General features: G+C 38.5%; 10 protein-coding genes and 1 long non-coding RNA gene across 34 annotated transcripts in view; 3 read left to right on the top strand and 8 right to left on the bottom strand.

The window, feature by feature from the left end:
- The first annotated feature begins 370 nt into the window (after positions 1-370).
- LOC139972136 (opsin-5-like) lies at positions 371-18,834 on the top strand. The gene is made up of 7 exons (XM_071979101.1): positions 371-463; positions 2,086-2,348; positions 7,290-7,453; positions 9,736-9,862; positions 11,277-11,376; positions 15,041-15,281; positions 15,765-18,834. Exons 2-7 carry the CDS (start codon positions 2,174-2,176, stop codon positions 16,515-16,517), a joined length of 1,560 nt encoding a protein of 519 aa, XP_071835202.1. The 5' UTR covers positions 371-463; positions 2,086-2,173; the 3' UTR covers positions 16,518-18,834.
- LOC139972138 (galactosylgalactosylxylosylprotein 3-beta-glucuronosyltransferase 1-like) lies at positions 10,802-34,747 on the bottom strand. 3 transcript variants are annotated; one of them, XM_071979105.1, is made up of 4 exons: positions 34,508-34,745; positions 31,045-31,562; positions 30,510-30,806; positions 10,802-11,405 (listed from the first exon to the last, which is right to left on the bottom strand). In XM_071979105.1, exons 1-4 carry the CDS (start codon positions 34,605-34,607, stop codon positions 11,337-11,339), a joined length of 984 nt encoding a protein of 327 aa, XP_071835206.1. In that variant the 5' UTR covers positions 34,608-34,745; the 3' UTR covers positions 10,802-11,336. The 3 variants fall into 3 exon arrangements, with proteins under 3 accessions (XP_071835206.1, XP_071835207.1, XP_071835205.1); XM_071979106.1 differs by lacking the exon at positions 10,802-11,405 and adding an exon at positions 22,531-26,745 and having other exon boundaries at positions 34,592-34,747; XM_071979104.1 differs by lacking the exon at positions 10,802-11,405 and adding an exon at positions 23,461-26,745 and having other exon boundaries at positions 34,508-34,743.
- Positions 34,748-36,026: 1,279 nt separating this feature from the next.
- On the top strand, positions 36,027-55,345 carry LOC139972137 (BRO1 domain-containing protein BROX-like). The gene is made up of 11 exons (XM_071979103.1): positions 36,027-36,291; positions 38,931-39,117; positions 39,783-39,913; positions 43,230-43,328; positions 43,856-43,928; positions 49,016-49,121; positions 49,539-49,714; positions 50,330-50,411; positions 51,656-51,806; positions 52,751-52,910; positions 53,830-55,345. Exons 1-11 carry the CDS (start codon positions 36,191-36,193, stop codon positions 53,926-53,928), a joined length of 1,365 nt encoding a protein of 454 aa, XP_071835204.1. The 5' UTR covers positions 36,027-36,190; the 3' UTR covers positions 53,929-55,345.
- Positions 55,346-57,800: 2,455 nt separating this feature from the next.
- Positions 57,801-64,034, bottom strand: LOC139972139 (uncharacterized). Its single transcript, XM_071979107.1, has 7 exons — positions 63,979-64,034; positions 63,267-63,341; positions 62,459-62,525; positions 61,472-61,567; positions 59,990-60,181; positions 58,647-58,685; positions 57,801-58,016 (listed from the first exon to the last, which is right to left on the bottom strand). The coding sequence occupies exons 1-7, from the start codon at positions 64,017-64,019 to the stop codon at positions 57,933-57,935; spliced, it is 594 nt and encodes a 197-aa protein (XP_071835208.1). The 5' UTR covers positions 64,020-64,034; the 3' UTR covers positions 57,801-57,932.
- Positions 64,035-65,245: 1,211 nt separating this feature from the next.
- LOC139972135 (kielin/chordin-like protein) lies at positions 65,246-110,328 on the bottom strand. Of its 2 annotated transcripts, XM_071979099.1 has the most exons (36): positions 110,042-110,328; positions 107,532-107,766; positions 101,986-102,009; positions 101,356-101,440; positions 100,052-100,116; positions 98,261-98,378; positions 97,192-97,256; positions 96,491-96,578; positions 95,791-95,843; positions 95,108-95,260; positions 93,879-94,022; positions 92,466-92,627; positions 90,444-90,617; positions 89,532-89,714; positions 88,840-89,016; positions 86,389-86,568; positions 85,692-85,886; positions 84,979-85,146; positions 83,599-83,763; positions 81,496-81,666; positions 80,802-80,951; positions 79,878-79,953; positions 79,219-79,262; positions 74,855-75,025; positions 73,301-73,468; positions 72,943-73,021; positions 71,158-71,201; positions 70,820-70,901; positions 70,202-70,257; positions 69,364-69,522; positions 68,661-68,813; positions 67,949-68,194; positions 67,507-67,569; positions 67,220-67,282; positions 66,379-66,430; positions 65,246-65,417 (listed from the first exon to the last, which is right to left on the bottom strand). In XM_071979099.1, the coding sequence occupies exons 2-36, from the start codon at positions 107,587-107,589 to the stop codon at positions 65,261-65,263; spliced, it is 4,191 nt and encodes a 1,396-aa protein (XP_071835200.1). In that variant the 5' UTR covers positions 107,590-107,766; positions 110,042-110,328; the 3' UTR covers positions 65,246-65,260. The 2 variants fall into 2 exon arrangements, with proteins under 2 accessions (XP_071835200.1, XP_071835201.1); XM_071979100.1 differs by lacking the exon at positions 67,220-67,282 and having other exon boundaries at positions 110,042-110,327.
- A 5,170-nt stretch (positions 110,329-115,498) lies between these two features.
- On the bottom strand, positions 115,499-155,134 carry LOC139970655 (RNA helicase aquarius-like). Its single transcript, XM_071976530.1, has 41 exons — positions 154,948-155,134; positions 154,019-154,155; positions 153,333-153,373; positions 153,010-153,091; positions 151,606-151,680; positions 151,208-151,348; positions 150,139-150,207; positions 149,042-149,142; positions 148,263-148,339; positions 147,710-147,774; positions 146,816-146,929; positions 145,924-146,037; positions 141,409-141,512; positions 141,106-141,208; positions 140,472-140,592; positions 139,579-139,671; positions 139,147-139,247; positions 138,616-138,742; positions 137,637-137,804; positions 136,865-137,034; positions 135,762-135,871; positions 135,147-135,278; positions 134,608-134,751; positions 134,031-134,100; positions 132,754-132,864; positions 132,209-132,318; positions 131,193-131,328; positions 130,250-130,369; positions 129,291-129,338; positions 128,453-128,494; positions 127,850-127,987; positions 127,186-127,257; positions 126,472-126,659; positions 125,727-125,898; positions 124,943-125,113; positions 123,914-123,999; positions 122,683-122,794; positions 122,091-122,153; positions 120,452-120,565; positions 118,857-119,071; positions 115,499-118,036 (listed from the first exon to the last, which is right to left on the bottom strand). The coding sequence occupies exons 2-41, from the start codon at positions 154,142-154,144 to the stop codon at positions 117,985-117,987; spliced, it is 4,398 nt and encodes a 1,465-aa protein (XP_071832631.1). The 5' UTR covers positions 154,145-154,155; positions 154,948-155,134; the 3' UTR covers positions 115,499-117,984.
- Positions 155,135-161,033: 5,899 nt separating this feature from the next.
- LOC139970609 (uncharacterized) lies at positions 161,034-173,449 on the top strand. Of its 5 annotated transcripts, XM_071976440.1 has the most exons (11): positions 161,034-161,053; positions 161,267-161,311; positions 161,491-161,529; positions 164,572-164,678; positions 165,097-165,175; positions 166,773-166,878; positions 168,137-168,270; positions 168,520-168,757; positions 169,455-169,595; positions 170,159-170,266; positions 171,212-173,449. In XM_071976440.1, exons 4-8 carry the CDS (start codon positions 164,579-164,581, stop codon positions 168,590-168,592), a joined length of 492 nt encoding a protein of 163 aa, XP_071832541.1. In that variant the 5' UTR covers positions 161,034-161,053; positions 161,267-161,311; positions 161,491-161,529; positions 164,572-164,578; the 3' UTR covers positions 168,593-168,757; positions 169,455-169,595; positions 170,159-170,266; positions 171,212-173,449. The 5 variants fall into 5 exon arrangements, with proteins under 5 accessions (XP_071832541.1, XP_071832542.1, XP_071832539.1 ...); XM_071976441.1 differs by lacking the exons at positions 161,034-161,053; positions 161,267-161,311 and having other exon boundaries at positions 161,387-161,529; XM_071976438.1 differs by lacking the exons at positions 161,034-161,053; positions 161,267-161,311; positions 161,491-161,529 and adding an exon at positions 162,737-163,488.
- LOC139970608 (HHIP-like protein 2) lies at positions 172,720-195,771 on the bottom strand. Of its 11 annotated transcripts, XM_071976432.1 has the most exons (11): positions 195,468-195,608; positions 189,573-190,646; positions 188,733-189,070; positions 187,464-187,593; positions 186,734-186,870; positions 185,787-185,868; positions 182,430-182,512; positions 180,051-180,119; positions 179,460-179,528; positions 178,124-178,326; positions 176,372-176,511 (listed from the first exon to the last, which is right to left on the bottom strand). In XM_071976432.1, exons 2-10 carry the CDS (start codon positions 190,631-190,633, stop codon positions 178,154-178,156), a joined length of 2,142 nt encoding a protein of 713 aa, XP_071832533.1. In that variant the 5' UTR covers positions 190,634-190,646; positions 195,468-195,608; the 3' UTR covers positions 176,372-176,511; positions 178,124-178,153. The 11 variants fall into 11 exon arrangements, with proteins under 11 accessions (XP_071832530.1, XP_071832529.1, XP_071832528.1 ...); XM_071976433.1 differs by lacking the exon at positions 180,051-180,119; XM_071976434.1 differs by lacking the exon at positions 179,460-179,528.
- A 3,687-nt stretch (positions 195,772-199,458) lies between these two features.
- On the bottom strand, positions 199,459-208,371 carry LOC139972160 (uncharacterized). 5 transcript variants are annotated; one of them, XR_011794599.1, is made up of 5 exons: positions 206,063-208,371; positions 201,159-205,824; positions 200,804-200,923; positions 200,475-200,560; positions 199,459-200,268 (listed from the first exon to the last, which is right to left on the bottom strand). It is a non-coding gene; the product is annotated as an uncharacterized lncRNA (long non-coding RNA). The 5 variants fall into 5 exon arrangements; XR_011794597.1 differs by having other exon boundaries at positions 200,475-201,636; positions 201,872-205,824; XR_011794598.1 differs by having other exon boundaries at positions 200,475-200,923.
- A 35,760-nt stretch (positions 208,372-244,131) lies between these two features.
- Positions 244,132-259,986, bottom strand: LOC139970583 (cholesterol 24-hydroxylase-like). Of its 3 annotated transcripts, XM_071976381.1 has the most exons (14): positions 259,309-259,489; positions 257,742-257,907; positions 255,903-255,980; positions 253,833-253,914; positions 252,810-252,970; positions 251,593-251,731; positions 251,098-251,214; positions 250,020-250,248; positions 249,433-249,505; positions 249,022-249,106; positions 248,104-248,214; positions 246,134-246,222; positions 245,573-245,639; positions 244,132-245,234 (listed from the first exon to the last, which is right to left on the bottom strand). In XM_071976381.1, exons 2-14 carry the CDS (start codon positions 257,888-257,890, stop codon positions 245,082-245,084), a joined length of 1,533 nt encoding a protein of 510 aa, XP_071832482.1. In that variant the 5' UTR covers positions 257,891-257,907; positions 259,309-259,489; the 3' UTR covers positions 244,132-245,081. The 3 variants fall into 3 exon arrangements, with proteins under 3 accessions (XP_071832482.1, XP_071832483.1, XP_071832484.1); XM_071976382.1 differs by lacking the exons at positions 257,742-257,907; positions 259,309-259,489 and adding an exon at positions 259,933-259,986 and having other exon boundaries at positions 255,903-255,983; XM_071976383.1 differs by lacking the exons at positions 257,742-257,907; positions 259,309-259,489 and adding an exon at positions 256,864-257,650 and having other exon boundaries at positions 255,903-255,983.
- A 5,423-nt stretch (positions 259,987-265,409) lies between these two features.
- The window catches only part of LOC139970584 (cholesterol 24-hydroxylase-like), a 24,840-nt gene continuing 1,891 nt past the window's right edge, over positions 265,410-288,358 (bottom strand). The window contains exons 2-14 of the mRNA XM_071976385.1: positions 288,087-288,252; positions 286,248-286,325; positions 284,179-284,260; positions 283,169-283,329; positions 279,092-279,230; positions 278,341-278,457; positions 273,234-273,462; positions 272,585-272,657; positions 272,171-272,255; positions 271,410-271,520; positions 269,483-269,571; positions 268,509-268,575; positions 265,410-268,156 (exon numbers count right to left, since the gene is read on the bottom strand). Of these exons, the coding sequence (XP_071832486.1) occupies positions 268,004-268,156; positions 268,509-268,575; positions 269,483-269,571; positions 271,410-271,520; positions 272,171-272,255; positions 272,585-272,657; positions 273,234-273,462; positions 278,341-278,457; positions 279,092-279,230; positions 283,169-283,329; positions 284,179-284,260; positions 286,248-286,325; positions 288,087-288,235 (1,533 nt within the window). The 5' untranslated portion in view covers positions 288,236-288,252 and the 3' untranslated portion in view covers positions 265,410-268,003. The remainder of the gene's footprint in view (positions 268,157-268,508; positions 268,576-269,482; positions 269,572-271,409; positions 271,521-272,170; positions 272,256-272,584; positions 272,658-273,233; positions 273,463-278,340; positions 278,458-279,091; positions 279,231-283,168; positions 283,330-284,178; positions 284,261-286,247; positions 286,326-288,086; positions 288,253-288,358) is intronic.

The following is a 288,358-nucleotide window of genomic DNA, read 5'->3' on the forward strand; positions in this document are numbered from 1 at the left end:
TATTGGATATCACACTTCTCATCTATTCCTATAAGAAAGATAATTAATTTTAAACATGTCATTAGTGGGATGAATTGTCTTAAATTTGATTTACAAACAATTATTGAGTATCACTGCACCGTCACCGTTGCTTATTGTCCGCTAGATAATAGATGGCGCTCTCCGCTTTTCTCCTTATTATCTGCTCTTATTGTCCGCTACTAATGTCCGCTACTAATGTCCGCTACCTTCAAGCAGGTACAGCCCGTCTGTTCTAGTCGAGTACTGAAAGTGGCGTACTCCATTTATTCCTTTATCAGGAAAAGTACAGAAAAGCAACCGGAAATCCTCTTTTTCGACTTATTGTCAAACAAGATCTGGTTTAGTGGCTTGGACATTGAAGAGCATGAAAGAAAGTACATGATGTGCAAATTTAGGCAATTTTGAAACCTTTCAAGAACAGCGGAACGAAAATTATTTACTGGTGAGTTAAAAAATCTGCATGGTCATGATAAAAAATAATAATTAGTTGACTGGATAGCCAACGTGCCAGCTATCCACATGGGTGGTAGGGTTTAGCTGGTGAGAACTTTAAAAGGGCTTCGGGAGACCGTATAGTCGCATTTGGTGATGTAAATTCATAGCAAGAAAATGGAAAGAAGTTTAACACACTGACCTCTTGCAACTTGCACAACGTAATCAGTCAGAACATGGAGCTATCTGTTTATAGCTCCATGGTCAGAACAACGTCAACTTGAACAACGCAATGGCTTCTTTATTGCTAGGAAACAGAAATAACACACAAAAGAATGATACTGTTGTAACAGTAAAGCAGCTCACTGTACAAAGAATCATACTTAACGTTATTACGTAATATTACACAATTGAAATTATTAGGGGTGTAATTAAACTGTCAGTATATTACACTTGTCAAGGACGAATGGTGTTGAATGACACCCATGAGTGCCATTGTGATTAAATCCGGTGAAAATTAAAAAAAAAAAAAATTTGGCTGAGTCATTAGATATGATAAACAATTTTTAGGCCTTTTACAAAAATAATGACTTAACATTGAACAATTAGATCAGGACCGCGTTGTTGATGTTTACACACGTACACACACATACACACATACGTATGTAGATAGACACATTCATACACGCATGCATAAACACACACACACATACACACCTACATACATTTTGTTTATAGTGTTGTGGTATAGTTAAATTGTAATGACATGCAGACATCTGCTTCAAAGTTGATTTGTACTATACTGCCCCAAAATGTCCAAGCTGTCAGAGCTATACTTTGCTATCGAATGTTCTTAATGAGCGGGTCCGCAAACTTTAAGGCGCCACAACCCAGGATTTTTAAAGAGGACTGGGCCATCATCAACCACATCCCACTGCTCATAATTGTTGCTCAGACTGCATTATTTTGACTATAGAATTGATGTTTCAAAGTCTCCGTCGGCAACTTGTGAAAAAAAAGGAGTGAAATTTTCCCATGTTTGAAAAGTTCCCGCGACCCACCAGGTTTTCCCAAAAGGGGAGGGAGGGGGGGGGATTATTATGCATGTGGAAAATATAGACGATAGTGAAAAACAAAACGAAACGGTTTTAATTGGTTTTTTTTAAACTATTATTATTACTCTTACGTTCATGAGAGAAAGACAACGCTGAATTCGGCTCCAGTTTTGAGACCGACTTGGCATCGGCTTTTCAAGCCCGAACCCCCCTCCCCCGTCCCCGTATGTACGCCCTGGTTGCCGACTTACGTTAACGTTGTCTAGTTTCTGCGTTGCACTACACTTCACAAAAACCGTCAAAGTTATTACTTTTGTAGAGTAGACAGGTTACACTATAACGTTATGACAAATTGACGAAAGTTGTCAAATTATCGACTTGCTGCGTTGAGCGTCTGTCTCTTCAGGACCACCGTACTTAATCTTTTGATACTACTCCAGCATATTATGCTATGAAAAATCGTTTCACCTTGACTATCACCGTTTAACCGTATAGACCTACGTTAGTGCGCATGTTTTTCCCTCTATTTCATCTCTCTCCACCCACCCACCTCTCTCTCTCATCTCTCACTCTATAGATAAAAGTTCAATGGACAGAAAAACAAGCATTGTAACAGACCGTTCAAAAATTGTGGCAGATTTTTTTTAAATGTTGAGTTTCCACAAATGGCGACAACGATGTGGCACGTTGGACCAGAGGGGAGCAATACTTTATCTCTGCAGACAAATTTCGAGTTAGACAGTCTTAAACTTAATTCTTCTTCTTATTCAACGGATGAATTTAGGTCATTACTGACAAGAACCGGTGATATTCTAGCTGGGATACATTTGGTTTTAGTTTGTAAGTATATAATTATATTTCTTTTTAAATGACTGTTACCTTCATTGAGTCTATTTGTGTTTACAAGGTTTTTTTTCGCTTTTGTTTTCTCCGTGTACCAGGGAGCCGTAATTGGCAGTTCTCTGTATGTTCTATATATTTCATCTTTAAGTATTCTAACACTTAGAACCGAGAAGAAAAAAAAAAGATCGGAGTAAATTACTTACTGCATTCATATACATATATATCAACGCTGTATAGCGAATCATGGTGTTCTTTATCAAACAAAAAACAATGTTTTAAGTATCATAATTAATTTTGTGTGGCACACTCAACAGTTTATAGGTTTGATGTAAAACAAAATAAACTTTACATCAAGAAAAAAAAAAGAAAAAAAAAAGGGAAATCGTGCATGATTTTAAGGAAAGGAAAAGTTTCACTATGATGTTATTGTTACTGATGACCGACCATGGTCTAATGACATTTTGACGCTTTCTTTGGCGGTATACAGGAATATAACTAAGAAGTGAAAATGCACAGTTACAACCCATGGAGAAGTAGTACCATTGTATGAAAGTATATATAATCTTGGTATAGGGTTATAAGCTACTTCCATACATGGTTGAAATTGGGTGCTGTTAGGGCTCCCAGATTAGCACGAGTACCGGAAGTCGACTGTACGCAGCTGCATTGTATAGTTCTCGTCTCATCAGGGAGTTGTTATAACAACTCCCTGGTCTCATATCGCTCTTAATTTTAATATACGACAGCTTAATATGCTTCATAGTTGTATCTCATAGAAGAGAAACTGTAAAGAGATTGCATTAACCTCGCGCTATACTAAGAATCGGCCAGTCGTTCCTTCTGAAGCGATTCAAATTCAGTTGTGTTCTTTTCGGTCATAAAGAAAGAAACCGTATTGGTAGGCAGCATGTATATATACTTAAGATTTATCTGTGCATTTCTGTTTCGTTTTTTTCTTTTGTTTCCTATATCCTGTGTTTTTTTTATTGATTAATTAATTTTTTGTGAATGATTTATATATTAATTTTTGTGAAGAAAATTTTCATGCTTGTCATTTATTGGATGGACAACATCATATTTTTAACTTGGCGTTCTACAAAATGTTGAATATTTCACGAACATTTGGGGGGGGGGGGGCGTGCAATAAACCATGAGCAAATCAAAATGAAACTTTCTGTTTGTGTTAAACTCGGGGTGGGGGGGGGGGGTGCAATAACCATGAGCAAATCAAAGTGGAACTTTCTGTTGGTGTTAAACTCGCAAAACTGTTTACGCTGAAACTATATTGGTAAACTATATTTACTTACCAATATATGTTTGACTTTGTTTATTTAAAAGTAGCGATAAATCTACCATTCAAACGTGCCAAGTAATTAAGGGATATTCCAGTGGCAGATAATGCTGTTTAAGTCTGTTTTAAGCTGTCAATGTTCTCTTGATGTGTTAACAAGTTAATCTAGATGCAACTTAGTTTTGTGTGGATAATGTTTTTACTATTCCCCTGTGTATAAGTCAATCCAGTCTTATTATAACAGAACGTTTTCTACTCAAGTGCCATATGATGCCATCGTTCATTTTGTTGTTGCCAGATTCATTAATAAAATATCCCAAATTTGAAGAAAACATAATAATAATATCTTCACCACACAGAATGCTATGAATATGCATAGTTTGAACCTAACTATGCAGACTTGCAATTTTCAGCGTTGTAATATTATAAACAATCACTTTCCCTAACGGGATATCCCTTAATTCATACTGATGTTACTGTAAGTTATACAATCTATAGGATACTACACTTCAGCTCAGACTATTTGATGAGAAGTGCAGCGATTGGTATAGGCTATAGTAACCAATGGCATTAGCTATATTGATCATTACTTCTAAACTGCCTTAAAGTTGTCACTGTGCTGCTATATGATGGTCCTAAAGGGTTGCCGTATAGTTCCTGTTATACAATACGTCAAAATGTTTTAATTGTTGAATTGTCAAGTTTATACAATCCACATGGCATCTTGACCCCCCAAAATGGAGGTCAATAGTCGAATTGCTGTTTTATATAACTTACCTCAACAACACGTCACAGACATTACCAGTTGTCGAGTTGCCAAGTTGGAACACTATAACCATGGAGCTATAAAGCTCCATGCTATAACATGCATCTCTTGACGAAAATAGTCACATTGTCTACATCACATTACATTATAGCAGGAAATATATCGAAAATCTCATTATAGCTAATTACCGTCAGAGTAATTGGCAAAAATTGATTGCTTAACAGGTGCACCTCTGTAGGAGGTACACAAACTTCCTTTCCTATTCATACTCGAGCCTCCTCCCATTGTTTAGGTATAGTGAATGGAAAAGTCCTTATGCCAAGATTAGATGAATGGAGAGTTGAAGATAAACAAGTAAATTAGAATTAGTCTCTACAAAAGAACCTAAACTGAGGAAGTCGCAGATATTGGTGCTGGAGTCATTGTCTGTATATACGGAAAGCTATCGATAAGTACATTTTTCTATTATAATCATATATATATACATACCAAAATCTAGGTAAAAAGAAAAGAATTTTTATGTAATATTAAGAACTTTCATATTTTGGAAACAGAAATAAGAGAAGGGCAAATACACGTATGCAATATAGGGAGAGACGGGTATCATGTTGAAATGCAATAAAACTTTACATTTTGTGAAGTTGTTTTATTGTATATTTAAAACACATTTTATTAAGGAAGAATTATATAGGTCAGATGTGTTATGTCATAAATTAATAAACCATCATAGGAACATGAATGCTTAATATATGTTATCATATTTGCGACTTTATTAGTCAAGCAAATAACACAATTATCAGCAGTTTTGACTGACTGATCACTCTTGTTTTTAACAAGTCTCTGGTTGTAATTTGCAAACCAATTTTTTACAGAACATATATATATATATATTTTACAGAACAGTCAGGTAATGTTATTTAAAACAAAAACTGGATCAAAAATTTCTTTTTGTAATGACGAAAATGCAATCACACTCTAATTGTTATTTGTTTTGTTAGTTTTTTTGTCGCTATGATAAATCACAAAACTATCATACGTCGTTACTTGCACGTGCCCCAAGTTTAGTGACAAAGTTTCGACAGGGATGAGATGAATAAAAAACAAATCTTTATATTCGTAGTTAGTTTAAAGTATTACTTTAAGTTTATTGTAAATTACATATTTTAAGCTTCATTTCTCTTGATGAGACAGTCAATATCACCTTATCAATCAAACAAACAAACAAAGGGACAGGCATATATATACATAAAAAAGTAAATAAATAATTCAACCAAACAAGTCAAGCTTGATAATAGTCGCTCAATTCCTGCAATGGATTATAATATTCATTGCATTAAATTTCAGAAATTATTGACGAAAACGGTCGACAAATGACTTTATGAACATTACAATCACCGTGATTTATTGCATGAATGGGCGATTTGATGACAAACTGTCTAACATATTACAAGAGTGGAATTTAATTCCAAGCAATTTGTAGAAGAACGTTATTTTGTACAGTCAATTCATGCAGGATTGATGGTTTTTATTAACGTACTTTCCGCTTAAAATTGACAGTTATCAGAAATTATTCGTACACTCTGTAATTATTAATATGGACACCTTTCCAGATTTACGACATGTAAGATTACTTTTATGAAGTAACCTTCCACTTTTGAAATTTAAGTGGTATATATCATTAGGAAACAGAGTATTAGTGAATGTTAAACTCAGTCAGGGTTCTGATTCTCCAGAAAAGGGGTCCGGGTTAAAAAGATCATTTGCAAAATACTGTACTATATAGTGAAAAGCCTTCTTGGGTGAAGTGACTCAAATTGACTCGGACAGATTGTTTTACTTCACCAATGTTTGACTCAAAGTGGTGACTTGGTTTGGTCAATAACTGACTCGAGTTGCCCCACGCAAACTTTTTCCACTTGACTACTGTGAGACTAGGCCATGCTCAACGTTACTTATGGTGCGTCAACTATACTGACTCAAATTGACTCGGAAAGACCTCTCTTTTTTTACCTCACTAATGTTTGACTCAGAGCGACTCATATAGTGACTTGATTGGTTCAACTATACTGACTCGAGTTGACCCGAACAGACTTTTTGACTTAACTATAATACTCAACAAAGATCACAGTTGACTTAATCACAGTTGACTTAACTATATTTGAGAGTCGAGTCAAGGGCTATACTCAGTACAACCATGACTATTCGAAAGATCGAATATGGCAGGTATAACAATCACTAGACCTCATATATTCTTCAAATACATGGTAGGCGCGTAGCCAAGGGGGAGGGGGGGGGCGAAGGGGGCGGTATTTTTTATGACATCGCTAGTAATTTCAAAATAGAAAATGATTAGATGCAACTTACAAGGCCTGGGAAGTGTGTCATTTCCAGCGATCTAGGAGACATTTTCGGCCAACATTTTCTTGTACGCTTCGCGCAAATACATGGTGGCGCTACGGTTAGATATAGTTTGCCTACAGGCTTCGCCCGTCCCTTGGCAAATTCCTCGCTATCGCCTGATCCATGGTGATTAAAATTAGAACATAATTCAATTTTGTTTATTTTGTTATATATGACACAAGAAAAAAAATTAACATTACTGTGAAAGTGGTGTGAAGTCTTGACAGTATTCACTTTCATTTTTCTTCACATTTCACTGTAGGTTGGAAAATGTCTGTCATGGGGAATATAACCTTCTCTTGCTTGCAGTTTGTACGTGTCTCAGGAGCGACGTGGGGCCGGTGGGAGGGGGTGGGGTGGTTAGGATTGATGGAGCAAGGATGTCGGAGGTATCCTTTTTCCAGCCCTAAAGTTTGAGGGGAATATATATTTGACTAGGTATTTTAATACATATATAATGATCTGTAATGCACATCCACAGGTATTTTAACCACAGTGGGAAATTTGCTGATCATCATTCTCTCCAAGAAAGATTGGCGATCTTTTAAACCAATCGATAAATTGATTGTAAACATCGCGGTATCCGACCTACTGACTGGCCTTTTCGGTTATCCGTTGCCGATGTTATCGAGTTTTAGACACCGCGTAAGTTCTATATGTGCACCAACACTGAAAATAGCCACACCGAATAGCACCGTTTTATGCACTAAGTGTGATAACATATGGTTAATGTAAGGGTTTAATGTTTGACCTAAAAGGGATATTCCGTTGACTGGTGTTGATTGCATTTATAGCAAAAATGTTGCATATTTCTGCATGTGTTGGGCAATTTTTATGTGATGGGTAATGTTATGGGGGTTTCAATTAACAGTAAAGGATATTTTTTTTCACTTGTAAGATAAACTTTATGTATCCTTTGTATGCAAAAATTCGCGGTATTTGGATTTGACTAATTTGACAAATTCTGCCCAACTCAGTCCAAATATGTTCGAAAGCTACATCAACTCATGTTAAGTACAGCCCTGATTCCCTGTCGCTCCCAAATCTCACCTTTAAGAGGCAATGTGCTTCACTCGGGGTAGAGGGGAGGAAGGGGGGGGGGAGGAGGTATCGGTGTCTTGTCTTGCACCATTTGCGTGAGCTCCGGCCCAAAAATGGCCAACCAAATTTCAATTGGGACAGTTTCAGTTATCACATTGAAGTCTACTCATTTAGTTCAAAGTGTTTCCTTACCAGCTGTTATCATAAAATACTTTGCATGTGCAATAGAGTTGGGTCATGGGAGTGACGGGGTAGTGCCAATGTCGTGAGTATGCACCCCCCCCCCCCCAACTCCCTTCAGTTGGGAAAAACATTCAGTCGGTGGATTTTTGTATTCATTCGGAGAAGAAAACGACCACTCCTTGCGTTTAGACCTCATTATATATAGACCTTTTAATTAATATGCTTCATATAGTACACAGATTTACTTCTAAAACTTTAGATCAATTGCCACCCACCCTCACCCTATCCGATACCTACATGGGGCCACATCATCTATTTTGTATACAAATCCTCGACCTGACGCTGTCTCTTCCGTAAATAGTCCTTTCCGCTATTTAAATCGACCACTCGGATTTTGTTACCACCCCCCCCCAACCCCACCGTTTAAATCAGGCTGTTGAAGTCACTGAATACTGTCAGTCATAATATATAAGGATTAAAGTGACTTTCTATTTAGATTTTATAACCACACACGGTATATATATTGTGACATATCTCTGCGAGTTTGTAGTTGTTGACGTAAGATGTTACAGAACCTTCACGCGACCTCTCTCTACAAGTGCGAAATGTTTACACGTGCACTAAATACATTGTATTGAGTGCTGTAACTTGCACGCGTTAATATCGAATACCTTAAAGTTTTAATGACGTAAACTCAATCTAATTAGAGGCCACATTAAGGCGGCAGACCTTGTTGCGATGTCGTTGTGTGTGTATGCGTGTTTGTATGTGCTACCTACGAATTTAAGGTTCGTCTTCATTGGTTCTTACTATTGTCTTCCTTTCTGAATGCGAATATATCATTTCGTCCCTTCATTAAAACTGCATAAAAGGCTTCTGTAACGCTTTCCACGTAAAGAGTAATCGTGAAATAATAAAGTGAAGCCTAGGGGGAATAATTCAACAAATAGAAATGCCTTTAACTTTAGGGCTTCGATGAGCCTAATGAAATCGTTTGCAGAATGTATTCTCTGGCAAAATTACCGAAGCTTAAAAGTGCCAACAATATAAGAGAAACTTTGCCCCATAAGTTGACATTTTTCAGTCAATTGTTTAGATAACAAGATAGTATCTTATCAAAAATCAGAAAATAATGTTGGATTGCTCAGTTGCTTTTTAACTGAGCAATTGAACAATTTTCTGCAGAATGCGTAATGGACAGTTTATCATATCTTGTCAACTCAACATTTTTCTGCAAAATGTTCAGTTGTTCACTTCATTCAAACTGAGCAATTGTACCATTTTCTTCAAAATGTTTCATTGACAACTTATCGTATCTCGTCAATTCAAACATTGTAAGCTTCAAAACGTTAAGCTTCCGTACAAAATACTGACTTTCCTTTGATCAACTTATCGTCTAGGCTGCTCAATGTTTGTTTCGGCAAACGTGTCGTTGCCAGACGTTATAAGTTAATCGCTCCGATTCGATGCAAACAAGTTTGGAGGGTGTCTTACTTTTTGACTAATTACAGCTCTCTGTTGAGAAATACAAAGGAGCTGTTTTAAGCTTTCATTAGAGAAAACAGATAAAATGCACAAAAATATGAATAAGACACAATTGTTTTTTTTTTTAGATTTTTATTTTATTTTCTCGTTATGGTTTTCTTATTGTTGTTGACTGTAAAAATGTGATCTTTTTATATTTATTAATACTGTCATTTCAGTGGGACTTTGGTCCAGTCGGTTGCACCTGGTATTCCTTCCTCGCTTTCACCGGTGGTACCGTTAGTATGGTCTCGATCTCGTTCGTGGCTATTTTTCGTTACATCAAAATAAGTCAATGTACTTCAGGTAAATAAATTGTTGTTAATCTACGCTGTGAGTAACCCATCATCTTGAAGACCATAAGTAATTTTCCCTTCCACTTTCACCTCCACCTCCCCACCTCGACCCTATCCAGAAATTGCTAGAATGACGATCGGAAACAGTCACCGACATTTAACTTTTTTATGCTCATTATAATGCCACTCTCAGAAAATTTAAATGCACATGGAGACGAACTTCTCTATAAGCTCCCCCCCCCCCCCCTCCCGCCCAATCTCTGGGAATGTGCCGCAGTATACTTTGTTAAGTTGTTAACTCCATTTAAGCAATTTAGTAATCTTTAAGATTCTTTTAGCCAGCTAAAATCTATATCCGAGCATAACATATAACCTTTAGAAAGAAGAGCAAATTGTGGACGCATTAAGTATATAATTTTGATAATCATTTAGAAGGTTAAATTGACTCTATGTTAGCGGAAACATTAGCGGAAGTTGTCTGTGCATAGCTGAGTACCGTATTCACTGTACTACGTGGACGCCCTGAAGAGACAAGTGTGGTTGTATTAAATATACAATTTATAATCCGTAAGTATTCATGCCTGGGCTTAATTATTCATGTTATCCCCATAGCAATGCAATAGTATGTGTAATGTGGAGAAGACAGAGACATACAAAGCAAAGCTAACACGAGTCGCTAATTATAATGTAATATAATGTAATGATGCATACCAGATGATGCATAAAATTCGGCATGAGAGAATGAGACTGAAAAACATATACATACAGAGGAAGGATGAAGATAGCTTATATATATATATATATATATATATATATATATATATATATATATATATATATATATATATATATATATATATATATATATATATATATATATATATATATATATATATATATATATATATATATATATATATATATATATATATATATATATATATTGGAGAGATAGAAGTTTAGCTCAAACTGTCACAATACTAATAATAGCAGGTGAAGACTCGGAACCTTGGGATAGTTGGGAGAGGAGGAAACATACAAGGTTTGTTCATTGTCGCCCATTTTATTCAACATTTATGTTGAGGCGATGATGCTATAGGCATGTGCATGAGGATCAAGTATAGAGGGAATCAAAGATTACCTAATCCAACAGTAAATGAGAAGTTATAGCTGCAAGAAGGGAAAGATGGTTATTTATGAAATTCCATATTGAAAAAAAAGAGTCAAATTGCTAGAAAAACAAGAAGAAAACAAAATTTGTTTTACATTTGCCCTGATCAAAGTTTGGTGTAGATGGGAGTGAATAACCGAATGTCAAATTACCTTCATATGAGATTTCGCTTTTGTTATTTTTGCTCTCTTTCCTCTCTCCACCTCCACCTCTCTCTCCACCCACCTCTCTCTCTCTCTCTCTCTCTCTCTAGAACACCAACGTTCCTTTAATAGAAATATTTCATTCGCCATCGCCTTTTCCTGGATTTACGCTATAGCCTGGTCAGCCTTCCCGTTAATTGGTTGGGGAAGGTAAGTGTACTATGTACCTCTGGACCTACCTGTCAGAAAATGATAAAATTACGTCACTATATATAAGTAAAAAAAAAAAATCCAGAATGTTTATAAAATGACGTCGAGATATTTCACAGCCATAGTTAGCCAGTATCCATATGAGTATTTGACTGTCGTATTATGGGTATTTGACTGTCGTCTGTATTTGAAGTCGCAGCGAGGTAAGAGACTTGGAATATATATATATATATAGCCTATATAGAGAGACATGGCATTTTGTAAATATCAAAAAGATGAAAAAGAGCATTTTTATCTGAGAAAGATGATCCGCGTTACAGCCTCATTTCTGTTGTACAATGTGAAGACGTTTCAGATGAGATGAAAGTTGTTTCACCCAAATATTGTTACAGTAAAGGAAAACTAAGAGTGTAGTATTAGTAACTTTTACAGTGTTTTAAGTCTGTTTTTTTTCTTTTACGGAACAAAATAATGACTTTTTATGGTGGTTTCCAATAGTCTTTGAGATGTGAGAACATTTACATCAATTCGAAACTTGCACGGTACGGTGTCTTTATAAATATCCTGCAAAGCTCCTTCAAGATATAGGTTCAATAAATTGACATGGTGACACAAAAGATTAACCAAATGTGGGAAACAGGGAAGGGAACAAAAGGCAAACAAGACAGATAAATTCTTAACTCATGAATAGGAAGCATCCGAATGGAGGAAAGACCTAGGACCTCAGGAAAAAAATGACCTAAGCCTACCATGAGGGAATCCCCAGACCTGTTATGAACCTCTTATCCACCCCTCCTCCCCTATAGTCACCGGGTTTCCTTTATAGAGGGTACCCTCTCTTGTACGAAACATGCGCGTGAGTTGGTTGTCAAGATCAATTCCGTTTGAATACCTTTAATTACCTATAGTACCAAGCCTTGTGGCTAGGTTTGAATTAATAATGCGAGCAGTAAAATGAATACCTCTATGCCTTGAAAAGAATACTGCATGGTGTGTAAAAAGAGGAAACAAAAGTACAGAAAGGGAATAAATTGATGGAGGCCAAATTAGAAAGATCGTGTGCTCATTTACACAACACAATGGAGTACCAACAAAGAAGATTTTAGAGCCGGAGATCGATTAAGCTGTGATTATAATGGAATCCATACATGACGCTCTTAATTGGTCACAAATGTATAAATAAACGCAATTGCAAAACAAAAGAAGAAAAGAAACAGAACCGCAATTAAAGCACTGAAGTAAGCGATATAATAATAAGCAGGTGCGTATCCAGGGGGGGCGTTGGGGGCGCGCGCCCCCCGGGTAAGGAAAAGAGGAGAGAAAAAAAAGAGAAGAAAAAAGAGGGGAAAAAAGAGGGGAAAAAAAGAAAAGGAGGAGAGAAAGGAAGGGAAAAGAAAAAGAAAAAAAAAGAAAAAGGAGAAAAGGAGGGAGTAAAAGAGAGCCAAGACCTCGGGAAGAGAAAGAGGAACAGTCAGAGTTAAAGCGCTGATCCTTATTATATACACAGGGTAGCCAGTGACAGATCAAGGATTACGGAGGGGGTGTGCGCCCTACCCTACCCCTTACACCGACAACTCCATTTTTGACGTTTCCATTTTTCCTCTCTCACTAATGTATCTATATAAATACTATATATGGTCTATCATAACGCGTGTGTGTGTATGGACGCCTTAAACAATTGTATAAATTGTAGTACAATTGTGCTATATGGAACCAACTGTGGCTGGTCTTGAACTCGACCGCGTCGTCGGGGAACATGACGCATTTCGGGAAGGGGGCGACCGCCCCCCCCCCCGTGCAAATTTTCTTTATGACATCGCTAGTAATTTCAAAATAGACAATGCTTAGATGCAACTAACAAGGCCTGGGAAGTGTCATTTCCAGCGATCTGGGAGGCTTTTTCGGCCAAAATTTTTCTTGTACGCTTCGCGCCAACCCATGGTGGCGCTTCGCTTAGATAGTTTGCCTACAGGCTTCGCCCCTCCCTTGGCAATTACTCGCTACACGCCTGTTCGAATTTGTAAAGCAAAGAGCAGATATAAGATCATATCAGTGAGCATTGAAATGCATGTTCCACGATGAACAGCCTCAAAAAACTGTTTATGTGTTAATCAAAGGCGTAGGAGCCAAATTGGATTTGGGGCTGTAACGACTTGCCCGAAGAAAAACCGAAATTTTTCGCGCGCCTCGCGCGCGTTCAACATATCGATGCCAATATCAGCCCCGCCTTCTACGGGACCTACGCCTATGTGTGTAGTGTTCGGTTTCGATATACATGATATCGGAAATATCTGCTATTTTTCATTCCCTTCAACGAAGTTTTATAATAGCCATTATAAGAGGTTTTAATATTTCTACACCAAGAAATTAACTGTGTCGGAATTTTCGAAAATTTCCTCACCAACATTCTTCATCATACTTTCTTCTACTCGTGCAATTTTGACCTGTCTATTAGGGGTTCAAGGAGGTTTTTCTATATTGGTTGTCCATAGATTGAATTTTGTGCAACATCATGGGTATGTTTTGAAGTGATTCTTATTCACGAGAAATGTGAATTTTCCGATTCTCAACAAATAATCGGCTTAAAACCTTGAAAAGTGGGGCTTTCGGATATTGTGGGCGGTGACGTAGAATCACCTACAAAAGCAATGATCCATAGGACATGCAATGAGGTCAAACATGATGTGTGACTGGTTACAATCTTCAAAAAGGTTATGGATGGAAAAAAACTTTTGGGATATACTTGGTTCTCAGGCAAAAGTGTACATCTGGTTGGTCATTTTCAAGCCCGAGAAGTGCCATTTCCGGTGATCTGGGGGGTATCAAAACCAGAAATTTTCTTGTACGCTCCGCGCCAACCGATGGTGGCGCTCCGCTTAGATGGTAATTCGCGCCCCCCGGGTTAGAAAATCCTGGATACGCGCCTGATAAGGGGGGGTGGGGACGCCATCACGTGCCCCGGGGCATAATTTTCCCGGGATTTGAGCTGGCTCTCGACCTCACTTATTGTAACATAAATAATATATAACGTTTTTGACTTCTTGTGTGTGCGTGTGGTTGAGTGAGTGTGCGTGTATGTGTGCGTGCGTGTGTGTGTGCGCGCGCGCGCGTGTGTGGGAATAACTATGTTGGTAAGTTGTTTCCCACAAGCATCTCTATCACAATTACCAATGATAGTCAATGTCTCCTTTAAGGTTTCTTTTTTTCGTCAAGATAGGTCATTTTCTAATTGTAGGCTTAAACAAAAATCTTTACTTAATTTAGAGCAAGTAGGCTACACAAGTTGACCTGTATAACAAAACCATTGAAGAAGCAAAATTAGTTTCTAATGTTTAATTTTTAATGCCCATTGCAGGGGTTATGCTGAGGGGTCGGGGCTATTCTGCAAGGGTGATGGAATAATATTAGCTCTATTTACAGATAAAAAAAATGAATTCATTATTTACAATTCATTGTTCGAAGATCTGGTTTAACTTGACGAAATGTATCACAAAATATTACCTCAACGCCAGAACATACCCATCACACTCCATAACAGTATTTATATGTTTAAAAAGAGAAGTTTCCTCAAACCCTTGTGTGTAGGGTTCATCCACATAGAGTGACGTCACATAGTGGCACCGCCTATCCCAAACTTCATTGGTATCTCTTCTCCAATGGCTAGATACACCCTGGAACCATTTCACACCTCCTGTACAGTGGACTGGACCAGTGTGTTACCAGGTGACCGGATCTATATCGTAACTATCATTGTCGCAGTGCTCGTGCTTCCTTTAGGTCTAATCATTACCTGTTACATCGCCATCGCCCGGAAGTTATACCGCCACCAATTGCAGCTTAGACAGAGGCGAAATCGAAATCACTCAACATTCATTCAATTCAGAAATGAAAACCGTCTTATTGTGGTAAGTGTTTGCATTTGCTAAACTATGGGTGTTTTAGAACGAGCAACTTGCTTAGTCTCAGTGGGGAATGACGCTTTGGAGGGGTAAGGTTGGGCCTGAGGGGGACAAGAGGTTTGCACCTCTGTTATCCAAATCTGTTCAGAACCTTCCAAAGTAACTATTTCTGATTGCTAAGTCCGCTTAAACGAAACGTAATTGATATGATATGATGTGATGTGATATGATGAACAACTTTTTAAATTATAACACACGTTTGTTTCCGTGCATTCCTTTCATTTGACAGACGTTTCTTATGCACCCCTATAAATATCGCTATTTAGTTATTAATTTCGGTATATATACCGATACTTATCCTGCCCACTCTCTCCCACTTATCCTTGGAAGTTCCCACACTATGCAGTGTTGGTGTATTTTGGGCAGACTGATGTTACTAATTCGATCTCTTCCTGTGTTTTTGCATTGTTTTTCTTGTATATCATTCAGACTGCGCTGGTTGTGACAAGCTGTTGCCTGATCACTTGGACGCCATACGCCATCGCCTCTGTGATTCTTATCGCTATCGGTGACAATGCGAACCTCTCAGCGCCTGTTTCATTCTTCCCAGCTATGTTCGCAAAGACCTCTACAATCTACAACCCGATCATTTACTTTATTTTGAATAAAAACTTTCGTAAAGACGCCATAAAGATGCTTTGCCGTTGCGGATGTAAACTGTTTCATTTTAACGTCAACATTAGGGAGGAATGGTGTGAAAATCATTCGGGTGGTATCAAGATAATCATCAGCGGTAGAAGGGTCAACTATCGAGTCGTCTGTGGTCACCCCATATGCCGCCAAGTAAGAAGAGCGGAGAGTAGCGAGGGAGATGCCATACCTATGAGGGATCTGCAAAAGGTTTCCATAAAACATTGTCAAGTTTGTGAAGACAACCCAGAGGTGTCGACACCAAACAGTCTTTTAAAACGGCCGGTCCGGTCCGTCTCAGCTCACGTGGTGAGTTGCGCAAAGGCACGTGAGCCTCGCCATGAGGAGGCTCACGCCTCGGGAACATACTCCTTATCTTTGATATCACCGAATGATTTACCTGGACAACCTTCACGTACATCATTGGAAAAACGCACATCATTTCGGAGATTACCGCGATCTGCTACCCCGACAGTGCCCGGTCTAACGTTTCTGCCGTCAACGTCATTAAGAAACTCACACATACACACACAAGAAACAAACACAAAGTGAGCAGATTAATATCCTTATTTGGAGGAGGCCGAGTAAAAATGTCCCCACTGACCTTCGAGAGGAAGGGGGAAGGGAAGGGGTCATGTCGCACATCTATCGTAGTTCGGGGGACAATGGTCCTATCGGAGGATGTTTGTACATTTAGTCGAGGAAGAATAAGACCACTCCTCAGGCTGAAACGGGCCTGTAGCTTACCCCCTCCCCACCCCTCTTCGCTTCAACCTCACGCAAACATTGTAGAGTATTTATCACCACAACCTTGCGCTTAGAGCGAATTTATAGTCTCAATATGCCTCTGAATCCCACTGCACCATTGTTTCAACTGGGGGAGGATCCCTTAGAAATCCGATTCAGTAAGGCAAAGGTCCACACCCCCTTCTGTAAAATCGTCATAAATAGTAACATCTTGCTCTTCCATAAAGCTCCATGACCATTGCCTGCATCAGTCGGGAGAGCTTTATTTTCCAGATATGCTACTCTATTTATTCTACGTGTACTTTTACAATAGACCCGGATCTAATCTCATGATCCTATTAGGAGATCGCATTACCAGTGAACCATACTGTACCATGCCTTGATCCGGGAGCATTTACACTTAGCTCGTACTCTGGTCCTCCCCTGTACACGGCGAGTGCTTAAGCGGAAGGGGCTTCCACACCTATTGCGAAAGACCAGCTCACGAGCGTGCGCACTAAATGTATAAAACTTTTCTGAGGCTGAACGAACGTAAACACAAACAGGTTGTGTTTATCATAACATACATTGTTGTGTTGTATTGTATTCAATCGAATCAGTACGCTACAAGTATTGTACGGTACTTAACTGCAGAAAGAAAGCTATAGACCTAGCATAAGTATTCTACATCTCGACTCCAACATTAAGATCTCGGGTCACTGTTGATCCTACGGCACTTACACAACACGCTTGATCTCGTGTTCTGGGTCTGATCCTTCCCCCTTGCCTAGATCAAAATCGGAGGCCCAGATCCGGATCTGATCTGCATATAGACTACAAACATTTGGGGTACCTTAATGCATGGGGGGGGGGGGTGGGGGATTGACCCCGACAGAAATCCGGCACTGCACATATTTCAAAAAACCACCGATATCCTCCGTCTGTTATAATTATTTGGGTGACATGTCTTTCGAGTGTCGAAATTCCCAGTGGCGGAGCTAGGGGTATTGGTCAGGAGGGGCGAGAATGTTCTGTAGGGGCGCCATCGACTCTATCAGAGCTATATACGGCTCTGGACACTATCTAAGCGGAGCGCCACCACCGGTTGGCGCGTCACTGCGTACACAAAATTTTTGAGTAAAGATACTCCCTAGATCGCCGGAAGTGACCCTTTCCGGGCCTTGCTAATTTGCAGATAAACGAAGAAAAAATAGGTGTCGTCGCCAAATTACACCAACAAAATGTGACAAATTTCAATAAGTAGACGAGAGAGCAATAAAAAAGTCAATAATCACGAATAAGTAAAAAGTGGTAAAGAGCTGAAAAGGGCGCCAGCAGTCCATTTGAGTCCGTCAGGAGGGGCATCCGCATCCGTATGGACGCTCCGCCACTGGAACTTCCATGTAGAAAAATTCATACAAATTGCAAATCTTACTCTTGAATGTGTAGACAATGTTTGCAGCGGTAAGCTCCCCCCAGCTTCCCCCTCCCCTTACAATAAACACGCACAGGTTCATAACCTTTTGACCTTTCAAATTTATTTCAAGCTATTATTATTAGTCCTTTTGGCGGAAATTAAAAATAAATAAATGTATCTTCATGTCTTTTTTTTCTCAAAACATATGTTTATAACTTTCTAACATTGTTACAAACTATTTCTGCTAAGAAGGACCGTGTACCGCCTTGGTTTGTAAACTCTTAACTCGATCACTTCAAAAGCAAAGCCATCATGTGCAGACTCACTTTGTACGGCTGGATAGCTTCTTTATGCATTTTCTTGGTGTAAAGTTTTATGCGATACACTTTGCCATTTTAAACAATGATATTTACTTGTTTTCACCATACGTTCATGTATGTTAAGAAATGTTAGCTTGTTTTACGATATTTTGGCGGAAACAGATTGCAATAGAAAACGGAAGACACCAAATATTGAGTTGACATTTATTGAATTCGTTATGATTTAAAAAAAAATATATATGTTTGACACTGAGAACTGACGGAGATTAATACCTGTGTTTATCGTTAATTTTCCTTCATAATCTCTAAACGGTTACATCGATTCGAGAGGAATATGCCTAATTGGTACCTACATAACTTGTTTAGCTTTCCATAACTGTGATGACCACCCCCCCATATATATATATATATATATATATATATATATATATATATATATATATATATATATATATATATATATATATATATATATATATATATATATATATATATATATTTAAATGTTATATTAAGAAGCTTGAATATTTTAGACTAAGCATTTTCAAAACCCATGCATCTCCATTAAAGAAATTTTAAAAAAGCCCATTGTAATAAATAAAAGATATACATACAAACATTAAAGCACATGTGGCTCGATGATGTAACATTTGAGCTTGGTCAAGTCTTTAAACTTAAATTGTGTGTAAAGAGCATTAAATCTGTGTTATCTCACTAATAGAATACAGATTTTCTTTGACATTTTATCTTCATCACTTGTGGGCCACGATATTGCTCACGATCTGATCGCCTGCAGAAGGATCCAAAGTGAAATGCAAACGTATGATGAAATATGGCCTTGAACACACGGCACAAGTGAAATCGTAGGACCAAGTGTGAAAGCACCCCCCCCCCCCCCAAACAACGCACGAAGCCTCCGACTGGCATACCCTACCCACCATGTACATGGTAACTAATGGATTATGGCTCTTACAAGTGTCCATACGATGACCTTTAGAGTTTGGGTTACAAGATAAGTTCAGAATACTAAACACTATTCCTTCAAACGGTTCGCTCGCAATAATATTCACATTAAAAAAAAAACCCAAATCAATGATAATAGCCTATATGAAAATATGCCAAAGCAATCACGTTAGAAGAAATAGTTACAATGATTATATATATATATATATATATATATATATATATAAATATATATATAAATATATAATTTTTGTTATAATAAATGAGGTCTTGCATAGTTAATGGCAGAAAAATGTTTTGCAAAAGTATCATTATAATTATGACTGTTTCTTTAATTTTTTATATTTCTTCGTAGGTTCATAGGCTAATTTATTCAATAGCCTATAGCTGTATACATGATTTCAATGACATATATACGGTTGTATTATATCGTGCAACGGGAGAATTCAGTCAGCCTTGAGAAATCACGCAAAGAGAATACAACATCACAACTATATATACAGTATTCAATAGGAGTATTTTCTGAAATCTACGAACTTATGTATTCACAACGTTAAATTATAGAACAATCGATAATAAATTCAGAATACAATAAACCACTGTTGTCCACATTTTTCTCATTTTAAACATAGTCTTGATAATATATATTATGCAATACGTCCTACATTTTAACGAAATTAGGTAGAAAATGTCAGAATAACAGAATCTGACTATGAACTGATATGTATGATAAATTTGCAAACAAAAAGTGTGCTTTTAAAGGAGACACAAATTGCCCAAATATCATTTTTTTTTATTTGGCATATAAAATTACTGTCATGAACAGCTTCCCCAAACCGTTTAACAAAAATCTTATTCCAGTTGGGAGATATTTATCACGGATTATGATTCATTCACACACAAGGCTTGGTCAAGTCTAATTATGACATTATCGAGACACACGTTCTTCAAGATATATATATATATATATATATATATATATATATATATATATATATATATATATATTTTAGAGTTACTACAATGAATATTGCCTGTGGTGGAGATGGTATCGGTGATGTGGCCGAGTGGATAAAGACGGTGGCATTTGTAGCAATGAGGCTTAGTAATCGGGAGGTTCCGGGTTCGATACCCGGCCGGGTCATAGTAAGGTGGATTTATCATCCCAAGAGCAATCTACGGTTTTTCCCATCTAAACTGACTTTCTAAATTTGATTGATTCCAAATTTGAGTTAAAATATTGAATTGTAGTCCTCCCCCCCCCCATCCCGACTGTGTTAATTGTAATCCATAAGCCCTTGCGGTTTTCTCCCACATTGGTGGTCGCTTGAGCGTCGTAAAATTAATTGCTGATTATTCTTATTAATAAATAACCTTATGATGGTTACACTGGTTCATGGGCGTCAACAGGTGGGGGACGGGGGGGACATGTCCCCCCACTTTCAAAAGTGGAGGGGATATCATATCATTTGTCCCCCCCCCCCACTTTTCAGAGCAGTTATTAAAAAAATCACATGCATATGCGCGATTTTCTATCACAATTGCTGAGCTGATTCAAGTAGAATCTAACTTAAGAATCATTATCAATAAATTGCACTGGAAATTAGAACAGTGCTTGGCCCTTTATCCCCCTTCCTCCGATATTCACCCTCCCCGCTTCGTCCGAGACCTCTGATAAAAGTTTGTGCGATGTTTGAACGATGTTTTAGAGTGTTTTGTGGAAGCACCCCTTCTCGTCAGAAATGGAATTCCCCTTGCCCTACACTGTGAATCAGAGAAAACGACGCATTTCAACTTGAAAACAAGTCGAAGACCCCACCAGGAAGGTAATATCATATATTTTAGGCCCTACAGACAGTATTCTGCCTGTATGCAGGGTATTATATGATACCAAACTACCGAAAATATTTCGTTTGAGATGGACGCTGTGTAATTCGTTTCCCTTGGTGTCAGAACGGCATCTTTCTACCAGTACTTTCTGTCGGAATTTAGTTTTGTGAGACAAAATTTCTCCTCACAGATCTGGTTCTGATGTAACTAAAAACGACTCAGGAAGGCCGTCTCCTGCGATCTAGGGGGTCTTATGTACCCAAAATTTTCTGGTACGCTACGCGCCAACCAATGGTGGCGCTCCGCTTAGATAGTATAGTGTCCCCCCCACTTTCTGAAACCTGCTGACGCCCATGCACTGGTTTCAGTGTCAGCACTGTTAACGTATAAAAAAAACCCAATAAAACTGTCAAAGAAAAGGAAATAGAAAGTAAACATTTAAAACAATTTACTACAAGATGACAATTTCCAGGCAGGGCTTTATCATTAATATACATCCAAAACGGAGCAAGATTTTTCTTAGCTGTTTTGGGAAGTTGTTCCTCACCGAGATCTCTGTTATATAAGCTAAAGATGATGATAATACTTGGGTTTGTATTCCCAACTTTTATGAGAAATACGGCAATAACATTTGTCGTGACAATGGCATCAGAGGAAGACAAAAACTCATTGTTGAAACAGGAAAGCCTTTTAAAGCCTTTTTAATCTAAAAAGGTCTTTTTAATCTGACAAGAAGAAAAGTGCGAAGTGCTAGGGACGTTGAAGGAGCTCAATGAAAGCATTTAGCTATAGCAGAGGCCGAGATAACCCCGAATCACGAATAGGTCATGCAGTGTAGGCTATAGCAGTAGGACAATACTGTAAAGGTCCATTGAATTCCTTCTGTTTTATGTCAACATAAATTATGCATAGTAAACCGGTTGTATATGTTGAGAGCTGTAATGTTTTGTCGAACGGACGGACACCGGCGTCTTAGGGTATTTGTGAGGTGCTTAACATATTGGTCAGGTAGTACGTGCCGCGGGCTGGAAAGCATTGATGGTGAGGGCATGGCGGCCTCGGGGTGTTAGGATAATCCGTTTGTAATAACTATATTTTATTGACAATGACAATGAAACTGTTTATTTCCAAAACAAAAGATAACTACATTTTAAACAAGAATTCATATACATATTCAGCTATGTAAGGAAATGAAAATAATAATAAGTGGTGGGAATAACTTCCAGGGTCCTCGTCCCTTACCAGCCTGTCATACAGCCTTTCCTGGCCTCAACCCCAGCTTCCCCACCCACCCACCCTTCTTACGGTATTAATGCACGAGTCTGCTTATTGATTATGAAGACAACAATTCTGCACTTAAATTAATCAAGGATTGTAGCATTGGTTCTGACGGGGAAAGTATAAAACTGAGACGGAACCAATTAATATTTAATCCATTTGGTATAGTGACCGTAACTACCCGGTAGCGTATTAAGTTAGAGCGTTTATTCATTATCATTAATTATTCTGATTGAAATAGCATGCATCCTCAGACCTCTACATTTGTTACAGTTTTTACTTTTCGTTCTACTGTAAAGTATTGCCGAAGAACCTCCCAGAGAGATCCGGACTTCCTATATACTTTCTAAAACAATACTCCTCATTTGTCAATAATGAGTCATACCTTAATTCTCTGCCTTTGGCTTCTGATAATAATATGTTTATATCATATATATAATATCATAAAAACGTACAATAGTTTAGTCCGATACCAGGTTTCGGACACTACCGAATGGATTAAATGTTAAGTGTTTTCTATTTATTTAGGCTATCTCAAAATCTGTCCATACGACAGGCCTTAAATTTTTTAGGAAAAGGTTAAAACAAAAACTTCGACAATTACATATAAAGCCGGTATATTGTCCATTCAAAACACGTAATGGATCACGAATAAATATTTTAGTGCTACCATTTCCTGAAGTAATTAAGTTTAACCCTCGAGCGAAAACGTTTTTCGGTTGCTGTGAGGCACGAGTCATGCAGTCCAAAGACAAGACATAAAGTGTGTAATAGCTGAGAGCATTTGTTTCAAAGAATGAATGAAAACTGAAAAACTAACCATTTTATGATTAAACCATGCAAGTTATAAGAGCGTGCCTGTTTCGATATATGATGGTTTAAAAGAATACGTGATTTTAATTTATTAGTTTACAATTATTGCGAAATACTTTTCAAAGCTTAGTGTATGTATGTCTGTTCAGTGGCGGCGGAACCGGGGGGGGGGGGGCTTCGGGGGGCTCAGCCCCCCAATGAAAAAGTTGAGGGGGCAAATGCATGATAAGCCCCCCCAATATTTACCAAGGCTCCGAAACGTGCATCTGCCCATTTTTCAATGCATACTTGTCGATCTGTCCGATGCACACGTATACTATATAGGTGTAATAATTTTAGTAATTGCTGGGGGACCCTGGTCCCTCGGCCCGTCCCCTGGCTATAGACCACATTGTCACCCCAACAGCGTCTTCACGCCCCGTGAAAAGTGGAAGCAGTGAGTGTGAGTACCGGTAAGCGTAACACAACTTCGTCTTAGGCCAATGACTTGCCTCATTCCAGCCAGTTCTCCAACATCCCCTTACTTAGTGGCGGAGCGTCCATATATACAGTCAGGGGGCGGATCCTCCCCCCCCCCCTCCTGACGGACTCAAATGGACTGCTGGCGCCCTTTTCAGCTTTTCACTACTTTTAACTTGTTCGCGATTATTGACTATTTTATTGCGCTCTCATATACCTATTGACATTTGTCATATTCTGTTGGTTTAATATTCCGACAAAATGGCGACGACACCTATTTATTCTCCGTTTATCTGCAAATTAGCATGGCCCGGAAAGGGTCATTTCCTGCAATCTAGGGAGTAACTTTACTCAAAAATTTTATGTACGCTCCGCGCCAACTTGTGGTGGCGCTCCGCTTAGATAGTGTCAAAAACGTCTTTGCGAGTACACTACGAGTAATAGCTACTCTCTTAAAACACCATCGAATATACAAATTACAATGTTTTTACAGACTTTTACGTGCAATCTGAGAAATTGCAGGCTTGAGACCCATATTTTAGGGCTAGGTATTCGCAGCATAAAACACTCGGGAAGTGCCGTTTTCGGCCATCTGGGGGTTTGAAAAAACCCAAAATTTTCTTGTACGCTCCGCGCCAACCGATGGTGGCGCTCCGCTTAGATAGTCTCCACACATTAGCCCCCCCCCCAATAATTTTTCCGTTCCGCCGCGCCTGTGTATGTTGTTATGTTGGTAATACAAAAGATCGAGTCACCAGCAATTAATATAGATGGTGTTCAACCGACGAGTTTTCAGTATACTTGTTTATTGATTCTTTCGAATTTAATCATGTTAGTTTGTCGCCCAAACACTTTCAATTCATGTACCTGCATATGAACAGAACTTCGAAACCACATTAGAAATGTGTAATAATTGCTCAGTACCCTTCGTGATGTTAAATGAAATATAGTTATGGATCTCTAATGATTAAATCAGTTTCAAGTATTGATATAGCATTAAGTTCACCACCATAAGTCGTTTCAAAATGCATAGCTGGTGGTTTTTGACATCGTCTAATTCGTTTACATTTATGTTATGTTGAATATTTACACTTGTACCTTTCCATTGATGTAAGGCACATTGTGTTATTTTCTTTTGGGACTCGGTAAAACTTGACCCAAACCTAGCACTTTCCAAAAGGAATTTGCTCTTTCCGCAAACATTTCTAAGCGCTCACGTGACTGCAGTTCAACCTGTGACTTACATGTGCGGAGTAGCTTGAGAATTTTTTTTCTCGATCAAGCTATTCACTTCAGCACTAACACTAAGCCGATACGACACTCTGTCATACTGTTAAAACAAAACATTAATTTTTTTTTTTTATAAAAAACGTCTCCAGCTATGCATATTAATATCGACCTTTCAACAAATGGGCACTTTGTAAAAATAAGACAAGGGTACTTTTTCATTGCACTAATGGAAAAAATTGTCATTAACAAAAAGTAGCACTTCAATTCATGAGTCAATCACTTATTCGGATTTTTATTTTAAACACAAAATTTGGAGGGCATGTAACCCTGTTCCGCATTCCCTTAGAAAGGGACGGAGAGGTAAGTGGTAGGAAGGGAGGAAGAAGGAAGGGCCGGGGGGGGGGGGGGTGGAGTCGAGAAGGTGGGAAGGACCAGTTAATCATCTACTGCCACTTAAGTGGTCAAATGTAAAGTCAATAATATGTTTCGACTATAAACAAAGGAAGAAAAGGAACTTGGACATATACCAACTTTTTCCTTTTTTTTAACTTTTATTATCTATGAAAATAAATAGTTTATCATATACGCCATATTCTATAAACTTTGTGTGATAGTCAATGAAAATAGCAATTTAGGTTACTTCTCCAGTCTGCAAAGTAGTGAACATGTATATAGAATGATAAAAGAAAATAAATAAGCAAGATTAATGACAATCATTTGTATGCACGCATATGCTGTAATCATGCACGACACATAATCTTGTATCAATATTAAAAAAAAGACAACTGTGTCGCCATCAAAGTTTAGTACGTTATAACTCTCCAGAACGTGTGCACATTATTATCGATGGCTAGGGTGGGGATTGGCTAGGGTGGGGATTGACTGGGATGGGGGTTTAACAGGATATTAAACAAACTGTATAAATTAACACTTTTCATAGAGGTCTTTAATGAATTTACCAAATGCAAGTTTTTTAGTTATTAACCAGAAAACTCAGAGTGATTCCTTGATATACAAACAACTTCCATTCTGTTTAATACTTGAGGTACTGTAGCAATTTCTTGCTCCCTTGATTATTCCAGTGTTATTTGTTGTACTGTAACACTCACTTGTGGAGACAACCCAACTAAAGTCACTGAGTAAGATTTTACAATATACGAATTATTTACTATGGTTTGAAATATGAATGTTTCATACTATAAATACTATATAAATATAACTTGCTATCAAACTCCATCCAGTATATCTGGGAAAACCCCACCCAACCAACCCTACCTCCCTTCACACTAGTTACCAGAATCCTCAAAACTGAACTTTCTGAGGATAATTTGCATACAATGTTGCCATATTTTGAGTACCTGGCAATCTAAAAAAATGACCTTTGACCGGCACAATTAACCCAAGCAGTCAAGAACTGCCAAAGGGTCATCTGGTCCATACCACATATTACTTTCAACCCTTTCCAAAGAAAGAACTTAAAAACAGCATAACCTCACATGTTAAAACCTAATTCACCATTTTATGTTTAAAAGTTTATTTTCTCCGAGTGGGAGGAGGACCCCCAGACATAGAAGTCGGCTTCAACGACCTCCTATTAAAAGCCTGGATCTGTCCACTGTCTTCAGAAAGGAAACAAATGCCTTTGTTAAACCTCGATTCTTGGATCAGATGGTCTCCCCGCTGCGATGAGCTTGACTTCCTGCTTCCAGTTTGGTTTCTCTGTTCTCGTGTGCCAGACGTAGACCTAGGGAAGGCAATCGTAGAACATTTGTGACATCTTTGACAGTTTCCAGCCATGGCTGGTGCTGTACCTCCAGCAGATGACTGACAAACTTAGCGTGCTATAAATATTCAGAACATGGTTTCCGGAACTTGGATGTGATCCTTCCCAGCAGGCGTGGCGGAACGGGAAAATTATTGGGGGGGCTAATGTGTGGAGACTATCTAAGCGGAGCGCCACTATCGGTTGGCGCGGAGCGTACAAGAAAATTTTGGGTTTTTCAAACCCCCAGATGGCCGGAAATGGCACTTCCCGAGTGTTTTATGCTGCGAATACCTAGACCTAAAAAATGGGTCTCAAGCCTGCAATTTCTCAGATTGCACGTAAAAATCTGTAAAAACATTGTAATTTGTGTATTCGATGGTGTTTAAAGAGAGTAGCTATTACTCGTAGTGTACTCGCAAAGACGTGTTTGAGTGTAGTAAGGGGATGTTGGAGAACTGGCTGAGGGAAGTCATTGGCCTAAGACGAAGTTGTGTTGCGCTTACCGGTACTCACACTCACTGCTTCCACTTTTCACGGGGCGTGAAGACGCGGTTGGGGTGACAATGTGGTCTATAGCCAGGGGACGTGCCGAGGGTCCCCCCAGCATTTACTAAAATTATTACACCTACATAGTATACGTGTGCATCGGACAGATCGACAAGTATGCATTGAAAAATGGGCAGATGCACGTTTCGGAGCCTTGGTAAATATTGGGGGGGCTTATCATGCATTTGCCCCCTCAACTTTTTCATTGGGGGATGAGCCCCCCCAAGCCCCCCCCCCCCCCCCCGGTTCCGCCGCCACTGCTTCCCAGTGTTCCTGAGGATCGTCAAGTTAGACGAGATGAAGTCTCACAGCAGCTAACATTTGTTGATGTTTGCATAGTGAACGACTTCTTAACATCATTTGACCGTGTTGGCATATTAGGGGGCAATATTGAGGACCGTTCAGGGACTCCAAAGGCTTAAGAAGCTTAAACAGCATATTCACATGAAAACCTATCCGTTTGATAATTGTGCATGTATTATCAGCACCTTATATGATATATCGCTTTCTCTTTCCAATAGGTGTTCCGAGAATATTTCTGTTCCCATGACCACCACTGAACATCCACATCTGACAAAACAAAGGTGAACCTCACATTTAGAAGAGGCCATGGCACCTCAATCAACTATGATGGATTGCAGTCAAGTCAGACGAAGTTGGTTCAAAATCAATGAAAAATGGAAAAACAACAACAACAGAACCAATGCCCATTTCCCTACTTTACATTAACTGTTCTCAGCAAACAATTACCACTAGTACTAGCCTTGTTTAAAATACCAATCTCTGGGTTTAAGTCATTGTAACTAGCTGTTTTAGCATGATAATCAGATGATTAGCATGCTAATCAACTGATCCAATTCATCGCCCAGTTGGGACAACTTTTCTTAAACTGTACTTTCTGCTCTTGCTTCAAAACACCCGTACTGAGGGTATGAATATCCTGTTACTATCAGATAAAGAACCAAGCCTTCCAGCCGCCATTTTTGAAGTTGTCAACTTCCATGCATGGAAGTTGACAACTTCAAAAATGGCGGGTGTGCATATTTAATCATGAGATTACTGGTGTGGATGCCATTCTAGCCAATTTTTCCAATCTTTCAAATTTGTTATCATTTTTCAGTCATTTTTTTCTTCTTTCAGTTACCTATGCAAATAACATTTTGAAACAGTATGGTTTCAAATTAACAGTGAGATATTTAGTAAGGATTCTTTTTGTTTGTGGCAAATTAGCCAAACAGTATATATAGTTTTACGTTTTGTTAGTTTCCTATTGTTATGCCGAGCCAAGTTTATGACCTTTCATCGGATCTGAAGCCAACTTTGAAGCTAGAGAAACCTTCAAGTAAGGAAACCCACTTCAAGTATGTTTTCTTCTTCTTTTTATGTTGTTGTTTGGCATTGTTTTTCATTTTATAGTTTGCAGATCTTCAAATCAGCAAATCTTCCAAAAGAAAACTTTCAAGATGAAGACAATGCAGGTATGACAAGAGGGGGGAAACTGCCCTGGGGTCACTGAAGGGGCCCCAGGAAAATTGTAGAGGGGTCTGGGAAAATATGAGATAAAGAATATTGTTTTCTGATTTTCATACCAAAAGGCAATCAAAGGCAAAATGGAAAGTGCAAAAAAGAGGGCTCGGTAAAGTCACTGTCACACAGGCCTTACTTGGTAAGCGATGTCTCTGCATGTATGCAGTACATGATAATTAGGCCTGCAAAGCTTTGTCAGAAAGTGGGAGGCAACGCAGAAATTTGACAGTACAAAATGACTGAGCAGACATTCTCACGTACACCCTGCAATAAACCATTTATAACAATTGAAATAAAAACGTGAAAAAAATATAAGAGAACTTTCCAATTTTCCTAACTGGCAACAGAGAGGTTACCATCATTGGGAATCAATCTTGATCTCTTGACTTAAATAATGTCCAGTTTGAATCTTGAAACTTTGTGTCTCTTAAAGCTTTATGTAAAGGACCGGGTGGTTAGGGAAGTCTGGTGGTGATATTCATGGGCGAAGAGAGATATGGTAGGCAAGAGAAGACGGAAGTTACGTCTGTAAGTCTGTAAGTGCTTGAACTGTTTCCCCACTCATGAGCTTTCGTAGAGCTCTTGATGAAAAACTTAGATTCAAAGGGGAAAGCTAATCGAAAATAAACAGATATATTTGTATACGTAAAATGTTAGATTTCGTGTATAAACCACTTTGTGAAAGGTCCTGACCACCATCTTTTTCGGGTTTCTAACCCTCAACTTCAAGGAGGTTGGAAGGCAAATATATCAACATCACAATCTTCCCTGCCTATAGCAAATACCACCAAAGTATCCTGTTTTTTGCCAAAAACAGGGGAGATTGATTATCTACCAGAGTTCCTGATGCTAGCCAAACTGAATGCTACTCTGCACAAATTCATGGTTAAACACACAGTGTACTATATCAGTAGTCAAGCCAAATTTGTCTGCACACATTTAAAGTAGTGCTAGCCATTGAAACACCCACAGCACCAGTTTACAATCATACAGTGGCTGGGGTAGTTTATGCTATCAGTAACCAATTACTAATGCTGAAAGTGACTTTCAGGACTGTTTACAACTTTGCAATCATACAGTGTCTGTTTAATTAATTAGGTGAGCTTAAGGCTGAGTCCTAATGGCAGTACTTGGGGTAGTTTATTCTATCAGTAACCATTTATTAAAGGGTGTGAAGACTTGCGCAGAAAGAAACGTCTAATGCCATTAATTTCACCTAGTTTCGAATGAGGTGTAACAGAAGTGTTAAACACCACCATCGATCCCATAAAATACACACACAGTGAATTAAGCGAGTGAATTTGAGGAATTTTTACAATCATAAAGTGGCTGGATAATTAATTAGGTGTGCTCAAGGATGAATCCTAATGGTGGTACTTGGGGTAGTTTATGCTATCAAGAATAAATCAATGTTTTAAGGCTCGAGTGAATTTGAGGACTGTTTTTCTATAGGCAGTGCTTATCCCTACACTAGTTCGGAGGGCTGAAATTGCAAATAAAGTAGTGCATACAGTATATTTACATTTATAGTCAGTCAGTGATGCTGTTTGATGGTTTTGTAACTTACCAGACTTTGGAATACCTCAGATATTACAAATAAAATTTCTCATATCAAAATAGAAAACAATTAGTAAAATAAGTATTTAGATAATAAGTAGGGCAGTACAAACCTTGCTGCAGTTATCAGCTTTCGGTTCCAAGTCCGACAATGTGACACCAAGAGATGTTAACAGAGAAGATTCTACGTAGCCTCGTCGTGACCTGATGTCAAATCTGGCTTCTGGATGGCTGGTCAGGAGACTAAGGTTGATAGCAAAACCAGCCATGTCCATAGCAAAAGGCCTGCTTGGGTCCCAGACAGTATACCAACCGGTCACTTTCCCAGACGAAGAAACGATGGGTCTTTCAAATCGCAAACCTCCAACAAGACCAACTGGCCAGACGGATGCTTTTCTTGTGTGCCTCATCTTCAAGTCATACCAAAAATTGATAACACAGAAACTAATATAGTTATTGAATGTATTAAATAAAATGTGGTAATAATGACAGACCAAAGATAGTAATAATTCCCCCAAAACACCCCCAAAAATAGGAAAGTGGTGAATTTGCTGCAGTCATCAAACTATCTCAATGGTAGATAAATAACATCAAAATGTCTCAAATATACTCAACATAATGTTTTTAACCATACTAAAGCATTCTCACCTCACGGAATAACTGTAGACTGTATGTGTTATCATCGTCTGCAAAATAAACCACTCCCGGTTTTAACTTTTCTTCCCTATGGGCTTTGAGTAACCATTCTATGCCTGCATTCCTCTGGTCAACACCTCTTGGTTGCTTCCAGTTTGGGTCTGTGCTTTTTAATTGAAACTGCTCGTTGGTTTTCACATGTAAATGAGTGAATGGTAACCCACAGTCTTGTAGAAAGTTACCGACTAAATCTGTCTTCTCTGTGGAATCTTCAACAACTATCCAATGAAAGTTTTTGACGTGAAGGAAAGCTAAGGTGAGCCGTACAAGTTCTGCCTTTTGAACTGGCCTAGTGAACGTAGGTGTTATTGCATAGATAAATGGCAGGTTATTAACCTCTCCTTTAGATTGGATACTCTTCTCAGAAAGATCTTCATAATGTTTTAACTTTGCCTTCAGCATCTGTACTTCAAGAAAACTACTGTGCTCTGCAGGGGGTGGCGGTTTGTCTGTAGCTTCACAACTGAATCCTTTTAATGTGACAAATGAATATATAATATAAACATGTTAACATATTGTTTCTTTTGAAACTTAAAAACTTGAATGCCAAAAAATGCCAAACATAATGATCTTGTGTGCCATACCAAACAGAAGAAATAACCCAGTACATACATAACAATAAGAACACATGTACGACGTAGATGATCTACAGGTACTGTACAGTAGGGGGCCGTGTCATTCCGCCATCGGTACATTCCGCTCTAGAAAATGTGCTCTTTCCGTCATAGAAAAAGTGGCATTCCGCCATGTTCCCTGATAGCGGTAAAGCACTTTCTGTATGGCGGAAAGAGCACATTATTGTGGGTGCACTGTACTGTAGGCCTATATGCACTGTATATTGCTTTGCTTCACACTACATAGGCCCGCAAAATCCACAAAATTGGTCATTTCAATCAAGAATCAGAATTGGTCTTTTTAATAAACAATCAGCCTAATTTAATCCAATTTATTCAACTAACAATTATATATTTGAAGAATGAAGGCTATTATTTGAATACTATTCACTTAACCTGTATATATAGTCAGTATTGCGAAGTTCGGCATACTGCGAAGTTCGGACACCCTAAGAAATACACGATTTCACCATGAAAACCTACAGGAAGAGCCAAATTTCACCAAAAAGTACGAAGCTACAGTTATTTTCTCTCCAAAATGACCCTTGTGCAAGAAATTACTTACATATTTGTCAATAAAATGACGAAGATCTATGAAGTCTGTATTTTATCACCAGCGCCACACTGTAGGTTGGGTGTCCGAACTTCGCAATACTCTAGCAAAGAAATACCAGTTCCACAATCACGAAGAATCTTCTTGGAATACAACGTGAAAACAGTTTGCAGGAAAGAAAGTTTGACCGTGTATCGTACTAAAACAAATTTCTCCCACCATATCAAGTATATTTTCTTGTGATTTAAACCAGAAGATTTAGTTTTGGGGTGTTTTAAGGCTTAGGTGTCCGAACTTCGAAGTGACCATGCTACATCAAAGACTGGGTATCAATTCCGAACATTGCATAATGCCATCGTAAAGGATGAAAACCTATGACGGAAAGGTATGGCGGTATTTACCTACTGCGGAATGGCACTAGATCCGTTACAGTACTAGTTACAACTGTCACTTTGTAACTAAATATATATAAAATGACAAAGCAGAAGCATGCAAAAATATAGGTCAGCTCAGTTTCACATGTCATCTTGATAAACGATACTGCAGAAAACCTGGTCAGGAGGTCTTTCCATTTCTGGATAAAATAAGGACTGCCATATCTGATACGAAGTGATTATTCGCAGGGCAGCCCGGCGAATAACGTACACAGACACCTTATTCGCAGGGCTGTGACGATTTTGGAAATAGGTATATTATTGGCTTTCGATGACATCATTTTTGATGTGACGTCATTCATTTGGGTCTCGGGGCGCAAACCCCAAGTTCTTTCATGTCTTTCAGTTTCAGACTTACAAAATCAGATTCTACATTTTACATGTTAACAGATGCTACATTTTAAATGTCATGAATTATTAGAAAAATATGGTTTTTGAAACGACTGACATAAGAAGAACTTAATTGCATTGCACATTAAATTTACGATTCAGCCCTAGGGGCCTAGGCCCCAGGCCTAAGAGTGTACGTAAGTTCTAACGTAGGCAGGCTATATATAGCCTAAAATACATGTCATTAGCGTTACTTTTAGGCTAGGCTAAATGGACTGACCAACGGTTAGCCACTGCCTAGTCTTGCTAACGTTAGGTGTAGGCAGTGATTAAGGATATGAAAGGATAGAACAGTTGGCCCCAAATTATGAGATTGAATCTTTTGCAAGTTCCCAGATTTATGAGATGCAAAAAGGGCTTCTGAAAAGTCAATTTTGGGGTCCTCAATTATGCCAATCTTTATGGCCCCATAACGTCAAATATAGGTAGCTACTTAATCCTTATTTGAGGGGCTTGGAAGGCCGGTTTTGCTATTGATACCAGTCAGTTTAGGGGCCTTGAAAAAGCCAACCTTTTGGGCCCAAATAGTCTTAGCTACTTCATAAGCTAATTTTTGGAACCCCAGCAGTTCAATTTTAAAAGCTTATTTTAAGGGAGCTTATCTTGGGATTCCCCAAAAGCCGACATTGCCCGAAAGCCAATATGGTCAAGGGTGTGACACCCCCCCCCCCTCCCAAACCTTTACATGCAAATGAGCAGTCACTCTGCAAAAACAAAGGTGAAAATGAGGGATGACATTTTTTTTCTGTTGGCGGTACTAATGCTAGACTGGTTCAATCTTAAGGCCCTAGGCTCCCAAAACCAATCCTAACAGCATTAAGATAGGAATCCCAAAGGCTAATAAATTCCCCAAACTATAGGAGCTCCCGATTAAGACTCTCAAAAAGCCAGCTGGTGCTCAAAAGCAAACTCGAATAGCCCCAAAGTTACTGAGCCCATTAACCCAGCTGTCTAAGGCTGCCCTGTGAATAAGGTGTATGTTTCTGGCTATTCGCAGGGCAGCCCTGCAAATAAGGTGTCTGTGTCCGGCTGTTCGCAGGGCTGCCCTGTGAATAAGATACTTGTGTCCTGCTATTCGCAGGGCTGCCCTGCGAATAAGATGTTTGTGTCCAGCTATTCGCAGGGCTGCCCTGCGAATAAGCTGTATGTGTCTGGCTATTCGCAGGGCTGCCCTGCGAATAAGCCCCACCTATCTGATATGCCATTAAAAATGTGGTTCCTAATTTCACTTAGGCCTAACTTTACGGTCCGTGTTGGAGAAGAGGAAGGATAGTTAAAATGACGGCAAGATGAACTTTTTGCATAAGGACACATGTTCGTTCCTTCAACTTAGTTCTATGAATATTTATGTATAGGTGGGCCTGCAAACCAGTTCCACGAACGACCACGAAGCAGAATTCATGCACGAACTAAGGAAAACTTACCGTATAGATACGTAATCCACACAGTGACTGTAGAAAATGCAACTATATAAAAAAAGAGTAAAAACTTAGTATTGGATAACATGCCTCTTCGTGGTGACATTGCGAATTACTTTCCAGTTCCCGGCACGATTGACATAGGTAGTTACATGTTTCTCTGTAATGAGTGAATGACACAGACTTTGTAACCTGCAAAGTTTTTGGCTACGTACGTACGTCTGCTCGGTGAAATTTTAAGTTGTGTGCCACTTTAAACCCATGAGAAGCCGTCTTTGCCAAAACCAGACGGCAGCAATAGAGCTGCAGAACAGTATGGCTCTGCAATAGGGTTTCTTGTAGCGTATGAAATAACGAATGCTTTAATTATAGCATTTTACACATGGTGAGGGATACTGTTTTGTATCATCTGGTCCATAATTTGTTGTTTATATGTTTGTCCCGTGGAGGCTTTTAATGTTTATCAAGCATTCATGAAAATCCAATTGCATGTTGGGAGTGTTAGCTCAGTGGTTAACGCCGGTGCCTTTCAATCACTGGGTCCCGAGTTCGAGTCACTCCAAGATTTATGTATGTCGTCCAGTTACAGAGTTAATTGTTGACAATTCATAATCATTGCCGTTAAAGTAAGAATCTAAGAGACTAACTTTGGTCATCTTGCTGCTTTGATAAGCCAATGCATGGCTTTTTTCGCGAGTTCCTGCTTGCAGGAGGATATAAAATACATACATACATGTTAGCTTGCAGCTTGTTACATGGAGCTTAAAACTAGGCATACGCATGGCAAGTGGAAAAAAAAGATTGAATGTTTCAATTAAGTTTAATAGATCAATTAAGCAGTATGCATAGTGATTAGGTGTGAAGGATTTTTCATTAGCTCTAATAGGTAAACTAACACCATATGCATTTACAATTTGCCTCCAAATCCTCACCATCGGCTTAGATGTTGATGACAAAATTAATTGAGTGATGATACTTAGGACCCTTTTACCATGTCATGTGAACATAATTATTGAGTGAAACATCTGGGTGATAGCTTTGGAAAGGGGGGGGGGACTTAAATATTTTGAGGTAATGAAGTTCTAATGCGAGCCTTCGTTCAATGCATCTCGCACATGATGTTTGGTACATTGAACTTGAAATAAGGAACATTAGCTTCCTGGCTGCCAGTTTAGGCAAAATCGCTGTTGAGTACTCTGTCGTCAGGATTAGTATAAAACAAGTATTCATTCATGCCAGTAACGCAACCATAGTCGATTCCTTAAAAAAATCCATTATTTGGTTTTCTTACAGTAACAAGTCAATACAGTATAAGTAATATGACTACGTTTAGAATGATAAACGTTACAGTGCAAAGAGAGACACACCACTTTTCCTTAATATTACCGCAAATAAATGGTGACTAATTTGCGCAGGACCAAGATGTGTATCATTTGTCCTCATTTTGGTGGTGAGTGTCCTGTATATGCCTAGAATAGACATGACGTCACAGCACAACTACTCTTCACCAACACAATTTCTTACGCAGTGCAGCTGTAGGCTAGTTTAGTCGTCAACTACCGGTACCGAAGTACAGTACATAATTGATTGTAACGCTAGGCTAATCCAAACTCTGTTAGCTCAGTGTGAAAAAGGACAAAAACATTGTCAGTTGCGACTAGAAATCACCGTCAGGATTTATGCACAAAAATGGCACACTGGTTTCATAGAAACCAGCTTAAAGCTACGACTGCCCTATCTTTTGACTTTGGTCCTAAGGCCGCTTCTTCGCTTGCCAGAAATATTTGCATGTAAGTTATGAATATGATCACAGCCTAGGCTAGCCTACGCCTACACTACCAATGCTTGTGATAAAATTGGTGGCCTCAAATTGGTCAATTTCTATTACTAGGTTGGATGTACTTTTTAAAGAATTTTAAGTCTTTTACTAACCAAGCATTAGGCCCTAACCTAGGTCTTGGTATAACATAATATACAGTTCGTAATAATATTGGCCGTGGCTATTCTTACGACTAGTCGTAACAATTATTTATAAACTATTCTTTCGATGCGAATTCAAGCGCAGTAAAGTAAATAAAGCAACTGCGCATGTAGTAGGGGTAACCCTAACCCTAAACACTAACCTAACCTTAACCCTAACCGGAAATTATTGTTACTCCTAGTCGTAAAAATAGTAGCATGGTCACTTCGAATTTCGGACACCTAAGCCTTAAAACACCCCAAAACTAAATCTTCTGGTATAAATCACCGGAAAATATACTTCATATGGTGGGAAAATTGTGTTATAGTACGATACACGGTCAAACTTTCTTTCCTGCAAACTGTTTTCACATTGTTTTCCAAGAAGATTCTTCGTGATTGTGGAACTGGTATTTCTTTGCTAGAGTATTGCGAAGTTCGGACACGCAACCCACAGTGTGGCGCTGGTGATAAAATTGGTGGCGCAGTTGCTCTTTCAGTAATTATAACAGACTTCATAGATCTTCGTCATTTTATTGACAAATATCTAAGTACTTTCTTGCACACGGGTCATTTTGGAGAGAAAATAACTGTAGCTTCGTACTTTTTGGTAAATGTGGCTCTTCCTGTAGGTTGTCATGGTGAAATCGTGTATTTCTTAGGGTGTCCGAACTTCGCAGTGTTCCGAACTTCGCAATACTGACTATACTCCCAGTCGTAAAAATAGCCATGTTAAAGCAACTGTGCATGCGTATTTATAAATTATTCTTACGACTAGTCGTAAGAATAGCCACTTTGAATAATATTAGGTTAGCCTAAATTCCAAGCCTAGTAGTGGTGTTTTGCAAATCAAAAACAGCCCTACCTTAGCCTAGGCCTACTAGTAGCATGGTGGGCTCATAATTGACGCACTTAAGGGTTTAATCAACGATATCTATCAAGGAAAAATCCAAATGACTCGACTGTATGTGTTTTACATATGTGTAGTTCCTCAGTAATTGTTATGATCTCAAAATATTTAAGGTTCTGTGCTTATGCACCGTACAATTGCTGTTTGCCATGCTCTGGGCTTCTAAGCTCAGACTGGTCAGGTTCCAGAGAGCAGTGTTATCATATTGAGGTAATGTTGGTTATTTTTAGGGAGTAAGATTTCCAAATGACCAAAAAATGTGCAAAACTGGTGGGAGGGTGTTAAAAGCTTAAAAAATACCACAATTTGGTCAGCAAATAGCTTAAATGGGTTCAAACTCATGAAATATGTCATTCTGCTTGACTGCAAAAATTTTGGTACTAATTTAGAATCCGTACCAATCGACCCTACTTCCTAACCCCTAACCCTATTCCCTACTTCCTTACCCTACTCCCTAACCCCTAACCATATTCCCTATTTCCTAACCCTAATTCCTAACCCCTAACCCTAAAAATTTTAGGTGGCCTGCTGTATCGTTGCTAGTAATAATTGAAGGTGCGTCAATTACGGGGGTGCGTCAATTATGAAGCCTTTACTATACTACATGTAGTCTACACTCTATCATCTTCATACACCAAAACTAGAAAAATTCAACAGAAACACAGGTATCTTTTCATTAGTCTTATGGAGTCCTGTCAAATTCATATACCTACCATGCTTGTGGAAAGATTTGTTCATTTCCACTGACTTGCATGGAACTTTACCACAATGAGCAGTCTGAGCTTATTATTTGTATGAAAGTTTGTAACTCAAGGGTATGGACATTTTAAATATGATAAATCTGTCTTGTACTATCTTTGTTTCTGTTCAAATTCATCTCCTTGACTTGCTATGAACTATATATTGTATGGAAATAAAAGTTGTATTTTTCTTGGGTATGAGGTGTTTTGCATTCTAAACCAAGTTGTGTCATAAGTATCTCACATAGTAATTCTCAACAGAATGTCTACAAGATTGATATGTACAACCATTAGGTTAGGACTACAGTGATTAGAGGGCTGCCCATCAATGGTATACATAATTTTTAGATATCAGTCAATGTAACAAACTTTGAGACTGAAATTGGTATTATAAAAGCTGTTTTTGTTTCATAAATGTTTCATTTGAGTAAGTTTTTGTCCAACTATATAGTGACCAATTTTATAATTCATCTGACATTGTTGCTAAGATTCATCCTTGGATTTCTAGACAATCTTTATTGGCTAAGAAAGGTGTCAGAGGATATGTCTCCTGTATACCAAATTATTTTTGTCTTCATTTCATTTGAGCCAATTGGTGTTTCTGGTTTAGTTGGTGATAGCACGGGAAGCCACTTCACAGACCTTTTTCTTACAAGATTTGCATGAAAATCTGTTGGAGACTTAAGAGCATGCCTGTCATACCCTTTTACTATTAATTGTTAACAACATTTGGCCAAATGTACGTGAATTGTTACAGTTCGTGGTTTTCAAACTTGAAATGTCAACTCTTCGAGTGAACATGAATTTTTATCTTTTACAGAGATACTAAGCTAGCCAGAGCAGCGTTGCTAAACATTTTACCAGATCCAAACAAAGATGTGGACGAACTAACAACTAAATTTGAAGCCTATATTGGACTCCTGCTGGGATTTGTGAATCCAACAGAAGCGCCGTCTGGGCACCAGCCTCCTCCCCAGTCACAACCAAAACCTGAGGCGCAAGATCAGGTGAGGTCAAGTAAAACCAAACTAATAATATCTTCAGTTATAAACTCTCCACTTTAAAGCAAACATGTTTCAGGAATTAACAAACCCATCAACAATTCCTCACTGATGATGGCTACTATCGATGGTATTAGGTTTCCAAATGCACATTAAATTACCAACCAATAAATTATTAAGTACAAGTCCATGCACTTTGTCTCAGAAACCTTTTTTTTTTTTTTTTTAACAATCTGAAAACTGAAATCAAATTGGATACTTTAAATTTGCTCTTAACTCATTTGAAACGAATCTCGGCGGTTGTATTGACGATTCTGAACCGAATTTGTCTCACAATAGGGATCGCTGATGTAGAATGAGAGAAACAAATGCTGTTTGTTAAATATTAATTAAAGATGTTATAAGTGATTAATGTAGGAAGGTGGGGAGGGGGGTAATTTGAGAGAAAATTTGCAATCTGACCTGTTGCAGTTGAAGAAACCGTAAACAAAGGACTGATATATGGAAGCCTTATTTTGATCTAATTACAGAATTTTTTACAGTCTCAGATGGTAGTTCTTTCTATTGTTAACAAAAATAGTCAGTTCCTGTTGTTTTGATCAGTCAAAGTCTTTGTTTGCTCAATGTTTGGCTAATTTTACTGACATAATTTAAAACTCTTTGTTTCCCAGGAGAATCCTACAGAGAGTGAAGGAGACTCCACAGAGATAGCATCTTCAGGACATCAACTATCGACTCTAGATAGCAAGCTGAGAAACGCACTCAAGATAACGTGGACCAATTCTCTTACTAGTAAAACAGTGTAAGTTTGTATTACTCTCCATTATGATCTAAAAGGTATATCATCAAGGCCATTCAAGTGATTACAGGGATTAAGAGCCATTAATATTGCATTTCAGTGGAAACTAATAATGTTTTCAAAATTTCTTTTCAATTATTATATCACATGCAATTTTTTTTTGCTTTCCAAACTGTTCTGCTAAATATCATTTGTAGTGAAAACATTTTGATTTATTTTTTACAGTTTTCTTTTGGTTTGAATTTGCCTCATAACATTGGTAGGATAAATTGTGGATCACAATCTAGTGGGTGAAGCATCCCCTGGAAATAAAAGCTCCTCAAAACCTAAGTTCAGGTGTTTGTCTGGAAAAAAAAAATAAGTTGAGACATGTCTAGGCAAATATGAAGGATAAATGAAGTAAAAATTATAAACAAGTTGGGAATGAGCAAAGAAATTTTTGCTAAAATAAAATTGAAACCAGTGACCTTAGTATCATAAGCTTTGTACTCTACCAACTAAAGCTATTCAGTTATTAGTTAATGGAGAGCCTTCTACAGTATATAGCCATTTCTTTGTCAGTCAGAGGCCACAACACAGGTCTTGCATAAAGTATCGATTAATTGGGAATCACATCCACATTTTATTCGATGAAACCCAGAAAGCCACAGGGAGTGAATTTCAAGAGAAACTTTCCTGTTTGATTCCTTGCCGTAGGCAGAAGGAATCTATGCGATGTTGATGGCGTGTTTGTGTGTATGTATGTGACACTTGCTCGTAAACGCTCAAACTTCAGTAGGATTACTGGCGTTTAATTCATATTTGGTATATAGGTTCCCCGTAGGTAGAACTGGTTTGGGATTGTTGTTGGTATTGGTATTGGTCAAAGGTTATTTGAGGTCAGCAGGGGTCAAAGTCTGGAAACTTTGTTCACACAATATTTCAAGAAGTGGAAGTTGTAGCAAGCTCAAACTTAGTGTGTAGCTTGCAGTTGGTGAGTAAACAATCTGTAGTGTTTTTCATGAATGTCAGAGGTCATTTGAGATCAGCAGATTGAAAAAGTGTGAAAATCTTGTAAACATGATACAGTATGTTAAGGAAGGTTGCCTGTGCAGTTCTTATCTTTGGCATGTGGATTACCTGTTATTAGCTTAGCGAACACTTTTGTTTGTGGTAGAGGTCAAAGGTCATTTGTGGTCAGCAGAGGGCACAGTGTGAATGTATCAACAGTGCTATATCTCCAGAACTAGAACATGAAAGCCATGCATGGTATGATAGCCTTGTTTATTGTATAGTTTGTACACAAATTTGATGTAGGCCATAGTTCACATAAGGTCTCCCATTGTCGAAACATTATACCTGTGTGCATACAATGTAAATACAAATTTACAAATTTTGACATTGACATTTTAAATTTTAAATTTGACATTGACATTCGTATCCTCACTATATTTTATAACTCAGTCATTTGTAGCGTGTTTAAATATTATATGACATGCTGGGGTGGTAATGTGACTGCTTATGATAAGAGTCGCATTGATTCTGTTATCAGACAGGCTAACCGTATTCTGGGTGGGGACCAGCTCACAATGGAGTGTATGTATCATAATGTTATAGAGTCTAAGCTCGACGCCATCCTTGCCGACGAGAATCACCCATTGTTCCCTAATCTCATTGTTCCCTAATCTCTTATGTCTTTTTACTCTTTATCATCTTGTATTTGTCTTATTTGTACATATCTATTCGGGTGTTACATTTGTTTTATCATCACGCCTTTAAACTTTTATACTTTAATTCTCTGATACTCTCATGTTTGTCATTCTTATATCTTCTTACTCTTTATCATCTTGTATTTGTCTTATATGTACATATGCGAGCTTGTATTTTCCCTTCTGGGATGAAATAAAGTTTTACTTACTTACTTACTTACTTACTTACTTATATTTACAAATAGAACACTGTAGTAGCTGGTATGTATGGCTATGGCTTCTCTAAAATGAGTACAAGAACCCTATTGTTTTTGGTTGAGGGTACAGGTCATTTGGGTTCAGCCGCGGTTACACTCTGGAAATTTTAAACATGACATCATAAGATCATAGGCAGATTCAGCATTTGTCATATATGGCGTACTGTATGTCATTTCTATATTAGGTGCATGAGCACAGTAATTCTTTGTGAAGATTAAAACTCATTTGAGTACAGTAACCTGGGTGAAAGTGTAGAAACCTTAAAATCACTATCATGGATAAGTTTGTCTTCAAAAGAGACTTCTAATTTGCTTCAAGTCAATTGTTGTTTAAGGCTAGTAGAATTCACTCCCTGAAAACCTTTCTTCTTAGTTCTATGTGGTCAGTAATAAGCCTGTTGTTTCAGCATGATATTGTACATAATACATATATGTACATAAAAGCACATTGTTCGTCAGACATTAATATTGTTGTTATGAAAATTAGAATTTGTATTTATAAGAACCTAATTAGTACTGAAAGTTTACACCATGTCAGGGTAATATATAACATTGCTCTCACTATCTTGGCATTTATACCTGCTCTCACCATGTTGAAGATGCTGTTTAAACTGTCACTTGTATAGATCTGTTTATTCAGAAATTACTGCACAATATTTTATACAATTACAAAACTCTCAATATTAATGTCCTCGGGGATGTATTTTGACACAGAACCCAACAGCACTTGACTTTGTCTTTTTCTAAAGACCTTCATTTAGTGACAGATATTGTCATAGGGTTACAAGGGTTACAATCTCAAATGGTCTCTCAAAATTGAACAGTTTCTGAAGATTATTTATACCCTAGAGATGACTTTTGTGTTGGAGTAAGTGGAGAAAATATTTCACAGCGTATATACAGTCTGGCCAATGTTCATGCAATAATATATCCCTACATTAAATGCTCATTTGTTATGAACACATGAAATCTTGCAATGGAAATCAATGTTTTAATGATGGCAAGGAATAACTAAGCCAGCTTGGCTTTCTGGTTCTAGTTCTATTAATGATTATCAAAGTAAATGGATAAGAGAAAACTGAATTTGAAAAATGCAGAGCACTGTTGGTTAGAAAGTCATTCAAACCCATTGACCTCAGGGCTACCAAGTCCTGCGTTCTACCAACTGCGTCATCCTGCCTTGAGAGGGTGGCAGTCGCTATAAAGACAGGTTTTCTTCTAGGGGATGCACGCTATGAACAATGTGTTGCATACTGGGTAATCAGGGATCATACCCCAGTTTTATTTGATACAACCCAAAAGTCAACAGGGACATGTGGTGCTACTGCTACAGTAAGGGTATAAATCAAGTTTTTTTTTCTCTTGAAATTACAGAAACCAACATGATTTTGTGTTTGAACTGATCAGTATTCTATTCAATACTGCCCTCTGGTATACAAAACATGCAGCCAAAGTTGCTGCCAGTACAGAAAAGTAAGTTTCTTTTTTTGTAATCTTATTTTATTTTCTCTATTATAAATGTGAGTTAGTTCACCTGGTGTTACCTATATCCACTGCAGTATTTGTACACTTTTGCAGAAATGTTTAATTTAAGAACAGGTATACTTTAGAATTAGATACTGTACCTCTCTATGGACCAGTTTAGATATTATTTCAAAGAACGAGAGACAAGAACCCCCAGGGTATACCAAACTACTTTCACCCTGGGGGTAACAGTAGCCAGATCTCCCAAGCTGGTTATATCCAGATTGCCATCTGGGACTAGGTTCACAGTGTGTTATGGTATCTCAGTAACCTGCACTTTATGAAGGATGTGTATAAAATATTGATGATTTTGTGACGTATAGACTAGGATATCTCCACTTTTATCTCCCTAATTTTCCTTATGGAATTCTCTGTCATAATTTTAAATCAGTCTTATTGATCAAACTTTAATATATATATATAGTCGGCTATTGTTTGTTATGCCCTATCTGTTTCTGTAATCTCCATCTCATTAGCATAGCAGAGGATGATGCTAAGGAAGTGCATAGGTGTCTTCGAACTGCGGCAGGAATTTTCTCCTACATACAGGTAAGTTTGTATGCCCGTCAATTTAATAACATGAACACTGACACTGTTCCAGCAATCCAAACATATATATATATATATATATATATATATATATATATATATATATATATATGTATGTATATATATATATATATATATATATATATAATATTGATGTATATATATATATATATATATATATACATACATACATATGTTTGGATTGCTGGAACAGTGTCAGTGTTCATGTTATTAAATTGTTGAAAATATATAGGTTTAAAGTTCATTTTTTAATTGAAAGAATGTAAACATGTTATCTTAGAATAAAAATACATTGGATTCATGCCATATGTGGTACACTAATAGGCTGTAATAGGCCTTGTTGTTTTGGAAGTAATGTCATACATATTAATGAGTGGGTAAGGCATATAATGTAAACATCTTTAAGTGGCCATTATTTGACAACGACTTGTATTTTTTCCTTCCGTATTTCGCATGGTTCATATAATAAGCAAGTGTGTAGTAAACAGTATTGAAAATTAATTCATATGCATGGGTGGGTAAGACCAGGGCTGGAAAACCTTGCGAACCTGCCGAACCAGGTTCGCGGGAAATCCGCGATGCTCGCGGGAAATCCAGCCTGGCTGGAGAAAAAAAAAAAATCGGGAAAAAAAAAACGAAAAAAAAAACGGGACGAACCTTAAAAAAAAAAACACGAAGGAGCAAAAAAGTACATCTGTAAAAACAATAAGGAAAATTTCAGAAGAAAAGTTTCAGAAACAAAAGAAAAATGTCCAGAGAGCGTGCTCGCAATTTTAGTCACAATAGCCTATAACGAGTAATGATGTGTCCCCAACCCACTCACAAAGGGAAATGTCACACGGACACACACGGCCCAGCGCGGGAAGGTTGCTGTAATAAATCAGCCTCGCGGGAAATGTTTTGAACAATATTGCCATTCCACATTTGTTATACTTATATTGTATGTTAGTTAGTCAACGTTTTCTTTCGTATGAATTTGACTTCAATTCAGTGTTCCCTCTAAGGTGCAGGATTCCCTTCAACTGACTCAGTAATCCCGCAAAGAAAACATTTGTCTGCTGGAAATCCCCGCATCGTTTTCTTGCATTCGCGATAAGTTTATACTCAATGCACATCGTATTCACTTGACTGTAAAAAAACTCCGAAAATCAGTAGAGAAATTACCAATTGTGTACGAAAAGTAAGTTGGTACACCTTTCAAATTTTATGAAAGATCCAGCAAAACACTTTCGAAAAATTCACGCGAAACTGGCATATCGTGCTAAATGCAACTAACGTCATGTAAACAAGGCTCTAGTACACCCATTGATGAATAAACCGTAAGACCACATCTGGTGTTAAGCGGGGGTAAAAGAAAGTATTTTCTAGAATTTCAAAAAATACGGAAAAAATAATATCCTACCATAGTTAAGTGCATAGCAAATAGCCTAACCACCTCGTCGGTTATGGATCTCACGTAACTACAAAAACACAACTAATTGTATTTTGCGAACTTGACATTTTCTACAAGAACATGGAAATAATATTAAGCATTTAGTTAATCATGCCAAGTGGCCTAAAACATATTTTATTACAAGGTTTTACTTTCATAAAGATGGCCATAGCTAGTGGGGCCTCGATGTGCTGCGTGTATCATGGGGAATACTCCATGAAACGTTTCTTGGAAACGTGCCAAAAATGTTAACAAACGGGTGTAAGACAGGGCATGGGCGCGCAGTTGTTTGGTAAGGTACAGTACCTGGGAAAATTCGCAGCACATGTACAGTAAGTAGCCTACCGTAGTATATAAGTAGGGACCGTACTGCAGTTGTAAACTGATGTACGTATAGTGTGCGCGGGGCTTTGCCGAACGTTGTTTGTTTCATAATATCGGAAGTTCTGTAAGTTAACTTTTTAAAGACTGTAAGGCAGAGTAAATCTTTTTTCATTTTATAACATAATATAGCTACTCTAACTTGTCATTTTCAAATTTTCATCAGCTTCGTGACAATTTAAATTAAAAAAGTTGTCAGTATTTTGCATCCTCAACTGCGAGTTTTTTATCGCCAGACACGCAAAAATACCAACATTTTCCGGGGTTTTTTCCCCCTCAACCCCACAAGGGGTTCCTCCCCTTGACCCTACCAGGCCCCTAGGGCGGGCCCCTGGACCCCACGCCTTTATGCTCGCACGCTACGCATGCTCGGCGTGTTCGCTACGCGAACACCGGCGGGAAATCGGAAGTGTGTTCGCGGGAAATTGAACAAGGTTTTCCAACACTGGGTAAGACTTGAGTTTATTTTTTTTATTTTTATAAAAAGAGCTTGTAAATTATCAATATCTTTTAATTGGTACAGTAGGTTCAAGATAGCATGATGCATGTGATATTGTGACAAAACACACGACTCCGATGGACCAGAGATGTTACTGTTGATTTGTTTAGATTGTGTTAGTTTTCGCAGTATGTAGTAAATTCAACGACAAACATTAAAAAAAGAAAAAGAAAAAAAAAAGAAGGTATCTAAACACTTTTAGGAGAAGATATGAATTTGTCCACTTTGTTGATATTTTGTGAATGATCTGGCAACAACATAGTGAATGATGTCTTCATGACTATATATCTGAAAAGGGTGTTTAAATGCCCTTTATTTGCCATCATGTCATCATAAGATTATCTGAAAATTGTTTTTGTTTTCCTTGATAATATCTTGAAATCATGTATCCACAGAAGAAAATGACATCTCTTACAGAAAAGACTTAATGTAATTCTAAGTACATGAAACATTGACAGCTAAAATAATGTTTAATAGCAAAACATGTCAAATGTATCAAATATCAAGGCTAAATCAACAAGAATGGTTATCATATGAAGTGAAGTTCCTTAAGAACATGTGCCATGAAGACATCACAGACTGTCTGCTGTGCTCCACTTCCGGGAACAATGGAAGATTTAGTCAGTCGAAATAATAATAATAATAATAATTTATTCTTATAAAGCGCTTTACATCAAAGAATGATCTTAAAGCACTTTACAAAATCGCAAGAAAATATTACAACTTAAAATTATTACGGCTTAAAAATATTACAGCCTAAAAATATTGCATACTAAAATTGACAAAAATAAATAAATATCCTAACAATAATTTATTAAAGCAATAAAATTCAGAAATTAAAGACAGAAGCAATAAAATATGACAGCATACAATAAAACTAAAATACTAAACTATTACAGCCGAAAATTAGTAACAATAAGACCATCAAAATATAAATAGAAAATCAATTTTAATATAAAACAATCAAAAGAAATAGGTGACATTTCAATCAACTATATCTCTGCAGAAAAATATTAAGCTGGGGCTTTCGACTGACAATGTAAAATATTTTCCTCTCTAAGATGCAGTAAGTTTTAAAATGGTATGCATGCACACAGAAAATCCTTGTTAGTTGAATACTGCCATAGATTCCAGTTACCACTCGAAGGGTTATGACTCTTTAAGCATGAAAGAACTTCATGCTTGGGATGTAGATTCACCTTATGAAGTGCATCCTACGGGGAGCCTGCGTGAACAGTTGATGTCAAATAAATCGCGGCATGGAGTCAGTAAGCCTGTCGTCTTTCTGGTGTAGTTTTCATATGGCCCAGTTAGGTTCATTGTTCCGTAACCGTACCTCGATTTCCGTCGACATTCTTGAAGAGCATCGGGAGCTATAAAGGGTTTTGGCTTTCTGGTCGAAAATAAAAAAAGCCCTTTTCATAAATATCAATGTGGGTTAATCCAGCATTGATGTTAGATCTTCGTATCTCTCTCTCTCTCTCTCAAATGAATCTTTAATTTATTTCCTAACCACTTTCTCCTTTGTAGGATTAACCTTGTCACTAGAACTTTATAATAAATCATGTAGTACTTTTCATAAATAATATGGTAATATGAGATTTTAAAATCAAAATTGGGGGACTTTATACAACAAAGAGAAGTTTAAAGGAACAGAATTTCTTTATCAATAAAGCCAAGAGATTTCTGTCAGTCAACCAATGTTAAAGGGATAACTTTTTTTGCTTTTGGTCTGCAGTTGGCTGATTGCCAAGATCAAAGGGTAAAGTGTGTTAATGAACACTTAGTCAATAGTCATAAGCCAAATTGGCCCGTTGACCTCCCTGAAGATTATAAACAATCTTATCAATAGTTGTCATAGTCATCGAGGATTTTCGGCTGAAAAAACACTGAAGTGGCGCCAAACATCATCAGTGTACGCAGTTTCTCGCTAACTGAGAAAGAGATCCTGGCCGAGTACATGGAAATCCATGAACGCCCAGCATCAGTAGAACACATATTCACCATATCGTTGAGCCTTTAGATAGAACAGTAAGCTTCAAATATTGTAGTTGGGAATTAGTGGACTAAAATTGAACTTTACTGAGTCAGTGATGCTGGGTGGTAAATCCCAATTATCAGACTTTCTACCATATTTGAGGTAGGAGCGGTAGGAAGGTGGGGGGGGGGGCGGTCAATACCGATGACGACCTTTTTGAGTATCATCGAGCTGCTGAACTACTTTTATTTGATACAGGGGTTTGGGGTCAAGCACTGTTGCTTGAAGGCACATTATAAAAACAGAGATGATTGGCCTCTGGAGATTGTCAAAATGCCTGAGTTTAGGTCAGTTTCTAAAGGTAGCTTGTCTCGTTTGTATCACAAAGGATTGGATTTATGGACGCAGCAGGTTTAGAAGCGTTTATCGTGTAGCATGTTGGTCATTCAAAATGTTCAAACAGCTTTCGAGTTATTTTAGTTTCTTTCATCCACGGCTTTCGTTTCTGAAAGTCAACCCAAAGTTTATTGATCTAGAATGATCGAGGTTAATATTTGTTGTATCTGATATCCATCTTGGATATGAGGGTATTAAAAGTGTACTGCAACTATTCTGTGAGCCATTTGGCACCACCTCCCCCTCCCCTCCCCTCCTCTCGACCCATGTCCACTCCCCCAACCCATGTCCCCTCCCCCTAGACTAAGTGGGCTGCTCAGTACTTCTCTTTTGAGTTAAGATTTAGTCTCATTTGGTGTTACTATATCTTCCCTTGGTAGAATCATCTTGTTGTCAGATTGTTTGAAAAACACGAAGATGCGATTGATATGGATCCACAAGTCCTCCTGGCCTATATACTACAGTGTACAGCAGAAGCCCAAGAAGGTAATCATCAACAGTACTCCAAAATATACATTCATATTTATGTTATACCTTTCCATTTATGTTATACCTTTACATCGTGTCTTGTGTTTCACAGTTCTCGATATGTTTTTTATATCACCGTTAATTTCGCTATGAAAAAGGTAAAAGAGTTGCAAATTTCTGAGTGGCATTATTTCCAAGTATTGAATACCAGCATGAAAAAATGTTGCGGTAGCTTGGAATGGAGTCATTAGGATTGGCTTGTTAAAATATTAAATTGGCTCGTTAAATGAAATTCATTTCGTGTAACTTCAGGACGATATTCTTCCATTCTGTTCTCCATCTTCACTTGTGTCGGAATTTATATCTCACTTGGACTTCTTGAAATGATTTGATTTAAAGTCTGTTAACAACCGGTGACTTTTCTTTTCACGATAGTTACTGTCGCTCGAGCCATCGAGTTGAAACACAAGCCGACTCTAATTTCGGCCCTGGCAAACGAGACCTACAACCTGTTCCGGAAAGCTAGCGATGCCCTGAGAAGTGTTGATGAAACGATTGTCAACAAATGGAGGAAGTATTTGTTACTTAAGTCAGCCATATACTTGTCCTATGTGAGTACTTCAACACATTCTTACCCACTTTTTGAAAGGACATTCAGCTCACTAGTACGGTTTATTTGGACAGACTTAATTATGCAGTTTTTTTCCCCATTTCATCTAAAAATGGTGCAGTTAGCTGAGAATCAGTCCCGATAGTAACAGTGCCATTGACAACTTCAGCCCATATTCTTATATATACGAATTAGGCTAGGCTGGGTACTATACTTCGGATATAAAAGTGTGGGAGATTTTGACTGAGAAGTGCTATTGTTTGTTTTGAAAAAAAAAATTACAGACTGACAGAAGATTTTAGCTTCAGTTGCAAAAATGCCTGTTTTATTTTCTGTTCAAACAAACCTGGCACTGGGAGATGTTTCACTGCGTAATTACAAAGCAGCTATTTTAAGTACTCATAACTGGTAGTAGAATACAAGATGGAGTCCCTCAAGATTGTTAGCATCAGTTGTGACATGAATACTAGCAAACCAACAATATAGTCCATGTACTAATGTATTTCATAGCGAGAGGATGTAAATGTGTATTGATTCCCAGTGACATCTAGAAAGAGTGCTGTCTCCTGAACTTTGCAAATGTCTTTTATTTATATTTTTCCCATTCACTACATAGGCTCACAGCTACAATGGTCTCCATTTGGTTGATAACGATAAGTGTGGTGAGGCCATCCGCTCACTCAGAGAAAGTGTAACACGTAAGTATATGTGCCTTCTTTTGTCCTCCTCAGTGGTGGATACAGGGCTTTGAATAGAATTGGATGTGGCTGGGGGGGTCGTTGAAGCCGACTTCTGTTACAGGTGGAGCGTCCTCCAGGGAATGGGGTGTGGCTGGGGGGTCGTTGAAGCAGACTTCCCATATAGGGGGAGCATCCTCCAAAAAAGAGAAAAAAAATGCAAAAAAGAGTACTTTTGTTGAATTTATATATATGACATTGACAAGATAAGTGGCTGTACATCCCCCACAGTCTTCTAGATCTCTGCATTCCCCCTTCCCTGCCTCCCTCCCTGCCATGTTAACTGATGAACAGCTAATCTTTGAATAGACTGTAAAGAGTTGCATCATGTGGGAAAGAGCAAGTGCTATCGTTAGGCTAAGACTGCAGTTTAACAGTGGTAACTTGAGAAGGTGCATTGAAGTGTCTTTCTGAAGTGGGGCTCATTGAGCCAATATGGAAGTTTCATTTGTGGTAGCATTGTAGGGTATTATTAAATAGTCTTGTTATTATTATTATGTAGCTATGTTTATATTATGTCATTTGTATTACAATTTTGAAATCAGGATTACAGCAATTTTCAAGTTTTTCAGTTTCACTTGTTGATATTTGTTTGGTGACTTGAACCTGATATGGATTATTGTTTATATCAAGTCAACCTTTTTTTCAATTGAAACTTAATTAATAATATCCAAGATAGGAAACCAGTTTCCAATGCTGTTTGAGGTCTGCATAATTAATAACAGAGTCAGTAATAGCAATATATAGCATGGAAAGGTTTTTGTAATACAATTCAGTGCTGTGTGTGTGTTTGCCTCTCATCAGGATTTGTTCAAATACTGAATGAAAACATAATTATTTTCAGAATTATCAGAGATATTTTCTGATTTTGTTTGAGCTCTGCGTAATTAATAACAGAGCGGGTGATGGCAAAATGTTGCATGGCAATATATTACATGGAAAGATTTTGTAATACAGTTCAGTGCTGTGTTTTTTGCGACCCGTTCAGAGCTGTGTACGTGTCTCTTAGCATGATTATTTTTAATACTGAATGAGAAATTAATTGGCCCATTTAAAGGAGCTTCGAATGATCTCATTTTGGGATATGGCTAATATATGTACCCACTCAGAGGTGGTTCTCGGAGGTTCCTTGCAAGTCCCGAACCCCCGACCTTTGATGTGATAGTGGAGTATGAGTCTCTCTCTAATTGCCTGTCTGCCCTCAGTGCACCAGAAAGCTGGCATCTTGTGTTCTGAGTACGCCGCTGCTAAGGGAACAGGAGTGGCGGCCAAACCTGAGCACCATCCATTCTATAGGAGGCTAGGGACAACCGTCAAGAGAATACTGGATAAATGTGAGAGAGAAAATGGATTCATGTAAGTCACCTCTCCAGGCGATTTGGATTTAATAAATTGCCCGTTTAATTTGCAAAACTGTCATATTTCCAACATCTTCCTTCCCACCACATTGCAAGGTTATGTATAAATAGATCAATAGATAGATTGATACACAGACAGATAGATACTGTAGACAGACAGGTTGACAAGTCAGACAGAAAGTGGTATTTATCATCTGATTTTGATTTTTTTTTTTTTCAAAATTGAACAAGGGGGTTGGTGACAATCTCACTGGAAGAACAAACCGTGGAACAAACTTCATTGGTGACTTGAGTTGGCTGTGCGATATTGATCATGGATTGAATTTTTTCTTCTATTATGACTAATTTACAATTTGAATCAAACATGATGACAGATTGTCTGAATTACGACAGGACTCTCTGTTTTCACAATGTTAACAGTAAACGTTTTATGTATATATATATATATATATATATATACACACACACACACAGGGAAGCCAATACCATCACTTCTAGCCTGCTGTCATGTAGTGCAGAGCATAAGAAATGACAGCCATGAAACATGTATATATGTCTGTACGTATTGTATATGTATCTCTCCAACTCTATTTTTACACATCACTATATGTACACTCTTTTACAGTAGCATACAAATTACTCCTATTTGCATAAACACAAGACAGAATTAATGCTCGTCATTTGTCTTCTTAAACTGACATCACAGCAAACCTACATTGTAATGAGATTTTACTTTTTAGCATCTAAATAATGTGGAAATAATTCATCAAAATGGCCTCAAATTGTTTGCTTTAACGTCTTAGATCATCGAAAGCTGCAATAGATTTAAGACTGTGCCGACAGAGGGTCCAAGCGTATTGATGAACAACGCAGGCTGCCACGTAAAGCACATGGTCAGGTACTGTTATCATAGCCTTATTTTGACTTCTCATTCGTCCACAGATACCATCAGAAAATTCCAGACAATTTACCAGAATTGGAAAGCCATGCCTCGTTTGGTCTAGCTACTCCCATCGAATTCGAGCTACCCGCCAAATCTACAGATTGGACCTGGGAGGTGTATAACGGATTTTCATTGTCAGCTCAAAATCACGACAAAAAGGTAGGAAATTGGAGGACGGGTATAATTCTACCTACTTTTGGCGACTGATATGTGAGCGAATTTATGCTCCCATTGAACGAGAATTTTGATAAGGGTACAATATTTCCAGTGGGGTGGGGGTGGGTGGGCGGGAGGGGGGAGGAAGAATGTCAGTTGATGCAGTAAAGAATCTTCCAGAACAATTTGTGACTACAGGACAGGGGAGGAGGAGGGTTAGTAGTGTACATTAAGGCCGAGAAGTATTTGTCACCACAAACTCAACTGGAGATGGGGAGGGGAAAGGGTAGAGGGACTAGACACCATCATAAACAGAAAAGGCTGAGCAATTCACTAACTGATGTGTGGTATCATATTCAGGATACCAAGAAAAAGTCTTTCATTCCTACAAAGTGTTAACTCTCTAAGATGGGTCTGCATAAAGTACTACCAATCTACAACTGATTTATAGTCGCTGCCCGTCTTCACTTTGTGGGAAATAGTCAGTTACATCGGTAGTTTGGTTTCTCTGTCGTGTCCATGTTCACTCACCAATAGTGTTGTATGCAGTCACGACACTGGTCGCTGATTGTTAAGAGTAAGGTGACTGGTAAAAGATACTGCAGAATTTTTTTACTTTCATAGGAATAGAAAAGAGGGTCTTGAGTCAGGAAACCATGTTATCAACCATAAAATGAGATGACTACAGCTCTGTTTACAAAAATTTTTCCCCTCTCCCCCCCCCCCAAAAAAATTGATATGATATAAAGATTTTTTATCAATATTGTAATGCTTTTTCCACCCTATAAAGTTTGCTTCTTGATAATATTTTATATGGGTAACGCTTTGGCGAAAATCCCCAAGTTTCTTGCCTGGTAAGTTTGTTCTAAATTTTTCCCCACCCAACGTTCTCCTTCTAAAGAGATCTTTATTTCTTTAACAGAAGAAGGAGAAAGAAGAACCTGTGAAACCAGTCAAAGAGGTTCCAATCTCACAGACAGACAAGGAACCAAATAATAGTAGCGGTTGTGTCATCTCATGATTAATAGTCCCGGGGGTGAGACGTCACTCAAGCCTTTATGACACATCTCAAAAGCACCTTTCCACCACTCATGAACTCTTGCTGATGTGTGCAATTATGGCTTGCATATCGGTACCTGTAGTTTTCTAATATTTTAGTGTTCAATTCAATGTTGAACGTTGCTACTTCCAGAAAAGACCGGTACGAACAATTTAGGGCTATGGACCCTCAAGAGCTGTAATGGAAGTTTGCTGGTGGCAGAGGTGTTTCCAAGAGAGGACAGAGAGTTATGCAACCTTTACACAAAGTAGATGAATACTGTATGTACCTGATGTAGGTGTGTCAGCAGCTTGGTATAATTCTTATTATGTGACAAGCTGATTTAGTAGGAGGGGTTGGGGAAGGTGAAAGGGGGGGGGAGATGGTTGGAGGTGGGGTTAACTATATTACTTTAGGTTATTTTATTCATCTGTAAAATATTCTTTGTATTGTAGGAAATCAATTTGACAGTTTTGTAAATACATTGAAATATGCTAGGAATTAGTGTGCATATTAAAGAGATGTGGAAAAATATTGATTTCATGTAAAGATTTAATTTTAACCAGGTTTAAAATATTTAATTTTAACCAGGTTTGAAAAAGTGGAGCTAGTGTAAATACTTTCTCTGTTTTGTTTTTTGTGGAAATATTAACTTTACAAAAAATTGTGATAAAATTTAATTTCTAAATAATGATTTATCTACTGTCTTTTAATAATATGAAATATATTTAATAGCTCTCCTAAGCTCCTATAAGTCTCTAAGAGCAACCCAGGAGATATATTCTGAAGCCTCAAGTACTGTTAGTGACCCACACAGCCGACCTAGAAGTCACAACCTAAACCAGCACTACGTACTAACCCCTCCCCCCCCCCCCCAACACCGGTAGGCTTGAGGGCACCCTTAGGATATGTTTACTTCCCATTTTTCAAACATTGTTAATAAAGAAAATGTTGAGAAATTATTTTTAACACAGTATATACTTGGTAAATACAAAGTGATTCTAAATCCCAGGTGTTCTTTTTCTTGATGGCACACATTTTACAGGTGGAGCTTACTTCGAAAAGCTTTCTTTCAATTGTGATTGGCTCTTTGGGGAAAGCTAACTCATTAATAATTATATTTTTAGGCGTTTGCTTTAGTTCCACCGAAACTAACACTTTGAATATCATCCCATAACAGTTATCTCACTGAAGTTGCAGGGATAAGGGGTGGTTTTTTTGGCAGCTAACAGACTCCTTGGTCAGATTTGAATTATCACTTGAATCAGGTCTCGTAAATATTTAATTTTGTTTTACATATGCTGTTTTAAGTTATTGCATGATCAAATATTTTGTAGCTCTCAACTATTCTATAAAAATAATTTTAGAGGAGAGAATATATCAACAAGAAGTTACTACATTTGAAGTTCCTTATAATCTTTTTTCTTCTTCGAGTCCAGAATCAGTAATTTACAGACGCTGTTTACCCACCGATTAACCTTCAAGGCTACACCTGTATTCCTCTCCCTTTACCAGATGCTGCTGGTAGTTACATTGAGTAATATCAAACTGCTTCTACCCTGGATTTGATGCCCAGTTAAACTAAAGTTCTCTATGATGGCCGGGACGATGCTTTATATTATTTGACTGTCTATGAAATATCGTTTAACTGGTGGTACAGTTTAGATGTGAAGAGAAATGATCCATATTGTTTTTTTTTGTGTCACTTGTAAAGACAAACCATGACAACATAATGTGTTAAATAATTTCTTAGGTCGGTCTAAAGAAAATAAGATTGTCTCAATTTTATGTGAAAGATGTTAATCGTTCACAACATGTAAAATATAAAATATTTGAAAAGTTCAAAAATCATGATTAGATGTAAGTCCTGTTTATTTTATTGCTTTTTAAAAAATATTAAAAAATTATAAAAATATTAAAAAAATACAAAATAATTTGCATTTTCAATACTTTAGAAAGACATTTTACAAGAAACTTCAGTCGATAAGATATGAAACAATTTGCACCCTCAAAAATCAAAATTCATATTTACATATAGTACTGACATTTGGAATCTTAGAAAAAGGTATCTTCAAATTTTCTCTCTGAAATGAAGATCATTCACGTTTCGTTATTTGATGCTAAAGGATCATGAAGCCTTGCAGATAAACCAGCTGGAATATAATTAATATATTCATTTATTCATTCTTACCTTTCTTGCAGTCTACCTCATCCTATTAATCTAATACGTACATTTTCTTGAAGCTATAAAAATGAAAACCCTATATGCCACTTTCAGCTTCCCATTTTCCTCCTAATCTACAAAGACCAAACCTCAAAATTCGTCTTCCATATTTTCATGGAAAAATTATTAAACGCAAAAGGGAATTCTTGATTAATGAACATCCTCATAAGCAAACTTGCTGTCCCGGATGTGTAACTTGACCCTGGTCATTGGTAACTTGTCATGCCTACACACCAAAGTGTGCACAATTCAAACAATCTCTCCTGGGGCACCACAGCCATGTGTCCCCTGGGGGACTTCCCATAGGGTGCAGCCACAAACCGGCGCACGCAACTATATTTACAAGTCACCTCGCAAGTCCCCATTTATACACCTGGGTGAAGAGAGGCAATGGAGATAAAGTACCTTGCCCAAGGACACAACGCAGTGATCTGGCCAGGGCTCGAACCTGTAATCCTTAGATCACAAGTCCACTGCCACTGGAAAAGAGTTTGCTGCATTCCATGTTTAACAAAAGCGCTTTAAACTCAACACATATATATTTCAGTACTGTGTATATTAAAATGTTCATGTACTTCCAGGCAAGTAAAACGAGAGATGACCCGAAAGAAAAAAAATATAATTTCAGAAGCGTTTCATAAATCCTTCTAAAAGCAAAACTGAATTTTAGCAAAGGCTGTCTAAATGAGAAAGACATTAATTTTGTTGTTGTTATCAGATTTGATACTGTGGTGCATGTAATGTGCAATATATTCATGATCTTTTGAGTGTCAAGCAGTACTCTTCCACCTAGTACAGACCTAGTGCAAACCTAGCGGCACTTCTCCGTTTCCACAGGTCATTAGTCTTGCCTCTAAATCTGAGTATACAAAAATAAAAGTTTGCCAAAAGTTTTCGTAAGTCATTTTGGATAATTTTTTTACAATTTTTATCCCACAGAGTTGGCACGATCATCCAAACAACGAATGAGGTCCCTCAGTGACGGACAATGATTTGAGAGTTGTCCCTACTGTAGGTGTTATGTTATGCATATGTCATGCATATTTGGATATAATACTGGGGACACTGTTTTTTTTTAAACCATTTTCACACAGGAAAAAAAGAAATTATGACATTTACACATGTTCCTGTAATGTGTGGACACCTGTAGATTTGACCTATGTGACATAGTGTGAACAACTACTACTTTGGTGGCAAACCATAAGACGATCCAATCCCAAGAATTATACAATAAACAGACAACTTGGATAATTCTGTCTCACATAAAGACCCTTCTAGTCACAGGTTTCTATGTCAACCTGTATTCTAGGGTTCATCTACATTCTTTCCTCTGACAAACCTCTTGTAAATTGGGATCGAAGGCACATCTAATCTTATCCTCTGTAGTATTTCATCATATCATAAATATGAATATATTTCTGTACATTAATAAACATTATTAGTTTCAAAGTCTGATGAGGAATGTAATACAGAGAATGCCTTCACAAAAATAATGTATAAATTCCGATTGTTTTTTTTATATTTTTTATTTCAGCTATGGAACAGGCTAGTACGAGTTGTGTGGTGGCCCATATTGATCGACCAAATTTGGTTCGTTTGTTTATCCAGTATTTTAAAAGTAATTTCGTTCTCTTTTTGTTATATCTCTTTCAAGTTTGGACGACTCTTTACAAGAGCCCGCTACTTCTGACAGACGGAGCTGATGTAAAGAGAAACCGGCATCCCCTCTCTGTATGGGTAAAATGTCATCATTGATTCCATCCTAACCATAAACTGGATTCTCAAACTCCACGCGTGATTTGCTGGCTATGCTAGGATTCCGACTCAATCGCAAGAGAACAGTATCCTGTAAGATGAAGAAAGTAAACTAAACAATTTCTCAATTATTAAAATATTCCAAAATGCCTAAAATTCCACAACCCCCTCCAAGAGACACGAAATATTCTGTGACAAAACAACTTTGATACCTTACGATAAAGATAAAGACCTCAATATTGCGTTAATACGAAAAACGTGGACAGAAATGACACCTCTTCCTATTAGGTAAAATCTCGTTGGGAAATTTGTAAATAAGCCCTCGAAAGAAATTAGATATTATTCGATAGGAAAAATCTTGAAACTGTGACTGGTGTTCGACAAGATAAGCAATCCAATCTTAAGTTGGTAAAGTTGCCTTTTTACAATTTGCTGGGGGAGGCAGTGGCGGACGGAGGTTTCGGTGGGGGGGGATTGGGTGGGAGGATTGGGGTGCCTGCCTTTGTTCAGTTTGTTGACTCAATACAATAAACCCATAGAGCAGCAAATGGAAGAAAAAAAATCTATATTAAATTCCTTTGTTTTTCAGCATAACATCAATCACAGGACAACCTGTTCCATTGTCAAGTGTGTTACATAATCATAAAGGTAATAAGCACCATCCAAACTTAAAATAAAATCAGTAATTTAAAGAGTTGGCCGTGAAATCATTCTTCCTTACCTCCATGCCATACTTCCGTCGTTTTCTTAATTTGTTCACCTGCGGATAAAATCGAAAATTCCAAATATTGCTGAGCGACGTTGGTATATACCACAGAAGACAGCAATCCAAAAAATCATATTTGTCATCCATGTTCCTTGCCATATATAAGATTATCAAAAACAAGATGCAGGGTGCATATGAAGCGATGATTCCATTCTTGTTAGAAAACAATCATATTTCCATTGAAGGGAAAGAAAAAAAGCCAAGAAAAGCAACAACAACTGGCCTTAAAAGCAGAAATGTTGGCAAAAAGAAGGACAAATAATCCTTCGGTTTTTTTTTTCATTTCTATGTTTTGGTCACAGTTTATCTTTCCTCTCTTCATATATTATTCCTCTTAATTAACCATTTTCATCTTACCTGCAACTTTCATTATGAAATCTACACGTTCATTCTTGTATTATTTTGTTTGTTTTTGCAGCTTTGTCAGTTTGTATGTGAAGACAATCCTCCCCGAATAAGGGAAAACAAATAATCTGTCTCTTTTAACATTTTTCTTTTTATTTTAAGTGCATGAGTGTGCCAATGAAGTGAAACTAAATTTTGCCTAAACTTTTAAATCATCCTAGGCTGTTATGTGGCAACAACGACCAACAGAAAACAAACAAAAAAATGTCAAATGATTAAATTTCTTTTACAGAAGGGTCCTGTATCTCTGAAACAGTGTGAATTAAATCAGTTATGTCGGAAACAGATCCAACAACCAATCAACTGTACAACCGGAAAGCTGAGACTGTTCCAGATTTAACATTTACCATCTTAAAACACAAAGCAGTATTAATACTCAGTGTAATAAAGTAGTGCTGTTTTGAGTTTAACATTTGTAATTTTATTACTGAAAACATTCTATACTAAAATATTAATTATTAACTTTTGAACATAGTCAACTTTGCACTACAAATATTGAAGTCCATGTAAATAAGACAAATCATAAAAATTTAATTGAAAAGAAAAAAATTCCAATTTGATTTAAGTATACTTAAAACTTTTATGAAAAGTGTCTCAGCAACAGAATGTTGAAATTTGAAAACAAACTCAGTTATGACTTCATTTTGGGACCAAAAAGTCTTTATTAAAGAGGATGTCCTATCTGTGCAAATTAAAATCTCCTTTTGAGTAAATATTACATAGGTTTGGAAATAAAACCAAAAAATAGTCGATTGAACTGAAAAAGCTGCTCTGAAATAATAGTCATAAAATATAAAAAATTAGAAAGGATTTGACGCAATCTGTAATTAATAAATCATGATATCTTACTTTTCTTGGTCAACATTTTTTTTCATATCGGCACTTTTACTCACCACTGTTATAATTATGATGACGCTCAAAATGGCGGCCAAGACGACAATGATGACAATGAGTGTCACAGACATGCTGTCATTCGGTTTGATGCTCTCCATGCCAAACTGGTAGCTCGAGCTCATTTCGAAAGATTTGTCAATGGCTGTGTAGGTTTTGCCTTGAAACATGAAACTGAACTGCCCACTTTCAATCTGTACGGTGAAGGAACAATACAAAGATGTATGTGTATGATGATGATGGTGATGACGATGTTACCAAATTTTTACACACACAAAATTGAAAAACCCATGGACAAATGCAATTGTTTAGTGCTAAACTGACTCTCCAAATGCAATTGTTTAGTGCTAAACTGACTCTCTATTAACAACTCAAAGACATCCACCATGATTGTGCATGGAAAGGGAAATGTGAAAATCCAGGAAAATCTGAGGAAATTTAAGTTTCTGAGATCGTACATAACTGATGTAAGGAGACAGCCTGACAGATATCAAAGCCAAGAGCATAGTTTCAAATTTATCAGATGAATGGAATTCTAAGGACATAGACTTGAAGCTGAAAGTGAAGCTCGCAAAGGCTATGATTTGGATTGTTGTTCTATATGGCTGTGAAAGCTGGACTTTATCAGATGTATGGAAGTCTAAGGACATAGACTTGAAGCTGAAAGGGAGGCTCGCAAAGGGTATGAACTGGAGTGTTGTTCTATACGGCTGTGAAAGCTGGACTTTGGGAAAGACAGAGGAGAAGGCAATTGATGTTTTTGAGCTGTGGCTTTGGAGAAGGGTTCTGAGAGTCAGCTGGAGAGAGAGAGATGTACAGACGAATGGATTAGGAGGAGAGTTGGTATCACTGTAGAGAAAGGATTGTTGGAAGAAGTGAGGAAGAGGAAGTTGAGAAGGTATGATCATTGGAAGAGAAGAGGCAACAGCTCAGTTTTGGCAACGATTGAGGGAGAGGTGTGCGCAAGAGGAAGACGAGAAAGAAGAAAGAAAGGTTGGCTATAAACATCAAAGAGAGGAGAGAGGAGGTTTGGTAGAGGCGAGTAATGCAGCTTTTGAGAGAAATGTCTACGACCCTCATAACACAGCAAGGGCAAACTGAATTGACTTTCTACATTCTCATCTCAAAACAACAAACTACACTACGGCCATCCAAATCCATTTCCACCAAACACCAACCCTGCCCCCCCACCTTTTCTATCTCTCTACCCACCAGTCATTTCACCTTTATAAATCACATCATTAACCCAGTTTGTGTCTATTAATCTGTTTTGAGGATATACAAATAGCACATTTCTTCATGTATGCAGCAGAATGATATTACTTTTGTACTACTACTACTACTAATACTACTACTACTTCTACTACTATTACTACTAAGACTACTACTACTACTACTTCTACTACTACTACTTCTACTACTACTACTACTACTACAACTACTAGATATCATGAGTATTAATACTCTCAATACTCCACACATACCTCTTTTCTTATGCTGTCAGCCGCATTCTTGGCCGTTATTTTTAGGCCAGTGTTGTCCGTTACGTTCTGTCTGACGATGATACTACCAGCTGAGAACTATATGAGAAGAGAAGACATTCAGGACTCAATAACAATCAATAACGATGTTTGATTAATTAATTTTGTTAGGATGATATTAAAAATACCAGAGGATAAAAAGTAAAATGGAAATTGTCTAAAATCATGAGCATCAAAAATGTCAATTAGGTATGTTATCATGTCATTTAGCCTAGAACAAACATTCCCACCAAAATTCAGACAACGCCTTACACCACGGCTATCCGTTATCATGTTTTCCAGTTCATGACTCAGGCAATGGCAATCTTTTCAAGGCCCCTTAATTGGCGGAGAGCATCAATGTGACCCTTTGGATAACATGCAACACTATTTTACGGTCCTTCATAAATTTGTAATGCATTTAAATTCTGTTTTTTTTTGTACGCCATAAAGTCTGATGTTTCCCTATCAATTGTTGTATTCTGAGGGACTGATTTAATCGCAGGGATGAGCCTGTGGTAAAAAACAAAATCACAGAACTTTGCTCCACTTTGCATTTGCTACAGTGTGTTAGGATAATAGTTTTTGTCCCAGAGGTAGAAAAGAAATCACGGATATTCCGCGAATTCGAGGAAAAATCTCATGCCTGTAATTGTCTGTGTGTAAGACTTAAGTCTAGTAGTTCAGTCACATCATTTGGTGAGCCTCAGATGTGGTAAAAATGGACATTTATCAAAAAAATTTGAAAAGGGGATCATAAGGAGCAACATAGAACACTAGCAGTGCTTTACAACAGTCTATTATATGCAAATTAGTTTTATTGTTCCTAAAAGTCAACTTTTCAGGGTCCAGTATATGACATCAAAGGATTATAGGAATAAATACAATTCAAATATGAAGCACACTTGAGGAAGTGACTTCAAACGACGAACGAACCAAAAAGTTACTCACTTCAAAATCAAGGAAGACGGTTTCGACTAGAGAACTCGACGATTGTATCAGAGCTTGTTTCAAAGCACTAACGACAAGAAAGAGAGAGAAAGAAAGAAAAGCAGGGAAAATGACAGAAATGTATTTAAAACATTATTTTAAAAGGGTGTCATTGCTCAAGAAATGCACTTATTAAACAAGTACCCCCCAAACCCTCTTCTCCAAAAAAAATCAAGAAAAAAAAAATGGAAAGAAAAATTCCACTTCTCTTTCCTGCAATTATTCTCTAACTTTACACATTAGTATCTTTCCCTGATGGAGCCTGATGAAAAACATTTTTGGGTGCCGAAAATGACACAACTTAATATAATTTGTTTTTTAAACTTTTTGACTCTTTTTAACATTGCAAGCAGGCAATCTGCCTGTCACTTATTTCCCAGGCATTGAAAATCAAATCACAATTTAGTTGATATAGTCTACAAAAATGACTTTCATCGACACTGCTGTGAAGTCAACAAAGTTAGTTGTAGTTTGCACATGACACAACTCGTCAGTGAGCTTGTCGACAGGGGAGTATAGGCCCATTACATTTGTTTTGGGTTGAGAAACTATAACTCTTATTGTGTTCGTACGAAACACTTATGCACTTAGGTAGGTCCTTGAGTGCAACGCAAGTGGCCAATTTCCTCAAAAAAGAGGTAATATAGAAATGAAATTAGGTGTGAAATGCACCCAGATTATTTTAATCTCAAGAAAGAAAAAAAATATACCATTAAATTCTTAACGATAACAATATGAACTAAAAAGTTAATATTACTTAACAACTTACTTTGCAAATTCTGTTTCTAGTCCTGAGATATCTTCGTACTTTCCAGACAGTGTGTAAGTTACCTCCTGCACAAGTCTGATATTAAAATAACAGCAAAAGAGACTATTATAGAAACAGAATATAATTCATATACCATATGGCACCATACCAAGTGCCATTATACCAAGTGGTAACATACCATGCTGTGCAATACCATTTGACAAATATCATATGGTGCCATACCATGTGGTGGCATACCATATGGTGCCATACAGTGTGCGTGTGATACCATTAGTATGGTACCATGTGTTGCGGTACCATGTGGCATGGTACCATGTGGTTTCATACCATGTGGGGAAGTACCATGTGGTGCCATACCATGTGGTCTTGTATCATGTGGGAAAGTACCATGTGGTGCCACCCCATGTGGTGTTGTATCATGTGGGACAAAACCATGTGGGTAAGTACCATGTGGTGCCACACCACGTGAAAACAAACTGAACTTGAATACTTAAACTACAAGTTCACTATTAGAGCAATATATCAAAGACAAAATGGGATTAGGTGGATTCATCATACACCTGGGAAATAACAGAATATGTTCAATAATGCTGGAGAAGCTTAAGAAATAAGGTTTATTAAAAAAAAAATGGACACTGACTGAATAGCTTAGATTAGGTATATAATTATAATTTTACAAACATGCTATTATGCAAGATATGACTTTACTTACACTGTTGGTTGAGTCAAAGAGCACACAAATGGTTGTAGCATGAAGGGGAAGAAAAGAGTAGATATATGATTAATGTGAAAATTTACTTGACAATAATGTAAAAATAATATCAGACATTCAATCCTTTTCTGAAAATAGGTACAACAACTTGTTTTATCAACTGCTGCAATACAGGGTTTTCAATTCATGCAGCAAACAGTAGCTCTTAAAAAAACCTAAGAAATTTCATACAATTGCAAATTATATTAAAATACAGTCAGTTTTTTTCTTTCTGTAATAACAAGTTTTATATAAAATATAGTAATACTTTAAATAGACATTTTTCAACATAGTATCCTGACATCTCATATTGCTGTGAGCTAATGCCTACACACATGTTTGGAGCCAGAATCACTTGCTCGATCAATCGACCTACCAAACAACCGATCAATCAATCAATTAATCCATCGATATGAAGCAAGCACACTACACCATGAAATAAACTAGCGTTGCTGTTGAACTCATAAACACTGGCCATTTTCTCTCAGATTGCAATAAAATATTCCGAGCGACAAGTTTCTTGCAAACAAACCATACTCTAAACTGACAGTTATCGGATTGAAATGTTTTAAAAGAGTGTGTCTATTTCAGGTTCATGAAAAGGGTGCAATATCCACTCCTCCAAAATCTCTAAAACGTAATTACTACGCTCTGACTATTTCCCTTTATAAGCAAACCACATACTAGAATTCAACTAGGATTTCATATGAAGGATTCTCGATGACTTTTCTGTCGGGCCATGCAGAGAGAAACATTGGTTGAACCAAAATCTCATTGTACCTATAGAGTATGTATTGTATGTATTTGTATGTATTTTAGATGCTCCTGCAAGCAGGAACTTGCGAAGAAGCCTCATTGGCTCATCAAAGCCGCAAGCTGACCACAGTCAGTCTCCTACATTCATATTTAACGTCCATGATTATGAATTATCAACAATTCTGTAACTGGACGACATACATTCATCTTGGAGTGACTCGAACTGGGGACCTTATGATTGGAAGGCATCAGTGTTAACCACTGAGCTATCACTCCACAACAGGTGCAATGTAGGCTGGTAAGGTGTTCAAGTCTAAGGTGCAGAGGGCCCGCAGATCCCATTAGCACATGACGTTGGGCCGATTTTTTCAGTGGGTCTGATTGGTATCTTTTTCTAAACATGCCAAATATTTTATTTCACATTTTTCTAGACAAAGATAAGTATTTTGAACTCAAAAGAGTATAGAATTAAGTCTTTTGCAATCTTCTAAAAGATATATAAACAAACTTTAGATAAATTCATCCAAATTTCATAGCATGCCACATTTTGAATTTTTCCCTGTTCCTTCACATATTCACACTCACCGTTTTTGCCGCAAATAACATCAAACTTGCAGGCAAACTTCCCACCTGTAGTGCAAGAACTGAAAACAGATAGGAAGGGTTAAACAATAAGAAAAGAAAAAAAAAAGTGGAACAGAACAGAATGTAACAGTAGCATTTTACATCACAAATCTTTCCACTTGACACAAATTCAACGTCCAACCACCACATGTGTTGAGCAAAACACTGTTGTTCTTGGCAGTTGAACCCAACCAGTGCAACTGATGTCTTTAATATTTGGCCCTGATGACAGTAAACTATAATACAACTAAAACATCTACATTGTTTTTAACGTAGTATATATCCTTGCATCTCATAGTACGGTAATGTTAGCTAAATGTTACACATGTGTGGAGCTAAAAAATAAATATGATATAAACATTTATGATGCCATCAACAACCTGAAATAAACTAGCAATGTTCTGGAACGCAAAACACTGGATTGCAGTCAAATCAGTGCACTATCAAATCAACAACAGTGCTGGACAGCACACAAATGCATGCAACCTGTTTACAGTCTGCACTTAAAGATCTGCTTTATTGGCCCCAATTATAGCACGCTATGGCTAGGAAAGTTTTGTTATAACATAATCGACCTGCCACGGTCGTAAATCAACCTCAGGCTCTACAATTAGCCTGCATAGCTTCTTAACACCATGAGGCTCTTTGTGTGGAAATATGTTCATTTCTACAGTTTAGTTAATCATACAGCATTCACACAAAGACCCTCATACTAGAAAAACTTTTCCATGATAGCGTGCTATAGTTGGGGTCTATACAGAGGACCTTTAAAACATTCATAGCTTCTAACCTTAGACCTTTCCATACTTTTGTATTAACTACCTTTGTCAGGGCAATTCATGAATCCATATATAATCCATCCAATTTTTAGAGAGTTGATATAACTAAACTTCATGAAAGTGACACATAAACCTTGAAACATTCTCCAATATCCTTTCTAACCAAAGAATACTAAGTAAAACTCAACTACTAGAGACTTACCAAGTTGTGCAGGCATTACTCTCTAGAGGACTGTTATCTGTGCATGGTTTTGCTATTGGGGGCGAGGGGGGGGGGAGAGAAAAAGGTGACAGAGAAAGGGGATAAAAGAATCATTTGTTTACTGTATTGATAATTTGTTGTGTCATCGTAATATCAAAACAATATCCAAATGAAAGGCAAGTACAGAAAGAATACACAGCAAGTCTAAGGCATTAACTAAACTTTGATTTATGATAGCAGTATTTAAAACCAAGAAATGTAATATTAATTATGCTGTGTGGTATGACCATATCAATAATATGGCATTGCCAAACATAATTAACACGACATTAACTTACCGATAAAATAACATTGCATTACCATACCGATAACATAACCAATAGTGCTACACTACCTTAGTACCATCAATGTAACATATCCTTACCAATAACATTGGTCATTAACTTACCGATAAAATAACATTGCATAACGATATCACCACCACACCAGTTAAATCAAATCACATTACCATACCACTAATGTAATGTTACCATACCAATAACGTTATCACAACTCTTTCCAGTAAAATCACATTACCATACCAATGTAACATTACCATACCAATAACATTATCACCACCATACCAATTAAATCACCTTACCATACCACTAACGTAACATTACCATACCACTAACGTAACATTACCATACCACTAACCTAACATTACCATACCACTAACGTAACATTACCATACCACTAACGTAACCAACAGAAAAACCAAGGTCACATCATTATCATATTGATATTGTAAAACTTAACAAAATCCAAACTGGAGTGTGTAGCTACAAGAAAACTAGCCAACCTGTTGTTTCTTTTCCTGAGGTTGTAATCGGTGTGGTACTTTTTGACATCTGTCTGGTAGGAGCTATGAAAAGGAGAAAATTGACATTTCTGTTATCTTATATCACGTAATGTAACACTACCATACCAATAATGTAAAATTATCGTACCGCTAACGTAACATTACCATACCACTAACGTAACCCCACACAAAAAAAAATCCAAGGTCACATCATTACGATATTGCAAAAACTTAACAAAATCCAAACTGGAGTTTTGCAGTGTGTAGCTACAAGAAAACTAACCAACCTGTTGTTTCTTTTCCTGAGGTTGTAATCGGTGTGGTAGTTGTTGGCATCTGTGTGGTAGGAGCTATGAAAAAGGGGAGAAAATTAACATTTCTGTTGTCTTAAATCACGGCACTGTTGACATAACTAATCAAATAATTGATATCTTTCAAATTATATGTGAAAAAATTAATATATAGAAGGAGCTTGCTAAAAGCACACCAAGTTTGATATTCTCCAGAGTAATGGATGAAACGGTCGGCAAACTTTATTCAGTTCAAGAATAAGGTTACCAACACTGTCCTTAACATATCTTTTATCAAAATTTGTCCTAAAAAGGTGCAAAATATATACCTTTTCTAGGTGGCAAACAGAATCGGGTGGGGGGGGGGGGGGTTTGGGGATACATGTGTGCTTTCTGTCAGTTCACCTTGTGAATTTCCTTTTTTAACTTCTCTACTCACGTTCTGGTGGGATTACATGGTTACACTGGTTCCCTTGACAGTAGCAGGTAGAGGCATAGAAGGTCTTAATGGCTGCCGTTCCTTCGTGGAGAGAGATCCAGTCTCTGACCTCCTGGAATATATCTGGACGGGCTTCTCCATCACTAATGGAGCACTGCCCTGTAGAATTTAGGTTGGGTATCAGAGTTGGAGCACAACCTCTCTTGTAGAGACTTGCAGATCCGGTGTTTCCCATCGAAACATCAACTGAAGGGCAGAAAGTAAAACATTACATTTTTGATGCAAGACGAGCGCATGTGCATTTTGTTTTTATCCTGCTTAATGTAACAATACCTGCTAGAGGCTTAGGATGCAGAGCTATATACAGTGAATTTAGCCACAAGTGCTCTTGGCCATGTAGAGGCATCAATACAAGGTATAAATATACTAAATCCACAATCTTTGCTCTTCAGAAAATTCTTCAAGTGTACTGACAATTGGGTCATATCTTGAGGTAGAGAGGAAGGGGATGGGGATGAAACCCCGGGGGTCAATAAGAACCAATGCTTGAGGAATGACATGAAATGAAGTACGATAAATTGGACTATATCAATATAATTACAACCTTGGTCTGCTTTGTCCAAAGTGGTGAGTGGGAGGGGGAAAAGCAGGGTGGGATAGGGAATGTCTACCATATATTTAGTTGCAAAAACCAGAACATCTTGATACATACCATAAAATGTGGCATCTGCCCTGACCGAGATGCAAGGAACACCCACGGTGCATCTCTCCACTGTTACCGTGGGGAGTCTGACATCGGAACAGGTATCTGCTGTTAAGGAGAAGTCTGGACTGACAAACGAAGAACAAGAGAAGCATTCCAAACCTGTAAAGGAATCAAACAATATCAAGATTTAACTTTGGATAGTATGGCAATCTGTTAGCCATTCTAAATGTCAGGTATAGACATAGAGAGGAGACAAGGGTTGTTGATCCCTGGTTGAGGGAGGGGGAAGGGGGTAGGGGAAGGGAGGATGAAAGCTAAGAGCATATAGTGAGGGTGGTCAACACGTTTTTTTATTTTTATAAATTTTTAAAATGGGACTGGAAAACTCCATACCAAACACCATGCACCTACAAACTCCACACCAAACACCAAACACCTACAAACTTCATACCAAACACCATGCACCTACAAACTCCACACCAAACACCATGCACCTACAAACTCCATACCAAACACCATGCACCTACAAACTCCATACCAAACACCATGCACCTACAAAATCCATACCAAACACCATGCACCTACAAAATCCATACCAAACACCATGCACCTACAAAATCTCTGTCTACCTGTTCTTGTGTGATATCTCAATGAAGTGAGGGATGCTTTGCGGATAACATCACATCACAACATTCCATTTTCAACGTACCTGCAGCTAACGGGGCTAGGCAAATGGATCCACAACTCTCGTGGCAACATTTTTGATCGCCATCGCAGTCACCATCGTGGTCGCATTGGTGGACGACTTCCTCAGGACAGAGAATTGTTGATTCCACTCTAGGACACATGCCTTCTTTAACAAAATCATCTGCAAAAGGAACATCATGATGATACCTATTTTTTTTTCCCTTCTGATATCGATAATTTTTTTTCTGGTCAAATACATTGGTTCATACGAGAACACTGAAATGAAATGCACCCTTAAGGGCAGTGTAGAGCACTGAAATACTTCTAATGTCCTCAAAGGAAACTTTTCATTTTATCCTTTGGCTTTAATACCTTAACCTGGGGTGAAATTACATTCCACCCATAGTCAGGCTATATTATAATGTATCAGTTTCAATCGATTAGAAATTACATCAACCTTACTGAAATTACATTCCACCCATAGTCAGGCAGTATTATTATGTATCAGTTTCAATCGTTTAGAAGTGATGTCAACACAACTGCAAATTCCTTAGCCAACAAAGGAAGACACTGCTTGCTTATAGTAAAGTGAGGGAAGGGGGAAGTTGCAAATGGGGGAGGGGGAGAGTTGTGCAGTTCATAATTAACAATGTCACAATTAGTGTGATAATTGGGTATATGTTTGATAATTGTTTAAAAAGAATGACTTCCCAAAATTCTGAGCTTACAGAAAAGAGGCAACTGCTGTAATTTTGTGCTACGGTTTAATATCCATCCTAAAGAGGATTATTACTAACACCCCACTTATTAAAATAACTGCATTGAAACAAACAACCCAGAAAATCCAACCATCTACTTACCACAGCCTGGAATTTCAGTACAAGAAAAGTTTCCTGGAGTATCGACACTACATATGCTGTTGATGAGAAGAAGTTGAAATTACGAAATGGAATATAGCCATCATTATGTACCAACTTTTGTAAAATTTAGAACAAACTTGAAAGAGGCAAAGAAATATAAGGCTAGAATGCGATGAATAAAAATCTAGTGTTCCAATAACTTTAGTTGGTGGCAATCAAAACTAAGAACTAAGTTGGCAATAGAGATTAGATATAGTAGACAGCATTTAATATGTATATTTATTGCTATAAATAACATTTATAATATATATATATATATATATATATATATATATATATATATATATATATACATATTTATATATTAATATATATATATATATATGTATATGTATATGTATATATATATATATATATATATATATATATATATATATATATATATATATATATATATATATATACATATATATATATATATATATATATATATATATATATATATATATATATATTTTCAATGACTTTCAAGAACCAGTTCTTCACTACTTTGTCCCTAACTTTCCCAGGTTGTATATGGATATAAAATCCCTAGTAGGAGAGGTAATTATTACGAACCATTCGGTACAGTTTGTCCTTCTGCTGTACAGTGGTGGGAATTCAACTCCATTTTCTAAGCATGGTTGGTCAATCTGCGAACCTGTTACAGGAATAAGATGACGATAAAGTTAAGTTATCTATAAATAAGGAATTTCAAATCAACCTTCATGAAAGTTAAAACGGTCCACTTAACTGGTTCGCAAATGTTTTTTTAATCACTACGACGATGAAACTCCCCTGTTCGAGCTTAGATTCTATAAATGGCTCTAAAATATACTAGATATTGGAAAAGGCTAAAAAAAAAGATGAAAAACAGGGAAGGAAAAAAAAAAGGGAGAAGAAAAAAAAGTACTTACAATCTGTCGGAAAGCAGAAACTAGAATTTCTCTCATGACAAAAGCTGAAAAGACAGTGGAAGGAAAGTTGTTAAAGGAGAGATAGTTAATGAACCTATTGGTAATTAATATGTAAAAAAGGAATCAATGCAATTAGTTAATGCAACTTAACAATGTGTACAAAATTAATTATGTTCCAGCTAGTAATTACCATGGTCAAAGATTAACATGTAGTCTCATCATAAAAATTGAAAAATATAAATCAAGCATTAATTACTAAAGGAAAAAGAAAATTGATCAATTAACCGGTTTTAAACTCAAAGAAAAACATCTCCCCTTCCTCCCTTTTGAGGAAGGGAGGGTGGGAGGAGGGTTAACCAGTTTCATCAATTTGTGGAATGCTGTGAGCCATTTTCTGTAATCAAATGCTACCTTAATAATTGAATACCTGCAGCTGTTAAATAGATTATCTTCTGGAGCAAATATTACTGGATTTTTGGAAAAATTTCAAATCAATTTAGTTTGATGACGAGGTTTAAACGATCAATCTTTTGACAAAAATTAGAGGGTACCTACCAAAACTTTGAGAAAAAAGGGGCATGGCACTTTATTGCCATCGGTAGAGGATTGAGATTTGGGAATGGCAGTATAGCAAGTCATAGGGGCACAGAAGGCAATACACTGACAATGCCATTGCTCAGGTACATAGAGTCATGAAGCTCACCATAGTGTTCAAGACAAGACTGTCAATCAGCTTCTTCATTCAACCTCCGAGACTACTTCATAGTGTAAATTGTTTGGCCAGGCCAATAGCAATTAGCTACATTGCTATGAGCATACTGTATATGTCAGACTCAAGTAAAATGAAATCAACTAGAAAGCAAGCCCAAAAGGCCGAGTGGTTCCTTGACACAATTTTTGCAAAATTTGCTTATGGGAACGTTGTGTTTACGAGGCCTTATGACTTTGACCTCTATTTGACCTCCACCTCTGTTTAAAAAGATGGATCCAAACATTACACGTATGAAGTCAATGCAACATCTAATATTGGAGTAATTTGTGTTTAAAAATTTTCCAACTTTGACATCTGTCGACCTCAAATGACCTTTGATACAAAAAACTCAAACGTTTCTTTTATTTGTGAAGATGGAACTACGAACAATATATCAAGGTCATGCAGGCTTAACTTTTGGGAGATATTTGTACTTATATAAGGTTTTGAGGATTTGAATTCTGTTGAGCTGAAATGACCTTTGACAACAGGCAGGTCTCTTGAACTTCTTAAGGTGGTTGTACATGCATGTGTGTCAAGTACATCTAGGTTTTTAGCTCAGGAGGTATTGGTTTTACAAAGTATTCAGACTTTGACCTCTCAACTCATTAAGGTGAAATTGCGTAACAAGCATGAAATCCATCCAATCTTTTTGCTTAGAATGAACTGTGTTTACAAGTTTGGGCTTACATTTGACCTTAAAAGGACAATCTCACCTATGGAAATTTATGTACTACGACCAATAAGTACTTTGTGATGATTTGTTTTTTTTACAAAGCTTTCCAGACTTTGACCTGTTGACCTCAGAGGACTTTCAATCTCCAACAATTTTGATAGGTTCCTTCTACTTTTCTCTGGTGATCTTGGCAGAATGATTTCTATGATATTCACTTTATTAACTTTTTGAGAGTACCCTTAATATATTAAAAAATGTCTAAAATGTGTTTATAGTTACCAAAGTTGACCTATGAAGTTAGAAAATGTGAGGCATTGCTTCCATTAGCAGCACTTTACGGCTCACTGGGTTAACTTACCAAAGCATGCATGAACCACTCTCCAGTCTGATCTCTTGAATACCTTGGTACTGTTGTCCATAATCGTAACAAAACGGCACTTTTGGACGAAAAAAGTATGGATTGAAACTGCAAATATCAACTGATCTTTATTATATGAATCTAGTATTAACTGTGACCAGTAATCAGACAAAATGCTAAGAAGACACAGTTGTAGAGACTGTTAAATCGGTCAAATACCACCTATGACAACGTATTATTAAAGGTAATATCTAGTATGGATTCGTATATATCTAATATGGATTCATCAATGATCAGTAAATGTATTTCGGAGGACACAGAATAACATGATTTCATTTTGTACAAGGATCAAACTTACCCTCAAAGCAATCTATAATACTTCCTTCGAAAACATAGTCTGCCAAACAAGACCCGCAAAAATTTATTTGGCAGGAAGCATTTGGATAAGCAGGGCAGAACCCAAAGCAGGGATTGAATTCACAGGGAGCGATCGGCATATTATCTTTACACGTCAGCACTGCTGGATCTGAAGGTTCAAACAAGAGGAGCCGCACATGCAAGTATAGTTGCAGAGCAAAAATGTAAATATAAAAATGTCATCTTGTGGAGACTGTAAAATGAAGACTGTAAAATGACTGTTGTGTATATGTTGTTTCAACTGATGTAATGTATTGAGTATGCATACAGTATCAAGTATTTGTATATCAAGTATTTGTGTATCAAGTATTTGTATATCACGTATATCAAGTATTTGAGTACTATTTCAGTATGTATTGAGTATATATTGAGTATATATTTAAGCTATGGTCTTCAGCAGGACTGTAGGAGTACAATAGCTCGAGCCGATGGCTTGCTATCGGTACGGATACACGTATGGGTACACGTTTAGTACACATCCACACTTACAAGAACTACAGGTAAACTACATGCTAGAATGTACGAGTAATTAAAACTCTGATCTTCAGATCTGTGTCTTTATTTAAATGGTTTTCATGGAAAAGTTCAACCTAATTGCACATGGTTCCATGAGAACATAAAATTCTTACCAGTCACCAGTATACCTATATCCAAAAATATGCTAGAAATTTAGTGAAACATTGGTCATTGGTCATGTTCAAATGTTAACACATATTTTCACTGTTCATCTAAAACCATTTTCCTTCATTGAAGACATATTTACCATCCCCTACTTATGCATATTCATCAACTCATCAACATCTGGATAGTCAGAGCCATCAGGAAATACATTTTGGAACAATTTAGCTCCCAATTTGGTAAACATTACTACCGATGACTACCAAAACATAATCGGAAATTCTTCAACGATGGTCCAAACATTTCTTATGGAATAAAAAAGCAATTATTTGTATTATTTGATAAAATTCCCTTCTGGTCTCCATCAACTGTAACAGGCTAGATATATGCCTATAGACATGATGCAGTCGCTCAAATGCATGAAGGCTACAGAACAAGAAAATGACAGATTACTTCCAACAATCCACTGCTCCTGATACAGACGTTTACTTTTGCTTTCAACAGTAATTTTAATGGTACACCAATAAGAAGAAAGTTTTAAGGTGAGGATTTTTCCTCACCACTATTCCAGACTCAACATTAAAATTCAAGGATTCCAAGACCCACATGTTTCAAAATCAAACGATGGAGATATTACCTCACCAGTGCCTATCATGTGAGACTGCAGTTCCTATTGAATGAAACTGCACAGAACAAAATATAATTATGTGCAACACAGCATGATGCTGCAGTCCCCACCCCCCACCACCCCCCACCACCCCCAACCCCTCAGCATCCTACTTTTGACACAATGCTTTACCACATTGTCCAACCTTTTCCCAGTTTTCCAGACCAGCAGAATAAAGAAAGGACATGTTAATGAAATGAAAAGACAAACCAAAGCAATCCACCAGTTGACCAGAGGAGGTGAGATATTCTATGGTGCACCCTCCGCATGGATTGATAGTACAGCGAGTATCTGGGTATGCGGGACAATAGCTGGTCAGTGCTGTGCAGGCGTCGGTTTTACAGTCTGGAGAATATGGAGCTTCTAGTGGGCAAGTCAGATCTGTTTGACAAAAACGAGAGAATTTCGGTAGAGATGGAAGCTGCTGGGCGATATCTCGATAAAGATGATAAGAGGTCGCATGTCAGTGTCGCTACGAGTCATTGCTATGAGTCACAACAATTTCAAAAGCGAAGTAACGTGACATTTTCCGCCACGGAGTTCGATGTAGTGACTATGAGTTCATGTCGATGCGAATGGAGTCGGGAAAAGCTCTACAGTCGCGACTCGATTCGACCCCCGAAAATTGCAGCGTGCTCATTGGTTCGTACGGCTGGTATACTGTACCAGTAGCATAACAAGGAGGTGAAGCCGCAGTTAAATTATACACAGAATGCTCATCTTGCAGAAGCGTTATTCCAGACGTCATAATGTTGACCGGATATCTATCGTTTGTGGGGGGGGGGGGGGGTAATTCACCTTTGGATATCATTATTTAAGCATTACTGCAATATTTTATGCTTTTATTAAGCTCTTTTGTTTAACTACTAAATCATGTAGAAGGGTTACCATATTTTATCTGAAAGAGAAATAAGAACCACGGAAAAAAGTGAACGGTATTATACTTACACGAAAAACAGTACAAGAATTTGCTTAAAGTTAAAATCTCCTCAGTAAGATGATAGATCAGATGGGTTAAAGGTTTTATCGGCAAGTTGAATTTCTGAGCTACAATTGGAGTATCTAGATGGCCACATCATGATTGCTTTCCAGTTTATACACACTTTGTAGAAACTACCTAACAAGTTTTTGAACATTTTGTAAAAGTTTGTAAATACACCCGAACATGTCCAGCAAAATGCTTACATGTGATCCATGCCCTCACATTGGTAAGGCAGTAAACTTTATGTCCCTCAAATACTTGTACTGTGTTATCAGTACAGAATAGGGTTTTAGCCATATGTTTAATGGTCAAATTGTAACATCCTTTTGGAATGCAACTTTTAATCTTACCGGCCTTAAAGACAACATTTCTATCAAGAAAGAAGGAAACATTTTTTTCTCCTTTTTTGGGGACTTTGTACCACCACAGCATTCATGAAATATTTCCAAAAAAGTTTAACAGCCCCAAAAAAATTACGTGATTTTTTGATAGAAATTTCTCCTCGCAAAAAGTGCTTATTGCTTCAAGACCTTTACGCAGGATGTCATTCTCTTGGAATCTATCGCAGATATTCTTACCCTCTAGGGAACAAATTTTTTTGGTTGCACACATGAAACCTGATGTTCAATCTCAAAATGGTGTTTCAAATTTGTTTCTTGATCATGTTTTTTTGACTTGTGTTTACAGAGACTTTTTAAGTTTATTTAAGGGATTTTGTAGTGGCAGTCTTTTGGGTATATGAAAAAAACTCCATGATCTTTTCATCACCACAGTACTAGTTCGGGGATTTTTCATCCTATGATTCAGGAGAAGTGCCAACTTAAACTAATATATTTTGAACAGTGGAGAACGTTGAGCCACGGTGACGTCATTGCGACACTTCCTTTCAGTGGCTGCGGGGACACTATCATTAGCAAACTACACTGTAGCAAGGAAAGTTCAAATTTCTGAAAAGTAAAATAGCGATTTAGATGGAAATACCAGTGATGTTGCAAGTTAGCAATATTTTGGAGGGTTAAAACGTTCCAGAATTCCCTAGCTAGTTCTTCTTCATTATATGTTGTTGAGATATTTGTTATTTGAGATTTTTAAATCACAGCCGTTCACATTCTGCTCAAATTCCTGTGTATTGTATCAACGCCAAGCTCAAGAGAGTGAGATCTTTTGCATTCACAGCCGTACGCGAAGTCTGTACACATTCCTGTGAGCGTAACAAGGCAATGCTTAGAGTGAGATCAGATCGAGTCTGACCAATGTGCCCCATTGACATCACGTCTCGGCGTAAGTCAGGTGTTAGATTCAAAATTTTCTAGCAGGACGGGCCAACACTTCAAGCTCTCTATCACACAAACTAAAATTCATCTTTGGGCAAGGCTTGCGGCGATACAAAGACAAACCAGAATGAAAACATTTCATGGTTCCTTGCTGCTGTTCATTAGTTCCATTCAAAGGGAAATTTCTAACAAAGCCCTAATATAACAACAGTAATTTATGCTCACAAACTTTTGTTGCCAAAGTAATGCTAAGCCCTGATATCAATTGCAACACACATCAGTGTGTGAAGACTATCTACCATTATCATCATACCAAGTTTGACAAAATTCCGACTAGTAATAGTAGCCAAGTAATTGCAATTTGGAGTATTTCACGTTTGACCCCATGACCTCATTAATATTCATGAAATGAGCACCAAAATCAACAGGGTTAATCTACTTACTATGGGCCACCCACTCACCAAGTATGGTAATGATTGGTCATTCCCTTGTTGAGTTATTGTGCATACAAACTTTTCATAACGAAATAATGTTAGCCCCCCCCCTTATAAACATGCATGATATCAATTGCAACACACATCAGTGTGTGGAGACTATCTACCAATATCATCATACCAAGTTTGACGAAATTCCAATAAATAGTAGCCAAGTTATTGCAACCCGTGACCTCATTAATATTTTTTAACTTTGACCTCGTATAACTTCGCACACGAAGGTCACACGGGGGTCAACCTATTGACATTTATGATCAGAAGGTACCTTTGACATCTGAAAATAGCATCGAAACTGTAAAAATCCCCAAAACACGAAAAGGTCACCAGAGGTCAAATTGAGGTCAAGGGTCACCCAGATGCGGGTCGACAACTGGATTACATTGAAGCAACTCCCAACCTTAACGGACAGTTCGTTCTCAAGTTATCACAAAAATACTAGTTTTTTTATCATTAATTGACCTTTGGTGACCTCGGATCACATGACCGTTAAGTTTGAAAATATTCCCCTATACCATTTGCAACTTGTCCCAAAATATCAACCTTTTGACACCTTGGAACTGGGAATTATTGCAATAAATGTCTGAAAATTTACTTTGACCTCAAATAACTTCACACACAAAGGTCACCTGGGGTAAACCTGTTGACATTTTTGATTGGTGAGAAGTGAATATAGCATCAAAACTGTAAAAATTCAAACATTTTTTTCTTTGCCCATTTTCTCACCCAAAATACTAGTTTTTTAACATTAATTGACCTTTGATGACCTCGGATCACACGACCGTTAAGTGAAAATATTCCTCTATGCCATTTGCAACTTGTCCCAAAATATCAACCTTGTTACACCTTGGCACTGGGAGTTATTGCATTAAATGTCTGAAAATTAACTTGTATAACTTTACACACAAAGGTCACCCGGGTGTCAACCCATTGACAGTTTTGATCGGAAGGTACCTTTGATATCCAAATCTAGCATCAAAACCAAACATTTTCTTTTCCGCCCATTTTCTCCCAAATTAAGCACATTTTTTCTAATGTGACCTTTGACCTTTTGACCTTGGTTTCAAATGTAGTTTGATCTGCTGATTCCAAAAATCAACATGACAAGTCTGTACAGCCATCCTAACTCCGACCGAAAACTTTGACCCCATATAAGTTCGCACACAAAGGTCACACGGGGGTCAACCTATCGATATTTATGATCGGAAAGTGCCTTTGACATCTGAAAATAGCATCGAAACTGTAAAAATCCCCAAAACATGAAAAAGTCACCAGAGGTCAAATTGAGGTCAAGGGTCACCCAGATGTGGGTCGACAATTGGATTACACTGAAGCAACTCCCAACCCTAACGGACAATTCGTTCTCAAGTTATCGCAAAAATACTAGTTTTTTAACATTAATTGACCTTTGGTGACCTCAGATCACATGACCGTTAAGTTTCAAAATGTTCCCCTAACCAGTTCACAACTTGTCCCAAAATATCAACCTTGTCGCACATTGGCACTGGGAGTTATTGCAGTTTTAGTATTTTGGGTTTTTGGACCATAACTGACCTTTGTGGGCACCAAAAACAATAGGGTTCATCTACTCACTATGGGCCACCCACCCACCAAGTTTGATCATGATCAGTCAATCCCTTGTTGAGTTATCGTGCATACAAGCTAAAGCGTCACACACACACACACACGCACACACCCACACACGCCAACCTGAATACATAGGTTCCTTTGCTTTTAGCAAGGAACCAAAAATGATATGACCGGAAGGACTAGATCCCATTTTTCACTAAAAAAATCCTTTAATCGTAAATCAAAGAAATCACTTACTGCATTTAGTTGGGAAACAGTCCCAAGTTGAAGAGCGGCAAACACTGTAGAAGAAAATAATATGATCATCGTAGTGAAAATTCTTAAAAGAATTTTCCTACGTCGCGATGTATCAATAATTGAGTTGGAATAAACTTGAAATTCATTATACTCAGTGCTCTGCAGGGGATGCAGTTATATTTTTTTGAGTTTTGTAGCCATTACCGCCAGTCAGCGAGATTCACACGTATATACAAGAGCTACCACCAAGTGAATTGTATTTTTACCAGCTATTAGGACATCCCAAAGCTCAGTCAAGATATGAAAAGGTAAGTTTAGGTCGAATATCATTTTGCCCATCAAAGCACTAAATGTTAACGTATCCTTGACTGTAATACTCTATTATTATTATTGTAAAACTCTAATATTTTATGCAAAATCTCATTAGTTGGATTCAAGAATTTGTTCCATGCGTGACACCATCATTCAACTTTTTGGCATAATTGGGAACAGCACACGGACGACCTTTTAACAGAAATATCAAAATATATCAATTTAACAGCGATTAAACAGGAATGGTTCGCACAGACCCACATGAATGTAAAATAGAAAGTGAATACATACAACAGTTTGTAAAAATTAGAAAGACCAAGATTATCGCCAGTTGGATCTATGCTTACCACGCTTCGCATTCTTCAAACCGAGTTTGGCCATCATTATAAACTTCCATGCCAAAGGGACAGGAAAAAGGAGGAACTATAATGATAAACCATCATGTCAGAAGTTAATGCTGTGCACGAACATATGTACGCACACACAGACACACATATACACAGGCCTTCAAGAAATTTAACGGTCTCGTTTCAAGTTACCCACCATATTTATTTTAAAAACCCGTAAAACTGTTGAGCTCATTTATTATGGAACAATGTATCTTATTGTAAAGATCACCAATTTTTCATCTGAAACAAAACAGAACGTAAGTTTCTGCAAAAATTCCTAAATAAAAGAGGAAAGGTAGAACATGTTTTTTTTTTGCACACAGAAACCCATTTTTTTCCAGTTTTTCTTTCTGCTTCCTTTCTTTTGGTTTTTACAACCAAAAAAATTCATAAACTTCATAATTTCCATTTACAATAATTATTATTTTTTAATTGTTCCCTTTAATAAGGCTATTACAAAACAGCGACATTCTGTCACGGCCTCTGGTCTTCATATCTTTTCAATCTTGTTCTATCTTTTACACAAGTGTCCAGAGAATTACAAACTAAGGCAGACATTATTGCCGTTTATGTACCATTCCCAGTCCCCCACTTAGCGTCCTTCATACTATATGTGCATGTCCACCCTCCCAACTCATGTAAATGACCGATCGCCCTCCCCTTCCCCCTTCCCCCTTCCCCCTCCCCCTCCCCTCAAACTCAATCAGCAAAGTAAAGAATGAACATCATCTCTCAGTTAGCACACCAAAGTGCTGGTTCAGAGTCAAGAGACTTCGTTAGGTTGGGAAGCGCCCGGAACATGCTCAGATGCTACCCTATTTGAGTTCAAATACAGAAATTACCACCACAACATACACAATAACCAATATTACTTCAACTCACACTCTTCGGACATCGTACAATAACCGCCAGAGCCCACCAGAAGAAAGAATTGAGGGCAGCATTTGAATGATGGGGCACATTCACTATCTGACAGACATGCATCACCGACAGTGAGAGAAAATGCTGGGCAAAATCCTTCTTTTTCGCCATCTAGAGAATGTAAAAACTTGCAATATGAGATTGTAATATATATGATACCTACAGTACGGACTGTACATACATTCGCTAAACATACTAACATGAGATCGGTGTTTGTATATATGAGGCAACTTCACTCTCAGAGGAGGGAGGCATGGATTCTCACAACAGAGGAAAAAGTGTTTCATAGCAAAATTCTTCTAATACATCCATGGCTTTAAAACTGCAAATTTATGAAGACCATCGAAACGGGTCATAATTTTTTTTCCTGGGACTCAAGCTGGCTTTCAACAACCATGGCTAAGATGCACCCACCTCGCATAAAAAAATTGCAATGAAGAGACACTTTCTACGATTAAACAACTAAATCCGAGACTTGTGCAACACCCTACGAATACCGTGTGTGCTCAGGTACCTATGGTACCTGCGTGATGTGTGACACGACAATGGGCTACGCCATAGAATTCAAACGCACAAGTTACGTAAACTGGATAGCAGTTCTCTTGATCTGTGGTTTTTTTCTATGAATCAATAAAAACCAAAAACAATCACGTACCAACGCGGCATTCCTCTTCCGTTAGTATTGTTCCGTTTGATGTTAAAAACTCGGTGGTACAACCGTCACAGTTGTTAACGAGGCATGTGGCTTCCATGTGGTTAGGACAGACTACACCGTTGCACAAATCGGCACAATCAGCCGCCAACTGATCCTCTTGACATTCGATTCCTACAAATTAATGATTGCAAGTTTAAGTCAAAATATCGCAAATACCGTTCGTCAAGCGAAATCGGGGAGCAAAATGTCACAGCATTAATCAAAACTTCCACTGAAACCAATCATATGCTGTGATCGACATGGTCAAGAAAATATTCTGTACGGTTCAATTTTGTTTATACATCATATTATTTGACCAACATGATCAAAGAGGCCATATAAAAAATAAACAAAAATAAAATTGAAAAACAATAGATGACAAATTAAACATGAAATAAGATCACCAAAAACAATTTGTTGACTTGGCAATACGAAAGACACAATGTAAACTCAGAATGGAGAAACATATTCCATTCATACTTAAAATTATTGTTACCACAAATTGGATACTCTGTATGGGTGGTATTAATAGTGGTATTATTATTATTATCAAAAACAAAGAAAAAGAAAAAGGACCACAATAAAACAAGCTCAAAGTTCATGCGATAAATAAAGATACAGAAAATAAAGAACATAAATAAAGTTGGTTCGCAACTCGTAGTGGGATGGTACATCCAGTGTCAAAACGACGGACAAGGAAGTTAATCCACACTTATAAAAGATTTGCTAATGTGCCATAGCTTTCGACTGTCAACCCTCCCGAAACCCCTGCCCCTCCGCCACCCCACAAACCCCTAACCAAAGGTATAGGAGAAGGGGGCTGGGGGGGGGCTGCAGACCCCCGTGAAAATTCGGGCAATATGCTGAGAATTTTATCGGGCACCTACTGAAAGAAAAATAAATTGCAATGTGTTTTTCAATGGTTTAACTTATATTATTATTATCATTATTATTGTAACGACATGCCCAAAAATGTTAACCAATATGGAAGGGTAATAACACGGCAAACGATTGTATATAATTGGCATGCGATGTAATAACCGATGCATGCCTATATGAAATGACATGAACATGTTGAACACGCGCGGAGCGCGGGAAAAATTTTGGTTTTATTTTTTAGACAAGTCATTACAGCCCCCCCCCCCCCACCAACCAAGTCAAATTGGGCTCCTACGCCCCTAACCCATTCATAGCAAAGACATAGCTCATAGGGATCATCAACAACTTACATTTAAGTATAAAGCAAAACTAGTACTTTTTGCCTGACATGACACATACATGGTAAGTTTTGAAGTGATATTAAACATACTCGTAAAAGAGAAAAAAAGGTCAATTAAGCTTGATAGATGGAAATGTCTATTGAGATGGTAACAAAATTATTATTATAGAATAGAGTTTAAAGGATATTCTTGTGAAGTTGAAGATGGTTACTTAAATGTTAAATTGTTAAATTTCTTCTTTTGCATCTTTAGAAACCAAACCACATCCAAACAGCATGTTTTCATTTTTCTCTCAGATCTGGTGATATTTTGACAGCAAAAAGAATGATGTCGTCCCAGTATTTCACATATGGTGTTTCGTTTTTCTTTATGGCATTTAAAACTCACTTATACACGGAGGAATAAAAAACTTTCCACTAAATAAGTTGCACGTTGATGAAATTCTAAATACAGAGAATGTTGACAGCTATAAAGCACACCTGTCCTAATTAACTCCCAATCTTTCAGGTTTCAAGGATAAATTAACAAGAAGATTTTAATAGGAAAAGTATGAATTTAGCTGTTTGGGAAGAACATTTTGCTGTTATGACATAAAAGACCACCTACTGTACTGTGAGCAACTCCGAGGAAGAATAGATGGCCAGTCAACTTAGTTTTACAATTTAACTTAGGTTACTTAGGTCAACTTAGGTTTAAATTCGCGAGTACCTGCTTGCAGGAGGATCAAGATAATGAGATGGGGTTTTCAACTAAAAGTGTGGATTTTTTCAATTATTTTGGTACTTTTCCACATAAAGCATCACATTGTCTGCTACCGAAACATCCCTTAAACAAAATTTCTTACTTGAACAATGACCAACGTGAGTGCCATTAGGTAGGAAGAACTGCGCTCTGCATGTGCCACAGTGGTTCAACACACACTCTGCCTCAGGGTGGGTCTCACAGGTCGATGTCAGACAAAGATTGTATGGACACAGAGCGTTTCTCGATCCATTGGGGCATCGAATACCTGAGATGCAAATAAAGATGAAATCGTCAAACGGGAAAATCTATACCAGTGTGAGAAGGAACCGCCATAATACATAGATGTTCAGTTGATAAAACAACGATTAAATTGAACGGTCAAGCAAGCTAACCATGGTAACGACTATGGCATGAATAAGGGGTTAATCAACGGTCTAGCATGCGTTACTCACAGGATTAATGCACGATCGGGGGATAATGCAAGCCACGAGGGCAGAGCCCGAGTGCATCCAGCGATAGCATTAACACCCGGAGTGCATTAATCATGTGAGTAACGCACACTAGACCGTTGATTAACCCTGTTCATTCATACAATACCATTTGTGTGGGGAAAAATCATAAAACAAAACATTTTTGGTTACATATAACCAAAGATTTATTAAAGTGATGCCCCGTAATTTTACCGTGCATTACTCACAGGATTAACCACGGTCAGCTGACCTGAATGGACCAATAGGATTTAGGAATCTTTACTAAGTATGAATGAACAATTGTGAATCTTCTAAGATAGGTAATTCCAACGAAATGGGAATTAGAACACCGGCCCTGCGTGGCAGCTTAAATTCTGTTGTGACAAGTTATTGAAGATTTATTAAAAAAATATGAAATGACTAAATGACTGGTATAGATAGATATAATTGTAAGAAAACCAAAAACAACTTTCTGGGTGACTGCATCTCAAAAAATGTGAATAGTTTTATCCTTAATTATTGTAACAAGCTACAAAAAATCAAGATTACTGACTTTTCATTTTCAATATTAATAACAACAATAATCATAACAACAATGAAAACAATAAATATTAATTCCAGAAGAGCAATGATCTATAAAAGCAAATTGACAAAGATGACCCACATGCTGCTGAAAAAAAATGATTAAAAGGTCTTTAATAAAAAAGGAACTTCTTCAAACGGTTTAGAGCTGGAAACAGAAATGTCTAATATACAAAAGGCAGTGAGTGCCATTGAACTGGGTCAGCCTTATTTAAAGAAAAAAACCATCTTTTTGTTCCGATCTCTTCTTGGTTAAAAAACACATTTTTGAGACTTGAAGTTTGACCAAAAAATATTGTAGAATTTCCTCTGATTCCTGCATGATACCAAAAGAAAACGGTCAGATGCCACTCTGCTACAGGTTTCAAAGACCACTCAGTATGAACAGAAGACAGTGATTTATTGGGTTATACACGCAAAATACCAACCTGTGAAGCAGTCGTCGACCGTGGTTCCATTCGCTAATTGATAAACCTCTCTGCATCCATTGCACTGATCCCTTATGCAAACAGCCGATGGAAATGCCGGGCAATATGGATCTTTACATAAACCAGTACAGTATTCATGTTCTTGAATTCCCGTAGCACAGGTGGTATCTGGAGATCGTAATGAGAGACACGTCTTTGTAACCTTCTAGAAAATACGGGGTATCCCGTTGCTAGGGAATCAAGGCCAAGGTATGAATAAAACAGATCGATTCACACAAAAAGAACAACGTTAATATCGAACGGGCCCGTCATCACCGACAGACACCCCCTCCCCCCCTTTTAAACCAGACAGATTTGTTGTGCCAGCTGCTGTCCCTCCACGATAAACTTGGCCTCCGTTAAGCGCAGCACTCCTACAAGTATGGATTGATCTTTCTTCTGGTTTTGTCAACGTAAGGTCACTTCTTCTTAAGTTCTCACCAAATGGTCACTTTTGAAATAACGGCAATTTTTATAACAGAAATCGAAAGGAAAAAAAAAAAGGGACGCTATTCATTAAAATTGAGGTGCACTTCTTATTCATAAAAATGGCACCTTCAATTTGGGTTTTTTTTTTTCTCACAAAAGTGGAAGACACCATGCCACTCCGACAATCCCTGGACCCCACCACTCTGCCGCTCCTGGTAACGAGTCCTTACTAGTAACAGACCTACCACCAAAGCAGTTAACTCTTGTATCGCCGATGTAAAACTCTGGATGGCACCACCCGCAGGTACTATCGAAACACCTGGCATCACGGTTCCTTGGGCATTGCGCAAAGAAGCACTGACCCGAAAGTATAAAGTCAGATGGTGGGTTTGATGGAAGGCAAAACGGGTTGACTGGATTTTCATCTGGGCAAACATATCCTAGAACAAAATGAAAAAGACAAAAACAAAAAGACTTAAAAGTAAGCATGGGAACAAAATTGGCCTTGTAATCTGAGCCAAAATCTGTATCCAATCGGTGTATTTTTAAATATGGCAAAATGGAGGTCGAATAGAAGAACAAAACTTGTCCTTTTTTTTTCTTGTATCAATAAGCCTCTTTTCTGTATCCTAGCATACCCCAGGTAACCCACATAGTGCCCCAAATTAGAGTAAGCAAAGGGGTTGCCAGAGGGGGGTGGGGGGGGTTTGCTGTAAGCTTCCAGCCTTAATGTTGCTAATTAGTGGTCAAAAACTGCAAATTTTCATTTACTACTAACATACAGCTTACATAAACATGGCGAGGCAGTATGGACAAGATGAACACTCCCACGAGAATTGCCTCAAATGTTGTGATTCGTGACAGTGTTAAAAAAGTAGGTGATCCTTAACCATCCAATCACTGTCGATAGTACATGTAAAGTTAAGAGACGTTGGAACAAACCTTCACTACAGTTGACTCTTTCTCCAGAGTTGGGGTCGAGAAACTTATGTGTGCACTGATAGTCACAACTGGATCGTTGGCATTTGGCGTTGGGATATGCAGGACAAGCAGTTCTGTTGCAGTTATCATTACACAAGAGTTCTGTATTAGTCTCCTGTTGCCCATTGGGACATAAATCCCCTGATGAGAGAGACAGAAGAGAATGTGACAACCAATCGACTGTTCATTCGGTAGAGAAACCTGCACATTAACTACTTCCTTTTTGGGCAATAGTTACGTTGCTCTTTATCCAATTTCCCAATATCTGAGGTAGGTATGAGAGAAGGGATTCCTTTTATTAAATTTCCCACTATTTGAGGTAGGTATGAGAGAAGGGATTTCTTTATCCAATTTCCCACTATCTGAGGTAGGTATGAAAGAAGGGATTTCTTTATCCAATTTCCCACTATCTGAGGTATGTATGAGAGAAGAGATTTCTTTATCCAATTTCCAACTATCTGAGGTAGGTATGAGAGAAGGGATTTCTTATCCAATTTCCCACTATCTGAGGTAGGTATGAGAGAAGGGATTTCTTTATCCACTTTTCCACTATTTGAGGTAGGTATGAGAGAAGGGATTTCTTATCCAATTTCCCACACTCTGAGGTAGGTATGAGAGAAGGGATTTCTTTATCCACTTTTCCACTATTTGAGGTAGGTATGAGAGAAGGGATTTCTTTATCCAATTTCCCACTATCTGAGGTAGGTATGAGAGAAGGGATTTTTTTATCCAATTTCCCACTATCCGAGATAGGTATGAGAGAAGGGATTTCTTTATCCAATTTCCCACTATCTGAGGCAGGTATGAGAGAAGGGATTTCTTTATCCAATTTCCCACTATTTGAGGTAGGTAGGAGAGAAGGGATTTCTTTATCCAATTTCCCACTATATGAGGTAGGTATGAGAGAAGGGATTTCTTTATCCAATTTCCCACTATCTGAGGTAGGTATGAGAGAAGGGATTTCTTTATCCAATTTCCCACTATCTGAGGTATGTATGAGAGAAGGGATTTTTTTATCCAATTTCCCACACTCTGAGGTATGTATGAGAGAAGGGATTCCATCTGTTCAATTTCCCACTCAATGAGGATGATAAATGTTAGATTTGTAGGATATCCCAGAGCCTATAAAATTACAGTATTCATATGTTAAAGCAGCTGTATATTGCATGTCAATGTCCCCCCCCCCAAAAAAAGGAGCTTCTACGAATTCAAGGAAGTGATCAAACTCAAACGCTAGATTTCTTTCTCTCCAAAAATTAATGCAGGTTAAGGAGCAAGAATAATAGTCATAGTATACTTTTAATAGTTTCATTTCGTTTTCAACATGCTTTTTCTCATATTAGTATTGATCACGCTCAAAATTATTTATCCACTAACTCATGGCCAAATGGGCAAATTGATATACAAGTGCACAGATGAATAGTAACTTTTGTACATAGGAACCAAAGCATCGTTCTATCAGAGCCTTCAAAACCAGTGGCGGAGCGTCCATACAGTCGGGGGGGGCGGATGCCCCCCCTGACGGACTCAAATGGACTGCTGGCGCCCTTTTTACCACTCTTTACTTATTCGCGATATTGACTTTTTTATTGCGCTCCCATCTAACCTACTGACATTTGTCACATTTTGTTGGTATAATTTTCTGACAAAATGCTCTAACTTCCGAGTTGTCACAAATGGCGATCACACCTATTTATTCTTCGTTTATCTGCAAATTAGCAAGGCCCGTAAAGGGTCATTTCCAGTGATGTAGGGAGTATCTTTACTCAAAAAATCTCTGTACACTCCGCGCCAACCTGTGGTGGCGCTCGGCTTAGATAGTGTCCAAAGACCCCCTTCAGACCATTCTCGCCCCACCCCTGACCAACACCCCTAGCTCCACCACTGTTCAATACTGCTACACAAATTTGACGTCTCAGTTTAATATTCTCTCAAAATGTTTCTACAAAGCCTGCGTCATATATTCGAAATGACTCTTGGCCAGGTTACGCTAAGTCAACTACATTTTTACAGCATTTCCGTCTCAAATAGCCCGAAAAAGTTACCAAGAGGTTACTTTAAATCACTGATTGTCGGCTGTGTTTATTTCGAGTCAAACTATAAGTAAACTTCAGTCCAAGTTAAAGAACCATCTGTTCATTGTTGCTAAATAGACACTGATAAACCCTCAAACTATCAAGGAAAACGTTTTTACTTTGATCAACTACTTAGGAGTCGATTTGTACTTTTCCTAAGATGCTTCGGAATAAAGCTGTGAACAAACGTTCACATCATCTTGTAGAAAACTTAACTCTCTATGTGAATTCAATCTTCATAAGTGGTACAACTTGGTCGACTGGACCTGTAAATTATTTTGACGGTGAAACTTCAAAGGATTGTACGACTTAATGAGTAGTTAATAGTGTGCCTTACCTCCGTAACAAGACACCTGATGGCCTGTAGCGTTGTAGTGCTCGGTTACGCATTTGCCAAAGCAGTAGTTAAGCTTACAAGTCACAGCTTCGGGATTTGTGCATTCCCATATTGGGTTGGAACAGCCATCTGCGCAAACCGTTGGTGCCTGGCTGCCTTCGGGACAGTTTGCTTCCACTATGGGATCAAAAAGAGGGAGGCAGGATTGGTTTGATGTCAGAGAAAAGAAGATTTTTTAAAGTTATCTTTCTTCCTGGAGAATGAATGTAGATGGTGAGGGGGGAGAGAGTGGAGGTATGTACTTCTGAAGAAACTGGGGGGATAATGAATGGGGCGAGACAAACATATTTACAGCCACACTCATTTTGATTCCCAATGTGACTCTGTGCATGGTGTTAATGCAAAAATGAAAACATTCCAAAGATACAGAGAAAATGCACCAAAGAAAATGTTCATAAAAATTTAAAATAACTGGTTGATATGCATCAACATATTACACTTAATTACAACCAGAGACACATATGATGGTAGCCCAACATTTCTGTATGAATTGTATGAAGGAAAATTTGTCTTGTCCCTAATGGTGTCACCATGAGCTGGTGATCGGCTTAAGATCCAATTCTTATATGCGTTTGATAACATTTTTTCTGCAAAAGAAAATCATGTAAAAACGGCGAGATAAAATGACTTACGATCAAAACATTTGATTTCAGTTCCATTTTCATTAAGGTACTTAGGAAAGGAGCATCCGCCACAATTTTGTGGCACACAGGTGAGAATAGCCCCTGGTTCGGCCTCTGGGCACTCGGATCTGGCTTGATCAGAGCAAGTGTGGTCACATGAAAATTCCGGAACCCCTTCAGGGCACGCATCACCTGTAAAAATGTTGGAAAAAGCACCAAAATGAGATTGCTTTTGGACTTGACGTAGTATTTCAAACTGCATCGTAGGGGATATTACATCCACTCGCGAGTGAATTTGCTTGAATACACTTTTATATTGCAAAAGTAGCCAGTTTTGTATGTCGCTGTCTGCATTTCAGAAGTGCGCTGAACTATACAATGTTAAAGGAATTCATATTTAATTTAAAAACGTGTTGATAGACGACAGCAAAACTGGTGACTTTTTCACAACTTGTGGGTCCGGTGAAAGAACATTGTTTGCTGATAGTTGCATTGAAGCAATCGAGCGTGGATTTCTAGGTAACCGTAGCATGAGATGTATATAAATTCTGGAGAAGAGAAAAGAACATTTTATGGCTAGGATGGGATTTGAACCCAGTGACCTCTGGGTTAACACACCCAGCACTCAGCCAACTGAAATATCCAGCCCTTAGTTGCTGGCGATTCCTATGTACAGTAAGCCATTTCTTCATTGGGTAGATCTGTTGGTCATTTTGCTAAGTAAATTAAATTGCAAAATATTCGACAAAATGAACAGTGGCGCTGCCAGATTGGCATAATTGTTCGCATTGCACGCTGGAGATTTATGAGAGAGGATGCAAACGGTTCGACGTCACTTCAAAACTGGCTTATACTGCACCGTGTCATCAGCTCAAAAGTTGAACAATTCCTAACTTTTTAAGAAATGAAAGACATAATTACCACCGAAACATGCAACTTTTTGATTCGAGGCGTCAAAATATTCGTAAAAGCATGAACCGCAGTAGTTGATCTTGCATTGAGAATCGGGGGCGCCCGGGCAATTGAAACCAAACGGCTCACAGACTTCCTGGAGGTAGCAGGGTAAAATCGCAGTACCTATACTGCACACGTCATCTGATCAAAAAAGAAAAGCAAAAGTGCAGTAAAATGAAAATGGGCATGAAATATCCACATTAAGTTCCTTAAAGGGTGTGAAGACTCGGGCAAAAAGAAACGTCTGATGCCGGTAATCTAACCTAGTTTCGAATGAGGTGTAACAGAAGTGTTAGACACCACCATCGATCCCAGAAATTACACTTACACAGCTTGCTACAATCGGCAATTAGACACTAGTGTATAGTCGGTACATACAGCTGCAGTCAACACCCACAGCACAGTGTACAAACAATACAGCGATGGACATCTCAGGTCCAGCTAAAGATAACAAGGTATCGCATTTCATTACTGTACTGTCTGCATTTTGTAGCGACACAAACAAAACGTCACTTGCAAGCAACGGAAAGTTAACTTTTTCAGATGACCGCACATGGTTTGGGGCGAGTCTTCAATGCCTTTAAAGAAAAGTGAGTTGGAATAATAAGTAAAGACTGTTCTGTACAATGGTCATTCCATCCATAGTCTCCTTCTTGACTGGAATTTTGTTAACCTAGCTGATATTCTTGACATGATTGGATCAAAAGAAGCTCACCAAGTTTATGAAGAAAAGGCAGAGCTGTTTCTTTGCAAACTTGAGCAAAGAATAAATTAAGAGGAATCTATAGTGACCAAAAGATGGCTAGATGTGTCAAAAAGGAGTCAGAGTTGAAAAAAAAACTTACAACACACACCACCATATTTTAGAACCCCATTTTTTCCTTTAAGGGGGGGGGGTTACAGTATTAGAATATCTATTTGCATTGAAGGTACAATTTTATCTTCCTGCCCACAAGTTGGTCACTGAAACAGACACCAGACAAAAGCAGTCTTCACTTTTTTTAATTTTCTTCAAATGTGATATGCATCAGTTCTGCTATTAGTATAGATAATGTCATGAAACAGACGTTTTACACCGCTGATTTTCACAAAATTTCATAGCACACTCATCAAAGGTTTAAGCCAGTGATTTAAGCTATTGCTTAGTAGTTCACTCAATTGGCACTTTGGAAGAAATAATTAGCTGCTTTTCATATCCAACATTCCACTTTAATAAATCTCATGTGAATCTGAAAATGGCATCATGAATGTAACAGAACTATATATGCTTTTTAAGTCTGATTGATTGAAAAATCAAAATTTGCACATGATTAAGTATGATGGACTGTTGAATAGAGGGGTATTTGCTTGAAATATATATATAAATACCAACAGAAAAAGAATATAGATATGAGATTCTTGACAAGGTATGTAGACTACCATGAATGATCTACAAGACAATCCTTAATTGAGGCTCTTGTTCTTTCATAATCAGCCTTATCACAGATAATGTTTTTTTTTATTTTTTATTTTTTTTTATTTATGCATTTTTTTTAAATTTTTTTATTTTATATTGCTGCTTTTGGCTTTTACATTTTTTGCCTTATTGATTCTATTTAATATTTTGGTTTTTGTTACTATTTGTTTTTAGGTTTTACATTTGTAAAGCGCTTTGCGCAGCTTTGCTGATTATGCGCTATATAAATATTAATTATTATTATTATAAGGCTTGACAAAATCCTCATGCATGCTAGATTCAAAGACATTAAGGAACTTTAATCAAAAGCAACATTAAACAGGTCCGACTTATTGAACATCTACAAAGACCAATGGAAAGTTTCACTCCAAAGACTAGCAGCTACAACAGCGATCAAAGAGTGATTACCAAACTTGCAGGGGGAATCTCAGAACAACAAATAAGCAGTTTATCCGAAGACCTTAGAAGATCTACTATATGAGACTTTGGAATGTACAATCATACTTTAAAAGACATCAAAATTATTTTCTTACCATCGTAGCAGTTCACTCTTTCGTTGTCCACGAAATACTGAGCATGGCAGGTACCGCAGTGACTGATGCGACAGAAAGCCTCCGGACGATTTGGACAACGTGTGGATTCGCAAGGATTTTGAAAAATGCACAAATGTAAAGATTCACCCTCTGGACAATCATCTGTGAGGTGGAGGGGGAGAAAGTGGAAGTTCATTTGGTTATAAAGTCTCAAGCTAAACTTGTAAGCATAATGCTTTTAATAAGCTAAAATCCAAGATGATCATTATTAAACCAACAGAGCAGGGCAACTCATACATGCATCATCCACATTCTCTGACTAATCGATCAGATGTGCAACCGTACAACCTATGCACACACTATACTGCACACTCTATACTGACAGTGAAAATACTACTCTTTCATCTCAGGCAAGCACCTCTGACAGCAGCTAAAGCTAACACTACAGGATATGCACAGAACTTTGTGATGTGTCAAATACTGCAGTACAACAAACACTGCTGTGCACATGTCCAGTAATATGATGGTGTACTGTAGTGCGTTTCTATGGTGATGCTGGAATGCTAGCATTCTATGGTATTGCAGTGCATTTTGTGGTAATATTACGCTATTATCTCATGATTCGTTGCTTGTATGTTAATAATCTAAACATCTCTCACCTTCCCCTGCTCCCAGCCACTCCCCCCCCCCCCTTGGTTGGATTTGGATTGGAAAAAAACATGTTATAAATCTATAACAATGACTAAAGTTTAAAGTCTACCTCATCTACTCGGCTGGCTGTGTAAGGCTTTTTTTTTTGTTGGGTGTGAAGGTGTACCAGCTATGTTAACTAATAAGATGTGGAAGACCTTTGAGAAGTTTTACAAATACAAAAAAAAATCAACTCATTTAAAGGAGACAACTTATCACTTAGATCTTTCTTTATGACAGCAAAAAAAACCTGACAATGCATTACTGTAATCTATCGAAATATTAACCAAATATCACGTTATCTGCACCAGTATATGAAAATCAACAAAACCTCACAAAGAAGCTCATAGCAACAAACTGTATTTTAAACAAAATGCAGATCATTCTACATTTGTTTTTCCTCCTTTTTTCGTCATTTCTAGTCTCCCATGAAACGCAACCAACCTTTGGGTATCAACATGGGTATTTGTTTCCACAAATAATGCGTGATGGCAAAACAGTTTGGTTTCAATACTTCATAACTTCAAAGCATACACCTATAGAGACAAGAGCTTAATATTACTGAGTGATTAAGTTTCAAACTGAAAACAGAAAAATCTTCACACCAATTTTTTTTTTTTTATGACGACGTTCAGAAAATTCTCCACAAACGGTCTTTGAATAATATTATACCGAATATGCATGGTGTGACAACCTAGCAGGGATGATTTTTTCACAACTTACTTGGGTCATATGGCTCTTGACAAACGAAGGAAGATTGATATCCACAGCATTTCAAATGTGCCTCACATTCATAATCAGTTCTGCATTTGGCAGTCAATCCAGAGGTAGGAATGGTAAGATCGGGGCAAAGACCAGGTTTCGTAGCTATTCAGCAGAGAGAAGAGGATCGAAACGAATTCATCAACTGTGTTAAAAATATTGTTAATAGACTACCAACAACAAAAAAATACAAGAAACAAATGTAAGATGTTTAGCACTCAAAAAAAACAACAAACAAACAAACAAAACCCCTCCAGTTTTTCATGATTCAACTTTAATATAACCTTACTGGAAATCCAAATTTAGTCTTCCTGTTACAAATAACCTTCAATACCATCAAATCTGTCTTGCAAGTATCCTGACATGTTCATCGCAACCAGCGTGTAGATGGCCTTCTTTCCTTTATTTATCCATCGTCGGACAACCGGATCGTGAGGTTTCGGTTGTCCGAACAGCATTTTTTTTGTCGTCCAAAAAATGTTGCACGATAAGGAATGACCAATATTTACACTGTAGGGGAGAGATGTGTAGGTCTGGTGAATAGAACACCAGCTTTGGGGATTCAGTATCTCCAAAGTGATTGATGGTGGTACCAATTTAATCCTTTTACCTAATGGCCGTGTATTTAGTTACAATGTACTGTAATCTGAATTTGTAAACAACTAGTTTAGACCTCCAAAGCTGATTTTTTGTGTTTGTGGGTTGTCCGAACAGAAATTTGGTTGTCTCTGATGGACAGGATGACGATAGTAAATGTTCCGCCGTGTCAGTTTGGTCACAGTTCAGGGTGGCTGACTTGTGGTCAGTGGAAACGAGCGACTATTGACCGAACATATTTCCAACTTCCCATTACAGCAGCTGGTTGCTAAAAGTCGTCAGCTCACTAGATATTAAATATCTACCAGTCTTTTTCCCATGAATGATTGTTATATGCAAATTAGACTAATGTGAAGTATTTCTGGTTGGTGTGCAGGTTTTGCAAGGACACAGATTATAAAGTGTTGGTCTTTTGGGTTTTAACGTGTCCTTCACTGACTTGAATAAATACTGGAGATGTTAGACCTCACAGATTGACACCAAAAATGCGAGCAAATTCATGCTGCGCTCATATCTGAGTGGAGTATTGGTATATGTGCAAACGCGGTGAACTTCATAAAAGATATATACCTGTACATACGATATGAACTAACCTGTAATAACAGCTGCTACACACTGCCTCTGGCAGACCAGTGTACAGCACTTGGCCGTTTCTCCACAATCTTCGTCGCTCTCACAGAGAGGCGGTCCCTCCGAGATGCAGGTACCTGTGACATCTTCAGGACACTGCAGCTCAACCGGAGGTGCTGGTGTAAGATATTCAACGTAACAACGAAACTCAGATTCAATTGGGAGGCCCCTTTCATATTTTGAAAGGCATAGGCTTAGAAGCCTTACCATCTACATGATATGAGGGTTTGGGCGAGGGCTTTTGGGGAAAGGAATTGAGTGGGGATGAAAGGAGAGGAGGGTGCCCAGTTCTGATGAGCATACGGTACAAGTGAGGGTTTTACAATTCTCAGCAATCAGAGACTGTTGATTGGGTATTGCTAAAAATCCAAGGAATATGTGTATCATCAATTTTCTATCCCCCCCTCCCCTTCACCTTTGTTTTTCACAAAAACTTGACATGCTGTGTAAAGAAATAATTAAGACAAAAAGGATGTCTTAGAAAATAAAAGTTCATCTTGCTATTGAATTTAGGCGAAGTGAAACTCCACCCTAACCCCAGTCTCCTTTGTATTTGCACAGTATAGAGTCTATAAACGTGATAAACAACAAAATTTGACAAGATAGAATCCAAGAAATAAGATGGTATTAAAGGTTTGCCCCTTACCTGGTCCATCACAGTCAGCATTAAGACATAGAAAGGTTCCATTGAAACAAGTACTGGAAGACAAGATGAAACATATCAAATAATGATTGCACAGTACACAATTAAGTGTATTGAATAAATCTGAGATCACATAGCAAATTGCTAAGTATGCAAAATGGTCAAACTGATTTATGCAGAGATGTGTAGCACCATTTTTGTATACAAAAGCCAAAATTGACAGAAAAATGCTTACATAAGCAATGAACAATGAATTATTCCCTACTGTTTGTAAGGTCTTTATTGGGGCTTATCCTCACAAGTTGTTTCGATCATAGGACTATCAAAGTATGTTTTTGGACTAAAAGTTTAGGCTTATAACCTGCAAGGATATAAATCATTCAGTTAGGGTTTCGGTGACATTTCTGATATGAAACAGTAGAGGTAAGCCGTGAAACAACATTTAACAAACGTCAGTGGAGAAAATATAACCATCTTGTGGCTAATTGACAGTCATGTGTGGTACAGTAGTTACACCCACTGACGCTTAAAAAAAAAATGCTAACATTAATCACCTGTGCACATTGATAAAAAATATATTTTTAATATTTTTTATTACTTTATTTTATTAACAAAACAAAAAAACAGAACTTAAAAAAAAAAAAAAATCTTAGGACAGTTCCCTAATTTAATTGCACCCATTAAAGTTGACAACCTCACTCACCATATGCTGCAATTTGTGATAACAGCATCACCAACATTTAGGTAAACTGCATCATCGAGTGAACAAGAGAAATTTAAGTTCCTGTAATCTGCATAGGAAAGCAAAGAAACAAAATAATGAATATATATCCACTGCTTCAACTTGTTTAGTAAAAAAACAATAAAAGACTACTTCAGATGTAAAATTCTTCTCCCCCCCCCCTCCTCCAATCCTTTCAGCATCCCCCTCCTCCCCCTCCACTCCAAGTCTCTCAGGACACTCTAAAGATTCGCCAATTGCTTTAGAAACATTAATCCCTGAACTTTCATCGTTGCCACCAACAGAACTCAAAATAAAGGCTACTGCAAGTTTCTACCTATACGTGGACAAAGGGAAAGTTATGTTATGCTTGATGCATGTACAGGTAAAGAGTCAAAAGATTTGAGGCTCATTCTTTTTTTCTTATCTTGTAAAGCAAATCAACATTCCCTCTAAAATCAACTAGAAAATCTGACAATAGTAACATTACAGTGACAATTCTTGTGTCTGTTTTTAATTCTCCCATCAGAGTTACTCTACTTTCTTCATCGATATTTATTTGTTTAACTCAACTACCTTCGATGTCTAACAATATCTTCACCGCTCGAACCTGCGGCAAAACATCAGCCACTTGGGCAACAATTTCTGGCAAATAATTAGACATATATAATAACGGAACTCACTAGTTTCCCCAGAATCAAGAAATGAGTCTGGATAGCACTGTGTCAAGCCATCATCACCACACCAACTAGATCAGGTAAAAAAAATATAGCTTATGTGAAAAGATGGGTTACAATAATTCAAAAACAACAAAAGATTATGAGTGAACATTGGTAACATAATTAGACAAAAAAAAAAAATTATGTGAAAGCATGGGTTACATAATTCAAAGACAACAAAAGATTATATGAAAACCTGGGTTACATTATTCAAAAACACCTGAATCAAGAATGAAATGAGTAGATAAACAAAGAATTAAAGACAATGTTTTTCATGCCCAAGTAATATTACTGATATTTTTGGCAAAATCAGTCACTAAATACCTTGATATGTTTTAACATCTAGATTGGATGAATACCAGGTCCAGTTAACATTAATGTAACTTCCTAGATGATTACAATGGAAGATGATGAATGTTTCAATCCAACAGTTTGGCAAATAATATTTTGGCCTTATTACTTTTTTTTCATGGGATGTTAGTAAAGGTTATAGTTTTGATTGAACAATGTTCACTTAGAGATAAGTTTATAACAAATTAAGAAAATGGATGGTACGTTTTCAAAGTTAAGCATCAAGGTTCTTAAATAAGTTCTTCCTTGGACACTGACTAATGTCATGACAAATAATACTAGAAAGTAGTAGAGTACAGTTATCTAATGATGTGGCAGGGAAATACTGTATTTAATGGTCACCCTGTCATCAAAAATCGGACAATTTGTTTACATCATATGCAAATAGCATTGTAAAGTAAATTCACCCGTTCAGGTCAAATGATAAATTGGTATCATCCTCCATCACTTTGGAGATAAAACAGAACAGTGGTAGGCCTATAAGAGGGGAGCTTTACTGTCCCACAGCTGGTGTTCTATTCACCCAAACTTCACCATCTCTCCAACATTGTACATATGGGTCATTAATTCTTTGCTATTTTGCTATGCTTTTTTGTACAACCAAATTAGTTGTTTGGGACGACCAAAATTTAAAGACAGAGGTTCAACAAGTAGGTGTATCATCAGATGAATATGTACTTACCACAGCTCATTTTCGTGTGCTGCTTCCTTTATCCAAACAGATCCTGCAGGACGATCACATAATGACCCCAAACCACAAGGCTCACTGCAAGTGGGGAAAACTGGTACCCTAGGAGGGACTAAAAGAAGGGCAACCATATTGATTAGCCGTAGTTACAAAGTTTTCCATATTATGTTATGATGCTGCCATTGCAAAGAGATTAAGCATTAAAGGCATTGAAGACTTGCCACAAAACAAGTGCCACCCTCTGAAAAAGTTAATTTTCCGTTGCTTGCAAGTGAAGTTTTTTTCTTGTCGCTACAAAATGCAGACAGTATTTCCATCACTGCTGTACACTGTAATGTGGGTATTGACCATAGCTGCATGTAATGACTGTACACTAGTGTCTAATTACCGACGATAGCAAGCTGTGTGTGTATTTTCTGGGATCGATGGTGGTGTCACCTGATTTGAAACTATAGGTCAGATTACCGGTATGAGACGTTTCTTTGTACGCGAGTCCTCAATGCCTTAAAACAGGATTCCCATTGGCAGAACTGAGTCAAATTAAAACTTTTCCAGGGCTGTGTATGAAATCTCTATCCAATTGTCTTGCATTTGTTATGCACTGCAAGCCTGAGACAGTGAGAGGGTATAGATATATATAGCCTTTTTTATAAACTTGAGGTAGCCTAGTTTTTTATTTTTATTTTGCTGGCAACAATACTTTAATAGCAAGTGAGCCATTATCACAGCATGGGTTTGCTGAAAAGGCCTACTCCAATACTTTACACTCTTCAAATACATACAGCAGAAGATATACCATTTGAAAAACAAATATAATGTACTTTCAGAAAATCAAATGTTTATAGGCTACAATACATGGCAGTGAATGATGGAGCTGTCAATATTCAGTGTGTAGGGTACCACTTTTCATTTTGGCATCGTAACAAAATTACTGTATCAAAGTGGCTATTCTTACGACTAGTTGTAAGAATTATTTATAAACACGCATGCGCAATTGCTTTAAAGTGGGCTATTTTTACGACTAGGAGTATAGTCTGTATTGCGAAGTTCGCCATACTGCGAAGTTCGGGCACCCTAAGAAATACACGATTTTCACCATGAAAACCTACAGGAAGAGCCAAATTTCACCAGAAAGTACGAAGCTACAGTTATTTTCTCTCCAAAATGACCCGTGTGCAAGAAATTACATACATATTTGTCAATAAAATGACGAAGATCTATGAAGTCTGTTATAATTACTGAAAGAGCAACTGCGCCCCCAATTTTATCACCATCGCCACACTGTGGGTTGCGCGTCCGAACTTCGCAATACTCTAGCAAGAAATACCAGTTCCACAATCACAAAGAATCTTCTTGGAAAACAACGTGAAAACAGTTTGCAGGAAAGAAAGTTTGGCCGTGTATCGTACTATAACAAAATTCTCCCACCATATGAAGTATATTTTCAAATGATTTATACCAGAAGATTTAGTTTTGGGGTGTTTTAAGTCTTAAGTGGCCGAACTTCGAAGTCACCATCCTACTATTTTCACAACTAGGAATAACAATAATTTCCGGTTAGGGTTAAGGCTAGTGTTTAGGGTTACCACTACTACATGCGCAGTTGCTTTATTTACTCTACTGCGCTTGAATTCGCCGATGTCGTAAGAATAGTTTATAAATCATTGTTACGGCTGTTGTAAGAATAGCCACGGCCTTACTGTATAAGCCTATACTATAGATTAGGCTATACTATAGTTACTGTACTACCATACAAGACATTGCTACCACAACGGTGCAACTTACCTGCATTATTGCAGTTTCCATCTGTACCTTGGAAACATCCCCAGTGTATACCGTCAAAGCATTCACTGAAAGTAAAAATGAACTCTTGCTGTATATTTCACGTTCACATGACTGAAGTTACTGTGAGGTTTCCTAACTTAGGCCCACACGATGGTGGTTTAACTCTAAGTAACTGTCGGTCCATAATTGTCAGTCTAACGTTCGGCTACCTTTGGAAGATTGGCGAGTCTAACAGTAACACATTAACGTTAGGCTAACATTTATCTGTTACACAGAATTGCGATGACCTTTGTGGAGTAGCCTCTGTGCTACAAATGAAGGATAAAACTAGTGAAAAGTCGAAGTCCTCGATCCATCAGTTATACCGATGGTTAAAACAACTCGTCACTTTATTTGACAAACGTGAAGAGGTTGCTCGCATGTAGTTGCACGAAGAGTTCCCTTTCAAAGAACTCTAGTTGCACGAACCACCACGAGCTAAACAACCGATGGTTATTCAGCTCTTCGGTATTCAAGTCGCAGAAATATTTTGTGTGTGATGTAGCACTGTGTAGTTCAGTGGATGTAAGTCAGCTGTTTACCGGTTGCATAGAAATAGAATACGTTACAGACAGAGATTGTCATTGTCTTAGTAATGTTAACAGCTATAAAATTCTAGGTGTTAGAAATGATTGTAATTAGGCTACTATGGCATGAGCAAGATACTTTTGTATGTAACAAGATTAGTTCTAGACTTGGCCTTCTTAGGAGAATAAAACCATTTTTAGATACTGATACTTCGATTTTATTCTATGAGGGATATATGTTAGCACTTTTAGAATATTGTTGTCTCGTATGGGGAGGCGTGCAATGCTGGGAACATAGAAAGAATGATAAAGTTACAGAAGATTGCTACAAGGATAATTTTAAATGTTTCGATCTTACCATGACAGATCGACTTTGCTATTTGATGAATTACTCGTTGTACTTCTAAGTTCAGTATTCTTTGTGATTTTATTTTGTGTTATATTCTTATTTTACTCAGACTGTTATTTAAATGTTTATATGTTCTTATTTCCGATTTCTTTAATTATAATTTATGTTTGAGGTCCTAATGTAAGATTAACGTTTTGTGTCGCTAAATGAGTTCTACCCTTGAAAGTTGAAACTACATATTTTCGGGGACACTTGGTATTCGGGGATGACGGAAACATTGGAATCGGGGACTGTCCCCGAAAATCGGGGACGTGTGGTCTGAATTTGTGCCATAGTTAGGTTCCCTTACGAGCAGTGTAGCTGTAACTTGTAAAGTAGAATGTTCTTACCATTTCCAACATTTAGGATTTCCATCCTCTTGCCAAATCATCACATCTGTTTCGTTGCAAGCAGCTGGTAACTCTAAAAAGGCGTCTGGCAAAGATTCGAAATGTCAAATAAAGTTAGAACAACAGCAATTCGGAGTAAATCACGGGCTCTTAATTCATATCTTAATCATGACGAGGAGGGTGGATCGAGGTGTCAAAGGGAGATCCAAGGCCTTGGGACCGGGGGTCAATTAGAGGGGCCGAGGTAACTGTATAAGAAATAATGTATTATCATTTTCATATTGTACTTGGGCCTATAGACCAGACGATCTACACACCATTGATCTATACTGTTTTCAGCAACTATCGATTGACATGTTCGAATTTTCAAGACTGAAATCACTTGCTTAATATTAATAGGCATACTCGGAAGTGCGGCGAAGTATAGGCCTATCATGAATCTTATAGGGCAGCGGGGAAGGGTGGGGGGACCTCAAATTACGTCCTAAGCTACTCTGATCACTAAATCAAAGAGTGTTTTTCGATTAAATATTTAAATGCTTGTCAACAGTAGGGCGCTTATAATTGTAGCGATTAGGCTCAGCTATACTGTCACAGTGTAAAGTATTAATATGCTGGTGGATTTCTTACCTTCATGATTAGACAAGCAAATATCTATGGAATAAAACAGGAAGAAAAAGAGAAAAAAATCAAACCGCGAACACTAATATAATTTAATGAATTATTGTCAGTACTTGGTTTTGCTTTTATTTAATAAAACTGGTATTTTATTTTAGGTTGTAAAACTAACTGCCGTATACGCTCGAATATATAAGCAGGGACCCTAACCACGTATACTTCAGGTGAGGGGGGGGGGGGCTAGAAAAGGCTTGTGGGCTCATTCCCGCTCCCCCCCAACTGGAAGACAGGATATTACAAAAAGGCTATAGTCTTTAGTTTATATGAAAAATGAATATATATATATATATATATATGCGCAGGGTTCGGTTTCTTCCGGAAGAAACCTATTTCTTCCGGGGACGTGGAAGAAACTGAAAGAAACCTGTTCTTCCAGGTTTCTTCCAGTTTCTTCCGGAAGAAACTGGAAGAAACTAAAAATTGGCATATAAGCAGCACAACCCACATACATGATAAAGAGGCAAATTGTTTACCACCAATCTGACTGAAATGCAAACCATTGAAACCATCAAAATATGATATTTTTGTTTTGATTATAATTTTGGGTTGTTTTTCTACACCAAAAGATGTTTTCTTTATATCACAATATTGAAGGACTGCTAATTATCATCTCGCGATCCCCCCATCAACCAGAATTGCATAACTGGCCATACTGTATGAATGATTAACCTGAATTGGCCCATGAACAGAGGATGTATAGAACACCAAGAAAATAGCCGAACATTATCTGTTAGCTTTAGGCAACAGTTTAATTTCTGCAACCACCTAAATTACAACTTGTAGTTAACAGGAGGACTTGTCATCCCAATAGCAAAACGAACAAATATCCACAATTAAACACAGCTGGCCACGAGCCAGCCCTCATTTCATACTACAACTTCCAGTGGAATCTGTAACCCTCATGTCTTGAGTTCAATCTCCACAAAATATGGACATAGTGGTCAATGTAATCGTATATGAGTGTGCATTGTAGTAGGCCTACACTAATTTCCAGGGAACACTTGGCCCTCCACTCAGAAACTAGTTTTTAACTAAGAACTGGGCTATAATCAGGACCATCCTGTTCTGCAAAATATAGCTTGCCCATAGTTGTTCCCTGAATTGTCCGATGCTAGTATCCTAGTACTATATTGTGTACAGTATATGCTGGAAGCAGGTCATGTGCTCCAAACCTAGATATAGACTACCTAGATGATACTATAGTGCTTCTTGTCCATTTATTACATAGTTAGAAATCATTGCAGGTTGTTATGAAACTTAATCAACCGTTTTTCCCCAAAAAATGAGTTTCTTCCATTTTGTTCGGAAGAAACTGGAAGAAACCTATTTCTTCCGAGTGGAATAAACCGCGGTTTATTCCGCGGTTTTTTCCACCCCGGAAGAAACCTGCGAACCCTGAATATGCGGTACAGCCTAAACAGTCCAAAATTCTGCAACGAGAGTTACAGTAAATACTAGGGTCATTCAAAGAACAAAGAGAAGTTAATAAGCCTTTAGTTTTAGATAAAACTATAAATTCGTTAAAACAAACTATTATACTATGTTTTATAGATATATTTTGTTATTAACTGAATAATTAGAATAACTTTAATGAATAAATTGTCATAACAACTCCGTGATATATATATATTTAACAAGGGCGTAGGAACCGGGGGGCTGGGGGGAGGGCGCCAGCCCCCCCCCAGTGAAAACTATGGGGGGGCGGAAGTATCGTTCCGCCCCCCCCCCCCCTCCGCAAGTCAGAAAACCCCTTTTTCATTTCCAAATGAGAAAAAAATCTCATTTGAAGCACCAAATTGCATCTAAGGCCAGATGAAAATGCAAAATTCTTTACAACATGGAGTGGGTGTTGAAGTGTGCTATATTGCACCAAATTGCATCTGAGGCCACCTGGAAATGCAATAAAATTCCAAAGGGGAGGGGGACACCCCCTCCCCTTAGACCTTTCCCCCAGGCCGGCCATCAGTCTTCAGCCCCCCCCCCCCCCCCACTCAAAAGTACCTTCCTACGCCACTGATTTTTAATGTGTATATTCCACTCATAAGCTTTCGTAGGAACATGAACGTTTGAAAACTCATTGGCTATATTATTTCATAGCTGCACGATCCTGTTGACCACACAGGGAAGGGCTTGCATTTATGACTACACGACACTGGTTTGTGTGGCTACACTCAGTAGGCCTACGCACACAGCGCGAAGAAATTTTTCCAAAAGAATGACAAAAGAACGTGTGATAATGACGCAATTTGACAATAAAAGCCTCATTGAACAAGAAATGAACTAATAACTTTGACATTGAGACGTGCGTGATGTATAACAATCGAAGCTTGTATCAAGGACACAACGAGTATTGTTATCGATCATGCACTGGTATTTTTAGGAATTTGGAATTCACTGATTTTCCTGACAGTGCTATGCAGCGCACTGCAGAACGTGTAGACGGCTTTTTAGTGGAATAGAATTTATAATGTAGGCTAATAAAGACCGTTTCTCGTGTTCTCATTGGCTCATTTAAATTCTAGAGTTCTAATTGGAAGAAATACATTTATGCCTAGGACCTATATCATCGAATTAAATTTGCATCTTTCAATTCGAATTATAGGATATAATTCGACTTATGTCGGTTGCTTCATTTATGAAAGTTTCTTCCAATCAAGAGTATTATTTATCAACATGTGATAAAGTCATCCAATGAGAGTGCGAGAAACTGACATATGTAAATGTTATTCGACGATTTTGTCAAATGAGAACACGAGAAAACTGACTTGTCGATTTAATTCGACTTAGTCGGTTTCATGGTCTCATGACACACTATGCGCACCATACCCATCCCTGGGATAGCCCTCCACTGTCTTTCAGTGGCGTAGCTAGGATTTTTTGAGTGGGGGCCATGGGGGGGCTGTTCTTTCTTGTGGGGGGGGGGGCGGAGGTTACTATCTAAGTTGAGCGTTACCCTGGTTTGCGCGGAGCGTACAGAGAAAATTTGAGCTTTCAGCACCCCCCAGATCGCAGGAGATGGCACCTGTGAGGCAAAATAGCAACCAAAAAGATGTGCAACTTTGGTGACAGAAATGCAAAAAAAAGTTTTTTCTCTTTCATGCTGACTGGCCTTGCCAACTCAGCCAGACTTTTAACTTAAGGGAAGTTGACATCATTTGTCGTTTTAAGGTGTCAAGGCCTTTCTCCCAACTCAAACCCCTGTGGGCTACCGGTAGGTTTGCAGGATATGCCCACATGTGGACTTAAATTAAATAGCATTAGAGGAAGGGGATGGAAGACTAACATGCATCGATGTTTCGGTAATGGTCCACATTGTTGGCTCGGTGCTAATTAGGCCATTTATTGGGTTTCTTGAGGCAGCTGTCATCAGAATCTGGGTTTTTGTGCCAATCGATGACCGATAACATGTATTGGTATGTAAATTTCTTCTTCATATATCAGTGCACCCTAAAAACAAATGAGTGGATTTCATTCCATTGGAGTGATCACTCGGCGCACTTCAAATTAAGAATGAAAATTATCTCTATTGGAGTTAACCCTCACTCCTAATACGAGTGAATATAACTCTATTAGAAGTTAAGATTTACTCCAATGGAGTGGAAATTCACTCTTATACCGGAATGTGCTCAGCCTGATCACTCCCATGGAGGGAAATTCACATATGTTTTTATAGGAAAAGGAATGTTGGGGGCATATGCTACGGATAACGCCTGGCTGCCTGCACTGAGGTGATTATGATCCCGACACCTCAGCCCTAGCCGGACTTTTGTTAATGCCCAGACTACGGGGCGGGGGACAGTGCTGCCTGGAGCTTGTGCGGTTGTGCCCATCCGAACTCTCTGATTACTCGGACTACCTCCTACCTAGCAAGCGGATTCAATTATTCCTGCCTAGAGAAGGAACCAACATGCTGTACATGGAGTTTGAATCTGACAAACAAGAAGGGTCATAATTCTCCAATATGGATATTGTAGTCTTGTTAATAGACTGATGAAACATTGAACTTGAGCTCATAACCATTGTATGTTAATCTAACAATTTTCAACTGACAGATTTGATTAGCAGTGCCAAAACTATTTCCCAATTGTGGGGCGCTGTTTTTTTTCCATACCCATTGGCCATGCGGAGCATCACGCATATATTGACGACAATTCATACCAAGTCTTTGCTATGACCAGCCTTAGATTTAAACCCCAGACCTCTGGCTGCTACTGACAATATTCAATTTTATACGGGTGATGCGGCTGACGTTCTACAGTACGTGCATGTTGAATAGTTCCGAAATCTTCTCATATTCTGACTGTAATTTGTGAATAAAATTTATCGTACGCGTGATCAGTACAGTACAGTGCATATCATCATTGACGTACGTACGTACGTACTACGTACGTTCGTATATCAGACGCACTCGATACCCACGATACGATACGGTCCTGGAGAAACAATTTCCACTCATCATTTTTTAAGGCGATACAGTAGCTGTGAGTAGTGAACAGGCACAGCCGCATGTTTGCAGGAATTTCAAAATTCCCAATATTTTATATCTCTACCAGTAGTGGAAAATCATGTTTCGACAGTTTCGTGGCCATAAAAAAGTTGTTTTGTGGAATATTCAATGACATATATTCATTTGACTCGAGGCAATATATGAATACCTGATACCTCGGCTCATTACAAACGGAGCCAATCTTTTGATAGATTGTTGCGCTAGGTGGAAGCCCTGAACATATTTTCAGTAGATATCGATATCGCACAGCACAACAAGGTTCGTGGTGTATGGTCGCAATCGTCGCATCGACCATTGCCATGCCATGCTGTGTGACCATTCTCATGATTACTACAGATATTGTATTATTCTTAATCTGCCAGATGCAGACGAGAAAATTGTGTAACTCTATTTCCCAAATTATTGAACAAAACATATTAGTGAATCGCACTGATGAGTGTTTTTTTTTTTACAACTTTTTTTTACCCCATTCCCAGTGGGGGCCAGTGGAGGGGCAGCCGATTTCATGGGGGGCCCGGCCCCAGGCCCCCCGTAGCTACGCCACTGACTGTCTTCTGTGACTGCCGATTCCTTCCCATATCGTAACACTCCACCCTTACGGAATGTGGTGTTGCACATTTATGGCCAAATTACAAATTAAACATTAAAAGTTGATAATAAACGGTTGTTGTTAATATAAATTTCCATTGGAAAATGTTTTCCATGCTATGGAAGCCATGTGACCTTAGTCGTTTTTTTTTATTTATTTTTTATATATTTCAATTAACTTATTGTCGAATAAGGATATGTTTCATATTGTCCTCCTTGGGGTGGGGGTATATAAACAGGGGGACTCAGTGTGTTAAGCACGGAGCTCTAACCCCCACGCCTGCATCCAAAACTTCAACTTGGTTGTTCTATAAAGTAACTTGAAAATTATTACAACTCTACATGGTTAACTCCGACAGTACCTTATCATTGATTCATTATTTTTAATTATTAATTGACTTACCAAGTTGAATATAAGAAAGGCAAAGTGCCAACAATATTGTCTGTATCCTAATCACCATACTGACAATTCACATTAAAGTTGAAGCTATAGATGAAAAGAAGGTTGCTGTTGATTCTCTTAGTTTTGCGTTATATTTGGTGTACTGCTTCCTGTTATATTAATTGCTTCAAAATCCAAACCACAAAATTCCCGAGCTCCGAGGCCTCTTCTCATTCAGCAAATGAAAGAAAAAAACCTGGACAGAGAGAGAGTGAGAAAATCTTTTATTATTTTCTTCGGGTCCAACTTCACCGACCTTTTTGTATAGAGAGAGACTATATATTTTAATCAAAATTTGTTCACACTAATGTTTATTTGTAGGAAAAACAAAAGTCACTGGCAAATTGAGGCACTGAAATTTTGTACAGGTTCCTCACCTCACCCCACCTTACCCAATTCCCCAAATCCTGGACCCTAAACAATTTGCTACTGAGGGGCCAAACGTCTAAGCATTGTTCAGTAATAATGAAATTATTTACTGTGGCGGCTCCAAGCACGCGATAAACACCATTGCTGTGAGAGTTATTTGGAGCAGGGATTTACTCCGGCACCCCCCCCCCAAAAAAAAAAATCCGGACACGGAGGCCCATCTTTCTGCTTCATCTCCTACCATGTGGCGGCCACGGCAGCTTCTTCAAAGAATGGACCAGGGCTTTAAACAACTTATGGGGCTAAGGAATCGTGGCCTATAGTCCACAGTAAAAGAATAATTGGCATCTCAGCTCATGCATATGCATACGTCCGCATTGTCTGTCAAAATGACTTGAGTTTAATTTCTCATCTAATATCGTTTTCTTCGTTTCTAAATTATTTACCTGCCACGGTATATATTATATTTATAGTGTAGATAATTGTTTCCAGAATGCTATAAAACATCATCACAAATAAGAAAGAAGAAAAAATAAGGAGGAACTGCTAAAGATGATAAAACAATCAGTTAACGTGCTTCTTTAACATTGTCATTGATGTTAACCCATTTGTTCGCATGTTATATATATGTACTCAGCAAATATCACATATATAGATTACGTCGGTCTTTCCGCCAGGTTCTTTTCTTGTAGGCCTACTTTACCGCTGTAATCTAGACTAGGAATACAAATAACATGCAATCGCATTTTGTTTGAAGTGTGGTAACCCATTCATTTGAATATATATATATATATATATATATATATATATATATATATATATATATATATATATATATATATATATATATATATATATATATATATATATATATATGCGCGACTTTTAATACGCTTTCAATGTTCCTGCTCGAGTGAGTTGAGAGTCTTTGGAGACTTTTGAAGTCTTTGGCCTGCAACAAACTTGGATTACCGTGAGGTTGACCAATGTCTACAAATAGCTCTCTAGAATGAATGAAGTGGGAAATGGCACTGAAATGTTGGCCTATGGTATACTCTACATATCTCGCCCTTCTACCCCCCCCCCCCCACCCGCACCGGCCCTACCCACCCATCATCAGAAAAGCGGTTGATTTATTAGTCTACACCCACCCTGGGTAACATAAACACTTCTCCATCCTCACAGGTCTCGCACCACAATTAATTGTTCCAATCGACTTACACACACTTAACTCATCACTTTCAAGACCTGCCAAAGCATAGGTAGAAGTTTCCAACTGGTTCATCCTACCCACCACATGATAGCTGAGATATTCGCCTATCATGGCACTTACAAACTTCCACATTATGACTGTTTAGATTTTGAGCTAGAAGAGGAGCAAGTTTAGCATACTGAACCCACACCCTTCCATCTGCTCGCTCGGAGTAATATCAACATTTAACTAAATTTTCTAAAATGGTTTTTTATCACCTTCGATCCTCCCTATTTCCACACCATCTGTACTTAAAATTATGCTCTTTCATATAAAGGCAGAACAAACAATGACAGTAACATGCCTAAACAAGCTTTACCTTAGGTACTTTTACTTTTCTTCTCTGACATTGGTTAACCTTTCGAGCGGATGAACACTACTCTAATTGTGGTGAGGTACCTACATAGATTTTAACTGCATTGTACAGTCTTGCGGTATAGTCTATATATAGTTTTCACTATGCTACGAAGTCAAATGCTAACACCGTGTGCTTTCAAATGAAAAATGGTATACAAGGAACTGGTTTTGTGGGAATTAGTAACTAAGTGATTCCTTTTAGTTTGCAAGTTGTTTGAGTTACCACCGAAAACCAAATACGATCACGGCCGCTGTATAGGTGTTCTTACACTACACGAGGATATAAGACACAATTCTTACGGTAATTTATTCTGCAGTAAGACCTTAACGATAGTAGAGGCTTAACTTATTTATACATAATGTACAGATTAACAAAACAATGATAATTGAAGAGACATAATAAAAACTAGCTCTCATTTTATTTGGTAACTAATATGATTAACAACTAGCTGAAAATGAAAATGAATAACTGAACTTTGCGTGTCGATCTTACCTTGAATATAGAATGCGTATAGAGAGCGATTTTTCCCCTGTAGGTTTGTTGTTGTTGTATAAGAAGCGGATAGATAATGAAACCAAATGAACGGATTCGATTTGTATAGATAGAACACAGTAGAAAACCTTTGTATAATAGAACAATCACTGCATGGTATGAATGTATGGACAAACGATATGCACGATTCGTCGGTAAAACTGTTATGCCATATTTCATATATTGTATACAAATGCATGCATGGTTTTGAATAGCTTCTCAGTTATGGTCATGGGTCAGTGCTTAACAATATGCGAGATTTTGCTGGGAAAGCATGCTGCGACGTCCTTTTGGGATATATTGCTACGTATAGGAAACTATGCACAGATTTAAGCCTGCGATGAAAGCTGCTTCTATATGCCGCACTGTTTGAGTTTGGTTTAGAGGTTCCGTCCGTTTGTGACGTAGGCCTAATGCATTATTCATCGCGATATCCTTTGCAGGCTAGAGCGATCTAAAGAGATCTGATTCGTCCGGTTGAGTCACACAAGTAAAAACCTCTACGTCATGGACGCGTGACAGAAGACTAGTGCAAGACACGAACATTCGTTTAGAATAAGCTACTCTCTGTTTCTAGATTACGGAGATGTTAACCGAGACTGGCCTTGTAGATAACGGGGTAGGGGGGGGGGCAGGGAGATTGAATTGCAGACCAGTCTGTTTAATTGGGGTTTTGCCGGGAAAAGTGATAATCTGTTCAGCAATTTTCCAAGGTGACTACAATTAAGGGATTGTCACGAACTTTTCACAAAGCAAATCTCAATTAGAAGGAGGGAAAGCCCTCACCCTCAACATCTCATTGGCCTGCCCGTCCTCGTGCCGTTTGGGATCGTCGGTGGTACACTGAAGGGATCGTAGGTGGTACAATGAAGGGATCGTAGGTGGTACATCGAAGGGATCGTAGGTGGCACACTGTTCAAAGGGGTCGTAGGTGGCACACTGAAGGGATCGTAGGTGGCACACTGAAGGAATCGTAGGTGGCACACTGAAAGGACCGTAGGTGGCACACTGAAGGGATCGTAGGTAGCACACTGAAAGGATCGTAGGTGGCACACTGAAGGAATCGTAGGTGGCACACTGAAGGGATCGTAGGTGGCACACTGAAGGAATCGTAGGTGGTACATCGAAGGGATCGTAGGTGGCACACTGTTCAAAGGGGTCGTAGGTGGCACTCTGAAGGGATCGTAGTTGGCACACTGAAGGGATCGTAGGTGGCACACTGAAAGGACCGTAGGTGGCACACTGAAGGGATCGTAGGTAGCACACTGAAGGGATCGTAGGTGGCACACTGAAGGGATCGTAGGTAGCACACTGAAGGAATCGTAGGTGGTACATCGAAGGGATCGTAGGTGGCACACTGTTCAAAGGGGTCGTAGGTGGCACACTGAAGGGATCGTAGTTGGCACACTGAAGGGATCGTAGGTGGCACACTGAAAGGACCGTAGGTGGCACACTGAAGGGATCGTAGGTGGCACACTGAAGGGATCGTAGGTGGCACACTGAAGGAATCGTAGGTGGCACACTGAAGGGATCGTAGGTGGCACACTGAAGGGATCGTAGGTGGCACACTAAAGGGATCGTAGGTGGCACACTGAAGGAATCGTAGGTGGCACACTGAAGGGATCGTAGGTGGCACACTGAAGGGATAGTAGGTGGCACACTGAAGGGATCGTAGGTGGCACACTGAAGGGATTGTAGGTGGCACACTGAAGGAATGGGTTTCGTTTCATACTAACAACGAATAGTTTTTTAAAGGGACATGTAACGGATGGGCGTTGTGATACGAGATCATTGTGATTATACTGTACATTGTTTATATTAATATGGAACAACCTCAAATATAGGCCTAGATATAATCTATCAAAATATATCTAGGAGCCCCCTCGGGTATCAATCACACACGCCATCAATGATTCGGGGGGTGGGAGGTGGAGAAACGAAATTGATCAACGAGCTGGATCATCGCTTAAACTTTGATACTTTTTGACCGGATGTTTGATTAAGCTAGTGAACATCACATAACAAGCTTAAAAGTCAAAGGCTAGTCGAAAACGTTCAAAAATCAACGAGCTGGCTTTTTTCGCTTAAACTTTGTTCAATGATACGTTTTGGCCGGATGTCTGTTCAAGCTAGGTTACATCACATAACAAGCTAAGAAGTCAAAGGTTAGTCGAAAACGTTCAAAAATCAACGAGCTGGCTTTTTTTCGCTTAAACTTTGTTCAATGATACGTTTTGGCCGGATGTCTGTTCAAGCTAATGAACATCACATAACAAGCTTAGAAGTCAAAGGCTAGTCGAATACGTTCAAACTCTGCGTCACAAATAGCTATTGCAGTAAATGTCCTAAAATACTATAGCGATCAAAATGTGCTTTCAACCGTGACAACTCAGATAGCTCAGGTGCCGGTTTGTACTTGTTACACCTATAGTTAACCAGACAATACCGTATTCACGCTGTCACTAGGCAACCCAATTCATTAGGCATTTGCTGTATAAGCAAGAAATATTTACCAAATTTGTCAACGTACGCTGTTTGTTCACCCCAAATTCTTTACAAACAGTTGACGCCTACAATATTGTCGCCTTTATATGTACAAGTTACAAGTATTCCAATCAGACTATATAACATGCGGTAAGCATTGCCTTATATGGACATACACTAATAGCTTAAATTACAAAATATCGATTAAGACTGATCAACTTATAGGCGAGAATCGGACCTGTTATTCGAGTACAACAGAACAGTACAATTCCATATCTTAATGAGCAAAGTAAGATGCCATTTAAGGCACTAAGCGTCGGATACAAGTCTTAGGCAAGCATGAGTACAGGTCCTCTAGCCTAGGAAGCCGGTGGAGTTCTTGCGTATTAAACCCCTCATTGTGGGGGTGGGATGGGGTGGGGTGGGGAGGGACAGCACAGTCACCGCCGGGGTGGGCTGTTGTTAAGGTGTTTTTCTTGGCGAGAGTAATCTGGGGCATCCTCCCTCTCCGGCTAAAGGCAAGCTCTCTCCGACATTGCCTAACGTTCCCTTATCTTGTTTCTTGCTTTTTTTTTTTTTTTATCTTCTTCCATCTGTTTAAAGTAACCGACTGAGTGATTTTTTGTTTTTTCCAATATCATTTGCTTTTCGCTCTTTCCCACAATCTTTTCCTACATGTAGGCTCTAACAGGATTATATTCCCCATTTCAAGTACATTTAACTATTAAAGTTTGAATACGTCGACATATATGTAAAATATGGGATTTCTGGGTACTATGGTCGTACTTTCGTACAAAAAAAAAGAAAACCGAAGAAGAAAAGGGGGTTTAGAACATGTAATGCATGTTGCCTCTTCTCACCATTCCCCCTCCCGCCCCCCCTCCCCAAACATGTCCCTCTTGGACACCATTCCTTCTCAAACTGAACGCGAACTGGTCTATATGGCTCTGGCTGTACTAAATTAAAGAAGTTCCAGGCGAGCTGAAAGAGTTCCAACTCAATTTCGTGTTTTCACATTAAAAGCATTTTCCGGTGGCTAAAGTTGATTGCTGAACAAATTGCTGGAAATTGTCTGAATCTAAAGTCTCTGAAAACCACATCCTCTTAGCAGTTTGTATTGCCAAAAAATTAATGTTCAAAATTTAGTGATATTTTGTAACTGCATCCACAAACAAGAAGAATAATTCTGAAAAAGATACATTTTGATGAAATTCTAAGTACAGAGAACTTTGGTAGCTATGCAAACATTCCAAATGAAATTAGTTTTCAAGGATAAATCAACAAGAAGATTATAATAGCCTTAGAAGTTAAAGCTTCCATAGAGCATTTGACAAGATGATATCACAGACCCCTACTACTGTGATCCAACTTCCTGGAGTTTTAAACAGTCAAACTAGGTTACATTCAGTCAACTATATCTCGAGACTCGAGCTAGGGGCATGATTCTGAGATGGTGGTTTCCTTTCATAACGATTTATTGGAATTTAAAGCTACTATAGAACCAGAATACAATATTCATTGTGGTTTCGATGAATGTATCATGAGCAAATTTCTTCATGAATCTGACGTAATGTATAGTGATGGTGTACAACATACATGATCTTAGTTATACAATGGAAAGCAGTGTGATGTGACAAACAATTAATTCACAATGGCACAGGCTGTCCTGAAATGACCATTGACCACAACAACAGGCTTCTTGTACTAAATGTGAAAGATATATCAACATACTAAATATGACATCTATCCTTGTTGAAATATTGTGTAAAACATGTTTTTCACAATTTGACCCCTGATGATTGACCTCCGCCCGCAACATTAGGCATCTTGTACTCAACGTGGTACAAATAAATACCAAACATGCGATCTGTCCAAGCTTCCCTTGCGAAATTATGTTTAGGAAGGTGTTAGTGTAGAGAGACAGGTAAGAGGGGGAGTGAAGTAAATGTTTGGCATTTGTTGACTTCAAATGACCTTTGACCTCCACCAAAAGCAATAATAGACTCCTTAAATTTGATATGGTACATCTACAAACCAAATATGAGATCTATCCAAGGCTCCCTTCTTGCAATATGTTTACAAGGCTTTCACGATTTGACCTGTTGTAAGAGGGGGAGTGAAGTAAATGTTTGGCATTTGTTGACTTCAAATGACCTTTGACCTCCACCAAAAGCAATAATAGACTCCTTAAATTTGATATGGTACATCTACAAACCAAATATGAGATCTATCCAAGGCTCCCTTCTTGCAATATGTTTACAAGGCTTTCACGATTTGACCTGTTGTCCCCAAATGACATTTGACCTGCGCCAAAATCAATAGGTTTCTTTGACTCAGTGTTATACACCTTCATACCAAGTATGAGATCTGCCTTAGCTTCCCTTCTTGAGATATCGTGTTTACAAGGTTTATACAATTTGACCCCTGGTAACCCCAAATGACCTTTGACCTCCACAAAAAACACTAGGCTTCATGTATTTAATGTGGTACTTCTACACACCAAATATGAATTGGTCCGTCCTTCATTTCTTGAAATATCGTGTTTTCTGGGCGTCACAAACGCCATACTGAATGGAAAGGTTACGATTATCATCGAAACAAAGAACAAATACCCCAGACATCATCTACAATGGCCTGACATGCGTTTCCAAAACTTAACCTATATGTACAGTGTTTTATTTATGTTTCGATCTATAGGCAACAAATGCATCGAATCATAATGGAAATGAAAGTTACTTTGGGGATTAAACAGTGTTATTAGGTGTGTTTTTTTTTTAAATAAAGCCAAAGATAAACATTTCCTTGGAAACTGTCAGTAAATGGCGAACGAAAATATACATTTTCTTTTCGTTTGGTAAACCGAGCAACGTTTCCATAAATAAAAAAATGGCCGATAAAACATACACACGGAAAAAGGAAAGACGTAAACATCGCTTTGTAAATGACACAAAAAGTATTTATTTACACAATCATGAGATTGCCCCCTGTAATCATTACACATTACAGCTCTTCCTGGATGTCTGGAAAGGTAAATTGGTAAAAAAAACAAAGTAGGGATTGTACAAAATACACAAATGTTTATGTGTGTATATTTGGGTGAGTGAGGACAATGTCATTGAGAGCCTGGCCAGGTCCTGGGGACAATTACATCGTTAAGTACCTTAGTTTGATGTCTGATTTTTCCTTAATGAAATGAAACTAAGAATATGTTATTCATTATCCAATTTTTTCATGGGCCAACCTTATTCATCCTGGACTTCCCCCTCGAAAGGTTTGGGGGTGGGGGGGGGGAGGGGTGGGGGAGAGGACATAACTAAAAGTTAACATAATATGAAAATTTACATCCCTTTTTTGTCTGACCTCAAAGGTCTTATTTGTAAGAAAATAATGGCATTAGAATTAAAGAAGTTTCCTTGGTGACATCACACAATAGAAGAACATACTAGAATCTAGTTTGGTACTATGTCTACACATCTATGTCTTTTTTCTTCATTAATTAATCAATCAATCAATATGAATCTCTAAAATTCTGCCTCTGAAGTTAATGGAGATCCTGCACATTTGGTTTTACAGAATACAAACCAAATTTCCAAATGTCATTCAAAGTCTGTTTTACAGACTTCACCTCAAGTCACAAACATTATAATTGAAAGTAAAACTGTGAGTGAATGGACAATTTCCCAGTCAGTTTTTCCGGAGTTCATTTACTTAGGTATACTTTACAAATATTTAAAAAAAAAAAATCAGAATTTCTCATTTTGAAAGCTCTTCCCTGCTGCTGTTGGCTGGGTTGTATCGAATGAAACTGGGGGATGATCCCTGGTTACAGGGTATGCAAGGTACTGTGGCTTCTGACTGATCCCCCTCTGCCCCCCTCCCCCCAGCAAAGTAATGTCTATATAGGGATCACCACCAACTCAGGGATGGATATCTCAGTAGGTAAAGCAAGGGGCTACTGATCCAGAGGTAACTGGTTAAAGTTCCATTTTTAGCCATGAGTTTCATTGCTCTTTTCTACTATAAATAAGCTAATCAAATTTCTTTGAACCCTGTCGTAGTATCAGGATTTCAATATCTTTAAATTTATCAAATTATAAACATAATTGATCTCGTCAACAGATGAAACTTAACTGTCTTTTTTTCCCTGCAAATTTGACTCCACTAATTTTCCTTTATTTTCCATCACTGAAACATGGAATATTATGTATGCTCTTCTTTTCCCACCACTCGGTGATATGCACGCTGCTTTTCAACAACATAAACCTTTGGAGCTAATTGAATCTTCTTTTATACAAACTTAAACAAAAATCTTTTAATTTTTGTGAGTTTTTTTTTTTGACTTTTCTAAAGCATCTCAACAAACATGAAACTATCACGATACTTTTCTTATCAAAGCATCAGAATAAGAGCACCCACAATGAAATAGGGTGGGGGAGGTGGGTGGGGGCAAGCCCCTTTTGAAAACTTGAATTAGTTGCAGAAATAACTTTACTCAAAAAAAGGTACGAAATTCAAATATTTAGCACCCATTGTTCATAGATATCCCTGACTGATGTGCCGCTGTCTAGGTAGTAAATTTTGTTTATCTACCAATGCTCCCCCCAACCCCCCCCCCCCCGGCTCCGCTGTCCCTAAAATAATTGATTCACCAAAGTTGTATATAAATTGCACGACTGTAAAGTGTTTAATTTATTAAACTTAAATATTACCTACTTTGCATACAGGAAGTGGGACCTAAATTGTTATTGCCATGAAATACTGGGGATAATTTTACACCTCCTGTCACCTTGTTTACACAAGAAGAAAAGAAAATTCCAAAAAGTTGGCACAGACCATAACACTAGGAATGAGAAAGAAATTTAGTGTGAAATTGGTAGTGGGTTCGGGTATAAAGTAAACAGTGATACTATTTGAATACCTGCATTTAACTTTACAAAACGGTACAAAATAAACTGTCACCAGGTGGTAATTCCTATTAATAGAGTAAGTCCTACCACTACCCATTGCATACCACTACCTACATTCCTACCATTACCCATTGCATTTCCTAATGATATATCATTTTCCACTTTGTTTAACTATTTGACAAAATAACAATGAATTTAGAAATGAAAACTGAAAGTGAACAAATGGACCGTTTTGAGAGTCAATGTTTGCGAGGACGTAATAAAAAAAGGAGTGAATAAAAATGGCCGAAATGTTCGAAAGGCAAACAAAACAAAAAATGTGGGAAAAGTAATTGGCTGTGAGACGTCAGGTGAAAACTACCATCATGTATCATGTTAGTCCTTGGACAAATATTTTGTCTTTCCTTTGATGCTCCATTTCATTCTCTGTCTCTATCTCCCTGAATTCATGTTATCCTCTGTTGCCTAGTAACATCGCTCTTCGTGTAAGTCGGTCATTTTCCATCGGATGTCTCAAGACTTTGTGATTTCCTCTGTGCCTCCCTTTGCTTTGATGGTAGCCGTGCTGGAAAGAGGCGAGAAAGTTTATTTCATCATTACACTGCAGCTATGAACATCTTGCATATTTCAGACAATTCATATCCTGAAGACTCTCTCTATTATAAATCCGCATGACGAAGGCTAAAGTCGAGCAAAGTATGTCTTCCCGATGACCTGGAGTTTTCTTATCAGTGTTGTGTGAATAGCAAAGATGATTGTCAGAAAATATCATTCTGTAATGGAATGTCTTCACTATGTGTGTGTGTGTATTCCTTTTTACTTCCTATTCACTGAATGAACATCAGAGAATCCTAAAAGGGGAGGTGGGGAGGGGGGAGGGGGACTCTGATTGGCTGATAATGTCTTTTTCCATTTCAGGGCATCTGTGGTGATTAATGTTTAAATGACATTTAAAGTTTTGTCAGTTTCTCTTATTACCTGAGAAAAAATTGATAAACTGTCCACAGTCCAACTTTCTGTCAAGCAAATACCATTTATAGGACTTGTAAATCCATTTTTTCTTTTGCTTATTGCCATTTGTCTCTGACAATACCTGCCTTGGTTCTGAGTCTTATGTCCAGAGTAAAGTGACTAAAGTCCATCGCATATTTCATGCTATCAAAAGTTGTGGTGTGTCTATACATTCATATAAGCATTTCATTTGAAGGAAAGAGCAATAGCTACTTTTTTTTGATAAGATCTCAAATATCCATTGTGGGATTTTTCTTCCAATGTATTATCACTTCAGTCGTAACCACTGGAGAGAAACATTAATGCTATGCAATGATAAATGGAAGATACTGAAATGTTTTACATGAGATTTTAAAATCAGGACAGTCGCTTACTCTTCCCCCTCCGAATCACTGCTGTCTACTCCGGGGTGTTCGGGCATCTTGCTGGAATCCTCCTCCTTCACAGCCGCCTGGCTTGTTTCCACTGCTTCCATCTTGTCCTCTTCCATGGGTGTATTGTCCCCCTCCTCTGGGTCTCCAGGAGGTTTGACCTGTGGGGGTCCTCTCCTCTTTGGTGGTTTGCTGAGAAAAGCATGTCTTCTTTCAAACTAAAAAAAAAAAAAAAAAACCACAGTAAAGTAATTAATTTATAGTCCACTCAATTGCTGATCAATGGACCATGCTAACAAATTGTGGAAGGTTGACTTATGAACAATATGAAAAGTGCTTTATTATTTGTTGCATTTAAAGAAATAACTTGAGCTGGAAGAAAAATACAACCCCCCCCCAAATTAAACAAACAGAATGAAACTTAAAAGCAGACAGTAAACCTTGTGAAGATTTCTTTGAGATGGCAATTATTTTAACTTTATGACTATATACAGGGATGTAAGTGCAGCGCAAAAAAAAACCTGGAAAACTATTCGGAGACCCCGGGTGAATCCCGTCCTAACACATCCTACTCCTAGCTCTGACTAATTACACACTATCGTTATGTTAGGCTAGCTCAAAAGTATTAGCGCTAACACATCCTACTCCTAGTTCTGACTACTTACACACTATCGATATGTTAGGCTAGCTCAAAGTTACGAATACGTCACAGCGAACTCCGGAATAAAAAACAGTCTCACATTCGATGCGATCACGAATATCGACTATCATATGCGTTTCTCGTAGATTTCCGCCGCTCACAAATATCACAAGCGTTAATTCCGAAACTTATGTCAAGCACCAGCAGTTAACAAGATGTGAATTAGGCAAGGTTTTTCAACGACAGAAATGAGCTATGGCGATTTGAAGTATGACTATATACAGAGATGTAAGTGCAGCGCAAAAAAAACCCTGGAAAACTATTCAGAGACCCCGGGTGAATCCCGTCCTAACACATCCTACTCCTAGCTCTGACTAATTACACACTATCGTTATGTTAGGCTAGCTCAAAAGTATTAGCGCTTAAAACATCCTACTCCTAGTTCTGACTACTTACACACTATCGATATGTTAGTCTAGCTCAAAGTTACGAATACGTCACAGCGAACTCCGGAATAAAAAACAGTCTCACATTCGATGCGATCACAAATATCGACTATCATATGCGTTTCTCGTAGATTTCCGCCGCTCACAAATATCACAAGCTTTAATTCCGAAACTTATGTCGAGCACCAGCAGTTAACAAGATGTGAATTAGGCAAGGTTTTTCAAAGACAGAAATGAGCTATGGCGATTTGAAGTTCGCACGTACGCAACGATGTTCACATGGCACAATGTTGTACAGTGCAATGCGATGTGTAACAGGAAATAAAATGGTATTTTGGTTGAGCGATGAGTGAAAATTGAAGTTAGCTTGCTGCGACGGGCCAGGCATTTTTGCCGCGTTGTGTCTATGATATTCGTACAATTTTGGGGAAACTGTATTGGAATTTAAAAAAAAAGATTTCCGTAAAAATACGGAAGACTTACATCCCTGTATATAATTATGTAATACTCACTCCAATCTTAGCCTCAATCTCCCTGATCTTATCCTGATAGAAATCGTAGACAAACTGAGCCATGTGGGGCATGTCCTCGATGACTAACCGAGGGCCCGGTGGGTTCTGGTCAACCTGTAAAAGATAGTAGAATGCAACGGTAATTATTAACCAATGGCAGGAGGCATTAGTAGCCTGGAGAAGAAATCAATCATTCTATCCAAGAATGAAAAATGTTTAGGCGAGCCCAATATCACAGAACATTTAGACAGACTGAGGAGAGAAGATCAATTATTCCATGGGTTTTATTTTCCTTATATTAATAGCTCCTACAGAAAGTTTCTGTAACAGCTGATTGATAAAGGTAACAAGAATGAAACCCTCAAACCTGAGGAATTCTGTTGCAGAATCATAAATAAAACTACAAAAAGTGACTTCTCCTTTTCTTTCAGTCATCGCTGTGCCTACCACCAATCTTGATTTTGATCCAATGAGAAATGATTAAAACTGTTAAAAACTGACATTATCAACTTTTACTTAAAAGCAACTTCAACTCAAACAGAAGATAACATCTCTCCCTGAATCTAGCCATACTTTGTGAGCTAGTTTCATATTTCAGTTTGCCAGTTTTTCCCCCCAATTTTTTTCCTTTTAAATTTCCTTTAGAAGGTGTGAAGGATCACAGATGACTTAATATTATGACAGTGTTACAAAACAAACACTTTAGTACAGTGGAAGGCACACACAAGCTAACCATTGAACCATTGAACCGACTCTCATATTTACACTCCCCCATTGCTCAATAATTTACAAGAAAGGGTTCTTTCCTAAGCAAAAAAACGTAACCATTGAAATGAGAGAAAAGATAGACAAATAGAAGCAGTGCCATTGACGTCAATTTCCAGACACCCTTATTCGAGCATGAAAGGATCGATGAATAACTGAATGCTACTAGAAAATGTAGTACAAGCACAAATTAAAAACACGATAACAGACAATTTGTTGACAAGAATTGGCAAGTCATGCAAAACACTACCAAACATGATTTTTGATGAGTCATCATTACAAATTGCATAATGCATAACATTGTACAGAGGGCAGGAAGTATAATTGGAATTTTATACCGCATTATCACCATGACAAACGAGTACAAATCATCACATCAGATTTTTATCCAAAAAGAAACGAGGAAAAAAAAATAGATTAATCCTAAAATTTTGCTCAATATCATCCGCTTCCTGTCCTTCCCTCACCCTCTTTCCTCTCCCACAATGAAATGAATATGATAAGACAACAAAATCCAACTCCCACAAATTACAACTGGATATTAATTAGCACATGCCAATGAACTATGGAAGCATGTTGTTTTCAGAAATTTGCTTTTATCTGATGTGGGCAACAATTTTTCACAAATAACATGTAGCAACTGGTGTCAGCTCTCTGAGACCCCCCCCCCCTCCCTGTCAGCACCCCATAGATTAAACATAAATGAAACTGCTCAACATTACTAATAAATTTCATATGAATTTTATATAATTGAAACAAATTCTTAAACCTTGTCGTCACTTGCTCTATGCTGTATAGACTTAAATTTTGTATGAATGTACATTACTTGACAATCATATATAGAAAGCATTGCTGATGAGAAATCTCTACTTACTCTTCTTCTAGGGGGGAAGGTCTCCACTGGGGCCAAATGGAGGTGCACTGGCCGACTCATCAACTGAAAAAGAAGAAAAGCTGATCAAATTGAGCTTGCATGGAACGAGGAAGAAGGGTGGGGGTGGGGGTGGGGGTGGGGGGAAGTGATCCTATACGGAAGTATCGCAAAGTTACACTACATGGATCATTTGTTATAGTGAACAGATCAATGCTCCTAACAAAGTTGTGAACCAACTTTGTCACAAGTGAAAATATTGTTGGAGAAAGATGATAAATAATCACCATGACAACATCAATTTAATATTTTCCAAATTATATTGATCATGTTTGAGTTACACATTATCTTACTAACAAGAAACAGACAGTTCCTTCAGGTTGTGAATAACAACATGATTGTTGTGGTTGCACCAAGGACCACAAGCATTGTTCATCGTACAAACCACAGCGACAAAGAAAATGTGACATGCTACATTAAGATTCAATACCCTGTGAAAGGGGAAATCAAATAGAATTCTTTCATGCGTATGACCAACTAACCAAAGTATCTAATTTCAGACTTTCTACGTGCAACAGAAACCTGCAGTGCTTACCAGTCTGAAAGCAGGAGCGAGCTCGTAGCAATTCTGGAAGAGAGACACCCTGGCAAAGACATAGAGACCGAGACGAGCTCTTGACATAGCAACTACCAGCCTCCGAACGTCCCTGTGAGCAGAGAGAGAGAGAGAGAGAGATTGATATAAATAATAATAATAATAATTAACAGTTCTTATATAGCACAACTTACAATAAAGTCTCGCCGCACTGTACGTAACCCTGGTCATTGGTAACTTGTCACATCTACACACCAAAGTGTGCACAATTCAAACAATCTCTCCTGGGGCACCACAGTGCACCACAGCCACATGGCCCCTGGGGGACTTCCCATAGGGTGCAGCCACAAACCGGCGCATGCAACTATATTTAAAAGTCACCTCGCAAGTCCCCATTTATACACCTGGGTGAAGAGAGGCAATGGAGATAAAGTGCCTTGCCCAAGGACACAACGCAATAATCTGGCCAGAGCTTGAACCTGTAATCCTTAGATCACAAGTCCACTGCCTTAACCACAATGCCCTCCTAAATGATTCATGTCCATCTCAGAATGGAATGGTATAAACTGGACAGATAATCTTAGAGGAAACAATAAAACCAACCATCTTCACCATCAGTATAAGCAGCTAGTTTCGTTCACAGATTAATAAGTAATAACTAATTTGAGGAGAGCAGAAATTGTTTTTGGTTGGAACGTAATTTGAATAAAAAATTTTCAGGATAACTCCGGTTGCTGGTTCGAATCCTGTTCTAGCCCAAAAACACCTCTTTGCTCCTTTGAAAATTTGTCTATAACTTTGGCTTATAATTTTAGAATACTAAGTAGTAAATCAAAAATATACTAACGCTTGATTTTGACAAATTTCTTGAACAGACCTTATTCTGTTTAGGATTAGTATTGGCCACAATAAATCCCACATAAATATTGCATAACCATTCATATATATATATATATATATATATATATACAATTAATTCAAAATAAAAGGAATGTAACTTGAACAAATAAATACAATGTAACATATCATAAGGGTGATGATTAAATAAATTCTTCATATTTAACAATCAAATATCAAACTTTATGTGTTAATTTTGGAATTTGTTCAGGGTTTGACAAGAAATAACATTCATAAGACTCAAGGGTTTATGACATTTCATATATAGTAAAGCTAATTATTGTTGCTAATTAAAGCTGCATTATTGGGCTCTAGATAAAAATGGAAAACAAACCTTAAATGTCCAACCACTCTAGAACGGACTAAGGACAGCAGGATGTAGTCATTCTGTTGACCCTGAAACCTATCAACGGTGGTTACCTGAAATGGTAGAAGTAAAGGTGGTAATTATAGGATTATTAAAAACATCTACACACTAACTGTCATTTTATTTGCCTGAATCGATCACGAAACCATCAACAAATAACACGTAGGTAAGCTGTGACAAGGCCTTGATGATGTCATCATGAACTAATCACAAGTCATAGTGTGTGTGTGATCCAATCTCCATAGCAACTGTCGGTTTAATGATTTCATTTCCTGAATCGATCATGAAACCAGCAAGACATAAAACTGATATGCAGATAAGTTGTGACAAGGTCTTGATGATGTCATCATGAACTAATCACTAGTCATAGTGTGTGTGTGTGATCCAATCTCCATAGCAACTGTCGATTAAATGGTTTCATTCATTCCCTGAATCGATCATGAAACCATCAACACATAAAACTGATACATAGATAAGCTGTGACAAGGCCTTTATGATGTCATCATGAACTATAATCACAAGTCATACAGTGTGTGTGATCCAATCTCCATAGCAACTGTTGGTTTAATGGTTTCATTTCCTGAATCGATCATGAAACCATCAAGACAAAAAAAATGATGTGTAGATAAGCTGTGACAAGGCCCTGAATATGTCTTCGTGAAACCATGGTCTGTTATTACCTCCATGGTGAAACTAATTCCAATACTGTTTTTCAATAACAATAACACAATTACAGTAAACAAAAACAGACAAGACTTCATCTCATTACACAACTTCAGATATTCTTTAGATAAGCTGTAAAAAAATTCCTTGAGGATGTCGTCATGAAGTAATTACAATAATTCTGTTCTTAAATAACAACAACATTCACAAACAGTAAATAACAGCACACCTGACTTTATCTCGATACACAAACTTCGGATATTCTTGAGATAACAGATGAGATGTGAAACTCTCCCTCTCAGAGGAATTATGCCTTTCTTCTTTCTGTCTTACCTTGCTGGGTATTCCAATCAGAGGATTCTCAGCGCAGCGTTGGTTGATGATGTCTCGTATCAAGTGTTTCTGTCCGTTGTAAGTGGTCAATATGCTGATGTTCTCTGCAGGGTAGCCCTGTAATCTCATATACATGAAGACTGCCACCACGTACTCCGCTTCAGCCAGATTCTATAGGGAAAAAAAATATATTGCAAGTGTTCTGTTAATTATCTCTTTAAAGCTACCAGTATCATATTTGTAGAAAACTCGACTTCAACAGGAAAAAACATCATCTTTTTTCAAACAAGACTGATCACTTCCTAATGGGAAAACTATTCACCACTGTCGGTGATGGACAAAAACAGCTGTCAAAATAATGGAAATTCAAAGAAGATCAAGAATAAGGACTATTAATATATGGAATAAATGTCGAAAAGAAATAAAAACACTCGATACATGCGAGCTATTGAAGTGAACTCCAGTCTCAGAAATACATTTCCTCCAGGTATAATACATAAACCAGTCAAAGCATAAAGGATCCAGAAATTTTGTTTACATTTTATGAAGATGCTATATCAATAGCCAAGAATGTATTGCAAGGTTAGAAGATGCTATATCAATAGCCAAGAATGTATTGCAAGGTTAAAAGATGCTATATCAAGAGCTCAAGAATGTATTGCATGAATGTATTGTGAGGTTAGAAGATGCTATATCCATAGCCAAGAATGTATTGCATGAATGTATTGTAAAGTTAACAAAAAGACCAACAGTGCAAGTAATATTTGCCAAGAGCTAATTTTACCTGATAAAAGTAAGGGTTCGGTTCTGATTCCCCGACTCCGTTAAAGTCATCGACGTTTATAAGCTGGTAGTCGAAGCCGAAACCGGGATTTGCCTTCTTATATTCCGGCAAAGATGTGATATGCGGGAGGTTGCCCAGTTTCTTGTATCGCCAGTTGTAGAGACAGGCAATGCTAAATAGAAAATATTTTATCGGAATTAATAATAATGAAAATAATCATAATAGTAATCAGCAGTTATTTTTACAACGCTTAAGCGACCACAAATGTGGGTGAAGCTCACAAGAGCTTATGGATTACAACTGACACGTCAGGTGGCTTCCAATTCAACATTTTTACTCAAATTTTAAATCTTTTCTATTCAGAAAAACCGGGAGACCCTAGATTGCTCTTGGATGAAAAACCCACCTCAATGACCCGGCCAGGTATCGAACCCAGAGCCCCCCCGATTGCTAAACCTCATTGCTTCAAATGCCACTGCCTTTATCCACTCGGCCACAGCACCGGAATTTGATCATAATATTTATCTAAAGTGATTAATGTCAACATTAATAACAGACAGTCACTTGAGGTATTAGTCTTGTTTGGTCTTTCTGCTATATATATCTTGGATTAAGCCCCAAACTAGTGTTAAGCTTTTGTCGACAAAATTTGGGCAAAACTAGAACAGTGATTTCTCCCAAGTATGGATACACGGGTATCATGATACTTATGATTCCAATCAAACTCGGCAAAAATGAAGTTTACCTTGGCCTCGCTCTACCCTGAGCATCGAGGTCCACTGTGGGCACTCCGAGACGAACAAATCTGGTAAAGAGAGACTGTTCCATGTTGGAGAATTTTTGAAAGGCCATATTCTTGATGACCGGAGGCAGCTGGTGATGATCCCCAATCATGATCCATCGTTTCAGACGATTAAATCCATCTTTAGGATTCTACGATGAAAATGTCATATGGATCAGAACAGTGATGAAAGGGGGTGGGCAGTGGGGGGGGAGGGAACAGAGAAGAGGGAATGGCATATTAAAGACCCACTTTAAATGCTCACAAACAAAAAATTCAAGACTAACTTCAAAGACATATTTTTGAGATATCATCAAATGAATAGATTTTAATAATTAAGAATACCTCCAAAATTTGAACAATGAGTTTCATTGATCTTTGACTGATTGATTGATTGATTGACTGATTTATGGATTAATTTATTTTTGCTATATATTCAATCTGGCAATTGTCTGACCACACTGCTGATACAAGTTTGAGGGTTGTGACACGTGGAATACCTTACCTGTAGGAGGAGAGGGATGAATGTTTCAATCAAAGAGTTTCATTTATCTTTGACTGATTGATTGATTGACTGATTTATTTTTAATTCATTTATGTTTGTTATATATTCAATCTGGCAGTCGTCAGACCACTGCTGATACAAGTTTGAGGGTTGTGAAACGTGGAACACCTTACCTGTAAGAGGAGAGGGATGAATGTTTCAATCTCCAGTATCTGGGCTGATTCCTCCATCAGGATGTTGTCATACTAAACCAAGGAAACAACCAAGATAAAAGGATTACATAAGGATTTATATTAAGAATAAAAAAAAAAATGAATGATATAAAGCATCAAATAACTACTTCCTGTTCAAATGAAGAAGGGATGGACCTTACCAATGTAGGTATTTTGTAGTACATTAAAGAAAATCTTATGTCTGTAAATAAATGCATTATGACAAAGCCAACCTTCGTGCCTCCTTTGCATATCTATTTCTCGCAATGTAACATCAACATTTACTGCAAAAGCTGCTCTTTATGAGCGCTGGAAAACGTCTTACGATTTCAAAGACATCTTAGTAACATTATGGTAGCTAGAGATTGTTACCATAGATGGTAACAACTTACTATGCATGTTCTACCATCCTTCCTCCCTTACACTTAATATAACAAAAACACTTTCACACAAACATTCCACTATTCACAATGGTTTGCTAATTTTACCAAAAATATCAGCTAATTTTGCATTTATCGATAGCCTGTGATAAAAATAACACCTGTCACCATGACAAACACATGAAAGAGCGTAGTAAAGCTAACTTTACGAGTGAAATGTTAGTGAAAAACCCGCCCATACTTACTGGGAAATCCACCTCCACGAGGTCTCTCCTTTTGAGGGCAGCGTGAGTACAGGTCATGGCAATGATCTTGGCCTCCTTGATTAACAGATACTTGGACCTATCTCTGCCACTCCTGAGCAACTCAAAGGCACGGAATTCCTGGCAAGGTTTGAAAAAGTAAGGTTGAGAAAATGGCTCATATACAACTGTTGTGTCCTGAATGCTATAAATGTTAACAGCTTGATTAGAGCCAACTAATTGGAAATTCTTTTCTTATCAATATAAGTATGTATATAATATAAATATATATATATCTGCTGAGATGCTGATAAAATGCAGACTGCATGCTAATGTAACAGTGAATGATCACTTACTACAAAAAATAAACTAACTATAGTAAGATCATCATTGCAACTATTGTAACTAATTAAAATTAAATTTAAAAAAGTTTTTTTTTTTATAGAGAAAGAATATTTGACTGAAATAAGATTCTTGCCACAGACTTGTAACTCTGATCATAGTATTTAAATCTTCTACTTTCTTGATAATTTTTTCTTGAATTTCTCATTCATGTCTTTCACAGTACTGGATTTTGCTGGGTTAAAACTGTAAGAATTTATTTACCTCCAATTGTTGGAAGATCTTCTTGATGTGTCTATAGCAACCCTGTAAATGAGAAATATCAAACACTTTTAGAAAATTTCAGAACGAGAAGAACTTTGCTGTTTGAATAACTTTGCTGATCAGTGAATGAATTTTCCTGAAGATAAAAAATATTAAATATCTTTAAGGTTCGGTGTACAAAAAACAAAAACACGTAAACATGAGAGACATTTCAAATCTACTGTTCTTGGTAATTTCGGGCAATGTTATGTAAAAAAAAAAAACCTTCAACTCAAGCAACCTTACACTTACAAAATACATCATATGATTGTACTAAACGCCTGTTTAGTCCCAGCTAGAAAACAAACCAACCCTCTCGTTGAACTTTTGAAACCGGTGTACATGTAGGACATATCCACAACACATGTTCAGGTACAACTGAGCGGGAAAACTGACATCTCTCTGAACATACGGAGGACGAGGTTTAACCCACATATACATTCGAATATGCATTCAAAGTCAATCCCGTCGGGAGGTTTTGACAGGCACAATTATCTTTCTAGCCCAACAAAAGAAATCTTTTTAGAAAATAGCACATTCATTTCATGTGGGAAATATCCTGGGAGGTACAGTATATAATAATATAATATAATTATGCCGCCACACTTGTTCCTCATTATTAGAACATCAGAACAAGATAGAATTGTCAGCTCATGTGATTTGACCAATCACAGTTTAGTATATCCATATCTCATACATTTCTTCCTAGTTTACAACGTAGCAACTTGGAAAGTTTCAATTCTCTGCACATATTGCTTGGCAGAAAGATATAGCGTTACAAAATGTTTCATTTCCTTACCTCGGCTATATCCATGTCTTCTGCAAAAGATTTCCCTTTGAACACAGGCTGATAAATAGAAAGAAAGATATGAAACAAATGTGTAATCATCTATCTAGTTCATGTTAATAGTCTGATAGCGAGTTTGTACTTTCCAATGAAAACGGTTATTGGAGGATAAAACGACCCTGTCTGATCTAAAATGTATGCCCTTTAAAATCAGGACCATAAACAAATGATGGTAAATGAAATTCATTGTTTATACCTGTTTAATTAATAATCTAGCCCGGAAAACAAACACAATGTTTTAGCAAGAAGTATTATTTCAATCTCAAAGCCATCAGCCAGTATGAATGAGACTGAAGTGTCAAACACAATTAATATGCTGGAAAAGTGAAACCATTTTTGCAGTTGAAAAGTGACATTCACTAATTTGACATCTTAATTATTTACTGAAGTTTCTAAATAACAGAAGACTGTTGTGTGATGTTTGCATGCTCAAAATCAAAACAAGACATCTTATTTTTTTTTTTTTATCAAATTTCTTTGCAAAAATGTCACGGTTCCTTTATAAAAAAAAAAATGCTCATCGACTGCATAAAGCCAGTGAAGGCAAATGTAGAAGAGTTACAGGGCCTGATGTCTCAATCCTCGCAGGTTCTTTTGCAGAAGGAAAATGAAAGAAAAACAGAGGAAATTACCTGAACTTTAACATGTTAAAAAATTAACCTGTTTAAACAAAATACTGCTAAATTTAATCTGTTTTTCTCTGCTCTCTGTTTAGTCTGCCTCTGGAGAGGATACTGCTACTACAGATTGAGGTATCAGGCTATCTAACTTTTCCACCTGTTTGTTTACACCTGAATGTTTCTCAAATTACATGAGGATGACTGGCATTTCTGAAAATACTGGTGAAATGAAAGTAGTCTGCCACTTTCTTTATTTAAACAATAAATGGTTTTTGGCACAAATCTTAATACCTGAGGAGCGTTGCTGAAATACTTGTGAAATGGAAAGTGCTCTTTGATGCTCTCCACCGATCCAGTCTTTGCTACCTTTGGGCGGACTTTGCTCAAGAACTTCTCCCATCTGGCCACCACCTGACGGAGAATAATGGAGATATGAAGAATGTTATGCTATTCTCTAAATATGTCTGCCGTGATAGAAAAAAATAATTTCTACAAGAATACATGATGTACCACATCTATGTGTTACAGGAGGCCAGTGAGAGAATTGACAAATTTAACAGCTTTTTTTCTGAGCTAACATTCATTTGAAAAAAGTATGTTTCCAGTTTTCAAAATCAATTGACCTACTGAAGGACCTATGTGTATGAAACAGACATTTCATACATAAAGACACACAAACTGACTGACTGACAAGAATATGTTAAATCACCTCAAACAATGAGAGCATACCAATCCCATTTAAGGTAACAAAAAAATATAACAAAATAAACATTCATAAGTTAAGATTTATATAGTAAGGTACAAACATAATATAATATTCAAAATTGCAATGATATTAATATATGTCAGTTATTCTATATTCTATTCTAGCATCTACTAGTCCATTACCTACAAGTTTCCTTTTTCTATCGCATGTAATGCCATGCATTTGTGTTTTATTTTTGTCTCTTCATCGGCTTTGCTAATAAACTGTTTTCTCTAGTGCCCTTCAATCGTGAAATTACTATTGGACGTTATGTGTTTTTTCCTGACTTTCATATGAGAAATAAAATTTCAGCTTGCAAATAATCAACTAAAAGTCGCAACAACCGTTCTCTGAAACTGCTGCTAATGACGGATCGGACGCAAACTAACTGGATCAAACAGACATATGGAGACAAACGGTACACAGACAGAGATAAACACGCACCAACAAACAGACCCACATAAAAACAACAGATAACTGCCAACGAACCTGGTACAGGTAGAAGTGACCAGCGGTCTCACAAGTGTAAGCTACATCTCCGAGGACGTTGAGACTCTCTTGCAACCTCTCCACCTCTTTCAGGAGGGCCAAACGCTGAGAGAGGACGTAACTCACTCTCCCATACCTGAAATATATGAAGTAGCGACCCATCATTGATTTATTACTTCTCTCAAGCTCTATCAGTACAACACATGAATTCAACTTTGACCTCTGGGCCAGAATATCATTTGCAATCAATAAATCATATTTAAAACAAAGAAAAGATAAGAAAAGAAAGCTGCACTTTAGCAGATATGAATGACTTCAAAAAACCATGTGCGATCACCTTCAGGCTACATCAACATACTTTCTTTCTTCAGACAGAGCGACCCCACAGAAAAGTGCAGTCTGTACTGCACATAACATTACTAATTAAATACCAACTTAAAACTCCAATACATTTCAAATATTAAAGAAACTTATTTCACTCTGATTTGCACAAGTCTGTGCATGACAGAAAAAAACAATATTGATAAATAGATGGGGATAATTTGTGTATTATGACCAAACTAATAAGGTGAAGCAGCTTTTCCCAAATAATTACAAACCATTTCACATGCTTGTATAAAGTAGGTAAATAATCAGTTGTAGTAATTCTCTTGAGTATGGATTAACTCTCACATCATATATATATAGAAAGTGTGGTGGCCTATTGGCTAAGGCGTCGGACTCGTGATCCAAGGATTGCTGGTTCGATTCCTGCCCAGTTCATTACATTGTGTCATTGGGCAAGATGCTTTATCTCACCCTGCCTCTCTCCACCCAGGGGTTAAATGGGTACCTGTGAGGTAACTTGTCATTGGGCGCAGTATATAACTGCTGCCGACTGGAGGGATTGTCTCTGGGACAGGTTATCATTGACCAGGGGTAATATAACGTCTGTAAAGCGCTTTGAGACCTATCGCTGGTATAAAGCGCTATATAAAAAGCAAATATTATATGAAAGGAATCGAATAAAAACTGACCTGCTGAAGTTTTTCTCTGTCTCCAGGGCCTCCTCTCCGTGGCCCAGACGAAGCAGATGCCTCTCGTCTACGTCCAGGGCCATGATCTTTTCAAAAAGTTGATTCAGAGCCTGCCGTGAGACAAACATTGAGGAGTTACACAGCCTTACAATCGTGATCAGATAAATATTAATTTGACATCATACGGGCAACAATTTTAGGTAGAGATTAGCACTTGAAAATTTTCTTGAGATTCTACAACTGTTTGTCCTATTTTGGACTGTAAACTTGAAGTAAGGGTTACGCCAGATTTTTTGATACGAATGTCAAAAAGAAAAGCCTTTTTCTAACCTATTTACAATTTATTTTACTTTTTTCAAAATCATACTTGGTCAGCTTTAACATGTAACAAGAGGGAATATAAAAAGCTGATAATTTCAAAACAGATAGAGATGTGACAAGAAGATCCTTTTTAAGTTGTGTGCTCTAAAATTTCAAGATTCAGCAAGGGGTGACTGTCCGAGTGATGAAGATGAGGCAGAAAAAGAATCTAAAATAAACTTTACCTGGTTAGAGTGAGTGACGATTAGAGTCCGCTGGTTTGGAAAGTTGTGATAAATGTTAGAAATGATCTGGACAGCGACGTCTGTCTTGCCCGTACCTGGCGGTCCAACAACCTGTCAGGGTCAAGAATATCAAGATCGATTTAAAACTAGCCAGTTCTATTTCATTTCTCAAATCACATCACTGTATTCCACCTCCCACTGGAGGCTATCAAGTAACCAGTGAAATGCAATTAATGAAAACGTGAAACACAATTGAGTTACCAGTGAAATGCAATCAAGTAACCGGTGAATATGCAGTCAAGTAACCAGTGAAATGCAATAAACGAAAACTTGAAACAAAATTGAGTGACCAGTGAAAGGTTATTGAGTTACCAGTGAAATGTAATCAAGTAACCGGTGAAAATGCAGTCATGTAACCAGTGAAATGCAATCAAGTAACTGGTCAAATACAAGCAAGTACAAATTGAAATGCAATCTAGTTAAATGCAGTCGAGTTATTGGTGAACTCAAATAAAACCAGTGAAATATTCTGTACGAGAACCATGCAGTATTTCTTGATTTTCAAACAAAGAAGGTACAATAAGCCGCTAATTTAGTCTTAGCAGTTAACGAGTAACTAAAAAGAACCTTTTCATATTAAGTATATTCAAGCTAAACTAAATCTGTAGACTAAAGACCCTTCTAACATAGTTTTGTTGACAATGTACTGGCAACTGATCAAATTTATAAACCCTTTCAATTTGTTGCATATATCTGAAGAACATTAAATTAGCAAGTAATTACTGAACCATTCTACAGTTGAGAGTTGACAATGTTTATGATTTACACACAAGCCATAGTGGACAATGACACAACTAAGGTGAATCTCCAAAAGTGGAAAATTGATCTGTTGCCAGGCATTCATAGCAACGAAGGCCTTTGACGGCTTTTTCTTTGTTTTTCCTGTAAAACGGGAACTTTTGTTGAAGTGAAAGATTAAATCACAATTTTGAAATCAACGGTTAAGCTATATAGATCTTGTACTTTTCATGGTTAAAAATACGTAGGGTCCTCCGTTTGGAATGACGTATGGCTCCTTGACAAATGCCATCTTTGGAGCAGTTTTGAGAATTATGTACAGCCAATCTCTTGCAATTGAAGTGAGCAAAACCAGTAAATCCCAGAACATGTGAAAGATATTTATTTCTCGCTACCACTTCTATAAAGTTCATGATAATGGTTTGGGTTTTTAATCTATTTTAGTTGGATGAATGCAAGAACCAATAGCACCAGCCTACCATGGTTAATCCTGGTTGCATCCCTGCCTTGATTGCCTCTATCTGTGTTGGGGTGAACAGAATCGAATTCCTGTCGCAAGAAAGAGAAACAAACAAACAAAGATTTAAGATTTTCATTGATGGAGATAAATTTATGTTTTCTTTGCACTTTCTATTTCACATTCTTTTGACATACCCATTCAATTTATTGTCTTTAACTTTATACTTAGAAAAGCTAAACCAATAATAACAACTTCACAGACAAAAAAATAAGAACTTCAACATTTGAGCTTAATAAACACGACAGAGATGAAACCTGGGTTTTGGAGCAGCCGATAGGTGTCATCATTGTGATATAGCTCTGATTTTTCAGTAGGAGACATTAAAAGAGATTTCTCTCAGCTGTGGTTATTTGGTGTGATTGAAAATTTCTTCTCCTTAAATTAGGCTACTTCTTTGTAGCAAAATGAATTATTACTACAAATATTTTGTGAGTTGTTTTCTTCCAGATTAATTCAACAAAATACATAAGATATATTAAAAGTAAAGAGAGGATGGCTTCTCTCATTAATTTAATTAATTCATTTGAGAAACATACCTCTTTGGCTGATTGTATGGGTAGGGTCCTCTGTTTGGAATGACGTGTGGCTCCACCACAAGTTCCATCTTTGGAGCAGTCGTTGGCTCTTCTTTGCTGTCGTGTTTTCTCTTCTTGGTGTTCGATGGTTCAGGGAATGTAATCCTTCAAAATGTATCATGCAAAATATTGACCGTAAATACAATATCGGCTACACATAGAATGTAAAATATAAATAGAATTCCCCATGATGAAGAGTATATATCCACTATCAATATGCTATCACTCACAATAGGGGCCTATTTTCGTTTCATCCCGAATTTTTTTTTGTTTATCTTCAACCATGATTACTAAAAGTTAATTGTCCATCGAGGTCCCAACAGATATTGTTTTTCACTTGTTCTTCAATTGAAATACACATAACTATTTAAAAAATTATTTATTAATTACATTATGAAATTTGTCTATGATCATTTTTTTCCTTCCTTTTTCCTGATGATTTGTGTAAAATATAACTGCTGCTTAATAGCCTCATATTCAAATGAGGATATTATCTTTACCTGAATGGTGGCTTCTGTTCACTAGGGTTAGAGGTCGTGACCCTGACAGTGTAACCGGGGAAAGAGCTCTTCAAGTGGTTTATACTCAAAAAGGTATCATTCCAATCCAAACAAGAAATAGTTTTCTCCATCCTTGAAAAAGACAAAGCATGAATTCATTAAAAACAAGGAAAACTTTTAGTTGAATTCATCAAAAAGGCATCAAATTCCACTCTAGCCAGAAAACTCTTTGCTGCTTTAAAAATTTTTCAGCAGTAAGCAATTTCTAAATTTCTAAAACATGGCAACTGCATTTACAAAGCATTTTTAAACAGATAGAAAACAAAAATTTGAAAAAGAAATGATTTCTTATTTGTATTCTGACATTCACACCTTTTCTCATCTAAAGACTTGTGATATCGACACATTGCAGGGAGGTGCTTTTAAGAGTAAACAGAATGCAATTGTGTTAAACTTACCAAACTTTCTTTAGGTCTTACAAACATGTCAATTGTGGAATAGTCTTTTCTTTTACAACCAATGGTGGCAGAAAGTAAGGAATCATAGCAAAATACATTAGAAAAGTTGTTTGGAACATAAATGAAATAAATAAACTTTGACAACAAAACGACTAACTTGGAATAATGAGCCGCCCCTGGGTCGCCGTATCCAAGGATGATATCGTGTAACCAATCCGGTACGACACAGTCATTGTTCATCAGATCCCTGATGGTCTCCAAAACAGCCTGTTTGGAGATGGTATGAAATACAAACGCATATTTATTATATCTTCTGTTGCCCTAATGAAAGTCATTGATAACATGTACCACGTGGAGAAAGAAGCCTTTCAAAATCTGTGAACTTATTAAAAAACAAGATCACGTGGGAACGAAAATGTGAAACAGGCAATTTTTTTTCAATTTTTACAACTAAATCGTCTCCTGATGACATCATAACATTTCAATATTCACTATATTTTTCTTCTAATCTAAACACTACATTCCAAGCAGACCTGAGCAGGAGCACTATTCAATGGGAGGAGTAACAGGGTAAATGTAAGGGAATGGGAGATAAAAGTTCTCTGTTAATTATTATCAAAGTAAAAATTTTCATAAAAAGACCACCAGTGCATATGCAGCATGTCCCACACATAGTGCATGCTACCACAACAACAGACAGCATGTACGTAAATATATCATATAATAAATAATATAATAATCAGCAGTTATATTTATGACGCTTAAGTGACCACAAATGTGGGAGAATCCCGCGAGGGCTTATGGATTACAACTTACACGTCAGGGGGCTTCCAATTCAACTCAAATTTGAAATCTTTTCAATTTAGAAAGTAATTTTAGATGGGAAAACTGTAGATTGCTCTTGGATGAAAACCCCACCTTACTATGACCCGGCCGGGTATCGAACCCGGAACCTCCCGATTGCTGAGCCTTTGTCCACTCGGCCACAGCACCGGTACAAATATAACATGCACCTATCACTGAAGACATGCATTACCTTGATTCTTCTTTCTTTTGTTTTTTTTTCAGGTAGGGGTGGGGTTAGGGGTGCGGGACAGTGGGTTCCTTCTCATGAAGTTGAATCTTCAGTGAACATTAGAACAACAGTGTAAATTATGTCATTTTGAAAAGTAGCATTGCACTGCAATCTGCCGTGAGAAAAAAACATGGCATATAAAAGAGAGGCATTAAATACACACACGACTGCACACTGCACATTACCTTGAAGTTGTTCTCTTTCGGTTTCCTTCTCATGACGACGTTAAACGATTGGTAGACGTCTTCTGTACTGTCCTCTGCCGTACGGTTCATGTCTAGCTGGTACTGGTTAGGATCCAGCCACACCCTAAAGGACCGTGTGTCTCCCTCAAGCTCTGGTTTAGGATCAGGACCTATTATTCAGATCAAAATTAACGCATGATGAATAGTCTTGAAATTTATTAAAGTTCCTCCTCAAAACAAAAAATAATTTATTTCCTTGCAGGTTAGAGATCAAAAATGCTTCCAATTACCCTTACAAAAATAATGTTCGTGAATTCTTTCATGAACAAGGATCAATGTACTGATTCGGGTTCAGAACAGTACACCATTTGGTGAAAAAACCTTCAGCATTTTTGTTTCGTGGACATTATGGTTTGTAATTGACCAAACTAAAGCAACTTACGGGATTTGATTTTGACCCAATTATGAGCAATAATTAGGGAAGATAAATTATTAAATTTGCAATGATTAAGTAAAGCTGAATAATTTAAGGAATGTGGGTGGGTGGTATTGATGGGAGACACTGTTTGTGATTTCAAATGTGATCAAGTTCAAATCAAGCTTAAAGAAATAACCTTACTCTGCCAGTGACTTTCCAGCAATCTTCCCAACCCTCTTACCCCTTCCTCGCCCCCCCCCACCCAACATCCACCTATTCTATGCCCATACATGTATTTGGCTTTTCCCTTCACCTCCTCTCCATTAGCATTGTACCATGGTATATAGCACTTACCTTCTTCGATGACTTCTCCCTCTGCGTTTAACATGCCTTCCACTTCACATCCTCTGATGTAGGTGATCCCAACCCTCTCTATAAAGTGCACACTCTTGTCCAGCCTCTTACCGACTCTGTGCAGTGGCCTCACCGTCACCAAGAATGCTACGTCATGCTTCCTCAATGCTGAAAATTAATGCATTTTACAAGGAAGGTTATAAACTAATTTTTAATGAAATTAGGATAGAATTGTGGGAAAAGGAACCCCAAACATTAAAATATTGTTAAAAATAAATTTAAAAATATCACTCAATTCAAATAAAAAATAAAATTTAAAATAAAAATATACAAATTTTAATTAATAAAAATTTTTAAACCGAGAAAAAACTTAGACCCTATTTTTTCTTTTTCTTTTAAAGTTTCACACTGAACTATTTCCTCTAGAACCTTCTTGAGACTGCAATGAAACTTTCTACCTTTCTTCATAGTATTTATTTGATATTGGATCTGTCCCCAACATGTTGCAATATAACTTAGGGAAGCTTAGCAAAGATGAGAGAATATTAGATACTTTCTAAAGCTTCAGACATCAGAATCCCTCACCATCCTCCACCCCCACCCCCAAGAAAAAAGAAAAAAAAAAGAACGAAAAGGCAGAAAAGAAACCTGAAATAACTGAGTTGATGAGAATCAAACAAAGCCGTTAACATTTAGACCGCCACACACTGGCTGACTGATCACAACCCTCTCAACTTGAACATTGTTACTTGGAAAAACAATGATGGTAGACTTGAGTCCACTGGCTTTAGGATGTTCTTGAAAGTTTTTCAAAGTCTTCTACAGTTTGCACTTCCCATGAGAACAATCATCCACAAATTTTTAATATTTAAATATCAAATTGTTAATGAATTATTAAAACAATACTTGGAAAGAGAAGGAAAAGAAATATGAAAAAATTCAGAATTAATTCAAGACAAAAAGAAGAAGACCTTCTCACCTTCCCATTCTCCTTTGATCTGTTGCCTGACATTGAGAGTGATGGTGACGTCGGCCCGTACAGACGAAGGATGGTTCTCTCCGATATTTGGTTTGGCGACCTCTACCACAGAGAAAGCCGTCACTGGCTGTTAAATATTAAGACAGAGTATTACAGAACATGTTAAAAACAATACTCTTTCCTTTTTCTATTTCCTAATTTTGATTGTTTCAAGAAACATTCGTCTCTGTCTTCATCCACAATTCAAAATAATAATAATAATAAGTAATATTTATATAGCGCATAATCAGCAAAGCTGCTCAAAGCGCTTTACAAATGTAAAACCTAAAACCAAATAGTAACTAAAACCAAAATATTAAATATATAGAACCAATAAGGCAAAAAATGTAAAAGCAACAATAAAAAAATACAAAACAAATACAAATACAAAACGACACTAAAATAATAAAAAAATTAAATAAAAAATAAATAAAAAAAGTGACCAATCTTTTTCAAAAAACAAGAATTATCAAGTCAAGCATTGCACAGTACCTGAGCCATTCTAGCCCAGCCTTGGAAGAGAGTACTGTCATCTTCAGCTCTACATGGTTTCAATCTTGAGATCGCATCCTCAACATCTTGGCGAATCTCATCTGAAACGGTGAAAACAGATATGATTTTAGGGAAGATGGTAGTGTAGAATTGAGAGATAAAAGAGATAAATTCAGTTATAAAATAAGATGAAATATGGATTAATGGAATTGAAAATGAAAATGAAAAAAAAAACAAATCTCCATTCCTCACCGCCCTTCTCATCTCTCACCCTGGCAGAAACAACTATTTTAATTAATATTGTAATATATTACTTAGTGGCATGATATGTAACAATTCAAATCTAAGAAAGTTCTGCTGCCTCAAAACTGCTCACTGAGAGTTGACAGGATGAATAGATTAATCTGGAGGTAAAACGGTCAAGAGACTTACATGTTGACTCCAGTCTGAAGAGGTTAAAATTTCGAAGTAAGTAATCATGGATTGTCAGGAACTGTAAATTCAGTTTTGGAAGAGCAAGGCAACCTGAGAAAATAGATAACAGATAATGTGAAGATAAAAGCATTTAATATTAATGCATCCCATTCTAAGACAAGTCAGAAATGGTGAAGATAACAGATTTAAAATGATAAAGAAAAAATTATTGAAATAAAATTCTCAACAGTATTTTAAGCTGTATAAGCAAGACTAGAATTATGTTTTTTCAATACATAAAAACATCCAGGCCATTTGGCAGTGTTATACGATACATGACAGGTATAGAACCGAGTTAAAATTATCCAAGACTAATGAACAGACTCCATTGTCATTTAAATTTTTATCAGCAATCCATGGTGGATATAACCACCCAGTAAGGACAGTTCTTTCTAAACTTACTGTCATGTCTGGCTTCAGAGCACTTGTACTGTTAGTACAAGCAGTACGAATATCTCATTTCTGTCAGATCAAGGTTAGGAACTGCTTGTACTGTCAGTGTGGGTGCTTTGAAGCATGATATGGGAGTACAGTTTAGAGAGGTATTAGCATTAGGAATTGTTCCAACTGGCTGATATAACACTGAATGGAATGAATATGCATATGGTAGGAGTTACTGAAAATGTTCAAACAAACTTTTTACCAACATTTTCATTCAAAGTTCAACAAAAGTGGTTACTTTACTATGACAAAGGTTTGTTTTGTTTTATGATGCAATGTCTTCTTTGTGCTAATTTTGGACACAATTAATATGCAGAACAAAAATATTTTCTTGAATTTCCTGAAGAAGAGAGGACATTCACAGAGGGTGGGGGTGGGAAGGGGGGTGTAAGTGAGCTGTAATCTCCTACTTTCTCCTGAGAAGTATTCTGTGGGTACAATGTTCTCATCCCAAAGTATTTCTTCGGTCGGGTAAAGTGGGGTCTCGTTGAGCTGCTGAATCTGTGAGATCCTTCTCTCATGACGAGAAACCTGGCCAGAATAAAAGACAATTTGAAATGACACTAATGCAAGCAATGTTCATCCAGTAAATATGTAATGAGGTCTGATTCAACTCTTATTTAGTGCAACAAAACAGAAAAGGGGGGCAGGAAGAGGTATCAATGAAATGACTTCCTTCTCCCTCCCTCCTCCCGCCCCCCCACGCAAACATCTTCTGACATTAGTTAACTACTGGATGGGAAGGAGGGATCCTTCCCATCCAGTAGTTTCCTTCATTTTCCTTTGTCATGAATATGCAAAGAAGGAAAGTGTCAGAACAGAATGCAAAATTCATTACCCTAGAGCTTGTTTTCTGGAAACTCTGAATTTGTTGCAAAAGCTACGGCTTTTGATGGAAAATATGTAAATTATTTCAATGTATTCATGTGGTCAAGCGATGCATGGCCTTGAAACAAAACCGCAACTCCAATCTAACACGACTGTAACAACTGCAACTATACTTGTTCTCCACTGGTTTGATAAAAGAAATTTAATTGACGTTACCATGAGCTCTAGGAGGAATTCCTTGATGTTGGTTGTCTCCTCCTGATCACTGAGAGGCGGTAAGAGATGCAGATGAGAGGCAAAGCAGTGGAGGTCCCTTGCACTGAATACAAAATGTAAAATGACAACATTGAAATTGTGTAGACATATCTAAATACAATAACCAAAAAGCCACAAAGTTCTGATGAACTCAAATGACCTTTGACCTCTACAAAACACACTTCATTCGTATTTTAAAATGATTTCGATCAACGAAAAAAACGAAACAAAATACAAACGGAGTACAATCTTAAAATGACTGACCTTAATTTCTCAAAATGAGCAGACAGCGTTTTCCTGGTGTCAATGCTGGATATATTTGACATTGCAAAATGCCTCAAGTCAGGGAAGAGTTTGAAGGCTGCCCTCTGTAAAGAGAAATAAATAAACAACAAGAGCATCAATGATGCAGTATCTCAATACTGGAAGTTTTAATTTTGATTCCTAATTTCAAATCTTTGCTCTGTCTCTACAATTATCAATATCAATCATGGTACAACAAATATATAACTTGCATTTTTGCTACTTTGCCACGAAAAGTCTCTGCAGGTTACACTTTATCCTGCTAGTCTTGCCTTTAGCGCTTATTGCCTGTTAGTCGAAAGAACGACGTTGCAAGGTTTAGTAATGTCATAGAATATTTAAGAACTTGTTTTTCATGTGGTATCCTTCATCTTAGGTCAGTCTCTGTTGGACTTTTTGGTCATATAGTTTGATGTCAATGACAACAGCCAAATTAGAAGAGGAGAACAACTCGACCATATTCTTGATGCCTGCCTTGAGAGCTAGGCCTATTGACCTACTGTATGTTAATGTAGACTGTAGTGGTGACTACCATCAAAACTGTGTCCACTTCTAGATATCAAAACAACCCACGTTTTTCCATCTCAATTTTTCGGACATGAAGATTTCATGGATTTATGACTTGGAAAAAATAATGTAAAAGAAGATTACAAGTTTTAATATGCAAGTGATGGGTGGCCTCCTCTTCCCCTAATAGCCACCTCAGTTCCTCTCCATTTTGTTATTTTATTTTAATTCTTTGTACATTTGATGTCAAACATTACAGGTTCAAAAGAAAGCTAAACATACTTCTTATAACCTTATACATCTTAGGCCTATATCCTTATAAATAAAACTTAACCTTATACAATTTTTATTGTCTTATCAAAGTTGTGATGCTATGGCCGGCTCCTCTTTTATACGTACCCATCAAACAAACTTACCCTGGTCCTTCCTAGGAAAAGCTGTCTGAACACCAGTACAATGCTAATGTGGCTATCACTGAAAGCCTAATAGGCCTAGTGGCCTATATATATATATTTTTTTTTTTAAATTGCACTAGGCCTACAGTAAATAGCCTTCAGAAATACAAGAATGTGTATACGTAATTATACAAAATACATGAAGGGCAATCAAACAAACTTATCATGGCCCTTGCTCTGAAAAGCTACCTGAACACCATTATAGTGTTCAACCGATTATGCATAACAGAAAATACCGATTACTGATTATTTTTTCATAATCGTACCGATTCCGATTATTTGAAAATGAGAAAATATCCCGTTTATACGAAATCGGCAATAAAGTTTGACAGAAACAATTATTGTTGTGATTTTCCCCAGTTTCCTTTTGCTTCGTTGTTATACAAGGCTCTAAGGTACCATTTTGTATGTACCAAATTACCTCTGGAGTTTCTCGGAAAGAAATTTTTTTTTTTTAAATTTCCAAAATACGGAGATATGACATCCTACCTAGTCAGCACTGTGCTAAGCGAATGGCCTAACCACCTCGACGTAAATGTCACCTGTTAATGGCTTGAAATGGGCTACGAATAGTTACTCAAAATATCCATCTCAAAAAGTATCTCAGACAAACCATCCATCTGCAATCTTTACCAAAGTGTAAATTTTAATGACATATTGCCTTCATTCCGACAATATTTTGTACTTATTTTCAGTATTATACCGTTTATGAACAAATAGAAATGTTACGAACTTGAAGTTAAACATACCTATTCGTTACCTATATAACTCCATTCAGGTTCAATTAGAATGTGTAAGCTTAGGCCAATCAAACTGAAAAGCAAATTGTACCATCGTAACTTGTTTAAAATTACTCTAAAATGTAATACCAGATTGATGTAAAGAAATAATAACAACTAGAAACTACTCCAATATAAAATATAACATTCCCTCTTTAAGACATATCACTTACATTACCTTCCAAACAAATGCCGATTTCCAGCAAATTGAGAGTTGTAAACTAAGCTACGCAATTTTTTTGTTTTTGTTTTTGCAAACCGATGGTTAGGCTACATTTCCCATTGACTTAGTGTGGTTGTTAGGCTAACATGTGGTCGAAGATTGCAGTTTCCGTGGATATTTTTAGTTTTTATTTGCGACACAACTAGAGCGAATAAACAGATGTCAAGTTTAGATTTCCATGCAGTTGATTTAGTGTGAAGTAAGGCTACTATGTGGTCGGAGATTTGTGAGGATTTTAGGTTATTTTCGCTGGTACTGCAGGCCGTAATTTACCACGGGAAGTTCCCGGTGATTGTGCGCGACCCTCTCGCACTGCTTCAAATTTTGATGCGGGGTGAGAAAACTGCGCGATTCGCGATGCAACTGCAATTCCTAGCTAAAGCAAACGCATGTCACAATTAATTTTACACAGACACCTGAAATAAAGAGGGCGATTTTTTTATATTTCATTTTTCTTTTTCGCACTCGTAATTGTGCTTTAGGAGGGCTTTTTAGCACTTGCGAGGGCGAATCGCCCGTTGCCCCCGCTTATTTCCTACCCTGTCCAGCACATTCCTGAATTCGCGAAATTGCTATTGCTGCTATGCTTACTGTGCCAAGAAATATGCAGCCAATAACCACGAAGGAAGCAAAATCGGCGACCCTGGCAGCCTAATTTGATGAAAGTATACACTGTGAAAGACGTATAGGGGGTTGCCTTTTTTTAATATTTCGTAGTAAAAGAACAAACCTAATTCATCAGTTGATATTTTCAACTTCCATATGTTTTTGAATAATGATATTTTCACCTTCCATATGTTTTTGAATAATCGGTATGACATAACTGGTATTCCACGTAATTTTTACCGATACCGATTATGTACCGATTATGCAATATTCGTACCGATTCCGATTCCGATTAGGTTAATCGGTTGAACACTACACCAGTACTATCCTTAAATGGATGTTACGTAGAATTCAGCAGTACAGAATGTAATTAGCATGCAATACACTAACACCTCGCGTACCTAACTACAGAACAGAAAATTGTTCGCGAGGGTAGCCATTTTCGTATATCTAACATGTAGCTGTTATGAGTCATAGCCAATCTGCTACAAAACAGACTTGGGGGCGGGGCTTAATCATCAAAAACGGACCTTTTTACTAAAAGTAGGGGCGGCAGCTCAGTGTTGTTTTAAGAAAGAAAAATCATTTAAACATCAAATAAAGCAAATAAAAGCCATTAAATGTCATATACATGTAGTAAAATTCTTATTAATACCTACCTGTAAACAACAAATGGAAGTTTAAAATTTTAATAAAATATATAATACATAGGACCCTATCTTAGACGATACCACTGTTGAAAGACAGTTCTATTCTATTCTCTTTCATAAAACATAAGTTTTGGAGCGTGTGCAAAACAGGTCTGACAAAGTGTGTTTTCAGTCCAAATTGGCCCGATTTGGACATAAATCGGTGAAAAAGTCACAGAATGAGATACAATTCTGGAATAAAAAATAGTAACTTTTGTTGGTCTATATGATATATTCTTGCTCTGGAAATTCCAGAGAAAAAGAACTTTGTTTGAAGACGCTGAAAAATTTTTAAGAGAAGAGAAAGTCCCACTTATTGTTACAATATCTCTATACATGTAATGTATTGAGATAAAAATTGCAATCACAATAAAACAGAGCAGAGTAAGTTGCCGAGAAAGGTTCATGTATAACTGTACTAGGAAGAGAATTGCCACAAACATAAGTTGTTGACAAGGGTTTAGCATGTGGAATGTTTACTCTGCTTAAAAGTGATTTGTTGGGTTTGGCCTTCACTTTGCTATAATGTTAAGTAAAGCCGGCTAGTAAAAAATCCTAACAATTTCAACAATCAAACTAAGCCCCTTCCCCCTCCCATTACACCCCCCTGCCATATAAAGCAACTTAAATATTGAGAACTTGAAAGAAATGAGCTGTTTTACAAGAGACTTATCATCAGTACTACAGTACATTTTCCCACTTTACATTCTATACTCCATCCGCATACTCTATATTCCCACTATATACCCTATATTCCCACTATATTCTCACTATATACTCTATATTCCCATTATATACTCTATATTCCCACTATATACCCTATATTCTCACTATATACTCTATATTCCCACTATATACTCTATATTCCCACTATATACTCTATATTCCCACTATATACCCTATATTCTCACTATATACTCTATATTCCCACTATATACTCTATATTCCCACTATATACTCTATATTCTCACTATATACTCTATATTCCCACTATATACTCTATATTCTCACTATATACTCTATATTCCCACTATATACTATATATTCCCACTATATACTCTATATTCCCACTACATACTCTATATTCCAACTATATACTCTGTATTCCCACTATATACTCTACATTCCCACTATATACTATATACTCCCACTATATACTCTCTCAAGTAGATTTTGTTAATTTCCACTCAAGGATTTGCTCTCTTCTCTCCACTTACCTGCAGGGAAGCCATCCTATCGTAATGGATGTCCGTCATCTCATGATCTGTGAGTGCAGTGCCTGTGGAGTCTTTAATCTCAAAACCACTGTAAAACTTGAGCATGTCCAAGAGCTGAAGGAAAAATATAAAGACAACTCCCAAATATGTAATGATGTTATTTAAATAATAAAACAAAGAACACCATAAGAACAGAATTTATGTTACTGGCAATGCCCAGTGTCTCTTTGTATATTTCTTCAAGGTATATCAGACACACAAAATATTGTGGAAAGCACAAACACCAGGAAATTGCAAAGACGTTTTCGCTAGAATGGATTCTAAACATTGGCAGCAGTATCCCAATGCCCTGTCATCTCTCGACTGGGATATTATCTGGCCTAAAGGGACCACAACATTATGGACACTTTTCTTCTAGAGGAGTTTAATAGACAGAGGCCATAAACATCTTGCATACAGTGTAATCTACAATCAGGGGTGTTGAGAGCTAGGTCCATTCCCAGGAACAACATCATTCATGGAGCCCTTATGTGTTAAAAACCTTCATTTTCCCTTAAAACATATTATGAAAGGAACCATATTTTTTTATTTAATAATTGCCCTGGCCAGGTAATTGACTCCTGACCCTCCCACCCCCCTTAAATAAGGCCTGATTATGATCGATCACACCCTGTTTAATGTGATATGACAAATTTATTACTTTCTTCAAACTAACAGCATTCCTAGCCATTCTTATGGAAAAATGAAAATGCAAACTGCACTGAACCACAGCGAATGCTTTTTAGCGTAAGCACCGGCCGGTATAAGCATAATTCAGAGGGCGATAGAAGTATAGATCATAGTATCGAATTTGTTGTGATATAAAGCTTGAGATCATTAATAATTTCCTAACCTCAACAAAGAGTTTCCCCTCCGGCCTTTTACTTAGATTTGAGAGGCTGCACCTCACCACGAGATGAGCATCATCCAAGACGGCATTGAAGAAACGTCTCGTCGGCAGTTGAGCCTAAGTAAAGACGACAAGAAACTTGGAGCATTAGCGACTGTCTTTTGCCTCCACCAGAGAGGCATAATCTGATGGACAATTAACATCACTAATAACTTAATTACCACTTTTCTTCTTTATGACAACTTCCAGTTGAGAGTTGTTAACCTGTGAGTAACTGCAACTGCTATGTCAGTATTGGAGGCCTAGAGAATGTATTGGCATTTGTATGTCTTTGTGTTAAAGAAACTAAACTTTTGTGAGGTAAACAACTATTAAACATGGTTCATGCTACACTCATATATTGGAGTAATCAAGACATGATGTTTCATGCCCAACATTGCTGCTAGTAATCAGCATATGTTAAAGATGAATGACAAAGTGGTACAAATATCAGGGAAAATTGAATTGACAACATTAACAAGCGATATAGTTGATTAAAAAGGCAGGAGCAGCTGATCAGAGAGATCCAGTCTGACGGAGAGTGACCGCTGAAATGTCATCAAAGATGGAGGAAAAACATGTAGCCTGAAGTAATATGATAATATTGAATGTAGTTTGTTTCAATTTTACGTCAAATCTGTTTATCAGCCAGTAATACAAGAGATCATGCCGGATGGAGGATAGTGTGCTGAATTGCTGGATTGTCCAGACATATGTCGGATATCTGGCCAGTGGTCACCCTAGTTTGAGGGATAAGTGGTTCGTATATGTAAGTCAAGACATGATTTAGCATGTCATGCTGCTGTTAGGAATAATGGCAATATAGATGAAATCTGAGGGGGAAGAAGATGCACTGACCTCTAAGTCCACCATCAGCTCGATAAATCTCTCACAGTAGTGGACTTTGTTCATGTCGACAGTATCTGAAGAAAAAAATATTTATAGGGGATTGTAGTGCAGTGACTTACAGTGAATGAGTGGGATAGTAGTTAGGTGACGACAAGAAAAGAAGGGCTGGTAGCATGGAGAGAGAGAGTTAAAAATACATTTAAATCAGTAACGGTTATGTATGTTACTAGACTCTTGTTATTACACTCATGTTCACAGTTTGTCACTGGGTGTTTTTAAATTTTTTATTACAGTGATTGGTATGGCATTGACTACTAAACTTTAAATAACTTGTTTCAAAAGTTCCTTTGATTCAGAAAACGATTCTTTACATTAAGAAATTCTGTTTTGATGCTAAAACTTGTACGTACTAACATTGCTTTACTTCTGATTAGTGATATATTATATAATTTATACATATTTATACATTGATATTTTTTCAACATTTTTCAATTAGATATTTAAATGGCAGTACCAACTCAACCTTTGTGAAGTTAACAGTCGAAACTGAACAAAGTTTTACCTTTGTCGGAAATAGCATCCAGTATTCCATAAAAGTGCTGGATAAGGTTGGCCAGAAATCGTCGTTCTTTATCGTTCCTAGAAGAGAATGGAATGGGAACAGGTACAACAAAGGCAGACCACAGACATACACAAAAACCAAATCAAGAAAAACAAATATACGACAGACTGACGAAATATTCTCATACCAAAGCACCACCACTGTCTTACGCAGAGCTTAAACGGCCATTGCATTGATTACTTTCATGTGCAATTCTGGTGAAAGACACCCAACCTGGGACCCAAGGACATCAAGAAGAGTTATATATAAAACAACAACAACAACTTCCTTTTGTCTTTCTATTACAAGAATAACCCTGAGGAAGATTTAATTTGTGACAGATGAGACAGAAACAGATTTGAAGGCATCCTAGTTTAACTGGTTACAACATGTTGGCACGTGACGACTTCGAAACAGCATTTGAAGTTAATATGCTTTGACCATACCACATGAGTGCTTGTCACTGAAAGACATTGTAGAAACTTTTTCTTAACCAATAAACTGCAGTTAATGTTGATGCAACAATTTTCCCTACAGGACTTCTCATTATTGAAATAGTCCACCAGTCTATATTAAGATCATACAAACAAAATCCTGAATATTTCACCACATAAAATCCCTACTAAATCTGTTCGTTGGAAAACTGATAGATAAGGATCAGCCTTTTCAAAATAAATGATTTTTAAAGTATCTTACCCACTCTATCTTGTTCTTTTATTTCTATTTTTATTCTTACTTACTTGGATTTTGTTTGGTCATCAGCCTTTGCATCATTCTTTTTCACCACCTTCCAGAATTTCCGATATTTGGAAAAAGTTTTCAATTCTTCCTCGAGTCGTCCCTGAAAGGGAAAAATCAAAATGTAAGTGACAAATAAACAGCACCAACTCAGGCTTTATATCACATGCCATGGTATACATGCATTTTGGATGATCTCTTTATTGCCAAACCTCTCCCATAGATAAATATTACAACCCGAAAAGGCCCAAAGGAGAGACAAAAGCTGGTAACAATCTGTTGATCTACTAAAAAAAAAAAATTAATTAAAGGTATAAAGAACAGGCATGTGTCAAGTTTATTCCTAGCAGTATCTCCTTCAGATTCATACTGAATATGATGATTATCCTAGGATCGAAATGTCCAAGCCCTCTGACCAGAAAAGCCCACAGCTTGCCAAATGTAATCAAATTAATCGCCATTGCCAGTGAGGAAAGTCAAATTTATATTTACTCATCACATTTATTAGTCAAGATCACACAACAATGGGTTGAACTAATACTTGTAGAAAGTACCAAAATTACTATTCCAGATGAACACCCAATATTAACCAAATTTATTTGGACAGTGTAGTTCCAGCAGTTATAATTCAATTCTTCATTCTGAACTGTCCAGAAAATTGATTGATTTTTCACAAAATGACCCTGAGATACAAACATCATTACTTGCATCATAATATACTTTATGATGAAACGTGTATTAAGTTACGTGATCTACCAAGTTTTGGCCAAACTTTCAATGATGAACTTTCAAGTTGATATTAAGGTGGTTTAATAGCTCAACTGTCAGGGTGCAAAAGAAGAGTGAGGTAATTGGTTGGATTCAATCAACAAACCTTCGTCTTTCGTCAGTTTAAAAATCTACTGTACATGGTTGTGATAAGGCCACCACATGAAATCTTTGGTGTTTGGTTTAGATTTCATAACTTCTTGTATGACTTTGGCAGATTTAACAAAAAGAGTGTTTTTGTTGCAAGTAACCATTTCTTTAATGGTTGATTATGATATCACAAGTTTGCGTCAAAATTTCATGCAAAATTTTAAGGAGATTGATTACTCACCGGTAAGAGGCAGATCCACATCGGGAGGGAAACCAGTCTTTGCACCTGCTCCCTGATCAAATCCACTTCCTGTAGTGATGGTTATAAGCCAGACGTTAAAGCATTAAAGCAACATTAGAGTAAACCAAATCCTACCTACATAAGACTTCCTCAAGGAGCATAATCATGCTGGGTGACATCGCTTATTGCAGATATTACCATGCATTACATTATTTATCATTTTATGCTAATATACGTGAGTAGTATGTGCTTGTCATCGTAACTGATGACGTTCCGTACAAACACATCAAGAGATAGTAATAAACGAGACGTTACGATATTAAAACCAAACTTTCAGACACATCCTAACTTCCAAGTTTTCCACAGGACCAGAAACCATGCTGGCAGCAATGGTTGTGCTACGTAATATATCAACTTACGCTTATATAACAAAGCAGTTTATATGTTTTTTTCTACTAGTAACTGATAACATTTTGTCAAGTTTCATGCAAACATACTGAGAAGAGGACAGAGGGCACGCTCCTCCATTTGGTTCCCTCATTAAACTAACCCCCCCCCCGGTAGGTTCTTGGCCAACGAGATGGATGAGTAACCATGACAACCAGTCCATATACTCTATCCTCGTAAAAAATATAATAAAATTACTGGTAATCCGCAATAAAACATCAGCACTTGATTCTGAAAGTAGCATCGGAGTCATTCTACCCAAATTTAAAGAAAAAAAAAGGTAGAAACCGTGACTAAAGCTCAAATTATCTTCCCATTCGTTGTAACACTATCAACTATCGACAGTGAATCGTGGCTGTAAAAACATCCTTCAGTTATAAACTACCACAGTAAATGCCTCACCTATAGTCATCGGTGGTATTTACAGTACAAGTCACTTGAGTTTTACTGTAGAGTCAAGTCATTACCACTGATATTCCTGCCACAAATCGAGTCAAAGATGTGAGGTCACTGTGTTATCTATAAAGGAAAATACCTCACAAATCTTCTTTAAGTCACTTTCAATTTCCTTGTTGCTAACACTGCCCAAACCACACCAATAATTGATAGGACTGTCACATACCAGGCTGTTGAAGCAGTGCATGAGGAATGTTAACAGCAGAGTCTTCTCCTTTAAGGTTACTTTCTCTTCTCCTTCCACCAAACTTAGCTCCATGACTTTCTTGAAAAACTCGGGAAAATGATCTGGTTTCGCTTTGCAGGCCTGATGCAAACAAAATTAAGAGAATTAACATAATCGGATTAATACTGCAATATATTCCCTCCACTGCATGTTAATTAGGTTTATCAAGTATCTAACTCGCATTTTGGAGAACTTTTACCCCGTGATATGGTGTAATACCTTACAACAAATTCCTGTCATAGGTCTCTCCTTCTATTGTAACGTTGAACACTGAAATATTGTAAATATTTTATATTGCACATATATGCAATCAACAAATTTTTAAAGAAACAACAAACCTCCCAGGCAGGGACTGCTTCCCGGAACTTCTCATTCACCATAGCAGCGATGGAGAGAACATGGCTCTTGGTGGCCTGTATATGCAAAAATAACCAGACAAAGTTTTGATGAATTTAATAGAATCATTACAGTTATTATAAAGAAACTGAGAAATTGTAAACAAATGTGAAAGACCAAGCACAACCAGTTGATACTCTGATGACATTCCTAGTAAAACAGTATGCACTGTAGAGTATTGTGACTTTTGAATGGCATACCCTGTCCCCAGACTTCTACTCCTCCCCCCCCCCCCTTCAACCCACCTCCTCCTCACATGGTTTACGTTTCCATCCCAAAGTTCATCCTATCATATAACATAGGTATTACACCTTCATTTCTGCAATATCTGTACATTGTTATGATGCAGCATGTTACTTTAAAGGTTAACTACGCTAATTGATGTTATGCAATTCCTAATGGTGTATTATTATGCTAATTTTTAAACGTAGAGCACAATCAGTGCAGTTCTAAGCTACGGTCGAGTAACCTCACCGAATGCCATATAAATTAGTTTTCAAGGAGTGGCTCGGTCTCTTCTCCCAGTGGCACCAACCTGTACGTCACGCCACGTATCACAACTCTGTCTGCATAGCCCTTAGAAAACCTACCTTTTCCATTCCGGCCTTTCTTCACCATGCCAACCACGCTGTGTGTGACTTACTCTTAACTCTCTTTTGGATACCATTCTTCTGAACTTATTATTTACCTTACCCGGTCCTGTTCTCTATACCGGAGCTGTTATTTATACGAAAAGCGCCTTCCGGAAGCTTCCAGACACACCCGCACTACGGTTACAGACTACCCTGGGATTTGACACCCCGACGGAGAGCCCAGCGGTAGCGAGGTACCTTGCGTGCGCGTTAAGTTAACTTTAAGTATTAAGGTATGTAATGTATTTATGCTAAGTTATATTTTTTTGTTACCAAGAGACACGCATTAGATTCTTTTAAAACAAAACCTCTGGGTTGCATTCTTGTTTAGCAAGGCATGTTTAATTGTGCTTTCCAAATTGGATTACCATTTGCCCATCAGCTTTCTTGTTGGCTATTCCATATGCAGTAAAAACAACAACTTTCCTACTAACCCATAAATTTGTGTAATTTCTATTTTCATTAATAACAATTGGTTTATACTAGTCTAGTCTCATGTCCTCTTGTGTTAAATTTATTTAGATATATATTTTATTTTAGTAAGTATTAAAACAACTAGAAACATATGCTTTTTTTTCTATGTTTTTGCTTCCAAAATCTTTGAAGGGAATCATGCATCAACAGATTACATGATCAGTTTATAGTTAAACATGAATATAGATTTTATCGCACATAAAGACTTCTAAATAGTCTTAACTGTAAAATATCACATACCTTTGTTGGGTTGTAATTTGGCCACAAATAGTTCTCCAAGAACTGACTAAACTCCAAAAGCATAATCCTCCTAACAGAAGACCTGTATTGAAAAAAAAAAAAAAAAGTCCATACAGTACTATTAACTAGTATAAAATTCAAATTTAACAGAGTTTTATCTGAAGATATTTATCATGGAGACATTTCAAGCAAAACTATTGCAAACTCAACAAACAAAGACACACACACACTAGAATCCTCAGGTGAAGTGCTGAACTGAATGAAACACAATACTGCAGGCAATGGGTTTTTCAAATTTGGTTATTAAATTTACTGATACTTACTTCTCTCTGTTGATTTCATCTTGATAGACAGTGTCAATAACCTGCACGTAGAGAAACGATAACATGTAAATTGAATGTCACCGATGCCACTTGAATGGAGAGCATATATACATAGAATACTACACACAGTACTATAATGCAATATATTGGGATGTTCAATCATGTTCCTATGCAAAGTGGTCATATTGTATGCAAGTATACATGCAATTATGTATATGAGTGTTTTTTTTTCTGCTGCACAGAACCATGGTATCTTCATGAGATATAATACTTTAAAGTGAAGTGTACATAGTAAATTTTCAAATCATCAGAAAGCCAACACATGCACATTTGAAACCCTATCTTTGAAATGATTTTGGATAGTAATATAAACACTTCACGATTTTATGAATGTTCAGACAACTAAAAGGCAGGTGTGTAATTGTCGCACCTGGTCCTCGTAACCTGGACAGCAGCTTTATATTATGCCTTATGGTAATGTACCTGGTCAGGTTTTCACTTGGGAACCCAATGATTGTGCAAAGGATCTAATGGATACACACAATGACTTTACCCAATATGGTGAAAAATTCAGAAATATCCTGATTTGCTAGATGCAAATTTATCAGAAAAATTTATATCTCTTGCTTGTAATATTCAGTTGACAGAACTTTATTGATTATGCAGCAATTACAAATTTCACTTACCTTTGGATCATAAGATGCATGTGGCTTGGGTGGGTTTGGAGCCCAAAATTTTGTTGCTAACTGAGAAAGGTTGTCAGCTTGGATTTGCTGAATAGTCGGAGCATGGTCTTTGAATTTTTTACTCATCCTGGGAATCTCTAATGAGGTAAGAAAGTTATTTAAAACAAACAAATGTTGACATTTACTGATCAATGAATCTATCACAAAGTACATAATAAGAGATTCTTAATGTCATCAGTAATAATCATACAGAGATATGCACACAAACATAGGCCTGAAGTTGTCAACACAGGTGCTCTGTATTCTCACAGTTTACACATTTGAACTAGTCTAATTTATCTTAGTTACCAGACTAAAAGGAAAATTTTTCACATAAGAGACATGGGGAATGTTGGCTTTTGCAATGTTCATTGCACATTCCAATAGTAAATTACAAAATTGATAGAACCTGCACTTTTATATTGCAAAAGATGCTCAGATTGTCTGAAAGTCAAACCAATATGATAAAGTTAGGGACTGAAGATGAACATGTCACTGCTGTTATCAGGACTGCGGTGTAACTGCTAAGCCAAAAGTATTTACCCACTGACTATCCTCCTAAACTAAAGTAATATAGGTATTTTCCTACATAATCTTACCTAGTTTGGCTTTAGCTTCACAAAAATAGAGGTATTCAAAATATAAGTTAAAAGACTAAGCTTTGTCTAAATAAACGTTTACTTTGGTAAAATTGATTGGGGATTTACGATGATGTTATTAAGGTCTACTCTCTCCCAGAACATCACTGGCCACGCAGTATATAGGGGCAGATATTCGGAGTGCCTACAGTGTAGAAAATACAGTACGCAATTATTTCGTGAAACGGGTACTCATAATATAAGGCTAGTCCGAGCGGTAATCTAAAACACTAACAAAACAATAAAAGCTACCTGAATTCAAAGCTTGGCGTGAATATGTTTAACGACTTCAGAGATAATCGAACCTCGAAGTTGCAAATGTCATTTCACAAGATTTTAGTAGAAATTAATCCCTTTAAAGAGAAAAACGCATAGAAAACCAAGTTCAAATGAAGACACTTTCTCAAATTCGTAATGAAAACGTGCTTGGTTTGATTGACCATACTGGCCTAGAAAAACTTGCTAGAATTTGGAGAAAATGAGTTAGAAGCACTGATCTGTACACTAAAGTTAGTGTACAGATCAGTGGTTAGAAGCTGGAGGAATATTGCGTGGCTGTTTCACGACGCACAGATTTGCATATAGTACCTGCGCTATTACATATCTCTGTTTCACGAGGAAATGCGCTTTTATACAGAAATAGCTTTTGAGCGTAAAATATCACGCAAGCAAAGCCACTTATTTTGCTAGTAACTCCTATAGCCTAGCAAGATCAAAAGTACTACTGTATGTGTTTGTAGAAAATATTAGGCAGTTTGAAGGTCTGGTTTAAAATGTTTAACCTATATCTTTCTCCAATTCAGAAAACTTTGGGTCCCACAAATAATATGCAATAATTGTTAAACTTTTATTGCAAAATGTTGATGTGTGTTCCTAATTGCATCATACCTGATGCAATTTCGAACCGTTAAAGTAGGCCTAATATATTATGTTTCCATGTACCTTCTCTTTCTTTAATGGTGGGCTAGACTTAGGCTTGTATTGTACTTGACAGCTTTGCAGATTATGGTAAATTCAATCGAAAATGCAAATTTCACAAAATTTGTTTGTTCTTGTAGTTTGGGTTTATTGCAACACTGAGGGGGGGGGGGGGATGGGGGGTTGAAGCAGGGGAGTGCGAAGGTCAAGTAATCCGGTTTCAATGATAAACTAATGTAATTTATATACTTCAAGTGCTGGTCACAGGATTGTTCTCCATTTTCAGTATTTATGTTTTATTAAGCTATAAGAGCTATAAGTTAAGAGCTATAAGCTATAAGTTTACATTCTAGCAGCTATAGTCCGCGCCTAGAAGAAGTCGGCCTTAATGTAACATCTTTGCTCTTAATTCGTGCGTAGTTCGGTCGGTTATTCATTACGTTGTGTTACTCTGGTAATTTCATTGTTTGCAATTAGTGATTGTGATGTTTTATTTCCCTCTTTGTCCCCCCCCCCTTTCCATCCCGCGTCCAACCCACCCCTTCCCTGTCACATTTAATTCCCACTAAATTGCAAATTGGAGAAAAGAACCCGGCATCTGCCTCGTAGTCCTCGTTAGGTTTCACAGTTCTGGACCTGCAGCAACAGCTTACAAGTCATCTCTAAGCTAAATCGGCCCTAGGTTATGGTAAAATACCCTCCGGCCCTTCCCACACCCTCTTCGGATGAATTCTTAGTTTACGCAAAAGCTTAGGGGGAAATATCAAGTTGGTATTAATATAGCAATAACAAGGACTTCGACTGCGCATATTCACTTTGTTTTGTCGAAATTGCGTCATGTTTGATAGACGGTAACCAGAGACTTCTCTGTGTTTACATATGTCACCATGGTCGTTCTCGCCAGCGTGTAGTAGCAGACTGTATTGTCTGTATTGTGTAAAGGTTTATAAGGGTGGATAAACTGTTGGCGCTTCGGCGCTAAAACAGATATCCGGTACAGTGCGGCAACGATGTCTTACATCACCTCGGCGCTATGCAAAATCTATGTAGTGCATGCAAGACACAATGATTGCGCTCAAAGGACTCGATCTGCCATTGGTTTAGAAAGTTAAGCGCAACGTGCGAACAATTCTGCGCGACCACTGCGTTCTCATTAAAATATATATGACGTAACAGACAAATGACATACATCGTTAAGATAACCATCTTTACTTATGGCCATGGGCGGCGATCATGGGGGGGGGGGACGGGGGGGACATGTCCCCCCCAATATTTTAGGTGGGGGGATATAGTATCAAATATCCCCCCCAATATTTGGTGGCATAGTTTTTTTAAGCATATGTTTTGTATTTTTTATGATATCGCTAGTAATTTCAAACTAGAAAATGCTTAGATGCAACTTACAAGGCCTGGGAAGTGCCATTTCCAGCAATCTGGGAGGCATTTTCGGCCAATTTTTTTTTTTTTTGCGCTTCGCGACAACTTAGAAAGTCTGGGTACAAGCTTTGCCCCGCCCAAATTCCTCGCAAGGCGCCTGTCTAACCGTGTCACAATTTGTTACTATATATGATCGAAAGTAGTTTTTACTTTTTTTTCGAAATGAATAGCTAGACGGACCGCATCCGTAATGATATTTGGTTTGCATCTTGTGTAAGTACGTACAATCATACATATGATCCACATCGATATGGGTTCACTGGGTTTCCATTTGGCCTGTTTCCTACAAGATTTCTATAACCGCAGGTGCGCAGCCAAGGGAGGGGGATGAAGGGTGGAGACCGCCCTCCCCCTCGAGCATATTATTTTGGTATTTTCTATGATATCGAAGTTTTACAGTAGCCGTTATAAGAGGTTTTAATATTTGTACACCAATAATTTAACTGTGTCTGAATTTTCGAAAATTCCCTGACCAACATTCTTCATCATACTTCCCTCTACTCGTGCAATTTTGACCGGTCTGTTAGGGGTTGAGGGTTTTTTCTGTATTGGTTGTCCATAGATGAAATATTATGCAACATTATGGGTATGTTTTGAAGTGAATTTATTATTCAAATTATGAACAAATAATGGGCTTAAAACCTTGAAAAGTGGGGCTGACGGGTATTGTGGGGCGTTACGTAGAATTACCTACAAAAGCAATGATCCACAGGAGATGCAATGAGGTAGAACATGATGTGTGACTGGTGACAATCTTGAAAAAAGGTTATGAATGAAAAAAAAACTATTAGGAAAAACTTGGTTCTCAGGCAAAAGTGTACATCTGGTTGGTCAGTTTCAAGCCCGAGAAGTGCCATTTCCGGTGATCTGGGGGGCTATCAAAACCAGAAATTTTCTTGTACGCTGCGCGCCAACCAATGGTGGCGCTCCGCTTTGATAGTAATTCGCCTGCATGTCCCCCCCAATATTTGAAACAGATCGCCGCCCCTGCTTATGGCTATGTGCTTTGTATGTCAATTGCTCTTCGTTGAAGATAAGTCTATTGTGCGATTACTCAAAATGTTCTTTACATTTTCCCTTCTCAAGCTATTGTGCTTCATCCTACATGGTCGGGAATTTCACCAAATTCCTGGCCCATGAACGAGGTAAGTCACAATTTGCATAAAGTATTCTTTGTTTTTGGTTGTAATGCTCGTTTAATTGAAAATTCATCAAGGTGCTCTATTATAAGTTTCTCATGTCATTTCAAGGAATCCATTATATTTATATATAAATGATAAACTACGTACAGTTCACTTTCTTTTATTCGTTATTATACTGCAGAGACACGCATTCACTTTGGGTTATTAGCCAGTAGTAAAATTCTCGTCGTTCCACAGCTCACTACATCCTTCCAGATGGATGTTTCGGGTACCGTCCACCGTTTAAAGGTAAGTTTCAGGTACCATTACGTCATGCGGCGCCGTATGGACAGGCACTTACCTTTGCAAATTAGAAAATCACAGTCTGATATGTTTTTAATGAAATGCCACTTTGCTTGCGAGAAATTATATATTTTCAATAAGTGAGTGCATAAGGGGCGGCTTCTTGGGTTGGTGTGGGGATATACGGGGGGAGGGGGAGGTGGGTGGGGTGGGGAGATTTTGCGTAATGAGAGATGGATCATATAACGAGATATGTGGGTTATATATCGTTGAAAGGCAGAGGTAGCTACTATGATTGTTTCTGTTGTACATGCCATCGAACGACGAAGCGGGGTGGTGGTGCCGTGGTGGTGTGGTGGACTGAACTGGGGTGGGTTTTGGAGTTGGGAGGGGGGTTCTGTAGCGCCGTGGGGAGTTCGGTGTCTATCACTGACATGAACTAACGTGTTTGTTATTTCTGTGATGTTTCCTATAGATCTAAAACGGAAACCTTTCAATCTGGAATCTCCCGTGACCGGAGAAGATTCCTTTTCGCTCCTTTGCTTAAAATCAGGTACTTGTTCTTCTTTTAACAACTTTACAACAAAGCTAAAGCAATCACAATAGCAATCATTTTGAATTTGGTAGTGCGTTAATAGCGTCCTCTATTAAGACGAAAAACTTTATTTCCATCTTTGATTTATGTATTTTTTTATTTATTTGTTTGTTTGTATCGTATTGATTGGCTAATTCGGTTGGTCGGTTTTCAAAGTCAAGTCAATATCGTTTTCTGATTATAAATTCAAAGACATTGACACTATTACTTTCCCTGTTTCGTTTCAGAGCAAACTCTGCGCATGCGTGAAGATCTCCTTAACAGTAAGATACCATGATTTAGTCTATTACTTCAATAGGTATTCATAATGAATTTAAACCAGCTGTTGCTTAAACCATTTATTACTTCAATAAAACTTGCTTTCATAGTAACTGAAGTTATTTTTGAAGTATTATTCAATATAGCCTAATTTTACTGCTTCTTTTTTCAGCCTTCCTTGATCTTACACTCCAAGACCAGCTAAAATTCTACCCTGACTTTGTGCTGGCACAACTTGAAGGTGGGTTTACTATACTCGATATATACGTGTTAGACCAACTGATAAATATAACATGCATTTTAATTATCCTCTATGTTTATTTATATTTAATTACTTTATTTATCCGATTTTAGTTGGCTGTTCTTTAAGATGGTTTTTGCATTTTTGTTTTTACATTCATAGAATGCCTTTTTCAAGGACTCTCTTCAAACATTCTTCTCGATCATAAGAACGGTAAGTTGTATTTTGACATAAATTATTGCCAGATGATTAAAAAAGCAAGTTCAAAAGTAAGAACAAAAAGATCTGCCGTCATCTGCGTGTACATTACCGCGGTGCTCTATAATTCCCCTAATTGTAATCCACTATTTATTTCAGATCCTGAGAGAATCTTTTTGTTTCTCAAGGGTGACTTTGGGATCACCATTTTGCCTCGAGGTGAGTTTTCCTAAATTGAAAATTGAATTGAAAATTTTCCCTGATTGATCCCCCCCCCCAATGCTGATCAATTATGAATTTGAAAAAGATACTCCCCGGATATCAACAAAAAGAAATCGTTCTTGATACCATGTCCTGCAAAGACGGCGGCATTGTTGAATGTAGTTAACATCATTACTGTTTCGTTTATGATTATTCGGTTGCTTTTGTTTTACCATTAAACTGAACCATACAAACCAACACATGACGTCATAACTTTACGAATTTGTGCTTTCACAAGTTATGTTAGTAAAATATTCGAAAACTATAGCCGTCAATATTTTAGGTTACTAATAGCTGTTCGAACAGCTATCTTTATTCTGTGTAAAACAATTACCTACGTTGTGTGTGTGAGGGGGGGGGGGGGTGGGAGGGGCAGGGGAACCAATAGAAGTAGTCAACCGCCTGTAATCATTTGAACTTTGTTTCTATGATTTTTACTTTGAAATGGAAAGTATAGGACTGCACAGCATTGCCTGGTTGAATTCCTTACGTCTATCTAACGTAACATTTATGCATATATTTTACTATATAAAAACTATATACAATAATAATAACGCTATATAACAATAATGCTATCTAAACCTTATCCTATATAAATATTATGCAAAACATACTGGAGTTAAAAAAAAAAAATTAGAAAGCTATTTGCAACGTTGCCGCAAAACTCCAGTAACATATAGTCCTGCCTGATCACATAATTACGTCATCTTTTGTTTTGTAGTGAAGCAGAATAATACCCCTGCTACCCTCGAGACGTATCACCAAGATTATACTACCTCCACCTGGTCTGGTTAGATATATTTTATAATAACTTCTTTTCTCCACCTTTTGTGTAAGGTCCGCTGTGCAATTTGGGACTATTTATGTATGTTGCTTGGAAGAGGGGTCCAGTGCAGCAAATGAGTCGCAACTGTAAATCCAAGAAACTAGACGTTTTAACTATTTCTTTTTACATATTCCCCAATTGTATTCACACAGATATTCAGGGTCAAAACACCGAACAGACCACAACAACGAGACATGAAGGTAACAAAGTAGGCCTATATTTAGCTCTGTAGGGTAAACAGGCTTAGAGTTTTTGTTATGTTCTTGAGTTTTGAGGCCGCACATATATGGGGATATGGGCAGAGTGGCACGAGTGTGTTTCCGAAACGCATTCATCTGCAGGTGTTAAACGAATTGTTTTTGGTTATAAACAAAACTAAATAAGAACCTCCTTTCTTCTCTTCAACATTTCAGGTTACACTTTAACAGCGTACCAGTTTACCTTCAAAAGCTCAACTGGTAAGTATACCGATCACTAGGTTAACTTGTATTACAAATAAAGGTATGAAAGCAAACAAAGGAATCAAGTTTTAAACTCCGATTTCCCTTTAAATTATACATATATGAACTTCATGAACTGAAAAATACCGTTTCTAAACATTAAATATATGCATGGTTTGTTTTGGTCTTATTTTCAGAACCTGAACAGATCCAACACTCAGAAGAAACCTTAACAGGTCAGAAAAGTTTAATAGAGTTAAAAAATAAGAGTGTCAGTGCTTTGCCAAACAAGCCACTAATTGGAAAGATTGGTATCATACTGTGCTGTCTTTCCTGAGGTCAATAATATTTGAAGATCACAAAGATGGGACTGTTTTAAAAATTAAAGCATGCATATTAAATTTTAAAATTCAGACACGATAAATTTATTGCAGATTAAGAGTATGGTAAGTTATTGTATACTGTCAATCTTTGGGTCAGTGTAGTCAAGCGATCACAAAACAGTTTATTGTAAAAATTAACGTATATTAAATTGGGAAGTCCAAACTTTGTTTGGTATATACTTTCTTGCGATACACTCGTGACTTGTTATGTCACTCATGTTGACTAAATTAAGAAATTTTCAACCAATTTAATAATTGTTACCACTACGCGGTTTGCTATCGATTAAGCATATATATAGTAATCATCTACAAACATATATAGTTTAAAAAAAAAACATTGTCAGTAAGGGGAATACACTGTATAGGTGTATATCTTTGCGCTAGTAACAAGAAAGTACTAACGAAATAAGTCGGGCGTAACCCGGAGTTTGAGTTTAAATTTCTCACCGCTTACACATCCCTGCTTTAATGTAACGGATTACAATTCGACATAACCATTCTCACATAGAACCAACATAGGGTGAATCCTATATTCGTAACTAAATGAAAATGCAACGTAGTATGTCTGTATATATGATAATACTACGACAGCTACAAAATACATGTACTATTGGACTGGTAATTGTCAACTTAGATCTTCTTCTAGTTCTTCCTAGTTGTATGGAAAGATGGGGTAAAGAGTAGGATGGAAAGATGTGGGAAGGAAGAGATTGGGGGGGGGGGGGTGGGGTGGGGGAGGGGGTGGCGAATGCCAGAGCCTGACATAATGGTAACCCAGAGGAGGTTTTGGGGAAGAAGAGGGACTTGATTCGTGCATGTGTTGGATGAAGTTTAGCCACCGCCAAATATGATTTGGATAAATAATCCCACGCATTATTTTCTATTTTAGCCACACAAAAAGACTATGCCACCAAATATTGAGGGGGGGGGGGGTGGGTGGATATTAGATACTATATCACCCACAAAAATTTTGGGGGAGGAAATGTCCCCCCGTCCCTCCCCCCTCCCCATGATCGCCGCCCATGGAAGTAGTAGTGCATCGCCGAATACTACCCACCGAAAGTCTGTTAAACACGATGATGAATTCCGCGACTAAGGCCGACGCGACTTAAAACTGGCTAAATATTTTTGTAGTCGCCAGCAATCGTAGGCCGATGCTGTTAAGACTATTGACGATTTTCCAAATTCGACGGTCGAGTTGAGTCGGGTCGCGTTCAGTGTACGTGTTAGATAACGGTAACAACCATGCGCTTTTTATTTGTAATTTGACTGGCAACTGTATTAGCCATGCATTTACCCAGGTATCTGGCTGTTCGTGAACGTACACGGAGTGCGCGCCGAGGCCTTAAATGAATGCGTTTGTTACAAGAACAGTTTAGCAATAATTTGCGCGCATAGGCCTATAGACGGAGTACACGTGCAAAACATGCATGTGCATAGTTAATTTAACTGACTTTCAGAGCACTATTCATTAAAATCATAAAGCATTACCTTTGCTGTTGCATTTCATTTATTTGATGCAAACATAAATTTAGTTTGTATAGAGAATATGTCTAGGCCTCGAAGTCAATTTAATATATCTGTTTTTTAACCTGGTACCTGATTTCTAGATATATTTTAATCACATAGACACAAGTATCACGTGCCGTTTGTTTATCTAACTAGCACGTCATTGATTGTATTGATAAACCATGTTCAATTATGTTTATTTCTACTCAATTGGCAAACACACTTTGTACCTATATGCGCAGGCCTGCGTGTCAAAGCATATAAGACTGTAGTCTGTCGTTGTTGTCCTGACTACATCTGTTGGTAAGTATTTCAAGTTAATTCCTACACCAAGAACATGCTATTCGACAGTGCATGGCAGGATCATTCCATATAGGACTCTGCAAATTAAGCGCACTTCATTAATGGCTTCACTTTATACTTAACTCGTACAACCGTTTCCCAACGTAGTCCATAACGTTTAGCCTGGCTTCTGCACCGTGGTGTCGGACCACTGTAAAAGTATTTCTTGTACTCTATAATACTCAGTAGTAAGGTAAGCCTATTATATAAACTAATGACTTATATTGGTAAAATAGTCCACTGACCACGGTCCGGTCACTTCTTACAGTGCAAATAGTAATCTAACCTATATATACATTATACGTATATAGTTTAGTAAGTAAGAATGGTAGCAATAACTTTTGACAAGTTTATCAACAGCTATTAATTAGGCCTAAACACCGTGAAGCAAAGTATAGCCTACTAACCACGGTGTTGGTGACTCGAGCCGTATCATTTCGTCACTTAATATTTGACTTTGACTTAGCTCAATTGACTTAAAAGTTGATTTGAGACTAGCTCTCAGATATTTTGAGACTCAATTGACCTTGAGGGAGTTATTGGCAAGTTACAGTTACTACTTTATCTACTATGTCAAGATTAAAGTTTAAAACAAGTTAACAAAGGTCAGTTATGATTAAACTTGAGCTCTAGGTTTATATAGTCTCCTTCCAAAAGGTATATCCTTCAGATATAATAATCATACTATCTAACCCAGTCCATGTTTATTTTCTGGGGATAATTTGGAAGGACAGTACCTGCAGAAAAAAAATTTGAAAATAATTAAGCCAAATAACTTTTTTTTAAACTCGGACAAGTATAAAAACTATCCATTATTTTATAATTTCTCTTTTAAAAATCCAATATACTACTGCCCCTATACTATACTTTATCGAATGTACAACACAACATTTTAGAATAGGTATTATTTTAACAACTTACGCATGTATTGTTAAGAGGAAATAAATTCTGTTCACGCTTATTTTATTGTCCAGTCCAATCAACATAAAATAATCACTCTCCTGTATACCAAATTATTTTAATTTCATCTTTTATGAATTACAGAACCATCATGGCGGATCTCCCTAATAGAGATGAAGTTATTAGTGTTTTGAGGCGATTAATCGAAGCATTTGAGGAAATTCTTGCCCAGGCTAGGAAAGATATCGAAGGTAGGCGACATTTAAAGAAATTATAAACAATTTGGAACATTTCAAGTAAAACCATTTGTAAGAAATTACTATACGGTACTGGTTGTGGCCGAGAAAATCCCGTCGTCCTCGATGCGTGAAAACAATTTAGCAATGTATTTTTATGCTTGGAAATATTTGTTAATTGCAAGTTATTTGGTAAACTCTGAGTTATGGGAAAAGTGTTGGTAAGAAATTGCGAAATAACATTCTGAGAACGAGGGAAGAGTCGGGGGTTAGGGACGGGTACTAATGGGGCAAGAAGTCTGTGACAGATTGTATGCATATATTTATAGCAACCGCTACATATCATTGACGTACATTTTACAGCCTATGTTCTTATATCGAGTACGGTAACATTTTTAAGAGAGCGATAGATGGCCCTGTCCTTTCTCGACAGATTCTCCTGAAGCTTTCTCAAATCAAGGAATATGGAAACTAGAAGCTGTGTCAGACATCTACGCTGAAGCGTTTAACAGGTAATTACATTAATAATCAATAATCGATCAATGGATCGTTCATTAATCGCCCACGGTATAACAGACAGTGGCAGCGGAACCGGGGGGGCTTGGGGGGGCTCAGCCCCCCAATGAAAAAGTTGAGGGGGCAAATGCATGATTAGCCCCCCCCCCCCAATATTTACCAAGGTTCCGAAACGTGCATCTGCCCATTTTTCAATGCATACTTGTCGATCTGTCCGATGCACACGTATACTATATAGGTGTAATAATTTTAGTAATTGCTGGAGGACCCTCGGCCCGTCCCCTGGCTATAGACCACATTGTCACCCCAACCGCGTCTTCACGCCCCGTGAAAAGTGGAAGAAGATAGTGTGAGTACCGGTAAGCGTAACACAACTTCGTCTTAGGCCAATGACTTGCCTCATTTCAGCCAGTTCTCCAACATCCCCTTACTTAGTGGCGGAGCGTCCATATATACAGTCAGGGGCGGATGCCCCCCCCCCCTGACGGACTCAAATGGACTGCTGGCGCCCTTTTCAGCTTTTCACTACTTTTTTACTTATTCGCGATTATTGACTATTTTATTGCGCTCTCATATACCTATTGACATTTGTCATATTCTGTTGGTGTAATTTTCCGACAAATTGGCGACGACACCTATTTATTCTCCGTTTATCTGCAAATTAGTAAGGCCCGAAAGGGTGATTTCCTGCAGTCTAGGGAGTGTCTTTACTCAAAAATTTTCGGACCGCGATCCGCGCCAACCTGTGGTGGCGCTCCGCTTAGATAGTGTCGAAAGCGCCCCTACAGACTATTCTTGCCCCCCCCCCTGACCAATACCCCTAGCTCCGCCACTGCCCTTACTACACTCAAAAACGTCTTTGTGAGTACACTTCGAGTAATAGCTACTCTCTTAAAACACCATCGAATATACAAATTACAATGTTTTTACAGACTTTCGTGTAATCTGAGAAATTGCAGGCTTGAGACCCATATTCTAGGGGTAGGTATTCGAAACATAAAACACTCGGGAAGTGCCGTTTCCGGCCATCTGGGGGTTTGAAAAAACCCAAAATTTTCTTGTACGCTCCGCGCCAACCCATGGTGGCGCTCCGCTTAGATAGTGTCCACACATTAGCCCCCCCAATAATTTTTCCGTTCCGCCGCGCCTGATAACAGAGACGTATATACGCAAGTTTCTGTTATCCTCTACGATATAAAATCAGATATCGAGTCCCACAAACTACTAGCCGAAGAGTATGCACTTCTAAGTGTAGGCCATAATTACGGTAAGTATGCAAAATTGGACACTGGCGGGGCGTCAGTATCAACTGACATGTCCCGACACTATACGACACGCAAAGACGTCGAGGGGCCCTTTTGAAATGAGGATATAGAATCGAGCCCGCTAAATTTCCTCGACGGTCCCCTCCATATTTTTCCTGGTAACCAAACTGGCATGGGCCCGGAGCTGCACCCCTGTTTCCCTTACCCCTTTTCGCCAGGCCTGTTCATATCCTTTCGTTATGAACTTACGTACGTGTAGCCTGTGTCGGTAGAATTTTCATAAGCTTCACTTGTTAGGAATTGTTTATACTTTTTTTTAAATTTATAGCATGGGAATTAGCCACAGAGAACAGTTTGACAAGATCTTCTTCCTCAACAAGTACAAGAATGACGAAGGCATTCTAGAGCTACACAAACAAATGTTGAAGCTAGAGGTGCGTCTCATCAACATGTTTTTCGTTAACAACATGTGATTAAACATTAATAACATTAAAACATTTACTTTTCTGTCAACATTATTACATAAATCTGCATGATAAGTTACAACTGATGGTGTGATACTGTGACCAAAATTCGGTCTAAATAATATGTACTATTATATTATGTAAAAAAGTGAAGGAAAAGTGAAGAAAAAGTATGCAAGGATATGTATTCTATATGTATTGTTACTTCTTCGGAATATCTACAGCGTCTCAACAAGCCTGCAGTGTCTGTTTTCTGGTTTTTCTTTTTGTTTTTTTCCCCCGCGCAACTATGATATCGAATTTAGCAGAGCATCTATAATAACACAATAATTTTACATCCTATATCCAGGAGATATTTCATTATTCAAAACTTCTCATTTTCTCTACTAGTTTATTTATTTTTGTTTGTTCGTATGGATATAGGTGTAAACAATAATTGTAGACTTCAAGAATGGAAAATGTGCATATAGTTAAACAACAGTTTAGAGTTTGGAAGGAGATAATCAACAACTTTAAGGGGATAAACAGAAAGTTATGTTTTTCATATGCTATGTTTTCTATATTTTGGATGTATCTGCAGATGTTGAGATCGACGTATCATGGATTTTTTTTTATTGGGGGGGGGGAGGGGGATGGAGGGACTCGGATGTGGGTATGGGATGTTATGAGGGGTGGGGTGATTCATCATGAATATGTTCTAATTGATTGCGATTCTTATTAGTGGTGAGCGAGTTGGAGGTTCGATTGGGGATGGGTAAGAGGAGAACCAACACCATCTTGGGGATGAAGCCGAAAAGTAAGATGTGGTTCCTTTATCTCCTATATAGGGGATGGGAAATAGATTGGGGTCTGGGTACCGGGTGGGTGGTGCAGGCGGAGTGAGTATCATTATGAAGGAACCCTCATCGGTGTAGCTGCGATTCTGATTTTGGCGGATATTCATCTCCGATCGTTTATAATGTATATAAGTATAAACAAATTTCACATATTAACCTGCCTATATTCATAACTGCGTTGATATTTAAATGTTCAGCTAAAGTACCATATGGCTCCCTGTATTATGAGCTTTGAAGTCGTGATCATTCATTGCGAAAAATCTGACGTCACCAGAAGTGTAGTTAAATCTTTTAAAGTAACATTTGCCTGTTTCATTTTGTAAAAAGAAAGAAAAACATCATGGGTAAAATTTATAACAAATATGTGATATAAGATACTTCTTCTCGTCTAGAGTGAGTTGGATGATCTAATGAAAACATTAGATAAAAGCATGGATGGTTCTTTAGTGAACATCACGAGAGCCATCGTAGGGAGTAAAGCACCACTTGAAGATGATATTCAGTTGTGGCTAGTTCCAAATAAAAGGTTTGTCTGTTTGTTAATTTTCGCAGATGGCTTTTGTAAAGTATACTGGTATATGGTAACATTTATTGTTAGACAGTATTTTGATAACTTGTAGATGGATCGTGTACTTAAACGTATAGTAAATATATACATCAATAGGTGTCCATAAATAAAGGTGTATGCTTCGAGAATTAATATTGAAAACAAAAGTTTTACCTTTTTTACCAAGTTCAATATTCTTGTTTACTATTTGTATATTACTACTTCCAGGTCAGTCTATTTGAGAGAATTTCTCGAGGCATCGGCTAATCTGCTGCTCATCTTCATCCGTTACTATGGATGACCCGTGTGCAGAAACCACGTGATCGACTTAATCGATCATGTGGAAACGTTGAAGGAGCATAAAGTGAAGACCATTGTTATTTCAGGCGGGACATTCGAAGCAGCTCAGGAGTGGAAAGTTAAAGCGTCATGCCCCTTTGACGTGCTGGTAGACGAAGGAGGGAAGGTAAAGTTAGTTGCACAATTCACCACTGGGAGAAAGTTGAGACGATTGGGGAGAAGAAGAGGGGGGAAATGTGATATTTGTGCTGTTTACGAGCAGGTACCGCAGTTAAAAATTGCGCAGATTGCTGTCATTCGTCTGCTTAAAGGCATTGAAGACTCGCCCCAAACCGTGTGCCGCGCTCTGAAAAAGTTAACTTTCCGTTGCTTGCAAGTGAAGTTTTCTTCTTGTCGCTACAAAATGCAGACAGTAATGAAACGTGATACCTTGTTATCTTTTATCTAGACCTGAGATGTCCATCGCTGCTATATACACTGTGTTGTGGGTATTGACCGTAGCATGTATGTATTGTCTGTACACTATAGTGTCTAATTACCGACGGTAGCAAGCTGTGTGTGTATTTTCTGGGATCGATGGTGGTGTCTTACCCTTCTGTTACACCTCATTCGAAACTAGATCAGATTTCCGGCATGAGACGTTTCTTTTTGAGCGAGTCTTCACACCCTTTAACTAGGGATATTAAGCGATATTAAAATGGAGCATGCGCTTTATGATTTTTTTTTTATATTATCTAAAGTCATCCATTACAGCAAGTCATTGACCACAGACATGAAAATACTTACTTCAGAACCGTTATGAAATTTTAAGACTTGAAAATTTGATGTCGAAACCAGTTTATTTTCTTCAACTTTTCTTCAAGTTGTTTAAAGCTTTTGGTCTGGGGAGATCCTACGTTCGAGGATGGAGCATGAACACAGCCACCTTCTTTGCCGAGTGGAGAGCGGCCGGTATACCCTCTATAACCGACGATTTTGAACCACGAGACATGGATAGCCTTCGGGTAAGATCATTCATAGAGATTTGGAGATAAATCATATCAAACATATCGCCGAACCCGGGTCTCGTGCATGTATTGGAGGGGGCTGTGGTTACCCCAGGACAAACTTGACTTTTCACAAGTGAAACTGGTTCACCCTGAAGCATATTAAGGCTATAACTTTGGTCTGCATAATCACTCACGGTTGTGCTCATCACTACTTTGATTTTGTGTGAGAGTGTGCTTGTGTGAGGTTGAAAAGGAGGGGGGATAAGGAGGAGGGGGTGAGTTGTACACCCCACACCACTGAATCTACGCCTGCAATATCACTACATATTTCTACATATATACGTCTCCTGGGATTCTTACAATCTCTATTTATAGTTTCCTTCTCCTTTGTCGTCTTTCCTGTGGCTTCTTTCACATATTTCCTTATGATATTTCCTTTCACATATTTCCTTATGATATTTCCTTTCACATATTTCCTAAAGATATTTCCTTTCATATATTTCCTTTTAATGATATTTGTAACATTTGAATGTATAGTGTTCTTGATATTTGTTACTTGCAACTCTCCATAATTTAAGGATGGCGGAGACTTCATTCTCAACCGGGAAGGGAAAATAATATTTGCTCGCTTCACCTCGACACCGATGGACAGACCCTCAATCGATACCGTTTTGACTGCTGTTAAGGTAATTAAGTTGTTAAACAAAGCTTTAGAAAAGTTCACAAATACAAAATATATATGATCGTCTAAGTAGAAGGCTGATTATATTCGAGAGAGGGATGAGGGAGAGGAGAGACAGTTGTGGATATTTGTAAAGAACATTTTAAGAATTTTGAACAGCTGCATCTGTCATCGATTTGGAAAACATGTTTTACTAGCCCAGCTGAAATGCATGCTGGGAAAATCCAGTAGTGGATACAGGATACTTTTCTCGGATTATGTCGGTGGTTCGGGAAGAGATTGTCCGAAGATGCCGAATCATACGATACTGGAATTCATATGAAAATCGGCTAAAATTAAAACATGCTTGCTTCGAGAAAAATTATGTTTGCCGATAATTATAAGTAAAACAATATAGAGGGGAGGGGGGGGGGGAACACCCTCACTGTATCAGCCCTTGCATTCTTCGCTTTCGAACCCGTCGGTTCGTATGACCAGCAGCTGCAATTACAAGCTGGGGCAATGTGAGGTAGAAGTTTAATGGTTACGTTACGCTGTGATCCATCGGATGGGAACGTTAAAGTGGCTGTCCTGGAAGGAACAGGATTACGCCTTCTCAATAATCCTCCCAACATTTGTGAAAGCGAGATAAGTCCATATTCAGATCATCTACATGGGTGGCACACTGCTCCGATTAGCTATTCAAAATGTGCAATTTGAATGTGTGCTTTTAACTTAAAATATACGTAACTTGCGAATATGAGGGAACATGTCGCCGTCAATATACATACACACTTCTGTACTCAACAAATATGAACATTTTATTCTTCAATATGATAATAATAGATTGGTCTGCTAGTGCATGACAGGTTGAATCCATTAAAAAGAAATAGATTCAAATTTATCAATAAATTTGTACATTCTCGGGAATCTTTATCATGTTTCATCTTTACTCCCTCTCTCTTTGTAGGAGCTGGTGTAATTCGAAGCTCATATTCAGCACGCTGCACGGCTAAATATACTGAAGAAACGACGTTTAACGGAGGGGAGGGGGGGAGGGGGGAGGAGGAGTAGATAACGTTAAATTTCATCAATTCTTATTTTTGTTTATAGTATGTCTTATAGTTTATTTCCAAATATGTTTGCTTTGAAGTAGAAACCGTTTTGAATTTATAGCCATTCCGAGTTGAAAAAACGTTTTATCACTACTTTTACAATAACATACAAAAATGAAAAATAAAATAAAAATGAAGATTCGTAAAACGGAGCTGAACATTTTTTTTGACGGTTTTTGTTATTATTTTGGTGTGCGGTTCAATTAATACGCATGTATTTATAGCCTAGCACTGATGTGTAATTATATTCAAAACAGAAACGTAAAATATATATTTATTTAATAGAAAAGCATGATGAAAACTGGTATTGCAAGTTACTTCATTGTAAACATTTACCAGTTTGATGGTATAAGCTTTGAGAGAATAAATGTGTATTTTTCAGCCCATGAAATAGTATCGTTTGCCTTTTCTTTTGTCAACTGAAGTTAATGATATATCTTAAGTACAGTACTCATTAAGTTTTTTAGTACCATTGCTCCATTCCAACCATAGGCGTAGGAGCCTAATTTGATTAGGGGAGGGGGGGGGGGGCCGTAACGACATGCCCGAAAAATATAACCAACATTTTCCGCGCGCTTTCAACATGATAATGTGCATATCATATAAGCAAGCATCGGTTACTACATCACATGCCAGTAACATACAATCATTTGCCGCGTTGTTACCCTTCCATATTGGTTATAATTATTGGGGAAGTCGTTACAATAATCATGATAATAATAATATCAGTTTAACCATTGAAAAACACATTGCAAATTATTTTTCTTTCAGTAGGTGCCCGAAAAATGCTCAGCATATTGCCCGAATTTTCACAAAAATGTTTGGTTTGGGGGGGGGGGCTGCAGCCCCCAGCCCCTACGGTTCCAACCCCATACTTACAACGATAACGGATTATATTAATATACAGTGTTACCTTCATATGATAGTGTTCAAAGCTTGTCGAACCTGAATTTTACCTAATAATCCAAGTTAAAATTACCATAAAAATTCTCTCTCCCTCTCATTCTATATATATATGTAATATAGTATACCTATATGGTATTATGGTAACCTAGCATGTTGTTAATCAAGTTTCACGCCTGTGCGGCGATCATCAGACTGATGATCGCCGTAAAGGCATGAAATCGCGTAACAACATGCTGTACAGTAAGTTACCATATATACGAATACTTTCTATGTACTGAGCACTTTTGCAGGAGTGAAAACTGTTATGTAATATATATATATATATATATATATATATATATATATATATATATATATATATATAAATATATTCTTTGATATGGGCTACAAATTGGGAATTCCGAGGGTACACGTGGAACATGCAAAGGGGGAAAAAATGGAAACTTCATAACAACAATTGAGATTCATAACTATCATAATATATTTTTGACCTCAAATTAGTTAATATGATAAATTTTGGTATAAAACAGTACTTTTAATCTTTGTTCAAACAATGGCTTTCATATTTTGTTTAAATTGTTTTAATTACATGGCATGAAACCTTTTGAAAAGGTCAGATTAGTTCTTTTTGGAAGACGATATCAGAATGGAAAACCTGTCGACTGTCCATCCTAACAAAATAAGATAAATCAATAATTCACTTGGTAATATTCAACATACGGCTTGAACACAGAACTGCCTATATTCAACCCTACTATCCCCTCCCCCCACTCTAACCCTCCAACCATAGTACTGTTGAGATAATGATACGTATGGACACTGAGCACTAGGGCCCCCGAACAGCTGTTGGGGGTAACTATGGGTGTCCATTAAAATATGAACACCAAAACTGAGGTGCCAACATCCCAAACAGAATTTGCTTAAAAAGGAACATTTCAAACAACTTGTCCCTTTTCTAAATGCATGTATCTTGAAGACGCTTTAAGCATACAGAAACAGGCTGCTTTTCCCTGATAACCTTCTATTTTGTTCTACTACCATAAATTTGTTGTTGTTGGCCTTAGTTCATCACTTAATGTAGAATATCTTTGAATTTGTGATAATTTGTCCATTATACTATAAACTCTGTAACTAAATAATAATAACAAATTATGTGGACAATACGGAGCAAAATAACGGTTTTACTACTGAAAGAAGTTACTTGTCAGAAATCGATGCCCAATTGTTACACATATCAATGATATGAAAAGATTGCTGAAAAAAATAGACAGTTGTGACATATTCAGATTTTAATAATTCTTACCAGATAAAATCAAATGTCAAACATTTTTAAATATTTTAATTTAAGTTTTAATATCATATCAATACTATTATCTATTACTGAAAAGTACAGCAGTACACTCAATAATTTTAATATCCTTTTCTACTGAGTGTATACAACCTGTCATGATTCATTATTATTATCTGCTACATTATTCTCAAAAACCTTTTTCTCTAGCCTTCCTTGACTGTATTTGATTCAACAATTGCATGTTTCTATTACAAATTCTGACACTAATGTTTATGCATGATAATTGATTGATACACCTAACTATGACTTTATGACCCTGATTAACACTTTGAATGCTTTGATAGATACGTAAAACCAAGTGATAAATTAAAATGTTCATTTATAAAAGTTGTGATGAAAGTGAATCATAATCAAAAGCATTATTGACTTTAATACATTTTGAATGACTAATTAACACTGGCTGTCTGAGTATGCATTGGAAATTCAAAGAAAAGATTAAAATCAGGAAATTTAGGTGAAAATCAGGAAATTGAGGGTCAAACTTAGAAAATTTGGTTAAGAAAATGCTATAAATCATACACAATGCCATGTAGTCATCTAGTTTGGACATAAAAATTCTATCAATAAAATTTCATAGATTATGCTACATTGATTTTTTTTTGTTCCTCAGTAACAAACACATAAACATTTGTATAAATTTTATACTTTGAAAAAATACAATATCGCTAAATGCTAACAAGTGGTAGACTACACACATGTTGAATTCGATTGGAATGTTCATTGTTTTCACAGAAATTAGTTGGTATAAGAACTGTTAAATATTTGACTCAAATAATTTGACCTGATGATAAAGTTGCATGATTGACCCTGTCTCCATCCAATTGAAACAAGAGAAAAGAACGACCAAAACATCACAGAGAAAATTATTGTCAAATTAAAATCGGTGTCATAGACGCCATTGCAGATGTAAGGAGAGATCTAAAAGATGTAGTACTGATCAGTTTTATACATCAAAGGGAACCTATAATGACATAGAACTGCCAGATATGCTAAAATGGTCACAAAAAAGTTGAAAACATTAAATCTAATACTATAAGCACTTTCGGAAATATTCTGAAAACAAAGATACATCAAATGGTGTTCATAATTTAGCGATAATATTTTATGCCCTAAAGTTTTCACTGAGACGAAATCTGCTGTAAGGGAGTCTTCACTGAATTATCATACCATCAACTAATACTGCTGTTTGCTTCCCTTAAATTCAATTTACTATTTTCATTCAAATTTGATCATTACTTGCTTTTCCAGTATATTGAGATTGATTCTCACATTATCTTTGATGACTGGTGCAGTTTCAAGCTGCAATTTGTTTGCCCTTTTTGCTTTGGAACTTTATAACAGTGATCAGTGATAGTGATTAAACTGCCATAGATAGATACATGAACCCTTTTGAGCATGAAGGAAATTTCATGACGAAGCCAATATGCACACACACACACACAACAGTTTATTGTCAATGTATACAATTCTTTGTCTCAAAGAGTATTTAATGAGTTATTACAAAGATGGAATATGATTTTTTTAAGTGTTTTTGCTGTTAATATTAAATAGGTGGTGTCATACCATGTTTTCAGACTTGGAAAAACATATTGGGTATCAGGTATAAACATTGTTAACAAAATGGGAGAAATAGCTGTATGACCTAAAACAAATCATGCATTAGTAGCTACAGTCTCTAGATTCATGGTGGGGTGATAATTTTTGGGAATGGTTGCACAGATCATGGCTAGATAAATTATCTCTGGAGCCAACCTTGGTGGGCTGCAGTATACAGAGCTAGGGTAAAATGGAAGAGGAGGGGTGGAGTGGGGGGGGGGAGGCAGGTAAGGTAAATCAACTGTGCAATTATTGTTTTATGGAGTATACAGCTCCATACCATGCAAATGTATAGGTTATTAAAGGCTATACAGAGGTGAGAGGCATCACACAATGATTTGATCATAGGTGGCTGTTGAATCAAACTGTAAGAACAGCACATTATGAGGATCAGGGACGTAGCCAGAAATTTGAAAGAGGGGAGCAGAATTTTTAAAGGGGCACTTCTCACAAAGGGAGCATTACACTTAACAGAGCAACATGATGTACAAAGAAAGTTTTTGTCCAAAATGCCTCCCACCTTGCAGGAAATAAACAATAATAAGAGTATTGTATTATGTAGCAGACAAACTTTCTGGAGGAAAGATTGAGAAGGGTCGTTTAGCTTCCTTCAACCTGAAAAGAGGGCTTTAATATTATTATCTGCTTTCAGTTTAATTTTATTTTTCAGGGTACTCAAAGGAGGGAAGGGGGGGGGGAGGGGGAGCAATCGCTTCCATTGCTCCCACCTGGCTACATCCCTGATGAGAATCAGAATCGTTTGAGTGCCTTCAGTTGTGACCGATGTAATATAGACTAACATGAAGGTGATGTTTTACAGTACGTCATACATTTCTCTGTACATATGTTGCTTTAATAACAGAAACCAAGAATCTATTGAAAAGAAGATAAGTGAAAACGAGTGAATAATTTGTAACTAGAAATTCTCTAAAAGACCCTGTATCATTTCCCCGTCAGAATACTAGCAAACACGCCACTTAATATTTTAACGCTTACAGGGTTTGGAATTTAACCACTGATTATATTTCAATACCAGATACCAGTGGTACCTCTGAACGACTGACGAACTCTTGATAAGAAAATCGCCTCTGCTGTTGAAACGGTAACTCCCCATGAAGAAGTAGGTTTCTCCGACTTTTAGATCCGGACAGGAACATGCGTAGGCCTGCCTCTGGAGAACGACTCGGTCATTCCGGCCCAATTCTCTGATGTAGGATTTCTTACGGAGGAGATCGACGCTGGAGATTTCCACCCGTATTTCGGAGTTGTAGTTAGCAAAACTTTCTACCTTGGCGAAAAAAGCTATCCAGAGAGACGAAGAAAGGAAAAATATACATGTTGGAACCTGCTGTGTAATAAGGTGAAATCAAAATAAAATAAAATTGTTAGCAAACTGCTTATCCACTAGAGAGCCTGTGTAGGAGAATGTGTAAAAGTAAGTCGGCCTGACGTTTTGATTCCTAGCAGGATCTTCTTCAAAGGCTAAATGACAAGTAACAGTAACAGAAGGGACAAAAACATGTATGTATTCTGTGCGTGTTTTTGTCCCTTCTGTTACTGTTACTTGTCATTCAGCCTTTGAAGAAGATCCTGCTAGGATCGAAACGTCAGGCCAACTTACTTTTACACACGTGTAAAAGGTGGAAGGATATTCTTGTGATGAGAGTCGCAATTCACAAAGCAGCTCAATTGCCGTTTATCTGATGATAATATCCCACGTCAATAAAGGTAACTTTATTTAACTACGCTAGTATTGTTTCAGTTGCTTTACTTTAATATTGGTTCTTGTTTAATTTTCGAGACAGTTCAGAATTTTCGTTTGCATTTCTCGCTTTGAAAAGGAGGCCTCTGTGTTAGAATGATAAACAGGTCAATATTGAGAAAAATACAACAATTTACACTTCTTGTAAACTGTAATAGGCAAAAGTGCATCAGTGACCAAAGGAGCAAATAAAAGCCAAATTTTGAATGTTCAAAATATAGAAGGGGTATCTTTGGTTGACCAAAAGGGCATCTTTTTTGAGCAATACTAGATAGACTTGATTTTGAATAAATTGCAGAACAAATACAAACAGTAATGTTGCTATAATTATATCATCTGGCCAAAAGTGGTGGTCAATATTCCTTCCAAAATGTAGTCTGTTTTACCATCCGTAGCATAACTGCTGAGAACAAGAAGCAGAGTCTAGGTGCCACTGAAAAGCTGGCAAGAATGTTATACCTTTGGTACTCGCAATATTCAGCCCAATGCCATCATGTCTGCAAACCAATTATGGTTCATACAAAGTTTAATCTGAAGTAAGGCAGACATACTTTCCCGTCCTGAATTAGGGGTCTAATTTGAGGCATTTACTCCACCCTTTGTGGTGAGCATTTCAAACGGTACCTACGTGAAAACAGTTTCAAATTTGAAATTGAAACAGCAGCATGTCTTATAAGATGAGAGTGGTTTGAGTTAAACTGTTAATACTATTGGCAATTTGCCTTCTTTGCTCGTACTGGAAGAGTAAAGTACGTAGATGGCAAAATCAAAGGACGTGTCTCACAGGTCTCAAAGCACGGACAATTTTCAAACAGTGTACATCCACACTCATGAAAGATAGAGAAAAGAGAACAAGTAGGGGTATGTATATTAGATCCTCCTGCAAGCAGGAACTCGCGAAGAAGCCTCATTGGCTTATCAAAGCCGCAAGCTGACCGAAGTCAGTCTCTTACAATCATATTTAACGTCCATGATTATGAATTGTTAATTGTCAACAACTCTGTAACTGGACGACACACATTAATCTGGGAGTGACTCGACCCGGGGACCTCATGATTGAAAGGCACCTGCGTTAATCACTGAGCTAACACTCCACATGGAGTAAATCTGGACATAAGGTAGGTAACCCCAGGACCATTGAATATATCTTACCATACTTGGACTTGCAGAATGACTGTTTGGTCACCTCAATGACGTTTGCCTGACATCGCTCTGGGCAGTCGAAAGACTCTGGAGTGAAAGGACGGAACTAGTGATCACCAGCTTCTCGAGAAGGTTGGATAGGAAAGGAATAAGGGCTATACTGGCAGTGAGTAGGGTTAGGCACAGTGATGGCGTGTTGTGTATATTGTTACCTGCACAAAATGAGACAATCACATATATACGTACAGTTTAGAGATGGTTAGTCGATTTTCTTTTGCATGCAGGGTTTGCTGGAAAAAAAATTATAAAGGTTTCCAAGAGTAGCATTAAATAATAACTAAAGCAATTCATTAACCAATATATTAAATGTGAAAGTGAGGGAAAAGTGTGTTAGAGCCAGACGAGATGCGACGCCTTTGTTGTCTTCTATGCAGTTAAACTTTGTGAAAAATTACTTAATTAATTAATATTAATTAATTAAATACTTACACTTTTAAAAACAGTCTTGCATGGGTCAAACAGGTTAAATATTTAGGCCTACTCTTGAAAGGTTTCTATTGAAACCTCTCAATATTAACACATATATCTTTCATATTACTATCTACTGTCAAAACTTGCTGGGGATGGAAGTGGGGGGGTGGTGATAACTTACCCCCACCCACAAGACTGTTGTCATCAACAAGGATGTTAAGATCACTATGAAACATATTCAATGAGGCGTCATTATTCGACAAAAACTAATTATTATTATTTGTTTAACTCTCTAAGAGATTTCTGAGTGTCAATAACAACACCTGCTTTTCTGGAGTAGTTTAACACAGATCTACATGTTTGCGGTTAAAAACAGTATTTAATGTTACGTTCCATACAACCACTCTGAAGTACTGTACCTTCACTCTCCCGAATATCTATAATTAGCATGTAAATAGTTTAATCAATTGCTGAATATGACAAGGCTTGTCTAAATTCTTTTATCCAGGTAAGGCACATATATCAGCTGTTAAAATGCAGTACATATTGAAAATATATAGATGAAATAGAGGGTTCCTTCAGATATTTACACATTAACCTTCTCCACGTGTATAAAGCTATTTGTTTCATCACCAATGTTAAATACTTTAAAACCTATTGTGTCTCTTTATGGAAAGTGTATGTACGTCTGAGACATACAATGAGATTGATCAAATGTAGCAACCTATTACACCCTCATTTCTATCTTAGATATACAACAGACTAAAATTGAGTTTTATGTTTGACTGAAATGTGAAAACATGCCTGAGAGTGAGACCTACATACACAGAAAATAAAACAATAAAACAACAAAATTAAACCAAAGATTGATTACTTTTGCTTGTACTAGTTGTCTTGGCTTCCTCCCATGAATTTTCACTCTCTGTGGTTGTTTTATAATCTTCTATTTTGGGTAGAATAAAGAAGAGCATTGTTTTCCTTTTCTCACAGTAAGTAAATTTAAAGCTCTTTCAATTGAAGTTACATATTTTGGCTTAATTTGTCAACAGTAAACCAAAAAAAAAGGGGATTTAATCTGATGGTGGTATAATGTAAGCAGTTACATGTGAGTTCTTATATCTGCCGTTAAAATGCAGTACATATTGAAAATATATAGATGAAATAGAGGGTTCCTTCAGATATTTACACATTAACCTTCTCCGAGTGTAAACAGCTATTTGCTTCATCAACAATGTTAGCTACTTATTGTGTCTCTGTATGGAAAGTGTATGTGCGTCGGAGACATACAATGAGATTGATAAAATGAAGCAACCTATTACACCCTAATTTCTATCTCAGATATACAACAGACTAAAATGTAGTTTTATGTTTGAAATGTGAATGTATGCCTGAGAGTGAGACCTACATACACAGAAATGAAAAAAATAAATAAAAATGCAACAACAAAATTAAATCAGAGAATTACTTTTGCTTGTACTAGTTGTCTTGACTTCCTCCCATGAATTTTCACTCTCTGTGGTTGTTTTATAATCTTCTATTTTGGGTAGAATAAAGAAGAGAATTGTTTTCCTTTTCTCACAGTAATTATATTTAAAGCTCTTTCAATTAGAGTTACTTATTTTGGGTTAATTTGTCAATAGTGCGCAAAAAAAAAAAAAATTGGGATTTTATCAGATGGTGGTATTATGTAAGCAGTTACATGTTAGTTCTTCTATTGTAATTATAGAAACGAGTTTTTAGCACAAGCAAAATAAATAAAAACAATAACCAGAAAACGAAATCGTATAGTGGTTCCGACGCCCAATTATATTCATAGTGTGGTAAGCCATACATGTTATTATTAGTGAACTTGTGCACATCAACTTGACAAATGTGGCAACATATAAAGAAAGTTACCAGGAACCAGTTGTCACGTTGACAAAGTCTAATTAGTGACATTGTATCAAAGCAGATATATGCATGGATATTAATGAGGTCAAATTTTATGATCTTATAAGCATGTACTGCATCCACATACTGTACTTACATTGTATTATCCAAGTACATATAAAGCTAATTAGAAATACTATTTTTATGCTCACTGATTATAAACATTCATGAATGCACACAAAAACAACATGGTTGCTTGTATGCATGTAGTGTGACAAACCTCCTAATACTGTATGTCAAGGTTGAAAATCATGGAATATTTGGTTCTGGTCTCGTGTTTAAAAGCCATTTCTTGCAATTTGATGAAAATTAATGACATAAAGATGGAAATGTCATGAAAATGTGCTTTCTTTGTACCAATATCACCATGCCAGCCATAACTCACATATGAAAATTGTATGAAGTGTTCCAATTAGAGAATTCCCACATTGTCTTGGCATCTTAGAGAATTGCGTACAAATACTTCATCAATGGTAAATACTTCATGAAAAGTGTAAATTCTTTTTACACTTGTTATTTTTACACCACTTCTAAAGGGTGGGGGTGTAATTGAATGGTTCTTTTGTTAGTATATGGAGAGAACGAAATAATAAGTGTACAGCGTTGAATAACTTTGCACAAAGAAAATGGACCCCCCCCAAAAAAAAAAAAAATTCAACTTGGAGATAAAATGGTGCACATTTCTTAACCATGGGGGAAGAATAATAACATTATGAGAATAAGTATTCTCAACCAATCAAAAATCATAGAAATTTGGGATAGCTTAACATCAGTTGCATATAATCCTTGAAGTCCAATGCCAATGGAGTCATGATCTATCACACTGAATGTAGATGGTATTTGTAATGCTTAACCACAGCCAATCAGCACACAGATCACAGAGCTTATGTAGAAGCTGTATGGCTGGATGCAGACTTGTGCAGGGCATGGAGATGGACAGAACTGTACATAATATGTACACGTAATCCATATAACATGCTTGCATATAGTCGTACAATGATTTGTGCAGCAGATGTAATGATCCTATCTTTAAACTAGCCTCTGGGTTCACTTCGATGAAAGGATTTGAATGGATGGATTAGTAGTAACATAAAGTGCATGAAATGATATAAGCTAAAGTTACATTTAGTTACAATGAGAATGTCCTTCACTAAAAGTGATTTTTTTCTTCAACTTTTGAAACAAAACTTAACCAAGGACACAAAAGAAGCAAAGCTATACAACACATAGAAACATACAGACAAAGATCATACTGGCACAACTCTAATACTGATGTAGCAGAAGCAATCGCAAAAAAAAGTTAAATTTGGTGAAAACTGTATCATTGGAAAGGGCAGTACAGAGGTAAACCTGATGACAGGGTACAAATTCTGATAACACATCAAAGCAAAAGGAAACACTTTTTTAAAAAAAGTTGTTTCTAAAAGAAACAGTTATGACAGGTCTGCTGCAATAGATTTGCAATTCATGAAAGAAAGAATTTCTTTGAATTTTTTTGGGGAAAATTGCAAAGAAATTATTATTTTTTATTTGGCAAGGAAGTGATTCCGAACAGTGACAATCGGGGGTTACAAGCCCTTTGCTCAACAGCGAGACTGTCACAAATTAGAACCACTTTGTTGACCCCGGGGGACTTCATAGAGTACAGAACGGAACAAAACGGAAGAAACAGAGAAATTCTCTCTAGATGAATTCTGCAGGACCCCTTTGCACCCTGAAAGACAAGTTCAAAATTGATGAAGGTAATAAACTCAAAATTCCACAAAATTCACAAAGGTAATAAAATGGAATGAGTTTCGAAAGCCTCTTCATGATCAAGTTACTGATGAACAGTTTGCCAGCAGCAATACGATGAAATTCATCAAACCCTATGTAACACACATGGAACCCCTCCCCTCCCCCCCTCGGTTCTTACCTGTACTTGGCTGGAAGGGCAAGATGGAGCCAAAGACAGGCACTGGTATAGGTTCTACATGACACTCTTCTGGGTTACCCCTTCTGTATTATCATGAAGGAAAGCAGATAAAATTTAAATCAAATAAGAAGTAACTGAACATAAGTTATAAAACTGTCATTCAAGAAGTAAATAAACTTTGATCGAAAGATTCTGGTCATATCATGGAAGGTTTGTTAGTTATCAATACACACAGATATGATATTCATTTTAAAGAAATCACTTTTTCTGAGTGAAGGGGGGAAGCTCATGAAAAACTTTATCACTAATTTTATGATGCAAATATTAGTTATATCTAAATTACTGATCACATAATATATATAGGTAAATACCTGTTTTGAAAATGACTGGCGCTTATCCTATCTGCCATAGAACATGATGCCAAGATTTTGAAAAGATAAAGAAATCTAAGATTTTTTTTTTCAAATTTGCTACTTGGTATAAAGAATCCTTTCAATTTTATGTGAAATTTCAGACAATAGTTGTTCAAAAGGAAATGGGTATCATGCACATTACACTAGAAAGCAAGCAGAAGTATTCTAAACTAGGTAAAGACATTTTGTGTACATCCCTGTCAGGGATATTGAAAGAACCTTACTCACTCAAGCATATAAATTGACAGCAACTGAGTCAGTCAAGCAGATATTCAAAGCACTCTTGTTTCAAGACATGAACAACTCACAAGTAGTTCTGATCATGTACATGAAGTATATTACATAGTACTTTGTACATAGTACTACTTTGTACACAGTACTATGCTGTAACATAATAAACAAGACTGTATCCTTATCACAGTGCTCATCAAATTTAATAGCTTTTCTGATCAACCTTACCATTCAAGCAATTAAAATTCTATACAGTTCACTCATAGATGAAATTAGGCAGAATTTTAAGTTTTGATATGTCATAGTTGAAGTAGTAGTTCAGCTTAAAAAATATGCTCAAATCTCCAGAATGCTCCTTTAAGGTGGCATACTCCTATTAGAGTCTATATCCATCCGCTCGATTGTCCTCCTTCAGGAAAAAGGCTAAAAAGCAGTAGGAGAACATCTTTTTTGACCTGTTATCAATCATGATCTAGTTTTTTTGTGGCTTGCATGTTGAAGAGCATGAATGGAAGTACATGTGGTGAGAAAATTGGGTCAATTGAGGCAATTTTAGATCCCTTTAGGCCTCCCAGGAGCAGCGTAGGAAAATTGTTTGTTTAAAAGTGACAAAACTTCCAGCTCAAATAGCACAAAATCTACATGGTCATGATACGGAAAATTGATGGTGCTATGAAAGGCCTACTTGTCAGCTATCCGGTGATGGGTAGCGTTTAGCTAGTGAAAACTTCTATCTAGACTTAGAGACTACATTACTTTTGTGATTTAGTGTGTAAGTCAATGGGGATTTTAATGGGTGTATGCTACCTTAATGGTCAGTGTGTTAGACTAAGTAGTCCAGCCACTTAAAGACCAAATATGGAGGCAATTTTTTGTTGTTGAGATTTTCCATTAATTTAGGAGTTTACATACCCATAATCATCATGTGTAAAAAATAATCTTCGAAAACCTACTATAACCCATCAAAAACGACCACGAAAATGGACATTTTGGGTAGTCACGTGACATGAACCTCTGGAATGTCTGAAAACAGAGATTGACCCAAAGGAGCCTCTGGTCACCGTGTGACGTCAAAGTTTGTATACCGCGAAAATCAAACGCTGATATAGGCACTGTTTGTACACAGATAGCGAACAATTGTACTGTTTTTGACTTCCAATTTCGAGCGTTTGAAAAGCTGTTAGCTTAAAACAAGAACACATGAAGGTTAACAACAAGTTTTAAGACAATTATAAGCAGAAATTTTAGTTAAATTGCTTATTTTATTAGCAAAATTTCCACTCAAATGGAGGCATCTTTTACATAGCGTAGCGTCAATATAGGTCCGTACGGTACAATATACTTACGTAGTACTTACTCGTTTAATATCCAAAAGTACAAACACAGAAAAAGTATCCTGTCAATAAACAAATTTAGCAGTGAATATCCTAATCCACGTTTCTTGTTCAATCCTGGGCAAAAAACTACCGTGACTCTGTGTAATTCCATAGAGTTAGGTCTAGTTGAAACAGGCATTGACCAGTAACATCCCACAATCACAAGACAGTCACTAACGAAATAAAACGTCCGATCGCTACATACTACCGTTTTTATTCAACTCCTTGGAACATGCAGATGTCGGAATAAACAGAACGGACAATATTACACATGTATCACGAACTCACGATACTGGAATACAACAAAATGGAATAGATAAATCCTAACATGGCTATTTACACATGCTGTGAGCCAACGCCGGCGAGAGTTGTAACTAACTACCGTACATGTACTAACAATGCTATACCCTTGGCACGGTATATATATACGGTCACCTCTTACAGTAAATATGTTACTGTCAATTGTGTGATATAATGTTACATGTAAGGACGTCCAGGGCGTGTTTACGGTCAATTTCACATTAGCTATGTCCGACCATGGTCCGACACAGCTATCGACAGTATATAATTTTCACAGAATGAGACATTTGCAGCATACACAGAAGCAGGGTCATGCATGTGGACTCATGGGCATGAGATACTCCGGGTGCTGAAAAATCTTTCCGCGTGGATCTCAAAAAATTGATCCAAAGTCTGCGGCGTTTTACGACGGTTCTCATACACGGAAATCTAAAAAAGCTGATGCTTTTGTTGGATGAGGTATAACTGCAACCTCCAACATCACAGAATTGTGGCATTTTGAGGAAAAAGGAGTAATATCGTTGATGTTTTTGGCAGCTCAAGTATACGACTTTACACACTAAAAGTATAGTTGTGAGTGAGGTATACAAACGTTGACGTCACATGGTCACCTGATGTCTTAGGAATGTTTCAGGAATGTCTGAAATAGAAGCTGACTTTTCGTCCCATTTTTCACGTATTTAACGTCCGAAATTGGTAAAGTTAATTACAGCAATGTAATTGGAGTCAGTTAAGGATTACATACATGAAAAATGGTGGGATTTTATGTTCATTGAAAAGTCTCCATAGTTGGTCTTTAAAGTGATGACCCTCTGATTTTTAAAGGTTTATTCATCAAAAATTCAAAGTGGTATAGTAATACCATCTTTACAGATAAGCAGTCTTTTTTAATGGTCTACAACTTACTTATATGCATGTTTACTTTTTAATTTTTGTGCCTCAAGTCATCCTATAAATATAACCTGATAGAAATTTTTCTGACAGGGGTTGCAGCCAATGAATCCAACCATTTGTACAATATCGATTGCAAAACTTACTTATTCGGATCCACAAATTTGAATATTTTGCCACCAGAATGAGTCGAACTTGCTAAGTCTGTGACCATCATGTACAATTCTCCTGTCAAAAAAAAAATTGGAAAAAAGGACAGAATTTTAGATAGGGAAAAGTCTTGCTTGTGTTTGCAAGTTTACTAATATTGTTTGCATTTATTATATAAATTTTCTATCAAGTCATCAAATAATATAACATAATAAAATTTTGTAATAGTTTTAATACACTTTTAATAATATAATTGACAAACAATAATCCTCATTTACAACAATTTAGTTTTTTAGGAAGTTTTCATCTACAGATGATCACTTTCAGACAATTCCTTCAGCTTTTACCATCTGCAAAGCCACAGCATGTGATTTTACAACTGTTAGAAAGAGTAAAAATGTGTTGGGAGGATGGGCGGGGAGTGGGGGGGGGCAAGGGTACAGCTGTTACTACTACAGAACTACAGTTAAACTGCAATCAGAAAGTGGTGCAAGAACATTCTTTCTTTATATATGACCAAATCTGAAATATGAAATGAATAGCAGACAATAATTTAGTGCTCAAATTTTGTATAGCACTTTAGCAGCTCTGAATGTTCCCTTTATACAAAATACTATGTTAGTAAACTGTGTACACAAACTGCTATGCATCTTTGCAATTTGTCAAATTTGCAATGCGTTACCGGATAAATTATTCCTTGAATAGTACACATTTGGAAGGATGAGAGCAATGACCTTTAACAGAGAAGGTCAAGGAGTGGGGGGGTGCATATAATGCAAGAATCTTACCAGTTTACAGGCTAGGGCAGTATGGAATTAGTATAGTACAGGGAGATGATACTGTAGGTATGAGAGGAATGAACTAATATCTTCCCTAAGCTACCCATGATTCCAATATCATCATTTCTGATCAAAGATAGGTTGTATTTAGTGCATTACTGTACCTGCTTCATCTTCACCAAATGATAGAATATTCTCCGGGAAATAATTCCACAGGTCACCGGTGCAGATGTCCTTCGTCCCCAGACAAATCTCTTTGTTCTCCCATTCCCCTTCACTCTCTTCCAATTTGAAGAGACGACTAAAATGATGAGAAAGAGGCCAAAGAACTCCGTTTTTGTCAGTAGACATTGTAATGTTTCAGGGTATGTATATATAATTTCAAATATGCAAAAAGACTGTGTGCACATACTGGAATCTATTACTTGGTAATCTCAATATCATGCATGAAAAGACAGGATTTTTGGGGACAGGCAAAGTATGTTCGTTTTTCTGTCATCCATGGACTAAATCTGTATTTTCAATAATTGAGCTTGTGAAATTTGTGGTGAAAACTATCATACTGAAATGTGCAATGGAAAGATAATTATACCTGAAAAGAAATCACTTCTGGAATTTTGGTCGACAAATTTTTAAAGGCAACATGGTTTGGATGTTTTTGAGCAAAGAAAATAAAAAAAAGGAAAAGAACTTACCTGTCCCACCACAATCAAAGCACTCTAGTATCCTTGTAACTGGAGTGATCTGGTTCAACCATTTACCAGTGCCTTGAGCAATTCACCCCCCCATTTTCGGTCTTCCAAGCTCCTCACTACTCAGTCTACCACTCCATAAATGGGAAAGAAAGGGATGGGGGGGGGAGGGGGAGGTAAAATATACACAAATATCACTCACCCATTCCAAAAGTCACCATAGATATACAGCCCTTGAAGGTGAGGATACATGCATCCTCTGTAGACGTACCCACCAGTCACCGACTTGCCATCAGAATGAGGGTACACATGAATAGGGTCGACATAATTGTCTGTGATTTTAACAGGAAACAAGACACACGATATAAAATATAAATTAATAGCATATATCATATATTTGTGAGGATTTATTTCATTATAGGTAACAAAAGTTATTTGCATGATTCAGGACAATTTTTTGAGGAACACAGTATGTGAAACTATTAGAATTCCCACAACATTAGGCTTGTAATGAGTATATAGAAGTCAAGAGTCATTGCTTCCTTTCAAGTAATGACGGCAAAATTGTGTATTTTGAAGATTCCTTATTTGTGGATTTTGCTTGCGGTGAATACTTTGCATTTTTTTTCTTTTCTTTCTGTTATTATTCTGTTGTTGTTGTTAGAATGGCGTACACTCATCAATTACTACCAGTAATTATTGTTCCATTCACAACCTGGTGAAAAGGTATACAGTAGATCAAGAGTGGCTACAGTTTGTCTGAGCTTGAATGATGCAGTTTTTATACTTGCTAGGTAATATTTTCAGAGATTGACAAAGAAAAACCAAAACTTGCTTCAGTAGATAACAGTTATGGAGCAGCAGACTGGCACGAGTTTCCTTTCTTACAGTAAAGACAGCTACTCATCTAGTGTTTTTTGTTTAGTACCATGTTTACTATCTTGGCACAGCAGTTTTCCATGTGATAACAGATAAATAATTAAATATGCATAAATTATGCAGATGATATGGCTTACTTTAGTAGTCTGGATACATAAAACGAAAGCGGACTTGTTCATAATTGTTCCATGATGGCCGACGAGAGACAAACTGGACAAACTTACTTTGATGCCAGATGCCGCCTTATGTCACATACAGTTGTAAACAACAATTAAAATTGGAGTGTTAGTTAGCTCAGTGGTTAACGCCGGTACCTTTCAATCATAAGGTCCCCGATTCGAGTCACTCCAAGATTAATGTATGCCGTCAAGTTACAGAGTTGTTGACAATTGACAATTCATAATCATGGACGTTAAATATGAATGTAAGAGACTGACTTCGGTCAGCTTGCGGCTTTGATAAGCCAATGAGGCTTCTTCGCGAGTTCCTGCTTGCAGGAGGATCTAAAATACATACATACAAAATAGCCAATAACTCTTGTCGGCGACTGCCATGAACAAAGCAAAGGCAAAAACAGAAACAAGCTACAAACCTCCAAGGAATTCGTCGTTGCAGAGATCACGATCGTAACAGCTGTAGCCTTCCTTGGCCCTCCATCCATAGTTGCCTCCATTGACTACTATATCTATTTCTTCAAACTTGTTCTGTCCGACGTCTCCGCAGAAGATCCTACCCGCTCCCTCCCCAGTCTCCCCATCACCACGATCTACGGAGCATCTCCACATGTTACGGACACCGTACGCAAATATCTCATGGAAATACATATAGGGGTCGTCGTGGACGAACGGATTATCAGGGGGTATTGCGTATGGGAGCAATCCATCCCTTCGATCCACATCTATTCGAAGAATCTTGCCCAAAAAAGTTGTCCTACAGTAGGAAGGATTTGGATAAATCGGATATTATAAAAAAAAAGTGCCCGAAAAATCTCTACTGTTCAAGTTACAGAGACAGTATTCTTGGGCATGACATTAATAGTGTGCTTCATACCATGGTTAAGACTTGGATCTAGGTATCACATTTATGTAATATAACAGACAGGGGTCAGTCCTTATCAAGTGAAACCCATTTTCACATATATGTACAGAATAAAGATAATAAACAAGTGTTTAAAAAAAACCATTAAACAAGTGTAGCAACCAGAGGCATGAGGAGCCAGGTTTGAAGCCTGTGATATTATTGTCACAGGGCCCCAATTTTGAAGTCTTGTTTTTCCTTACGTATTACAAAAATGTCAATATTTATTTATAACATTATTTACCCAGGCTCCCCTATTTGACCACAGATCCCACAGCTGTAGCCCTCCCTGGACCCCCCCCCCCAACCCTACACCTGCTCAGGCCTGCAAACAACTAGTACAAACTTAACTTACAAATTGAGACCATTTCCATATTCACCGAATGGGTCGCCTGCATTTCCACCGTCTCCCAGGGAGATGTACAAAAATCCGTCGGGTGCAAAGAAAATGCTGCCACCGTTATGATTCCCTGCTGGTTCTTCGGTCTGTATTAATATCCTCTCTGTTTCTGGATCTGCTCGATTAGTGTCATTTGAGAAGCTCGTCAATTCGCTTATCCTTACATGAAGGACGCCACCTTCCCTTGTGGTGTAATGTACGTAGAATTTGCGGTTCTCTGCGTAAATCGGATGAAATGCTAAACCCAACAGACCTCTCTCATCCCCTCTCCTTCCGGAGACGTAGACGAGATCCTCGATATTAAGGAACGGGTCCTCTAGGTAAGATCCGTTGCGGAAGAACACATTCACCACGCCGGTTTGCTCCATAATGTATAGTCTATGAGTGCTGTCATTGGCGTGGCTCAATGCGAGGGGATTTCTCAAATTATTGGCAAACTCCTCCAGGCATAGACAGTCATCCCCTGAACCGATCTGGCCTTCACGGACTTCGTCATTGAAGTTTTCGTCGAGCAGGACGGAGGGAAAGCAGTAATCGACGTCGTCTATCTGTTGAGCTGTACAAAACGCTTGGCCGGACACCGCCGAGGCATTCAGGAGTGCTCTGTTGTTTGTAATGTAAGGAATCAACTGAGCACACTTTCCGTGGAAATCCAGACAATACTGAGTGCAAAGTCCGGGAAAATCGGACCAATCCAACTTGGACCTGCCCTCCATGTTAAATTGATGAGCTGCGTACGGTGAACATTCTTGACAGAGGATATCCTTCAGAAAGTGTTCACATTCCTCCTTGACGTCATCTGGGAAATTTCCCAAGATGGTTTGGCCGAGGTTCTCTAACGCTGCATCCCTATCAGACACGCAACAGCCAAATTCTCTATACTCGGAGCAGAACTGTAGGTTGACATCCTCAAATGGAGGGTAGAAATCTGTACACTGTGGATGGCTCCTGGTAATGCCTATATAGCTTGCGCTGAGGATTGCTATGTTGATGATTAGCAACGTACAACCCCCCATGGTTGTATATCTGCTGTACGAAGAGATTGAAAATTACACATTTAATGTATCGGTCGTAGTATATATAATAACAATTACAAAACAGGATAACTGATTCTGCATGGTGATTATATGAATGTGCACAAAAGGTGTGCAAGTTTGCAACAATTACTCATATCCTCCCGAGGGCAAAATATGAGGTTATTTCCTCTACTCCCCTACAACAGGAATTTCAGCTCTGTCCTGTTTTAAGTAGGCCCAGACTGGCACAATTTATTGCGGGTTCTGAACAACAAATCTCTAAAGGTATTCAGATTAGATCAGTTTTCAAGGATATTCCAAGAAATCATGATGTGTCATTCCCACCTTGACAAATTATCAACAATTTCAAGTGTTATTGCTTTACTTGCACAGAACCTTCAAGGCCTACTACACATGTATTACCATTGTGCATGAATTGAACAGCTTCCAGAACCAACAACATGTAGGTTATTAAAAAAGAACAACCACTGAATCCCTGTATCTAGGTTCTGTTTATTACTGTTTGACTACATCACTGCTTCTAATGCAAACAACATAATGCACTGTCCAATACCAATAGCGTACATGATGTACATACTGTATGCAGGGGATGTACAGGCACCTAGGTACTGCCATGAACAGCAACAAGGCTACAAATACAGTATTATCAGGAAGCTGCAGTTCCTTGGTATATATACTGTATGAAATCTCACTGCAGATGTGACCAGTGGCGTAGGAAGGTACTTTTGAGTGGGGGGGGCTGAAGACTGATGGCCGGCTTGGGGGAGGGGTCTAAGGGGAGGGGGTGTCCCCCTCCCCTTTGGCAATTGTTTGCATTTCCAAGTGGCCTCAGATGCAATTTGGTGCACACTTCAACACCCACTCCATTTTGTAAATAATTTTGCATTTTCACCTGGCCTTAGATGCAATTTGGTGCTCCAAATGAGATTTTTTTCTCATTTGGAAATGAAAAAGGGGTTTCCTGACTTGCAAAGCGGGGGGCGGAATGATACTTCCGCCCCCCATATTTTTCACTGGGGGGGCTGGCGCCCCCCAGCCCCCCTGGTTCCTACGCCCTTGGAAGTGACTATTAACGCCATCAACTGTTATTTTGACAGTAACCCATTTTAGATAAGAAAAGAGAATTTCCGAGTGGGACATGCATTATGTTTTACAGTTTTACAGCATAAATGAAGCACTTGTAACTCTAAGTTTAAAGGGAGTGAAGACTTGCGCACAAAGAAACGTCTCATACCGGCAATCTGACCTAGGTTCGAATGAGGTGTAACAGAAGTGTTAGACACCACCATCGATCCCAGAAAATGCACACACAGCTTGCTACCGTCGGTAATTAGACACTAGTGTACAGTCAATACATTCAGCTATGGTCAATACCCACAACACAGCGTACATAACAGCGTGAACATCTCAGGTCTAGCTAAAGGTAACAATTAAAGTATCACGTATGATTACTGTCTGCATTTTGTAGCGACAAGAAGAAAACATCATTTGCAAGCAAGCGCTGCACGCAGTTTGGGGCGAGTCTTCAATGCCTTTAAGTTTAAAGGTCACCAGTATAGCCCCAAAGTATGATAGAAAGTCAACTAATGGTCTCACATGTTCTAAGTTGGCATGTTTGTTGCTATTATCTGAGCATTTCTTCCTCTCTTAGACAGACCTGTGATTGTCTTATAGTATCCTCTCAGTGTCTTGGAGTGATTTGCAGCTTGGTCAGAATTTCCAAGAGAGTACTTGGGCAATTATTATCAAGTTTTTTAGCACCCTAAATATGTGAGCAATCAGGCTGATAACCTTGAATCTTGTCACACAAGTGCAAAAGGGGATTGCAGAATACTGAAAAACAGGAAATTTAGAAATTTTTTACCAAATGAAGTTTAACGATATTGAATTAACAAGTTATATAATTTGGGTTTTGCAACAATATACTCCAAGGAGGGGCTGATTTACACTAACCAGTTTGTAACAGTTTTCACAGTTTAGGAGGCCAAACATAGTGCATGACAATCTTACAGTAGTTTCAGTCTTTAGGTCTCAGTAATTACTATGTATTTAGCACTCTGACATCTAGACCTTGTTCACATTTGAGAACTCAAGGAGAACCCAGGATCTTGTTTCCCCTCGAGAAGGTAACAAAACTGACACAGGACATGTCCATTTTTCAGGGGGAGGATCAGTGTCAAACAAAAGAGCATATAACACAAGCACAAAAAGGTCACAATGATCATTACAATTCAATTACTGTATAACTAGTTATACAAACTTTAACAATTATAGACACTGCACTTGCGCCAGTATGCATTTATGTCAAAGTGACTATGGCAAGTAACTGGAGTTCTCTGGTGGCTTAATTGATCCAGTGTGCATTCACACAACAAGCATCAAGATCTTCCCTGGAAGGGAGATCACAATTACAGGGTCTGATCCTGAGTATGTGAGCATTCACACAAGGAAGTTGATTGCCTAAATAGTTGCAGTAACTGGAGATCTCTGGTGGCTTGATCCAGTGTGCGTTCAGCCGTTCACACAACAGCATCGAGATTCTCCCTGGAAGGGAGATCACAATTACAGGGTCTGGTCCTGAGTATGATAGCATTCACACAAGGAAGTTGATTGCCTAAATCAGGGGCGGGATTTGAGTTGTGAAAGTGGGGGGGGGGGGCAAACCTGCCAGCAAGACTATCTAAGCGGAGCACCACCATCGGTTGGCACAGAGCGTACCCAAAATTTTTGGGCTTTACAAACCCTCCAGATGGCCGGAAACGGCACTTCCCGAGTGCTCTAAGCTGCATGTACCCATCCTTGAAATATGGATCACATGTCTGCAATTGTATCTAGATAGTTGGCGTTTGAAAATTTGAAGAGGATTGATAGTAGAACATATGGTCAGATGGTGATGTACAACTTTTGTTATACGTCACTATCTAAGCGGAGCGCCATCATCGGTTGGCAAGGAGCCGCGAAATTTTCGATGAAAGGTACCTTTAGATCGGTAAAATTAACACCCCCATACAGTATAGGCTTATATAAACAATTAAAGAACGTGTGTAAATTTAGGGAGGACGAATAGAAGAACTTATATGTTGATGTACAACTGAAGCTTTTACGTCACTATTTAGGCGGTGCACCACCATCAGTTTGCGCGGCGCATCAAAATTTAATCAAAAAGGAAATCCTAGATCAGCAAAAATGCCAATAAATCGCATCTAGACAGTTCTTCCCCCTAAAATTATTAGTATATTGTGCATTGGACCGATCAAGAATATGTTCAGCACCCACTTCTAAATTATCCCCGCGGTCCCCACTTCTTGGAGCACTTGGCAAATATTGGGGGCTGAACATTCATTCATGGGGGATAAGTCCCTCAAGTCCACCGGTTCCGTCGCCACTGAACTCGAGGCGGGGTGAATTTTAGGTGCAACATGGAGCAATATTTATGGGTCATTTCATAGTACTGGTTGAGATTTGAAAATGAAATTATTACCTGGCAGTACCAGCATTATGTTTGAACTATTGCCAGATTATCAGACAACATAGAAATGCATAATAAATACTTGAATGCTACTTACTGTTAATGAAGGGCTAGATGACAGGGGGAGGGGGGGGTGTCATGTATTGAATTTAATTATTGATATACCCAATATGCAAATCTGGCTTTCGTAAATCGTTTCTCTGGATTTAGTTTTCAACGCATTCAGTAGAGCAGCAACGTTGAAAATCAATTCCGGAAGCTAGCACTATAGCACATGCCGCGGATTCATCCCATGCAGAACTGAATCAGCTCCAGGATTCGTAACCTGTGCTGCAAACCATGTGCTAGCTCCAGTTATTCTGCTATATGTTACGATGTTAAACACAAATTCGACTTAGATTCAAAACAAATAGGCCTATTTGATAGAGCTGTTGTGGGGGAATAATTTCGATTAGGGTTGTGCACATTTGTCTACAAAAACGACAAAAAAGTGAACTAAGGTTTGGGAAAAAGTGGGGGGCAATTAAATGCCCCCTCTTGCCCCCCCCCCCGTAATTCCGCCCATGGCCTAAATAGTTGCAGTAACTGGAGATCTCTGGTGGCTTGATCCAGTGTGTGTGTAATGCACTTCCTATGCTACTTATTTGAGTCAAACTAAATAAGCTTCCTTGCATATGATATTGCTTTGCCAACAGGCAATAAATTCAACGAGCAGACATCCAGTATATATTTTGCTTATCAACTTAGTTTTTGGCTGGACTCTCCAGTTCCTTGTTGGATTTGAGCAGTGAAAAAACATGTTCAGTAACTATATCAACCCAGCTCTACAGTATAAACATCCATGATTTTGTTTAACTTCAACTTAAATGTCATTCAATGACGAGGTTCTGGGTGTCTTGGAAAGCTTACAGAGTTTGGCATAAAGCCCTATAGGTCAACATAAGTGCTCAAGACAGACAGTTGGAAGGCTTTCCATCAGTTGATAATTCCTAAGTAATAAGAAACAACCCCTGCCAAAGCAAACTTTCTGGCGAAGCGTGTTTACCAGTGAATTGAACGCGAGAGCTTCGGTTATCCTAACACCAACGTTTCCACATTCTCTAAATTTCTAGGCCTAAGTCCGTTCATTCGCGCGACTGCATTGTTTAGGCCTACACAGTACACGTGTCATCATAAAGGAAAGTGACTTGTAATAGGTTGATAATACCATGGAGGTAAAAACAGACCTCCATGATAATACGCAGTTACATGAAAGAACGATCTGCCTAGTATAAAATACATGATTCTAGGAGGACGACTGCCTAACTGACGTTGTTAATTAGCCAAATGTAAGATTGGACTTACCGACCTCTTCACTCTGTTGGGATACAGGAGCTCATACCACTAAAATCCCAACTTTTCTATTAGCTGTTTCGTAGGATATCTTATAGTAACTTGTTATTATATAGCGTACAGTAATCAACATATGATGTTATGAAACCAACCTTTAGCCTGCTTTTGTAGCAGGGAGTTCCATAACAACTCCCTGGTTGTAGAATTGTCAGTGTGTGTATGATGATTACACCTGATGATTACTTCCTGGTACTTCCTCGACTTTTTGGTTTCGATGATAATCGTAACCTATGCATTCATGCAGGCGGAGGGTGTGTGCGTGTGTGTGACGCCTCGCTTGTAAACACGATATCTCAAGAAGGGAAGCTTGGACCAATCTAATTTTTGATGTTTATGAGTACCACATTGAGTAGAAGAACTCTATTGTTTTGTGGGGAGGTCAACGGTCACTTGGAATCCTCAGGGGCAAAATAGTCAAAACTTCGTAAACACGATATTGGACCAATCTCATATTTCCACATTAAGGAGCAAAAAGCCCATTGTTTATTGTGGAGGTCACAGTTCATTTGGGGTCACCAGGGGCCAAATTATGTAAACCTTCTAAACACGATATCTCAAGACAAAAAGCTTGGATCAATCTCGTATATCATTATCGTGTAAAGGAGTACCACATTGAGTTCAAGGTCCCTATTGTGTTTGGTGGAGATCCAAGTCCATTTGGGGTCACTAGAGGTCAAATTGTGAAAACTTTGTAAACACGATAACTCAAGAAGGGAAAGTTGGACGAATCTCATATTTAGTATGTAGTTGGTACACGTTCAGTACAAGATTTTATTGAGGTCAAAGGTCTGTTGGAGTCAGCAGACGCCAAATTGTGGAAATCTTGTTTTAGAAGCTACCGTATCTCCCACAGACCAGCCTATGAGATAACATGTGCAATACTCCTCATACGAATAGGAGGCTATTGGCAACTGGATTAGCTTATGGGCATCCGTAGAATCTAAAACTCAAAACTCAAAACTCGAACATATTTGCATTGGCTTCAACGTGCCGCTCGGAAGCCTTACTTTGCGTGCAAAAAGGTGTACTTTGTAGTACAGCGGTTCTATTGGACGTTTTCCGTCGTATTTATTTCAGGTTGGATGTGGTTTTGTTGTGACCAGGCAGCGTCTAGTTAGATTTTTTACTATGACCAATCTCAATGCGAAATAATTGTGTAAAACGGTCTTAGTTTGACAGTGAGTTTCACGAGCTTTTGTCTGGATCGGCGGTTGATCTCAATTTATGTAGTCTCTTCCACCAGTTTCAGCATATCTAGGCCTTAAAAGTAACGTTCGACTTTCGTCACGTTTATGATTATTGGACAACTTGAACAACCTGGCAAGGCCTGTGAGCAATTTTATGTTGTCTATGTTAGCAACGGTATCTTCGTCGGTGTTTTTACAGACGTTTTATGTTTAATTGTTTAAGACATTACAGTAGGCCTAGCTGCTTATTTATGATTCTGCGACATGTCTTAATAAATTGGTCAACACTTCTTTTGGTGGAAAAAGTTTAAAGTTTATACTGCAAAGAAACATGGCTTTCCAATGCGCAATTACTTACGTAGCACCATGTATCTGCCTAACCTCTGTTCGTAGAAAGTATTGATGTTGCAGATCTGTACTTTGGAGAGTTAAACAACAATCAAAGGCCTACTGGCGAGTGGAATTTGGCAAGTAGATGTTTAGTCACGGTCGCCAAATAGCGAGTACTTTAAAAATATTTGTCGAGGCCTGAAAACCTTCAAAACATGATATCTCATGGTAGAAATCATGGATACTGTTTATACATGGTAAAAGGAATTTGCCATATTGAGATGTAAATCGTGGATACCTCTAATACGGAGGTGTGTATAGCCATGTATAGTAGACTGACCTGTGTTTATTATGCCATAGTGCTATTGCAACAGCTAGTTCTGGTTATACTAACAAGCAGAAGTCTAGTGCATTGAAGTCATCGAAACCTCAATGCATTTTGCATTCTCATTATTTTTAGACGTTTCTCTGCACTGTTTTTCATGTGGTATCCGAAACAAACATAGTCATTGAGGATGATGCAGCCTTTCTCGGAAGAGGGCTGGGGAGACAAGATATGTAACAACATTTCTACCACGCAACAAGAAATATAGGTCAAAGTAAAGCCTCAAGGAAACTAAATAAGGGTGTGATTGGACGCATTTTCCCACTATATTTTTAGATATTTTTGAGTAATTTTTTGTTTGTAGCTATATATAATTTAAAAGTTTCAGAAGAGGTGGCAAGGGTCCCTTGAGCCCCTCCCAGGATCATCGGAAATGCTATAGTGCCGTCACTTTTATTAAAATATTTGGTGACAGTCCAAGAGAAAGTTACCACAGGACTACCCTTTAGATGTTGATGATTCGTTAGTTTTATATTGTTTCTAATATAACACGACCTTCTTTCTCCAAAATCATACTTGGAATGACATGCAGCTGTACCGCTTCTCCACCATATCTTCCATACATTGCAAGCACACACATCTGCGTGTCGTTGAATCGTAGATGATGGTACGTGTAAGTACTTATATCTGTCTTTTTTACATTATTTATAGCTTCCTATCAACCAGTACAGTACGTGCTCCAGCCCTAATGATCAGGGGCGTCAATGATGGGGGCAGGGGGACACTCCCCCAATTTCTCAAGGGTGGGGCACAATATCCAAATGCCCCCAGGTTTAGTGACTCGGGTATACCCGGGTATACGCCTATAGGCTCGGGCAATTCTAAATTATGAAATGTTTCTCACAAAACCAGGCTGAGGGGATAAACCCCCCCCCCCCCACACTACTGTCCAATTTGAAAAATATGTTGTTCAGTGGAGAAAAATATTTTGGCAAGTAATGTTTGTATTTGTACTGTGTATTCGTTTTCTGCCATGTATTTGACAATGTGTTTTTGTTTTCTTTTGTTGTTAAGCGCTATGTGATCATATTTGTAATAGCGCTATATCCAGCACTGTATTTATTTATTTATATGCTGACGATCAAAATTAGATATATAGTCGTGGTGCAATGGTTATAGAGTGCCCTCGAATTATCAAAAACATGCATTTTCTCTCTGAATAGGCCTATTCATCGAAGAGAGAGAGAGGTTGCGTCATCCATGAACATCATATGCATAAACGGTTACAAATGTTCTGTACTGTATATTTACTGTATAACTTCTTTTAGTTTATATGTGGGGTTAAAAAGTGGAGTGAACACACATACCCATACTAGCACTGCATACCGTTATAGGACAGAGGCTCAGCAACGCCACTTATGGTACACTGATGGTCATTGTCCCACACATTTTGACACAGGAACTCATTGTAGTATCACACTGTGTCATACATATATGAAACATAATCTCTGTGTGAAATAGAGGCGTATGTAATACAAGCTGAGGTCTACCGCCATATACAAGGCAGAGCATACAAATGACTGCACAGGCATTCAGAATGTACAGAATATATTTGTACCACATTCTGTACCACATTCAAGTTCTGTACCCTACAAGCTACACTGGTGCTCATATAAACAGATTAAGTACACAAACCTATTGCTTGAAAGTTTTGAAATTAACAGCAGGTCGTTGGTTAGGTGCGGCCCAGTCAATTGTTCACTCCTTATATATAGCCCATTCATTTAGAAAGGTTGCCCACCCCTGCATTAAGGTATATATGTATGGCATATATGTTCTGTACCCAACAAGCTACACTGGTACTCAAATAAAAGAAAAATTAGGTCCTACATTGCGAATGATAACTTCACTGTTCATGTAAGGTTTTAAGCCACTGAAAATAAATGTTTGTTTTTGATCAGAGAACTCTGGGTTTAGTGTTAGGTTTAGTGAAGACCAAACACAGAGCAAGCAGACAAAAAAAAAATGGAAAACTCAACTGGATTGGATCAAAAGAAATTATAATTATCAATATGAAACAATAAACAGCTGTTCAAGGCCCAGTCAAAGAATTAAATGAAATAACTTACAGTGGTGAGGTGCGCACCCAAAAGTTAAAGTAAATACACTTAATTTAAAAGTTGATTCTGGTGGGTTGGCCTGCTGGTGACATCAAGTATTTCACGACATTAGATCTTCCACGACATCAGTATAGTTGAATATAATATAATAAAAGGTATAATGAATGTCTCCCACAAAATAGTATCCTTTAATATATAAGAAATAGTGTCTCAGGATATCCTTTGCAGTAAAATAATGTCCTTTATAACAAATAGTGTCCTGGAATATCCTTTATAACTAATTAATATTCTTTGTAACAAATATTCTCCCGGAATATCCTTTATAGTAAAATATTATCCTTTATAACAAATAGTGTCCCAGACTGTCAGTTGAATAACACGCCTTCCGTAAAATAATAAGTACTACAGTAACTTCTACTATGTAAATTTAGGTTTAAAACAAACTATTCAGCCATTAAAACTATATTTCTCCTCTTTTGCAACTGCCTTCCTCAGATACTCATAGAAAACTCCTTATACCCCTCACAAACCTCCTTTTTTTCTAAAATATATACAGAACACACCGAACTTCCTGTGAGGGCTAATTTCCAGGACGAACAAGATAGTTGCCTAGCAACCCAGAAGAGGTAGCAATTTAAAGGCGTTAATCCACCCTTTTGCTGCCACAAGACAACATCCAGGGGTCCCGTCTGTCTTCTTCCGTTGTTGTCTGTTTCTTAATCGATCTTCTGTCCTCATTCACCGTCTAGAAGTACCATCCAGTGTCTTCATCCATCTGCCTGCTATTAAATCTGTAAGAAAAAGGATAAGACAAACAGTTCAAACATATCAAATATATTGCAAAATTCACCCACCCACCAGGGATCCCCTGTCTGTCTTCTTAGGGCGTCCTCAAGAGTCATGGTCCTCCCGCTTATTCATCCATCTCATTCCTCCTTCATATCTGAAAGTAAAAAGTAAAACAGTTAAAACATATCAAACACATTGTGAAACCCACCTATCCAGGGGTCCTGTCAGTCTTCTGTTTCTTCATCCATCTTCTGTCCTGTTCCAACGTCTCCATCGATCTGCCTGCTAACATATCTGAAAGAACAAGGTTAAGGAAAACAGTTAAAACATATCAAACACATTGTGGAAAACGCACCTATCCAGGGGTCCCGTCAGTCTTCTTCGGTTGATGTTCTGCTTCTTCTTCTTCCATCTTCTGTCCTGTTCCATCGTCTCCAAGTGCCGTCCAGCGTCTCCATCGATCTGCTATCTATCACATCTGAAATAAAAAGGCTAAAGAAAACAGTTAAAACATATCAAACACATTGTAAAACGCACCCATCCAGGGGTCCTGTCAGTCTTCTTCAATCGTTGTTCTACCTCTTCATTCATCTTCTGTCCTGTTCCACTGTCTCCAAGTGCCGTACAGCTTCTCCATCGGTCTGCCCGCTGTCATATCTGAAAGGAAAAGGCTAGGGAAACAGTTAAAACATATCAAACACATTGTAAAACGCTCTAATCTAGGGGTCCTGTCAGTCTTCCTCCGTCGTTGTTCTTCTTCTTCATCCATCTTCTGTCCTGTTCCACCGTCTCCAAGTGCCGTGCAGCTTCTCCATCAATCCGCCCTCTGTCATATCTGTAAGGAAAAGGCTAGGGAAAACATTTAAAACATATCAATCATTGTAAAACGCACCTATCCAGGGGACCCGTCATTCTTCTTCCGTCGTTGTTCTGCTTCTTTATACATCTTCTGTCTTGTCCCACCGTCTCCAAGTGATTTCCAGCGTCTCCATCGAACTGCTTCCTATGTCATCTGAAATTACAAGGCTAAGGAAAACAGTTAAAACATATCAAACACATTGTAAAACGCACCTATCCAGGGGACCCGTCATTCTTCTTCCGTCGTTGTTCTTCTTCTTCATTCATATTCTGTCCTGTTCCATCGTCTCCAAGTGATTTCCAGCGTCTACATCGAACTGCTCGCTATAACAAATGGAATTACAAGGCTAAGGAAATCAGTTAAAACATATCAAACATATTGTAAAACGCACCTCACCAGGGGTCCTGTCAGTCTTCTTCCGTCGTTGTACTGCTTCTTCATTCATCTTCTGTCCTGTTGCACCGTCTCCAAGTCCCTTCTAGCTTCTCCATCGGTCTGCCCGATGTCATATCTGAAAGGAAAAGGCTAGGGAAAACAGTTAAAACATATCAATCATTGTAAAACGCACCTATCCAGGGGTCCTGTCAGTCTTCTTCAGTCGTTGTTCTGCCTCTTCATTCATCTTCTGTCTTGTAACACCGTCATCAAGTCCCGTCCAGCTTCTCAATCGGTCTGCCCGCTGTCATATATGAAAGTAAAGGCTAGGGAAAACAGTTAAAACATATCAAACACATTGTAAAACGCACCTATCTAGGGGTCCTGTCAGTCTTCTTCCGTCGTTGTTCTGCTTCTTCATCCATCTTCTGTCCTGTTCAACCATCTCCAAGTTCCGTTCAGCGTCTCCGTCGATCTGAATGCTATCACATCTGAAAGGAAAAGGCTAAGAAAAACAGTTAAAACATATCAAACACATTTTAAAACGCACATAACCAGGGGTCCTGTCAGTCTTCTTCCGTCGTCGTTCTTCGTCGTTCTTCTTATACATCCATCTTCTGTCCTGTTCCACCGTCTCCAAGTTCCGTTCAGCGTCTACGTCGATCTACCCTATGTCATCTCTGAAAGGAAAATGCTAGGGAAAACAGTTAAAACATACCAATCATTGTAAAACGCACCTATCCAAGGGTCCTGTCAGTCTTCTTCAGTCGTTGTTCTGCCTCTTCATTCATCTTCTGTCTTGTTCCACCGTCATCAAGTCCCGTCCAGCTTCTCAATCGGTCTGCCCGCTGTCATATATGAAAGTAAAGGCTAGGGAAAACAGTTAAAACATATGAACACATTGTAAAACGCACCTATCTAGGGGTCCTGTCAGTCTTTTTCCGTCGTTGTTCTGCTTCTTCATCCATCTTCTGTCCTGTTCAACCATCTCCAAGTTCCGTTCAGCGTCTCCGTCGATCTGAATGCTATCACATCTGAAAGGAAAAGGCTAAGAAAAACAGTTAAAACATATCAAACACATTTTAAAACGCACATAACCAGGTGTCCTGTCAGTCTTCTTCCGTCGTCGTTCTTCTTATACATCCATCTTCTGTCCTGTTCCACCGTCTCCAAGTTCCGTTCAGCGTCTCCGTCGATCTGCCCTATGTCATCTCTGAAAGGAAAAGGCTAAGAAAAACAGTTAAAACATACCAATCATTGTAAAACGCACCTATCCAGGGGACCCGTCATTCTTCTTTCGTCGTTGTTCTGCTTCTGCATTCATCTTCTGTCCTGTTCCAACGTCTCCAAGTGATTTCCAGCGTCTCCATCGAACTGCTTGCAATAACATCTGAAATTACAAGGCTAGGGAAATCAGTTAAAACGTATCAAACATATTGTAAAAATCACCTATCAGGGGTCCTGTTATTCTTCTTCCGACGTTGTTCTGCTTCTTCATCCATCTTCTGTCCTGTTCCATCGTCTCCAAATGCCGTCTAGCGTCTACATTGATCTTCCATCTATCACATCTGAAATTAAAAGGCTAAAGAAAACAATTAAAACATATCAAACACATTGTAAAACGCACTTAACCAGGTACCCCAGCAATCTTCTTCCGTCGTTGTTCTTCTTATTCATCCATCTTCTGTCCTGTTTCACCATCTCCAAGTTCCGTTCAGCATCTCCGTCGATCTGCTCATTGTCATATCTGAAAGTAAAGGCTAGGGAAAACAGTTAAAACATATCAAACACATTGTAAAACGCACTTAACCAGTGGTCCCATCAGTCTTCTTCCGTCGTTGTTCTTCTTATTCATCCATCTTCTGTCCTGTTTCACCATCTCCAAGTTCCGTTCAGCATCTCCGTCGATCTGCTCATTGTCATATCTGAAAGTAAAGGCTAGGGAAAACAGTTAAAACATATCAAACACATTGTAAAACGCACCTATCCTGGGGTCCTGTCAGTCTTCTTCCGTCGTTGTTCTCATTCATCCATATTCTGTCCTGTTCAACCGTCTCCAAGTACCGTCCAGCGTCTCCATCGGTCTGCCCGCTGTCATATCTGAAAGTTAATGCTAGGGAAAACAGTTAAAATATATCAATCATTGTAAAACGCACCTATCCAGGGGACCCGTCATTCTTCTTCCGTCGTTGTTCTGCTTCTTCATCCATCTTCTGTCCTGTTTCACAGTCTAAAAGTGCCGTCCAGCGTCTCCATCGGTCTGCCCTCTGTCATCTCTGAAAGGGAAAGGCTATGGAAAACAGTTAAAACACATCAATCATTGTAAAACGCACCTATCCAGGGGACCCGTCATTCTTCTTCCGTCGTTGTTCTGCTTCTTCATTCATCTTCTGTCATGTTCCATCGTCTCCAAGTGATTTCCAACGTCTCCATCGAACTGCTTGCTATAACATCTGAAATTCCAGGGCTTAGGTAAACAGTTAAAACATATCAAACATATTGTAAAACGCACCTATCACGGGTCCCGTTATTCTTCTTCCGACGTTGTTCTACCTCTTCATCCATCTTCTGTCCTGTTCCACCGTCTCCAATTGCCGTCTAGCGTCTACATCGATCTTCCAACTATCACATCTGAAATAAAAAGGCTAAAGAAAACAATTAAAACATATAAAAAACATTGTAAAACGCACCTAACCAGGGGTCCAGTCAGTCTTCTTCAGTCGTTGTTCTGCCTCTTTATCCATCTTCTGTCCTGTTGCACCATCTCCTAGTTCCGTTCAGCGTCTCCGTCGATCTGCTCATTGTCATATCTGAAAGTAAAGGCTAGGGAAAACAGTTAAAACATATCAAACACATTGTAAAACGCACCTAACCAGGGGTCCTGTCAGTCTTCTTCCGTGGTTGTTCTTCTTATTCATCTATCTTCTGTCCTGTTCCACCGTCTCCAAGTGCCGTCCAGCTTCTCAATCGGTCTGCACGCTGTCATATCTGAAAGTAAAGGCTAGGGAAAACATGTTCTGTCCTGTTCCACCATCTCCAAGTTTCGTTCAGCGTCTCCGTCGATCTGTCCTCTGTCATCTCTGAAAGGAAAAGGCTAGGGAAAACAGTTAAAACATATCAATCATTGTAAAACGCACCTATCCAGGGGTCCCGTTATTCTGCTTCCGTCGTTATTCTGCTTCTTCATTCATCTTCTGTCCTGCTCCATCGTCTCCATGTGATTTCCAGCGTCTCAATCGAACGGCTTGCTATAACATCTGAAATGACAAGGCTAAGGAAAACAGTTGAAACCTATCAAAAACATTGTAAAACGCACCTAACCAGGGGTCCTGTCAGTCTTCTTCCGTCGTCATTCTTCTTATTCATCCATCTTCTGTCCTGTTGCACCAGCTCCAAGTTCCGTTGAGCGTCTCCATCGTACTGCTTGCTATAACATTTGAAATAAAAAGGCTAGGGAATACAATTAAAACATATCAAACACATTGTAAAACACACCTAACCAGGGGTCCCAGCAGTCTTCTTCCGTCGTTGTTCTTCTTATTCATCCATCTTCTGTCCTGTTTCACCATCTCCAAGTTCCGTTCAGCGTCTCCGTCGATCTGCCCTCTGTCATCTCTGAAAGTAAATGCTAGGGAAAACAGTTAAAACACATCAATCATTGTGAAACGCACCTATCCAGGGGACCCGTCATTCTTCTTCCGTCGTTGTTCTGCTTCTTCATCCATCTTCTGTCCTGTTCCAACTTCTTCAAGTGCCGTCCAGCGTCTCCGTCGATCTGCCCTCTGTCATCTCTGAAAGGAAAAGACTAGGGAAAACAGTTAAAACACATCAATCATTGTAAAACGCACCTCTCCAGGGGACCCGTCATTCTTCTTCCGTCGTTGTTCTGCTTCCTCATTCATCTTCTGTCCTGCTCCATCGTCTCCAAGTGATTTCCAGCGTCTCAATCGAACTGCTTGCTATAACATCTGAAATTACAAGGCTAGGGAATACAATTAAAACATATCAAACACATTGTAAAACGCACCTATCCAGGGGTCCCAGCAGTCTTCTTCCGTCGTTGTTCTTCTTATTCATCCATCTTCTGTCCTGTTGCACAGTCTCCAAGTTCCGTTCAGCGTCTCCGTCGATCTGCCCTCTGTCATCTCTGAAAGACAAAGGCTAGGGAAAACAGTTAAAACACACCAATCATTGTAAAACGCACCTATCCAGGGGACCCGTCATTCTTCTTCTGTCGTTGTTCTGCTTCTTCATTCATCTTCTGTCCTGCTCCATCGTCTCCAAGTGATTTCCAGGGTCTCAATCGAACTGCTTGCTATAACATCTGAAATAAAAAGGCCAAGGAAAACAATTATAACATATCAAACACATTGTAAAACGCACCTAACCAGGGGTCCCGTTATTCTTCTTCCGACGTTGAGTTGCTTCTTCATCCATCTTCTGTCCTGTTCCACCGTCTCCAATTGATTTCCAGCGTCTCCATCGAACTGCTTGCTATAACATCAGAAATTACAAGGCTAAGGAAAACAGTTAAAACATATCAAACACATTGTAAAACGCACCTATCACGGGTCCCGTTATTCTTCTTCCGTCGTTGTTCTGCTGCTTCATCCATCTTCTGTCCTGTCCCATCGTCTCCATTGCCGTCTAGCGTCAACATCGATCTTCCATCTATCACATCTGAAATAAAAAGGCTAAATAAAACAATTAAAACATATCAAACACATTGTAAAACGCACATAACCAGAGGTCCTGTCAGTCTTCTTCCGTCATTGTTCTTCTACTTCATCGATCTTCTGTCCTGTTGTACCGTATCCAAGTGCCGTCCAGCGTCTCCATTGGTCTGCCTGCTATCATATCTGAAATAACAAGGCTAAGGAAAACAGTTAAAACACATCAACCATTGTAAAACATACCTAACCAGGGATCCTGTCAGTCTTCTTCTGTCGTTGTTCTTCTTCTTCATCCATCATCTGTCCTGTTCGACCATATAAAAGTGCCTTCCAGCGTCGCCATCGATCTACCTGCCACCACATCTGAAATAACAAAGCTAAGGAAAACATTTAAAACATATCAAACACATTGTAAAACGCACCTATCCAGGGGTCCCGTCAGTCTTCTTCCGTCGTTGTTCTGCTTCTTCATTCATCTTCTGTCCTGTTCCACTGTTTCCAAGTGCCGTCCAGCTTCTCCATCGGTCTATCCTCTGTCATCTGAAAGGAAAAGACTAGGGAAAACAGTTAAAACATATCAAACACATTGTAAAACGCACCTATCCAGGGGTCCTGTCAGTCTCCTTCCGTCGTTGTTCTTCTTCTCCATCCATCTTCTGTCCTGTTGCACCATGTCCAAGTGCCATCCAGCGTCTCCATCGATCTGCCTGCTATCATATCTATAAGAAAAAGGCTAGGGAAAACAGTTTAAACATATCAATCATTATAAAACGCACCTATATGGGGGTCCTGTCAGTCTTCTTCCGTCGTTGTACTGCTTCTTCATCCATCTTCTGTCCTGTTCCATCGTCTCCAATTGCCGTCTAGCGTCAACATCGATCTTCCATCTATCACATCTGAAATAAAAAGGCTAAATAAAACAATTAAAACATATCAAACACATTGTAAAACGCACCTAACCAGAGGTCCTGTCAGTCTTCTTCCGTCATTGTTCTTCTACTTCATCGATCTTATGTCCTGTTGTACCGTATCCAAGTGCCGTCCAGCGTCTCCATTGGTCTGCCTGCTATCATATCTGAAATAACAAGGCTAAGGAAAACAGTTAAAACACATCAACCATTGTAAAACGTACCTAACCAGGGATCCTGTCAGTCTTCTTCTGTCGTTCTCCTTCTTCTTCATCCGTCATCTGTCCTGTTCGACCATATAAAAGTGCCTTCCAGCGTCGCCATCGATCTACCTGCCACCACATCTGAAATAACAAAGCTAAGGAAAACATTTAAAACATATCAAACACATTGTAAAACGCACCTATTCAGGGGTCCTGTCAGTCTTCTTCCGTGGTTGTTCTTCTTCTTCATCCATCATCTGTCCTGTTCGACCATATAAAAGTGCCATCCAGCGTCTCCATCGATCTGCCTGCTATCATATCTATAAGAAAAAGGCTAGGGAAAACAGTTAAAACATATCAATCATTATAAAACGCACCTGACCAGGGGTCCTGTCAGTCTTCTTCCGTGGTTGTTCTTCTTCTTCATCTATCTTCTGTCCTGTTCCACCGTATCCAAGTGTCGTCCAGCTTCTCAATCGGTCTGCACGCTGTCATATCTGAAAGTAAAGGCTAGGGAAAACAGTTTAAACATATCAATCATTATAAAACGCACCTATATGGGGGTCCTGACAGTCTTCTTCCGTCGTTGTACTGCTTCTTCATTCATCTTCTATCCTGTTTCATCGTCTCCAAGTGCCGTCCAGCTTCTCCATCGGTCTGCCCTCTGTCGTATCTGAAAGGAAAAGGCTAGGGAAAACAGTTAAAACATATCAAACATTGTAAAACGTACCTATCCAGGGGTCCCGTCAGTCTTCTTCCGTCGTCGTTCTGCTTCTTCATCCATCTTCTGTCCTGTCCCATCGTCTCAAAGTGATGTGCAGCGTCTCCATCGATCTGCTTGCTATAACATCTGAAATTACAAGGCTAAGGAAAACAGTTAAAACATATCTAACACATTATTAAATGCACCTATCCAGGTCTCCTTCTTCCGCCTACTTCTTCCGCCTACTCACACTTAGATACTGTACCCTACTCACGCTTGGATACTCTACTCACGCTTATATACCCTACGCACGCTTAGAAACAATACTACGCTTAGGTACCCTACTTATTCTTAGATACCATACTCAAGTTAAGATACCCTTCTCACCCTTAGATACCCTAAATAGGCTTAGATACCCAGTACTCTGGCTTAGATGCGCTACTCAGGCCTAGATACCCTACTGAGGCTTAGATACTGTACCCTACTCAGGCTTACATACCTTACTCACGCTTAGTTACCCTACTCACGCTTATATACCCTACTAAACTTATATACCTTACTCACGCTTACATACCCTACTCACACTTAGATACCCTACATAGGCTTAGGTACCCATTACTATGGCTTAGATACCCTACTCAGGCCTATATACCCTACTCAGGCTTAGATACTGTACCCTACTCACGCTTAGATACCCTATACTCACCCTTAGATACCCTTAATAGGCTAAGATACCCAGTACTCTGGCTTAGATACGCTATTCAGGCCTAGATACCCAACTGAGGCTTAGATACCCTACACAGCTTAACATACTGTACCCTACTCCGGCTTGTACCCTCATCAGGCTAAGATACCCTATTCACGCTTAGATACCCTAATCACGATTATATATACCCTACTCACGCTTAGATACCCTACATAGGCTTATATACCTAGTACTCTGGCTAAGATACCCTACTCAGGTAGATACCCTACTGAGGCTTAGATACCCTACTCAGGCTTAGATACTGTACCCTACTCCGGCCTGTACCCTAATCAGGCTAAGATACCCTATTCACGCTTATATAGCCTACTCAGGCTTAGATACGCTACTCAGGCTTAGATTCCATACTCAGGCTTAGATAACCTATTCACGCTTATATACCCTACTATAGATATCCTACTCACGCTTATATACCCTACTCAGGCTTAGATACCGTACTACGCTTAAATACCCTACTCACGCTTAGGTACACTACTCAAGCTTAGATACCCTACTCAGACTTATATAACCTACTCCCTCTTAGATACCATACTCACATTAGATACCCTTCATACCCTACTGTGGCTTAGATACCCTGCTCAGGCCCAGATACCCTACTCAGGCCTAGATACCCTACCGAGGCTTAGATACTGTACCCTACTCAGGCTTAGATTTCATACTCAGGCTTAGATACCCTATTCACGCTTATATACCCTACTCATGCTTAGATACCCTATTCAAGCTTATATACCCTACTCACACTTAGATACCCTACTGTGGCTTAGATACCCTACTCAGACTTAGGCACCTATCTCAGATTAAGAAACCCTAATCACCATTAGATACCCTTCTCACACTATGATGCCATACATAGGTTTAGATACCCAGTAGACCTACTGTGGCTTAGATACCCTACTGAGGCCCAGATACCCTACTCTGGCCTTGATAACCTACCGAGGCTTAGATACTGTACCCTACTCAGGCTTAGATTCCATACTCAGGCTTAGATACCCTATTCACGCTTATATAGCCTACTCATACTAAGATACCCTATTCAAGCTTATATACCCTACTCACACTTAGATATTCTACTGTGGCTTAGATACCCTACTCAGGCCCAGACACCCTACTCAGGCCTAGATACCCTACCGAGGCTTAGATACTGTTCCCTACTCAGGATTAGATACCCTACTCAGGCTTAGATACCCTATTCACGCTTATATACCCTACTCATGCTTAGATACCCTATTCAAGCTTATATACCCTACTCACACTTAGATATTCTACTGTGGCTTAGATACCCTACTCAGGCTTAGGTACCTATCTCAGATTTAGAAACCCTAATCACCCTTAGATACCCTTCTCACACTAAGATGCCCTACATAGGTTTAGATACCCAGTAGGCCTACTGTGGCTTAGATACACTACTCAGGCCTAGATACCCTACTGTGGCCTAGAAACCCTACTGTGGCTTAGATACCCAGTACTCAGGCCTTGATACCCTACTGCAGCCTAGATACCCTACTGTGGCTTAGATACCCTACTACTCTGGCCTAGATACCCTACTGAGGCTTAGATACTGTACCCTACTCAGGCTTAGATTCCATACTCAGGCTTAGATACCCTATTCTCGCTTATATACCCTACTCAGGCTTAGATACCATATTCACGCTTATATACCCTACTCACGCTTAGATACAGTACTACCCTTAAATACCCTACTCACGCTTAGATGCACTACTCAAGCTTAGATACCCTACTCAGACATATATACCCTACTCCCCCTTAGATACCATACTCACACTTAGATACCCTTCATACCCTACTGTGGCTTAGATACCCTACTCAGGCCCAGATACCCTTATCAGGCCTAGATACCCTACCGAGGCTTAGATACTGTACCCTACTCAGGCTTAGATTCCATACTCAGGCTCAGATACCCTATTCACGCTTATATACCCTACTCATGCTTAGATACCCTATTCAAGCTTATATACCCTACTCACACTTAGATACCCTACATAGGCTTAGATACCCAGCACTATGGTTTAGAAACCTTACTCAGGCTTAGATACCCTAATCTTCCTTAGATACCCTACTCACAATAAGTTGCCCTATATAGGTTTATTTACCCAGTAGGCCTACTGTGTCTTAGATACCCAGTACTCAGGCCTAGTTACCCTACCGAGGCTTAGATACTGTACCCTACTCAGGCTTAGATTCCATACTCAGGCTTAGATACCCTATTCACGCTTATATACCCTACTCACACTTAGATACCCCACACTCACACTTAGATACCCCACAACTCAGGCTTAGATACCCTATTCACGCCTAGATACCCTACTCACACTTAGATACCCTACTCACCCTTAGATAACCTATTCAAGCTTAGATACCCTAGTCACGCTTAGATACCCTACATTGGCTTACATACCCAGTACTCTGGCTTTGATACCTTGTCAGGCCTAGATACCCTACTAAGGCATAGATACCCTACCGAGGCTTAGATACTGTACCCTACTTAGGCTTAGATTCCATACTCAGGCTTAGATACCCTATTAACGCTTATATACCCTACTCATGCTTAGATACCCTATTCAAGCTTATATACCCTACTCACACTTAGATATTCTACTGTGGCTTAGATACCCTACTCAGGCTTAGGTACCTATCTCAGATTTAGAAACCCTAATCACCCTTAGATACCCTTCTCACACTAAGATGCCCTACATAGGTTTAGATACCCAGTAGGCCTACTGTGGCTTAGATACACTACTCAGGCCCAGATACCCTACTGTGGCCTAGATACCCTACTGTGGCTTAGATACCCAGTACTCAGGCCTTGATACCCTACTGCAGCCTAGATACCCTACTGTGGCTTAGATACACTACTCAGGCCCAGATACCCTACTCTGGCCTAGATACCCTACTGAGGCTTAGATACTGTACCCTACTCAGGCTTAGATTCCATACTCATGCTTAGATACCCTATTCACGCTTATATACCCTACTCAGGCTTAGATACCCTATTCACGCTTATATACCCTACTCACGCTTAGATACCCTACTCAGACTTATATACCATACTCACACTTAGAAACCCTTCATACCCTACTGTGGCTTAGATACCATACTCACACTTAGATACCTTTCATACCCTACTGTGGCTTAGATACCTTACTCAGGCCCAGATACCCTACTCAGGCCTAGATACCCTACCGAGGCTTAGATACTGTACCCTACTCAGGCTTAGATTCCATACTTAGGCTTAGATACCCTATTCACGCTTATATACCCTACTCACACTGAGATATTCTACTGTGGCTTAGATACCCTACTCAGGCCCAGATACCCTACTCAGGCATAGATACCCTACCGAGGCTTAGATACTGTTCTCTACTCAGGCTTAGATTCCATACTCAGGCTTAGATACCCTATTCACAGTTATATACCCTACTCATGCTTAGATACCCTATTCAAGCTTATATACCCTACTCACACTTAGATATTCTACTGTGGCTTAGATACCCTACTCAGGCTTAGGTACCTATCTCAGATTTAGAAACCCTAATCACCCTTAGATACCCTTCTCACACTAAGATGCCCTACATAGGTTTAGATACCCAGTAGGCCTACTGTGGCTTAGATGCCCTTCTCAGGCCCAGATACCCTACTCTGGCCTAGATACCCTATTGAGGCTTAGATACTGTACCGTACTCAGGCTTAGATTCCATACTCAGGCTTAGATACCCTACTCAGGCTTAGATTCCATACTCAGGGTTAGATACCCTATTCACGCTTATATACCCTACTCAGGCTTAGATACCCTATTCACGCCTATATACCCTATTCACGCTTAGATACCGTACTACGCTTAAATACCCTACTCATGCTTAGATACCCTTCATACCCTACTGTGGCTTAGATACCCTACTCAGGCCCAGATACCCTACTCAGGCATAGATACCCTACCGAGGCTTAGATACTGTACTCTACTCAGGCTTAGATTCCATACTCAGGCTTTGATACCCTATTCACGCTTATATACCCTACTCATGCTTAGATACCCTATTCAAGCTTATATACCCTACTCACACTTAGATATTCTACTGTGGCTTAGATACCCTACTCAGGCTTAGGTACCTATCTCAGATTTAAGAACCCTAATCACCCTTAGATACCCTTCTCACACTAAGATGCCCTACATAGGTTTAGATACCCAGTAGGCCTACTGTGGCTTAGATGCCCTTCTCAGGCCCAGATACCATACTCTGGCCTAGATACCCTATTGAGGCTTAGATACTGTACCCTACTCAGGCTTAGATTCCATACTCAGGCTTAGATACCCTACTCAGGCCCAGATACCCTATTCAGGCATAGATACCCTACCGAGGCTTAGATACTGTACTCTACTCAGGCTTAGATTCCATACTCAGGCTTAGATACCCTATTCACGCTAATAAACCCTACTCAGGCTTGTATTCACGCTTATATACCCTACTCAAGCTTAGATACCATACTACGCTTAAATACCCTACTCACGCTTAGATACACTACTCAAGCCTATATACCCTACTCACACTTAGATACCCTACTGTGGCTTAGATACCTTACTCAGGCCCAGGTACCCTTCTCTGGTCTAGATACCCTACCGAGGCTTAGATACTGTACCCTACTCAAGCTTAGATTCCATACTCAGGCTTAGATACCCTACTCAGGCTTAGATTCTATACTCAGGCTTAGATACCCTATTCACGCTTATAAACCCTACTCAGGCTTGTATTCACGCTTATATACCCTACTCAAGCTTAGATACCGTACTACGCTTAAATACCCTACTCACGCTTATAGATACCCTACTCCCCCTTAGATACCATACTCACACTTAGATACCCTTCACACCCTACTGTGGCTTAGATACCATACTCACACTTAGATACCTTTCATACCGTACTGTGGCTTAGATACCCTACTCAGGCCCATATACCCTACTCAGGCATAGAAACCCTACCGAGGCTTAGATACTGTACCCTACTCAGGCTTAGATGCCATACTCAGGCTTAGATACCCTATTCACGCTTATATACCCTACTCATGCTTAGATACCCTATTCAAGCTTATATACCCTACTCACACTTAGATATTCTACTGTGGCTTAGATACCCTACTCAGGCTTAGGTACCTATCTCAGATTTAAGAACCCTAATCACCCTTAGATACCCTTCTCACACTAAGATGCCCTACATAGGTTTAGATACCCAGTAGGCCTACTGTGGCTTAGATGCCCTTCTCAGGCCCAGATACCCTACTCTGGCCTAGATACCCTATTGAGGCTTAGATACTGTACTCTACTCAGGCTTAGATTCCATACTCAGGCTTAGATACCCTACTCAGGCTTAGATTCCATACTCAGGGTTAGATACCCTATTCACACTTATATACCCTACTCAGGCTTAGATACCCTATTCACGCCTATATACCCTATTCACGCTTAGATACCGTACTACGCTTAAATACCCTACTCATGCTTAGATACCCTTCATACCCTACTGTGGCTTAGATACCCTACTCAGGCCCAGATACCCTACTCAGGCATAGATACCCTACCGAGGCTTAGATACTGTACTCTACTCAGGCTTAGATTCCATACTCATGGCTTAGTTACCCTATTCACGCTTATATACCCTACTCATGCTTAGATACCCTATTCAAGCTTATATACCCTACTCACACTTAGATATTCTACTGTGGCTTAGATACCCTACTCAGGCTTAGGTACCTATCTCAGATTTAAGAACCCTAATCACCCTTAGATACCCTTCTCACACTAAGATGCCCTACATAGGTTTAGATACCCAGTAGGCCTACTGTGGCTTAGATGCCCTTCTCAGGCCCAGATACCCTACTCTGGCCTAGATACCCTATTGAAGCTTAGATACTGTACTCTACTCAGGCTTAGATTCCATACTCAGGCTTAGATACCCTACTCAGGCTTAGATTCCATACTCAGGGTTAGATACCCTATTCACGCTTTTATACCCTACTCAGGCTTAGATACCCTATTCACGCCTATATACCCTATTCACGCTTAGATACCGTACTACGCTTAAATACCCTACTCATGCTTAGATACCCTTCATACCCTACTGTGGCTTAGATACCCTACTCAGGCCCAGATACCCTACTCAGGCCTAGATACCCTACCGAGGCTTAGATACTGTACTCTACTCAGGCTTAGATTCCATACTCATGGCTTAGATACCCTATTCACGCTTATATACCCTACTCATGCTTAGATACCCTATTCAAGCTTATATACCCTACTCACACTTAGATATTCTACTGTGGCTTAGATACCCTACTCAGGCTTAGGTACCTATCTCAGATTTAAGAACCCTAATCACCCTTAGATACCCTTCTCACACTAAGATGCCCTACATAGGTTTAGATACCCAGTAGGCCTACTGTGGCTTAGATGCCCTTCTCAGGCCCAGATACCCTACTCTGGCCTAGATACCCTATTGAGGCTTAGATACTGTACCCTACTCAGGCTTAGATTCCATACTCAGGCTTAGATACCCTACTCAGGCCCAGATACCCTATTCAGGCATAGATACCCTACCGAGGCTTAGATACTGTACTCTACTCAGGCTTAGATTCCATACTCAGGCTTAGATACCCTATTCACGCTTATATGCCCTACTCATGCTTAGATACCCTATTCAAGCTTATATACCCTAACCACACTTAGATATTCTACTGTGGCTTAGATACCTTACTCAGGCTTAGGTACCTATCTCAGATTTAGAAACCCTAATCACCCTTAGATACCCTTCTCACACTAAGATGCCCTACATAGGTTTAGATACCCAGTAGGCCTTCTGTGGCTTAGATGCCCTACTCAGGCCAGGATACCCTACTCAGGCCTAGATACCCTACTGAGGCTTAGATACTGTACCCTACTCAGGCTTAGATTCCATACTCAGGCTTAGATACCCTATTCACGCTTATATACCCTACTCATGCTTAGATACCCTATTCAAGCTTATATACCCTACTCACACTTAGATACCCTACTGAGGCTTAGATACCTTACTCAGGCCCAGATAACCTTCTCTGGCCTAGATACCCTACCGAGGCTAAGATACTGTACCCTACTCAGGCTTAGATTCCATACTCAGGCTTAGATACTGTACTCAGGCTTAGATTCCATACTCAGGGTAAGATACCCTATTCACTCTTATAAACCCTACTCAGGCTTGTATTCACGCTTATATACCCTACTCATGCTTAGATACCGTACTACGCTTAAATACCCTACTCACGCTTAGAAACCCTACTCCCCCTTAGATACCATACTCACACTGAGATACCCTTCACACCCTACTGTGGCTTAGATACCCTACTCAGGCCCATATACCCTACTCAGGCATAGATACCCTACCGAGGCTTAGATACTGTACTCTACTCAGGCTTAGATTCCATACTCAGGCTTAGATTCCATACTCAGGCTTATATACCCTATTCACGCTTATATACCCTACTCATGCTTAGATACCCTATTCAAGCTTATATACCCTACTCACACTTAGATATTCTACTGTGGCTTAGATACCCTACTCAGGCTTAGGTACCTATCTCAGATTTAGAAACCCTAATCACCCTTAGATACCCTTCTCACACTAAGATGCCCTACATAGGTTTAGATACCCAGTAGGCCTACTGTGGCTTAGATGCCCTTCTCAGGCCCAGATACCCTACTCTGGCCTAGATACCCTATTGAGGCTTAGATACTGTACCCTACTCAGGCTTAGATTCCATACTCAGGCTTAGATACCCTACTCAGGCTTAGATTCCATACTCAGGGTTAAATACCCTATTCACGCTTATATACCCTACTCAGGCTTAGATACCCTATTCACGCCTATATAACCTACTCACGCTTAGATACCGTACTACGCTTAAATACCCTAATCACGCTTAGATACCCTTCATACCCTACTGTGGCTTAGATACCCTACTCAGGCCCAGATACCCTACTCAGGCATAGAAACCCTACGGAGGCTTAGATATTGTACTCTACTCAGGCTTAGATTCCATACTCAGGCTTAGATACCCTATTCACGCTTATATACCCTACTCATGCATATATACCCTATTCAAGCTTATATACCCTACTCACACTTAGATATTCTACTGTGGCTTAGATACCCTACTCAGGCTTAGGTACCTATCTCAGATTTAGAAACCCTAATCACCCTTAGATACCCTTCTCACACTAAGATGCCCTACATAGGTTTAGATACCCAGTAGGCCTACTGTGGCTTAGATGCCCTACTCAGGCCCAGATACCCTACTCTGGCGTAGATACCCTATTGAGGCTTAGATACTGTACCGTACTCAGGCTTAGATTCCATACTCAGGCTTAGATACCCTACTCAGGCTTAGATTCCATACTCAGGGTTAGATACCCTATTCACGCTTATATACCCTACTCAGGCTTAGATACCCTATTCACGCTTATATACCCTACTCAAGCTTAGATACCGTACTACGCTTAAATACCCTACTCACGCTTAGATACACTACTCAAGCTTAGATGCCCTACTCAGACTTATATACCCTACTCCCCCTTAGATACCATACTCAGACTTAGATACCTTTCATACCGTACTGTGGCTTACATACCCTCCTCAGGCCCAGATACCCTACTCAGGCCTAGATACCCTACCGAGGCTTAGATACTGTACCCTACTCAGGCTTAGATTCCATACTCAAGCTTAGATACCCCATTCACGCTTATATACCCTACTCATGCTTAGATACCCTATTCAAGCTTATATACCCTACTCACACTTAGATACCCTACTGTGGCTTAGATACCTTACTCAGGCCCAGGTACCCTTCACTGGCCTAGATACCCTACCGAGGCTTAGATACTGTACCCTACTCAGGCATAGATTCCATACTCAGGCTTAGATACCCTACTCAGGCTTAGATTCTATACTCAGGCTTAGATACCCTATTCACGCTTATAAACCCTACTCAGGCTTGTATTCACGCTTATATACCCTACTCAAACTTAGATACCATACTACGCTTAAATACCCTACTCACGCTTAGATACACTACTCAAGCTTATATACCCTACTCACACTTAGATACCCTACTGTGGCTTAGATACCTTACTCAGGCCCAGGTACCCTTCTCTGGCCTAGATACCCTACCGAGGCTTAGATACTGTACCCTACTCAGGCTTAGATTCCATACTCAGGCTTAGATACCCTACTCAGGCTTAGATTCTATACTTAGGCTTAGATACCCTATTCACGCTTATAAACCCTACTCAGGCTTGTATTCACGCTTATATACCCTACTCAAGCTTAGATACCGTACTACGCTTAAATACCCTACTCACGCTTATAGATACCCTACTCCCCCTTAGATACCATACTCACACTTAGATACCCTTCACACCCTACTGTGGCTTAGATACCATACTCACACTTAGATACCTTTCATACCGTACTGTGGCTTAGATACCCTACTCAGGCCCATATACCCTACTCAGGCATAAAAACCCTACCGAGGCTTAGATACTGTACCCTACTCAGGCTTAGATGCCATACTCAGGCTTAGATACCCTATTCACGCTTATATACCCTACTCATGCTTAGATATCCTATTCAAGTTTATATACCCTACTCACACTTAGATATTCTACTGTGGCTTAGATACCCTACTCAGGCTTAGGTACCTATCTCAGATTTAAGAACCCTAATCACCCTTAGATACCCTTCTCACACTAAGATGCCCTACATAGGTTTAGATACCCAGTAGGCCTACTGTGGCTTAGATGCCCTACTCAGGCCCAGATACCCTACTCTGGCCTAGATACCCTATTGAGGCTTAGATACTGTACCCTACTCAGGCTTAGATTCCATACTCAGGCTTAGATACCCTACTCAGGCTTAGATTCCATACTCAGGGTTAGATACCCTATTCACGCTTATATACCCTACTCAGGCTTAGATACCCTATTCATGCCTATATACCCTATTCACGCTTAGATACCGTACTACGCTTAAATACCCTACTCATGCTTAGATACCCTTCATACCCCACTGTGGCTTAGATACCCTACTCAGGCCCAGATACCCTACTCAGGCATAGATACCCTACTCAGGCATAGATACCCTACCGAGGCTTAGATACTGTACTCTACTCAGGCTTAGATTCCATACTCAGGCTTAGATACCCTATTCACGCTTATATACCCTACTCATGCTTAGATACCCTATTCAAGCTTATATACCCTACTCACACTTAGATATTCTACTGTGGCTTAGATACCCTACTCAGGCTTAGGTACCTATCTCAGATTTAAGAACCCTAATCACCCTTAGATACCCTTCTCACACTAAGATGCCCTACATAGGTTTAGATACCCAGTAGGCCTACTGTGGCTTAGATGCCCTTCTCAGGCCTAGATACCCTACTCTGGCCTAGATACCCTATTGAGGCTTAGATACTGTACCCTACTCAGGCTTAGATTCCATACTCAGGCTTAGATACCCTACTCAGGCTTAGATTCCATACTCAGGGTTAGATACCCTATTCACGCTTATATACCCTACTCAGGCTTAGATACCCTATTCACGCCTATATACCCTACTCACGCTTAGATACCGTACTACGCTTAAATACCCTACTCACGCTTAGATACCCTTCATACCCTACTGTGGCTTAGATACCCTACTCAGGCCCAGATACCCTACTCAGGCCTAGATACCCTACTGAGGCTTAGATACTGTACTCTACTCAGGCTTAGATTCCATACTCAGGCTTAGATACCCTATTCAAGCTTATATACCCTACTCACACTTAGATATTCTACTGTGGCTTAGATACCCTACTCAGGCTTAGGTACCTATCTCAGATTTAGAAACCCTAATCACCCTTAGATACCCTTCTCACACTAAGATGCCCTACATAGGTTTAAATACCCAGTAGGCCTACTGTGGCTTAGATGCCCTACTCAGGCCCAGATACCCTACTCTGGCCTAGATACCCTATTGAAGCTTAGATACTGTACCCTACTCAGGCTTAGATTCCATACTCAGGCTTAGATACCCTATTCACGCTTATATAGCCTACTCATGCTTAGATACCCTATTCAAGCTTATATACCCTACTCACACTTAGATATTCTACTGTGGCTTAGATACCCTACTCAGGCTTAGGTACCTATCTCAGATTTAGAAACCCTAATCACCCTTAGATACCCTTCTCACACTAAGATGCCCTACATAGGTTTAGATACCCAGTAGGCCTACTGTGGCTTAGATGCCCTACTCAGGCCCAGATACCCTACTCTGGCCTAGATACCCTATTGAAGCTTAGATACTGTACCCTACTCAGGCTTAGATTCCATACTCAGGCTTAGATACCCTATTCACGCTTATATAGCCTACTCATGCTTAGATACCCTATTCAAGCTTATATACCCTACTCACACTTAGATATTCTACTGTGGCTTAGATACCCTACTCAGGCTTAGGTACCTATCTCAGATTTAAGAACCCTAATCACCCTTAGATACCCTTCTCACACTAAGATGCCCTACATAGGTTTAGATACCCAGTAGGCCTACTGTGGCTTAGATGCCCTTCTCAGGCCCAGATACCCTACTCTGGCCTAGATACCCTATTGAGGCTTAGATACTGTACCCTACTCAGGCTTAGTTTCCATACTCAGGCTTAGATACCCTACTCAGGCTTAGATTCCATACTCAGGGTTAGATACCCTATTCACACTTATATACCCTACTCAGGCTTAGATACCCTATTCACGCCTATATACCCTACTCACGCTTAGATACCGTACTACGCTTAAATACCCTACTCACGCTTAGATACCCTTCATACCCTACTGTGGCTTAGATGCCCTACTCAGGCCCAGATACCCTACTCAGGCCTAGATACCCTACTGAGGCTTAGATACTGTACTCTACTCAGGCTTAGATTCCATACTCAGGCTTAGATACCCTATTCAAGCTTATATACCCTACTCACACTTAGATATTCTACTGTGGCTTAGATACCCTACTCAGGCTTAGGTACCTATCTCAGATTTAGAAACCCTAATCACCCTTAGATACCCTTCTCACACTAAGATGCCCTACATAGGTTTAGATACCCAGTAGGCCTACTGTGGCTTAGATGCCCTACTCAGGCCCAGATACCCTACTCTGGCTTAGATACCCTATTGAAGCTTAGATACTGTACCCTACTCAGGCTTAGATTCCATACTCAGGCTTAGATACCCTATTCACGCTTATATAGCCTACTCATGCTTAGATACCCTATTCAAGCTTATATACCCTACTCACACTTAGATATTCTACTGTGGCTTAGATACCCTACTCAGGCTTAGGTACCTATCTCAGATTTGGAAACCCTAATCACCCTTAGATACCCTTCTCACACTAAGATGCCCTACATAGGTTTAGATACCCAGTAGGCCTACTGTGGCTTAGATGCCCTACTCAGGCCCAGATACCCTACTCTGGCCTAGATACCCTATTGAAGCTTAGATACTGTACCCTACTCAGGCTTAGATTCCATACTCAGGCTTAGATACCCTATTCACGCTTATATAGCCTACTCATGCTTAGATACCCTATTCAAGCTTATATACCCTACTCACACTTAGATATTCTACTGTGGCTTAGATACCCTACTCAGGCTTAGGTACCTATCTCAGATTTAGAAACCCTAATCACCCTTAGATACCCTTCTCACACTAAGATGCCCTACATAGGTTTAGATACCCAGTAGGCCTACTGTGGCTTAGATGCCCTACTCAGGCCCAGATACCCTACTCTGGCCTAGATACCCTATTGAGGCTTAGATACTGTACCCTACTCAGGCTTAGATTCCATACTCAGGCTTAGATACCCTATTCACGCTTATATAGCCTACTCATGCTTAGATACCCTATTCAAGCTTACAGTATATACCCTACTCACACTTAGATATTCTACTGTGGCTTAGATACCCTACTCAGGCTTAGGTACCTATCTCAGATTTGGAAACCCTAATCACCCTTAGATACCCTTCTCACACTAAGATGCCCTACATAGGTTTAGATACCCAGTAGGCCTACTGTGGCTTAGATGCCCTTCTCAGGTCCAGATACCCTACTCTGGACTAGATACCCTATTGAGGCTTAGATACTGTACCCTACTCAGGCTTAGATTCCATACTCAGGGTTAGATACCCTATTCACACTTATATACCCTACTCAGGCTTATATACCCCATTCACGCCTACATACCCTACTCACGCTTAGATACCGTACTACGCTTAAATACCCTACTCACGCTTAGATACCCTTCATACCCTACTGTGGCTTAGATACCCTACTCAGGCCCAGATACCCTACTCAGGCCTAGATACCCTACCGAGGCTTAGATACTGTACTCTACTCAGGCTTAGATTCCATACTCAGGCTTAGATACCCTATTCAAGCTTATATACCCTACTCACACTTAGATATTCTACTGTGGCTTAGATACCCTACTCAGGCTTAGGTACCTATCTCAGATTTAGAAACCCTAATCACCCTTAGATACCCTTCTCACACTAAGATGCCCTACATAGGTTTAGATACCCAGTAGGCCTACTGTGGCTTAGATGCCCTACTCAGGCCCAGATACCCTACTCTGGCCTAGATACCCTATTGAAGCTTAGATACTGTACCCTACTCAGGCTTAGATTCCATACTCAGGCTTAGATACCCTATTCACGCTTATATAGCCTACTCATGCTTAGATACCCTATTCAAGCTTATATACCCTACTCACACTTAGATATTCTACTGTGGCTTAGATACCCTACTCAGGCTTAGGTACCTATCTCAGATTTAGAAACCCTAATCACCCTTAGATACCCTTCTCACACTAAGATGCCCTACATAGGTTTAGATACCCAGTAGGCCTACTGTGGCTTAGATGCCCTACTCAGGCCCAGATACCCTACTCTGGCCTAGATACCCTATTGAGGCTTAGATACTGTACCCTACTCAGGCTTAGATTCCATACTCAGGCTTAGATACCCTATTCACGCTTATATAGCCTACTCATGCTTAGATACCCTATTTAAGCTTACAGTATATACCCTACTCACACTTAGATATTCTACTGTGGCTTAGATACCCTACTCAGGCTTAGGTACCTATCTCAGATTTGGAAACCCTAATCACCCTTAGATACCCTTCTCACACTAAGATGCCCTACATAGGTTTAGATACCCAGTAGGCCTACTGTGGCTTAGATGCCCTTCTCAGGTCCAGATACCCTACTCTGGACTAGATACCCTATTGAGGCTTAGATACTGTACCCTACTCAGGCTTAGATTCCATACTCAGGCTTAGATACCCTACTCAGGCTTAGATTCCATACTCAGGGTTAGATACCCTATTCACACTTATATACCCTACTCAGGCTTATATACCCTATTCACGCCTACATACCCTACTCACGCTTAGATACCGTACTACGCTTAAATACCCTACTCACGCTTAGATACCCTTCATACCCTACTGTGGCTTAGATACCCTACTCAGGCCCAGATACCCTACTCAGGCCTAGATACCCTACCGAGGCTTAGATACTGTACTCTACTCAGGCTTAGATTCCATACTCAGGCTTAGATACCCTATTCAAGCTTATATACCCTACTCACACTTAGATATTCTACTGTGGCTTAGATACCCTACTCAGGCTTAGGTACCTATCTCAGATTTAGAAACCCTAATCACCCTTAGATACCCTTCTCACACTAAGATGCCCTACATAGGTTTAGATACCCAGTAGGCCTACTGTGGCTTAGATGCCCTACTCAGGCCCAGATACCCTACTCTGGCCTAGATACCCTATTGAAGCTTAGATACTGTACCCTACTCAGGCTTAGATTCCATACTCAGGCTTAGATACCCTACTCAGGCTTAGATTCCATACTCAGGGTTAGATACCCTATTCACCCTTATATACCCTAATCAGGCTTAGATACCCTATTCACACTTATAAACCCTACTCAGGCTTGTATTCACGCTTATATACCCTACTCACGCTTAGATACCGTACTACGCTTAAATACCCTAATCACGCTTAGAAACCCTACTCCCCCTTAGATACCATACTCACACTTAGATACCCTTCACACCGTACTGTGGCTTAGATACCCTACTCAGGCCCAGATACCCTATTCAGGCATAGATACCCTACCGAGGCTTACAGTAGATACTGTACTCTACTCAGGCTTAGATTCCATACTCAGGCTTAGATACCCTATTCACGCTTAAAGGCCCTACTCATGCTTAGATATCCTATTCAAGATTATATACCCTACTCACACTTAGATATTCTACTGTGGCTTAGATACCTTACTCAGGCTTAGGTACCTATCTCAGATTTAGAAACCCTAATCACCCTTAGATACCCTTCTCACACTAAGATGCCCTACATAGGTTTAGATACCCAGTAGGCCTTCTGTGGCTTAGATGCCCTACTCAGGCCCAGATACCCTACTCTGGCCTAGACACCTTATTGAGGCTTAGATACTGTACCCTACTCAGGCTTAGATTCCATACTCAGGCTTAGATACCCTACTCAGGCTTAGATTCCATACTCAGACTTAGATACCCTATTCACGCTTATATACCCTACTCACACTTAGATACCCTACTGAGGCTTAGATACCTTCCTCAGGCCCAGATACCCTTCTCTGGCCTAGATACCCTACCGAGGCTTAGATACTGTACCCTAATCAGGCTTAGATTCCATACTCAGGCTTAGATACCTACTCAGGCTTAGATTCTATACTCAGGCTTAGATACCCTATTCACACTTATATACCCTACTCAGGCTTATATACCCTATTCACGCCTACATACCCTACTCACGCTTAGATACCGTACTACGCTTAAATACCCTACTCACGCTTAGATACCCTTCATACCCTACTGTGGCTTAGATACCCTACTCAGGCCCAGATACCCTACTCAGGCCTAGATACCCTACCGAGGCTTAGATACTGTACTCTACTCAGGCTTAGATTCCATACTCAGGCTTAGATACCCTATTCAAGCTTATATACCCTACTCACACTTAGATATTCTACTGTGGCTTAGATACCCTACTCAGGCTTAGGTACCTATCTCAGATTTAGAAACCCTAATCACCCTTAGATACCCTTCTCACACTAAGATGCCCTACATAGGTTTAGATACCCAGTAGGCCTACTGTGGCTTAGATGCCCTACTCAGGCCCAGATACCCTACTCTGGCCTAGATACCCTATTGAAGCTTAGATACTGTACCCTACTCAGGCTTAGATTCCATACTCAGGCTTAGATACCCTACTCAGGCTTAGATTCCATACTCAGGGTTAGATACCCTATTCACCCTTATATACCCTAATCAGGCTTAGATACCCTATTCACACTTATAAACCCTACTCAGGCTTGTATTCACGCTTATATACCCTACTCACGCTTAGATACCGTACTACGCTTAAATACCCTAATCACGCTTAGAAACCCTACTCCCCCTTAGATACCATACTCACACTTAGATACCCTTCACACCGTACTGTGGCTTAGATACCCTACTCAGGCCCAGATACCCTATTCAGGCATAGATACCCTACCGAGGCTTACAGTAGATACTGTACTCTACTCAGGCTTAGATTCCATACTCAGGCTTAGATACCCTATTCACGCTTAAAGGCCCTACTCATGCTTAGATATCCTATTCAAGATTATATACCCTACTCACACTTAGATATTCTACTGTGGCTTAGATACCTTACTCAGGCTTAGGTACCTATCTCAGATTTAGAAACCCTAATCACCCTTAGATACCCTTCTCACACTAAGATGCCCTACATAGGTTTAGATACCCAGTAGGCCTTCTGTGGCTTAGATGCCCTACTCAGGCCCAGATACCCTACTCTGGCCTAGACACCTTATTGAGGCTTAGATACTGTACCCTACTCAGGCTTAGATTCCATACTCAGGCTTAGATACCCTACTCAGGCTTAGATTCCATACTCAGACTTAGATACCCTATTCACGCTTATATACCCTACTCACACTTAGATACCCTACTGAGGCTTAGATACCTTCCTCAGGCCCAGATACCCTTCTCTGGCCTAGATACCCTACCGAGGCTTAGATACTGTACCCTACTCAGGCTTAGATTCCATACTCAGGCTTAGATACCTACTCAGGCTTAGATTCTATACTCAGGCTTAGATACCCTATTCACGCTTATAAACCCTACTCAGGCTTGTATTCACGCTTATATACCCTACTCACGCTTAGATACCGTACTACGCTTAAATACCCTACTCACGCTTAGAAACCCTACTCCCCCTTAGATACCATACTCACACTTAGATACCCTTCACACCCTACTGTGGCTTAGATACCCTACTCACGCCCATATACCCTACTCAGGCATAGATACCCTACCGAGGCTTAGATACTGTACCCTACTCAGGCTTAGATTCCATACTCAGGCTTAGATACCTATTCACGCTTATATACCCTACTCATGCTTAGATATCCTATTCAAGCTTATATACCCTACTCACTCTTAGATATTCTACTGTGGCTTAGATACCCTACTCAGGCTTACTGTAGGTACCTATCTCAGATTTAAGAACCCTAATCACCCTTAGATACCCTTCTCACACTAAGATGCCCTAAATAGGTTTAGATACCCAGTTGGCCTACTGTGGCTTAGATGCCCTACTCAGGCCCAGATACCCTATTCTGGCCTAGATAACCTATTGAGGCTTAGATACTGTACCCTACTCAGGCTTAGATTCCATACTCAGGCTTAGATACCCTACTCAGGCTTAGATTCCATACTCAGGGTTAGATACCCTATTCACCCTTATATACCCTAATCAGGCTTAGATACCCTATTCACACTTATAAACCCTACTCAGGCTTGTATTCACGCTTATATACCCTACTCACGCTTAGATACCGTACTACGCTTAAATACCCTAATCACGCTTAGAAACCCTACTCCCCCTTAGATACCATACTCACACTTAGATACCCTTCACACCGTACTGTGGCTTAGATACCCTACTCAGGCCCAGATACCCTATTCAGGCATAGATACCCTACCGAGGCTTACAGTAGATACTGTACTCTACTCAGGCTTAGATTCCATACTCAGGCTTAGATACCCTATTCACGCTTAAAGGCCCTACTCATGCTTAGATATCCTATTCAAGATTATATACCCTACTCACACTTAGATATTCTACTGTGGCTTAGATACCTTACTCAGGCTTAGGTACCTATCTCAGATTTAGAAACCCTAATCACCCTTAGATACCCTTCTCACACTAAGATGCCCTACATAGGTTTAGATACCCAGTAGGCCTTCTGTGGCTTAGATGCCCTACTCAGGCCCAGATACCCTACTCTGGCCTAGACACCTTATTGAGGCTTAGATACTGTACCCTACTCAGGCTTAGATTCCATACTCAGGCTTAGATACCCTACTCAGGCTTAGATTCCATACTCAGACTTAGATACCCTATTCACGCTTATATACCCTACTCACACTTAGATACCCTACTGAGGCTTAGATACCTTCCTCAGGCCCAGATACCCTTCTCTGGCCTAGATACCCTACCGAGGCTTAGATACTGTACCCTACTCAGGCTTAGATTCCATACTCAGGCTTAGATACCTACTCAGGCTTAGATTCTATACTCAGGCTTAGATACCCTATTCACGCTTATAAACCCTACTCAGGCTTGTATTCACGCTTATATACCCTACTCACGCTTAGATACCGTACTACGCTTAAATACCCTACTCACGCTTAGAAACCCTACTCCCCCTTAGATACCATACTCACACTTAGATACCCTTCACACCCTACTGTGGCTTAGTTACCCTACTCACGCCCATATACCCTACTCAGGCATAGATACCCTACCGAGGCTTAGATACTGTACCCTACTCAGGCTTAGATTCCATACTCAGGCTTAGATACCTATTCACGCTTATATACCCTACTCATGCTTAGATATCCTATTCAAGCTTATATACCCTACTCACTCTTAGATATTCTACTGTGGCTTAGATACCCTACTCAGGCTTACTGTAGGTACCTATCTCAGATTTAAGAACCCTAATCACCCTTAGATACCCTTCTCACACTAAGATGCCCTAAATAGGTTTAGATACCCAGTTGGCCTACTGTGGCTTAGATGCCCTACTCAGGCCCAGATACCCTATTCTGGCCTAGATAACCTATTGAGGCTTAGATACTGTACCCTACTCAGGCTTAGATTCCATACTCAGGCTTAGATACCCTACTCAGGCTTAGATTCCATACTCAGGCTTAGATACCCTATTCACGCTTATATACCCTAATCAGGCTTTGATACCCTATTCACGCTTATATACCCTACTCATGCTTAGATACCATACTACGCTTAAATACCCTACTCACGCTTAGATACACTACTCAAGCTTAGATGCCCTACTCAGAATTATATACCCTACTCCCCCTTAGATACCATACTCAGACTTAGATACCCTTCATACCCTACTGTGGCTTACATACCCTACTCAGGCCCAGATACCCTACTCAGGCATAGATACCCTACCGAGGCTTAGATACTGTACTCTACTCAGGCTTAGATTCCATACTCAGGCTTAGATACCCTATTCACGGTTATATACCCTACTCATGCTTAGATATCCTATTGAAGCTTATATACCCTACTCACACTTAGATATTCTACTGTGGCTTAGATACCCTACTCAGGCTTAGGTACCTATCTCAGATTTAAGAACCCTAATCACCCTTAGATACCCTATTCACGCCTATATACCCTACTCACGCTTAGATACCGTACTACGCTTAAATACCCTACTCACGCTTAGATACCCTACTCCCCCTTAGATACCATACTCACACTTAGATACCCTTCATACCCTACTGTGGCTTAGATACCCTACTCAGGCCCAGATATTCTTACTCAGGCCTAGATACCCTACCGAGGCTTAGATACTGTACCCTACTCAGGCTTAGATACCCTATTCAAGCTTATATACCCTACTCACACTTAGATACCCTTCTGTGGCTTAGATACCTTACTCAGGCCCAGATACCCTTCTCTGGCCTAGATATCCTACCGAGGCTTAGATACTGTACCCTACTCAGGCTTAGATTCCATACTCAGGCTTAGATACCCTATTCATGCTTATATACCCTACTCATGCTTAGATACCCTATTCGAGCTTATATACCCTACTCACACTTAGATATTCTACTGTGGCTTAGATACCCTACTCAGGCTTAGGTACCTATCTCAGATTTAGAAACCCTAATCACCTTTAGATACCCTTCTCACACTAAGATGCCCTACATAGGTTTAGATACCCAGTAGGCCTACTGTGCCTTAGATGCCCTACTCAGGCCCAGATACCCTACTCTGGCCTAGATACCCTACTGTGGCCTAGATACCCTACTGTGGCTTAGATACCATACTCAGGCTTAGAAACCCTACTCAGGCTTTGATACCCTACTCAAGCTTAGATACTGTACCCTTATCGGGCTTGGTTACCCTACTCTGGCTTAGATACCCTACTCAGGCTTCGATACCCTATTTAGGCTTAGATACCCTATACACGCTTAGATACCTTAATCACGCTTTTACCTTACTCATGCTTAGATACCCTACTCATGCTTAGATACCCTACTCAGGCTTGCCTCTACTCTGGCTTAGATACCCTACTCACGCTTAGATACCCTACATAGGCTTAGATACCCTACTCAGGCTTAGATACCCTACTCATGCTTACCCCTGCTCAGGCTTTGATACCCTACTCACGCTTAGATACCCTATTCGAGCTTATATACCCTACTCACACTTAGATATTCTACTGTGGCTTAGATACCCTACTCAGGCTTAGGTACCTATCTCAGATTTAGAAACCCTAATCACCTTTAGATACCCTTCTCACACTAAGATGCCCTACATAGGTTTAGATACCCAGTAGGCCTACTGTGCCTTAGATGCCCTACTCAGGCCCAGATACCCTACTCTGGCCTAGATACCCTACTGTGGCCTAGATACCCTACTGTGGCTTAGATACCATACTCAGGCTTAGAAACCCTACTCAGGCTTTGATACCCTACTCAAGCTTAGATACTGTACCCTTATCGGGCTTGGTTACCCTACTCTGGCTTAGATACCCTACTCAGGCTTCGATACCCTATTTAGGCTTAGATACCCTATACACGCTTAGATACCTTAATCACGCTTTTACCTTACTCATGCTTAGATACCCTACTCATGCTTAGATACCCTACTCAGGCTTGCCTCTACTCTGGCTTAGATACCCTACTCACGCTTAGATACCCTACATAGGCTTAGATACCCTACTCAGGCTTAGATACCCTACTCATGCTTACCCCTGCTCAGGCTTTGATACCCTACTCACGCTTAGATACCCTACTCACGCTAAGATACCCTTCATAGGCTTAGATACCCAGTACTCTGGCTTAGATACCCTACTCAGGCCTAGATACTCTATTCACTTGAGATACCCTACTCAGGCTTAGATACTGTACCCTAATCAGGTTTAGTTACCCTACTCATGCTTATAGATACCCTCCTCAGGCTTAAATACCCTAATCCTGCTTAGATACCCTATACAGGCTTACCCCCACTCACGCTTAGATACCCTACTCACGCTTAGATACCCTACTCACGCTTTGATACTGTACCCTACTCACGCTTAGATACTGTACCCTACTCAGGCTAAGATACCCTACTCATGCTTAGATACCTTAAGCTTATAGCTACCCATCTACTTATAGATACCCTCTCACGCTTATATACCTTTCTCACGCTTGGATACACTATTCAGGCTTAGATACCTTACTTAAGCTTAGATACCCTACTCACACTTATTGGGTGGGGTGGTAGGTGAGGGGAGGGAAGGTAAGGGAAGGGGAGGCGATGGGAGGTGAAGGGACTGGACAGGAGGGGAGGGGAGGGAGGGGAGAAGAGTATATAAATGTTTCACAACCTGGTTCCTCTCGTTCTTCCATCGATCTGCCGTCTAGGTCCTCATTCGCATTGTCATCGTTCTAGAAGGAAACCAGTAGAATTGTAAAATCTTAATTCGAGTATATGCCAAATATGAAACTTGGCAATACATTCGCTCCAAGTAGCAAGCTTTGGCAACCTCCTTTCGTAACATCTTTATGAAAATGTATTGTATTTATTGATAATGTCTGAATTTACATTGCTCCCAAAAACTTTGATACAGCAGGGAACAACTCAAGAAACAACATTAATTGGTGCTGGATTTGGGGTTTGACATCTTGACTGAATAGAAATATTACTTTTGAGATTTTCAAACTTGCTATTAATTTGCAAGATTCTGAACAGTCTATAACCTAACAAATTGAGGTTGACTTAAACATTATTGTTTTGTTTTTTTGCAATAAAATGTTTAAAACTTGAACATGGATTAATTGACACTTGTTGTAAGTATGTAAGTGCTCCATCGGTGAAACATTTAGGTTTTCAACCAGGCTAATTAGTATGTTCTCGTTACAGAATTTTCTTTGTGCTGTCAAGAAAGAAAAATCTTGGATCTTTAAAATCTTGGATCCTCACATGCCCAAACAGAACTTTGCATAATTGTCAGTGAACCAATCCTTTTAGCAATGCAGTGGCTAAATTGAGGATCGACCTAGGGAAAAATAAGTTCTCAACTTTGGACTTTTTGTCTCAAAATTTTGACTTTTTCACCTGACAGTTTGAGTGTTCTTTGCCAAAACTGAAATTTACTAAGTAAAAATTGTGACTGCTTGTCTGGGGATTGGCTTTTTTAGTTCACTATCTTACTGTCTCAAACTTTTGGCTTTTTGGTATCAAACTTTTGCCTTTTCATCCCAAGTTCATATGTTCTCACTGCAGTGTTTGATGCAAACTGGGTGAACCTTGGTGGGATTGAATATAAGCATCACCATATGCTTTGCTATGAAATGGATGACATGCAATTAATTGACCAGGTAAAGCACATATTGATTTATAACGATATTGTTTATTTTTTGCTTATTGTGTGGAGCACACTGTTTTGCAAATCATTGTTTTATGGATTTGCTGTGAAAGAGGCAGTACCTCAGCAGACTGTTGTGAGGAAAACGAGTGATATTGTTGACTTTTCATCATTTTCTGACTGAGGATAGAAAAACAGTTAAAACATACCTCCTCTTCTGGTGGCATCGTCCAGCGTCTTATTCCACCTCCTTCTGTCTGCATCCACCTTCCACCGTCATCATCCTTCTTCTATGTTGTCGTCGTCCTGCTTCTAAATCCATCTTCTTCTGCATCTGAAAAATAAGGATAGAAAAACAATTAGAACATATCAAATACCTAACTCTCCGCATCTGTAAAAAGAAGGATAGAAAAACAGTTAAAACATATCAAAAGCACACCCACTAACCCGGGGACACCTCCCCCCCCCCTCTCTTCTTCTGGTGGCATCGTCCAGCGTCTTATTCCATCTTCTTCTGCATCTGAAAATACAAGGATAGAAAAACAGTTAAACATATCAAATACATAGCCTACCCACTGACCCAGGAACACACCCCCCCTCTTCTTCTGGTGGCGTCGTCGAGCGTCTTAATCCATCTTCTTCTGCATCTGAAAAATAAGGATAGAAAAACAGTTAAAACATATCAAATACATAGCCCACACACTGACCCAGGGACACCACCCCCCCCTCCCCCTCTTCTTCTGGTGGCATCGTCCAGCGTCTTATTCCATCTTCTTCTGCATCTGAAAAACAAGGATAGAAAAACAGTTAAAACATATCAAATACATAGCCTACCCACTGACCCAGGGACACCCCCCCCCCTCTTCTTCTGGTGGCATCGTCCAGCGTCTTAATCCATCTTCTTCTGCATCTGAAAAAACAAGGATAGAAAGACAGTTAAAACATCAAATACATGGCCTACCCACTGACCCAGGGACACCCCCCCCCCTCTTCTTCTGGTGGCATCGTCCAGCGTCTTAATCCATCTTCTTCTGCATCTGAAAAAACAAGGATAGAAAGACAGTTAAAACATATCAAATACATGGCCCACCCACTGACCCGGGGACACCCCCCTCTTCTTCTGGTAGCATCGTCCAGCGTCTGAATCCATCTTCTTCTGCATCTGAAAAACACGGATAGAAAAACAGTTAAAATATATCAAATACATAGTCCACCCACTAACCCAGGGAGCCCCCCCCCCCCCTCTTCTTTTTCTGGTGGCATCGTCCAGCGTCTTAATCCATCTTCTTCTGCATCTGAAAAAACAAGGATAGAAAAACAGTTAAAATATATCAAATACATAGCCTACCCACTGACCCAGGGATACACCCCCACCCCCTCTTCTTCTGGTGGCGTCGTCGAGCGTCTTATTCCATCTTCTTCTGCATCTGAAAAAAACAAGGATAGAAAAACAGTTAAAATATACCAAATTACATAACCCACCCACTAACCCAGGGACATCCCCCCCCCTCTTCTTCTGGTGGCATCGTCCAGCGTCTTAATCCATCTTCTGCATCTGAAAAAACAAGGATAGAAAAACAGTTAAAATATATCAAATACATAGCCTACCCACCGACCCAGGGATACACCCCCACCCCCTCTTCTTCTGGTGGCGTCGTCCAGCGTCTTATTCCATCTTCTTCTGCATCTGAAAAAAACAAGGATAGAAAAACAGTTAAAACATATCAAATCCATAGCCCACCCACTGACCCAGGGACACCCCCCCCCTTCTCTTCTTCTGGTGGCATCGTCCAGCGTCTGAATCCATCTCCTTTTGCATCTGGAATAAAAAGGATAGAAAAACAGTTAAAATATATCAAAATGCATAACCCACCCACTAACCCAGGGACACCCCCTCCCCTTCCTCTCTTCTTCTGGTGGCATCGTACAGCGTCTTAATCCATCTTCTGCATCTGAAAAAACAAGGATAGAAAAACAGTTAAAACATATCAAATACATATCCCACCCACTTACCCAGGGACACCCCCCTCCCCCTCTTCTTCTGGTGGCATCGTCCAGCGTCTTATTCCATCTTCTTCTGCATCTGAAAAAACAAGGATAGAAAAACAGTTAAAACATATCAAATACATAGCCTACCCACTAACTCAGGGACACCCCCCCCCCTCTTCTTCTGGTGGCATCGTCCAGCGTCTTATTCCACCTTCTTCTGCATCTGAAAAAAAACAAGGATAGAAAGACAGTTAAAATATATCAAATACATAGCCCACCCACTAACCCAGGGACACCCCCCTCCCCCTCTTCTTCTGGTGGCATCGTCCAGCGTCTGAATCCATCTTCTTCTGCATCTGAAAAAACAAGGATAGAAAAACAGTAAAAACATATCAAATACATAGCCCACCCACTAACCCAGGGAGCCCCCACCCCCTCCCTCTTCCTCTTCTTCTGGTGGCGTCGTCGAGCGTCTTAATCCATCTTCTTCTGCATCTGAAAAAACAAGGATAGAAAAACAGTTAAAACATATCAAATACATAGCCCACCCACTAACCCAGGGAGCCCCCCCCCCCTTCTCATCTTCTTCTGGTAGCATCGTCCAGCGTCTGAATCCATCTTCTTCTGCATCTAAAAAAAACAAGGATAGAAAAACAGTTAAAACATATCAAATACATAGCCTACCCGCTAACCCAGGGACAACCCCAACCCCTCCCCCCCCCCCTCTTCTTCTGTTGGCATCGTCCAGCGTCTAAATCCATCTTCTTCTGCATCTGAAAAAACAAGGATAGAAAAACAGTTAAAATATATCAAATACATAGCCTACCCACTGACCCAGGGATACACCCCCACCCCCTCTTCTTCTGGTGGCGTCGTCCAGCGTCTTAATCCATCTTCTTCTGCATCTGAAAAAAACAAGGATAGAAAAACAGTTAAAATATATCAAAATACATAACCCACCCACTAACCCAGGGACATCCCCCCCCCCTCTTCTTCTGGTGGCATCGTCCAGCGTCTTAATCCATCTTCTGCATCTGAAAAAACAAGGATAGAAAAACAGTTAAAATATATCAAATACATAGCCTACCCACTGACCCAGGGATACACCCCTCCCCCACTTCTTCTGGTGGCGTCGTCCAACGTCTTATTCCATCTTCTTCTGCATCTGAAAAAAACAAGGATAGAAAAACAGTTAAAATATATCAAAATACATAACCCACCCACTTACCCAGGGACACCCCCCCCCCCTTCTCTTCTTCTGGTGGCAACGTACAGCGTCTTAATCCATCTTCTGCATCTGAAAAAACAAGGATAGAAAAACAGTTAAAACATATCAAATACATATCCCACCCACTTACCCAGGGTCACCCCCTCTCCCTCTTCTTCTGGTGGCATCGTCCAGCGTCTAAATCCATCTTCTTCTGCATCTGAAAAAACAAGGATAGAAAAACAGTTAAAACATATCAAATACATAGCCTACCCACTAACCCAGGGACAACCCCAACCCCCCCCCCCTCTTCTTCTGGTGGCATCGTCCAGCGTCTGAATCCATCTTCTTCTGCATCTGAAAAACAAGGATAGAAAAACAGTTAAAACATATCAAATACATAGCCTACCCACTCACCCAGGGACAACCCCACCCCTCTTCTTCTGTTGGTATCGTCGAACGTCTTAATCCATCTTCTTCTGCATCTGAAAAAACAAGGATAGAAAAACAGTTAAAACATATCAAATACATAGCCCACCCACTGACCCAGGGACACCCCCCTCCCCTTCCCCCTCTTCTTCTGGTAGCATCGTCCAGCGTCTAAATCCATCTTCTTCTGCATCTGAAAAAACAAGGATAGAAAAACAGTTGAAACATATCAAATATATAGCCTACCCACTAACCCAGTGACATCCCCCCCCCCCCTCCTCTTCTGGTGGCATCGTCCAGCGTCTTAATCCATCTTCTTCTGCATCTGAAAAAACAAGGATAGAAAAACAGTTAAAACATATCAAATACATAGCCCACCCACTGACCCAGGGACACCCCCTCCCCTTCCCCCTCTTCTTCTGGTAGCATCGTCCAGCGTCTAAATCCATCTTCTTCTGCATCTGAAAAAACAAGGATAGAAAAACAGTTAAAACATATCAAATATATAGCCGACCCACTAACCCAGTGACACCCCCCCCCCTCCTCTTCTGGTGGCATCGTCCAGCGTCTAAATCCATCTTCTTCTGCATCTGAAAAAACAAGGATAGAAAAACAGTTAAAACATATCGAATACATAGCCGACCCGCTAACCCAGGGAGCCCGATCCCCCCGCCCCTCATCTTCTTCTGGTAGCATCGTCCAGCGTCTTAATCCATCTTCTTCTGCATCTGAAAAAACAAGGATAGAAAAACAGTTAAAACATATCAAATACATATCCCACCCACTAACCCAGGGACAACCCCCCCCCCCTCTTCTTCTGGTGGCGTCGTCCAGCTTCTTATTCCATCTTCTTCTGCATCTGAAAAAAAACAAGGATAGAAAAACAGTTAAAATATATCAAAATACATAACCCACCCACTAACCCAGGGACATCCCCCCCCCCCTCTTCTTCTGGTGGTATCGTCCAGCGTCTTAATCCATCTTCTGCATCTGAAAAAACAAGGATAGAAAAACAGTTAAAATATATCAAATACATAGCCTACCCACTGACCCAGGGATACACCCCCACCCCCTCTTCTTCTGGTGGCGTCGTCCAGCGTCTTATTCCATCTTCTTCTGCATCTGAAAAAAACAAGGATAGAAAAACAGTTAAAACATATCAAATACATAGCCCACCCACTGACCCAGGGACACCCCCCCCCTTCTCTTCTTCTGGTGGCATCGTCCAGCGTCTGAATCCATCTCCTTTTGCATCTGGAATAAAAAGGATAGAAAAACAGTTAAAATATATCAAAATACATAACCCACCCACTAACCCAGGGACACCCCCTCCCCTTCCCCTCTTCTTCTGGTGGCATCGTACAGCGTCTTAATCCATCTTCTGCATCTGAAAAAACAAGGATAGAAAAACAGTTAAAACATATCAAATACCCCCTCCCCCTCTTCTTCTGGTGGTATCGTCCAGCGTCATAATCCATCTTCTTCTGCATCTGAAAAAACAAGGATAGAAAATCAGTTAAAACATATCAAATACATAGCCTACCCACTCACCCAGGGACAACCCCACCCCTCTTCTTCTGGTGGCATCGTCCAGCGTCTGAATCCATCTCCTTTTGCATCTGGAAAAAAAAGGATAGAAAAACAGTTAAAACATATCAAATACATAGCGCCTACCCACCCTCTAACCCAGGGACACCCTCCCCCTCCCCCTCTTCTTATGGTGGCATCGTCCAGCGTCTTAATCCATCTTCTTCTGCATCTGAAAAAACAAGGATAGAAAAACAGTTAAAACATATCAAATACATAGCCCACCCACTAACCCAGTGACAACCCCCCCCCCCCTCCTCTTCTGGTGGCATCGTCCAGCGTCTTAATCCATCTTCTTCTGCATCTGAAAAAACAAGGATAGAAAAACAGTTAAAACATATGAAATACATGTTTAGACCCTTAATAAGGTGTAAGCTGTTAGTTTTCTGTTAAGGTGTTTTCAGTACAAATGATGTTTAAGTTTCAAGATGAATAAAAATGTGAAACACATTAAAAATGACATCTTCAGTTTTTCCCTGTTGTTTATTGCTTAAGCCTATTGTCTCCTAGCCCAGACTAAAGCGATACTTTGGAAAGTTAACATCAATGGGGAGATCTAAATAACACCAATTTTGGTGTTAAAAGCAATTCAGTTAGTGTTAGTTGTACACCAATCAGAGTACAAAATATCAACACCAAAGATAATTAATTACACACCCTTTGTGGTGTAAAGTAAATGATTATCAAGTTGGTGTTAAGTTTACACCTGGTGTTGGCAAAAAAAACACTCCAAAAAGAATACAAATTTAACATCGTGGGTGTAAAACTTAACACCGGAGTTTGTGGTGTTAATTGAAATCATTGACTTATGTTTGTAGGGTATGGTATGTAGTATAAGACTTATACTGCATGCTATGCATGCCATCTTATCGGTGTTATTGTTCTGTTCACCTACCTATTAGGCCTACTGTTATGTAAATGTTTGTACGGTTATGCCTTGCAGTTGGTGTACTGCACCGAACGCAGTGCAGTATTGCAGGAAATACAGTTCAGTTTTGCACTTATATACTTCCAACCTGTCAACGGTGGCGGAGCGTCCATATCGTCAGGGTGGATGCCCCCCCCCCCCAAACTCCCTGACGGACTCAAATGGATTGCTGGCTCCCTTTTCAACTTTTTACCACTTTTTACTTATTCGCGATTATTGACTTTTTTTTATTGCGCTCTCATCTACCTATTGACATTTGTCACATTATCTGCAAATTAGCAACGCCCGGAAAGGGTAATTTCCGGCGATCTATAGGGAGTATCTTTACTCAAAAAAATTCTGTACGCTCCGCGCCAAACTGTGGTGGCGCTCCGCTTAGATAGTGTCGAAAGCGCCCCTACCGACCATTTTCGCCCCCTGACCAATACCCCTAGCTCCGCCACTGCCTGTCAACATATCTTCTATTGTGCCTTGTCCATACATCCCTTTAAGTTGTAGCGTACTCTACATGCATATGTTCTATGTTATAATTGTTGTACAGTTACGCACATTATTAGCAATCTCTTTAAAATGTTTTGTATTCCTCAGCCAAATCAAAGGAAAGGTAACTTAAGATATTCTATTTAGATTCCTTAACTTACCTTCACTGCAAAGCAGCCCGCTGTATATACAATGTTGCACTCCATTCGTTCCTTTCCTTCCTATCGTCAGAAATGAATTTCCCGCGAAGCGCGTCTGTCGCGTGCCTGACCTCATTAGTATGGATGTTTTCTTGTCTGGGCATTTATCGAAGTCAGTCAACCGTTCATACTAAGCTGTTGGAAGCTAGACCAATTATCCTCCTTTTCGTACTGCGCCACTTCTTTTCGTTAAGAAACTCCATCTATGAGTATATTTAGGAATGCATGCACTCCACGGCAGTGCTAGATCGAACAACTGGATCATTTCTATTAGCGGCAATATGAATTTCAGGCAATCAAGTGATCATTTTTTTCGCTTCAGATAGTAATCAGCCTAAATTTATAACAATAATAATAATACATTTTAGGTGGAATTTTTTGTCTTAAAAAAGTCACTATTTCAATAAAAGGCCGAATGAAAAAGCGATGTTTACTGATGAATAACCGAAATTTGATATGAAAGTCAAAATGCTTAAAGTTCCAAACTTTATCAGGAAAGTTGGCCATAAAGGGTACCGTATAATGTCAACAAATAGCTGAAATGAAAATGAATATTTGAAGATAAACAGTCGACGTTTCGAGATAAAACGTCTCCAAATTCCAACATACAACTTCCAAATTTCGACAAAAACCGTCCAAATTTTGAGGAAGCCGAAGTTTACGTTTTACGACGAAGTAGGGAAATCTGGGTAGGGGAGGTGGGGTGTGATCAAATTCGATGAGATACACCACGGTAGCAGGGCGGCCAGCGAAATTATTTTTCCCACTTCGACGCGGCCACATGGGCGTGGCTTATGAAATACGTCACAGGCCGGCAAGTTTGTGACTTCGACTTCGAGGTCTTACGTATAGCTCTTTAATAATATACTCAGCTAATATACTCAGCCCTAATATACTCAGGCCTAAGACATGACTTCATGAGATCCATGATGATGAGCGACTGCTCCTCCCAGTCAATCGGGTCTTATGGAGCTCTTGAGGTAAATTCCATCACAAAATCAAACTATGTTTGTTTATTAGATGTGTTATGAACCTCCCGTGTCTGGAAAAGTTTGGAAAAGAACCTCCCGTGACAGCAGGGTCTGGAAAAGTTAGAAATGAACCTCCCGTGGTATTGATTATTACACTTCATATTACACCAGGTAGGCCCACTGACCTTTCAATGCTAGAAACCTACAAAGATACATGTATTGTATTGTGCCCCATATTGTTTTATCCATCATTCTAAATATTTGTTCATTTATAAATGAACCCCCTTTTAAACGGCAGTAAGGAGCCTACGTGCTTTCATCATTAGTTCGTATTGTTACGGACTTGAAATATTCTACCCATTTTATTAAACAGTTGTCACTTGCGTCTGTATTAACTATAACCAGGGAGCTGTTACTGTTAGAGTAGCAGCTCCCTGCTACAACTATGCCTAGATAGCAATGTCCCTCTGTACTATACTATTTATTATACTGGTACGTGTACTAGAATCCCTGACATGTAACTTAATTGAGAACTTTCAGCACCCAAACAAACACCCGAGAGATATCACTGCATAGTCTGTGATGTGGACCAATAAGCCGTAACAACGACCGATAGTCCACGCCCATTATGCTAATGTGGCCGCGTCGAAGTGGGAAAAATAATTTCGCGGGCGGCCAGTAGCGTCGTGACAAAGGCTTGTAACGTCGGGAACCAGGGCGGCCTTATGAGTCGGAGCAATATAGGCCATAACAGCGGGAATTGTGATGAACTATTCGAAATTTTCAGATAAACAGTTTTTCGACAATGAGCGTGAACAGAATTTATTTCTTCTTAACAATACAAGCGTAAGTTGTTAAGTTAGGCCTATGCTAAACTTTTGTGTTGTACATTCGATAGAGTATTGTATAGGGCAGTAGTATCTTGGACTTTTAAAAGAGAAATTCTAAAATAAAGGAGAAATTTTAGACTTGTCTGAGTTTTTAGAAAATTTAGAAAATCTTTTTGGGGTACCGTAGTTTCTTACATTTGTCTGCCTGGAAAACTTTTAATGGCAGAACGTTTGACTTCTTTGCAAGGGGGCTTCAAAATTTGACCTTTTATCAAGCTGAATTGGCTTTAAACTGTTGTGACTATAGTGTACCGCTGTATGTAGTATGGTTTTAGTGGTATGAATATTTATGAATCACGTTGCATAGTATTTTCAATACGCTCCGCTCACATTATATTAATTGTTTGTCTAGATATGTGTGATATTAGTTTTCTACTTTCTTGTTGAGTCAGTCTTGTGTTGCTCCTCTAACTAATTGAGATAACGCGTTCTTCAAGTTTGCGCATAATTCGGTGGAAACAAAATTCACCACGGCCTCCATAATAATCCCTCTCTCCAGTTCACACTATGATCCCCTTAACTGAATTAATCAAATAATGAGATAGCCATATGTACAATTTGTTTCAAATAACAAAGATATGCGGTTCACAGTAAACATACTATATATAGCCTGCACTTGAAGACGTGAAGTATATAGGATTAACGTTTCTCGTTGGTTTGAACCATATAAATTGAAGTAGGGAGAATGACGTCATGCGACATATACTGAAGCCACTCATCCGACTGATGGCGCTTTGCTTGTACGGCAAGAAAGTAACGAAGCGTAATACAAACACTACGTCTTTTACATAACTAAAGTGATAAAGTTGACATAAATCACTCGATATGGTGATATCGTGTGCAGCATTTGGGTGCCAATATCGTCAAAAATGTGGCAGTGGACTGCAGTTTTATAGAGCATTCTTATAAAGCGTAGTATAAGCAATTACATAGGAATATAATTACTTTACTATATATAGTGTCGTCGCTCAGCTGCTGTATTGGCACCTAAATCGGCTACGGCTGTCCTTTCGAATTCGATATAACTATAAAGCAGGGTTGTCCAACCTACGGCCCGCGGGCCACAGTCCGGCCCGCCGCAGGGTTGCGTCCGGCCCGCCAGAGATGCTCTACGGTACGAAATTGTAGTGAGCAGATTTATTGATAACAATTTGAAGCTATATAATCAATCATTCGAACCTTCTGAGTCCAAAAACCTGCATACTGGTCAGTTTGTGTGACACTCTCTCAGCGGAGGGGGGGGGGGGGCGGCTGAACTTTATTCCTTCTGTTTTATCAGGAAGGAAAATAAATCAGTGCGCTCCGCGCGCAGTGCTCACATTTTGTTGCCTTAGGCTTCGGACAAAAAATCGAAAAATCGAGCGTAGGGTTCATGCGGCCCCCTCCTTCATCATAATCATTCCATGTGGCCCTCCTCTGCAAAAGGTTGGACAACCCTGCTATAAAGGTTGCATAAACATTCCACTTGCTCGAGTCACTAGAGCTTTCAAAGTTGATTCTTAAGTCAGAAGAACCACTCTGGTTGTCGTAACATGTATCTGTTGTGACAAGTTCACTTACACTTTCGACAAAAAGCGGGTAATATCAAATTCAATTCAAAGTCGAATGCACAATGTATGTATGAAGACATACAAATGATCTGGCTTTTTACCGTACAACGCAAAGCGCCCTCACATTTTCAAGGCTTCACTGCTTAACAACACGGTGATACACTGTGTCAGCATTCTTCCTAGGACAAAATCTATGGCTTGAACTTGACTACCAGTGGGCGGTTGTGTTTTCCAATTTGTTTTATACTCTTACTTTGAGGGGGTGTAAGACCACGCTGAATTTGGCTCCTGAATATTGAGAGCGAGTAGACATCGATTTGAGAGTTCTTTTGATTTTCATTCGAGTGGGTTACCCCCCCCCCTCCCCAACACACACCTTTATGTATACCCCTGCTTTGACAGTTCCTTGTACTGAGGAAGGTGAAGACATCCCATTCATCGTCACCGCAGGGCAGCCCGATGATAGCGAACGAAATTCGTTACCCTATTTCCCAATTTGGCATTTTGCCAGACATACCAACTCCGCGGTTGACTCCGCTCAAAAACATTGCACAGCAGCAATTTGAATAAATCAAGAAGATCTGGTTCCTGATGGGGTCTTGAACAGGTTTACTAGAGATTGAGGGGCGGACGATATAACCACAATACCAAACCGCTACACCACGCCTTCACTACTAAGTATCGGATGTGGGTAAACGAGGACTCTGGAAAACTAAGACTAGCCTTTGAGTAGGATCCTGTTCAGTCGAGACTTTAAGCCTACCACACTTTTGTCTGTTAAATCGGAATTGAAGGAGACGTTATTATCTTGACTGGGTACTTTGGAATTTCGGCATTCGTGGTGAGAAGAAACATTTCACGGCATTCTTGGTGACTCCGGAATAATGATGGCAATTGCCATGGAGTTGAAACCTGAAGTCATCACACAAAATAAGGTATCAATTTCTAAAACTGTGAATTATTTATTTCCATGATTTTCTTCTAATAATTCCTTCACCTGGTGATTCAAAGATTCCTGCAAGGTTAAATATAATATTATGATCTTATTTTAAATATATAACTTAAAAGAAACTGACCATGAATATAATTATGAGCACCACTAATGAACACATTTCCTGTACACACGAACAGTACACCGAGAAATAGAACAAATAACAATAAAATAATATTCGAAAAAAATTCGTATATACTAATGGCAATTGTTATTATCATAGTTATTGCTATTTTGCCAAGGGAAGATGTGGATCATAACGTGGAAAGTAAATTATGCAAATATAGTACACATATTCAAAGAAGGAGTTCACTTTTTAATCTTTTCTGGTGTCATTTGCATATTACTATAGCAACCCAGCTCAACTTCAACTGGTCATAGAAGTGATACTTGCTGGGACCATTGGATGATTGGAATGTTAATAGCACATGAAATGGAACATTGTCATCGAGTGGGTTAAGGCAATAGATGATGTAATCTAAGGGAATGCAGGTTCAAATACTGGCAAGAGCCCTACTTTGTGTACTTGAGCAAGGCACTTAATCTATCTGGCCTGTCTTCACCCAGATGTGTAAACGCGGGTGTGTGGGCGGGACGATAACCGGTAATGCGTGTACCAGAATTCCATGGGATGTCGTCCAGGGACACTTGGATGTGGTGCACTTTAGTGCTCCAGGACCGACAGTTTGTATTGAACATACTTAAGTCTGTGTTGTGCTATATAAGAAAGGCGTATTATGAATTATACTATTATAATTATTTGTTAGGTATTACAGGTTACTATAGTGACTACCAGTCAACTGTTGTAAGTTGTCTGAGAAGGCCTTGACCTTGATATAAGACTATTAACCTGCCACTTTAACATTTGACTTTTAGGGCTGAACAAGTCAAACACAAAATGACTTTAGAAAGTAAGCTATTCTTTAGTATCACATTGTTGGATGGTCATAGTACTAGTGTGAATGAAGGTTATCGTACATATCAGTGCCGAATATGACAACATTTTTTTTTCATTTTGTCTTTACTGAATTAGTGATACAAAACATTAATATGCTCAATTTTAATTTTTTTTTTTTACGATGGTGATTATTATACTTTCTGGACAGAATAGTTGGCTTTAATATAAATGTGTTCATTGAGACTGCAATCAAACTTTTACTGATAACCAATTAGTTTATGCAAATAGTCCTGAATAAATATCATGACGACCAAAACGAACAGTGGCATTATGAGCCAGGTCAGGACGAGGGTACAATTATTTCATTGCCCCACCCCCACCCACATACCACACTCTTTGAAGCCTTCATTTTTTTCTTAAGAGTATAATGAAACTGACAATACATAATTTCATATCGCATATTTTTCTTTATACCTTCTTTTATGATGTATTTAAATACCCCTAGTAATACAATCAACCAGTCAAATCTATCACTGGAGGATACCATTACCCCATAGCAACTATTAAAAAAGAGGGGGAAAATCAGCTCTGTTCCCTCCTTTTGTTCACTTCCTTCAGTAAAAATTACTGTGAGCACATAATGTTGCGAGTGGTATGAAAAATAATAATCAATGTAAAAAAACCTGCACCATAAAATTTGAATTTTGCCAGTTTATTATTTGCTTAAAATCATACTTCAATCTAAGATATCGTGCGGTGCAATGTACAAAGGGCTTTGTTCATGTCAAATAAAATCCACAGCCTTTAATGTTACATCTAATATCACAGACCCACAAAATGACAGGGAACTTTTGATTGAATTCCTTGGTCAAATTGATAAGCCAACTTATGTCAAGGTACTATTTCCTTAGAATTCTTGAATGAACCCAATCCAATTATTAATGGCTAGGCAAGTTTTTCCAACCCTTGCTTCAACACTGTTTACAAGATGTGCGTGTGTGCGTGTGAGCAGGTGTGCAGGTGTGTGTTTTCTTCTTTATTTACAGAAAAACTACCATTTGAATGACACTGAAGTAGTGTCATTGTTCATGTCACAAAACTACAGCTTAGTCACTTGATGTTTTTCTCGGTGTCAGGTACAATGGAGTCCGATGTTTTGATTTCAGGGCGATCTCATTCACGTATTCCAGATCTACACCAGGCACAAGGGTAAAATCAAACTTCTGTAACAGTTTAGCTATGACGACTTTTGCTTCAATCTAAACAAGATGATAAAAAAAGAAAAAGAAATACAGGGAATAGTTTGAAACAAAAACAGACAGAGAATAATCTTAATTTCACTGTAACCTGCAGATGAGGAAGTAAACTGTACTTCCTGGAAGAAGGGTGTGTTGGGAGGGGAGGGGAGGGGAGGAGGAGGGAGGAGATAATCCGCCTTGACTCTTCGAGAGATTTGAAAATTGTTGCCACAGCAGCACAAATTCTATCTCTTACTTGGCATTAACGCAAAACTTAATATATTTTACAAAACACTTTTATCTAGAAGTTCATTTTATCCAAAAGAATAAAGAATGGTTGAAACAGGAAAGTATCTCACCATTGCAAAATGTTGTCCTAGGCAGTTCCTAGGTCCAAGAGCAAATGGAAAATATGCATGCAGCCGTCTGAAAGAGAAATACAAAGAGCACATCTTGGTGGTTATAGAAGAGACTTTATACTGAGGTCGAAATGAAGATTTTGACTTCTCGGTATATTAAAGGAATATAAAATATCTCTGCAAATCAATGATAGAGTCCATCTCGTTTACTGGCAATGGAGCTAGTTACCTGTTTAGATCTGTTTCATCATTGCAATCTCTAGATTTGAATTGCACCTTGAGAATATTATAATATATAATATGATATTGCCTTAAAATTCAATACAAAGTACTAGAAAGATACAAATAAATGATGCACCTAATTGTCAAGCATTAACACATTCATTCACACTGACGTCATCGGAGTATAAATCCTCACTGAGACTTTTAATTACCTCCTATCACCCCACCCCCTCTCCCCATCTTCATCCTCAAAATGCCTTCAAAGAAATTTGGATGATAAGAACAATGAATGTTTTCAAATAATTTCCTTACTGATGTTCCCTTTATTAAAGAGCTCACCTGTTATTTTCTTCTCTAAATCTCTCTGGATCAAACTTTTCTGGATTGTCCCAAAACCTTTCGTCTCGTCCTAGAGCATAATGGCTCAGCTGAAACAAAAACATCAATATATGATATTGAACTGTTTTATGCAAATGATCTTTTTTTACAACAAAAATTTAAACATTATAAATTAAGTCTATATAGCCAAATCCCTCCCCACCTCCCCCACCCCTTCCTACATCAAATTTCAACAAGCATTTTTGATAGTCACTCCAAAAGTTATCCACACTGAGGTATTCAATTCCCTACTTTAATAATCCTCAATGGCTGTGAATAATTTGGAGAATCTGAACTTCTAGGAAAGTATTTTTGAAAACAACTATCAATGTTTTGTGAGCTCAAATTTGGGACCAATGCTGGTGACTTTTAGTGCTGCACTTTTAGGTAACAGTCTGTTGGTACCATGCTACACTATTAATGGAGCCATGAGGAATTAGCCAACATAACGTCCTTACTTTGTTTTCTCCACCAGAAACGACCAAGCTAGGCAATAACTTCAACGGTCGGGGATGTGGAAATAAAACTTTCTATAAACAAGTTTTCAGTATTGACCTTGTTTTCATTACTGGTCGTAATAAGAAGCAGCCGACTTCTTGTAAACCATACATGAATGGATTGTCTTGGTCAGAGTGACACAAAGGTTTATAATGATCAAATGTAAATGCACCTCTACCTTATGTGTTTACAGTTAAAGGATTGGTTCAGTTGCCATACATGTTTATGTTATATGAAAGAGGACAATAAAAGAAACACAATGGTGAAAAAACTGTTCAAATATTCAAGTGTAAAGTTTTATCAGATTTTGTAGAAACTGCTGAAATCTGACTAGCTGTGATGTCACATCCTCACATTCCTGAAAAGTCTTTGTTTTTTTCTCTATATTTTGTGAGATTTCATGACTTTCAACCAAAAGATATGTCAGGAGATCTCATATTTGTCAAAGGAAGTATTTGAGATTAAACATCTGCAGAATTTTTGATTATATTATTTTTGTGTTAAAAATGTAAATAATTTTTAAAGAAATATATTCACAAATATAAATATAAGTTAAGGAAGTGAGGATGTGACATCACACCCTCACAGTACGTCTTTCTACACCAGTCGTTTTCAAAGAAATTTTGATATCTTCAAAGTGTCATATCTCCTTATCAGAGCATGCTATCATGGTAGTTTCTTCACTGTTATTTTTGTCTTTTTGTGCTCTTTCATACAAAATAGACATGTCAAACACCTGAACCAATCGTTTAATAAAATTTTAATTAGTTTTTAATAGCAAAATAAAATGCAAAACTGATAGTCAACAAACAAACAAATAAAATCATGGCTAGTAGAGAGCATGGTGGAAATTAAAACTATAAACTTGTACAAATAGTAAGCACCTAACTACAACATATCACTGAAGGTCATGAATCGATTCCACATGTTCATAAATGTTAATATGGTGTTGTCATGGTTACTAATGACTGTTGAACTAGTATGCACATGGTTGGGAAACACTTGATATAGTTGACCCTTGTCATAAAATCAGCATTTGCCTTGAATATTTAAACTGATGGCAATGACATCTTGAAATAAACCCAAACTGAAAAGATAATGCAAGTCAGAAAATTTACAAATTTACTAAACTCAAAATGTTTGAAATTGTCATGAAATTTTCTGCATAGATGGAAGCATGAAATGAAACAGAGATGACAGAAAATCCTTTGCTGAAGGCAGTATTTCCTAGCCTGTCGATCAATTCCTTAAATTGAAATATATAACTCCTGTCTCTTTTCTTCTTTCAAACAGTTTAAATCCTGTTCTAGTCAAAAATATCTGTTCCTTTTTTAAAAAAATTTTAATCCACAATGAGCCTTGAAATCATTTCAAGTTGAAATGTTCTCTAAACACTGATACTAAACTGTAAAAGAAAGATGAGATTGAAGTACCCAAACACGTGTACCGGCTGGAATCTTGTAGCCATTAACCACAAAGTCTCTGACGGACCTCCTCTGCATTCCAGCGACTGGTGGTGCCCATCGTAAGACCTCTTTCAGTACCTGTCAGGATAAAAACTCAATTTCAAATGAGAGACCATAACAAAGGTAGAAACAAAATCGCTTCCATTCATTTGCAAAATTTCATATATGGTTATACCATATCCGTTTAGCCTTCTAAACTGATGGTTTCTTTCAAAAGCAAAATGTTTATATTTTACAAAGGATTTCGTTGGCGTGGGGAGGGAAAGGAGGGGGTTCTTTATATTAACAGACAAGTGGACAATTTTCTCAAAAGTTTGATATGATGGTGGTGACTCTTCCAAATACTTTACCTTTCTCATGGTATTTGTATCCCCCTTTTGACAGACAGACATAATTTTTAACATAAGATGTATAATAAATCAATACAAAACAAATTGTTCTATTTTAACTGTAACTATTCTCTTCGTTTGTTTAGTTTGTCCTGTTCATGTTTATTGATAAGTTCATGGTTTTGCACATAAAAACTCTTGGCATTTTATCCTTGTCTTTATGTCAACCATTCTTGCACCACCCACCAAATTCAGTCTAGTCACTAGTACATGTGTACCTAGGGTTACTATATTTTATGTGAAGAAAGGGGGACAACTTGTGACAGTTGGGGGGGGGGAGGTGTCAAAGTTTAACTGTCCATCCCCTCCCCTTTCTGGGAACATATTGATTTTCATATTAATAGGAATGATTAAATCCAAATTACAATATGCATTGTAAGTTGAAATCGGTTGAAGGAATGTTTAATACTACTGACAATTTGCCCCTTCTTGCTTAGACTGGTTCGACTGGCGATATGGGTTAATCCCCCTAATGGATCTTAATGGTGGTACTCACAAGGTTCATATATTCTAATTTACAAGTATTGTCATACGTTATTGAATCATTGTCCCCGATGACAGCATCCACTTCCTCTTGTAGTCTGAAGAGCAAGGAGCAAGAAAAACATGAAATTCATAGTTTTTATGACAAATAATGCCAAACACTACCACGTCTTTGGAGAAAAAGGAATGAAATTCTGAATATGGCCTTGAAAGAACCTATAGCTTTCAAAACCTTCATTTAATAAAATCAATATCATATTGCTGGAGCAATTAAATAAATGATGGTAGGAGACTCAAGAGATAGTCAATATTGTTGATCATAACCAGATCCTTCTTTTAAGACTTACAAGCTAGTTTCTTTGTTTCAAGAGCTGGGAGGTTTTTAAAGGTTTTTGAAGGTTAGGTAATAGCCTACTTTCCTCACTTTTTGTAGATGTCGGGATGTCTTCCGACTATTTCATACGTGAAAGACATCAACTGACCAGTGGTGTCTTGTCCTGCAAGTAAAGAGAAATTCTTGATAAAACTAAAAGCAGGTAGATTTTACATAATGTCTTCAACACAGTAAATATTCTATTAATAAAAGAAAAGAAATGCTGTAGTAGTTTGATATTATTTTACTGATGATACTTCGGTTACCAAATGTCGTCAATATAGGGTATGGAACCAGCATAATGAAAATCCCTACTATTGGACATAAATTTCTTCCAGAAATTATACTGGCCTCTCTACAAATCTAGGGGAACTGATAACAGGTAACAAGAAGCCATTGTGTGAGGGAGAGAGAGGGGACGTGATGGATGGGGAGAGAGGGGATATGAGAGATATGGTGTGAGGGGAGGGGGTGGGGGTTAGAGGAGAGTGGATGATAGGTAGAGGAATGAGATGTGAAGGGTATGAGAGATGAGGCAATGTTGGGGTGAGAGAAGAGATAGGAGAGCAAAGGTCTTAGCTGCTTCAAGTGGTAATGTCGAAAACTTATTAAAAAGCTTGTTGACAAAATTCACAAACCTGCGACAAAAAAACTAACAAATTCATCAATCATTTCCTCCAATCCAAAGTTTCCTTTGAGACCAGATGAAGCTTGTAAGATGTGAGTCAAGATATCATTTGGGTAATCTCTTCCTTCGTTCATGTCTGCCAGCCTCTCTAAGATACAATTCTTCCCCATTTTTCTGATTAGATCGATTGCATCTTGTGTTTTTCTAACGGTGTTTCTCGACGCCTCCCTCGGATCAAACTGCAAAGAAATGCGAAGAATGAAGACAAAAATGGTCAGAGGCAGAAGTGATTCTATGAAAAAATTTTCGATGCACAAAATATTACCTTATTCATAGCTTGTTATAGTAATGATAAACAACTATTATAGAGACAGGATTTTACTTGTTTGATAAATTAATGATTATTTATTAATTAGATTATTAAAAAGGAGATAATAACCCAACTATCACCTTTTGTACATGTAATATAGCTCTTTTCCCCAAACATCTAAGACACATCTTTCTTCGTTTGGGGGGGGGGGGAGATCTCCTAGTCAATATTTGGTGTCCCGGGTGGCTGTCATTTTGTAAATCTATGATGTCATATCGCCACTAGGGGCTGAAAGCTTTAAACTTTTCCTCTGGTTTTCTTTTCATATTTTTAATGTAGATTGATACCAGTCTTTACACTGAATGAATGAATACCCAAAAGTTCAACGCATTATATATATTTTTTTCTCCATTTGCACAGCTCTCCCTGTTTTCATCATTTCTGGTACTATTTAAGTAATAAATTACGTTTTCATGTACCTGTTCGTTGGTACCTGGTCTATCACTATATTCAATAAAAGATTATTAGTGATATATAATTCAAATTGTTGGAAATTCTACCCCGAAATGCACATTACTTGAAGGGTCAAAATTAAGCTAAAACTCAAGTTATCGAGACAGTTTGAACTATTTCCCACAAGAACGATAAATAAACGAGTTTTGACTGGCAAAGCAAAACAAGCTGATTTGAACGAAGTATGAGGCCTACCCTTATGAATGGATTTCTAATCTGAGCCATGACACCCGTAAAGGTCTGAGTTGCAGCCTTGCAGACCTACCCTTATAAATGGATGTACCAGATGAGCCATGATACCCGCGAAGATATGTCTTGCAGCCCTGCAGTGCGGAGCATCACCGTTGGAGATAACATTGAGATCATTCAACCCGAAAGCCACCTGCATAGAATCGATATTAAAACAAACGACAGAAGGTCAGCCATGTTTCTTTTATATATATAAATTAGGAGAACTGTCATTTTGATCCAGGTAAGTTATTCTATCAAGACAAATGGAGAGAATAAAAGAAAAACAGAAAGTTCACAAATGATTAATCATGACAAACATGATTAATTGGTGGGTAAACGTGTGAACAGAAGGTTAATCCAACTTTACATTATATAGAGTACAAAGCAGATTTTGAATCTCTTGGCATTCCTTTTTCTATTTTAATATCTTTTAAATATCAGTTGAATATGAAACTATATTTCAGCTGCCATAATGAATTTGCTTTACACTATTTACACAACGGGAAGAAGCCTGGCAAAGTCATGTTACCTTTGCAATGATATCCATGGCAACCTTATTAAACTCATCAGCCATTAGTATTTCCGTCTTTCCATCTGCCTTTGGTCTCAGGTATGTGATCAACTCATCCACACTGTTGTTGTATTGGTACATTAAATCTATCAGATACCTAGTAGAGACCAAACCAGAAGTTTAGGAGTTTGTCTTCATTAGATAATTTGTTTGGTAACGAAGGAAAAGAAAAACAAAGCAGCAAGAACAAACAAAACAAGCAAAGGACAAAACCACAAGCAAACAAAGACAAAGAATGTTACCTACAGAAAAGCATCTGTACAAATAGGCTCTCCAGCCATTCACAAAATAAACAGAGGGCGCTGCCACATTGGTCCTATCGATTTATGCGAAACTGGACAAGCACTCCGTATGCACAGCAAACCAGTGCTGTATGTTGAGAACTAGTAGTATAATTATTGAGATCTTTTGAAGCATATTGATACGTTTACATATATACTTAAAGTTTCAAGTCAAACTAATTTTGTTTCAATTGGCTTTATTGCCATCAATGCTTATGCATAATTTGGATACTCCTCAATCTGACTACAGTATTAAAGAGAGTGTTTAGCCATAGTCCACTCTTAATGAGCACATTATTAACCGAACGCTCCAATCCAGAATGTTCTGTGTCCCAGAAAGTTCTTCCTTTGATCACATTTTACATTTCCAAATCACATAATTGTCATTGTCCCTAAGGTGGTGCAAATTTTGTACAATAACAGATTATATAGTTATTTGTAGGTTCATGTTACCATTCTATCCTTAAACTGTTACATGCGGTACCCACATCCATGCAAAATACACGTTTTCATATATCCACAACTTCCATGCAGCCTTACAAAACTTGACAAGATTGTCTCTTAAAATACATCAAACTTGATTATAGGTTTCCATGCATTCTTCGTTATCTACTCTTGTCTAGCGATAGTAATGACCAAAATGGTATACATGCAAATGAGCGAATATTTCGTTTTCCTTGACAACCCTGAAAATTCCACCCTGAGTTGATTAAACCCTTACAGTTGTAAGCTAATTGCCCGTGATATGTTAGCACAACCACCATCACATAGATATTAAACAAAAAGACTTTGACACTTAATCTTTAAAACTCTTACTATTTGAACTCTCACACTGATAAAACAAACAAATGAATGAATGAGTGATTGATAAGATAATTAAATGAAAAGACATACCCTCTTTTAAAAGGTGGACTAAGAATCTTTCTATTCCGTTCCCACCGTTTGTTGTCTAATTCGCTGAAGAGGCCATTTCCTCCCAGACGTTTACCGCATGCGTTTTGAAATACACCATAAAACTTGTATGGCTTGCTTGTTTTGGTATTGATTAAAAGTTCCTGAAATGTGTAAAACGTGAGTCGAGTAGAGATTCACCGTATACTCTGACGATTATGATTGAGAGAATGCATCTATGCGTCATTGGAAATTCAAGTAAGCTTTTCACAGAGACAAGATGCAGTACATCAATCGAAAAAAACGGTTGGCGACATGAAAACAAACCAGCATTAAAACGACTACATTCAAGGGTTATATTTTAATGGTGTTGGGCAATTCTGATTTTTTTTTGGGGGGGGGGCTATAATTCTGTCAAATTTTCATTCAAATAGTGCTGGGATATTATTATTATTATTATTATTATTATCATTATTTTGTTTTTACTATAATTCTGTCAATATTCGCAGCTGTTAAATCTTCTGCGTTATGCTCTTACAAGCTTCAAATGGCATACAAAAAGGTTTGGAATTTAATTCATACTTCTAAAGACCTTTTAAAAGACCTCTTTAAGAAAATAGACTAACATTTTGCCAGTAACAAGTTAATGCCTGTCATCCAAAGCGTTGATATTAAAGTCGACCATACATTTACAACACTATAGGTAAGAGCACTAGAATATTAATGTTCTTTTAGTTGAAACTACTCCCCCCCCCCCCCCCAGTGCCATAAGCCTCAGAGCAAAAGGAATATCCTATTAAACAAAATGGGTGCAGTAAATAATATTTTAAAGGGCCAGATAATCAGGTTTGGAGTTCGGTGAGTATAACCCCCTTACAATGACTGTAGTATTTGTGTTGTAATTTTTCTCCCGCTCTTGAGTACCCTGTATCTTTGTTCAATCTTTAACAGAAATAAATATTAACCACAAGAACATACTCATAAGCTCACTGGATTCACTAATAGAGTTGTTTTAACTATACTCACCCTCACAACGGAAGGCTCCATGCACACAACAGATGCCTTATCGAAGATGTGCATCGCAAAGACAGAGCCATATGTTTTTTGCCTGTAGGTGTGAAGGAGAGGAAGCATGTTAACAGGTTGAAAGATGGTTCCTTATCCATGGATATATAACAAACAGGTTGAAAGGTGGTTACTTATTCATCAATATATAACCAACAGGTTGAAAGATGGTTACTTATCCATCAAGATATAACCAACAGGTTGAAAGATGGTTCCTTATCCATGAATATATAACCACCAGGTTGAAAGGCGGTTCCTTATTCATCAATATATAACCAACAGGTTGAAAGATGATTCCTTATCCATCAATATATAACCAACAGGTTGAAACATGGTTCCTTATTCATCAATATATATCCAACAGGTTGAAAGATGATTCCTTATCCATCAATATATAACCAACAGGTTGAAACATGGTTCCTTATTCATCAATATATATCCAACTATTATTAGAGAAAGTAAAACTGACCACTGATGCAGTTGCATTATCTTATTGGAACAGTCTATTCAAATGACAGTCCATAAACCAGGGGACGTAGAAACTATGAAGAACCTTATCCAAAAGTCGGTTCATATATCTAACGTTTTCGGAGCTTGCCAAGTTTTTTGCCAACCTTTTAACAGCAAGTCCGTAGTCCTAGCTATATTCATGCATTCTAAGCATTATTTCAGAGAGGTGGGGGTCTGTTAAGACATGGATCAGTCTCTTCATGGAATATCCTGGGTTATGCTTTACTGTAAGCAACACATTGCACTGTTAGTTATAGCCTACTGTGTTTAGACCAAATTGACTCTGAAATTAAACAAAGATCACTGTCCTATTCTCACACTCAACGATGTTACTTTATTACATATTCCACTCAATTTTTCCAGATCTGTTCACTGAACATGTTATTAATCACCGATTCAAACACCAATAAATTTCCATTTTGTATCTCACTACGTAAGTTGTACGAGAATGACTGTATCTTGTGCAAACTTAAGTGAAAAATTTCGGATCAGAGTTTAATATCAACTTATCAATATGACTTTCATTATGGTTAAATGTCATTTCCAGAAAAAGGAGGCTACCATTAAACGTCTGTTTCATCCATTACTTGGACGTGATTTTACCCATTTTAAATTTAACAGTTTAATTGCACGGTTACAACGATTCCAAACCTTGTTTCTAGTAGAAATACTAACGGGAAAAACTCACACTGACAAACATAGATTAACTAGTGTGCTGCAGGGTAAACAAAAATGTTGCCCTTCATGGGAAACATCCCTACAAAACAGTCCTAAAATAATCACCACAATGTTGTTTACTATATACTGATAAGAAACAATTATAGGTTTGCTCATCTCTTATCAGTACAGTGTACCCTCATTTATAGTAAACCCGTCTCAGGGTTAAAAGGGATACATAATTCCTGAAGAGAACCAATTTAATTTTGGTTTGTTTGCTGTTAATCTCTCTGCATAACCTGATGTAGCTTGAATTATCACAAGACCAAGATGTTTAAATTTTTGAAATTTTGTGACACATGCGACCTGGCAACATTGGTAGAGTGTGTGACATCAATAGTCATAATTATAGGCATAGATGTATGCCCAGATTATCCCTAAGGAACTTAACAAAATAAGACATGTAAACGGAAATTACTTTTACAGTGCACAGCATGTCTGCTGTTAATCATCAATGTAATGCACCAACGAAGTGACTTTTAATAAGTACGAAAGATTTCAATCTAGCAAAGTAACAAGACTCTGCTCTTTCAAAATCAGCAAAATTTAGTTACCTTTTTTACGCATGTTGGGATGATGATTTTTGGCCATCATGGGGGGGGGGGGGACTCGTGTTTTACCAATATAGTGCCGGCGCATGTGCTGGGTACATTGTCCACTATCAGACACAAATCTTTTCAAAATTTGTCGTTATTAAATCTTTCTGATATGTGTACAAGGTATTAGTGTACAATCAACCTATATTATTAACTCCTTTAATCTGTAATGTAAAATGCAGAAAAGTTGCTAACAAAATTAAGTTACCATTTTACAAGCACCATTGAAAAATGTCCTCCTTCCCTGGCAACCTCTGCGATTTCAGGTTCATGACCCCAAATGAAACTGAAAGATGCAAGAGGCATATTAACATTAAGGTGATAAGAGTTCATTAGTGATCATTTATACAAAGCAGCCAGTCAATTTAACCAAACACAGCTGACCGTAAACATGTAATGACATCTGTAGCGGGCTCCAGCCAAGAACATAACAAGTCTTGTTTTAAGGGTCAATGTGTTTTCTGTGTGTATTTCGTTAAACATAAAACCGTCAAAAATTAAAAGGAGAAGTAGCAACCTTAACCTTTACAAGGAAATTAATATGCTGTTTGTCAAATCACTATATACTGCTTTGACCTGGCATCCTTAATTAATGCAAAACAAAACACTCATATAGTCCCTCAAACTTCAAAGGGCATGCGTAGTTTGTGAGTACGTAGTTCAAGTACAAATTTCATGAATTTATCATGGCTATCTTCGTTCTATCAAGTATCATCACAGAAGTTCATTCATGTGCGTACCCATGACAACTTGGATGTAGATTGGTGCATTGAAATCAAAGGGCACTTCAGAATTTAGGTAAGTCTCGCTCAAATACCCTGATCTCGAACGTAGTTCAAGTACAATTTAATCAAAAATAAAAAAAGGTGCGGCCTATAAGATTCACTCACACTTGAACTGCCATACAGTGAAGTTGCAACTAATATTAAGTTAATGAGTTGGTGTTACGCATGCTACGGAACATGAATCGACAGTACATACGCACACACAGTAAACGATATGCATTTAGCCCCAAGACAATAGGCTTCGAGGCCTTAATAGTAGCACACTGCAGTTTATAGCGGAGGGTACAACGTCTTACACACTGTACTGTACATATGAACATGACCAGGATGCGATACTACGAAGAGCGAGACTTGCACAATTCAACAGGCCTACGAGAAAATACATAGAGCCACAGTAAATAGATTATCGTAAACATTTGTGACCTTCAATTTAACATAAACAACATATCAATTTCATAACTTCGGGACTGAACCCACTAATGTAATAACTTCTTCGGACCAGACTGGCATTAGCCTGGTAGATCCATAACAATACATGGATTTTTTTAGAAAAGGAACGTGTGGGACGCCGATATGGCAGCCACTAGCAAATTGCTCATCGAACAACCGGGACGGCGACTGTTACAACATCCACTGGACTGAGATAGTCAAAAGGATCATCTGTACGACTGCATGACGCCCCTTCTATAATCTCGCAGAATTTGATTCAGTTATCACAGTAATGTTCCCAAAAACATTTTCAAAATAGTATCAATCACATACATGTTTCAGCAAACTGGAATATGTTAAAGAATTTGAGCTGCAACTCATAACCTGAAATAGAACTTGACTAGTCCCAATCTACACCAGGGCTCGAATTAAGGCTTGTTAGAGGCAAGACAGTTTGTTGTTAAGAGCAAGCTATGAATTAGTCTGGCTTTTATTGAAATAGAATTGTAATGTTTCAGCTTTGAAAAGGCATTTTCCAAAGTAAGAGAAAACACATACAGGTATGAGAGAAAATTGGTACTTACTGTTTTTTATTCCCCACACTTCAATTTAGCATGCACTCTCAGATGTCCGATTTATAAATCGTAGCTCAACAAACAAGAACATTATGAGGGAAGGGTGAGTGGAAGTTGTTTATGTAAGCAACAGATAATTTCTGAGTGCAGTAAGACAATTGGTAGGTACACACAAAATTTGCCGTCGGTTACACAGGGAATGACAAAAATCACCTCAATTGATTGATTCATTGATTTGAGATCAATTCTTTCATTTACCTGCGCTTCTTTGGACATGGTAGATGCCTGTATTTCCTTCGTACGTATAGAATCTTCACCAGAAAGAAAAGACATGATGAGCAAAGGACGATGATAACCAGTATCACAGCGAGAAACAGTAACCTCAAAAACATTGTCAAACCTTTCATTCTTTTGTATAAATAACCTGTGAAATGAAACAGAAAATGTTCCCTTGGTCATCATATTATATATATATATATATATATATATATATATATATATATATATATATATATATATTAATTCAAGATTGATAATACATAGAATGACTAAGTGATGCACACTGGACATCTGTGCAAATGGTCACAGAATTGAGCTTCAAGAGCTTCAAGCTTGCTGACTAGATATCCTATACCCACACCTAATCAGTAATCACACCCTCCCCCCACCAGGGCCGTCTTAACGCATGGGCCCACTGGGCCCTGGCCCAGGGCCCCGCGATGTCAGGGGCCCCGCAATCGTAGTAACCCCATGTCTTAATCTGGGAGGAAAACTTATTGAATAGGCCATTATGCCTGATTGAATTCGATACTTGACAACTTGTGACGAGAGTTAGTTAAACACTTGAGAGTTTGACATTAAATATTCGAATCTGAGTTGGCAACCCTGGAATATACAATGCCCCGAAGGCTTACAACACCTCAAAACACCTCAAAAAGATTGACTTTCAGCCAATTATACAACAGTTTACGATCAAGAAATGCCGCAAGTTCCGTTAGTTCCCCCAGTTGCAAGACTCAACACAAGGGTGTTACAAATGGTGAGTCCAGTATTGTTAGGGAAGGGATGGAGGGCAACTGGAAGATTACTCTTCTATAATGTATTTCAGCTTTTAGATATATCACGTATGTTATTCAGCTAAAGTTTTATGCTTTATGTGCGACATAGGTAGGGGTGGTAAATGCAGGCATGTCTATGCTTGAGCGATTGTCAAGGATGTCAATTTTTCACGCAACTTTTTTCGAACTCACTTGATTGAGGGGCCCCGCTCCATTGCCGGGCCCGGGGCCCGGTGATCTCTTAAGACGGCCCTGCCCCCCACCTCCCTCCTATGCAACTCACAGTCTGTGACTATATCGATGGCAACCAGTTACGACTGAGAGCGGGAACGCCCAGGTGTTGCCCTTAATATTGAAGCACAGAAGATACATTGTAAGTTTGCATGTTCCCTTGCTGTACTGATAGATTAATGTTTGAGTTGCTCTATTGAAAAGACAGCTTGTGATCACTTTTTTCGAACGCAAGTTCGATCTTCACAGCATCATTAGGTGCCAACAATATTCATCCTTGAACATGGTCTAACAAAAATAGTGACATGTTACAATACTCCCCATTTACTACTACAGTATTACTAGTTTAGAGCAAACTAAGGCCAATACATAGCTTATACTAGGCTAACCTGAGCCAGCAGAGTGTAATCTAAACCAATAATTATACCGAACCCTAATCTTAGGCTAGCTTGCTTGCTAAGCTAACCTTGGTTAGTCCAGCTTTTTTCACATTTTGTTCTTAACTTCGGTTGGTTATTGTGTTTAGGAATACAAACCTGATGAATAGTTAGACTAGTAGTAGTACTAGTAGCACTGCAAGTAACACAAACTTCAACCTCTATTGCCACCGAAATTTGGAAGTTGTTCAAAGCTTGATAGAACCGAGTATGACAACAACAAATTTCATGAATTTCTCATGGCTATCTTCGTTCTATAAAGTATCATCACAGAAGTTTATTCAAGGACATACCCATGACAACTTGGATGTAGATTGGTGCATTGAAATCAAAGGGCACTTCAGAAGTTAGGTACGTCTCGCTCAAATACCCTGATCTCGAACGTAGTTCAAGTACAATTTAATTAAACATAAAAAAAAGGTGCGGCCAATAAGATTCACTCACACTTGAACTGCCATACAGTGAAGTAGCAACTAATATTAAGTTTATGAGTTGGTAATATATATGCTACGGAACGTGAATCGACAGTGCATAAGCACACACAGTAAACGATATGCATTAATTAGCCCCAAGACAATATACGTAGGGCTTAATAGTAGCACACTGCAGTCATAGCAGAGGGTACAATGTCTTACACACTGTACTGTACATATGAACATGACCAGGATGCGATACTACGAAGAGCGAGACTTGCACAATTCAACAGGCCTACGAGAAAATACATAGAGCCACAGTAAATAGATTATCTTAAACATCTGTGTCCCTCATGTAAACATAAAAACATATCAAATTCATAACTTCGGGACTGAACCCACTAATGTAATAACTTTTTCGGACCAGACTGGCATTAGCCTGGTAGATCCATAACAACATATGAATTTTTTAGAAAAGAAACGTGTGGGGCGCCGATACGGCAGCCACTAGCAAATTGCTCATCGAACAATATTAAGGGACGGCGACTGTTACAACATCCACTGGACTGAGATAGTCAAAAGGAACTCACCTACTCCTTATCACACCCTCCCCATCCCCCCCCCCCCCTCCTCTGCCACTCACAGTCTGTGACTATATCGATGGCAACCAGTTACGACTGAGAGCGGGAACACCCAGGTGTTGCCCTTAATATTGAAGCACAGAAGATACATTGTAAGTTTGCATGTTCCCTTGCTGTACTGATAGATTAATGTTTGAGTTGCTCTATTGAAAATACAGCTTGTGAGCATGGCTATCTCATGGCTATCTTCGTTCTATAAAGTATCATAACAGAAGTTTATTCATGTGTGTGCACATAACAACTTGCAATTGGATGTAGATTGGTGCATTGAAATCAACGGGCACTTCAGAATTTATACGAATTAATTGGTACGTCAGTTCTTCCATGACGTATGCTTGAACGATCAAATACCCTGATCTCGAACTCCGAATGAAAACTGGTTTAAGGATGATCACATTTTGATGCAAGTAAATTTGATATCCGTCAGTTGAACATTTTCACGAATTACAATCATCAACATATCCTGGGAAACCATATTCGGTGCGAAGAACTTCTTTAAAGCACTTGGGCGATACCATGATGGTTTGGAAAATTGACCTTTCTTTGATCCGAAACACATATTAGCTTGTCAGGTTCCTGTCATGCTTAACAGCAATTTAGATGTGACACTGCTGCAGACATCGATTGAGATGAAAATTTAAACAGAGCAAAAAAGGGGTGTTACTAAAACGAATGACAATTGCGTTACACATAACGAATGACAATATGTTGTACACACTAAAAAATTGCGCTGACTAAAACGAATGACAGTAAGTGACAGCACAGACATTTGCTTCGACCGGATATCACAGTTCAGACTTCGTGGCAGGGGCGTATCCAGGGGGGCGCAACAGGCGCGCGCCCCCCCCCTATTGGCCGTCACCAAAAAAAAAAAAGTTTAGCAAAAAAAAAAAAAAAAAATTGATGACGACCTTTATGTGAGATGTCGGTGATCGCTCATCCCCCCCCCCCTCCCGTATGCTTTATTTTTTGTTTGCCAAAAAAAGGTTCTGGCGAAGTTCGGCGGCATAATAGTTTTAGAAACATAGATGGTAATTGTGTTTGTATTATCACTATAAACACTAAATGACATGCCAGCCATACTAAATTGTTCATTTTGTGTCCATATTTACTGGAAATGTTGCTTATTATTAAGGTCGAAAAATGGATCACATATGGCCATGGGCGGCGATCCTGGGTGGAGGGGGGATATATCCCCCCATGAAAATGGGTGGAGGGGATGTAATGCACCATATCCCCCCCCACCAAATGCCAGGGATAAGAATATTTTCATGCCTACATTTATGCATCTTCGTTAATGTACGGATCTTTTTTAGCTTCATTTCTCGCCTACCATAAACGCAGTGCGATCTTTTCAAATAAAGCGTCTTTATAAAGCAAAAATAGTTGACTGTAGGCTTCATTGGCCCTATAACAACAAAATGTATTATTGCGCCCACGGTATTGATATAGTACATATATGCACCCTCATAGTATTCATATAGGCCCTATAGTAGGCCTACACACGTACATGTTCCCTCGAACAGCTGAGAATCTCATGTAACCAGGGTAATGCTTAATACACGTTTCACCTGGATGCCCTAGCAATCGGTACCTTGGAATGTAACTATGTGTAATTGTGTATTGCATGTGTATAGGCCTATAATAGCCTGCATGAGGCCATTTTCTTCATCGAATAATATAACAGAGCTCTCGAACATTCTAACGTTGCGCCTGAAACAAGATTGACAGGGGCAATTTTCCCAAAATAACACCCGAAATTAAAAAAAAAAGTATTTTGGATCCTGATTATGAGATATTTCGGACATGACATCCTTATTTTAAAGTTGGGTATATATGCCGCTTGGAAACCTCGGGAAGTGCCGTTTCCGGCCATCTAGAGGGTTTGTTAATCCCAAAATTTTCTTGTACGCTTCGCGCCAACTCATGGTGGCGCTACGCTTAGATAGTCAACAAGGTCATATCCCCCCCCCCCCCACCCCCACTCGGAAGTACGGATCGCCGCCCATGCATATGACACCATTTTGCATTTCAGCCCTTCTTTGAAAGCAAAAATTGTACACCCCTCCCCTTAGACCCATCCCCCAGGACGGCGATCATTCATGCCTGGCGCCCCCCCTATTGGAAAATCCTGGATACGCCCCTGCGTGGGTATATTAAAGCCACGCAAACCGAGTGGACGCGAATTGCGTGGCTTACAGATCTAGTAAAGTATACGGACAAGATGCAAACGCACCTTATAGTAAGCGAAATTGTAAGTCTGATTTTAAAAAGTAAATTTAACGTCATTTTTCCGATATTAATTGATAGAAACTAACAATACTATCATCTTGAAACGGCTTCAGTTATCTTTCTATATAAATCTACAGAGGCAAATATCAAAAGCACAGCACTCAAGCGCATTCTCACAACAACAAAAAACTTTCCCCGTGATTTCTATCCGTAAATAACACCAAAACCCTGCAACCACGTAACATGCGATTTTCCTCAAATCATTTTTGCGCAGAAAACTAGTAACCGCATTTACTCCACCCACTCATTCTATCTCTTCTCACCACTGTCCTTCGTTGTCATTCGTTGTCATTCGCTGTCATTCGCGAATGATATTTAAGCCTGTACAAAGTCAATTGTCATTCGCTGTCATTCGTTTTAGTTTGTCCCAGCAAAAAGTGTCTGGGTAATACTAACTTTCACGGTATATCATTTTGTTTTACATAAAATAGATGTGTTTGGGGACGAAAAACGATCTGATTACCACTTTCATCAAGTAACGAATTTAGATAGGTTAAGGCTACGATGTTACCTTAAAGGTCAGCAGTATATTGGCCCCAAACAGTTTGCTGCCATCAACCAACGGAAACTTCGTTCCAATCCACATTTAGTTTGTGACCTTTGACTTAGCGTGGTGGTACAGCGCAATGGAATTTCCCCTTTGTGAGCCCCTTTATGTAAACAAAACATCTTCCACTGACGATACGGCCTTTGTCAGTTGACCATATCCAATCACACAGTAGCCTACGTATTGTGCAGGGTATACGATTTTCAGTCACACAGTACTGTGCGGTGTTTGCCATATCCAATTACACAATATGTACTGTGCGGCGTGTACGTGTTATGTTCGGTCAACTAGCTGCAGTCACCTGTGTGATTTACAGTATGATGTACTTACACTGTAGTTCCACGGTAATACGGAGCTGAATTGTTTGGCCGAGTCCGTGTTTCTTACTATGCTAAGTAAGTGCGAAAGAAGGTGCGAACCGCACCATTAGCAGCTTACTGCTTGTGACAAGACCAGTGTAGCAAATAGAAGCATGCTGGTCATAACTTGGTTCACCTTGTTATGATATCTTGGAGTTTGAACAAATCAACTTACATTAACTTGTAACTATTTGCATAGGACATGTTACTTATGTGATGCGTGAGATCAGGAACACAAAACTGAATGTTCAAGTCAAGTACAAGTAAAAATAGTCACACAAGAAGAATCGAATTCATGTAGCTGGCCTGACAATATTAGGCCTAAACAAAATATTAGCCCAAAGGGGTCTTCTCCAATATACTCTAAGCTAAGACATATATCTGGAATCCAGAGCAGTGACAGCGGAAGCGTAAGGCTCGGACAGGTGGGGTGACAACCTACTCGTGCCGGGGGAGGCGTATGAAGAGGGGGGGTCCGGGATTCCAACCCCATGACACAAACGCGAAAAAAAGTCAAGAAAATAAGAATAAAACACCATGGACAGACATTACACCATTTTTCATCATAGAGTTCTCAGTCTAAACTGCAGTTTTTTTTTCCAAGCCGAGCCAAGCCGTAAATAAGAAATGAATGTGTAGCAAGTGGTATGACAGATATATAGCAAATAAGTAATATATATATATATATATATATATATATAATATATATATATATATATACATATACATATATATATATATATATATATATATATACATATTTATATTACTTTTTATTATTATTTTTTTCCTACTATATTTTTTCTACTATATTTCCCTACTATATTTTTCCTACTATATTTTTCCTACTATATTTTTCCTAGCTTCAATATTAAGAAAATAGGCTTAGCCTAACTTAGGCCTATGTACGTAGCATTGCCCTTGGTTAACTTAGGTTATGCATAGGTCTGTGTTGTGCTACATAAGAAAGGCATATAATGAATTATTCTATTATAATTACTTTTTAAGGTATTAAAGGTTACCAGTTAACTGTTGGAAGTTGTCTGAGAAGGCCTTTGACCTTGATATAAGACTATTAACCTGCCACTTTAACATTTGACTTTTAGGGCTGAACAAGTCAAACACAAAATGACTTTAGAAAGTAAGCTATTCTTTAATATCAAAATGTTGGATGGTCATTGTACTAGTGTGACTGAAGGTTATCGTACATATCAGTGCCAAATACGACAATTTTTGTCATCTTGGTCTTTACTGAATTAGTAATACAAAACATTATTATGCTCAATATTAATTTGTTTTTTATGATGATTATTATCAAACTTTATGGACAAAACAATTGGCTTTAATATAAAAGTGTTCATTGAGTCTGCAATCAAACTTCTTACTGATGACCAATTAGTTTATGCAAATAGTCCTGAATACATATCACGACCACCAAAACGAACAGTGGCATTATGAGCCAGGTCAGGACGAGGGAACGATTATTTCGTTGCCCGTCCCACACCCACCCGTGGCACACTGTGAAGCCTTCAAGTTTGTTCTTAAAGAGGATTATGAAACTGACAATACATTATTTCATATCGCATATTTTTCTTGAATCCCCTAATTTACCCTGGACCATGGGGGTGTAGCCCAATGTCTTCTCCCCCAACCTCTCTAATCAGGGTTGCACACATGCTTCTAGTCTTCAAACGGTGCTATCTTTTATACCTTCTTGTATCATGTATTTAAATACCCTGATGAATATAATCAACTAGTGAAATCTCTCACCACCTCTCACTGTTATTTATAGCATTTACCCCAAAGCAACTGTTATAAAAAAAGAAAAATCAGCCATATGCCCTCCTTTCCTTGTGTTTACTTCCTTTAATAATAATTACAGGAAGCACAAAGTGTTGCCAGTGCTATGAATAATAATTAATAATGTAAAAAATCTGCACCAACAAAATTTGAATTTTGCCAGTTTATTATTTTGCTTAAAAACACGGCGATACACTGTGTCAGCATTCTTCATAGGTCAATTTCTATGGTTTGGACTTGACAACCAGTGGGGCAGTTTTGTTTTCCTATTTGTTTTATACTCTTACATTGATTGGGTGTAATGACCACGTTGAATTTGGCTCCTGAATATTGAGTTTCATCATCACCGCAGGGCAGCCCGATGATAGCGAAAGAAATTCGTTACCCTATTTCCCAATTGGCTTTTGTCAGAAATACCAACTCCGCAGTTGACTCCGCTCAAAAACATTGCACAGCAGCAATTTGAATAAATCAAGAGGATCTGGTTCCTGGTGGGGTCTTGCATGGGTGTACTAGCGATATAACCACAATACCTAACCGCTACACCACTAACACTACTAAGTATTTGGATGTGGGTAATGAGAACTCTGGGAAACTAAGACTAGCCTTTGAGTAGGATCCTGTTCAGTCGAGACTTTAAACCTAACACACTTTTGTCTGTTAAATCGGAATTGAAGGAGACGTTATTTTCTTGACTGGCTACTCTGGAATTTTGGCATTCATGGCGAGAAGAAACATTTCATGGCATTCTTATTGGACTCCGGATTATGGACATGGCCATGGAGTTGCAACCTTGAAATATTAAGTCATCACATAAAATGATGTATCAATTTCTAAAACTGTAATTTCTTAAATTCCATGATTTGCTAATAATTCCTTCACCTGGTGATTCAAATATTCCTGCAAGATTAAATACAATATTGTGATCTTATTTTAAGTACATAATAAAAAGTATATAAAACCAAACCGATCATGAATGAAATTATGAGCACCACTAATGTACACATTGCCTGTAAACACAAACGGTACAAAAAATCGCAATCAGAAACGGAGAGAAGTGTCTGCAATTGAGAATTGTATCAGCATTCTATGGGATGTCGTCTCAGGGACACTTAGATGTGGTGCAATTCAATGCCCCAACAGTTTGAATTGAACATACTTAAGTCTGTGTTGTGCTATATAAGAAAGGCGTATTATATATAATACTATTATAATTATTTTTAAGGTATTAAAGGTTACCAGTTAACTGTTGTAAGTTGTCTGAGAAGGCCTTTGACCTTGATATAAGACTATTAACCTGCCACTTTAACATTTGACTTTTAGGGCTGAACAAGTCCAACACAAAATGACTTTAGAAAGTAAGCTATTCTTTTATATCACATTGTTGGATGGTCATAGTACTAGTGTGACTGAAGGTTATCGCACCTATCAGTGCCAAATATGACAACAAATTTTGGTCATCTTGGTCTTTATTGAATAAGTGATACAAAGCATTATGTTCAATATTAATTTGTTTTTTTATGATGGTAATTATCAAACTTTCTGGACAGAATAATTGGCTTTAATATAAAAGTGTTCATTGAGTCTGCAATCAAACTTCTTACTGATGACCAATTAGTTTATGCAAATAGTCCTGAATACATATCATGACGACCAAAACGAACAGTGGCATTATGAGCCAGGTCAGGACGAGGCAACAATTATTTTGTTGCCCGTCCCCCACCCACCCGTGGCACACTTTGAAGCCTTCAATGTTGTTCTTAAAGAGTATTATGAAACTGACAATACATTATTTCATATCGCATATTTTTCTTGAATCCCCTCATTTACCCTGGACCATGGGGGTGTAGCCCAATGTCTTCTCCCCCAACCTCTCTAATCAGGGTTGCACACATGCTTCTAGTCTTCAAACGGTGCTATCTTTTATAACCTCTTGTATCATGTATTTAAATACCCCTATGAATATAATCAACTAGTGAAATCTCTCACCACCTCTCACTGTTATTTATAGCATTTACCCCAAAGCAACTGTTATAAAAAAAGAAAAATCAGCCATATGCCCTCCTCCTTGTGTTCACTTCCTTCTATAAAATTTACAGAAAGCACATAATGTTGCGTAGTGGTATGAAAAATAATTAATAATGTAAAAAATCGGCACCAAAAAAATTTGAATTTTGCTAGTGTATTATTTAGCTTAGAATCATATACTTCAATCTAAGATATTGTGTGGTGCAATGTACAAAGAGCTATTTTCATGTCAAATAAAGTCTGCAGTGTCATATTTAGTTAAAATGTTTATTCATAAATTAAACTGGATTTCGGGAAATACTTGTAAAATGGTCCATCTTTGATGGATTTTGATGGGAATTGCAGCTATTTTCATGACTTCTTATGCCTAGAAGTGATTAGCACAATATTGGTCCTACAGTAGGTGTCCGTAGACCTTAAATTTTACCTCTTTATCACAGACCCACAAAGTGACTGGGAACTTCTGATTGAGTTCCTTGGCCAAATTGATAAGCCAACTAATGCCAAGGTACTATTTCCTTAGAATTCTTGCATGAACCCAATCCAATTATCAATTGCTAGGCCAAGTTTTCTAACCCTGCTTCAACACTTGTTAACAATAAGTCAGTGTGTGTGTAGTCTGTCTGTGTGTATTTTCTTCTATATATACAGAAAAAACTACTATTTGAAGGACACTGAAGTAGTGTCATTGTTCATGTCACAAAACTACAGCTTTTAGTCCCTTGAAGTTTTTCTCGGTGTCAGGTACAATGGAGTCCGATGTTTTGGTTTCAGGGTGACCTCCGCCAAGTATTCCAGCTCTACACCAGGCACAAGGGTAAAATCAAACTTCTGTAACAGTTTAGCTATGATGACTTTTGCTTCAATCTAAACAAGATCATAAAAAAGAAAAAGAAATACAGGGAATAGTTTGAAACAAACACAGACAGAAAACAGTCTTTATTTCACTGTAACCTGCAGATGAGGGAGTAAACTGTACTTCCTGGGAGAAGAAACAGAGGATGGGCGGGGGTGTTGGGGCAGGGGCAGGAGGAGGGATGGGTAGTCCTGCCTTGACTCTTCCAGAGATTTGAAAAATGTTGTCACAGCAGCACAAATTCTACCTCTTACTTGGAATCAATGCAAAAATTGTATATATATATACTACAAAACACTTTTAAATAGACTTTTCATTGTATCCATAAGAATAAAGAATGGTTGAAACAGGAAAGTATCTCACCATTGCAAAATGTTGTCCTATGCAGACCCTAGGTCCAAGAGAAAATGGAAAATATGCATACAACCGTCTGAAAGAGAAATACAAAGAGCACATCTCGGTGATTATAGAAGCGACTTTATGTTGAGGTCAAAATGAAGAATTTGACTTCTGGATATATTAAAGGAATATGCAACATCTCTGCAAATCTATGATAGAGTCCATCTTGTTCACTGTCAATGGAGCTAGCTAGTCAACTGAGAATCTCAGAGAGGTTTTTCATCATTGCAATCTCTAGATTTGAATTGTACCTTGAGAATAACCTGATATTGCCCTAAAATTCAATACAAAGTACTAGAAAGATACAAATAAATGATCACCTAATTGTAGGCCTCAGTCGGGTAGACAAAAATCGAAACCAGGTACCCTGTATCATTACCCGGTCGGGTAACGGGTACCCAAAACTCCGGACCGAATATTGAAGAAAAAAAATAGCCAAACACAATGGAATAATGTAACAATGTTGAAATAGTAATTAATTAAAGCAACAATCTACACTACAAGAGAGTGATTTCTGTATTCGCATGCAGACCTACGGAATTATTGAAATCATGAAAGCACTCACATAACAGTTATGCAAGTTTTTTTGTAGAAAACAGGTACCTGTATTGTACCTTTTTTGATGCAGGTACTCGAATGATCGGTCGGGTACCTGACTCGGGCCTACCTACAGTAATTGTCAAGAATTTAAACATTCATTTCACACTGACATCCTCAGAGTACAAATATTCACTGAGACATTTAATGTAATACTTACCTCCTATCCCCCCCCCCACCACTCACTTCCACCCCCTATCCCCAAACTTAATTCTCGAAATGCCTTCCAAGAGTTTTGGATAATAAGAACACTTTTGATTCAATGGAAATATTTCTCATCAGAAGACTTGAATGGTTTGAGGAACTTTCCTTACTGATGAACCCTTTATTAAAGAGCTCACCTGTTATTTTCTTCTCTAAATCTCTCTGGATCAAACTTTTCTGGATTGTCCCAAAACCTTTCGTCTCGTCCTAGAGCATAATGGTTCAGCTGAAACAAACACATCAAAAGATGATATCCAAACTTTTTTTGTGTGCAAATGATCAAGTTTGACGGAAAAAAAATTAAAATTATAAATGAAGTCTATGTGGCCAAATCCAGCATCACTTAAACCACCTCCCCCCCCCCACCCCCACACCATTCCTACTTCAAATTTCAACAAGCATTTTTGACAGTCACTCCAAAAGAGTTATTCACACTGAGGTATTTAATTCTCTAGTTTAATAATCCTCAATGGCTGTGAATAATTTGGAGAGTCAGAGCCCCTAGGAAAGTACTTTTGAAAGCAACTAGCAATGTTTTGTGAGCTCAAATTTGGGATCAATGCTGGTGACTTTTAGTGCTGCTCTTTTAAGTTACCATCTGGTGGTACCATGTGTCACTATTAGCTGAGCCAAACATAACGTCCTGACTATGGTTTCTACACCACACTCATGACAAGAAATGACCAAGCTTTGCAAGATCTTCAACCGTTGAGAATTAAAAAATACAACTTTCTATAAGCAATTTTTCGGTATTGACCATATTTTCTTCATTTACTGGTCGTAATAAGAAGAAGCCCATTGCTTGTAAAAAAAGACACCACCACGGGTATCATTTTGTCTTGGTCGGAGTGACATAAAGGTTTATAATGCTCAAAGGTAAATGCATGTCTACCTCATGTGTTTACAGTTCATAAAATTTTAATTAGTTTCTAATAGCAAAATAACATGCAAAACTGATAGTTAACTAATAAACAAATAAAATCATGGCTAGTAGAGGGCATGGTAGAAATTAAAACTTGTACAAATAGTAAGCACCTGACTACAACATATCACTGAAGGTCATGAATCAATTCCACATGTTCATAAATGTTAATATGGTGTTGTCATGGTTACTAATGACTGTTGAACTAGTATACACATGCTTGGGAAACACTTGATTTAGTTGACACATTAAATCATAAAATCAGCATTTGCTTTGAATCTGATGGCAGTTAAACCAAAACTGAAAAGATTATGCAAGTCAGACAATCCAGTTGAAAGTGATCTACATATTTCTGACTATGACAAGTAAGCAACTCTATCTACGTCCTTCGTTCTACGATCAAGCCTTTCTATTTGATAGTACTTTTCCTTCAATAGCCTTTCTTTAGAACACCTGTCACTCAAATTTCAAGCTCTAATTCCATAAGGATATCTTTGATTTACTATCAACAGTCTACCAGTGCATAATCGCCAAACCAATCCCTGCCGGACAGCTGTCCAAAACGAGCTTATATGACCTGTCACAGAGCCTAGAGCTCATGACCTAAACTTTCCCTTTACACCTAATGCCTGCTGTAGGCTGATGTCTACATAGTTTTACACTTCTTTCCCTTACAGTTGAAATTGTCATGAAATTTTCTGCATAGATGGAAGCATGAAATGAAACAGAGATGGGAGAAAATCCTTTGCTGAAGGCAGTATTTCCTAGCCTGTCTATCAATTCCTTAAATTGAAATAAATAACTCCTGTCTCTTTTTCTTCTTTCAAACAGTTTAAATCCTGTTCTAGTCAAAAATATCTGTTCCTTTTTTAAATTTTTCAATCCACAATGAGCCTTGACATCATTTCAATTTGAAATGTTCTCTAAACACCAGGGATGAGCCTGTGGTAAAAAAAAAAATCACAGAACTTTGCAAAAATTGCGGTATAGGCTCCAGTTTGCATATGCTACAGAGTGTTAGGATAATAGTTTTTGTCCCAGAGGTAGAAAAGAAATCACGGATATTTCCCGAATTCGCGGGAAAAGATCATGCCTGAAATACTGATACTAAAATGTAAAGGAAAGATGAGATTGTATAGTACCCCAACACGTGCACCGGCTGGAATCTTGTAGCCATTAACCACAAAGTCTCTGTCGACCCTCCTCTGTACTCCAGCAGCTGGTGGTGCCCATCGTAAGACCTCTTTCAGTACCTGCCAGGATCGAAACAAATTTCAAATGAGAGACCATAACCAAGGTGGAAAAAAAATCACTTCCATTCATTTGAAAAATTTGTTATGATGGTGGTGACTCACTCTTCCCAATACTTTATCTCTCTCAAGGTATTTTTATCCCCCTTTTGACAGACAGACATAATTTTTAACATAAGAGGTATTATAAATCAATACAAAACAACTTGTTCTATTTTAACTGTTACTATTCTCTTTATTTGTTAAGTTCATACTGTTCATTTTTATTAATAAGTTCATGTTTTTGCACATTAAAACTCTTAGGCATTTTATCCCCATCTTTATGTCAACCATTCTTACACCACCCACCACATTCAGTCTGGTCACTAGTTCATGTGTACCTAGGGTTACTATATTTCATGTGAAGAAAGGAGGACAACTTGTGACAATTGGGGGGGGGGTGTCAAAGTTTAACTGTCCACCCCACCCATTTTGGGAATAAAATGATTCTCGTATTAATAGGAATGATTAAATCCAAATTACAATATGCATTGTAAGTTGAAATCGGTTGAAGGACTGTTTAATACTACTGACAATTTGCCCTTTCTTGCTTAGACTGGTTCTACTGGCAATAAGACCAAATCCCCCTAATGGATGTTAATGGTGGTACTCACAAGGTTCATATATTCTAATTTACAAGTATTTTCATACGTTATGGAATCATTGTCCCCGATGACAGCATCCACTTCCTCTTGTAGTCTGAAGAGCAAGGAGCAAGAAAAACATGAAATTCATACTTTTATGACAAATAATGCCAAACACTACCATGTCTTTGGAGAAAAGGGAATGAAATTCTGAATATGACCTTGAAAGAACCTATAGCTTTTGAAACCTTCATTTAATAAAATCAATATCATATTGCTGGAGCAATTAAATAAATAATGATAGGAGACTCAAGAGATAGTCAATATTGTTGATTATAACCAGATCCGTCTTTAAGAATTATAAGCTAGTTTCTTTGTTTCAAGGGCTGTCTTGGAAGGTTTTTAAAGGTCTCTAAAGGTTAGGTAATAGCCTATTTTCCTCACTTTTTGTAGATATCGGGATGTCTTCCGACTATTTCATACGTGAAGGACATCAACTGAGCAGTGGTTTCTTGTCCTGCAAGTAAAGAGAAATTCATGAGCAAACTAAAAGCAGGCAGATTTTACATAATGTCTTCAACACAGTGAATATTCTATTAATAAAAAGAAAAGAAAATGCTATAGTTTGTTTGATATTATTTTAATGATGATACTTGGGTTACCAAATGTCTTTAATAAAGGGCATGGAACCAGCATAATGACACTCAGGTTACCAAATTTCTTCCATTAGGGGTATCGAATCCCTACTACTGGACATAAATTTCCTTCCAGAAATTATTCTGGCCTCTCTACAAAGCTAGGGGAACTGCTAACAGGTAACAAGTCACCATTGTGTGAGGGAGAGAGAGGATGTGATGAATGGAGAGAGAGGATATGAGAGATACAGTGTGAGGGGAAGGAAGTGGGGGGGGGGTTAGAAGAGAGAGGATGTTAGGTAGATGAATCAGATGTGAAGGGGATGAGAGATGAGGCAATGTTAAGGTAAGAGAAGAGGGGAGGACAGCAATACATAACAGCAGAGTTCAAAGGACTTCAAGTGGTCATGTCGAAAAGTTATTAAAAAGCATGTTGACAAAATGGAAAATTCACCAACCTGCGACAAAAAACGTAACAAATTCATCAATCATTTGCTCCAATCCAAAGTTTCCTTTGAGACCAGATGAAGCTTGTAAGATGTGAGTCAAGATATCCTTCGGGTAATCTCTGCCTTCGTTCATGTCTGCCAGCCTCTCTAAGATACAATTCTTCCCTATTTTTCTGATTAGATCGATTGCATCTTGTGTTTTTCTCATCGTGTTTCTCGAGGCCTCCCTCGGATCAAACTGCAAAGGAATGCGAAAAATGAAGACAAAAATGGTCAGAGGCAGAAGTGATTCTATGTTTTTTTTTGGGTTTTTTTTTTCGATGCACAAAATATTACCTTATTAATAGCTTGTTTATTGTAATGATCAACAAATATTATAGAGACTGGTTTATTGCTTGTTTGAGAAAGTAATGATTATTTGTTAATTAGATTAATTAGATTATTAAAAAGGAGATGAAAACCCAACTATAACCTTTTGTACATGTAATATAGCTCTTTTCCCCAAACAGCTAAGACAGATCTTGTTTCGTTTGGGGGGGGGGGAGAGATCTCCTAGTCAATATTTGGTGTCCCGGGTGGCTGTCATTTTGTTAATCTATGATGTCATATCGCCAATAGGGGCTGAAAGCCTTCTACTTCATCTCTGGTTTTCTTTTCATATTTTCAAGGTAGATTGATACCAGTCTTTACACTGAATGAATGAATGCACCGAAGTTCAATGCATTATTTTGATTTTCCTCCATTTAGAAAACTCTCCCTATTTTCATCATTCTTGGTACTATATTTATGTAATAAATTACGTTTTCAGGTACCTGGATCTTTTGTACCTGGTCTATCATTATATTAAATGAAATATTATTAGTGATATATCATTAAAATGATTGGAAATTCTACCCGAAAATGCACATTACTTGAAGTCTCAACTAGGCTAAAACTCAACTTATCGAGACAGTTTGAACTATTTCCCACAAGACTATAAATAAACAAATTACCTGAAGAAATGAAATGACTGGCAAAGCAAAACAAGCTGGTTTGGTTGCAGCCTTGCAGACCTACCCTTATAAATGGATTTCTAATCTGAGCCATGACACCCGTAAAGGTCTGAGTTGCAGCCTTGCAGACCTAACCCTATAAATGGATTTCTAATCTGAGCCATGACACCCGTAAAGGTCTGAGTTGCAGCCTTGCAGACCTAACCTTATAAATGGATTTCTAATCTGAGCCATGACACCCGTAAAGGTTTGAGTTGCAGCCTTGCAGACCTACCCTTATAAATGGATTTCTAATCTGAGCCATGACACCCGTAAAGGTCTGAGTTGCAGCCTTGCAGACCTAACCTTATAAATGGATTTCTAATCTGAGCCATGACACCCGTAAAGGTCTGAGTTGCAGCCTTGCAGACCGACCCCTATAAATGGATTTCTAATCTGAGCCATGACACCCGTAAAGATCTGAGTTGCAGCCTTGCAGACCTACCCCTATAAATGGATTTCTAATCTGAGCCATGACACCCGTAAAGGTCTGAGTTGCAGCCTTGCAGACCTACCCTTATAAATGGATTTCTAATCTGAGCCATGACACCCGTAAAGGTCTGAGTTGCAGCCTTGCAGCCCTACCCTTATAAATGGATTTCTAATCTGAGCCATGACACCCGTAAAGGTCTGAGTTGCAGCCTTGCAGACCTACCCTTATAAATGGATTTCTAATCTGAGCCATGACACCCGTAAAGGTCTGAGTTGCAGCCTTGCAGACCGACCCCTATAAATGGATTTCTAATCTGAGCCATGACACCCGTAAAGGTCTGAGTTGCAGCCTTACAGACCGACCCCTATAAATGGATTTCTAATCTGAGCCATGACACCCGTAAAGGTCTGAGTTGCAGCCTTGCAGACCGACCCATATAAATGGATTTCTAATCTGAGCCATGACACCCGTAAAGGTCTAAGTTGCAGCCTTGCAGACCTACCCTTATAAATGGATTTCTAATCTGAGCCATGACACCCGTAAAGGTTTGAGTTGCAGCCTTGCAGACCTAACCTTATAAATGGATTTCTAATCTGAGCCATGACACCCGTAAAGGTTTGAGTTGCAGCCTTGCAGACCTACCCTTATAAATGGATTTCTAATCTGTGCCATGACACCCGTAAAGGTTTGAGTTGCAGCCTTGCAGACCTAACCTTATAAATGGATTTCTAATCTGAGCCATGACACCCGTAAAGGTCTGAGTTGCAGCCTTGCAGACCTAACCTTATAAATGGATTTCTAATCTGAGCCATGACACCCGTAAAGGTCTGAGTTGCAGCCTTGCAGACCTAACCTTATAAATGGATTTCTAATCTGAGCCATGACACCCGTAAAGGTCTGAGTTGCAGCCTTGCAGACCTACCCTTATAAATGGATTTCTAATCTGAGCCATGACACCCGTAAAGGTCTGAGTTGCAGCCTTGCAGACCTACCCTTATAAATGGATTTCTAATCTGAGCCATGACACCCGTAAAGGTCTGAGTTGCAGCCTTGCAGACCGACCCCTATAAATGGATTTCTAATCTGAGCCATGACACCCGTAAAGGTCTGAGTTGCAGCCTTGCAGACCGACCCATATAAATGGATTTCTAATCTGAGCCATGACACCCGTAAAGGTCTGAGTTGCAGCCTTGCAGACCTAACCCTATAAATGAATTTCTAATCTGAGCCATGACACCCGTAAAGGTTTGAGTTGAAGCCTTGCAGACCTACCCTTATAAATGGATTTCTAATCTGAGCCATGACACCCGTAAAGGTCTGAGTTGCAGCCTTGCAGACCTACCCTTATAAATGGATTTCTAATCTGAGCCATGACACCCGTAAAGGTCTGAGTTGCAGCCTTGCAGACCTACCCTTATAAATGGATTTCTAATCTGAGCCATGACACCCGTAAAGGTCTGAGTTGCAGCCTTGCAGACCTAACCCTATAAATGGATTTCTAATCTGAGCCATGACACCCGTAAAGGTCTGAGTTGCAGCCTTGCAGACCTAACCTTATAAATGGATTTCTAATCTGAGCAATGACACCCGTAAAGGTCTGAGTTGCAGCCTTGCAGACCTAACCTTATAAATGGATTTCTAATCTGAGCCATGACACCCGTAAAGGTCTGAGTTGCAGCCTTGCAGACCTAACCCTATAAATGGATATCTAATCTGAGCCATGACACCCGTAAAGGTCTGAGTTGCAGCCTTGCAGACCTACCCATATAAATGGATTTCTAATCTGAGCCATGACACCCGTAAAGGTTTGAGTTGCAGCCTTGCAGACCTAACCCTATAAATGGATTTCTAATCTGAGCCATGACACCCGTAAAGGTCTGAGTTGCAGCCTTGCAGACCTACCCTTATAAATGGATTTCTAATCTGAGCCATGACACCCGTAAAGGTCTGAGTTGCAGCCTTGCAGACCTAACCTTATAAATGGATTTCTAATCTGAGCCATGACACCCGTAAAGGTCTGAGTTGCAGCCTTGCAGACCGACCCCTATAAATGGATTTCTAATCTGAGCCATGACACCCGTAAAGATCTGAGTTGCAGCCTTGCAGACCTACCCCTATAAATGGATTTCTAATCTGAGCCATGACACCCGTAAAGGTCTGAGTTGCAGCCTTGCAGACCTACCCCTATAAATGGATTTCTAATCTGAGCCATGACACCCGTAAAGGTCTGAGTTGCAGCCTTGCAGACCTACCCTTATAAATGGATTTCTAATCTGAGCCATGACACCCGTAAAGGTCTGAGTTGCAGCCTTGCAGACCTACCCTTATAAATGGATTTCTAATCTGAGCCATGACACCCGTAAAGGTCTGAGTTGCAGCCTTGCAGCCCTACCCTTATAAATGGATTTCTAATCTGAGCCATGACACCCGTAAAGGTCTGAGTTGCAGCCTTGCAGACCTACCCTTATAAATGGATTTCTAATCTGAGCCATGACACCCGTAAAAGTCTGAGTTGCAGCCTTGCAGACCTAACCCTATAAATGGATTTCTAATCTGAGCCATGACACCCGTAAAGGTCTGAGTTGCAGCCTTGCAGACCGACCCCTATAAATGGATTTCTAATCTGAGCCATGACACCCGTAAAGGTCTGAGTTGCAGCCTTGCAGACCTACCCCTATAAATGGATTTCTAATCTGAGCCATGACACCCGTAAAGGTTTGAGTTGAAGCCTTGCAGACCTACCCTTATAAATGGATTTCTAATCTGAGCCATGACACCCGTAAAGGTCTGAGTTGAAGCCTTGCAGACCTACCCTTATAAATGGATTTCTAATCTGAGCCATGACACCCGTAAAGGTCTGAGTTGCAGCCTTGCAGACCTACCCTTATAAATGGATTTCTAATCTGAGCCATGACACCCGTAAAGGTCTGAGTTGCAGCCTTGCAGACCTAACCCTATAAATGGATTTCTAATCTGAGCCATGACACCCGTAAAGGTCTGAGTTGCAGCCTTGCAGACCTAACCTTATAAATGGATTTCTAATCTGAGCAATGACACCCGTAAAGGTCTGAGTTGCAGCCTTGCAGACCTAACCTTATAAATGGATTTCTAATCTGAGCCATGACACCCGTAAAGGTCTGAGTTGCAGCCTTGCAGACCTAACCTTATAAATGGATTTCTAATTTGAGCCATGACACCCGTAAAGGTCTGAGTTGCAGCCTTGCAGACCTAACCTTATAAATGGATTTCTAATCTGAGCCATGACACCCGTAAAGGTCTGAGTTGCAGCCTTGCAGACCTACCCATATAAATGGATTTCTAATCTGAGCCATGACACCCGTAAAGGTCTGAGTTGCAGCCTTGCAGACCTAACCTTATAAATGGATTTCTAATCTGAGCCATGACACCCGTAAAGGTTTGAGTTGAAGCCTTGCAGACCTAACCTTATAAATGGATTTCTAATCTGAGCCATGACACCCGTAAAGGTCTGAGTTGCAGCCTTGCAGACCTAACCTTATAAATGGATTTCTAATCTGAGCCATGACACCCGTAAAGGTCTGAGTTGCAGCCTTGCAGACCTACCCTTATGAATGGATTTCTAATCTGAGCCATGACACCCGTAAAGGTCTGAGTTGCAGCCTTGCAGACCTACCCTTATGAATGGATTTCTAATCTGAGCCATGACACCTGTTAAGGTCTGAGTTGCAGCCTTGCAGAAAGGAGCATCACCGTTGGAGATGACATTGAGATCATTCAACCCAAAAGCCACCTGCATAGAATCGATATTAAAACAATTGACAGAAGATCAGCCATGATTTTGTTTTTTAATATATAAAATAGAGGGCCTATCATTTTGATCCAGGTAAGTTATGCTATAAAGACAAATTGAGAGAATTAAAAAAAACAAAAAAGTTCACAAATGATTAATCATGACAAACATGATTAATTGGTGGCTTAATGCGTGAACAGAAGGTTAATCCAACTTTACATTATGTAGAGTACAAGCAGATTTTGTAACTTTTGGCATTCCCTTTCTATCCCTAATTTTCCCAAGTTATTGTCGTTTGAACATTAAATTTCACTTTAAACAAGGTAAGCTTGATACAAAATCATCATTGAGTACCTAGGTTCAGTAAAGCATGAGTATATATGCTGTCTCGTAAATGAACACACTTTATAAAAAGAAAAGTAGCTCACCCAATACCTACATATGGAATACAATTTTTTTAAATGGACAAATGGCTAATAGCAAATACTCCACATCATTGTGACAATCCAGTTAAAACAGTTTCACTTCACTTCTTTTAAATATCAGTTGAATATGAAACTATACTTCAGCTGCCATAATGAATTTGCTTTACACTATTTACACAACGGGAAGAAGCCTGGCAAAGTCATGTTACCTTTGCAATGATATCCATGGCAACCTTATTAAACTCATCAGCCATTAGTATTTCCGTCTTTCCATCTGCCTTTGGTCTCAGGTATGTGATCAACTCATCCACACTGTTGTTGTATTGGTACATTAAATCTATCAGATACCTAGTAGAGACCAAACCAGAATTTTAGGAGTTTGTCTTCATTAGATAATTTGTTTGGTAACGAAGGAAAAGAAAAACAAAGCAGCAAGAACAAACAAAACAAGCAAAGGACAAAACCACAAGCAAACAAAGACAAAGAATGTTACCTACAGAGAAGCATCTGTACAAATAGGCTCTCCAGCCATTCACAAAATAAACAGAGGGCGCTGCCACATTGGTCCTATCAGAGCCTTATATACAGAGAGTTGCGACAACTGAAATTTGGGCGCCATTTTGGGGCCAAATGGGCAACATACAGTATGTGTGGGAATGGGCATTCAGGTGGATAGGGGAATTTTTCGATGGCATTGTAGAAGTGTGAGCGGGATTCTGGGTTTTATTTTTGGCCTGCTCATGTTGTGGTGCTTTTATGCGCCTAGGCTGTGTAAGTAGGGCGTCGAGTGTCGAACGGGAGGGGGGGGGGGGAGGGATTGGCTGCGCTCAAGTTCAAGGGGATGAGGTTGGCACATTTGGAAGTCCAAATTCAACAGTTGATATTCTGGTACGGTAAAATTGTATTATGACTGGTTATATATCATATTGTAACACATATTGCACAGTTGCGGAATAATGTACATTCTTCCATTGTTGCCATGGTAACCAAACAAAGCCTGTGATTGGTCAAAATTGGGATTAACTGTAACTTGAGCTAGCAATGGCTGATGAAGTTGATATTTGGACATGTGACTGGTACTGACATGGTGCACAGAATCATGAAGCTAGGTCTTTGAAAATTGGTTGCTATGGTAACTAAATGGACCAATCACATTTTGTCTGTGTTCCAGTCCCACAAAATTTAGAGCGCAGGGTTAAAGGTGACATGTGGGGCAGGGGAGGGGGATTGTTTCGGGGTATCACAATTGGTCTCGTCGGTCGGATATAAACAGCCACGTCGGGAAAAAAATGAATGAATCCCTCCCTCTCCTCCAGGTTCAGAGAACGTGGTCGGTTCCTGGAGTACGCTGGCATCAGTCAGATGGGGGCCTGTAGGAGGGAAAAATTGATGCTGAATTTTATTCAGTGATAGGCCCCGCAACTTTAATATATATACCAGGAAACTAACCTGTAGTTCTAGTGTGGAGGGGGGGGGGGTATTTTTAGTTGCACATTACCCAAAATAGCTATGAATACTGTACATTTAGATTGGAACACTCCCAGAACAGTATGACATTTAGGCAGGCATGGGGGGAGGGGGGTTGCCTCTACCCACCAGCCAGGTCGGTCAGAATAAATTCTCAGTGACAGACGTCATAGAAGATGAAATTTGCTGCAGTTACTCTTCTGACCTTGGTTTTGAAAAAGAGGGGTGGGGTGGGCAGTTCTATAAGTGTTATACCGTGGCAGTTGGAAGAAGGTTCATAAGGCTTCATCACAGAAGCCTAGGCTGAATATTTCTCACTCAGCCACTGTCACAATGTGGGTATGACCTAATTTTATTTCAAATGTATGAAATACGAATAATAAATTACAGCTGACAGGACTTTACCACCATAATATGACCCAAACTGGGTGCTGTAAGGAATTTACACTAATCTGGAACTCACATCGCAAACATATGGTATATGTGAGTAGGATATTTCAGCGTTATGAGAACTAAGCTGCTGCTGGAATTTGAAAAGATCTACTTCAGACTATTTTTGTATGAGAGTCAGGCTTTTATCTACGAATTTTATGTCTAATAACTTGAAAAAGCTGCATCTATATACTATAGGATCCAAAAAGTCAGAAATTCTTCAAAATACCAATTGTGCCTCTATTACTAGGCATGGGCTTCTATTATTAATGGATAAGGTAATCGTGACCAGACAACACCCCCGGACAACCCCCCCCCCCAACAGAAGCATAAATATGTTGTCAGAAGTCGAAAATTAGAGTCGTTTTTTGAGGGGGGAATGCCGGGGGGGGGAGTTGCCCGCCAACCACGGTAAAATGCTAGGCCTAGTCTCAGTCAAATTGAATTTCCTGGGTTATGTCCTCTTTTGCTTGGAACTGCCCGGTTGTAAGAATATGAATTAGGATCTGTATACCGTACCTATGTATGACATGGACAAACATGATTCCTGAGCCTAATTAGGCCTATGGTTTCCAGTTGACTCTGTTATTTTTACCTGCTATCCTCTAACAGGACACAATGTTCTAGGAAATATTTTTACCTAGCCTACAGTGATATTTTAGTAACCTAATTTTTCAATATTATTTCATAGAAGATAGTGGAGTTCTGGACCAGTTCAATTCAAATAATCAAGTGCAAAGCAGAATGATTAATCATTTCAACGGTCTGCCAGATCTCCACCCAAATTTTCATAAATAATAATCCAAACAAGCTCATGACTCAATGGAGCCAAGCAGTTTTTCATTAGGGGGCTAGGCTAGCCCTTGGTGCTTTGTATTGCACACTGTGCTTCGTAGATCCCCGATTTGTCTTGCCACGCTGGAGCCTTCAATTTAAGGAATATACTCACTAAACTTTGCAGAGATATTTTTATGCACCTTATAACAGATCTCATCCCAACATCGCAACTTTCTTGATCAGAACTTGTTAAAAATAGACAATTTTCAGGCCTGAAATTTATGCTCTGTTTTCTGTGTTGTTAACTATGTGTGTATGTACACTGCACAGTGCACCATACATAGCTGTAAGGACTGTGTGGTGTAACCCACAGTCCTGGTTATGGACTAGGCTAGGCCTAGTGTTACGAATCTTAGTTCATTGTACTAGGCCTAGGTGAAGTACTCACATCGCAAAGTTTGTGATTGGAGTTCGCCTTCCAGTGAAGCCTGTTTACTTTCGCCTCCTATGTTTTCCTCCGATCTGGGTTTGTTGGGAATCTGAACAGCTTTGACCCATTTTCGGGACGATTCGAACAGCCCCACGCTGAACAGCCAGGCATTCTGTGATGGCAGCGCAGATGTTGACTGCTCGAACGTACGTTGTTGTCGATCGCCAGAATTAGTTGGCCCCAAAATGGTGCCATGAGGTCACGTGATCGAAAATTCCCGGACCCGAGTTGTCGCAACTCTCTGTATATAAGGCTCTGGGTCCTATCGATTTATGCGAAACTGGACAAGCACTCCGTATGCACAGCAAACCAGTGCTGTATGTTGAGCACTAGTAGTATAATTATTGAGATCTTTTGAAGCATATTGATACGTTTACATATATACTTAACGTTTCAAGTCAAACTAATTGTGTTTCAATTGGCTTTATTGCCATCAATGCTTATGCATAATTTGGATACTCCTCAATCTGACTACAGTATTAAAGAGAGCGTTTAGCCATAGTCCACTCTAAATGAGCACGTTATTAACCGAACGCTCCAATCCAGAATGTTCTGTGTCCCAGAAAGTTCTTCCTTTGATCACATTTTACATTTCCAAATCACATAATTGTCATTGTCCCTAAGGTGGTGCAAATTTTGTACAATAACAGATTATATAGTTATTTGTAGGTTCATGTTACCATTCTATCCTTAAACTGTTACATGCGGTACCCACATCCATGCAAAATACACGTTTTTATATATCCACAACTTCCATGCAGTTACAAAACTTGACAAGATTGTCTCTTAAATACATCAAACTTGATTATAGGTTTCCATGCATTCTTCTTTATCTACTCTTGTCTAGCGATAGTAATGACCAAAATGGTATACATGCAAATGAGCGAATATTTTGTTTTCCTTGACAACCCTGAAAATTCCACCCTGAGTTGATCAAACCCTTACAGTTGTAAGCTAATTGCGCGTGATATGTTAGCACAACCACCATCACATAGATATTAAACAAAAAGACTTTGACACTTACTATCTTTAAAACTCTTACTATTTGAACTCTCACACTGATAAAACAAACAAATGAATGAATGAATGATTGATAAGATAATTAAATGAAAAGACATACCCCCTTTTAAAAGGTGGACTAATCATCTTTCTATTCTGTTCCCACCGTTTGTTGTCTAATTCGCTGAAGAGGCCATTTCCTCCCACACGTTTACCGCATGCGTTTTGAAATACACCATAAAACTTGTATGGCTTGCTTGTTTTTGTATTGATTAAAAGTTCCTGAAATGTGTAAAACGTGAGTCGAGTAGAGATTCACCGTATACTCTGACGATTATGATTGAGAGAATGCATCTATGCGTCATTGGAAATAAAGTAAGCTTTTCACAGAGACAAGATGCAGTACATCAATCGAAAAAAACGGTTGGCGACATGAAAACAAACCAGCATTAAAACGACTACATTCAAGGGTTATATTTTAATGGTGTTGGGCAATTCTGATTTTTTTTTTGGGGGGGGGGCTATAATTCTGTCAAATTTTCATTCAAATGGTGCTGGGATATTATTATTATTATCATTATTTTGTTTTTACTATAATTCTGCCAATATTCGCAGCTGTTAAATCTTCTGCGTTATGCTCTTACAAGCTTCAAATGGCATACAAAAAGGTTTGGAATTTAATTCATACTTCTAAAGACCTTTTTTAAAGACCTCTTTAAGAAAATAGACTAACATTTTGCCAGTAACAAGTTAATGCCTGTCATCCAAAGCGTTGATATTAAAGTCGACCATACATTTACAACACTATAGGTAAGAGTACTAGAATATTAATGTTCTTTTAGTTGAAACTACACCCCCCCCCCCCCAGTGCCATAAGCCCCAGAGCAAAAGGAATATCCTATTAAACAAAATGGGTGCAGTAAATAATATTTTAAAGGGCCAGATAATCAGGTTTGGAGTTCGGTGAGTATAACCCCCTTACAATGACTGTAGTATTTGTGTTCTAATTTTTCTCCCGCTCTTGAGTACCCTGTATCTTTGTTCAATCTTTAACAGAAATAAATATTAACCACAAGAACATACTCATAAGCTCACTGGATTCACTAATAGAGTTGTTTTAACTATACTCACCCTCACAACGGAAGGCTCCATGCACACAACAGATGCCTTATCGAAGATGTGCATCGCAAAGACAGAGCCATATGTTTTTTGCCTGTAGGTGTGAAGGAGAGGAAGCATGTTAACAGGTTGAAAGATGGTTCCTTATCCATGGATATATAACAAACAGGTTGAAAGGTGGTTACTTATTCATCAATATATAACCAACAGGTTGAAAGATGGTTACTTATCCATCAAGATATAACCAACAGGTTGAAAGATGGTTCCTTATCCATGAATATATAACCACCAGGTTGAAAGGCGGTTCCTTATTCATCAATATATAACCAACAGGTTGAAAGATGATTCCTTATCCATCAATATATAACCAACAGGTTGAAACATGGTTCCTTATTCATCAATATATATCCAACAGGTTGAAAGATGATTCCTTATCCATCAATATATAACCAACAGGTTGAAACATGGTTCCTTATTCATCAATATATATCCAACTATTATTAGAGAAAGTAAAACTGACCACTGATGCAGTTGCATTATCTTATTGGAACAGTCTATTCAAATGACAGTCCATAAACCAGGGGACGTAGAAACTATGAAGAACCTTATCCAAAAGTCGGTTCATATATCTAACGTTTTCGGAGCTTGCCAAGTTTTTTGCCAACCTTTTAACAGCAAGTCCGTAGTCCTAGCTATATTCATGCATTCTAAGCATTATTTCAGAGAGGTGGGGGTCTGTTAAGACATGGATCAGTCTCTTCATGGAATATCCTGGGTTATGCTTTACTGTAAGCAACACATTGCACTGTTAGTTATAGCCTACTGTGTTTAGACCAAATTGACTCTGAAATTAAACAAAGATCACTGTCCTATTCTCACACTCAACGATGTTACTTTATTACATATTCCACTCAATTCTTCCAGATCTGTTCACTGAACATGTTATTAATCACCGATTCAAACACCAATAAATTTCCATTTTGTATCTCACTACGTAAGTTGTACGAGAATGACTGTATCTTGTGCAAACTTAAGTGAAAAATTTCGGATCAGAGTTTAATATCAACTTATCAATATGACTTTCATTATGGTTAAATGTCATTTCCAGAAAAAGGAGGCTACCATTAAACGTCTGTTTCATCCATTACTTGGACGTGATTTTACCCATTTTAAATTTAACAGTTTAATTGCACGGTTACAACGATTCCAAACCTTGTTTCTAGTAGAAATACTAACGGGAAAACTCACACTGACAAACATAGATTAACTAGTGTGCTGCAGGGTAAACAAAAATGTTGCCCTTCATGGGAAACATCCCTACAAAACAAGCCTAAAATAATCACCACAATGTTGTTTACTATATACTGATAAGAAACAATTATAGGTTTGCTCATCTCTTATCAGTACAGTGTACCCTCATTTATAGTAAACCCGTCTCAGGGTTAAAAGGGATACATAATTCCTGAAGTGAACCATTTTAATTTTGGTTTGTTTGCTGTAAATCTCTCTGCATAACCTGATGTAGCTTGAATTATCACAAGACCAAGATGTTTAAATTTTTCAGATTTTGTGATACATGCGACCTGGCAACATTGGTAGAGTGTGTGACATCAATAGTCATAATTATAGGCATAGATGTATGCCCAGATTATCCCTGAGGAACTTAAAAAATAAGACATGTAAACGGAAATTACTTTTACAGTGCACAGCATGTCTGCTGTTAATCATCAATGTAATGCACCAACGAAGTGACTTTTAATAAGTACGAAAGATTTCAATCTAGCAAAGTAACAAGACTCTGCTCTTTCAAAATAAGTAAAATTTAGTTACCTTTTTTATGCATGTTGGGATGAGGATTTTTGGCCATCATGGGGGGGGGGGGGGACTCGTGTTTTACCAATATAGTGCCGGCGCATGTGTTGGGTACATTGTCCACTATCAGACACAAATCTTTTCAAAATTTGTCGTTATTAAATCTTTCTGATATGTGTACAAGGTATTAGTGTACAATCAACCTATATTATTAACTCCTTTAATCTGTAATGTAAAATGCAGAAAAGTTGCTAACAAAATTAAGTTACCATTTTACAAGCACCATTGAAAAATGTCCTCCTTCCCTGGCAACCTCTGCGATTTCAGGTTCATGACCCCAAATGAAACTGAAAGATGCAAGAGGCATATTAACATTAAGGTGATAAGAGTTCATTAGTGATCATTTATACAAAGCATCCAGTCAATTTAACCAGACACAGCTGACCGTAAACATGTAATGACATCTGTAGCGGGCTCCAGCCAAGAACATAACAAGTCTTGTTTTAAGGGTCAATGTGTTTTCTGTGTGTATTTCGTGAAACATAAAACCGTCAAAAATTAAAAGGAGAAGTAGCAACCTTAACCTTTACAAGGAAATTAATATGCTGTTTGTCAAATCACTATATACTGCTTTGACCTGGCATCCTTAATTAATGCAAAACAAAACACTCATATAGTCCCTCAAACTTCAAAGGGCATGCGTAGTTTGTGAGTACGTAGTTCAAATACAAATTTCATGAATTTATCATGGCTATCTTCGTTCTATCAAGTATCATCACAGAAGTTTATTCATGTGCGTACCCATGACAACTTGGATGTAGATTGGTGCATTGAAATCAAAGGGCACTTCAGAATTTAGGTAAGTCTCGCTCAAATACCCTGATCTCGAACGTAGTTCAAGTACAATTTAATAAAACATAAAAAAAGGTGCGGCCTATAAGATTCACTCACACTTGAACTGCCATACAGTGAAGTTGCAACTAATATTAAGTTAATGAGTTGGTGTTACGCATGCTACGGAACATGAATCGACAGTACATACGCACACACAGTAAACGATATGCATTTAGCCCCAAGACAATAGGCTTCGAGGCCTTAATAGTAGCACACTGCAGTTTATAGCGGAGGGTACAACGTCTTACACACTGTACTGTACATATGAACATGACCAGGATGCGATACTACGAAGAGCGAGACTTGCACAATTCAACAGGCCTACGAGAAAATACATAGAGCCACAGTAAATAGATTATCGTAAACATTTGTGACCTTCAATTTAACATAAACAACATATCAATTTCATAACTTCGGGACTGAACCCACTAATGTAATAACTTCTTCGGACCAGACTGGCATTAGCCTGGTAGATCCATAACAATACATGGATTTTTTTAGAAAAGGAACGTGTGGGACGCCGATATGGCAGCCACTAGCAAATTGCTCATCGAACAACCGGGACGGCGACTGTTACAACATCCACTGGACTGAGATAGTCAAAAGGATCATCTGTACGACTGCATGACGCCCCTTCTATAATCTCGCAGAATTTGATTCAGTTATCACAGTAATGTTCCCAAAAACATTTTCAAAATAGTATCAATCACATACATGTTTCAGCAAACTGGAATATGTTAAAGAATTTGAGCTGCAACTCATAACCTGAAATAGAACTTGACTAGTCCCGATCTACACCAGGGCTCGAATTAAGGCTTGTTAGAGGCAAGACAGTTTGTTGTTAAGAGCAAGCTATGAATTAGTCTGGCTTTTATTGAAATAGAATTGTAATGTTTCAGCTTTGAAAAGGCATTTTCCAAAGTAAGAGAAAACACATACAGGTATGAGAGAAAATTGGTACTTACTGTTTTTTATTCCCCACACTTCAATTTAGCATGCACTCTCAGATGTCCGATTTATAAATCGTAGCTCAACAAACAAGAACATTATGAGGGAAGGGTGAGTGGAAGTTGTTTATGTAAGCAACAGATAATTTCTGAGTGCAGTAAGACAATTGGTAGGTACACACAAAATTTGCCGTCGGTTACACAGGGAATGACAAAAATCACCTCAATTGATTGATTCATTGATTTGAGATCAATTCTTTCATTTACCTGCGCTTCTTTGGACATGGTAGATGCCTGTATTTCCTTCGTACGTATAGAATCTTCACCAGAAAGAAAAGACATGATGAGCAAAGGACGATGATAACCAGTATCACAGCGAGAAACAGTAACCTCAAAAACATTGTCAAACCTTTCATTCTTTTGTATAAATAACCTGTGAAATGAAACAGAAAATGTTCCCTTGGTCATCATATTATATATATATATATATATATATATATATATATATATATATATATATTAATTCAAGATTGATAATA

Source organism: Apostichopus japonicus, chromosome 8 (genome assembly GCF_037975245.1).
Source record: "Apostichopus japonicus isolate 1M-3 chromosome 8, ASM3797524v1, whole genome shotgun sequence".
In the NCBI taxonomy this organism is placed as follows: domain Eukaryota; kingdom Metazoa; phylum Echinodermata; class Holothuroidea; order Aspidochirotida; family Stichopodidae; genus Apostichopus; species Apostichopus japonicus.

What these genes read in the sequence shown, in the direction of transcription:
- LOC139972136 (XM_071979101.1), top strand. Translation starts at nt 2,174, where the DNA reads ATGGCGACAACGATGTGGCACGTTGGACCAGAGGGGAGCAATACTTTA. An exon ending in CCGTTAATTGGTTGGGGAAG is followed by an intron (nt 11,377 to 15,040) that starts GTAAGTGTACTA and finishes TCCAATGGCTAG; the next exon opens with ATACACCCTGGAACCATTTC. An exon ending in ATGAAAACCGTCTTATTGTG is followed by an intron (nt 15,282 to 15,764) that starts GTAAGTGTTTGC and finishes TATATCATTCAG; the next exon opens with ACTGCGCTGGTTGTGACAAG.
- LOC139972138 (XM_071979104.1), bottom strand. Translation starts at nt 34,607, where the DNA reads ATGTCACCACGAAGAGGCATGTTATCCAATACTAAGTTTTTACTCTTT. An exon ending in GTCTACAGTTATTCCGTGAG is followed by an intron (nt 30,807 to 31,044) that starts GTGAGAATGCTT and finishes TATGACTTGAAG; the next exon opens with ATGAGGCACACAAGAAAAGC. An exon ending in AAGCTGATAACTGCAGCAAG is followed by an intron (nt 26,746 to 30,509) that starts GTTTGTACTGCC and finishes TGCCTTCCCTAG; the next exon opens with GTCTACGTCTGGCACACGAG.
- LOC139972137 (XM_071979103.1), top strand. Translation starts at nt 36,191, where the DNA reads ATGGCACACTGGTTTCATAGAAACCAGCTTAAAGCTACGACTGCCCTA. An exon ending in GTTGCTGCCAGTACAGAAAA is followed by an intron (nt 43,329 to 43,855) that starts GTAAGTTTCTTT and finishes CCATCTCATTAG; the next exon opens with CATAGCAGAGGATGATGCTA. An exon ending in CTCAAAATCACGACAAAAAG is followed by an intron (nt 52,911 to 53,829) that starts GTAGGAAATTGG and finishes TTTCTTTAACAG; the next exon opens with AAGAAGGAGAAAGAAGAACC.
- LOC139972139 (XM_071979107.1), bottom strand. Translation starts at nt 64,019, where the DNA reads ATGCTACAACCATTTGTGTGCTCTTTGACTCAACCAACAGT. An exon ending in CCGTCTTCCTTGATTTTGAA is followed by an intron (nt 61,568 to 62,458) that starts GTGAGTAACTTT and finishes CTTCTCATATAG; the next exon opens with TTCTCAGCTGGTAGTATCAT. An exon ending in CTGACAGCATAAGAAAAGAG is followed by an intron (nt 60,182 to 61,471) that starts GTATGTGTGGAG and finishes TTCACCGTACAG; the next exon opens with ATTGAAAGTGGGCAGTTCAG.
- LOC139972135 (XM_071979099.1), bottom strand. Translation starts at nt 107,589, where the DNA reads ATGGTGATTAGGATACAGACAATATTGTTGGCACTTTGCCTTTCTTAT. An exon ending in AGTGGTTCATGCATGCTTTG is followed by an intron (nt 71,202 to 72,942) that starts GTAAGTTAACCC and finishes CTGTCTTTTCAG; the next exon opens with CTTTTGTCATGAGAGAAATT. An exon ending in AGGACAAACTGTACCGAATG is followed by an intron (nt 70,258 to 70,819) that starts GTTCGTAATAAT and finishes TCTCATCAACAG; the next exon opens with CATATGTAGTGTCGATACTC.
- LOC139970655 (XM_071976530.1), bottom strand. Translation starts at nt 154,144, where the DNA reads ATGAGTAAAAAATTCAAAGACCATGCTCCGACTATTCAGCAAATCCAA. An exon ending in AGATCTTCCAACAATTGGAG is followed by an intron (nt 127,988 to 128,452) that starts GTAAATAAATTC and finishes AAACCTTGCCAG; the next exon opens with GAATTCCGTGCCTTTGAGTT. An exon ending in TCATCCCTCTCCTCTTACAG is followed by an intron (nt 126,660 to 127,185) that starts GTAAGGTGTTCC and finishes TTTTCATCGTAG; the next exon opens with AATCCTAAAGATGGATTTAA.
- LOC139970609 (XM_071976440.1), top strand. Translation starts at nt 164,579, where the DNA reads ATGGCGGATCTCCCTAATAGAGATGAAGTTATTAGTGTTTTGAGGCGA. An exon ending in GGCTAGGAAAGATATCGAAG is followed by an intron (nt 164,679 to 165,096) that starts GTAGGCGACATT and finishes CTTTCTCGACAG; the next exon opens with ATTCTCCTGAAGCTTTCTCA. An exon ending in TACGCTGAAGCGTTTAACAG is followed by an intron (nt 165,176 to 166,772) that starts GTAATTACATTA and finishes TTAAATTTATAG; the next exon opens with CATGGGAATTAGCCACAGAG.
- LOC139970608 (XM_071976429.1), bottom strand. Translation starts at nt 190,633, where the DNA reads ATGGGGGGTTGTACGTTGCTAATCATCAACATAGCAATCCTCAGCGCA. An exon ending in CAACGACGAATTCCTTGGAG is followed by an intron (nt 187,594 to 188,732) that starts GTTTGTAGCTTG and finishes TTAAAATCACAG; the next exon opens with ACAATTATGTCGACCCTATT. An exon ending in TATGGTGACTTTTGGAATGG is followed by an intron (nt 186,871 to 187,463) that starts GTGAGTGATATT and finishes TCATCATTTTAG; the next exon opens with TCGTCTCTTCAAATTGGAAG.
- LOC139970583 (XM_071976381.1), bottom strand. Translation starts at nt 257,890, where the DNA reads ATGAAAGGTTTGACAATGTTTTTGAGGTTACTGTTTCTCGCTGTGATA. An exon ending in TGTTAGTTTTTTTGTCGCAG is followed by an intron (nt 249,506 to 250,019) that starts GTTTGTGAATTT and finishes CTTTACTTGCAG; the next exon opens with GACAAGACACCACTGGTCAG. An exon ending in CATCCCGACATCTACAAAAA is followed by an intron (nt 249,107 to 249,432) that starts GTGAGGAAAGTA and finishes CTTGCTCTTCAG; the next exon opens with ACTACAAGAGGAAGTGGATG.